The 288,358-nt window shown below is 42.0% G+C and overlaps 7 protein-coding genes and 1 long non-coding RNA gene across 10 annotated transcripts in view; 4 read left to right on the top strand and 4 right to left on the bottom strand.

Moving 5' to 3' along the window:
• The window catches only part of TCAIM (T cell activation inhibitor, mitochondrial), a 20,250-nt gene extending 15,612 nt beyond the window's left edge, over positions 1–4,638 (top strand). For both annotated transcript variants that reach the window (XM_041407828.1, XM_041407829.1), the window contains exons 9-11: positions 1–63; positions 567–698; positions 4,103–4,638. The exon at positions 1–63 is cut by the window's left edge and continues 170 nt beyond it. In XM_041407828.1, coding sequence (XP_041263762.1) covers positions 1–63; positions 567–698; positions 4,103–4,328 — 421 coding nt within the window. In that variant the 3' untranslated portion in view covers positions 4,329–4,638. The remainder of the gene's footprint in view (positions 64–566; positions 699–4,102) is intronic.
• Positions 4,639–46,856: 42,218 nt separating this feature from the next.
• Positions 46,857–100,890, top strand: TRIM71 (tripartite motif containing 71). The gene is given in 5 exon segments (XM_041407883.1): positions 46,857–47,283; positions 47,286–47,608; positions 87,704–87,871; positions 97,212–97,346; positions 99,439–100,890. Coding segments are annotated over 5 exon segments (2,505 nt in total).
• A 9,180-nt stretch (positions 100,891–110,070) lies between these two features.
• Positions 110,071–142,584, bottom strand: CNOT10 (CCR4-NOT transcription complex subunit 10). Its single transcript, XM_041407830.1, has 19 exons — positions 142,344–142,584; positions 136,584–136,675; positions 133,900–134,061; positions 133,242–133,392; positions 132,118–132,263; positions 131,159–131,245; positions 130,367–130,450; positions 129,504–129,621; positions 128,487–128,636; positions 126,548–126,750; positions 123,832–123,953; positions 123,065–123,241; positions 120,355–120,435; positions 115,666–115,779; positions 114,168–114,298; positions 113,385–113,420; positions 113,155–113,282; positions 111,800–111,875; positions 110,071–110,361 (listed from the first exon to the last, which is right to left on the bottom strand). Exons 1-19 carry the CDS (start codon positions 142,363–142,365, stop codon positions 110,207–110,209), a joined length of 2,235 nt encoding a protein of 744 aa, XP_041263764.1. The 5' UTR covers positions 142,366–142,584; the 3' UTR covers positions 110,071–110,206.
• A 3,179-nt stretch (positions 142,585–145,763) lies between these two features.
• On the bottom strand, positions 145,764–168,623 carry LOC121337681. 2 transcript variants are annotated; one of them, XR_005952928.1, is made up of 6 exons: positions 168,479–168,623; positions 157,281–157,451; positions 155,936–156,894; positions 154,767–154,829; positions 148,943–149,113; positions 145,764–146,049 (listed from the first exon to the last, which is right to left on the bottom strand). It is a non-coding gene; the product is annotated as an uncharacterized LOC121337681 (long non-coding RNA). The 2 variants fall into 2 exon arrangements; XR_005952929.1 differs by having other exon boundaries at positions 155,936–156,038.
• Positions 168,624–168,754: 131 nt separating this feature from the next.
• DYNC1LI1 (dynein cytoplasmic 1 light intermediate chain 1) lies at positions 168,755–194,627 on the top strand. The gene is made up of 13 exons (XM_041407831.1): positions 168,755–168,958; positions 169,250–169,323; positions 180,102–180,218; positions 181,688–181,918; positions 185,112–185,281; positions 186,414–186,507; positions 188,136–188,271; positions 188,654–188,765; positions 190,176–190,235; positions 190,368–190,412; positions 190,951–191,071; positions 191,240–191,398; positions 193,669–194,627. Exons 1-13 carry the CDS (start codon positions 168,792–168,794, stop codon positions 193,779–193,781), a joined length of 1,599 nt encoding a protein of 532 aa, XP_041263765.1. The 5' UTR covers positions 168,755–168,791; the 3' UTR covers positions 193,782–194,627.
• A 6,755-nt stretch (positions 194,628–201,382) lies between these two features.
• Positions 201,383–214,015, top strand: CMTM6 (CKLF like MARVEL transmembrane domain containing 6). Its single transcript, XM_041407903.1, has 4 exons — positions 201,383–202,292; positions 207,197–207,373; positions 208,307–208,405; positions 209,910–214,015. Exons 1-4 carry the CDS (start codon positions 201,504–201,506, stop codon positions 210,066–210,068), a joined length of 1,224 nt encoding a protein of 407 aa, XP_041263837.1. The 5' UTR covers positions 201,383–201,503; the 3' UTR covers positions 210,069–214,015.
• Positions 214,016–223,983: 9,968 nt separating this feature from the next.
• CMTM7 (CKLF like MARVEL transmembrane domain containing 7) lies at positions 223,984–248,281 on the bottom strand. Its single transcript, XM_041407927.1, has 5 exons — positions 248,087–248,281; positions 229,198–229,371; positions 226,341–226,439; positions 225,150–225,231; positions 223,984–224,792 (listed from the first exon to the last, which is right to left on the bottom strand). The coding sequence occupies exons 1-5, from the start codon at positions 248,246–248,248 to the stop codon at positions 224,779–224,781; spliced, it is 531 nt and encodes a 176-aa protein (XP_041263861.1). The 5' UTR covers positions 248,249–248,281; the 3' UTR covers positions 223,984–224,778.
• A 3,812-nt stretch (positions 248,282–252,093) lies between these two features.
• On the bottom strand, positions 252,094–287,301 carry CMTM8 (CKLF like MARVEL transmembrane domain containing 8). Its single transcript, XM_041407801.1, has 4 exons — positions 287,007–287,301; positions 259,219–259,392; positions 255,233–255,349; positions 252,094–252,649 (listed from the first exon to the last, which is right to left on the bottom strand). The coding sequence occupies exons 1-4, from the start codon at positions 287,172–287,174 to the stop codon at positions 252,566–252,568; spliced, it is 543 nt and encodes a 180-aa protein (XP_041263735.1). The 5' UTR covers positions 287,175–287,301; the 3' UTR covers positions 252,094–252,565.
• Positions 287,302–288,358: the final 1,057 nt, after the last annotated feature.

The following is a 288,358-nucleotide window of genomic DNA, read 5'->3' as shown; positions in this document are numbered from 1 at the left end:
ACGTGACAGCAGATTACCTTTTCATCCCCGTAGTCTGCGAGGCTTGCAAATGATTCTGGAAAGGTAGGTGTTGGCAGGGAAGGTTGATTGCTTTTAGAGCTTTTCTTTTTTGGTTACGCCGCTTACTGCTCTCGCTAAGAAAAAGCGATATAATCTCGGATTGTCGTTATTGCAAAGTCTTTCTGTTTCTGAAGGTTTTAAGTGCATTTTTATGGGTTAAGGAGGAATCAGATTGAAGAAAATCCTGCTTAGTTTCATTCAAGCTAGACTCAGTTCTGTCTGGTTTAGAGTTTGTGCTGGTTTAAATCAAAAGTTTTGTGCTGTCATGATGGTGTTTATATTTTTAGAATATCATTATCAGCTCCTTTTGAAATGTAATTTTAAAAAAGCATAACCTACTATATTTCTCTGTTCTCATGAACCAAACTTGACAGCTTTTTAACAATTATTCTGATTGTGATTAATTTATATTCTTTTATCTTTAGATTTTTTTCTGAAAGTAATTTATATAAATAGTTGCATTAAAAAATGTTACCTTGTTCTTTACTTCCATTGTGTTTCATTAGTGACAGATATGCACCAAGCCTACATGAACTTGGACACTTTATGATCCCAACGGTCTGTGATCCAGCAGCTCTTCAATGGTTTATTTTTGCCAAAGCACAGGAAGCAAGAGAGAATTTGAAAAGAAAGGAGGAGTAAGTGTTCATGTGACTTGATACACTTAGCTCTTTAAAATCTTTGCATGTTCTGTTTTTTTATTTGGAGAAGGAGGAGAATTTTTAAAAATGTATTCATACCCTTTTGCTGAAAAAAAACCCTTTTGTTTAGAACTTTAGAAAATAGAACTTTATCCATCAGCTTTATTAAGTAAAGAATTACAGCATTAGTGAATGCAAACAGTTACTATAAAATAGCCTCTTTCACCTTGTACAGACAATTGTACATCATTCAGAAGTAAAATACCTTTGCTTACAAGACAAAATTGCATAATTCTTTTTACAATTATGTCCCCAAAGAAGAGGTGGAAGACACCTTCTTAATGGTTAAGAAAAGGAACATTTTTTATTGATGTTAATTAAAATGTGACCAAAAAAAAAGCAGTGAAATCTAAACTCAAAATAGCTGAGGCCAACTAGAGGATCATTATTTCGAGTTGTTGGTCAGGTAGTTGAGAAAAATATTAATTAGTACCTAACGAGGCGAAGAAAAAAAAATGGGGAAGAATGATGAGAGAAACATTGTGGGTACTCTCTCAAAGATGACAAGGGTGATTATGATAGGGAGTCACAGCACCATACTTAATACTGGGGCCATGGTCTGTAATATCCATCAGAACTGTGAATTTGGTTCTTGACCTTGTACCCTGTATGTGTCCTTGAGGATGAAGGAGAGATACTGGGGTTTTTAAATAAAGTACTGTTACAGGTAAGTGGGTGGTGCTTATCCTTTCAGAGGCCATTACTGCAAGTGGGTTTTTCTGCTTTGGAAAGCTTTTAATGAGTTGTTGAACTATCACAGTCATCAATATATGTGATGTATATCATGATATGTTCATGATGCAGGTATGTTCCTGTGAAGTTATTTTAGGCATGAGTCTTGCTGAAGGCTCTATGGTTTTAGCTCTGTTAAGACCTCATTACTTGTAAAAATGTGTTTTGCAGGTGGACTTCAATAAACATGATTTGTTGGAATTTTTCCACAACCCCAGTCAGCTTGGAAGTTAAATTTTTGCCATATAAATTTTAGCTACAGAATAGCTCTCTATGTAACTGTCCACATATGACAGCTGGGAAAGTATTGTCCATAGATTTTGGGAGGGATGTTGTAGCAAATATATGCATTTGTATCTGGGTAACTCACTCTCCAAAAAAACCTCACACTACCACACTTCATAAAGACACCAATCCAGAAAAACTGTGCCCTCAGAGTAAAAGCAGCTGTGTTGTAAGAATGTAAGAGCCAAGATGCATATCTTGTGTGCTGGATGATTGCTGGTTTGTATGAAATAGTAAACAACTCTACAGGGTCACAATATCTGTCCCCATCATCCCTTAGTTTATGGAGAGGCTTTATGCATGAGGCAAAAAATGTGGTGGGTTTTTTACTCCGTACTCCTTCCCAGTTTGTGTCTGACTGCACTTGAGAAAATACTTGAAGCTGGAAACATTATCTCATGTTAATATCTCATGTTAATAGCAAATAGATTGATTGCTATTAACAATTGATTAACAATCAATTTTTATTTTTCCCCCTCTTAATTACCTTACTACTTTTTGAGCCAATTTGCGTTTTGTCGCTCCAAATATGCAATGGCAGCAAATTGCATATTTGAATCACATATGACGTGTATATGAAAGAGAGTGGAGGTGTTCTGTGATTTTTATACCCATAGCCTGATTATCTCATTTGTTGTTCTTTTGTTCTTGTGTGATAGGAAGTACAAAACAGTCATTCTGTATCACCTCTGCTTTTGTTTTGTAGCTGTGTCGCATTTCCTCTTACTTGTCTTTTATCGAAGCTGGAAACTCCTTTTCCACTTAATGCTTCCTTGGACTTACTCATGTCCTTCTGATTTTCCTTAGCCCCATGTGGTGGTTAAAAAGGCCCTATGATAGAGGAAAATACTTTGAGATGTACTGGCTGTACTTTGCATATGGACTTGAATGTTCTGCATGCAGTAAACAGCATAGAGTGGCCGTAATTCTGACTTGAATGTACAAGGAAATACAAACACTGCTGCTCTAGAAGGTTCTGTTATCTGTGTGGATAATGTCAGTCTTCTAGTAATGCAGGATTCTCCTTCCCATGCTTATTTAAAGTATCAGGTTTGTGTGGTGATGAAGGTGCAAGCCTCCCTGTGGAAGTGACAGAAAACAAACCTGCAGTTCTCCAGCTAACTGGAATTCCTTCAAGGGAGCCTAAGATTTCACTGGAAAGCTTGGTGCCTTAGGTATTTTGGAATGCACTCAGGAAGGTGGCGTGGAAATGGTCCATAGAGAGGACACCTGGCTCTGGGTTAACTCGCTGGCTCAGCTCATTGCTGACTGCCACAGTGGTCTGGCTCTTGGGCCTCAGCAGAGCTCAGTGCCATGTAAGTCCACAGAGGTCCCAATCTGAGTTCTGGGGCGTAGTGGCGAGGCCCTACAGTAGCATTTTCAGGTGAGGCAAATGGTCTCAGTAGCTGTGTCTGTGCTTAGCTTGGGCTGATTCACATCCCAGTGGTGCTGCTGCTTCGTAGCTCCTCCCCTGTCTAGCGCAGGGTCTGTGCTGTAGGGCAGCAGTGGAGCTGTGTCTGCAGCCAGGCTGGCTTGGAAGTGCAGCTGTGTTCGTGTGGCACAGTGCCCAAGCTGCTGGGGCTGGCGGAACCTGAACTTGTCTCTTCCTCAGTTGATCAGTCACAGCTCCAGTGGCTGAATTAAATCTACACATTAACTTTCTTTCTGAGTAGTTTGAGTTTGCGTGTGGTGTCTTATTTCTCTGGGGTGAAGGAAAAAATCATCTGCAAGGTTTGGATTCAAAATTCATAGAATCATTTAGGTTGGAAAAGACTTCATTGGGTCCAAACACATCAACAAAGTTCTGCAGTTGGAAGTTACTGTGCACTTAATATGCATCTGTATTACTGCACCTATCAGTTGTTGGTTTTGATGACATACAGAGTACTGGTTTAATTAAGGCATAGTAATTATGAATATGATTTTATGTTTAAAACCTAAGCTTTCGATGTTATTTCAGTATTTTCATTCCTTACATTAAAAATGGAGCCTCACAGGATTTTTATTTTTGTTTTTCCCAGTTACTTAGTGAGCAAAAAGATGTCAGGGCATGGGCTTTGAAATGTGAATCCATGGGCATGCAGTGCCCGTAGTCATGGAAGAATGTTCACTCTGACTTCTGAGATAGTCACGTGTCACAAAAATCTCAGCTCCATCATACCTGTATATGAACTGACACCTTTGTTTACATGCACCTAATCTACTTATTTCAGTATTTCTTGGTTTACTATATGTTCAATATACATTGAAATGCTTATTTTAAGGCGGGGGTTTTAAGAGATGAAGTTACAAGTTTGTCACAGTGTGTTATCTCCATTTGCTAGGATGATGATTACAGAGAAGGAGCTAATCAACACTTCCACGGAAAGATTTTCTTTGGATCGGCTGTATAAGGAACCCAGTGTTTCCAGTGCACAGATGATAGATTGTTGTAAGCGGCTGCTGGAGGAATCCTTACCCTACCTACAAGGCATGCACCTTTGCATTTCGCATTTCTACTCTGTGCTGCAGGATGGAGACCTGTGTATACCTTGGAACTGGAAAAACTGAGGGATGTATCTGATAATCAGATGAATCGTTTTATTTTCTGTAAGAGGTTATAAATATGAATGTTTCTAAGAGTAAATTATTTAAATCTGTATTTTGATATCAGTATTCAGCTCACACATTTTCTTCCAACTGCTGCTGAGGAAGGATTGCGGTTCTAGACAATTTGCACAATGCGCAGTATTGGTAGTCCTGGGAAAGACATCTGTACATTATCCATACTACTGTAGGAGTCCCCATGTGTGGTTACAGTTGTGAAACTGCATTTTTGTAGTGAATTCTGAAAATACATTAAATTTCAAGTCTGCAAAAATGTGCATGTGTATTTTTAGTGTACGTGAATATCACCAGATAAATCATCTTAAATAAAGTGTGCTACTCCAGCCAGACATTACATGCCATCTTAAGGGTTCCTTGAATGCAGAAGTTATCTGGTGGCAATGCTGGCATTTCATATTGCTGCCTATCACTGAATTAGGAAAAAAGCAACAAGGGAAAAAACACTGGAGTATTTATCCTTTGCAGAAGACAGCAGTACATTGACCTGGAGTCTACAGCAGAATTTCACATGCCGGTCCGACATTGTTGCCTTAGAATTCCAAAATATGCCAGTTATACTGTCTGTGGTTACCTTAAAGCAGATGTCATTCTCTTTTTGTTTTCTGGCATTTGCTCCATAAATACTGGCAATCCTCTTTACTTACACTATAACAGATTGCAAATCCCATACACAGCACTTAAACCCTGAGTAGTTTAATGTGACATCTAAGGGAAGGAAGCACTGATTTGTGTGGGATTGTCTGCAAAAGTACTTCTCAGTAAGAACGAGGAGTTTGCAGTGTGGCAAATGCGTGGATCCTTCCTGGTACTTTATTCCTTAAAAAAAAAAAAAAAAAAAAAAAAAGAAATAAAGTGTGAATGCATGTCAACACTTTTTCATTGTAATACATGCCAAGATGCATTTTTGGTATTTGGATTACTACTTAGCAAAATATCATTTGAGAAAGGCCAACTGCTTAACATTTCTGGATTTGAATTTACCATAACTGGCAAAAAGAAACAGAATTGTCAAATGCTTACTTGCCTTGTATTTTTATTTGTATTGAGCTGGAAAATTGGTGTGGTTCTGTGTTTTCTCCTGCCGGAAGGCTCAGTATCAAGTTGTTTATTAAGATGTCAAACTTAAAGCAAAAACTCCCACTGTGATCTCAAAAATATCTGTTCTAAAATGTCAGGTCAGAAGTGGTACTTCCTCAGACCTTAAATCCAGGGGAATTACTGGCGAGGCCTGGAGAGGTTTTGAAGATCAATTGACAGTTTTGTCCAAGCAGTTAACTTCCATGGCACACACCCTCCCTCAGTCTGTCTAGCACTACTGGTATTCTCTGTCCCACCTGTGCCAAGCAAGTGAGCCAGTCCCATCAGCTGTAGCCCAGCAATATTCCCTCATTCAGCTCTTTGAAAGAAGGGTGTCTTTGGAAATAAAAAGACTGTACTAGTGGGTTTTTTTATTGCTTGAGTGGAATGACCCCTTCTAGAGCTTGAGGAAGGAAGCAGCTGTCCTGTTTGCTTGTAGAGGAGATGATAAAAGGTCTAAGGGAAGGTGAGTGGATGCAAACAAGAGCCTGAAGCCATCCTGTAAAGACTAACACTAATGTCACTGAAAGCAGTGACTGCACCTCCTCTTTGCGGCACAGAACAGACAACTGGAACTGGCTGGAGAAGACATAAAGGGCCTTTATGAAATAGACCATGGGATATTTCCACAAGTAATGGGGACCTTGACATGGAGAGGGTTGGAGGAGGCAAAGCTTGACAAAGGGGAATGGGATTGAGCTTAAGTGGAGGAGCAGTGAAGCAGTTGTAAAGCCTTTCTAGTCTGGGATGCATCTGAAGAGTCTCACCATTCCCTCTAAGGGAAAACAGCCAAAATACTGTGGCAGAATGTGTCAGCCCTCAAAGGGTAGCATGGGAGCTTACTTTCCTGATGGTTCCTCCAGGTTAGGGCCTTGGGTCTAATAAACCAGAGTTCCAGTCCTGGAACCAACAAGGTGACTGTCTCACATGCCATGGGGGTGCGCCTTCCCTCTGCTATTAGTTTTTTTTTTCCCTGAGGTCTGAAGGAGATGCATTATGAAATCTCTATAACTGCTCAGAAGTTTAGCAATATAAAAATTAGAGTTGATTATAGGTCAGTAATACAGCAGTGTAAGGTCTGGGTGTAACTGGTTTTTTATAGTGCACTTTGTGTAAGTTGGTTTTGCTGCTGAATGATCAAGTTGCCTTTACAAATATATGGGGCTCTTTGCATTCTTTAACATACTTAGAAAAACAGTGGGGGAAAAGGTGCATGTTGTAGGTGTTTATTTAGTCCTGTTTGATTTATTTTGAAGACTGTCACCAAAGTAACAGAATTATCCATTTAGGCAAATGCATGGGTTAAATCTGTCAGAATTACATTTTGATTTCTAACATTTTATATATGGCAGGGGGAAAAAGGAGTTAGAACTCTGAAAATCTTTTGTCACTATGGCAGCATGGAAACAGATGATGAATTGAAACTCTTGTGTTTTTAAATAGTGCAGAATACCTCAAATTCTGTTCAACAGACAGTGCTGTCACAACTCTGTGGAAATATATTTGAGTGAGTACTGACATCTACTGCAGTTTTATCCACTCCTGCTTGCTCTGTGACCAATAACTGAAAACATTTGGTATGAAGTGTCAAGAATCATCATCTTTAAAAAAAATCCTAATATTAAATTAGGTGGAGTTGATGTCTTGCTGTTTTAAAAATTGTTTGGCTTAGATTTGAGTTTTTCTACTGTTCAGAAATTTGCAGCACACATTTGAAAGGTAAGTAAGAAACCCTACCACTGATCAAAGAATTGAAATGTGTGTTGGTTATCTGTCATGAGTCAATAAACCGTGATGCCCAGATCGTGTCATTCAGCCGCTCAGAGTGGTTTAGTATTTTAGTGCAGCTGCCAGAAGGAAATCCAATGCTAAAATAAAAGAGATGGGGGCTTGAGACAAAATTTAGCACCTTAACAAGTTATTTTGATGCTGTTTAATGCCGTGACCTTGAGATGCAGGCACTGGCAAACAACATTTTCCATTTTGTCAGGTGTTGGTGTAACATTTTACAGTATTGGTTCTTTGTGAATTCCAGTGTTACAGAACTCCTGCTTGTGTTTTAACAGCTGTGTATGAAAATTGCATGAAATTGCACGCAATAGTGCCCATTTTGTCATTGTTCTTATGGGTATTAACAGCTGGGATACAGTCTCCAGCGCTAGTAGGCTTGTATTCATGTTTTGTAAGACATTCAAAAGGTTGATAATGAATCTGGGGAAAGACTTAAAAAGGGAGTGTCTTCCAGAAGATTAGAGCTGATGTATCAATGCATACCCAAAATTCATCAAAACTCTTCATGGAAAATGTAAATCTCATCTGGTTTGTGTACACGACAGCTTGAAAAACCTTTCTGAGGAAAGTGAAATTTTTACACTTAGTAATTTCCAGTTGTTTTTCTGAAAATATATAGTACTTGTCTGAAAAATGTTATCTCTGTGACTCCTTGGGCATACTCATGTATGGTATGTGTATAGTACAGGTATACAAAGATAAGACTTTTCGTAGTATTTCTTTATAAGCTTAACATTTTGCAAATTTTTAATAGAGAAGAACAGGAGGTTTTATTGGGTATTTTTTATAGAAATGTAGCCTAACTGAGAAACAGATAACGTAGCTGTAAATGCAGTAAAAATGTTCATTTTAAAAGTTGAGAGAGCAGTGATCCTTTTCAGATGCATACAAATACTAGAGTAATTTGACTTTAAAATACAAGATTAAAAGCTGGGATCTCAATTCTGTGCATGGGAAAAAATGTCAAGATAAAAAAGGAAAGCCCTGTTAAAACTACAGTATATACTGATGTAATGGGGAAATAATCTTGTTTTGCAGTCTGTCCTTTTCAGCTACATATTCCTTACACAATTGCTTAAATGCTGAATAATCTAGTACTTCATTTTTGCTAAATCCTCCGATGGGGTGCTGTGTCTAAGTAGCCAGACTGATTGATTATGAGTTCAGCAATCTCTTTAAGACAAAAAACCTTTAGAAGATATTTAATTTAGTAGAGTTGAAATTTAATATTTTCTTGACAGCTTTTATATTCTGAAAGTGTCTCTTCTGTGATCTTCTATTTCCATAGCTTTTGGCTATTGTGTGGCTCCATATTTTAGTGTCTTTAAATGATTTTTAACCCTTTTGCTTTTCCTGATGTATTTACCAAAAGAGGTTTAAATGTCTATGCTGTGAACTGTGCTAACTACAGACTCCCCCAACATGCCTGAAACTGGACTGCTTACCCTCTTTGTAAAGTTCTCTTGGATTTTAACAGGGAATAAGATTCCTCAGGACAGGGAATAAGATTTCTCAGAAGAGTGAGAGCAGCCCAAATTTGTGCCAAATGTAACGGCTGCAATGGCAACATGAATGGTTCTTAACATCAAGATTAAATAAAAAGAGCAGGGTTATTTTTTTTTTCTGTTTAGTACCAACATCCCTACCTAGCTATTCAGGACAACACAAGGCAATATACTGTAGATTAAGATACCAGTCACTTTTAATTTCTTTTTGGTTGTTTCTCTTTCATCATCTCCTTTGTCATTTGATTTTTTTATGTTGCAGGGACATAGTTGAGCAGTCAGCTAATGCCTGTGGTAGCTGTGTGCACCCTCTTTCTGTAATGGGATATTCTGGGACCATTTAATAAAAGCAGCAATCGGATGGGAACCTGATGTCCTCCCTCAAGATTGCTCTGTGATCTGGCGGCCACAGTTCAAGATCAAGGCGTTTCCTTGATAGTGCTTTGTCCAGCCCACACGTTATTTTACCCACTGGCTTGTCATGCTCCTGGGAACTTCTCATTTGGAGCTGGGGATTTTTTCTTTGGGTTTTTTTTTTTTTTTTTAATGGGATGTTTCAAGTTCATTGAGTCAGTGGGTTGTAGTTGTAGACCGAGTTTCTGAATTCTGCTGTGTTATCATCCAAGGGCACGGGTAACTTCTGTTTTCAGCTTGCATTGATTTCAGACAGTCCTTTGAGACAGAGCTGCAACTTCTATGCAGTGCTGAAAAAAAAAAATAACCAGTAAATGCACGTATTTTGTGAAAAGGTTTTTGTTTTTTCACCTTAATATCCTATTTTGAAAGGAAGAGCTTCCTTTGTCCTGTAATTTTACTGTCATGACATGAAGGAGAAGACAGATTGTTACATTCTTCCTTGGTACATTCTTATTGCGCTTCAATTTCACGCAATTCAAAGCACTTAACAAGTACTTAACAAGGAGCACTAGGTGTGACTTTAATGTGATCTCTCTCACCAGTTGGCAGCTAGGGCACTGCTGTGCATAGACTCTGTCAATTGAGGGGTCACCCTGCTAGCAGGGCACAGTGAAGGTGACATCTCAGAGAAGCTGAGCTACTGCAGGTGAGACAATGTTGTCTTCATCAGGACTGCCTGCACAGCCCCAGGGAGGACATCTGATCACAGCAACCTTCCAGGTGGAGTGACCTGAGGAGCTCTGCTTGTGTAAAAAAAAAAAAAAAAAGGATAAATAAATAAGTAAAATAAAAATAAAAATAACCACAGGAAGAAAAGTGAGAAACGGCCTTTCTTAAATTACTACCTGAGTTTGTAGCAGTGTTGACAGAATTAACAGCTTATGGTGTTTTGAGACAATTCTCCGATTCAATTTTGCATAATTCAAATAAGAGAAGATTCTTGGAGGATGATGTTGCTGTCTTCAAAACACACAATTCCTCTAGCCAGGTGATATTTAAACACAGGGCCACTAATGTATTGCATGATCAGATGCACATTCCTCTCTGTTTAATCTTTGAGCTTGTAAGACCTTTCTCTAAAAGGTCACAAAGTGTTAATCTAGATGTGACTAACCAGTTCACAAAGGTTTTAGTAACACGGGAGCTTGTCTTGCTCAGTATTTGTGTGATGGCTGGAATAGCTCAGTCTCTTGCACTCTCTATTACCACAAACAAAAAAAAAATCAAATTAATTAATAAGAACTTAAAAACCCATATGGCTGCAAAGTTTTCTTCACTGCTCAGGTCTTTGTTGGCCTGGCACAACAGACTTTGGAGGGGAAAATAAGCTGTGCTGTAAGTTGAGGGATAGATGTGCACCCTGGTTTTAGCCAGAAATCTGTGCTTATTTTGAGATGGGGAAAAGTGAGTGGGACAACAGGCCCTGCAGGTCCAAACCCCTCATGGCCAAAGTCAGGAAAAAAATTACATGTACTGTATGGTTCTTTTCCTCTTTACTGGTAATCTTCTGGCAGGAGCCACAGTTGATGCTCTGGCCTAAAAATGAGGAAAAGGAACAACCAAGTTTAGGATTGCTTCAGCTTGGTACTTATGACTTTTTACCCACCTCCTTCATAATGCAGCTGAGATTTCTAATTATAATTTGGTAGCATATCCCTAACAGGGTGGCAGGGGAAAGCCATAGAGACCTTACTGCATTTGCAGGTATCTTCAGATGTCTTCAAGGAGTCCTAAAGGACCTTCTCAGCTCATGAGTCTCTCTTAGAAGCCTTGACATTTAATCATGCTTTTATTTGAAAAATCTCTTGAAGATACTCTCTCAAATACCAAAATGAAAATGTATTCTCTCATCCAAGTAAAGCTGTGTAAGTCTGCCTAGGGAGCATGGTATATCTGCATACAAGAAATTACAAGCCAGCATTTCCAAAACTACTTTCTGCTTCTGACAAAAAAAAAAAAAAAAGCTTTACTGGGAACAAGCACAGTGTCCTAAACCCTCATGCTCCATCACAGCCCCTCAAAATGTAGTCTACCTGCCTTCAAATGTGTTCTTGCATGCTGCTCATCTTGGTGGTAAACTGTAGAAGTTCTATACAAATACCGAGTCATCCATGGCACAGGGTACTTGGTAACTCCTCTGTTCATTTTTGGTGTAAAGTTTGTGCTGATTTTGTTGTTCCCTCATTGTTTCCTTCTTTTATTATGTTCATTTATTCCAAAGATAAACCAGCCTTTCTTGAGAACAAAGTTAATATTGGGTGAAACTCAATTATGCAGTGATTAATGGAGGTCTAGGTGCAGTTAGTAATTACTTAAAATGGGCTGGATTTCCAAGTGATTACATTGTTCTCTACAAATTTATTTTGCAGACAACCTATTATAGTGAATTTTTCTTGGATAATAAATTTGTGAAACATTTGCAGCATCACCCTGAGGCACTAACAGAAATTGCCTCCCCACTGATAAATTATTTAGATGTGTAAGATCTTTTGTAGACCCCCGTACACACAAAAGGCCTCATCAGTTCCCAGCTTCTGGAGGGAACAGGTAACCACAAAAGCAAGGAGAACTGCCCTGGAAAATTTGAGCATTCACACCATGGGGCACTGTTAAAGTCATGGAACAGGTAAGTAAGAGGCACAAACAGACAATATCTGAAGAATAACTTGGAGTAGCTGTAAGCTGTGCTAATGTTTCCCTTTCTGCTTTTTTAGTCATTGTGCACCTCCTGCTAGGCAGATTATAACCTTGGGATTACTCTTTATATGAGTATATTTAGAATGAATATTTGTGTCCTATAACTTTAGCCATAGCATATGTTATTAAAAATTAATTTAATGGTCCTCTAGGATCCAACTCTGGAGGCAGCAAACAAGCGTCTCGGTTATATATTGTCTTCAATTATTCATTAAGAGCTATGAGGAAATTTTTTAGAACATATCTCTAGCAAAGCTCAGAGCTGTTCTAATGCCAACAACAAAGCTCTGCTACTTAGTTTAACAAAAATGGACAAGATTTCCCTGTTGGATTTCTCTGTTTGAGTGTGTAATATTCTATCGCATTTAATAAAGTTTATTATAAATGTGACTAAGTACAACAAAAATCCTCATGGTGAGGCTAAAGTATCATTTAATTTTGAATGGACATTCTGCCAACAAGAATTTTAATATATCACCATGTGTGTGAGCATAAGAAATAGTTGAGGACACACAAAGATTCAGTATGAATTATTTTCTTGTACACTGGAGCCATTTCTCAGCAGTTTGCGCTCCCAGCTGCATTTATTCTATCCTCACTGTTATTCTGGTTTGGACTTTGTAGTTGTTGCTGATTTTTTTTTTTTTTTTGGTAAAGCAAAGCTGTTTTCTTCAAATACTGCCAGTGCTGCATCCTCAGTGTGGAAAAGGATCTCATACCACTTTGTGCACCAGACGTACAGGTGCATAAATATACAAGGATCAATGGGAAGAGTGTATCCAGTAAAACTTCAACATTCTGAAAGCCAGAGTTGAATCTAGGATGCTAAAATACTATTGTCTGAGTATTTGTTCCCATATTCTGTTTTCTTTTTGGTTGCTCTATTTTCTTAAACATATGCTCTTAGCCATAAGTAAACTTTTAAAAGTTTATTAACTGTTACAGAAGTGGGTTTCCAGTGGGGAATTGCACCAGAGTTACTGTAAGCTAAATGTGCAGTTTAATTGCTGTCAATTTTGTGATGACAAGCCCTTGTGTGGCTTCAGTGAAGTTCTTTCTCATTTACATGACAGCCAGCTAACGTGTTTTATAATATTTCCCCTTTCCTGAAGGATTGCATTGCATTTCTATAATCCCTGTTGGATGCTTTGCATCCAGTAATTGCTATTGAAACAATACTGCACCAAGTGTCCTGGATTTCTTTGTAGATTTTTAATTCCTGCTGTGAACAGGTCAAATGCACAGATTTTGTGAAAAGTTGTTTGGGTTTTTTTCCTTTAATATCCTATTTTGAAAGGAAGATCTTGCTTTGTCCTGCAATTTTACTGTCCTAACAGGAGGGCACAACATGAAGGAGAAGATAGATTGGTACATTGTTCAGCACAGTTATAACTGAACTTTCAACAGAGCAATGTGACATTTCCCTCCCACTGTAGAAAGTTCTGAAGAGAGCCATACCACGAGCTTCACACTGACAAATTCACTTGACTGCATTTTCATCATGCAGGGATGTGGCTTTCCTGTAGGATGCCTCTTGGAGAAAGGTCCTGTCCACGTGCATTCCCGGTGATGTGCTGCTTCCATTACGTTACACTTAAGGGAACACCTGGTCAGTCCTCTTCTACAGCCTGCCTATGTTCCATTTCCAGATGTTCTGTTTTATAAAAAGCTGGATCCTCTGCTAAATTTCCAGCAAACAAAAGCTGACTGGTGGCATTACGTGATCCAGCAGCTCAGAACAATTCAGCAGGCTCCAGCCTAGAGGGGAGGACTGTGAGCACATGAGCTGTTCTGGAGCCATGGGGACCCCCAGTTCTCCTTCCCTGGCATGACCTCCCCTCATGCTGCAGGAGGAGCACTCTGTTGTCTGATGCTTGTGAGAGAAGATCCATGCATGTGGAGAAACTGGATTTCTCCATCCACATCAGCTCTGCCATCTCCAGAATCAGCATGAGCCAGAGTTCTAAGAACCCGTTAGTCCACACAGAAAGATCAAGAACTGCCAGCAGTTTCTGACCATCCTTCAGGTCATGAGCTCTAGGGAGAAAGAGCCCTTGGTCCTCTGATGTGCCTACAGTGGAGACCAGGTAAGGATCTGAGTCTGCCTGCAGGACTTGCCAAGACCTGAGTGAAAGGAGAGCATTTCACTTCTCCCTGCAACAGGCTGTTTGCAGCTCCCCTTCAGACAGGCTGGGATGTCGTAAGGGACATGAGGGACAGACTGTGTTCTTTATCACACTGGTTATCAGCAATCAGTGCTACGTCTGATGTTGCATGTGCTGCTGCTGGGGGTCACAGGCAGCAATGCCTGGGGAGTGCAGGGACCACACTGGGCAGCGACTTCTTGGCAAGGTGAGGGGCTGGATGGTGCCAAGCCTCTCGCCAAGAACCAGGACACCCCACATGAGGGAAAATGCTCATCCTCTGTGGGGAGCCCAGGCAGGGAGCTGGAGGCTACCTGGAGACTGGGCAAGGAATACCATGGGCAGGGAGAGCGTGGCTGGGCAGGAGTGCTGCAGGCTGCAGCTTTGCAGCACGCTGTGTGAGCACAAGGGCTGTGCTGAGGCTGAGGGCTGCAGACCTGTACCAGGGATGTGGATTCTTTCTACAGTGATCCAGGACACGTGGGGTGGCTGGGCTACTCTGCTCACCTGCCTGTGTCAGCCTCCTGGAATTGCTTCCTTGTGATAGGAATGCTTACGTTTGGTACAGGGTAACTGTGAGAACTGTAGTCATCCTGGTATGGAGGGGTCACATCTAAAATGACCACACTGTCCCCACGCCAAGCTCAATGAATGGGCCTGCTCATGGAGCAGAGGTGGATGAACAAGCTTCTCCCATTTATTCACGTTTTATCTCCAGAGGTTTGCCTTATCTCCAGGCCTTACAGGTTGCTTTTCCTTCCTGAGTACAGGCAATGATAGTCAGCAACCAGGACCCCTAATGTGCTGCCAATGGAGAACAAGAGTGTTCCAGAGCAAGTGGGTTGTTAGAGCAAAGCTGGCCATGAGACCCCGCCACATCCCACCCACTGCCCATCAGGCACCTCTCAGGGTGGGCTGAATACCCACCTCTCCATCACCACCTTGTGCTACCCTCCTCCAGCACAAGGCAGCAGTTCCTCAGCATTCACTAAGGCACAACACTGTTCCCAACCCATTCATGCTCTGCCATTGCCACTTCCCCCAGGGGCACAGCCAGGCCCCTCAGCTCCAGCCCCTTAAGCCACAGCAGTGCAGGACATGCTGTTTAGGGCTCCACTGGCCAGCAAAATTAATTATAGTCTGTCTTTTCTTTATATCATCTTCAAAGACAGAGATATCTAGGTTACTTGTTTATCTTGAGGGTTGCGTTCAGTCTCTGTCCAGGTGAAATCTTTGGATCTTGTTTTTCACACAAAAAAGAAAATTTCTAACTTTAACGTAGCTATTTAAATGATAAATCTACGATGGGGTGTGGTCTAATGCAGAATTAATCTCTCAAATGATTTAACAGGGGAGAGTAGGGCGTGTGGGGCCTGGAGCTCTGTCCTGCCAGAGGAGCAGCCGCGCCAGCGCGATGAAGGATATTCCACCGCGGGATTTCTGCCACATGCTGCCCCTACATTTCTGGTATTTATTATAGAGGGAAGGGAAGACAAAAGCTCAAGGGAAAACAAAAATCTAGGTCTGCCTCAGGTTATTATAAACTGAGAATTGATAGGCAGGCTCAATTGCCTGTTGCTAAGCAGCCAAGAGAATTGGTTGACCATACCCTGGGCCTTTTAAAGAAAAAACACAAAGCAGAAAGCTTTGTGTGTGTGTATGTGTCTGTGTTTGGTATATGAAATAGCATGTAAATATCATATTGGAAAACAGACACACTTTTTTGTTGCTGTTGAATGTTTGTGAGATGCTGCATGGGTGATGTGAAACAAGTCAAGCCTTGGGTGGGCAGGATAACCTTTGCTTTAAAATAGAAAGAGAGAGAGGGATTCTGCCATACAGAAAGACCAAGCAGCACTTTCTTAGTGCTTGCCCATGGAAGAGTTCCTTTAGGGCATGATCTCACATCCCCCTAAAAAGCTGAAGGCTGATGATCACTGGAGCTGATTCCTGGGGAGCCAAGTCCACCCCCTCCCAGCATTATCCCCAAAGTTGCCTTTAACATTATTTTTTTCCAAACTCCAATGTAAAAAACAGAATAAAGTACTGCAGAGCACCAGCCCTTATTTTCACCACTGCTGTTCCTAGCTTGCTTTTGGCCAGAGCTGTGGGAAAGGCAGGATGCAAAATTCATACTGGGTGAAGTAACACCAGGTCCTGGGGAGAGAAGGGAAAGTCCAGCCCCACCTGGGGACACCCACTACACTGCTGGCTTTCCCCCTTTGTGCCCCTGGTAGTCAGACAGCTGAAGTGGAAGAAAAACTGTGTCTGCCTGGAAAAACAGTCTGCCAGAAGGTTATGGTGGGTTTTTTGTTATTTTCTTATTGCTCAGGCAAGCTAAAATGGCAAAATAAAATAGATGTTATACCTTATGAAGACAATGTTGTCTTGGGAACCAGCTCTTCTCTCACCACCCATTATTATTTTACATCCTTTTCCTTATTGCTTCAAGTGTGATTTGGCCTGCCTCAAAGCCAAAAACCCAAAGCCTAACTTGGTTTGCAATAATCAGTCTCAAAGTTGGCGATTTCTGTGTTCTGACTCTGACATCCCCAAGTCTCTCTTCCACTCCAGTACCTTCCCAGCATCTCCTCACTCAGCAGCAGCACCCACAGGGTTATCTCAGTTCGGAAGGAGTCTGCAGCAACCTCAGTCCTTTGCACCCAGCACCCAGAGAGAATCCCCTTGGAATCTGCTCACTATGGAGTATTACTCCCTGTCCAAACCAGGTGTAACACGTGCTCCTGCTCCTCACACGTAGACCTCAGTCTGCAGTGGTTTTGGGGGTGCTGAGAGCACCCTGGTACCATTCCTGGCTCACTCAGTGACTTGGAGAGTGCGTGGGCACACGGGGCCATCGCTGCAATGCGCAAACAGGGGCAGGCAAGGAGGGAACGCAGCGGAGCTACGCCATCGGCCAGGGTCAGCCTACCCCTGCTCCCCCTCCTTCCCTGAGCACGGGCCTAAAAATAGACGTAATCAGGTTTCAAAAAGGAAAAGAATTGGAAAGGTCAAGTGTCATGACCTTAGACATGCTCTGAGGCTGCTTTTCTCCTCGCGTCGCTCGCCCTCGCTGGGCCCCCCGATGGCGTTTCCGGAGCAGAAGCAGCCGGGGCGCGCGCCCTGGGCATGGCCATCAGCTGTGGCCTCTGCTCAGGGGGCTCTTCCTTTTCATCCCTCCCCATCCGCCTTCCTGCCGCCTGCAACCCGCTCCTTCCTTGCCTGGGAAAAAGCACCGGTGGGCCCCCAGGGCTCCATCCCTGCCTCCTTGCTGCAGCCACCTCAAGGGCCAACCCCCTCCGCTGGGGCACCTGCCAGAGCCGCACTGATTTTGGGGGGCTTGAGCCCACCAGGCGGGTGCAGGGAGGCACCCAGAGTTTTCTTTTCATGAGGCCACAAGTGTTGGCTTTCCATGGCTGGCCCATATGGCTGCACTGCTCTCTTTGATTTTGTCCCCATCACAACAGAATTAAGCAGCGCATTTCATGCCGGGAACTCCAGGGAAGCAGGGAAGGTAGAGGATATTGCATCTTTGCAATTACGTTCTCATTTTTCCCAACTGGTGAGAAATCCCTCCAACATCCTTTGCTTTTTTCCTGCTCAAATAACATCTGAAAAGCTTTGGTAATTTTTTGTGCGTATGTGCTCAGTGCAGGTATGAGTCAGGACTCACATTCTGCCTTCTCTTTCCTTTTTGTGCAGTCAAGAGCACACAGTTCACCCTCTGGATCCAACCAAACAGCCACATAGACTATTCTCTGCCTCTGCCAGCCCTAAGTCTGCCCTGCCACTCTGCATTTATGAATGTTGCAGAAGTCACCATATTTCATTGTTCATCAGTGCATATGGGACTGGCATAGCAACAAAGCCCTTTCCCGTGCTTTCCATTTGCAGATTTCCATGTTTTCTACTGGGAGTATTTTACTCAATGATTTAATTTTTACTGCAGCAGGAATGTAACAGTGCAGCAAACCAATCCGTGGGTGCTGTCAGCTCAGAGCATCCTAGGGGCAGACAAAATCTGCACTGGCTCTTGACCTGCAGATGCAGGAGCTGGCAAAGCACAAATACTGCAAGCAAAGCTCCCATAACACATTTATTCTGCAGAAGAGGGGGCAGGATTTGGGTTTCTGGGGATGCCATGCAGCTGCTCCCTCCTCTTCAGGGCTGGGAGAAAAGGGCAAAAAATGACATGTTAAATAAACCATGGCATTTCTGAGGTGTGAATGGTTATTCCAACTGCCTGAAATATTCAGCAATGTAGCACTCTGTCTTTAGCATTTTATTTGTCCCCTCAGTTTGTCCTTGTCCCCTGCTTTTATCCTCTAAAGCTCCCACCTCCGTGTTCCCGGTGCTTCCTTCTGGCTTGCCCGTGCCTCCGCCCTCCTCCCGCATCCTGCATCCCTGGGATCTTGCCTTACAAAGCACAGCGGAGGATTTCAAAGCTGGTTGTCTCTATACCGGTCCACCCAACCTTGCCCAAAATAACCATGGCACACAGAGAGGTGGTGCCTGTCACACAGAAAACAAGTGTTTTCCAGGAGCCACCAGTAGCTCTGTGCACACACTTTACACAAGCTGTCCTGCCATCAGCTAATATCCTGGATGGATGCATGGGGATCTATAGCAGATAGTTTTTTAAAATCCAAAATATTGATATTAGAAAATCACTATGAATGGGTATATTCCGAATAATACTCCCTTTTCTTTAATTAAGATTTATCTATTAAACAGACATATTCTCTGCTTTAAAATGTTCATTACTTCTGCAGTTTTCTGCTTCTGTATGTCGTAAATCTTTTCTGGGCACTTGGCTTCCTCCATAATGATGTGTGGAAAACCTGGTGCATGTCATGTTATTTACTACTGGTTATTTGCTTTGTCTGCAATACCAGGATCTGCCATCTGAGGTGGGACTTGCCTCAAGATCCTTAAAAACTTTAGTTCAGAATATAAATCAAAGAGATGCTTTTTTAAAAAATAGTTAAAACTGAGCCCTTCCAGTAAGAAGTTTCCTTAACCCAGATGGGAACTCAAGCCAGCTGATGAAAAAGTATTTGTAGGAGACTGGCTCAGCCTGGCCAGTGGTGCCAAGTGGTACCTGAGGACATCAGGTGTTGAATGAACCCTTGGCACTCCCAGCTGAGCACAGGGAAGTTCATGGCCATTGGTATCTTCAAACCTGTAAGAAGTCCCCAGGCAGAAGAACCCCTGCTCACAGTCCAAAGGGAAGTGTGTGGGTCACCATCTCCAAAACACCTTCCGTGACCCCTGGAGGAAAGGCGAGGAATGCTGTGAGACCCCCAGGTTTAATGCACTCGTGCCCCTCTGGCCTGCATTTTCTAAAATGGTATCCATTGGTCATTGTTTTTATTCTTCACACTGGCCAATTTTTTCTACAGCTATAGATGGCAGCATGCCTCCCCCTCTCTCTGCCGGATCTCTGGGGCATCAGAACTGAAAGCACTTAGTGCCAGACCACACACAGCCCCAGGGAAGGATGTGGGAGCTCAGGGGGTGCTGTTCCCATGGGGCTCACACAGACTGTGCCTCAGCTGACAGGGACATCGTCATCAAGTCACCTGTGGGCTCCCAGGACACCCCAGGGACAGCAGTGCCCCAGAGGCTTTGACAACTGGTTTTGTGGACTAGAGCACTGTGTCCTGGCTTAGAACACCCTGGCACAGCAGCCCCACACTGCTGCTGAGTAAGGAATGTTGTTTTGGGGATTGAAACCTTGTTCTTACCAAGCTGTCGAGGCTTGCTCCTCCCACTGGAGTTGCGAGGGATTGTCTCCCAAACTGTGTCTTGTCAGCCACATGACTGCTGGAATGCATGGGGCTGTGTTAGGGCTGGAAGTCACAGGATTACCTCGTGTCAGGCCAAGAAAATCTGTGAATTTTTATTAGCACAGATTGTAACTTCTCTTAAATTTGCTGAAAACTTTTCCCAGAAACTGACTTGTTTGTGCAGGGGAAACGTGCTCCTATATCCACCCAAGCTGAGCATTTTCAGCAGCTTGAACAGGGTTACCAACCGAGCTGAGAAGGCTGGACCCAAACCTTGTGATGTGCAGTGTGACCTCTCCAAGCAGACAAGAGTTGTGCTGGTGAGCTGGGTTCTGGATGTTTTTCTTGAGGTTTTCCCCAAAGCTTTGGTTGACATTGGCCATTTACCCACAGCAGCAGCATTGCAGAGCACATGGCAGGGGAACAGGAAGATGGGAAATGTGCAATGAATTGGGCTCTGGTACACGAAGCACGTGCCCATGGCATGATCTGATGCAAACACTGGACCCCTGACACATTCAACAGAAGCCAAACATGATTGTGCCCCATCTCCTTTGGGGTTCTGCTCTGACTGGCACAATTACACACAGGCAGGGTCTGTGGCCTGAGCTATGAATTGTCTCTGTACTTTGTAGCTCAGCTCGGGGTCTGTACTATGAGATTGCCCCACCTCCTCTCACTTGTCCTATGAAGAAAAACGTGTGTTGAAAGAGAAAACTTCCTGAAGCCTGGTTTAGATAAGTTTGAAAATACTGAGGGATGAACACACTGACTAAAGGATCATTGGGCTTAATTTAAAATATTTCTTGTGAAAAACACTGATTCCTCGTGGCATTTTTGCATGAACTTCTAAAGCTCCACCAGCTTCCTAAAGTGCAAATTTTTCTTCAACTGTCCTTGAGAAACTTCATATGCCAGCAGCCAAGTGGTGCTGCACAGAGCGTGGCTCTTGCTGTGGCAGATGGAATTCAATTACTTAATGAATGTGGTGTCACAACTGTGATTTTCAGGCTCCTGCTGCCTCACATCTTGAGCACAAAGAGGGTCAGGAGCCATCAGCCTGGGTGCAGCTTCTCTACTCTGTTTGCACTTGTAGAGCAGAAAATGAAAAACAAATCCCTAGGGCTAGAGGTTTCTCTGAGGTTGTGTCTCCATAAAAAGTAGTTGGATTCCTTCTGCCTTGTAAATCCTGCTGCTAATCTTTCTGTGAGAGGACAGCACCCTCCATGGTGTACTCAATTTGACAGGCAGACCTGACAGATGTTAACAAAAGCTTTTTAATTACCCTTTGGGAAATACTGATGAATTATCAGGAGGAAACTCAGGTGGGGAATTCTCAGAAGGTGAGGAGCAGCTCCCAAGGAGGGTGGCAGATAAGCCTTGCTGAGTTGTTCAAAGTCAACTGGGGTTAAAAAGTGAATACCACATAGCAGAAAGTAAAAGAATTATGGCAGTGGGTCAGATCTAGTGTGTCTCCTCATCCCAAACCTCCCTCTAGCAACAATGAGTAGCAGATGTTCAAGGAAAGATGAGAAACAGGGTAAAAGTGATATCCTTGTATGTTCTCCTGGATTTCAGCACACGGCGGTTTTGGCAAATCTCTAAGTCCCAGGGATAAATCATACATTAAGTCTTTTGTAATTTTTATTTCTGTGATGCATGACTGTGAGATTTTTGTCCTGAATCCTCATGAGCTCATTCAGCCACTGAACTGGCTTTTCAGAAAGACTCTGAAAAATGGCATTATTGCAATATCCTGATCTTCTCTGTGGCTTTCCACATGACTGCTGTGGAAGGGCAGCCTGCTGGGCTGTCTAAATCCAGCCAAGAAGCCTGCACCAGCTACCACTCCAGACACAGCCAGCTCCAGTTTCCCAGCAGTTACATTAATGGTGGCAGGTCTGGCCACAAGGGGAATGGTGTGTCTCCCTCTTGGAGCAAGAGCAAGGCCACAGCGGTGGGATGCTCAGTCCTCCAGGGCTTAAGGGCCATTAAAGTCTGCCAGGACAGCTGCAGATTTCTCTGCAGATTGGTGACATATCCCAAGGGTTTCATCAGAAAAGGGAATGCCTAATAACAGAGGGGAGAACATTTTGAACATGTAGTGCAGGGGGCTCTGCCCATGTTCAGGAGGATGGGTTTTGAAAAAGATGGAGTGAAGAGGCAAAAGCCTCAGCTCCAGACTTTGCACAGCAGAGGACAGAGTGGGGTTGTAAGTTGCAGCCTCAAGCAGCTCCCATCCCTGTGCCCTTGAGGTGCCCTGGGGCACACACCCAGGCATCAGCCACCTCAAGATGCTTGAGAGGCAGAGGGGCTGTGGGTCGAGGAGCAGTCCCAGGCTGTAACCCACACCGGAGACCGCCTGCTTCCACGGGCTGAGCTGGTGGTAGGAGAAAAAGGGAAAACTTGGGGCAGCCTAATCCAGCATTAAAGTCCTCACTAATTCTCTCCTTCCTGAGGACACCTGAGCCGCGGGGTGGTGCGTGGGGGCCGGCGGCTGCCGTCCCAGTTGGCTTGAGCAGCTGCAGCCGTCTGCAGTCCTTGTCCCAGCAAGGTACAGTTTCTGCAGGACGGAGCCCCGGGGTTGGGTTTCTGCTCCTCAGGAGTCAGCCCAGTCGTGCAGAGAGAAGGATGCAGCTTTCTGGACAAAAGGAGAGGGAATATGTTGCATAAATAACTCTGGTGCCAGGTGGGAGATGCTAAACTTCTGTGTCTCTCCAGCAGCAATGCCTGGGAGGAGGGAGCCTGCCTGGAGCAGAGCTCTCCCCTTACCCCCATGGTCTGAGCTGCTGGGAGCCAGGACACTGCTGGAAACTCTGCAAAGGGCAGGCAGAGAGCAGGCAGGGAAGTCCTGTCCCACTGGGTAAGTAGGGCAGGTCCTGCTGGAAGCAGTTCACAAGCAGATTTTTTCCCCAGTTGCTGCCAACAATAAGGAAAATTGCCGGGTCTGTAAAAAGGTGAGACAAGGCAGCAACCTTCTGTGCATTTGTGGCTTTGCAGCTTTGCATCTTTACAATGTGGTGATGGACACACTCAGACCCAGCAGTAATAGAAACTGACCTGAAAAAAATCAGACTGATGCAAAACCTAAAAAGGAGAAGACATACAAGGACAACGCACTTCACATTTTCCTGTCCTCTTGGGATGTTAGACCCACTGAGGCTGAAGCAGCTTTCAAAATGCATAAACAAACCAAAGAACTAAAAACAACACCAAATTATTAATTCACACACCTGTATATTCACAAGTGGTGCTTACTTTTCAAATGAAAGGATTGGATTTTTTAAATCCTTGCTATGTCATTTAAGTACACTATAGGCTGTGTTGAGCATACAAATCTATATCCTTCACCAGCTTTGCTTTCTACCCTGCACACTGATTTGTTTTTCTCCTTATCTTTATTTTCTAGTGCTTGGAGAATGAAATCAGTCCAAGGACCAGAGGAGCTTGCTGGTTCTTCTGCCCTCCCTCGAAGCAGCTGGGCAGTGCAGGAACACCCAGCTAAGGGCTGTCATCAGCCCAAGGGGCAGAGGATGAGATCCAGCCTGGAGGATGCTGGTGTAGGGCAAGCAAAGTGAGAAAGGCACCCGAGTGATTCTCACAAGTTACAGCTCAACTGCAAGATTGCTGACTGTTCTCAGGGGAGGTCCCAGGCCAAGTCTTGAGCCACAGTCCCACAAGTGTAAAATTGGGATAATGTTTGCAAAGCTTACGTGGCATTCAGGAAGGTTGTGACTATGAATGGTCATGAAAAGCTCCACCACAGCAGAATTCTGGTCCTTATAAGGGCTGCTGTCTCTCACTTGAGAAAAGGCTGAATTCAAATCAGCTGTCCCCATTGGTATTAAAATTGTTATCACCATTCCTCTTTTGGCTGCCTTAGAGCAATTGTCCTGGAACTAAAACTGCATTTTGAAGATTTGAACTGCAGTTTGACCTCCACAGCTCAGCCAGATTCCTTGGAAATAAAGGTTGGAACTTGCTTTTGATTTTCTTTTCAGAGTCCTGGCCACGACTGGGCTTGAAAACATAAACACCAGTTATCAGCATTCAAACAAAAATCACTCAGAGGACAAATAGTGCCGTTATTTGGAAGCCATAGCACAAACTGCTGGCTACCCTCCTTCAGAGCAATAAAACACAGATAGTTTCAGTGAAGAAGTAAAATTAGTGCCTGAGTTTCCTACCCCTGACTGCTATTCCAGACTGCAGTTTAATTCAGCTGTTTATGTGAAGATGCCCTATTGGGATAAGGCAGTGAATCCATCCAATGTTGCGGAGATGAATGCCTTTATTCTTCCTGAAGTGAAAATGGTGTCACGGGATCTCTGATGCCTCCCCACAGACAGAAGCGTGATTTAAAATGCTGTCTGAGGGATCACATCACTAGAAGCACATATTACTTCCTAGCTCAGTGCTGGGGTGTTGACAGAAAGCAATAAAGTGTCCTCAGCCATGACATGCAGTGAGATGTTGTGTTCCCAAGTGCAGCTCAGCACCCAGGCACCTGTGCTGTGGCAAGGGACAACCAGGCTCTTCATTCCCTGGATCGTGATGGCAGATTTGCACCCCTTCTCTGGAGATACTTGTCTATCCAAATCAGTATAAGCGTGGCTTTGTAAAGAGCTAATGAACTTGAAAGATCCCCCCTGCAGCATTTACTCAGCTCAGCTTTTGACTGTGTAATTTATATTTCCCCATCCACACCGCTATTTTCAGACAGGGTTAGTACAAGGATTTCAAGTGTAAAGATCCTTGCTAAGCAGAAACTTCCCCATAATTTATCTCTTATTTGAACCATCCCTTGAAATGTGTTTGCACAAAGGTGTCAGCAACCCCCAGCTGACATCACTGGACACCACAGACACCCTGAGGAGGGCTGGAACCTGGGCCACTGGAAAACACATCTGGGAAATGTGCCTGCCATCAACTGGGAAAGATGCAACAGCAGGCACCACCTGCCACTGCAGGACCATCCTGACCCAGAAAGGAGCTACAGCATCCCCAGGGGTCAGTTGTTTTTGCCATGGTCCCCACAGATTTTCCCAGTGTGGGGAGAGAAGTGGTTTGGGGTTAAGGAGAATGTAACAGTGGGAGTGTGTGGAGGAGCAAGGCTATGCTGGCTGTGGTGGGATTGCACTGAGGACAACAGGTCTGTGCCCAGAGGTGGAGAACAGCCCACATGTGGCCCACTTGGAGCAGCACAGTGAGATGAAAAGCGCTGCTGTTAGCAGTTTGTGACAACCCAGCCTTTGGAAAACAGCCAGCCTGGGGGAACAGGCTGTTGTGTAACCAGGTACACTTGCAGGAAGAATGACATTTTCACCGAAGTTGCTAAAACATTAATTTTCAGCTTGGCTTGATGTCCTGCCCCTCCCACTGCCCAGTGTGTTTAGGAGAGGCAGGCAACAGGCAAGCAGGGCATTGCTTTAACCAACACTTGGCCACGAGGAAATCCCCATGTGTAGCCACAACATGGAATTCTCACTGCACTGAAGTCACTACCAGGAGTAAGGCTGTCTCACCAGCACCATACAACATGCTTGGCTTTCTTCCCTGAGGGCCCATGTCCTTTGGAATGAACCCCTTCTCTGCACTGTATCCATTCCCAATCTCCTTGTGGGAATTTGATGTGTTGAACACCGTTTTGAGGCTAACTTGCTGGCACAGCACTTCAGGGTCAGCTCTGCTCTGTGACAGCTTGCTCAGGTCTCCTCCAGTGATGTTTCCAAGACAGTAAGTGAGCTGAATAGACAAATTATCCTGAAAAAAAAGAAAAGAAAAAAAAAAAAAGAAAAGAAAAAAAAGGATATTATACTGTGATTTGCTGTTTGTACAACATAGGCAAGAAATAAATAAAATAAGTAAGTAGGCATACTTGCGAAGCCATTGATGTGAGAGGGAAGAGGCTGAGCTGATGGGGGAATGATGGCTCCAGAAGCATTTATGAGGCAAAAGGTTTTAATGGCATCACGCCTGTTCCTCAGCAAAATCTGGTTCAATTCCTGCACTGCACAAATCCCTGTGTTGGTGGGCACAGCCCTGCATCACTGCTGACCATTCCTGCAAGTGAGGAGACCTGCTGGGCAACAAATCCTGGGTTTGTCTGCAGCCAGGCTAAGGGACACCTTTTGTGCAGCATCGCTTGGGCCACCAGAAGGAAAGGGAGCTTTTCCTCCAGGTCTGGTCCTATGAACAGCTTCTGAGCCCAATCCCAGAAACCACTCAGTGTGAGGCATACTGGCAGAGGCTGAGGTGGCAGACTCCCCTCTTGCACTCCTAAAACTGCTGCTGCTGAAACACAACCCTGGTTTTAAATCAGTTGCAGTGAAACAGAAGGCTTTAAGAAAACAAACTCCTTGCAAACGTATCCTTAACTTCATTTCCTCTGGTGGCCCTCCTTCTTTCTAGGCTAGGTTTCATGGGTCATTCTGCATTTTAGGGTTTTTTTTCTTCTTCTTCTAATTTTAATTCTTGTCCCACCAGGGGTTGTTCTTTCATAGATCCCAACCACGAATTCTCAGATGGCAATGAGAGCTGAGACAGGGACTTGTCTGTGTTCTCTCTGCTTTTTTTCTTTCCTCTTTTTTGCTCAGTTTTAAGCTGAGCTCTTTACATATCCCATATTTTATTCATTTAGGGGGATACTTTTACACCACATGAAAAGTAGATTGTCTGCCCAGTCTGTAATCACGCTAAAAAGATTTAAACCAATAACAAATACAGGCCTTTTTCCTGAAACATTTTTTCCACCAAACACCACTTCTATTGAAATGCAGCCATTTGAGCACTATTTAGTTATCTATCAAGTTTCCAAACCCACAGTTGGATCATCCTTATCAACAGTCCCTTCTTACAAAGACAGCAATGTTCAACACCTTAAACAGGGGTAGGATTAAGATTCGCTTCCCTTTGGAGTTCCGCTGGAGCAAAACATGGCAGAACTGTCACAGTTTCTGGATTAGACCCAGAGGAGGAAGGTGAAGGATGGGCTGTGGGCTTTGTGGCTGGTTCACACAAGCATGCAGACCATTCTAGACATGATTAATGTGTGTTTGTTACTCTAAGGCAGTGGATTAAGTTCTTTTTGCCAAAAAAGCTGTTCCTAAATGCAGTACTCCCAGCCCACAGCAGCTCCACTGAAATGTCACTGGCTGGGATTACAGTTAAATCTGACAGATTTTCATCTCCTCTTCCATTTCTCCTGTTGCAGAGAAAGGTCAGGTTTGCCTCATGCAATCCAGCCCTGAAGCATATCTGGCTCCCTTTTGGTAGGATCCCTCAGGACAAAGCTGGTGGGTAGAGAAACCATTCTCCCTGATATTTGTAACAGCAAGAGAAAGCTCCCAAAGCTGTAGCTCCTTTTCCCTTCCTGCCCCCAGCAGAGCAGCAGCAAGCCCAGACCTTCTTCCTGGCTTCCTCAGGCCTTCCACTCCTCCATGTGTGTGTCATCTTTATTAAAACAAAAACAAAAGCAGAAACCCACACCAGTTTTCAAGGCCTTCCCAGGGCTGGGAGTCACAGAACAACAGACTCACCGAAACACAGACTCACAGTATCATGGAATCATAAATTCATCAAATGGCTTGGTTTGGAAGGGATCTTTATCATCATCTGGTTCCAAACCCCCTGAAATGATCAGAGACATCTTCAACTAGATCAGGTTTTTCAGAGCCCCATCCAACCCTGACCATGAATGTTTCCAGGGATGGTGCATCCATCCATCCATCGCCCCTCTGGGCCGCCTGCGCCAGCATCGCACCACCCTCACTGTAAAAAACCTTACTTCTTCCTCACATCCAACTCAAGCCTTCCCTTCGCCTTCTCTGCACCCATCACCCGCTGCTGAGTCGGCGTCCCTGTGCCTCGGGCGTGCCCGCTGTCTCCCAGCCCGCGGCGCTGGCCCTGTCCCGGTGCCGCCCCGTGCCGCTGGGTGCCGCTCTCGCCCCGCCGAACCCCTCGGGCCGCCTCGGCCCCGCTGCCCTCGGCCCCGCTGCCCTCGGCCCCGCTGTCCCCGGCACGGAGCGCCCCGGCGGGAGCGGCGCTGCTCGGGAGCGCCGGCGGGACCGCGCCGTGTGCCCGCTGTCCGCGCCCCGGGTTCCTGCCTCCCAGCTCTCCGCCATCGCCTGCTCCCTGGCTGGGGCTCGCGATCTGCCAGCCAGGGAAACAGAGCGGGGGGCTCTACCCAGGGAGCCGCAGCGGGGATCCCCGGTTTCCCTTCGTTTCCCATCGGGAGCGCAGGCTGCGGCACGTGCCGGAGCTCCATCAGGGCTGCGCGCACGGCAAGCCCGGAGAGCCCAAAGTTTCATGGTAACAGCCAGGCGCTTCAGTCCCGCTGTACTCAACGGGAGTCCGACACTCAAACAGCTTCGGGGATCGGGGTGTTAGAAGGAGAAAGATCAAGGGAAGTAAGCTAACGCGGGTTTTGGAGCTTTCCGTTTGGCACCTACATTTTATGGCATATTTTCATAAAGTGAGATCACTTTTGTCCCTCTGGTAACAGAAGCCACTGCATTTTTTTGGTGTTTTTTTTTTTTTTTAATTGAACAGAATGAACTTTTAGATGGAAAACACCGGATTGCGTAGCATGAGGATAATACTCTAAATGAACATCATTTTAGTAGTGGATGTTTATTTTTAAGCTGGCAAAGAGCAGATGGGCAACTATCAGTAAGCACAGGATAGTGGCAAGAGCAGCTGGACAATGCATTAGCTCATTTCTATTTAAAAGTACCTAATTAGGACTTGAATATCAGAAGTCGCTTAAAAATGGAAAGCAAGTTCTGACTACAAACATAAAGCAATTTCCCTGTGTTCATCACTGGGGAAGTTCAGCAACCAGCTTTACTTATGGACTTTTCAGTCTATTTAGAATATTTACACTGACAGTTTCCAAAGAAAATAAGAAACAGGTCATGGGAACAACTCAGTAAACACAGACTTCAGATGTAACATCTACTGAAAAATTCATTAAGTACCTACCTATCTGTTTGACCCCAGGCCCATTAATCCCAGAGTGAAAGGTCTGACAACCCAAGAGGGTGTGGGTTTTCAGAGAGGTCTTTCTTCTTGGTCCACATGGTTTCCTCACAAAGGAAGCCCCCATCCTGCACATGCACAGCAGCAATGTCCCTGTGTGACTTTTACACCCATTGGAGATTGATGGATCTAGATATCCACTGACTTGTGGCCATTAAGCTGAGATACCTTTCTGTGAGGCTGCCAACTATGCTCAGTCAGAGGAATTCCTTCTGGAAATGTGTACATTGAGGGAGTGTGGATTGTATGGGATTTTAGTGGCTATAGGATTAACCTTTACTCAGCCTGTAGGCTGGGGAGGAGGATTTAAGTGATGTGCTGGAAAACGTCCCCTGGAGATACTAATCTTTTCCCCTTCTTTCTTATTTCACTTTAAGCCTTCTTCAGGAAATTGCTTGTGGTTTAAAACTGAGATCTCTGATGTACCAGCAAATACATCTCCCAGAGGCCCAAATCTGCATTTCACACGCAAAACCCACTTTAGCTAGCTCAGGTGTCTATCAAAGCACCAGTGTGTAAACCAAGGCAAAGAAAAGATGCAGAGAATAGAGAAACATGCTCCTGGAGCCACGGAACATGAAAGAGCCCATCTTTAGAACGCAGCACAAGCTCTGAAAACCAGAACAACGCACGACAGAAACTATTTGAACAGCCAAGGAAAAACAGCGATTTACCTGAATGAAAAATTGTTGAAGGTTAGGTATGTCTTTTCTTGAGCAAGGTCTGCGAAGGTTGGGTATGACTTGGTATTGTTTGGATGGATTGAATTTCTTAAGGCTGGGCTCCCAATATAGTCCAAATACAGCCTGAGTGGGAGTTTGGCCATTTATCACCCTGGGAATATAAATCAGACCATGGACTATGCCCAAACTGCACCTTCTTGTAGGGTAATCATGAATGTGAAAAAGGCTTACGTGCTTCCAAACTGAGCAGCCAGTACTTAGCATGGCAGGCCAAAGAGAATTTAGTATCCCAAATCCTGCAGCAAGCTGTAAAGCTTTCATTTGTATCCAAAACATATAATTAGGCCCTTTCATGATTTTTGGTAGTCAGAATCTTCCCAAATATCTCTGAGCATTTTCATTACTTCGTAAATTTTCCCCAAATAGTTTAGACAAATTATTTTCAGCAGATGGCTTGTTATGAATAGCTTGTGAATTTTTCACTTTGACATCTGTACTGTGTTTACTGGGTGGTTTAATCAGTTCCTGGGCTGAATGACTGAAATGTTTGCAAGGGAGGAAAAATGAGCACAGGATACTAAATAAGAAACAGTGCATTTCAAGGACAAACATATTCAGCTGACTGTTTTCACAAACACTTTCAGAGATTTCCAGCAATCGCTGGCTACCCTGTGGATTCTGAATGCTGTGATATGTCTATGCCTGCCAGCCAAACTCATCTCACAGCCCAAAGGGTAATTGTCAGCTTCTTCTCAATTTTGAGCAGCCATCCTATTTGGCCAGAACCCACCAGCAGAATTTTTGCTCCAAGTAGTTGTATTTTAACCACTGCCCAATCCTGACTGTCTCCACTCTGATGTGGAGGCAGTCTAACATTGTTAGGCAGAGTTGCATGTCCAAACTATGCTTATCTCCTTGCTTTGTCTTCCTCAAAATAACACTGGAAGATAAGGTATGCTCTTTCTTTGATCACTAACCTCCAACTGGTGAACGTTGGCCACAAGGGATAAGTATGCATTGAAGAGAAGTCCTAATGATCAGCACGTGGTTACAGTTTCAAGGAATGGGAAAATTAAAACAAAAAGAAGGAAAAACAAAAACCATAAAAACCAACAAACAAACCAAAAGAAAAAAAAAAACAAAACAAAACAAAAAAACCACTAAACATGAGGGAGGCTGAAAAGGAGGGGGAAATGAGGCCAGTATAAAAAATTTCAAATATATTCAACAGAGCAAGACCATAAACAAACATACATTTGCTGATGAGAATTAGCACATTCTTGCTTCATAGTGTCCTCTCCTACCTAAAGATCGTTTAACCTATATGAAAATTGCAGTAATGGGGAGCAAAGTACAAGGATAAGGATTGTCTCTGTTGTAGGTTTTATGGCACATGGTATAAAGGGGTTCTAGCACGGCCATCATGCAAATATTAAACAAAAATAGCACTGGGAGGAGTGGCAGGAGGTTGTGAGACTGCAGCAGCAGTGGCAAAGCCATCTGCAGCAGCGCAGGCTGCATCACGCTCCAGGCTCCAGCCGTGCCTTTTCTCACAGCAGATGCTGCTGCGCCCACCACCTCGGCTCACCCCCGAGTCCCCGGCATGTCTGGCACGCAAAGGCTGGCCTCAGGTTTCCTGAAAGGCTTGTGATTTTCTGCCCTGAGTTGCCATCCAAATGGTAAGTAATAAACACTTTAATAATTCATGACCAGTCAGTAATATCTTAAATAATTTAACAAAAAATTTGTCATCTTTCCTTGAGATAGAAGATGCTGGCTGGAAAAAGGCTGAACGAGGTTTTGTGTCCACCTCAGCCATCCCCTGAGGTGAGCTTTGCCTCTGCCTGAGCTCAGCCAGGTGGGTGCAGCCTGCAGGGGAGCAATGGGAGCCTCCCCTGACCTCAGGGAGCGGTGAGCACCGACCAGCTGGCCAGAGGAACAGGAGGAGCCACGCACCCTCTGCTGTAGTGGTTGTCTACACTCAGAGCTGCATTTGTGGAGCTGCTTTCCTACCCACTGCCCTTGGTGCTGAGACACTCAATTCCCATCTCAGGTATCCCTGCTTTCTTCCAGTTAAGCATCCAGCTTCTCTGCGCCACAGTGCAGACCCTGGAAGTGGCAGCTCCTGCTGTCACCCAGGCTGTTAAAGGATCACAGCAGGCCTAAGGCAGCTGGAGAGGCAAATAGCCCTTCATTCCCACACAGTTTAATCAGCAAGTCCCAACAAGGAGGATGTTATCTTCCAAAAGCATGGAGAAGACCTTGGAGCTGTGTTTAGACCAGAGAACCACTTCAGAAGATAAAACCCCAAGGGAATAAGAGAGACAATAAGAGACAAAACACACTTAAGTCAAAACCAGTAGTTTTACCTGTTCAGACTGTAGCACACACTGCAGCACAACCCTGGCATCAGGCTGAACAGCAGTAGCATCCAGCGAAGCAAGCCAAGGTCTCCAGGTGCTTGAAATTATACAAGTGCTTAAGAATGTAATTGAGAAAAGCACATAAGGAGCACAAGTGGTGTCAGCCTGAGCATAATGAATATATAACAAATCATACAGAAGCATTCTTTTTTATTATGCTTCCAAAGAAGTCTGTGCTGTTATTTGCAAGCAGTTCCAATCCTGATAACGGATGCGATCCCGTGCATACAGGCTGTATTGGAAAAGATGTTGCATTGACTCCATTGAAGTTACGCTGGCAGAAAATGTGGCTCCCCAAAAATTGCTGTTCCCCAGAAGCTAGAGCATTTACTGTGTCTAAGTATATTTTTTCATTTAAGAACAGCAGGCCCCCCACTATTAAAATTGTTTAAGACAACCCCAGCTTTGCAGTGAGCATCCAGCTGAGCAAACAGTGGAGCACTGGGAGAAGGATGGCAAGAGGAGCAGGACAGAGCATCAAAGGGCAGCACTGCCCAAAAACTACACCAGAAGGAAGTGCAGCCCATTCCTGCCATCCATGAGGGTGAGAGCTCAGACATTTTGCAGAGCTTGCTCACAGGAAATGGTCCAGCTGAAAAAAGCAGGGGAATGTCTAGTAGCACCCTTCTTGCCCTGAAAACACATCTGCAGCTAATTGGCATGGCACATTTTTAGAAGCACCAAAGCAGGGCTTAAGAGCTTTACCCATCCCCAAACAAGTGTAAAGTTCTAAGCATTAAATCACTTTAAAAATTCCCTCTGGGAATTAAAAGTCACTTTTGTGACTCGCCACATGAGGCTGCCATTTCTGAACTTTTTTAATGGCAACTCCAGGATAAGGGAGAGCAGAGGGAGACAAGCCTTTCCTTGCATGGGATGGTTCTTGTCCACTGTAGGGAGTTCCCTCACCAGGAGATGATTCTGCCCTGACCCAGCTGATCCTGGGGATCCAGTGGCTCCCAGAAACCAGCCCAGCCCAGCAGGAAACAGCTGTAGATGGCAGGCAGCTAATCTGAAGCAGTCCTGGGGATTTCTTTGAACCAAAGGACTGGGACTTTACCCTGTAATGCCTTTTCCATAATGAATGACATGCAAATTATCTCTCATAGCGGGTAGTATGTGTGTCAGCACTGGCATTTGCCAACAAAGAGAGCTTCCTTGGGAATTTCTAAATGACCTCAGAAATGTATGTCCTTATTTACTGTGTCTGCTTGCCCACAAACACTAACGCAGCACTAATTAACTCCTCGGAAGTTCTCTCCTGGCCCTTAGTTCCGGCTTTCCCCAGCCCTGCTATTTCTTCTTTGATAGATTTCATGGTGCTCAGGGGAATTCCAATGTTGCAGCCATCATGTGTTCCAAAAGTCACACCCATTTGATGACTCCAATAGTTTCTGACTTCTTTTTGAAGCGATCTTTCCTTTGCCTTCCAGGTTTTCCCCCTCAATAACCCCAGAACCCTTTTTGCAAATACACAAGCTGACACAGTTGGTGGATGTCAGGAAAACATGTCACTTACTGAACGGGCAGCAATCGGCCTTCTGGGAGATGCAATACATTATTCACCATCCTCCTAAGATCATCTAGAGGTCAGGTTATTTTGGCCTCAAGGTGGCAAAGATGTGCACTCGCTCTGCGGGCTGGCCACGCTCCCTGTACCTGGAAGCCTGTGGTGTTACGCAAGGCGCTTGCATCAGAAACCTGAAAAGCAGAGAGGGCTTCATAGCTCTGCAGATCCCTGCCGGCAGGATCAGATAGCTCTTCACTGGCTTTTGGAGACACCCTCAGGTCTGACAGAGTCAGCACTTCAGGCTTTGCACAAAGGTAAAAGCTTTGCTGTTTTGCCAGTGGGGAACTACAGTTTTAGCAGTTTTTCACGTAATTTTGGGATCTGTAGGATCAGAGAATAAAAGTTCAAAACATCATTCTAAAAGACAAATTTATGCTTTTGGTTCAGAGCAGCTACCTGCCAGGGCCAGCGTGGCGGGGTGCCCAAGGGCAATCCAGGCAGTCCTCAGCCCTCAGCTCCTGCTGTCAGGGACCCTGAGATGCCCAGTTTCCTAGTGGTGTTCTGGAAATTTTGTTTTGACAGTCATGGAGCCAATCATCCCCATGTCATGCCTTTGGTCAATATTCAAAGTATCTTTGGGAGCTGTTTAATATTACAGGAAGTTTAAAACCTTTCTCTCCTGCAAACAAAATGTAATTAGCCAGTTAGGTGAAAGCTTTTATGGTGCTATATATAGCTACATCAATGAAAGATATAAAATCAGTTTAAAAAATAGAGGTTTTTTAATATCTGATGTTTAAAAGAAAATGAGTGAAAAGTGATCCAGCATTACCAAGTAGAAATACTGTTTGCATCCAGGAAATACAAATAATTCCCTCATACCTCCAGAAAAGACACAGTATTCCCTAACAGCTCTGATACAGCCTTTGTTTTCACTATTGAAATAGCCACACTAGAAAGGCTTGAACTGGACTGGATTCTCATGTCCAAATTTGTGCCTCTTATTTAACTCTGCAATATACATACAATTGAAAGGAGTAACGAGTACCAGCAGAAATGGAAACACTTCAGTGGACTAACTGTAGTTCATCAACCTGAGGAATCCAATATAGTGAGTTTTTCAATTGTTTGAAAATAGACTGTAACACCATGGAGTATTTATTGGTCTAACTGCAAACGTTCTGCAATTTTAATTGCAGTTATTGGCTTTGACTGTCCTGTATTGTCCCCCAGAAGGAGCATTTAGGCTGCATTTTCCAGGCTGCACAATGCTCACTGAAGTGCTGAGCATGGTGGCTTCTGCAGCAGCTCTCACTCTGCACAGAGATCTTCACTTGCTGCTTTTATCATACTTGAAGGCTGCTTTGTACATCCATCAGCTTCAGCCAAGTCTGTGTTTGATCTGCCAATTGATGCTCGGCGTGAGATCTGCCTTAAAAAAAAGAAAACAAAAAAAAAAAAAAAAACAAAAAAAAGCAAAAAAATACCACCAAAAAACCAAACCAAACAAACAAACAAACAAAAAAAAATCAGGCAGAAAGGAGAATCTGGGAAGGACCAGATGGTCAGACTCAATTCAGTGCCTGGGAAAATTACGAAGTAAATCCTGAGGGACTCTGTGTCCACCTCATGAAGGACAAGAGAGTGACTATGAATAGCCAGCATGGGTTCTCCAAGTAAAGTGTGACTGACCAGGCTGCCTGCCCTGCTGATGGAATATGGGCCCTGATTTGCAGGGATGAGGAGGGCAGTGGATGCCTCTTTCCTTGGCTTTAGCAAGGTTTCCACCATGGTATCCCCTTGCATCCTTGTAGCCAAACTAAGGTGATATGGGCTGTGTGCATGGACTAGAAAGCAGATGAAAAACTGTCTGGATGCTTGGGTTCTGGAGGGAGTGATCACAGATTCAGAGTCCATCAGGCTGTCCATAAGTGAGTTTTGGGGTCAATACTGAGGCTGTGATAGGTTTACAGCAATGTCACACACAACCTGAGGGATAGCACTCCCTCAACAAGCTGAGAGACAATGTCACAACAGGAGGAGGTCAATACCCTGGAGAGCAGGGCTGCTGTTCAGGACCTGGACAAGATGGAGAAATGGGGCAATGGGCACCTCATGAAGTTCACCACAGCAGATGGAAAGTCCTGCACCTCATCTAGAATAACTCCCTGCTTTAGTGGGGACCTGCTAGGGTGGGTCCTGCTGGGCAGAACTCTGCAGAAAAGAACCTGAGGGTCCCTGTGAGCAATGGCCTGAGCATGAGACAGCAGAGTGAAGGATAATTCCAGACTGGGTTTGCTCAGCAAGTGAATAACCAGCAGGTGAAGGAAAGTGATCCTTTCCTTGTTTTCAGCAGCAGTGAAATTGCACCTGTGCTACTGTGTCCCAGCTGGGCTTCTGAGAGTTATGAATATGATGAAGGAAGTGCTGGAGAGGAGCACTAAGATGGTTGGAAGACTGGAGTGTGATGTGTAAAGAAAAGCTAAGAGAACTGGGTTAATATAGCCTGAGAAGACTGGGAGGACAAGAGACAGCAGTCAGGAATTGCAGCAAGGAGAATCCCACCTGGATGAAAGGAAAAACCTTTGTTGTGATGGGTGGGTCAGACACAGGAGCAGGGTCTCAAAGAGGCTGAGGAACCTCCACCTCTGAAAATTTTCAAAACCACTCTGTGCCTGCTACCAATGCAACAGTCTCTCTCACAGAGGCTATAAGAAATAAACATCTTTACCTGACTTATTTTCAAATTCCTACCAGAAGAGTGACAAAAAGTACCATTTACTCAGTGAAGACTTGAATGTCTTTTAGGAACAGAGATGCTGTGACTGGCCCATGGGCAGTGTAAGGGCAGGAAGGTGGGTGCCTGGGGCTGCAACACTCGGTCTCATCACCTTGGTATGGGACTCCTTGGAATGATTGAAAAAGCTGCAATGGCCACAGTTTAGCTGGAATTTGGCCTGGAGTGAAGTCAACAAGAAAGAAAAAAGCCTCTAACATCAAAGCTTTCCTTTCAGGGTCAATTTACACCCTCAAATTGTCTGTTGTCTGAGTCAATCTAACAGCTCACTGCTGAACAGGGAAGGTTTACTTACCTCCAAGGACCCCCGACCTCCTCGTGCTCCAGCTCCCCATCCCATCACCTCCTCTGCTCGAGCACTCATCAGACCCTGCTGTCAGCTGCCTGGGGTGTCCACTGATGAGCAGCAAAGAGCAGGAGCTGGAGGGAAGGAGCAGGACTTGCCCCTTTCTGATGTGTTGAGCTGTTAGATTGGCTCAGCCACCTCCTGTCACCTCCTGCCAAAGGGCTGGGTGGGAGGGAGAAGGAGCTGACGGAGCTGTCTGGCCGCAAAAGAAAATGCTACCGCTGGAAAGGCGCAGGAACAAATTTCCCTAACCTAGTGCTGGCAAGGTCAGTTGAACAGGCTCCTTGCGGAAGAGGTTCCCTGGGAGGTAGTGGCAGCAGACAGAGCAGTGGTCCTCTCAGAGTGCCACTGGCAATGGCAGGACAGGCACTGGCTGCTCTGCTTGGTCTCTGCACGAGGGATTGCAGGGTGCATTTACCACTTTCAGAGGGGAGGTCACTGATTCTGTCCCCTCAAGGGCCCACAAGGCCAAAACAATTCCCAGGTGGATGCTTTTTCATTATCCACCCAAGGCCAAGAAAGCAGGCTATCTCATATTGCCTGGCATAGGGTCTGTTGAGAAGAGATTACTGACTAACCTAGCGTGGGTCAGATTGTCTTTCTTCTTTGTGCATCACAACCTAGAAGACTGTTCCCTACTGCTGCTGCAAATCAATCAGTCAAAAGTTTTCTGGCTTGGTCTCCAAATAACTTACCTTTGATTATTTCTAGTTCCACCGTGTCTTGAGGCCATGGGACAAAAGCCAGAAGTCCTATAGTGCAACTGCTCTCTTAATTCCTTGGGTGTCTTCCCTGCTGATACATAGCAGAGATTGGCAACTAATCTATATATAGTACAGCACTGCAGCCGGGACACAATGCCTGCATTCAGCGTGCATACATGATGATGTCAGCAATGGCTCTTTAATTGCATCATGGGAAGTGAAGGGAGAAAAGAATTGGAAGAAAAAAAAAAATAAGAAAGGGCCCCTCCACTTTACATAATTTCCTTCACTGCCAGATGGGAAAGCATGGGAATGCTGGCCCTGCATCTCAGGAGCTCCCTCCCCAAAGCCTGGCATCGCCACATCTGTTTCCCTGATTTCCTACTCTTCTGATCTTCTTCACCTGCCCTGCACCCCACCACCTTGGGCGAGCTTCCTGAGATGCTGCTACCGCCATTTGATTTGGCTTCCTGAGGCTCGCTCCCTCCTTCCTTATTTTTACTTCTCCAGCTTGCAGTAGCACCCAAAGGCCTGTAGTTGTGAAACACGCGGCAAGGGCAGGGTCTGCATGCAGAGATCTGGCTGCTTTTATTTAAATAAGGGAGCATCTGTACTGCCAGGCAGTGGTTCACAAAAGGGGCTGTCAGGCTCAGCACAACCTCACTGCTCTGCAGCTAGCAGAGAACAGAAGGTATACAAACTTCTCTTCACAGCAGACACCCTTCACCATAAATGCATGTGGGTTTTATGTGAAAGAAGAGACAGCACCTTCCCTGCTTTAGTACAGCAAAAAAGGGGAAAAGATCCTCAGAGTGACAGCGTTCCCCTTGCTAAGACCCACAGCCAAATCAACAGCTTTAAAACTTCCCTATAAAGTTCCTGCTCCTGCAAACAGGACCTCTGGTATCCTCCATTTTAAGAAAGCTTCCCTTTGTCTTATCCCCCAGCCTATTTATAGCTGCTGTGGTGGAGGTGTACTGGGATGGCTTTACACCAGCAGGCACAGGGCCCTTCCATGCTCAGCGAGGAGGCACGTGCAAAGGGACATTTAATAGAATGTCCAAGAAATGTGTGGCTCCTTGGGGTTCATTTTGTGGGAGGAGACTCTCACCCAAAGGATTTAGCTGCCTTTTTTCCCAGTGGCATGCAACGGGGGCTTTGGGCTGGGACGTGAGTCACCGGCTGCTTTTGTAGGTCCACTTTTATGAAGGACTATCGGGATGCCATTGGGGTCTCATGTAGGAGAGGAGGCAGCTGCCTTCTCCCACTGCCAGAGAGAGCTGGCCAGACCACGAACTTCTTCCTTCTAGGCTCCCTGGCGGAGCAGTGAGGAGGGGAAAGGCCTCTTCACAGGTCACTTCTTGTTCCCAGAGTCTTTGCAGAGAAGCCAAGACAGGAGACTCCAGCCTCTTGCACGTCTGTGAGTACACAAAAGCCCCAACCTGTAACCTGAGCCTAGAGGAACAGCATGCTGCAAGGTAGCAGAAGCTTCCTCTGAGTCCACCTTACAGCTTTCCACAATATAACCACAATAAATACTCACATGAACCAGAAAGTTTCATTAGCACCATGCCTGGCTGCTTGCTAGCTCATTCACTCTTGTAAAGGAGCACATTACCTTTGTATGCACTGTCCCTGACCAGTGTTGGTTTTAACATATAAAACCCTAAACATTTTGGGTCCAAATTAGCTCCAAGCATGTTTCCTGCTAAGGACAATGCAGAAATAGCACTGCTTTTCCCTCTCAGCATTCAATTTGTATCTTTGGAACTGACCTGTCTTGATCAGAGCAGCTGCAGGAGACAGCAGCACCTGAATGTGGGTCGGGATTAGCGCTGTATTTTACATGGAATCATCTGAGGGAGCCTGCCACTGGCTGAGGTTCACGGTTTGCCAGTGCTCACGGAATTACACTGCATGGCCCCCGAGGGAGAAGCGATCTGCCCACACTCCCCAGGGAATAATGATGAGGAGGCAGGAGAGGCAGTGTTGGATGCAGGCAGTCTTAAGATGTAGAAAGATGTAGGTGACCTTCACAACCATTCAGAGGGATGGGAGACACTATTGTCCCTCCGAACACACTGCACAAGCCCTTCACCCTTCCCAGCACAAGGTCAGTGCTGCAGCCTGTTAGGGGACACTCACAGCTCCCAGTTTGGGGGCTGGTAATGAATAGCTGAGGGTGCCAGGCTTCCCAGCTCCCGCCGCCAGATCTGGAGGGGAACAGCTGCCTGCGCCCAGAGTTTACACAGCTGTGGGGAAGCGTTAGCAGCTGACAAGCCACTCTCCCTTAAGAGTTAGCATGCACCACCTCTCGCTGCTAGGGGCACTCTCCCAGCGAGTAAAAGGATCTTGCAGATGTGAGCAAGAGCAATAAGAGAGGTATGAAGAACTTCTGAGTTACAGCCGGGTTAACTGTGCGGAGAGGATAAATGCAGAGTGAGGTGTCGGAGCAGAAGCAGTGTCAGGAAACAGGAGGTTAATAACAAAACTTTTGCAGTTATGCATAATGTTGGCACCTTCTTTCGACCTCCACCTGCTCAGAGCTTGCATTTCTTGACCTGCAGAGCCTGTTTGTAAGGTATGTCTATTTTGCCAAGATTTTCCTGAAAGGGAAAAGTGTTCTGATGGGATGTTTTATTGAAGGTGAGTTTGAGAACATTCAAGCATCAGTTTTCACTGCCAGTCAGTGAAGTTACTTCTTGTGATTGAGACATGGATTTAGACTGTTCTTAATGGTACACATCACATTTGAAAGCTGTTCAGAGCAGAATCAGGGTGAGAAGAACCAGACATTTGCATCTTCTGGCCTTGAGCCCATCCTTGGGGGGCAATAGTTGAGCTGTCATCATCAAAGATTAAAGCCAACACAGGTACTTAGCCTAACAAGAAATCTGATTGAACAGATGGTGAATAGGGAGAGATTTGAGAAGTCTGGAAGAGGAAACTGGCTTTAGAGATACAGTCATTGGGAGGTAAAAGTGCTAAAAGTCCTTGTAATGCTAAATCCCACTATGTGGTTAGAAATGGATGATTTTCAACCAGAATTTCTGAAAAGATGAAGGAATTTATCAGAATGCACAGGAAAAGAAAAAAAAAAAAAAAAGGTAATTTAGCTTTGTCTCAAATGCATACTGTCCAGTAGGAAAGCTAGAGCAAGACCTAAGCATAAAGGTGCTCTTGGAGACATGATAATAGAAGTGAAAAAACTCAAAACTTTCTATAGCACATTGAAAAATTTTTGCATCAGCTTCCTGCAGAGCTTAGTGCTGTAAAGCATGACAGTAGGTGCTTGCTTCTTGTTGGGAACAGAGGATTGATGCCTAAACCTGGGAGTGTCTCTGGGGTTAAAAGCAATGTCAGCTGCTTGGGTGCAAGATCCCTGCTTCCCAAAGGCAGCCCTTGAAGACTCTACAGATACAAAGATGCACACAAGATCTATAGATTTCACATGTACATGTGCACAGAGGAGGCTCTCTCTGTTCCTTTCTGGATCCCATCACACCCTAACAAGCACATCTTTAAACTCAAGGTGACCCTGCTGTAGGGGAGATGGATGGGTGGAGGAGGGGGTGTCAAGAGCTTGAATTAATATGCTGAGCAAGCCAGTTTCCAATGATTTATACCATGGGGACAACACTTACTGATTCTTTGCTCCCCAGCCCTCCATCCTGCTCAAGATCCAGCATATCCTACAGGAAGCTCAGCAACACATGCAGAAAGTTGAGCTTACTACTGTACTTACTAATGGATCCAATGACAGATATATGGTTGAGCGAGAGTCAGTGTGCAGGAGCAGGCATGGCAAATTTGGAATCTGAGGCAAATTTAGAAGTTTGTGCTTGCAAGAGGAAAAATGAGGGAAGGAGAAAAACAAACCCAGCACAAATCAGAGCTAAAGTGGCTGAACTTAAGTGGCACAGTTGTCCATGGAGCACAGTTGTGGTGAAAACCTAAAAAAAGATGGATATTCCTCTGAGCATAATGAATAAATCAATAACAGTGAGCTAAAAACCAAGAACAAAACCTTCCTCTTTCATTTGTCTGGCACTATTTGACAAATGTGAAATCTCCAAAGGCTGTACCAGCCTCAAGACCTTGCTAAAGACTTTCTTTGTGAGTAGACCTGTTGTAAGTGATGGTTTTATACATTGATTTACTAGATGAATTCTTGAGCAGGAGAGGCAAAGATCCAAGCAGGTTGTAATGCTGAGTCTCTTGTCTCTTTGTTAACAGATAAACAAGGAAGGGGATTCTCAGGGGCAACAGGACAGGCAGAGTTTTAGATCTTGGCAATCCCTAGGAAAGGCTGTGCAGAATTTGAAGCTATGAACAACTGTATTGGCTTTTTGTGGTTGTGGTATAGCAATATTGGCGTTGGAGTTGTTTTCTGGGTCCTTAGGTGCAAAACAGCAACCATGATAACAGGAGTCCAGACCCCTCTGTTTACCATTACCTGTGCACATTCAGGGACTTGCACCAGCTCCTCAGCTACTCCTGCTCACCTGAGTGAGCTCTGAGCTCACAACGCTGCCTTGGCACTCAGCACAGCAAGGCAAACCACATCAGGCTGCTGGACCGCTTCTTGCAGGTGGCATAGGGGAGAGCTCTTCCTGTGAATGTTTGCCTCTAAAATTACAGTAAAATATCCCCAAACTCACAATTACTCTACCTGGTTCTATTTAACAAAGCTTTTAACCTCCAGACCCCTGGGTTTTCCAGCTGTATTGCTTGTGGCAGGAACACCACTCTGTTTGTCCTGTAGTGCTGCTGGCAGAAAGCAGATGCTTTCCTTCAAGAAAACGGAGCTTCCAAGTGGAAAGCACATCCTGGTATTCTAAGCAGATGCCAGAGAATGACTCAGGTGCAGTCTATTTTCCACTAAAATTTAAGGGAAAAAAGAAAAAAAAAAGCATTTTTAATGCATCCTTTAGCTGCAGTGGCTGGGCAGTTAGTCAAGGACTGCCAAATAGAGATTCTTGAACTAGGTAGAAGCTGGCCCAGATCTTCAGAGCTATTTCAATTCTTGTTAAGTGTCTCTGAAGATCTGACCATTCATGCCTAGGTTTCAGCATTGTTAGAATGTTTTAATGGTTAATGTCTGAACACAGTTCTGACATGATCACAACACAGTTATGATTTCAACACAGTTTAAAAGATGGGTTTGCCTTCAGTACAAACCACACAATTTCAAATTCAGACCAGCAACAGTGTATGAATGGAGGACAAAAGAAAGATGAGAGAAATGGGTTGAAAAAGACTGGAAAAAGGGGGATAAAATGCGAGAAACCTCAGCAGAGTGACACAAAGGAAAGCTAGCAGAATGCAGAGAAATGTCTCAGACGCTCACGTAAGCAGGGAGATTTCATTTATTTGACACAGAGGGACAATAGCCCTGCTAACCAGGATAGCTATTGTTCTTTTGTTTTTAACAAAAAGGGAAAATGTGAAGCACTAGCTTCCCAGGGAAAAATCATAAAAATAAGTTCTCATCCTGCTGTCCAACAAGGAATGAGAAGCCTCCCGCACTTCACCTATCGCCCCCACGCTGTTACTCACGGTGTTTGTCGGCTCAGAAAACAAATGAAATATATTGAGGCCTCACTCTGAGGAGAGCTGAGGGCGTTGTTATAGCAGAACAACTTGATTGAATCGAAAACCACTGAGTCAAGGCACTAAGCAGAAAAATGCACGGTGCTATCTGCTGTGTAGTTGAGCGCACAAGTGCTCCAGCAGCCAATGTTTCAGAAGGATTACAGTGCTGGTGTGCTCCCTTTAGCTTTATTTCAGCATTTTTCATAGTGAAGACAGAAAGCCATCCATAACTGGAGGAAGCCTCAAAATGTTGCATTCCTTCAGTGGTGGAAGTGGAGAGAGAAGAAAAGGAGGACTTTGATTCAGCAAGACAGAGGTGCTCCAATGCGAGGGTGACAGCTGGAGAATAAGGACCCTCTGTTCAGGGACAGTGAATTGCTTATAGCCTTTTACAAGCTCAGGGAGGGCGTAAGATGTAAACGAGCTTCGGGAGCCTTGGCACAAACACAGTGGATCCTGTCAGCAAAAAGGACCTTCCACAGAGCACAGGTAGCATCGTGAGCCCGTTAAGGACCATTTGAAGCAGCGATGTGCAGAATTGCCCCCTTCAGCCGGCTTGCTGGAAAGCACACAGCTGTAACCGAGGGTGGCAGGGGTGTCAGATATGCCTGGAGACACGCATCTGGGAATTTCTGCCCAATTAAAATATTTCTGAACACAAAAGATGACAGTTTCCATTGAGGGAGCTGGTGCAAAGCGTTATCTGGGAAACCCAAACAGATCAACCGTGCCCTTGTTGTTTGGGAATTCCCGCTCTTCACAACTGACTTCATCGGGGAAAGGACAAGCTCTGCAGCATCGTAACTCTTTGCAGCAACCACAGGACAAATAAACACAGCTGAGGCAAGGCTCAATGATTTTTTAACCTCTGGATAGTCAAAGCTGTGATGGATTTCACCTGCATGCTCAAATGTGAATATACGGATATGTAATATAAAGAACACAGCCTCAGAGCCAAATCCCTTAGTGATACAAAAGGCAAGTTCTCAGCAGAATATACTACTGAGGGGCATAATAAATATTCATGCTTGTTTACAACTTAACGCACCTGTCTTGGCCCATGGACTTCATCAATGATTCCCATTGCTTGGTCTTGCATAAGGGTGTTAGCACTCCTGAGTTCCTCAGTTCTCTGAAGGGCTTTTTGAGACACGCTTGAGCTGTGTTTAGTACCTGCCAGCAGAAGAAAAAGGCATTTTTAAGTAGACAATTTAAGTTAGGGTTATTTGTGCATCTAAGGCCTAAATAGCATTAGTTGTTTGTACATGTAAGGGCTAAACAAAGGAGGAACATGACTGAATATATTTTAATAATCAGTTTTTCTGTTCTGTGGTGGTTCTGAGAATTTGTTATCATTACTGAACAGTAATTAGTTCTGAGTTTATTTTGGTTATTTACAGATGCTTCCATTCACTAATCTGTATAATTTCCCAATTTTTATCCCTTTTCTTGATTTTTTGACTTTCCAATCTCTAAGGCAGTTCCACGTTTTACAATTTCTCAGATCTCCAGTTTCCTTGTTAAGGGTGCAATACCATGCATCTTCTCTTGCTACCACAAGCCCCGCTAACCAAGAGGGTGGCCACTCGGTCGTGCTGCAGAGCCGAAACTTTCCACCCACACGTTGCTGGTGGCGGGGCATTTCATTAAAAACAATATAATTGTTGCTGATTTTTATTAAAGTGCAGTCTCACAGCGGCGCAAATGGCACCCCCGCTAATTTTCGTTAACTTCAGTGCGTCTCTTTGAAGGAGGGGAAGCGCCTGTCCCTGCCCAGCAGCAAACCCCCCCGGGCTCCCCCGCCCGGGCTCCGCAGACCCGGCGGCGACCGCAAGAGCGCGAAGAGGAGCCCGTCACCTCTAAACTGGGCGTCAGAAAACAATTTCTCGAGAGACATAATGTTTGAAGCTGCATTAACGCCTCGGTGCTCTCAAAGAACGACCCCAAAGCCCCGGTCGCATCCCAAACCCAAAAAGGGCGCGAGGGTCTGGCGACCGCCCGAGCCGCGGCGCGTCAGAGCCGCGGTGGCAGGGGGGTCCCGGGCGCCGAAACCGGCGGGATTGAAAGACGGGGGGTGGGCGAAGGGGGCTGGATGCGGGCGGATGGGGGCAGGTCGGGCCGGAGGAGGGCGAATGTTTCCTGCCCGCCGCCGCCGCCCCCCGGCCGCCCCCCGCAGCCGGGCGGAAGTCAGCCCGCGCCGTCGGAGCTTAAAAGGCTCCCGCACGCCGCGCCGCCCCAGTGCCGGCGGCCGCAGCGGGGCCGGAGCCAGCGCCGCCGCCAGCCCCGCGCCCCCCCCGGGGCCGCCCTCCGCACCCCGCCCGGCGGGGAAGGCGCCCGGCGCGATGGCTCTCCCCGGATCCCACGCCGCCTGGGACGGTGCTGCCGCATCAGTGAGTAATTCCTGCTAATTTACCCCCCGGGGCCGGTGGGCTCCGGCTCGGCAGACCGCGGGGGAGGCGGGCGTTTTGGTTTTCGCTGCTTTCCTGCCGCCGCCCCCCGCCCCCCCCCTCCTCTCGCCTCTTCTTCGGGTTTTATATTATTTTTGTTTTCTCAATAAAACACCACGCGAAGAGGCGAGATGACAAAGGAAATGTGATCCTAGGCGCTGCAGGGGCTCAGAGCGAGTAAGAACCGGAGAGGAGGAGGAGGAGGAGGGGGCGAGCGTAGCGCTCTCGGATAGCATTGCACAGCGGCTCCAATTTGTGCGAGCGAATATAATACACCCCCCATGAATAATTCAGGGCGGCCGGCGGGGACCTGCCGCTGCTCCTCTGCCCGGCCGCCGCAGCCTCTGCGAGCCGCGCCGAGCCCGCGGCACTGAGCGGCCGGCAGCAGCCGCCGGGTACCGCGTGTGCCGGGGCTGCTGCGGGCTCGGCGCTGCCCTCCGCGGGAAGCCCCGCGTAAAGGAAGGCGTCCGGCGGGAGCCGGGACTCGAGAGGCGAGAGAGGGGACTGCCCTTCTTGGCCGTCCTCGGAGCCCTTTTATTCTTCCCATCTCCTCCTCCGCGTCCCGCCAGCGTGAGTCTCTGCCGGTGGGGTGGGCACCAACGCCTCCCTCCATCCCCACCCCCCAGTCATGCGGTGGTGGAGCAGGCGTCGGCGGGGGAAGACTGGAGCCGGAGAAGTCTGCCTGGCCACTGTGTTTCAGTGCCTCTCTCTCTCCTAGAGCTGCTCTGGATTGCAAAAGTGGAGGGGGGAACTGAAACGAAATTTCCCCTTCCCCCCCGACAAGCACAGGTTTAAAGGAAAAGAGGAAAAAACCCAACGCCCCAAGAAGAAAGAGCGAAACTTGAGTTAAGCCCCTGCTGCCCCCCAGCCGCCCGGCCGAGAAGGACTTGCACTGCCGCTCCGACCCGGTTCTGCGGCCGTGGGAACCGGAGCCAAGCCCCGGCGGACAGAGTTCGGTCCCCGCTGGATGCGGCGGGGATCGGGCGGTCGGCGCCCATGCACTTTCCGTTGAGGAAGAGGACAAGTAACCAAACCACGTTGTCAAACTGCTGACCCGAGGGGGAGATGAGAAGACTGTGTGAGGTATTGACCGATCGGGGAATCAATACAATTTGTCTAATGCAACGGGGGATCGGGGGTTAAGTACATGAGAGGGACGAGAGGATCCATTTACTGAGGGAGAACGGGACAGCTACACCTTGATACCAAAAATACTCCCCCCTCCCCGCAGCAGCCATCCCGGCAGCAGCGAGGTACGAGGAGAGGACCCAGCTCCCTGCAGACCGCCGGATCGATGACACCGTATTTGCAAAACCGGCCCATCGATCCCACTTGGCAAAACGACTGATCGATGCCAGCTTGCTCGTAAGCTGCTTGCAGAACTACCTTCTCCCCGCGCCTCTGCTTTTCCGCCCACGCTTTTTTTTTTTTTTTTTTTTTTTTTTTTTTTTTTGAGGGAGGAGAGACACGTTTTTGCCCCCCCATCGGGGAGTCAGGCCCATCGCAAATGGCTTCGTTTCCCGAGTCCGACTTCCAGATCTGCCCGCTGTGCAAGGAGATGTGCGGCTCGCCGGCTCCCCTCTCGTCCAACTCCTCCACCTCCTCGTCCTCCTCGCAGACCTCCAGTTCCTCCGGGGGCGGCGGCGGCTCCTCCTGCGGGGGCCCGCCGCGGCGGCTCCACGTCCTGCCCTGCCTGCACGCCTTCTGCCGCCAGTGCCTGGAGGCGCAGCGGCACCCCGGCGCGGGGGACGCGCTCAAGCTGCGCTGCCCCATCTGCGACCAGAAGGTGGTGATCTCGGAGCCCTCGGGCATGGACGCGCTGCCCTCCTCCAACTTCCTCCTCAGCAACCTGCTGGACGTCGTCGTCGTGGCGGCCGCCGCCGACGAGCAGAAGAACGGCCGCGCCGCCGGGGCCGGCCCCGCCGCGGGCTCGGGCGCGGCGGCGGCGGCTCGGCGGCGCTCCTGCTGCGGCGGCCGCACAGCCGGCAGGGCGAGCCCCGCTGCAGCTCCTGCGACGAGGGCAACGCCGCCAGCTCCCGCTGCCTCGACTGCCAGGAGCACCTGTGCGACAACTGCGTGCGGGCGCACCAGCGCGTCCGCCTCACCAAGGACCACTTCATCGAGCGCTTCGCCGCCGGCCCCGCCGCCGCCGGCCCCGCCGCGCCGCTCGCCCTCAGCCCGCCCTACCCCGCCTCGCCATACAACATCCTCTCTGTCTTCCCCGACCGGGCCAGCTACTGCCAGCACCACGACGACGAGGTGAGCGCGGCGCGGGAGGGAGGGAGGGAAGGGGCGGCTGCGCTCCCGCCCCTGGCCGGCGCCAGAGGGCCCCCGCCCGCATCGCTCGCTGCCGGGGGGCGGCGGGGACCGGCCGCGGCGATCCCGCCGCCCCGCGGGGCTGGGGACAGGGGACAGGGCCGGTGCGGGAGCCGCTGACACTCCGGGGAGGCCGTGCGGCCAGGCGGCACCGGGCGCTGCTCCGCGCCGCCGCCCGGGAGGAGGAGGAGGTGAGGCGGGGGCCCCTCCGCGAGGTGCGGGACATGCTGTCCCCGGAGGCGGGCGGCGGAACCCCGGGGTGCCCGTGAACGGTTTGCAACGGGAGCATTGGGCTGCTGCGGGAGCTGTGCCGCTCCGAGGGAGCTCGTCGGGCGCGTACCGAGGGGTGGCGGGGCCGTGGAGATGCGAGAGAAAAAGGTTTGGGGTCCACCAGAGTCCCGATGCTAAGTTAAACTGGTTTGTGGAGTCTGCTTTGCACAGCGTGTTCGACGTGTAACCCGCTGGAGAAAGAAAAACGAATAAATAGGGAAGGAAGATAACTGTGCTGAGAAAAGGACACCTTTTTGATTAATTAATTATAAATAAATAAAAGGCAGTGAAAAAGTTAGCAGAGATACTCAGGCTTGCATATGCCAGCTCCATCTACTGCTCTTGGTCAGCATCTTGTCTGCTTCTGTGGTGGCAAACATCTACTGATGCAAAAACAGGAACTTGCTTTACGTGGTCTTACTTTAAAAGGCTTTGGCTTTGCAAATTATGATTCTGGTGACCCTAAGTATTGTTTCATAGATCTTAAGAGGCAGTGGCTTCTTCAAAATGTACTTGAAAGTGTCTTAAGTTTCATTGGGATAGTTTCTTGCTGTGATAGTTTGAAACTTGATTTTTCGTTTGAAGCTGGAAAATGGCGATCTGCTGGCTTTCCCCTTTTGCTCCGAGGGTCAAGGCGGGGGGGATTTTGCTGGAATTTTCCAGTAACTGGTGTTGGAGGTAGTTTCCTCCCAGGATGAAACTGGACACAGCACAAGGGGCTTCAGGGGAAAACCCGCCTGAGGACAGGCGTAGTACAAGAGCTTCCTGTTGGATGCTTGCTTAATTGATACACGAAGGCATTTAGCCCAGGGAAATGTGGTGACGCCTTTGTCTTCAGTTTTCAGGGACACTTTTTCCATCTCCTCTAATGCTGCTATAGCTATGAAATAATTCTAGAAAGGTCTGGCATTTTGTGTTTCTTAAAGTTGCTAGTGGCAGAGGACAGGCTGTGGAAGAAGAAAGACCTTAAAATGACATTTGGGGGGCATGAAGAGTGATTGAGGAACAATCAAGTTTTTAACAGAAAGAAAAGCAGCTCAGAAACGTTATGGCAGCTGAGCTGCTTACAGCTTTTTGTGGTATCTCAGTATCTCCCTGAGAGTGGGCTTCCTAAAGCACTTGTGTAACACTGAATGCTAGACTGAAATGAGGCGTGATGTTCTTAAGACACTAGAAAAAAACATCTTTCTGCATTCATTTTGGAGTATAACTTTGGTCTTGTGGTACACGCTGGAAATCTTCTGGTTTTTGTGTTCTCAGTAGGATGAAAGTTATTTTTGAAGTGTGTAAAATGAAACGATTGAGGGCTTTTGGCCATAGCATAGAATATCCAGCTCCTAATGCAATGTACTCTGAATCCACTGGGTAAAAGAGTAGCTGGGATAGGAGCTCCAAGGTATTTTGTGGACTTGAAAGCTTAAACTGCAAAGGGGACAAAGGTATTCTAGCCTTGCTTAAACTGTACTGCTTTTCTAGAAGTAACTTCTGAAAAAGCTTAATTTATGTTACGTAAATAATTTTATTTTCCAACAGTGCACTCTGAAAAGAGTACACCTCTTAAAACGATTGGGTTTGGGTGTTCCTGTGTCCTGTAGACCTAGTAATTGTTTTAAAACAAGTAAGTATTTTCAAGCCTTCAGCTCCTGTTGAGAAAGGCTTTTATTCTGCAAATTAATTATCTACTACTGTTCTTGATTAGTGCGTTTTGGTGGCTCCTTAATGCGGGTGTGCCTGATCAGTATTTGCAAGTATTTATTATTCACTCGAGAGGAATTGTTTGGGAGAGACTGACTGTTGGGAACGGTTTGTCCTGTAAATCTTTATCACTTTGGCTAAAAATACGGGTGAGGTTGTACAACTTTCTTTTTCTGAGAAAGGGTGGCTGCAAAACTGTGAGGGTTATTGCTTGTTTAAGAATGCTATTTACAGCCTCATAAAAGGAACGATAATAGAAAGGCAGCCTTCCAGGAGAGTACTTAGTGCATCACTTAAGCAGTTTGTTGGGCTAATAGTGTAAAAACAAACCTAAAATGCAAGGCAGGAATGGTAGCCTGAAACCTTAATATTAGCAGTTAAAAACTCGGGTTCTGCTCAGTATGTGAGAAAAGCTGGTGAGCAGGATATTCCCTCCGATTAATTCATGCAGGTAAGGTTTGGGCATAGGCAGATCTCATCTGCAAGCTGCTGCAAGAGTAATTCTCTTAAATGCAGAGTTCTCCTTCCCCAGAATATATCCTCTTTACCCTGTTATAAGGAGTTTGACCCCATCCCTGAGGGTTTTCTGCACAAAAGTTGCTGGCTCCTCCCTTATTTTGTGCCTCCTTGCCTAGAACATGATACTCCTGTCCTAATATTACTACTCATTTGTTACCTTTCATCCTGTTCCTCTCTGGTCTTTCCACCCCTCCTTCTGGGAATCACTGTCCTTTCCCCATAATTTTCCCTCATTCCACCTCCTTTTGAGACTCCCTCGAGTGAGAAGGGAAATAGCACCGTGGGTGGTTACTTACTGGGTGTTCCAAGTCTCAAAACAAGACTACACATACACATTTGCCAGACAAGATCAGTGTAGTTGCTCATCCTCTTAATGCAGAGAAATGCAGATTTCAGCTCTTAACTGGGATGTCTGACGTGTTGTCTCTTTTAGTCGAGATGGTTCTGGTCTTGTTTGAGCTGTTGACTCCTCTAGTGTGCTATGAGTACGTAACAGTCCCTGAAACAGAGAATATTAGACTGTTAGAGTAGTGGCAAACATCAGGGAGTGGAGCCCTGAACACTGCTTTCAGGGTGGCAGTGACTGCAGATACTACAGCGATGCATGAAAGAAGGTGAATAAAACTGCTATGAGGTGGGGAGGGACCAAAGGCCAATTCTTTGTCATAAGGCTTCTGTTGAAATCCACTCTGGTGGTTTACTACTGGGAACCTCGCAGTCTGATGTAAAATGCTACGGTGGCAGTAGGGGAAATGTTAAATTTCAGATGTTTCAAAGCATTCTATATGTTTGCAACCCTGGTATTCTTTTGTCTGGCAGTGGGGTTTTTTTGTGTGTACAGCACTATCAATGCTACAGTAGCAACTAGATCTTAATGTTATAAAAACCAGCTAGACAGAGGACTTGAAAGATTTTATTTTAATCTTACCCATAATTACATCAAGTATCCTACCTGATATGTCAATGTGTTCTTGATTTTTTTTTTTTTTAATGTTTTCTTGGAAGTATGAATAGAGTAAACTAAACCACGATCTCAGAAAATGTTGGAACAGCTGTAGGACAGTTGGCTTGTATTGATAAGCTATCTGAATGCAAGTGAGTGTGCAGAAAGTGGAAAATGCCCTAAGTTTCATGTTACATAATAGGGGTTTCATTTATTCCAGAGCTTCAGCTCCTGTGTGCTTGAATATCATTTCATGATAGCAGTGGCGGATGGTCAACACTTCAATAGCGGACTTCTGACACTTTCTAGGGAAAGTGTGGAGTTGCCAAATTCAGTCAGCTTAATGGTGTGTGACCCTTCTAATTCGCATATTGCTCTACAGATTCATTTTAGAAGAGGTTCATGGACTACCAAGACATACAAGACAAAATCCTGTAGCACCACAGCTCCCTGTGTTGCGAGAAAGACCTTTAAAATCCTTTCTCCCCTTGCCTTGGACACACTGTTCCTTCCTTCTCCTTGCATCGCATCTGTCTTTGGTCAGGTTCTTAACTGATCAGATTAATTTACAAACTCTCAAGTTTTTTGCCATATCAGTGAGTTGCAGTGGTTCATGGGGCTGTTGGAGCATGCTGACAAGACTTGCTAAAATCAGATTGCTGTGTTGAATTCTGGGGTTGTGTATTCCTGGATTTCTTATCTTTTTAGATTACAAATAAAATGCATTCCTTCTTATTGTTTTACAGATTGTGAAAGATGCAATTTTTGGAGGATTGTGCATGTATAGGGGAAAGCATTCAACTGCATAGCTGTCAGCTGAACTGAAAGCTACTTACCTGGTACCTTGGCTAAATTTGCTGATTGAATTTATGTCTAAGCTGCTCTAATGTAGGATAAAGCTGTGGTTTCACAACAGGGAGCAAGCTGTCTTAACATCTCATGGCTACTAAGAGAATAGGGGCTCTCACTTCCTCCTCTGTTCTCACCAGGCTTGGCTGTGTACACTCAGGAGATGCTGCTGTGAGCCAATTTAACTTGCTTAACATGACAGAAAAGTTTTTTCCCCTTTTGCTAGCACTGGTATAAGTTTATTTTAATTGCAGGCTAAACTGGTACGAGGGGAAAGGAGGAATGGAGTGGTTAGACAGGAATGGTAGGTTAAATGTCGTTGCTTTTGTGTCATGGCTTTACATTCTGCCAAATGCTGAGCTTTGCTCCGTGGTGCTCCCAGTGCCATCCACCCACACGTCTCGCCAAAGTGGTTGGCTGATGCAGAGGGAGCATGCCTGAGTTCCCAATTCCAGTTCTGCATCTCTTGCTCAGGGATTATTTAAATGAAACTGCAGTGTGTGGTACAGGCTCTTGCTGTTTTTCTTTGTAATGATTAAGGTTTTTGCTGCCTAACAGAGAGATTAAAATCGTAGGAGTGTATCTGGAGGCAATGGTTTTAAAATGCAATACTTTGTGTCACTGGTGTTGTGACTGTTAGAGCTTCAGCTTTAGAGGAAAAAATGTGCACATAAGCTAGAGAAATCCAGTGTATGCAAGAAATTGCATATAGTTCTTTGTACTCATGCTGCCTTCATTTATCATATTTACTGTGTCTTTTCTCTATTAATATCAAATGCACATACAGGTGCCCATCTGAGGACAGTGCTTCAGATTAGGTTACTGACAGTTGTGTTTTCCTTTTTAACTTTTCCCTGATGAAGAAAGCAGGATAGTGAGTTATTTTGTTCATATGTGATTTATGGATGTGAATGTAACATCCTTAGGATGATAAGGGGCTGGAATAATCTTTTGTTTCACAATATTTGTTAACTTTAAAATGCTGTTCAGCTATCAGATGTTAAACCTCTGGGATTACTCTGCCTTACCTTCCCCTTAGATGCCTCTTCCCCATCACATCTTTAGCTCTTGGCTCTTTCCTGCATGCAGAAGTATTTTTATTTAACTCCTTCTCTTTAGTAAGAGAATTAAAACTTAGTGTTTTAAAACAGCTTTAATACCATACTGAGAATCCAAACTTCCCCTGCTTTACAGTTGACTGGTGTTAAATCTGCTCACTATTTTAGGGTAAATACAGCAAAGTTGTCAGCTTTTTCTCTTGGTGATAATATAATGTTGTTACACTACTGGCTTAATTAAACACGACTTAAGACAATTTTCAGTGAGTAAAAATTGAAAGAAGCATAAATGCGTTGGATGCTCAGGCAACTTTCATGGACTGTTTTTACTTAGAGCCCATCTTTGAAAACCCAAGAGTATTCCTGCATGTAAGGGTATTAATGCTTGCAGGCTGCAGCATAGACCTCTGAGGTTGTAGTAACAAACAGCTGGAGATGTGCATACAATAAATAAGCATGAAACTAGACTACTGTATGCCCATAATTCTTTATTAAATTACAGTTTTGTTAGAACTGATGCCTTGAAGTGTATCTCGTAACTGGGAGAGATGGTCTAGCTGAATTTTTGCTTCAATTTAGTGATGAGATCTTTCATCATGTGTAGCAGTTTCTCCTTTCAGCTAAATCTTCAGAGCATGTAAGCATGCTTGCTAGACCATGCTTCCTTTAAGGAAAACTACTTAGTTCCTCTGTTTTAAAGTCAATGAGGTATCATTCCCCTTTCAATACTGTCTTGACCCAGTCTCTTCCTAGTTTTCCTCCCATACTCCCTTCCTTCCTGCAAAGCTGTTGGTGTCTTTCCATCAGGCAAAGAAAGAATCATAATGTGTTGAGAGCACAGATCTTAAGCTGCATGAACAATGCACTGAATGCAAGACTAATGTTACCACAGATAAGATATCACAGAAGGGGTTTATTGTCTTCAGCTGTAACCCACTTTCAGTAAAGCAGTTACAAATATAGTCTTGGATCATAATTATGTAGTACATAATTTTTACTAATGCTTTTAACCTAGCATTCAAAGTCTTTAATTAAAAAGTGTAGAAATACTGGATGGGGCTGGCTACTGCTTGGCAATCCAAGTACTGGTTAATGTGATGAATGGATGTCCCTCATCCTAAAATATATTAGGCATATTGACTTTGTTTCAGCTGTTCTCTTTGTGGGCTCAGCTGCAGCCCCTTCCATGGCTTGTTTTCTCCTTTCCCTGGCTGTGCTTGAAGAAGGGCTCTGTGGGTGGGATGGGTTTGGTCCTCCTAACAAATTAAGCTTGTGCATCTGAATCAAGTTACAGAAATAGCGCAAAAAACATGTTAAGGAATTGGAACAATACTATCTGCCAACTTCTACCCTGAGTACAAAAACTTCTTTACTATGTAATGTCACCTCAGAAGTTATTTTATTATTCCCCTTTGCTCTACCATCTCAAAGAAGAGAAATTGTACGTGGCTAAGAGAGTAGTGTGCTTTTTTCCTAAAGTTCTTTCGATTCTCAACTACTTGTTTATTCCTCTGCTATCAACCTCAACAAAATAAATTCTTTTCAGTTATAGAGTCAATAGCTGCTAATCTTTTTTAGCAACAAAAAATGTTGGCCAGCTTTGAATGCTCTAGCTGTATAGCATAGTAGGAAAAGGAATAAAACCCAGTACCCACGGATGAGGCTCATGAATATATGTTCTGTGTTGTTCAGGCATCTTGGATATGTGTGCAATACTGACAGAAGAATTAATTCATAGTTACGCGTTCAGCTCTAAGAAATAAGAGCTCCGTTCCTGTTATTTCACTTGAGTGTGCAACATGCATTGCTGAAACCCCAGATGGTGAACTTGTTGGCTAGGATGATGACTAGTTAGCAGTTTCTTTCATATGTGGTTGAAATATTTTTGAAGTGACTAAGACTTGAACTGGAAACTTAAATGCTTATTGTTCTGTATGCCTCTGCACTGGTGCTGACTTGGAGAAAATGGATTACCTCCCAGCAGCAGGGAGGTGACTTAAGGCAAGCTCTAAACTTATTGGACTGGCAGTGGGTGTGAATCGCTTTTCAGAGCTAGGTATTTAAAATTCTGGGGATTGTGAAGTATGCCTTGAATGCTATGGAGAAAACCTCAACTGAAGAAACGTGGATTGTCTTTAAACTAATTTCTGGAGTAGACAAACTAACCCCACCAAAGGCAACTGCTGTCACCTCATCAGCTCTTTTGCTCTTGTTTGTTACTACAGCATTCTCTCTCCTAAGAGCACACAAGCAATCACTGAGGCTGCTCTTATACCAGTGCTTCCCAGGGATGTGAGAATAGCAATGTACTCACCCTTTAATCTGTGTTGTGGGGGAGAAGGGTGCTTTAGTGAGCTAAAGGTAATAGCTGAACTTGTGTTGCATCATTTTCCCTCTAATGTTGGTTAGTCTCCACACATAACCAAAATATTTAAAGGTGTTCTGTGAAGTTTGCTGAACCCTATCTTTTTCAGTTTGTTGCTTGTATTACATGCCCTCCCCAATATATTTTGTAGATAGCCAGTGTTATAAACTGCCATCTACTGTAAATATTTCTTTTTGCTAGGCAAGGTATTGTGAATGTACAGAACTGTCAAATGCTGTGTTTGGCTGGATTAAAAGTCTGGCAGGTACCTGAAATTCAGCAATCAAACTTCAGTGTGATTCTTGGATGGTAGTGCTGGAGCTTGTTGCTGTAACTTCACCATGCCATCTTGGGTTTTGTGGATTCTGTTTGGATATCTAGGCAGTTGCTGTCCGGAGTGGCTGGCATATGCTAAAAAACTTACGTTATACAGCCTTTTGTTCAGCTGCTCTTGGTTAACTAAAGGCAAACTATTATTTAGGGTAAAATGTCAGCTACCAAACTTCAAATCTACCCCTTTTCCCTCTGCCTTTACTTCAGTGGTTCTTTTTACGCAGCTGTTCACACTGTCAGACAGTTAAGTGTACAAAATAAAAATCCCTAGCCTTAAATATTGGATGTGAGCAAAGCTTGAAAGCTGCCTGCATTATGGATGCCCTTAAGCTTTGTAATCCAACCTAGTGCTGGATCAGGGACTAGAGAAGTGCTGCTGTCTTGTGTCAGGGTTGGTAGTGTGAAGCACCAGTGAGTCAGTATGGGTCAGTATAGTAACCTTGCCTGACTGTAATAGGTTACTATTGCTGATCTTCTGTCACCTTGAATAATGCCATGTCAGGTGGTGGAGGGTGTAAGGGATCCAGCAGGTGGGTGGCTCCTGGGGTCTTGCTGTGCTTGGGAAGTCAACTGTATAGTTCCAGGATTTTTTAGTATGTGTATGTGAGGCAGAGCGGGTCTGTTACTTTGAGGAAGAACTTTCTCAGAGCATAGAAAGAAGAAGGAGCAGCATGCCTCCAAGCCTTCCTTTTTTTTTTTTCCCCCCCCCTTTAAAAGCAGTGCTGGTAAAGGGTTAAATTCCAGCCCCCTGCAGCACACCCCGCCCCCACCGCTATATATGGAATGCCCAAAGGCACTGGAGATTTAATACATTGAAGTTGGAGCGTGAAGGGGGTCTGCAGCCTGCTAGACAAAGTCACTCAAATTTCAAGAATACTTGATCCATACAAGGATGTTACTTGAGAAAGGCATGGCTTCTCTGTTAAGAAACCGGTTGCCGAATGAGCCGGCTGAGTGTCCCAAACACAGCTTTTGTGGATAGATGAGCAGATTGGAAGCCAGATTTTCTTTAATCGATGACTGACTGACCAGCAAGCTAGCTGAAGTTGTTGTGAGAACTGAACAGCCTCCCTTCAGAGAAGTGGTTATTTGTAGGGGAAAATGAAAATTGTTTCTCCCTCTGAAGTGCTCGCAAGTCATAGACACTATTGTGCAGATAATGATACAAGAGAATTCAGTTGAATTCACTGAATACTAGACTGAAACAAAGGAAAATAATTTCCCCAGGCTAGTTACTGTAGAAGTACCTACATTGTTGCAGTTATGTTCCAAGGATGGGGATGTATTTGGTGTCAACTTCTGTTAAAGGCTTTTAAATGGATGGGAAAATATTGGATGGGAAGAAAGGAGGGACAGTTTATGGAAGAAAAAAGAAAAACAAAACCAAAATTGTCATAGTAAAGAAATTGGTACTGGAAAGATCGGGCAGTGGTCTGGAGTGGATTCTACCCTGAAAGAAATAACAAACAGCACTAACAAAACATTTGGGAATTGGGAAGGATGAAGTACAAAATAATTCCTAGAACAGTGAGGTCCTAGTCTTTCTAGTGCTGCTCTTGTATGTGCGAAAATGGTAATGGGGGTAAGATTTAATACTCACCTTGCTTCTTCTTTTCTTGTACTTGATACAGTTGTCATTGAGGGGACAGATGTAATAATCCCCGCCTCCCCCAATATCATGGAAGTATTGATAAGATTAGAATTAAGAATTGGATTAGAGTAATAAATGGTGGCTGTTGACAGAGTTCCAGAAGGGAGCTACATGCTCTCTCTTACCATGAAGGTGCTGTCTTCTTTCTCTGTTCCAGACAACGTGTATTTTAGTTGACTATATTCCATGGTGTAGCCCCTGCATTCTTCTTGCATTACTAATTTTTTCAAGGGCTCTGAGCCTGTTGGTAGATAATTAGTGTATGGCCCCAAGCTCTCTGCTGAAGCATGGCTCCCTTACTGAATTACCCTGTGTGGTGGCTGGTGGGATGGTTCATAGGGAGGTTCATAGTGGGCAGTGCAAGCAGGCTGGGCTGAGTGGAAACAAGGCTGAAGTGTCTTGAGCTGCTTTTGCTGGGTAGCTGGCAATTTGCTGGAGGGCTGTCCGCTCCAAAGCTCCAGTCATTCCTGAGATGTGCTTTTTCCATTTGTATGCACTTCCCAATGCATACAAATTTGATAAACTTCCTGTGTTTTAGACATGTTTGTCAAAACAAACATGGCTTTATCTTCATGTCATTGCTTTTCCGGCAAAGGTGGAATTATCCCACCTTTGCATCTTGTCAAAAGTAGTTCATTACATGCCTCTGAATCTGAACTGTTCCTCAGGAGCAGCTGTGGCAAGTCAAACTAATTTCTTGGTCTCTTACCAAAACAAGTGGAAAGCCTCTAAGGTAACCGTTCTGCTGAGCCTGATGGGGTACGTGTGGGCCCCTCATTCCAAGTGGCTTATTCTTCAAATAATATTTCCAGGGAGCAGTTGTACGCCTTGATGCTGTTACGTATTGGTACATGGTTAGTGCATGTTGGTAACTACTGAAAATTCCTTATGATTTAGGAAGCTAGTTCTTCTGGAGAACCACTAGGGAGATTTTTGCTGGAGGTTCTGAAGCACGGCAGTTATAACTAATGTAATGTGTGCATTTCATTTCCCCCTGTAGGAGGCTTTGGCATTGACTTGTCACATAGGTAAGGTTAGCCTGTCTCTGCAAAGACTGGAGTAGTTGGATTCTGTGGCTGGCCACTTGAGCTTGTAGTGGCATACTTGGGCTTGGCTTAGATCCAGAGGCTCTTCTTTCACTGGAACACTTCCTTGTCAGTCCTTTCATTTCTTTTCCTATGCCTCCGAGCCAGTGAAGGGAGTTCAAGTAGTACGTGATTACTGATAGTCTTTACTAGTGCTCCTATCTCAGTCTCTTGGCAACGATGCCAAAAAACTTTATACACTGTGAGAACAAATAGGAGAACCATAATTTAAAAGTGCTGGTGTTAACATGCGCTTACTTTCACAAACTCCAACAAAAAAAAAAAAAAAAAAAACTTGAGCCATTTTTTAATAATAGTTTAATTTTCATATCTCAGTCCTTAGATGCAAGCAATTTACTTACATTTTTATTCAGAGAGTACCATAATTTCTGTAGTTGTAGAAGTTATTTAGGGTATTAAACTACTTACAGCTTTATTGTAGTTGGTTTCCAATTTGTCTGTCTGGCTGCAGAAACTTTGAGGAGGAGTTACTCAGCTGTCTCATTTAGCCACCAGTTTCTTAGAGTGAAGTCATGCCTTTCCATTAACATCCTTGTAAATACAATTCATACCATTTTTATTCTGATACCACTTCTGACATCTGTTCTTAATGCCAGCCTGTGCCATTCAACAGAGAGCAGGGGCTGCTAAGGAGCTTCAGCTGATGAAACTCCTCAGTGGTGTGGACCAAAGATGTATTGATGGTCCCTTTCTCGTGTCCAAACCTGTTAATCTCATTTCCTTCCTCTGCTCTGACTTAACCTTACAGAAGGAAGTTGAATATCATGGATGCTTTGAATAAATTTTTGGTGAAAGCCATACCTGTGCATTTCGTTATAATGTATTTCTGTGACTAAGCCTCTCGTATTTAAAATGCTGTGGTTTTTGGTAGTGCAGGTCACTGTGTAAACATGGAACAAGTGTTCATTCCTCTCAGCTGTTCAGTAATACACTTTTTCTGTTGCCATTCATTTGTCTTCATTATATATTGTCAGTGTATGCATGTAAACATCATTTTTATAAGGTATTTATGAGGGTTTGGCTAGCATAATAAGACCAACTTATTTTCTCCTAAATGAAAGATAAATCTTGACAGTTAATCAATCTAGGAATAATGTATTGAACCAGTACCCTGTCAGAACTGCTGTTTTGTTTTCACCAATGTTCAATACAGCTGTTTCAGTAAAAAAAAAAAAAAAAAAAAAGGAAAGCTGTTTAGTATGTGTTTTAGAGTAACTGGTCTGTAATGTGTCCTTCCACTTAAATATTTAAATTTTCCTGGGGAAGCCTTGATGGTGTCCTGTCTTATATTATTTTAATATTAGTTTATATTAGTTTTCTAATATAAGCAACAAAATAATCATGCTCTCAACTGAAAATACCATATAATGCATGAAATTCAATATGATCTTGTCTACAGGAGAACACAATATTTTCATCAATGTGTTTGTTGTTTGAATTTTAAATTCATTTTAACACTGTCCCAGGAGGAAACATAAAAGGAAACACTTTTCACCAGCTAGGGGATAGATTGTTTTGATATGCAACACTTCCTCTTTACAAAGACTAAAATAAAAAAATAGAATAGTGACACCACCCAGCTGAGATTACTGTATGCTATCCAAATGTGCTGTCAGCAGGTGAGAGACTCACTGACATGGAATCTGGGAAATCTTGTTTGTTTTGTCCAGTTATTCCTGAGCATGTGAGAACACAGTGTTAACCTCATTGCAGAATTCAGGTACATTTGTATATGGCTTATCTGGGGATGGAAATTAGACAAACTATCTGGGATAATGATAACCTCCCTCATTATAACTTTATCCTAATTTTCAGCTTTTTGCAGTTTATTCCTCCCTTTGAGAACAATTTTCTCATTATATGTAGTGGTGTATGATTTTGCTCCAAAGCTTCCTGGTATGGATTTTCCTTAAGGTGTGCATGTTATCCACCTGTGTTGGTGGATTCACATTTTGGATGTAGATGGGCAGTTTTCCATATGGCTCCCCTGGGAGAGGTACTTTGACAGACAGCTGGGAGTCCCTTGCAGAAGGAGGGAGGTAGTAAGAGGAAATAATCCAAGGTGACTGACACAGCTCCAAATCTAGGAACTTGTTTTGGATTTATGTGTTCTAATATAGTAGCTCAAGTTTTTTGAACAGCATGATGTGAAATTATATTAAATGCTACATTTATTATTTAAGAAAGGAAACTCCTCTTCAGAAACCCCTGTCTAGCCCAGGAAAACTGTTGCTAGTCATTCACTAGGAACAAATGGCTGCTGTTGGAAGATACTTTCCTAGATCAGTAAGAGTCAGAATATCATGGTGTGTCTGTTGTTTTTCCCCATTTCATGTATCTGTTTTTCTCCAGGCAGGGGAGACATTCCTGCCAAATGTGTATGCCATCGGTCTTCTTCTGTTACAGCTAGGTGGAAATGCTTTCAGAATGAATGATCTTTGTAAACTGAAGTTTAAACAAACAAAAAACAAAACCAGCCAAAACAATTTCTCAAAACATCCAGCTCTCATGTGGTCAAAGAAGCCACTTCTTGGAGTAAGCTGACTTATTTCATGTTTGATCCCATATGGAGTTACGGAGGCAAACCATTCCTCGAGTGCTTTTGTTAAATAAAGCTGTTGCCATGAATTAAGCAATGCTGCCCTGGAATGTTTCTGATCATGGTCTTGCAGAGCTTGTGACCTTTGCACTGAACATGTGAACTGAAACTTCATCTTTCAGTGTTCAATAACCATGTTAAAAATTCAGAGGTGAGGCAGTCTTGGGATTTCCTTAGGCTAGCTTAAATGCCAAGTGAAATTTAAGTACCGGTTTATAGAGTTACTCTTTTTTTTTTTTGGTGCTAAATCTAAGGTACGATTTTTGTTATAAATCTGAAAATTCTTTATCAATTAACAAGACCTCCGCAATTGCACAGACAATGTCATAAAATGCTTTCATTTATAGAAGCCTACTAAAGCATTAAAATATTGCCACCTTCTTGTGTAGATACATTCAATTACTCTAATTAGAATGTTTGTAGTAGTATACTACTACTGCTTCTTAAGGCAATTCCTTTGACCAGGAGCTGGTTGTAGTGCCTGCAGAGGAGTATTCAGTTTCAACTGGGCTGCAGCTGAAAGGGGGAAGAGAAGCAGTTTACAAACTGTGCCTCTTGCAGTCCATCACTTTGATGCCATTGGACTTCCTACCCAAAGAGAATGCTATTAACAATTAGTCTTTTTCCTGTTTACCAGATAGGAACACTGCCACCTCTTGGCTACTCACCATCCTGACCTTTCTGAAAACTTTGTTGTTTCTTGTGATGTTTTCTGGTGCAGTGTTCCTGAATAATTAGGTGGTGCTTTAATGAAAGCCTTAAAATACCATATTGTAGACTTAAGATTTTGTATGGAGAGCCTAATAATTGTGGATTCTACCCTGGAAAAAAAAGATGGAATATCACTTGGTCAAGTGACTTTCAGCTCTGACCCACTGCAGTATACATCCCTTAAAAATGTACTAAGTTAAGATGGATTTCTGCCCTCACTAGATTAGCTGACCACACAATTTGACAATAGTGCTGGCATCTGAAAGTAATGCCTGGCACAAAAGAGTTTCAGCCTTTATGCCATTAAAAGGGAATTGACAAAGTATTTTCTACTGATTGTTATTTGGTTTTGGTCAAAGCTATGTTGATCAAATGGTGAATTCTGCAGTTGAGGAAAAAAAGCTGTGTTAGGTTCTGACCATGTTTCTAAATATCAGTTTTAGTGAAGCTGGCTTGAGAAGTAGCTTAAATTATTGCAGGTTCAGGATTCCTGATATTGTGGGGGGTTATAATAGTTAGCTGTTAATTCCAGAATGCTTCCCAGTTAGGAGGGAAGTTATGCTTCTACTCAAAACCCTTTTCTTGCTGTAAGCAGCTTTGTCTTTTTCTATAAACATCCAGTGTTTTGCTGGCCTCGTTTATCTGCTTGTGCAGCGAACTTCATTCTTGAGAAGATGATGCACAGGAGGGTGACTTCTTCAGCTCAGTTACCTGCCACAAACAAACTGAGCCTTGAGGAACACCCCCAATGCTGGCTTTTTCTCTTAACAAACCAGTCCAGTGAGTGCTGGGAAGAACTCCTACTTAAACCTGACCATATGAGAGAGAAGTCTGACTTCTCTCTGAGAAGTGCCTCTTCTCAGAGGGCTTCTCCCATAGAAAATTCTGGTGCAAAGCAGTGACACCCAAAGCCCAAAGGGCTGTAACACCAGCTAGTGCAGTCCCCACCTCAAGCAGCGAGTTTTAGTGGAATGTAGAAACTTGAGAGAGAGAGACAAGGTGCTTACAGAACATGAGAGGACTTCAGTGGTTGAGTGGGATTGTCAGGATGCTAACAACATCCTGACTCCTATATTAGCAACTGGAATTAATTTCTTGATGTGTAATTTAAGCTCCATAATGGTAATAGAGGATCTGGATTTCCAGCATCTGTTCATAAGTTGCATCTCAAAACCCTTTCTCAAAGGTGGTCTCCTTCCTACACCCCCTACCCAGCCCCTTCAGGTGTGGGGGCAGGAGGTCATGGTGGGAAAGCGGCTTTGTGCTGCTGTGTCCCTGTTTTATGCACATCTCAAAAACGAGGCAGGTGCAAATCCAATTTCCTGTGAATGAACTTTCAAACATAACTTCTGAGATGGTGGTTTGGAGCCTCTTGTGGGAGAGACTTTTATAGAAGAGCAAGAGTGACTGGCTTGAGAAGGAGAGTGAGGAAGAGCCCGGCATCCTCATCAGTAGGAGAGGAGGGGCGCCTGGAGTGCCAGTGGCTCTTAGTTCATAAATAAACTACTTATTTCATATAAATAAATTGCGTATTTTAAAAAAAGACACAAACTCTTTTATTACTGCAGAGCTTTAAAGACTTTCTGTAGCAGTAGCAAATAAGGCTTCACTGTGCAGGCTGTATGCTTCCTTCTTGCAGATATTAGTGAAATAACAAAAGGGTGAAAGTTACCATACAGACTTTTTAAGCCTTCTGGTCTGGCTTCGTGAATCGAGGTTTTAGAACTGCTGAAATTTCATTATTGGATTTAAATGACAAGTAATTAGATAGTCTAGAAGCTACTAAAACATTTTTGTTTAGGAGAGAACCCTCTATGTTGTGGTTAGTTTTGATGGCATACAGATTAAAGGTGTATTTTGCTGGTTCTGTGGCATTAATGGAAATACTATTTGGTGCCTATTTTTCAGCATCCTTTTTAGTGCAGAGTCAGTCACACTGTATAAGCAGCAGTGATGGATTTTTAAAATGGAGGCTTGCTGGAGGGAGGAAGGATTGGCAAATATATGATGTATCTAAACAGTAATTTTCAGAAGTGTTTTTGTAGTGGCAGATTCATTGGAATAAAATGTTAACTGACTAGGTTTGATTAATTTGTGATAAAATTGAACAGATAATGGAAAATTCAGGCTTGCTTCCCGGCTATTATGATGGCTAAGTGTTTTGCATAGAAGAACAAAAACCTACCTTAAGAATTTTTTTCAGCCTTTTTGACAAAGCTTAAGAGTTTTTAACATCTCAAAACATGTTTGACCTCCCCACCCTTAAGCCATTTTGACACTCTTTACCATTGCATTTCAACAGGAAAGAAAGATCCTTTTTATAGCCAAATGGCTTCCTCCTTCTCTTCTGCCTCTTTCCCCTCCATCCCCCACCCCAGAGAGCCTTTCTAGTGCTCAGGCTTCAGCTGCTGCCTGGATACTGGCTACATCTGTCTTGTTTAGATGGTCCTAAGAAAAAACAGCACTGAATGTGACCGGAGGGCCAACAACAAGATATGTTTCTTTTCAAATTTGAAAGGAAGCCCTGCACTTGCTTCTGCCTGTTTCTCTAAACTGTTTTTAAATCAATCATGGCTCTTGCTGGTAAATGCTTTCAATCCCCTCCCTCCCTGAAATGGTCAAAATCCAAAACATTTGAAGAAAGTCTAACGAGTTAAATATAGTGGTGTTCACAAGCCTGTTTCCCCTCATACAGGTTCCACTTGGATGAAATAAACTCTTTATGGGCTCTTGCTTTGAGACAGCCATTGGGAAAAGTTTCAAAGAGGATAGTGTGACTCTAGGTGGAATTTGGAGGTTTGCAAGTCCATAAATACTTACACTGATGGCAGACTGGGCTTTTGTACTTGCATTAAAAGGGACAGCATTAAAAACTGATTTTGGACCTAAGCAGTACTTGATGTTCTGTGGTGAAAAATATGGTGACTGTCAGGGAAAGAGTAATTATGTGGGGCAGATGGAGGACTGACTGGTTCCTGTTTTGGGGGGAATCATCTGATGCTTTTAGAGCGCAGGATTAGGGCTGGAACAGTGACAGTCTCTGCCAGTCAAGAATGGAGTTACAAAAATGTGGGCTGGCAGTTTGGTTTTTTAAAGGTTCATCAGCTGGGTAGGGGGAAGCCATGCAACTTCATCCTGTTTGTAAAATTCAGCCATAGCAAAAATGGATTTGCCCTTGTGACAATATCTTGTTACACAAAAAATAGGAGGAGGCCGTATTAATGCACGAGAACACACTGATGTTTTTGCATCACAACCTGTGTGTGTCTGGCTGGAGGTGCTAACTTTTGGTTAGTAGTGCCTTTACCACCCCCCACACCAGAAAATGCATCTTTATAATGAACTGTAGGGAACAGAGGAGAAAGAAATAGCAGAAGAAATTGGTCTTTTAAGAGTTTCTATCATCCTTGATTAAATAATGGTTGTTTTACTACTTTTATTGGTTAAGGAACTTATTAGCCATTTCATTTTTAATAGGCTTATACTGCAGTGAATACTGTATATGAGCTCTATTTATTGCTAGCTGTGATGTTTTTAGTCATGAAAATAAGTGTGTAGGAGATGCACCCTAAATAGTTGGCATGCTACTGGTGGGACTTTGGGTATCCAAGAACCTTGTCCTTTAAATTTTGTGGAAATGTTGCTAGAGTGAAACTGTGCTTCATTGCAGCATTTCTTCTGTAGTTACAGTGCTTGAACTTTGGAATCCACTTTCCTGGCTTTTGTGTGGGGAGGCAGAGCAAAATGGATGTTTGCCCTGAACTCAACACGTGCACTGAGCTTCAGATAACAATTATTTGGCTTTTTAACATCCTTGTATTTGGCATGTTGAGCCAGCCACACGGGGTTGTCCTGTGAATTCGCACACAAGGAGCAAGTCAGCTCGCTGGGGCTTTAATTTCCACGGGCTTCGTGTTGCTTCACTCGTGGTTCTGTGCAGAGATGTATAGCCTCACCCAGCTCTGAGGTGGTTTTGGCTTGTGTTCTGGGACAAAGACTCCGAAGTTTGCTTCTTGGATGCATTGTAAGGACAGTCTCTACCTCAAGCCAGTCTCTCTTAATGCATGCTGCAGGATTTGGTGCACAATGTGTAGCTTACTCCTAGAACAAGAGGGGTACTTTTAAAATGTGTTTCTTTGTGAAAAGCTGGATTAAATAGGAAAACAGATTTTCAAAAAGTGAATTTAATAATTTTGACTCAATTTCTTCCAGACTTGAAGGGATGGATTTCAATTTAATTCACTGATATAATAAAAATTAGTGGCCTGACATCTGCTGGCTCTCAGCAGACCTGAGAGAGGTCACAAACTGGAATAGGCTGTGCCTATACTGGTGGCTTTAACAGTGCTGGCACAAGGTGACACGTACATTAGCTAGATTTTGTCTTCAACCAAGAGAGCTGTGGAGCCTTCAGAGTCCGAATTCTCTTGCAAGCAAGCTATGGCTTTGTTTTCAGACTTTCCTTGAGAGGTGTGGAGTTCCCTGAAACGACCTGCTAATGCTCAAAGACCTCTCTGATTTGAAACCCATGTCCCATTTTACAGCCTGTGGCTTTAACCCTGCAGAAAACTGGGGGGCTGGGGGATAGGGATGGAGATTAGTGTATTAATGATCAGCCTTGCTTTAATATTCAGTTTGCTAAAAGCAGAGGAATTTTGAGTTTCTGTCATTATGCTGTAAGGATTGGTCTCACTGCAAGAATCCTGCACTTGGCCCATATTCAGCTGTGTGCAGCCCTGTTCTGCTGGTGTGGGGTGGAGGATGGACACTCCCTGCACACAGCAGTAGTGTACAACTGGGCGAGCGCTGAGCGCACTAACAATACTGTCAGCGCCAATACCAATCTCCCCATTATTTTTATTCCTCGTCTCGGGAAGCTGAAGTTTGTCCTCCAGCGTGGGCTCGGTGCCGGCAGCTGTTCAAAATGGAGGCAGTTTGGCGATACAAAGGCGATGGGCGATGCTGCTGCAGTTGCCGGAGGGCGTTCCCTCCTCCCCTCCTGGCTCCTTCAGGCGCTGGCCCCGGCGAGCCGAGGGCAGCGCTGCTGCTGCTGGGCCGGGAGGAGGGGCAGGCCGGCCCCTCGCCTCCCTGCCCGGCCCTTCCTTCCCACCACTGCCCGCCTGTGCACCAGCACCGCTCTTACACCTCTGGTGGTACTCCCGTCACTGCCATCGAGCTGTGTCAGTGAGCTGAGCGATGGGCGGCTTCATCCTTTATAGACTGTGGATGAGTTTGCAGGGTAGTCTTCATGTGCTGGTGCTTGCTTGTGTAAACTGGGAGGGTGCTTGGAAGGGTGGTAATTCTGCAAGAGGTGGGTTTGCGTGGGTCAGCCTTTGTGAAGCCTTTGTGAAGCCTCTGCTGTGTATTTGTGAAAGCAAGTCTGAGGTTGTACTGGGCGCTGCAACAGATACATACTTCATGTAAGTTCAGAATCTCCTTGGAAAGAGAGCCGACTTCCCTGACAGCATCCACAATGCAGCCCTAGGGACTTGTAATTCTGCCTAAAGCAGAGAAATGGTGTGGGATTGGGATAATTACCTGAAACTTTGAGCCTCTTGGGACTGAATAGCTTCTGTTTGATAGCATGAAACTGAACAGCTATCTCTTGCGGTAAACCTTGAACCACATGCACCTTCAGGTCCAAAGTATTGCTTGCAGTGAATTTGCTCTTTTTTTTTCCTTCAGCTTATTAAACTATGCCACTAACAGAAGATCAGTCTTTATCAGAAGAGACACTGATCTACTGCATGAGTTGAACACAAAAGTCAGTGAGAAATCTGTAATAGAGGGTTCTTGCCTTGTTCCTCAGTTTACCAAAGCCTTCTGCAAATACCATCTTACAGTGGAGCACTTTACACTTTGACTTGTTAAGTTGTAATCCTTTAGCTTTCAGATTTCCTGCTTGTCTGGCACCACAACTTTTCACCTGTCTTCTAATTCAATACTTAGGATTTTTTTTTTTTTTTTTTTTTTTTTTTTTTTTTTTTTTTTTTTTTTTTTTGGAATGTGGCTTTAACAAATATAACTTCGGGTAAAGGGAAGAATATTAATGTACAGTGTAACTGGGGCTTCTGTTCACTGTAAGGGTCTTTTGACCTGCTTATTAGTGGGGGCATTGTTCTGGTAAGCCATTCCAGGACCCATCCTGCCAGTCTTCTGCACAGGATTAATCATTTCCTCTTGACCTCCTGCTCTCTTTTCCTAACATGTTGCATTGATCAGAATCCTTAACTCACAAGTTTGCTCCTGTTTTTTAAAGAACGGGAGGAAAAGGAGGGGGGAAGGAATGCAAAGAAATTAGATATAATGTCTGCTGTTAACATTCTTAGTAAGCTTTATTCCTTTTTTTCCTGCTTGACTCCTCCCTTCTCCCAAGAAAAGAAATCCCTTCCTGGTATGTATTAGCTCCAGATCTCAAGCATCTTGAGTGCCTCTGTTTCACTGGAATTACTTTTTCTGAGCTTGCAACTTCCTGCAAGATCAGCTCTGCTTGGAAAGGTCACATTTAAAGTTTTACCTAGCTGAGGCTTTCACAGGCTACTGATCTACCACATTAGAGCACTTTATTAATCTTATCTGCAGTATTTCCATCATAGGTAAGGCAGCATCAAAAATACTGCACGTGACTCTTAATTTCCCTCTTTTTATTATTTTTTTTTTTAATGCCTGCAGAGGGGAAGGTATTTATGGGATCATATGGGGTGCCTCCTAGTAGGGGGTAAAAACATGGAAAATGTTTGTCTTTACTGACAACATCTTTGTTATGCCTTTAAGGGAGCTGTTGACTTTAAGGTACAAGGGTCTGCTGCCAGCCAGTCCCAGATTATATCAGTAACAGAAAGGAGGACTTGTTCTGTTCAAATCACCCACGGGTCCCTGTATTCCCCTACTACCTGTTGCTGGCAGCTGAACCAGACTTCACAGGAGCAGACCTCTCTAGATTTCAAATTTTACTTCTGCATGACCTAATTGTTCCAGCCCACTTGTGCCCCAAGTGTGGTCTGGTTTTGAGAAGGCTGCTGCAGCTTATGCTTCCTTTTCTAAGGTGTTAACAGCAGCTCCAAGGGAGAGAGTTAAGCTGAAGAAAGGCAATGGGATAAAAGCAGAGGTCTGTTTCCTGTTCTCATAGACCCTCTTTCTGTGAGGCTGCATGTCAGAGGTAGTCTTCCACTCTTAGCCCTTGCTTAAGACCTCACCTCCTGGAAACAGATCATTTAACCTGCCTTGTATCTCTGAACAGTGATGCTGGCTGATAAGCTGTTCTAGGTGCAATGGCCTTGCTCAGATCAGAGGAATGCTAGATGTCTGTACCCGTTCCCAGGAGTACTTTGTGCTGCTCTGGGCTTCTGGGGATTCATCTTTGTACCCCATATGAGGCTCGGAATGGCTCCAAAGGGCACTGAGCCATGTGACTGACGATGCACAGATTACTGAATAGCAGAAATGACAAAACTAGAAGTAGACCACGAGCTGGAAATAAAACTGTGTATACTTGTCCTATCAAAAGCAGATGGATTGGAAGCTGTGTCTATCTAGTGATAAATTCCTAGTCCTGTGGAGTGAGAGATCTGACTTAGCCCATCCACTAAGCACCTGAGCATGAGACACAATAGCCCATTGTTCCTGAAGCTGTGGGGATTGTTAGCTTTTTTGTTAACTGCTGGTTTTGGAGGAATCTCCAAATTCCGTTTTGTTTCCTGCCCTGAGGTAGGGTTGTGAGACTGTCCTCCCTGTAAGAAAACTATGATGGCTTACTTCCCAGAGCTGTGTGTTAAGACCAAGCTAAAAGCCCACCCCACAAAGGAGCGTTTTGCTGTCAGAAAGAAACTGGGGGCAAGAATTCTGAGATAATACAGGACGCTTCCTAGCAGAGAAAGCTCCATGTTTGTCTTTGCTGTCATCGTTTTTGTTGTGTTGTGAGGCAAGGCCTTTCACAAGAACACCTTCTGTGCTTGGCAATAGACAAAGCCAAACAAATACCTGCGCTGAAGGCGGTTCAGGCTGATAGCTCTGGCACTCTGCATGTGGGGGCTGGAGCTCGGTGGAGGGACCTGTACATCTTTCCTACTTCTCCTCTCAGAAGATCCTGTGGGCTGGGGGTGTTTTCAGCCCCAGTGCCCAAGACCTTGCATTAAGTGGTTGTTTTTAGCTGCTCTCGGCCACCACACCCGAACATCGAGGCTATTGTCCCTGGCTGCTGCTGCTGGCTGTTGTGCTCCTAGCATCTGGCTCTAGTGATAAGGGACACGGTAGCAAAGATGAAGAGGACTGTGCAGCCACAGAAGGGGGCCTCTTACTTGCCCCTGGTCCAGCTCCAAAGGTCTGTCTTCCTTTTCCCCAAGCTTCCTTGTGGAAGGCTACAAGGTCCCTTACTGCCATTGGTTGATATCAAATGGGCCCCTTCAGTTGGGGTGTGGAAGGGGGTAGTTGCATAACATGCTTCTCTTTTCATGTGTTATCTTGATGGACTGCCTTGGCAGTTATTAGCCTGTTCAATCAGAGAAAAAAAAAAGCGTATTGACTTGTGTCTAAAGCTTCAGCTGTGTGGGTATATATACAGTTGTTTTCAGCATTGAGACTACATGCTTGCAAAAAAGTTACAATGGTGAACTCCTCTCTAGGAGTTTCCTGTGAATGGTTTCAAGATACAAGATGTCTTTCCACTGTAAATTCAAAGTCCTGCCTCCAGTTCCATTTCCTCAGATGAGAACTCACGGAAAGTGTTTTTTTAATCTGATATAAGCAGAGAAGATATTTTTCAGTTTCACCTGGCAGTCAGAATAGGGCTGAGGCAGGATCAGGGCCAATCAGTCAGTCACACCTGCATGATTCACATCTTATTCTGCTCCCAAGGGATCTTCTGCTGAAGAGCACATGACTGACTACCTGCAGTGCTAGTCCAGCATTTGGCTGCTCGTTCAGAAGGTCCAGGGAGTGTACTTGAACCCCTGAAGAACTCTAGGGCATTGTCAAGTCTCGTTTCTAGCTCAAACAACAAACAGAACTCTCTTTTCAGGAAAGAAGATACCCAAGTAGCTGGATTTTTATAAATTTTTGTGGTAGAAGCTGTGTCAGTGCAGTATCCCAATTCCAGAAATAGCTTATCCTCCAGTCTGAAACCAGTGTATTTTGCTAACTGGCCTGTTTGTATGAGAATTATTTTTTAAACTAGAGATGTGAGAAATAGCTATTTCTAGCAAGGCCTCTTTTAAGCTTTGTACATCTTTACTCAGAGTGTGGTGATGCACTGGCTGGCACAGGTTGCCCAGGGAAGTTGTGGGTGCCCCATCCCTGGCAGTGTTCAAGGCCTGGTTGGATGGGTCCCTGACAGCCTGTCCTAGTGGAAGCTGTGTCCCTCCCTCCTCCTGCCGTGGGGATGGAGCTAGATGTCTTTAAGGTCCCTTCCCACCCAAACCATTCTGTGATTCTGCGGTCTTATATTCCTCTTGGAACCATGGAAGGCAGTACAGCAACAGCCATGAGAGTTAACTGAAGTAGCTTGCAGACCTGATGCAAGCTTTGATTTTCTCTTTCAGAGGAAAAATGTACAGTGGTAGAGCCTGTCCTCTGTCTAGGAAACAGTGGGCACATTCAGGCTGCGTGAAGTGAGGGTGATGCTTTATGGTGTCTCAGCAGTGAATTTGAGTTTGTGTGAGTAAACCAGAACACTAACAAAAAACAAAACAACAACAAAAAAAACCTGTTGTATTTTTCTCAGAATGGTCTTTATGAGAAATGTGTGTCTTCTGCAATAGAAGGCTTCTGGTTTCTTGTTTTACTACTTCAGTGCTACCTGAATTGAGTGCAGAAAGGATTAAGATTGGTGCCATCTGTATGTTTTGATTTGGCAAGTAGATTAAGTTTGAGGTTGCTTTCTCTAAGCAATTACCGATGTGGTCTTTCAGCATTCTATTGGCAGTATCTGTTATTAATACAGATTTAAATATTCTTTCACTTTTCTGAGCATTAGATTGTTGCACTCTTTGAAGAGAGAAGTCTTAACAGAGTGGTTTAGCTCAGTGCCCTGTGTGTAGCAGTCTGTATATTCAGAATGTCCTACGTTTGTGTTGTCTTTGTGATCACAGACCTTTTCATAGAAAGAACGGATGTGGGAAAAGAGATGGTTCTGCTCATCCTTATTCACTGAGGTAGGTGTTAAAGGTGGTGTGCTGTTCACCTTGCTGGTGGAAACAGTGGTTGCATATGAAAGACCCCTGACCAACTGGCTTACAGCTTACCATGTGGCTTACAGCACAGAGAGGGGATTTACTGAAGGTGTTAGTGCCAAATTACAATTCTCTGAATTCTTCCTCCCCCTTCCTCATCAGAGGTTGTGGATATACAACTCAGTCCATGCCCAAAGTCTTTGCTGTAGTTTAGTTTCTCACAGGAAGAGCTGGCAGTGAGTGATCCTGGGACGCTGATGTGGCATGGGGAAGGGAGCTCTCTGTGCGCTATTTGGAAAACTTGTGCTTTGTTGTCACAAAGGAAAACACCAGCTTGCACTGCCCTGGCAACAAAGCCTGAATTGCATGACTCTTTTAGGCTAAAGAATTGCTTGGAGTTGCTTAAATCTGCATAGAAATGCCTTACATGCACCTAGAAATACCTTAACAGCTGATTGCGTGCAAACTGGTTTTTCCCTGTGTGTGCAGGGGCTCAGCTGCTGTGGAGGCTCACACATGCTCTCCAAGTGTCCTTTGGCTGGTCGGAATCCCCTTTGATACCTGTGCTGCCCTTTGCCGAGCAGCAATAAAACCAAACCCTTTCTAGGAACTTGGAAGCAGCCAGACCAGAGCTCTGCACGTACAATGCCAACATTCAGCTGAGCGGTTTATAAGGAGCAGTTGGAAACAGAGGGCACTAGCAGATGAAGTTTTAAGATCAGGGAAGCTAGAGAAAGAGTCTTTCCTACCTCAGTAAAAAAATAATGGGGTGTAGGTAGACTAAAAGCATTGTTCTGTGTCCTTCATCTGAAGAAGCATGAGCTCTATCTCAAATATATTGTTTAAAAAAACCCACCTAAGTAAACTGATTTAAAGTGTAATTTATGAAAACTGACCTCATTCCAGGAAATAAATACAATATTCTAATATTCTCTGCAGTGAATTCTTTATATTCTTAAGTTCTGCTTAAATTCTCTTACTGTTATATAATAAAAAGATACTTTAATGATTCAAATGTTGGAGTGTCTTCTCCTTAAAGCTGGAAAATTTAATATTCATTATTTGCACTTACAGATTCACAGTGCAAATTTGGTTCAGAGAGATAAAAGTTAGTTTAATCTCTGCCTTCAAGACCTTAAACTCCTCCTTCCCACCCACCCCTTTCAAGGATAATATTCCACTGTGCCAGATTGCCCATATTGCCACCAGAAAATTGCTTGGACCACTTCTTACAAAATCAAAGGTCAACTCCATGCCTTGGTGGCAGCTGGGAAACTAATGATTTAATGCTGCTTTGACCTTTGCCTTCCTAGTCCGTTTGAGTCTGACCCAATGTTTTAATTTTCCAATACTGCTGGGCAGTTGGCTTTTGTCTGTTTCCAGATGTAACTTGCATATTGAGGCCTGTTACTGAAGTGAGAACAAAACAACAAAACATCTCAGCCTACAAGGGGAAGGAAAAATAACAGCACCTACTTATTTTGCTACAAAATACAACTGTCAGATGACACTGATGCTTCTGCAGCTAACCAAGGTCAGGTTTAGAATAACAAAATGTGAATATTTGTCCCAACATTCATATCTAAAGTATGTTGACAGCAGTCTTAGGTAAATGCTGCTTTTTAACGTGTCTGTAAAAAACAAGAGAGGGAAAGCAGTAGCTTTTCCCCCTCCATTCTGCCCTCAATCTCTCAATAAGTCTTTTTTTTTCCAACTGGAATAAAAGTCAGTGTACCAGTGGTGACATAGCCCTTTATTGTGATTGGGAAGTTTCTTTTTTTTCCTCCCAAAACAAAAAAAATACCCCAGCACTCCTCAAGAGTATTTTGTCATGGATTTTTGGTGTATACACAAGGTGAATAATGCATGAGGCTTTTGCAATACCGGTAATTTTGCGTCCATTGCCAGTAGAGTTTGCATTTGCTGTTAATGGTGTGATAATGGTGGGGAAAGCACCCTGAGGTGACTCTTCTTTTCTTGATGAAAAGACTGCTGATTGTTTGGGGAGCTCCCCCTTGAGTGCTGGTGCATATGGAAGCTCCTCTTCGCCTGAAAGTGCAAATCTCTTTTTTTTGCCTGGTCTGTGTGCCCATCAGGAGCACCATTGGACTGGATTCCTGCCTTAACTACACTGCAGCTCTCAAAGGTCAGCTCCTACCCGGGCCTGCGTGTGAGAGGTTAGTTTTGCACAGCAGATGGGCTCCTAAAACTTTTATGGTTTCCAGTCAAATCACCTCAAGCTGTAATCTCATTAAAACTTAAGTGAATCAGTGGGTCTGGTTATTACTTGAAAGCAGTGTTACAGGAAGTGATGTTCCTGGTGCAGTAGGTCTGTCTTGGCAGTAAGCTACCAGAGGTACTTGCCTGTGTGTGGCTCTGGAAGCTGCTCCCCTACTTTGATAGCAGGGGTGGGATGTGGGGTGCAGCAAGTTAACCTTTGGGCACAGCACTAAGGTAGAAATGCAGCTTTTCCTGAAACCCTGATTGTGTTCAAATTCTCCCTTGCATTCTTAATCACAAAGCACACCCATTGCCCTGTTTCACTGCTCATTTGCGTCTTAAATTAAATTAACAACCACTAATTTAGGAAGCAAGCATGGTGTGCACAGATGCTGAGAGAGCTGCATGACAGCAGTGTCCAAAAGCCTTACCTTCTTCCTATTCCTTAATTCAGCATAACTGTCTTTGGGAGAAAATAGTACATAAAAGAATCTTCTGGAGGGAGGCAGGTAGCTTAGTTGAAACTCATTTGACCAAGCAGGGTTGACTCTTAGTTTAATTGTCCTGTGCTTGGAAATCTGGTTAAGCATGTTTTGTGCCTGGATTGCAGAAAGGCTTTTTCCTCTTTAGAGAGAATAAACCTAATCTGTGACCTCCTCGTACTTGGTTCTTAGTCAACAGGGGACACGTAGGACTAGTTTGGCAATACATAAAAAATTAATGATCATGGCATAACATGCAAGACTTTGTGTACACAAGAGCGTTCATAAAAACACAACCTGCTGATTGTGCAGAGATAATAAAATTTCTTCTGCCTTGCGTACCCACTTCCTCCCTCAGGATACGTGTGTGGTGCATGAGAGCATACCTTGTGCTTTTGGCTGGTTCATGTACCTAAACTGCATCAAAGTCCTGCTGATCCTTGTCAGAAATGGCTTGTTTCTAATTTAGGTGTTAATGGTGCATTTTAGCTGTAAGAATGTCCTCTTTCTTAAAATTTTATATCACAAGAAAATGTAGGTAGGGATTTTTTGTTGTTTTGTAGTGAGACTAATGTATATTTTTCTTTTCCATAACTGGCCAAAGGTTTAACCTATCCTTTGCCTCTTCTTTCTTGCTTTGGTAAAGTGAATCATCTTCCCCTCTAGTTCAAATCTTCCCCTCTAGTTCAGCCTGGATAGCTTTTATTCCCTTCACTGATGATTGAGCAAGCTTTCTGTATTTACATTTATCCTGATTTAAAGCTTAAACGAGGCTACAGTTAAAGTTTAGGATAAGGCTAACTTGCCTGCTCAATGTAGAAGCAATTTAAAGCTAGTGGAATGTGAAACGGTGGATGCTGCTATTGAAAAGGCTGGTGCTTTCACAGAGGGATTCAAAATATTTAAGCATTTTAAATATTCAGAATGCCTCTAAATTCTTAAAAAGGTCCTTGAAATATAGCGCTGAACCATGACAGGGTGGCATCAAACCGCTGAAGTTTGGTTAGACCAAAGCTGTAATGCTCTTTAGCAGAATTGTTCTGGTGTTTGTAGGAATGTCACGCTGTACACTTTGCCCCACGAGAGCACCATGGAATGGATTAAAAATAGTGCCCATCAATCATAACTTAAACCTTGACTGTGATAGAGGATTGCCCTCGTTCTCCCAAAACTGAAGCTGCTGCTCAATAATGGCATCTGTGGCACAGTGAAAAAAAAGTGTAGTTATTAGTGTTATTATCTGTAAGCGCCTCACATCTGTCCTGCAGTTGGAAGGAGTAGTAACCGTGCTGTCAGTTTCCACTTCCTTGAATATTCTTCCTGGAAAGCTTATCACTTTCCACCATTCCCAAATTCAGAAGGAAAGCAATCTGAAGTCCTCTCCATGGGAAAAAGGGCTATTAGAATAGGACACTCTGCAGCTCTTAAATCTTTGACAGAAATGCGGAAAGTACATTTTCAGGGATTAAAAAAAAAATCTTCCCACAATCGACAAAGACCACTTTGCGGAAGAGGGGCTTTAAACCTGTTTGTACCTATATATTAGCCGCTTGAAAATAAGTATGCAGTGGGTAGGTGATTCATTGAGGTCTGAAACTTTGAGGTTTTGCTCTGTTGTCAGAGAGGTGAAGGGGGATAAATAAAGACACAGTTAATTTAAATTGTCCACCAGGACTTGTCTTTTCGTACATAAATATAGGTTCTCTCACTTTATGTTAATGTCTTGTTAACAAAAATTTTCTGTTGTTCATGTTCTCTTATGGTGATGGAGAAAAAAATTATTCTGTGCAAACACTTTTGACTTCCTGGAACAGATCTTTCTTATTCTTAGATGCCTTTCCTTTATGATTTACAGTACCTTTTTTGGCTGTAACTACAGAGCTGTGTAATTGTATGATAGATGGACAAGAATTTACTCATTCACTCACGAGGGATTAAAGAGTAACCTGCAGTAGTGTTTGTTATATGATTATTGAAATGCCCTGTGGCTGTTGAGACAGCTAGGTCTTCCAAAACAAACATTAAATACTAGAGTTCAGTTGGAAGTAATAGTGCACAACACCCATAGGATAGTGCTTGCATGAGACTTTCATAAAATGTGATTTGTATAATCCTCCTTAAAATTAAGAGGAGTTGTAACAAGCATATTAATCTGACAAATGCAGTCTGACATTCTACTACAAGCATGATAGTTTTGGTCCTCAAGGACAGCATTGTTTCTCTGAATAAAATACTCCAGAGTATGTGCCAAGCCCTATGCTGGGTGCAGATAATGATGATTTTTGACATGGATAGTACAGTTTGTTGGTGTTAGCTAAGGAAGCCTATAATAATACACGTCCAGAAACTACAGCCTGCATTTGGAGCAAACCAATTTTGTCTTTTCTTCTAATGCCATCCAAATTTGGTCTTGCTTAATTAAGATTCCTCATTTATGAGTAATCCCAAATGAAACCTCAATGTGTTGTAAGTTTTTTTCTTGCTCTGAAACATGTGCACTTGAGCTAGTAAAAATTTTACACTTGCATATTTTTGGTGTGTTAGTCTTTAAAAGGATCATGGTATAGGGGTAGAACTCGAATGTTTTTTTGAAGATACCTTCCAAATGTACATATTGGCTGTTTTGGTGAAGAAAGTCCAATGCCCTATTCTATAAGGACTTTACTTCGTATGTGGGTGTATAGTTGTTGTAAAAAGAGTGTTTGGGACACAGTAAGGCAAAGAACAGACTGGGCCAATTCGGTGCTGCCTTTGTGCTTTGCACAAAAGCTGTTCCACATAAGCAGTAACTAAAAACATTGTGGTATAAAACACTTGGAAATGGGTTTATATGTCAGTTTTCCCAGACAAGCGTCTTGCCTGTATTTCCTAATAAAAGGCTATAGTTGGTCATATTCACTTTGACCCGAGTTTGATGTGCATATGGCACTGGTAGTAACTAGACTTGTTTAATAGGAACGGATTGTTTCACAATTAAAGAAGAAAAAATTTAACAGTTCCTGCTGTGGGGGTTCAGTGCCATGGCTGTTCCTGTTACAGCTTTTCTCTGAAGACAGAGATTCGAGGCAGAAGTGGGAGGAGCAGCAGAGCTGTGCTGTTCCCATTAGATATTGGGGCTGCAGCAGTGCCCAGAGCCCAGTGCTGGGGTGGCGTGGGGAGAAGGGGTGCAGAAAAGGATGCTACTTTCTACCCCTTCCCCAGTCTGCCTCGCACACTTGGCATGCTGGGCAGCTGAGAAAAAGTAGGGAGGAGGAATTCCTTCCTATGGTATCCCAGGTGGTCGCTTATGCCCTAATGGGTAAATTGCTTTTATTGTTATTTGCTTTTACTCCACATAAAGACAGAACCATAGCAATCCTATCGAAGTTTTAAACTAAATTTAAACCTGATAGGGGTGTGTAATGTTTTGCATATGTAAAAGTCTGGTTCTCATTGGAAGCAGCCTAATCCTCCTTCGGTAATTGCTGTGCTGTCTCTGTGGGGATACTCACTCCCATAATACTGGGTCAGTCTGGAGAGCTGGTACTGGAAAGCAGGGGAGAAGAGACAGTGTCTTGTACAAGTTGTGTGGATGATTGTGCTTACCAGGCTCTTATTCAAACTGGAGTTACCCGAGTCTGGTAGTGGTGGTGTTAGATTCCAGAATCGCTTCGCTTTGCTAAATGTGTGCTAACTATCCTCTTAGTTTAAAGGGCTTGGAGATTTGCTAGTCTACAAGTTGATGCATTTTTCTTTCTTCCTAACACAAACACGCCTTTTAAAAAGTATAAAGAGAAGCTTTTAAAAAAATTATGTAGAGATGATGGATGTAATGTTCTTAAAATTACTTTAAATGAATAATCAGTGCAGAGACACATCCCCAAATGATGGATGCTCTTGAACATTAGAGATTAAACATGTTGAGCTGCTGCCTACTTCTGGTTTTATGTTCATGTTACTTCCATGTAAAAACTACTTTATGTAAAACTTACGAATTCTTGAGTACTGTTCTCTGCTAATTGTTTTGACTCTTGGTTCTTCACAGAGGCTTTTCCTCTGTGATTGTCGGTAAGGCCACACAAGCAAGGGGGGAAGCAAGGAGACAGTGAAGCTGGAAAGTGGGCTTAGAATTTCTGCTTTTCTAGTACTTTGTTTTTCAGTGTTCTCCAGCTTCTACAGTTTGATCTATTCCTGTGGTGCTTCAGCTGTGGGAGTTTTCAAATACATGCTTTCAATATTTTTTTTTTCTTGTAGCAAATGAGTTCTAGATGATTTAATTGAAGTATTACATGGTGTGAAAAAGTCCAAACTCATGTTCTGAAGAAATACTTTTCTGTACCAAGATTTCTAGTATTGCTTAAAAAAAAAAGCACAACATCCCCCCTCCACTTCACATGAAATAAAAATTTAAAACAAACAGAAAAACCCCTGAAGTAGAACCTATCACAAAGTTCAATTAGATAAAGCAGAAGTTTATCTGGATAAATGCATTCTTCCTTCTCATACTCAGTTTTTCCCTAGCAGTTGTACATTATGAGTTTAAGACGTCTATCCTGATAGGCTTTCTGAGCCCCCAGAGAAGACCTCTAACAATGTTAATGGGAATCAGTTGCATCAAAGTGAATTTTGTTAGGTAGTGGTGGATTGGCTAGAGACTAGCTGTAGAAGAAAATCAATCCTACTCAAGACCTGTTTGTGTTGGGATCAGGGAAGTCTGTCTGTCAAACTGCACACAACCCATCTGCTTAACATGCTGTTTCTCAATTGGTTTGTCCTCACTATGAGGACTAGCCGCCCTTGAGTGAAATTTGGGAACTTTAGGGTTGGTTGTTTCTCTTCCTGCTCCCTTCCCCCATCAAATCAAAAAAAGAACAAGGTTTGTCTCCAATTAAGAGACAAAACCTTTTGATTTGTTTGCAAGACATAGAATGGCATCCTTGCAGTCATATTTCCATGTGAAGATCAACAGTTGCCAAGGACCTGAATGGAGAAAGTGTTCTCTGCAGTGGTGTGGGAACAGCACTGGTTTGAGGAAAATAAATGGATTTTGAGAGGCGAGGCCTGTACTGATGATAGTCACGGAGCTGGCACAGTGTGTACCCTGGCTCTTAGTCCAGCCCTTTCTGTGCAGAGAAGGAAAATTTTCACAAGCTCTTACACTGAGCTATGCGGGAAAGGGGAGAACACCGTACGTAAGGAGTTTGTAGAGATGGTAGCGTTTGGTTCTGTCTAAAATACAAAACACCTTGTGCAACAGCAAAGTTGTCAACCTGTTGCTGTTTACAGCATCGCTGAAATCATGGCCAAGCTTTGCGTCAGAGCTTGAAGACACTCTGGCTTTCAGACAGCTGAAGAATTTACTGAATCTCAGTGGAGGATTTTCAGGGACACACAGTAGTGCCTTGGACAGATGGGCTTGAAAGTGGAACTGTGTCCTGACCCACTCTCAGCTACCACAGCAGGCTATTAGCTTGCATGCTTGAGCTGTTGAATATTTAGATCCACCCACTGTCCCTTGTGTGCCAAGACCACCCTGCTGCTACTCATGTCATGCAGATTTGGCACAGGAGCTGCATTTAAACAGCTAATGAGTTGCATGTTGAAGCACAGGCTGGTCTCCCCTATTGAAATCCATGAAAGAGCTGTGACTTATCTTGGACCGAGTAATCTACTAGCTACTGATACCATTGCATCTCTCTCTAGACTGGCTACATTACCTGCTTCAGTGTTGAAACAGATGTTGTGACATTTAAACAACAAAATAGTGGGTTTTTTTTTTTTCTTTTTTTAACTCCAAACAACGTATTTAAAAGAAAATTGCTGAATGTCTACTTACCATTACGTAATAATTAAACAGTAGTCCACTGTGGGATAATTACACCTGCATCACCTCAGTATTAACATCAAAAATAATATTAAGCCTTGCTGATCCCTATTTAGGAAGAGTTGGACCAATGAGTTAAGTTGGGAACAAGATGCCCTTTCTAGTCCATCAATAACTGGAATCTCTGAGGTGATGAATTAGGTCAGCTGGCTGAGTTGTCTTGCACCCAAGAGCTTTAGAAAGTTAGCTGATGAGATGGCCAAAGTCCAGTGACTGGTGTGGTGCTCCCTCCGCAATCAGAGTGGATCAATGGGGCCGTAGGGCATCTGGCAGAGGTGTGCCAAGAGAAATGCTTGGAAAGCTGCAGTGCCAGGCGAGTGCCTCGAACCAGAAGCTGCAGTCATCACGTGAAGTTTCGTTTATAAGATTTTAACTTAAAACACAGAGAATGCAATTTCATAGTAGGCTGGAGCCAGCAGATCCTTAAAACAGCTTTGTCAAAGGTGTGATTTCCTGTCTCCTGGCCTGGGTGACAGCCTGTTGTCACACTATTCCAGTGATCAGAGTGAAGTGGAACTTGATTGTCACTTCTACCCCAAATCCATTTAAATTTGCAAATGCTGTTTGTGTTGGCAGAGGCAACTTAAATGGTCTCTGCTCCACTCCCAGCTGGCTATTAATACCTACTGGGTGTTCTAAAAGTGATTAATGTGGCTGTGCGTCTTTCAAAAAACCTGGCTTTTAACCTGGATGGTTTGACTGACTCAGTACTGTCACCACTCTAAAATATGTAGCTGTTTTTACTGGTTTCATGACATCACAGGAGGATTGAAGAAGGTAAACATTAGGAATTTTAAGAGTATAGTAGTCTGTTTGATTTACCAGCCTGTTTAACTCCACTCTGGTTAGATACTGTTCTCTTCCAGTTAGAACTTGAGACGAGAAGATTTACACTGATTTCCAGCTGTGAGGTTGGCAAAGTACCAGATAGTTGTCATCAAATGTCTCTATGCCCTTAATTATGGGTTCTTCCCCTTTCCTTGTGCTGGTCCTACTGATCTTCTGATCCCAGGCTCAGCTGATAAAAATAGTTTATTCAAAAATGAATTTTATGCTTTTGGTAAAGATACCCAGATCTTTTCACTGAGACAGGATCAGTGAAGGGAGGGAGATAGGAGCAGGACGGGAGATTTAGGGCTTCCTCGCAGAGTAGCCATCAGTTTAACTGCGGAGTGAAGTGGCAGCCTTGAGCTGTGTGTGGTTTCACATTTGGGGGTTTTTTTGTGAGCTTCCTTCCCCTTCATGTGCTGGGCCAAGAGATACCTGTGGGGCTGAGAAACAAGGAACAGAACCCACTGGAGCATCTGGGGAAGGAAGGGTATTAACGCCAGTGCTGGAAAAAAGCGTGTGGAATTACAGCTTTATTTTCTATAAACAGACTTGCATGAGCCAAGTCATCTGTTAGCTGGGCTTTTATTATTCCAGGTGGGGTAAGGAAATCAAGGTGAATTTAACAAAAGGGTTGAATGATCCTCTTACACTTGATGAGTTACTAAATGGAGCAAAACCTACCTCTGTTCATCCAAGCAGCAAAGGAAGGTAACAATAAACAAATTTCACTTTTGCCACTTGGTACAGCTATCTGTGCATGCTGCATGCCCTGTGTAGGGCTGCAACACTTCAAAGTGCCCATGCTTCTGGAGAAAATTTGTTATTAGAATACTGAGCTAAGTTCAAGAAGTAATTCTCTTGTCTGCTGTGGAGACCTTCTGGAGTTGGCGTGCCATTTCCCATTGCCACTGTGTGCAGAGAGGAAGATTGGTGTTAAGCCAGTCTCTTCTACACCAGAGCATCAAGTTAAAATACAAGTTCTAGGAGCAATTAGATCATCAGCTGGTATCTCTGAATGCCAAATGTTTAAGGTGTACTTGGAAATTTCTTGTAATTCTGATATGTATCATGTGACTTGCCCATGTCTTCAGTCTTTATATTTAGCACTCAAATTTCAGTTTAAGGCTCCTAAAATACTACTTTCGTCATGGTGTGAATCAAGTTAATTGTCACAAATTGCCATTGAGGTGGAAACTAAGGACCAGTTTTCTACCGAGTAAAAATATAACCTATTTTTGCTTAATCCTGCAACAATTATCTATATCTAGCTCAATACCACTCAGGAGGATTAGTTCATTTGAATACTGTTAAAAAAAAAAAAAAAGATAAAATACAGGGAAGCAGCTTTTTCTTCACAGAGGGAGGGAAGGAAAAAAAAAAAAAAAAAAAAGAGAAGCAAAAAACGACCCCACAGTGTTGAGAAAGTAGACCAAAACTCCTTGGCAAATTGCTTTATACTAAACTTGGTCATCTGAGCCTTACACACTACCCAACAAAGCCACTGGTGTTTGAGCTAGTGACAAGGGAATTTGATAATAAAACACCTTTAGTAATGGAAAACTTTAAACTGACTATAGTAAGATTTTTTTTGAAATCATAAAATCAACCTAAGTTAACTTACAAGTACCATACTGAAACTTTTCCAAAAGGGGAAACCAGGAGGCTACTGTTTTGTCTGTAGACTTCTTTTATTGTTGGTTAAGATTACAGAGTAGCTTTTCAGAGCAGACTTGCATTTTAAAAATAATGTGGCCTTATGTGTTGCTGCTTTGTACAAATTCTTAACGCTGTAGGCTTAAATAATAAAATCCTTGCAAGATACTGAAATGTCATGACAGAAAACAAATTTTTGATGTGATTAGATTCCCCGTGCTTTATTGTCCATTTGCACGCACATGTGCTCTGAAAATGAGAGAAGTGAAGTGTTTGCAAGCTGGGAGGAGAAGGGCACCGAGAGCATTGCTGAAAGAACATTTATTTAAACACAGTGTAAGGATAAGCCTCCTCAGATGCTGTTTCTGCTGAATTCTCCTCTGTCATGGTGCCTACTACATTCCATTGCTTTTGTCTGGGCTTGGTATTTGGGAAATTTTGGTGAGGGCTGGAAGGTGGGGGGGCACGCTGGAAGCTGGTCAGCAGTAAGGAGAGGCGGGCTGGTGTGGGAATTGTGGAGTGGGGTCAGGGTTTAACTTTAGTGGCCATTCATCAGATGATGATTGATTGCTGTGCAGTCCCGGGGGACGTTTAACAACATCTCCGCCCATCCCCCTGCCCCCTTTGAAAGCAGATGGACCAAAAAATGGGGAGAGCGACACCCAGGAATTCCTGCTGTTGTAAAATGTTTTTACGGTGCACTGTACAGCCTTTCCTGAAGCAATCACATTTATGGCCTTGCTGTTGTATTTCTTGGGCTGCTGTGGCTGTAAAAGATGAATAGCCCTGTAACATGGTTCACTGATTCTGTTTAAATTGAAGTAGGCTCCCTTTATTGTTTTGTGTCTAAAATTGTATGCCACCAATTCAGGAAATATTTCCTGTTTGGGAAATAATCAACCCATAGCTGATTTATTTTAAAATAAATCACTTTTAACTATCTCTAAAACTTGTCCCCCCTTCCTTCTGATTTCTCACTCCACTTAAATCTGGTGGAAATTCTAAAATACTAATTAATTGAGTAGAAGAGTTTAGAAAAAAAAGAAGTCAAAGCTCCTAAACTTGCTTATTAATCTTCTTTTTCCATGCTGGATAGGTACTGTAGGGCACCAATTTTTATCTTAAAAATGGTATTTTTACCTAATTACTTAATAATTACTACAGAAAGAAACAATTCATTAAATGCAATTTACACAGATTATAAATTTCTGTGGAAGGAGAAATCTGTCTCTCTGCTTTCATACTTCTTTCCTTGCTGCCCATCAGAGCATTCATGTGGTTTGGAAAAACCCGCAAAGTTTGAAGGTGTTTGCTTATAAACCAGTTTTTCCTATGTTTGGGTAAATAGTGAAATTAACAGGACAATAGTTAACTTACAGCTTGATGGATCTTTTGCCTGTATAATCTCTGCCTCTTCAGATAGGGAGGGGGAAAAATTTTTAGGACTTTGCTATAGGTACTGTTGTGGTTTCTTTTTGGTTTGGTGTTTTTGTTTTTTTTTGGTTGGTTTTTTTTTGAGGTGGTGTGTAATTTGTTTTTTTACTGAGTAAGCTGATGTCCACTAAGGAAGACTTAGTCTGACTCTTCTTCCCTCCTGCTACTTCTGCCCATCCACACTTCAAGACAAGTCTTCTTATTTGTCCTGAGAGGAGCAGGAGTTATTTGTGCTGGAAGGAGCGTTGCAATATCTGAAATGTGGGGAGGCCATCTCACATTGCTGGAACTGGAAGAAGGGGGGCTCTGCCAGTGCCGTGGGTGCACTGTGTGTGCATCAGTTCTGAACTGAGGACACAGCTGTGCATTGTCCTACACCTATCCTCGGTATGATTATCTTTTTTTTTCTTTTTTTTTCCAGGGAGTTGCTTGTTTGGGGGATGGGGGGAAAGGGGAGCTCTGGCTCCCCCCACCCCCCTCTATTTAGAACCAGGCATAGAAACTTAATCTAGCAGTACGTGACCTTTGTGGCCGTGACCTAGGGACTGGGATGTGAGCAGGCTTGAGCTTAACAATAAACTCCTGGCTGTGGCTGTGGCTGCAAGCACAGGCAAGTTGGATGCTGTGCCCAAGCCCCATCAGCCCGGCTGGTACAACCCCCCCTCACTGTTGTGCCCTGCACAGCCAGAGGTTTCCCAGGTTTGTTCTCTGGGAGCGTGCCCCCTTTGCTGGGTGGAGCTGCTGGGTGCCCCTGACAAGTGTGTGTGACACTGGCTGCGGGAGGAGACCTGCCCTTGTACCCCTGCCAGGTTTGGGGCTTCTCTTGGAGTCTTTGTGCCCAGGAAGGAGTTTCTGGGGAGTTGCTAGTTCACCTTGAAGCTGACTCCTTCAGTGCTCTTCTGGTGGCTGGCTGGCTAGTTCCCCTTCCCACAGAGAGCACTAGGGATTGTGCATGTGTGAGTCTCCTCTCTGTGTATTAAGGTGAAGTGTAGTGATGGAGATCAGACCAGTATATTTACTTCATTTTGCCCCAGCTTCCTAACTCTTTTGCTCTCCATTTTTAATCTGTGTTGTTTTTACCTTGTTTTGTTTTGTTTGTTTAAGAAATAAATAAGGCCTTATCAATGGCTCTATATTATTTACCCAAGACCTTCCCCTGCCATGTCCTATGTAACATGACTGTTTCCTAAATGAGAATATGGCTCTTGTCACTCTTCATTCAAAATTCAGGAGTGATGTTTCCCCACTGCATTTTGGTGGGTGGCAAAAGGCAACTGAACAGTTTAAGCTTGGTTTTTTCTTTGGCTTGAACAGCTGTGGATGACTCTTTTACGCAGTGGATGCTGCTACCTTGCAACAGGAGAGGACTGAGCTTTTGCTCCTGGCATTGACTGTTGTGTTGGACTAGTAACAGATTTAACTTGCTTCTGGTCTTCTCTTCATATGGTCACCATTTTCTTTTCAGCTGCTCTGCTTCACTGAGGCCCCAGATCCCTCCTTTATGTTTCTAAAGTATATCAGATTCATATGACTTAACTTGATACCTTGTCTTGATTTTCATTCTCTCTCAACTTCTCTGTTGTTTAAGTGGAGTTATTCAGGAACATGTAATAAACATTCCCTGTAATTTCAGCAGAAAAATTACAGAGCTTCATGTGCAAGTGGACATTGTATACATATTTAGACAACCGCAGTGTAAGGACAAGGATCCCTCTAGTTGAGGAAGATGATGTGTTTGAACAATGCATTTCAGTGCTAAGGCATCTTTTTACTTGGAAAAATGGGAATCTAAGACACTGCTTGAGGATTTAGTGTTTGAACAGAAGTAAACATAAGTCTGTTCCGGTTTCCCTACCACAAAACCTAATTTCAGAAAAAAAGAGGGCAGGTTTTAGTAAAACCTGATATGCACATGAACACACACATACCCCTTTGAGAAATTAATCCATATACCACTTCAGCTGTTGTGCTTATAGGAGCTTAAATTGTCACTTTATGCAGGCCAGGCAATCCAAGGGGGGGAATCACCTGTCCTGTCCTTCCCCTTGCTTTTGAGGGAGAAGGAAAAGGGGATGTAATGCACCATATCTCACGAGCTGTTAGCTGGAGTCGGGAGTGGCTGGATGACAGCTGGGAGAAGACAGGCATATCAAAAACACTTGTCCCATCTTTGTTCTGCTCTTGCTCCTTTCTGTGAGGTAGGCTTCAAATAGCTGCTGGTGGAAAAGTTTGTAGTATGAAACCTCATGCCATTGTACGTTTCCATGGTAATACAGATTTTTTTATTATTACAGTTTAAGAAAAACAGTGTGTGTAGTTAAGAGCAAGACTTGATTATAGAATTTTCTTATGTTGGAGTGTTGTGCTTCTTCATTTGCCTCTTTGTAAAGAAAAACTTGAGAGCCAGTTACTGCTTCCCTCTAAGAAGGCAGGCTTCCATGGAAGTTGCTATTTCTGTGTGTTACTTCCCTCTACTGGATGGAATGGGAGCAGCTACGGCTGATGAATGAATGGATCGAGCTTTCTAGGCTAACATCTTGGTCTAAGTTGTGATTTGAAAATAGGGTTTGGGAGTGCTTTGTGAACAGAACGGGGATTTAGTGGTTACCCACAGGTCACTGTAGCATTCAGACACTCTGATGGGCGTGATAAAGTTCCAGTCTTGTTTTCCAGCTCAAGCATCTCGAAGCATCACTAGCATAGAAAACACTGTCATAGCAAAGGATTTTTGCTTTGTTGATGGAAGTGGCGGGGGGAGTTTTGCCCAATATTGTTGCTGTCCTGAACATAAGGGATTTGCATATTTTGAAGACAGAGGATGGTTCTTGGCATGCATGGTTGGTTTTCCCCTTGTGAGCAGTGGGTGTGCTGCTGTTGCAGCTCTCCAGTGTATTGGTTGTTGAACGGCCCTCTTAAGAGAATTTGGTGTTTGTATTTGCAGGAAAAGTCTTCACCTGAAACTTGCCATAGATGCCATCTCCAATCTGTAAGTGTTGGCAGATGGCTTCCGCTCTTAAGAGGAGCTGATGTGGACACTCTTCCTAGTATTGTATTGCAAAGAAAACAATGACACTTCCATCTAACTGTCAGGGCATGATTTGGAGTTTACTGGGAAGGATAGCTCTTCCTCTTTGGAGAAACTATTGTGAAGTCTTTGCCTATTGCTTCTGCCTCTCACCATCTCCTTTATAGTTGAGCTTTTGGAATTATTTTTTTAAACGCATCCTGGCTCTGTTTTCTTTTAATTTCTTCTTTATGTAGTGAGAATTTTTTTTCTGCCTTTCTTCCAGGTACTGCATTTCTACTGTGATACCTGTTCTGTCCCCATATGTCGGGAATGTACCATGGGACGACATGTGGGTCACAGCTTTATCTACCTCCAAGACGCCCTACAGGACTCCAGGACTCTGACCATTCAGCTCCTGGCAGATGCTCAGCAAGGACGACAGGCTATTCAAGTAAGATACTCCCAACTTGAGCACTTTATTTCCCCCTCCTTCTTCTCCCCCCTCTCCCACCCAGCTTGTCTGTTACAGGGCAAGGTGTCAAGGCAAAAAGTTCTCTGCTTCTGCTGTCAGTCTTCTCACCCCTTCTGTTCTCTCAGATCTCTGACAGAAGTGGCGGTGGAGCTGAAAATAAAGTGCTGTTATGAGTTTTGCATTCTTGCAGCATAATCCTGTCATGTAAATCACAATATATATGAAGCTCTGTACAAATGCACTTGAGTGTGAAGCGTTTCAAGAAAGCTCAGATCTTGTGTGGCAGTGCCAAACCTGGTTTTGTTTTTATGACTGAGACTTTCTTTGAGCACCTTCCTGCATGTGTGGCTTCTAGCAGTCTGCCTACCTTTGACTCTTGTTACATCTTAGCGTTGCCACCAAATACAAAATAATAATCAACTGCTGGATTAGTGTGAAATTCCTTAACCTGCATGTGCAGAGGATCTAGAGCTATCTGACTGTGAGGACCGTTCTGCACACACAGATGCACACTCTGCCTATTAGATTGCTCTACTCAGCTGTGTTTTATAGCACAAACATCAATACCTGCCAAGGGCTGGAAGGAAGGTAGCACAGTGCTTCAAACTAGAGAAGGAATTTTCCTAGGGAATTAAACTGCAGTGATATGTAGATACTTTTGTAGAGTAACACCCAGTGGTAGGTTTAATATTATATTAATAGTAGTTTTGTCTATAGGGAGACTTTGGATGGGGAGACTGCAGTGGGCAGCTTCACTCCACGCCTGTTGCCGTGTAGTTTTGTTAGTGTCATGTCCTAAATTTGACTTTGATATTACAAAACTCAACTCTATATGCTTTAACTACTAAGATTTTATTTTTTTTTAAAGCCAACTTTCGTAGAATGTAATGGATGGGGAGTTAACTTACTTTCTGAATTGGGTGGGCTTTCCTGGCATATGTAAGGTACAAACAATGATTAAAATAACCTAAAGCTCATTGTCCTCCTTCTGCTGCTTGCTTCTAGTAAATGAAGGTATTAAGCTTGTTCTGTGAGACGAGCAACTAATTAGTCTCTCATTAAGTCTTTGCACCAGTGGAATGATAATAGTTTATGTTGATAAAGATAGTAATCAGTTGTTGACATTTTCCTTCACCTTCTGATGTTAACTTGTTACATTGGCACGCAAAAAAACCAAGTTTTTTGGAACTGGATGGCTAACTTTAAACTCCAGCTTCAGGCAGAATCCTGGAAAACATAGCATCTTCCAAGATTTGTTTTAAACTGGGCTGTAAAGCTCTTCAGCAGTGTCCATACTGAAATGCTTTACAAATCCCCAAAATGACAAGAAGGAAGGAATTATACTAGTTTAGAGACCATCACTGAATTTCTCCAGGCTGTCCTAGACAAGGGCTTGCCTGTTAGTAATTAAATTACTGCTTTTGACCTCCAGGGCTCTTAATCATCTAACTGGTACAGCTAAATCATCTAAGGACTGTGTTTTGGAGTAGAAACTAGCAGGAGATCATGGAGCACCACTCTGCTACTATTGCATAAATGCTTTTGTGCCTGATTTTCTTCCCACTGAGTTTACTTTGCTCATTCCTCCCTTATCTTTTTCTGCCTTTTATGCTGAAGACTCCTGCCATTGTGGTGGGCTGATTGTTGCTTGATGGTGCAGGTAAAAGTTCCATGATACTGGCTATGCTCATGTAGCTTGAACAAGCAACTCTACTGAATTTAGCTCATGCAGCTTTGCCCAGGTCTGGCTGTCTTGGAAGTATTAGCTGAGCAGCTTGTGTAAAGACGTAAAATTAACCACGTTTTCAAGAGCTGAGTTGTTTCATTAGTTTAGTGGAGTTCTTAATCTGGACCACTGCACAAAAGAAGAGTAGTGAGCAAACAGAACAGTGATTAGGTTAACAGGATGGAAATCTGCATGTGCAGGAATGGGAAAATTGTTAGCCTAAGCCAGCTACTCCTGAAGCAACATCAGCAGCAACCAGAAGAGCACGTGATGCTGTTAAAAGCAGAGGTGCTCAACTCCAAGTTTCCATGGAGCAGAGCTCTCCTTATTCTTGGGACAATATGGCTGTGAAGCTTTATGTTTATTCCAGGGAGGAGACAGCATGTCAGCATGAGGGACACAAGACTGGAGCTTTAGAGGCTTGAAAAGTAATACGTTGTATTAACACTTCTTAGTGGGACTGATACACACTGCTGTACCATAAACTCTTTCTTAATAGGCTCTGAAAGTGATAGCTCCCCTGGCAGGAGATGTTGAGGATGGATGAGGAGGGGTAGTTGAGAGTAAATGGGAAAAGGTGGAATTTGAAGGGCAGCGTTGCAGGAGAGAGGAAATCAAGCCATGAGTCAACTGGCTGGAGAGTATCTGGTTAAGCAAAGTTGAAGGCTTTTAGGAAGAAATGTTTATTTAAGCTCTTCCTGTGGCTTTGGAGGAAAGATTGTTTTTCAGACTTAAAAAAAAATGCTGTGAGTTGGGATACATTTCAACCTCTTGATCCACTGAAGCCTGATGTAGCCTGTCACTCCAGAAGAGTCCAAACCTCACTTTTCAAGGAAGTTGAAGTCCTCTGTAAGAAAGAGCAAGAAGCTTGCTTTTTTTCCCCCCCTCAGTGATTTTTTTGCAGCAGTGGAAAGCCTTCCATACTTCCTTGTGCTGTGATGGTCCTGGCTTGCATTCCTAAGCCTGTCTCTAACTTGAGAACTTGTGCCTGTGTGATGAACTGATCCAGCTGAAAGGGTAGCTTTTCTGTGGGTTTACTTTTTGGCTGGGTCAGCCCTCTGGCTGGTTCACTGCAGTGCTACAAGGACTGTTGATGGTGCCAGGGAATGAAGCAGCAGCATCCAACTGGGTTGCTGGTAGGACTCTTTCTATTTCAGCAGAAAACTATACTCCTAGCTGGGATACTTTTCCAGCCTTTTCAGAGACTCAGATTGATTCACAGGGTGATATGAAAGCCAAAGTTGACACTGGATAAATGGTGTGGGAGGAATCAGGACCGCTGCCTTTCTATATGTGGGGAGCATGTCCCGCTGCCTTGTTTTACCTCACGAAAGTGCACACTTAGCTGTCTTCTTTCAGAATTTTTTCCAAGGACTAGGTCACAAACTGAACGTAAATCTGTTATGGTGGAAAGATAGATGGCTTCTTCAAAATGTCACCTTCTTAAAATACATCTATACGTGTGTAACTGTATATATATGTATGGATGTATGCATGTAATCTAATGCACTTGCGTAACAGTAAAGCACTGAGCGCTCGTGTTCATTTAGGGTCAATTTCCAGGTGAACATGTCAAAATACATTTTAATCTTTCAGCTCAGATGTCTTAAAGTGTGGGTTTATTGGAAAACAAAATAAATTCTTTCTTAGCTGAGCCTATAATTGGTTTTGCTGGGGTGTTTGACCATGCAAGCCTCTCACTGCTTGGTGAGAGACTGGCCATGTGCAGAACATAGCGGGAGCTGCTCTCTTATCTGTCATGAAAGGCTTAGGAGCTTCCCTCCCAAATTTGTGGGGGAAGTGGTATGAAATAGATTAACACGTTTATGGGGGGTGAGGGGGTACTGTAAGAAATTCAGCTGGCCAGAGGAGGAAGCTGATCTGTTGCCTTGAGCCTCTGCCCTTCGGTGGGAGCTTCCCTGTGGGTTGCCATATGGATCTGTGCTGCTGGGAGGTCGATACCTGAGAAGGATGGCACTGCTGTGCTGCAAGGGATCTTTCTGGGGTTGTCACATTGAGTTAGCTCAGGCAGCCTTGTGCGTGGCTTTGAAGTCAGGCTCGCAGGTTTGAGAATTTTAAATGAAGCTTTGTCAACGAAATGGAGTCAATTGTGCTTTTCTGAAGCTGGGATTTATATCAAGAGGCTGGATTTCTTTGTGCTTTTAGTTGCTGTTTTGTGTGATATTTCAGTGAGTTCCTCAGTGCAGCATATGAGCAGATGGTTATTGGGGAAGATGGATTTGACACGTGTCACTGTCCAAACTACTGTTCTGCATAAAGCTGTAGGCAAAGTGTCTGTTCTTGCAGCACAAACCAAAATGATTGTTTAGTTGTATCTGGCACGAGTTAACCTGGCCTCTAGCCCTCCCTCCATTAAAGCTTCTTTTAAAATTATCTTTGAGAGAAACTTCAAGTGAGGATGTTGTAGTGTTTTACACGCATTAGACTGAAACCTTTAAATTGGTCCAGTTGTTTGTGCTATAGCTGCACCAGTATTACTGCAAATCCTGGTACCTTTCACTGCGATGGTGTAGGATCTTCCAGTCAATTTTTGTAGTGTAAGAACATCAGGAGGATTGTATCCAGTTTTTGATGCTGGAGAAAGCCAACTGTTATGTCCTGGTTGTTTTATCCTGCTTTGACACAGTGATGAGTAACTGTAAAAGTTCAGTGAAACAAGCCCACTGTATCTTAGTGTGCCTTAAGGAACTGAAAACAAACCACTTATGGCTGGAACAGCTTCCATTTGGTGGAAGAGGGCTAACTTGGGATGTACCAAAAAATTTCCTTCAGGATTTTTTGTGTTTAATGTGCTTTTAAAATCCAGACAGGAGTTGGTCAGAGAAGAAGCATCTTAGTTGTTTGTTCCCCTCTGATTAGGGTTAACTTAGTCTTAAATTCCTTAATGGTTAAACTGAAAATCGTCCATACTGAGGTAGGAAAGTGTGTATTTAATATTCTTTATTCAATACCTGTGGTCCATTCAACCCTCAAATACTGAAGAATTCCTCAGTACAACCAAAATTTGCTTTTGAATTTGAATTTTCTCTCCAGAGGTTTGCACCTTCATTGGAAAACTTGAGATTGGGAAACTTAAATGTTGGAATTAATGGCTGAAAAAATATACCTCCCTCCCATCTTTGGATGGATGGAATAAAAAAATCCCAGGGACTTTTTCAAATATGCTAATGCAAGCCAGCGTTGATGAGTTGCAGTAAAGTTGCCATAAGCAGCCTTTATGTGTCTCATGGTGCTGCCACTGTGGTGTGTTTGTTCAACTGGATAAATTCCTGGACTAAATTGGTGTGATCTAACATCGTGGCTCAGCACCTGGATCACCCTGCTGTTTCAGAGACGTGAGGTAGCCTCTTCAAATAACTGTGTGCTGGGTGGACATGCTGATTTGATTATCAGACAGCAGAAACAACTCAGTGAGGGCATCAGCACCTCTGTCATGGCTCTTCAGAGCATAAGCTTTGTAACAGTTTTTCTTTTTCCTGGAGCATTTTATGCTTCTGATTTTTTTTTATTAATTTACTTTTTAATTACCAAAGCAGCACTAGCGAAAACTCGGGAGTCTAGAACATCAAATATCCCATAGGAGTATTTAGGGATACATGAAATCATAGAAATTTTTTTTGTAACTCGAGGTTCCCGTTCCACAGTTCCTGCTGTTCCACAGAAGACAGGAATGTTGCCATTCTGTGGAATGGCAGAACTTGATTTGGGCACCTCTGTAGTCAGCATAGAAGCATGGTCAAGTTGTGCGATGCTGCCCTGCTACTTCTGATTCTTGCAGTTGGTTTCTTCATAGGTTCATGTTGTACCATCAGTTGCTGTAGCCACTGGAGCAAGATCATCACTAGTTTTTCCCTCAGCTGGTGAAATGAAGATAAAGGGGAGCTCACAGAGGTGTCCACCTAAAGGGAGCATTTATAGGGCGCTGAGGTTCTGATACAACTTTTACTCCCTTCAGCTTTTACTCAGAAACGAAATGTGCTGGTAGCAATAGCTAGTGATGGATGTCTGCATTGCTTTCCTCCATGCAAACACGTTTGTCTGCCTCACTGGAAGCTCTGTGTCCAGTGTCCTTGTGTGGTGGCCCCCTGGAACATGTCACCTGCACAAAGGACTGCTGCTCTTGAGGAATTGGAAGTACCAGTTTCAACTGTAACGTTTACAATACACTGCAAATCAGTGTTTTTCTTGTTTTTACTTGTTTTTAACAAACACAAGGCACTGGTGACTTCTCTAATAGAATGGGGAGTGGTGTTGGCCATCTTTAGAGCCCTGAGAAGCCACAGGTGGAGACGTACAGCTGCAAATAGATTATTTACTTTATTGGCCAACAGCAGGAAACAGAACAGTTGCTTTCCATCTCACATTCAGTAACCCAGAACAATTCTTGGATAAACACAGGCCTTGTCTTCTGTCTCCCAAGTGTGTGAACTGATTGACCATCTAATTCACTAGTACTGGAAAGATTGACATACCATGAGGAGAGAGCCTGATAAAAGCTATTTTTCTTTACAAGTATTGGTTGTTAAAACGATTGTGTGGTGTCTGACCAGAACAAGAAACACTGCTGCTTAACGTGCTTCCTAAAAAGTTGACCTCTCCAAGACAAGTTCAGCACAGAAAATGCCTGCAGAACAGTAGGAGTGAGTTTTCATGGCAGAACTCTGACATCTTACAGTAATCAAAGTGAACAAGGGATTTCCATGTGAGGAAGACTCCCAAAAGTTGTACTTAATGCTCTTGGCTTTTGATTCAGATATAGTTAACTTGCTATTGCTGTTCCCCCTCATCATACCTCTGCATATTCAGTGCTGGTCAGCCTTCCTAGGCTGTTGTAGCTTATTTGGGCAGAGTGCAGAACCCTCTGATTTTACCAAAACTTTACCAATATCCTGGATGATACTGGAATCTTCGCATTTTGGGCATCCCCCGCTGATCTGAGCTGTTCATACGTGGGCAAGTAAAAATAAATCCAGATGATGACATGAGTAGTTGGCAGGCAACTGGTTGTGCATAACTGGTTCCTATAGCTGAAAGATCCCAGCATCCACAGGGAATACTACTGCTCCTGCTGTGGTGGAGTTCTTGAAAAGTGGACTCTGGTTTTAGTGGGGATTAATGAGGGAAGTTGGGATTGCTCTTATCCCTAAGGTGTAATAAGGGATGCATATATATAGATCATAGCTCTAAATGGGTACTGAGTACCAAAAGCAAAAATAAGTAAATCAAGATTTTTATGCTTTCACAGACATCATTGTTAAAATTGAAATAAGAGTGGATAGTTTCCCTGACACATCTCAAGGTGATACCGCTTTCTCTTTGCAAAAGAAGGAAGGTGTTTTGCTGTATTTGATGGGAACCCAGGTCTGTTTTGGAAGAAATTCATGCTTTTCCCCTGCTGTAGGGCAGCTTCTGTATTTGAATGGCAGAGAGAAGGTGATAGAGGCACAGTGTTCTTACGTGTGGCCCCTCCTAGCTGGGTCTGAGGCCTCCTGGCTTTTATTGAAGTCTCAGTGCATGGCCAGTTGTGACTTCATGTCTACTTTGCTAAATGTTGCAATGAAATTTTCATTTTTTGTCGAATTTGTCTGCCAGAAGCTTTGTAAGAGGGCAGGTCAGCCTCCAGTGGGACTGGGGATATGTAGGCTGTCTATGAGTTTGAAGACATTCCCTGTTAAAACTGTAGTGAAGGTGGCTCTGGGAGTTGATGAAGGAGGAAGAGCTGAAAGACCTGTTCCTCCTGCTGAGCCCTGGGCTGCAGGCTGGCTGTCAAGTAGCACTCCTGGTTTCCCCTGACAGTTTGCAGGAGAATTCTTTTGAGTAAAGCTAGAAATGTTGTCTTGTCTGATTTTGTCAGGATTGTGTTCAACTTGTCTCCAGAGAGCAATCACCTGGCCAAGTTAGTCTTCCTTTTTCTTCCTGAAAAGGATCTCTTATGTGACCTGGAAGAATAAGTCTAGTTCAGCCTAGTTGTTTTAAAATAACTTCCCTGGAATGAAAAATGTCCAAGTAATGCTATATTTAAGTTTTTGTGTTTTAGCATTCCAGTTGTTGGCATAAGCTAGATGCTGCTGAACTGAGAGTTCAAAAATACTAACAACTATTCATTGAAATATGGCAATGTGTACTGTCAATACTAACAACAAAAATACTAACTAAATACTAACAATTGTTCAATTGTTATTGACTGTTATTAATACTAACAATTGTACTGTCTGATGTCCTAGATGATGCTGGATCACATTGAATAGTTCATAGATTGTTGCAACAGGTGCTTCCTAGATTGGTGTATGCTCATACGTGCAAATAAAATGAGGGTATCTTCCTGAAAGTTCTGAACGTATGGTAAAAGCCTTTAAATTCCATTTAAGCTTTGGTGTATGCTCATACGTGCAAATACAATGAGGGTATCTTCCTGAAAGTTCTGAATTCCATTTAAGCGGATTTCAATGACCCTGCATTTCTGGGGAGAAAGAAGTGTTTCCTAATGTTCAGAGGGAACCTCTGTTTCAGTTTGTGCCCGGTGGCTCAGGTCCTGTCACAGGACACCACTGGAAAGAGCCCAGCTCTGCCCTCTCAGTGCCCTCCCTTCAAGTGTATGTATGCTTGTAAGAACCCCCCTCTTTTTTAGGCTGAATACCTTCACAGGCCATCATCTTGTTCTAGAATTTTGTAACTAATAAGTTACAGGGTTACAGGCTCATCTGCTGGTTCACTGTATGACAAAGGTGTTAAAAAAGGTGTTAGCCACTGCTGTTGAACCTGTTCCATTGGGAATTGTGATCCTTCAGATTTGCCTGGGCTTTGTTATTATGCCCCTTTCTGTAATATTTTGTGAAACTTGGGAGTAGTTTAGGAAGGATTTTTTGAGGAAACCATTTTTAATTTGATGGGGGGGAAGAGCCAGTGCTTGTTCTGGGTGCATTCTGCAGAATACTACTGCAGGATGTTTTTAAAATGCTAACATTGCAAGGTTATATTAGAAATAATTTGAATATTAGAAATAATTTACACCTCTACCCAAGGTGTGAATAACTATATGGATACTTTTTACTGATAACCATTTGTTCTTTGTTTTTTCTTTTAAAATTTATTATCTCCATACTCTTATAGTAGTATTTCTGTGCAGGTAAAATCCATAGGTAACACAGTCTGTTCCCTATGGTGTCATTTTTTTACTAGAAGCAGACCCATCACACAACAGCAGTCTGAACCATTTTGAGGGGTAGGAAAACTGGGTTTTCTACATGGAAAAAAACATGAGTGTGAAGTTCTGTGCAAGTCTCTCGTTCACCATATTAGCTGCTTGCTGCAATTGCACAGGGAATTTAGTGCTGTGGTGCAAGGCACAATGAAGGTGTAAACTGCATGTAATGGATGTATTTAAACCATCCTGACAGAGTTTAGGCTGCAGTGTATGAAATGGGTGGAGAAGGCCTAGTAAGAAACTGAGAGTCGTCACTTTATGCCTTTACCTGAAGGCGTAGCATGTAGTGTAAAATGTAAGCAGCAGTGCTCTGATGTATTTCTAATTGGTTTGGTCAAGCCCTAAGTGTGTGTCTTTTTTCTCCCCAGCTGAGTATTGAACAGGCCCAGGCTGTGGCAGAGCAAGTCGAGATGAAAGCGAAGGTGGTACAGTCTGAAGTCAAAGTCGTGACCACCAGACACAAGAAGGCCTTAGAAGAGCGCGAGTGTGAGCTGCTCTGGAAGGTATGCACCCTTACACTTCGGGTTTGTACTGCTGACAGGTGCTTCTCAAACTGAAAATTACTCAAAACTACCACACAGCCAGATTCTGACATCCAAGGAGAGCTGCCGGTTTCCCTATCCGGAGCCGCTGGTGGGGTTTTGCGGGAGCAGCACAGCCCCACGCGCGGGCTGGGCGCTCCCTCTGCTGGCCCCGCCGCTGCCCCGGAGGAGATCCCCTCTGAACAGTGTCTTCAAAATGCCTTTAATGGGCTGCTCTAGAAGTGGGTACATAGTGTAATTGGTTTTCTGATCCACTCCTCATAAAGGACAGGAGCAAAGCTGCATATCCTATCCTGTCCTTTTTTGTTTTTGGAGAGGCTAGTAAAAGTTCTGTGAGACTAACTTTCACTGTCCCCATCCTTAAAAACCTTTACTGTCAATCAAGTCATCCTCCCTCTAAGTAATTTTTTAAACTAGTATAAGAAAAGAGTATCTACACAATTCTGAACTGATGGGCTCATTTCAGCTCAACAGTGGATGTGTGGTAGGTATTTTGGGAAGAGGAGAGGAAGTAACAGGCAAGTTTCTTTTTCCAGAGGAGTAATTCAGTGGTCATGGTCCCCTGCAAGAGAAGCTTTGTTTTGTAAGTGTCAATAGCAAGATTAAAATTGCACTTTATATAGTTAGTGTACTTTGAATGCTGCTTTTTTGAGGTTTTGGATTGAGGGCTTTGGATGAGTTCACTTTTCACTGTTAACCTTCTGAAGGAAGCTTGGCAGCTTTATCTTTTAAGGTATTCCTAGTAGGGGAGGAGTAAGATCTGCCTCTGAGCTCTTTTTATCCCACTGTGCTGTACAAGTGCACTTTGTTGGAATATCTGCACTGAGAGCAAGTTCTCTTCAAGTCGGAAAACATTCTTTTTAGGAAACATGGTGGTAGTAAATGATTTTAGCAAAACAAACTCAGTATATCAAGCTCTTGTATCAAGCATGCTAATAAACAATTTTGTGTACCAGGGCTGAATCTAAGGATTAAGCTGAGACCTAAAATCTGTAATTTGACTTGGATAACTATTGGAAGAAGCGTCTCCAAAATTTTTTTACAGCTTATTTGTACATATGTTATCTAGTCAGTGTCTAACCAAAGAGTCTTCAGACACTGAGTCTTCCTTCACTAAAACACATTCCAGATAGTTCTGAGGGCAAGCAAGTATTCAGACATCAGGAAATGTACTTTTGCAACAATAAAAACAAAGACATGTTACATTAGTTTTACAAAGCAGGTGTCTTCGCCAGATGGTCCAAAGTGGTTTTTCACAAGTAGGGGCAGACACAGGCTTATATAGTTGAGTTACAAAACAGGCATTTTTGCACTAACTTCAGTCCCTCAAGCAGGGACTGGCAGCAACCTTCTGCGTTATTTGAAGTGACATTCACAAAACATCCTGTTTTAAAGCACAAGCTTAGCATGACTGCCAGTATTTACAAGAAAATATTAAAATAATTGGACCCTAAAAATCCCTGTAGATAGATGTCTGGTATTATCCAGTCACATGAAAAGAGTTCTGGCAGGCAGGGGAATGTCAGGAGCCCACGTGCGTTAGCTGATGCTGACTCCCAGCCTGAACTCCATGGGGCAACCTGCTTTATGAAATTGGTCTCAGTTGTGGTTAGTGAAACCTCAGCCTCTGCTCTTCTGGAGAGGCAGCAATAACTTCTGTCCTCTCTGGGGGCTGAATGAGATGTGCCTTTGGATGATCTGTCAAGTACCTTGCAACTAGAAAACAGAATAGCATTTGAGGAAGCAAATAATTACTAGTAAGCAGGTGATTCTTGCTTTCAAATGTCACTCTGATGAAGCACATCTGCAGAGTAGGAATGTATGGTGTTGCCTGGAGGGTAGGAGAGACTAATAATCCTAAATTTGGATAAGTAATTAGTTTTCCTTGTTTCTTCTTGTCTAGATTGTGATTTTTAGAGGTTTGTTCTGCAGCTGTTTGTCAGCATGCTATTACAACTGTCCAACTGGCTTTTATGTAAAAGGAGACAGAAGGAAATCTGTGTTCAGTCTTTCCTGATGCAAGTGTGCTTTTGTCTCCCCCATTTCCCACAAGGTGGAAAAGATTCGCCAAGTCAAGGCCAAGTCACTTTACTTGCAAGTTGAAAAGTTGCGTCAGAACCTAAACAAGCTGGATAACACCATTAGTGCTGTTCAGCAGGTCCTGGAGGAGGGTCGTACCATGGATATTCTTCTGGCTCGGGACCGCATGCTGGCTCAGGTGCAGGAGCTGAAGAACGTCAGAGGCCTTCTCCAGCCACAGGAAGACGACAGGATCATGTTCACCCCCCCTGACCAGGCATTGTACATGGCCATTAAATCCATGGGCTTTGTCAGCAGCGGGGCTTTTGCTCCCTTGACCAAAGCCACGGGGGAAGGTCTCAAGCGGGCGCTGCAGGGCAAGTTGGCCTCGTTCACCGTGATCGGCTATGACCACGACGGGGAGCCTCGCCTTTCCGGGGGTGACATGATCTCTGCCGTGGTCATGGGCCCAGATGGAAACCTTTTCGGGGCGGACGTCAGCGATCAGCAGAACGGGACCTACCTGGTCAGCTACCGTCCCCAGCTGGAGGGAGAGCACCTGGTGTCCGTGATGATGTGCAACCAACACATTGAGAACAGCCCCTTCAAAGTGATGGTGAAGTCCGGGCGCAGCTACATCGGCATCGGGCTGCCAGGGCTGTCCTTCGGCAGCGAGGGAGACAGCGACGGCAAGCTCTGCCGCCCCTGGGGGGTCAGCGTCGACAAAGAAGGCTTCATCATCGTCGCCGACCGCAGCAACAACCGCATCCAGGTGTTCAAGCCGTGCGGGACCTTCCATCACAAGTTTGGCACGCTGGGCTCCCGGCCGGGCCAGTTCGATCGCCCCGCCGGCGTGGCCTGTGACGTTTCGCGTAGGATCGTCGTGGCCGACAAGGACAATCATCGCATCCAGATCTTCACGTTCGAGGGGCAGTTCATTCTGAAGTTCGGGGAGAAAGGAACAAAGAACGGGCAGTTCAATTACCCGTGGGATGTGGCCGTCAACGCAGAGGGCAAGATCCTGGTCTCCGACACGAGGAACCATCGCGTTCAGCTGTTCGGGCCCGACGGCGTGTTCCTTAACAAGTACGGCTTCGAAGGGGTACTCTGGAAGCACTTTGATTCCCCCAGAGGTGTGACGTTCAATCACGAGGGCCACTTGGTAGTGACGGACTTCAACAACCATCGCCTCTTGGTCATCCATCCGGATTGCCAGTCGGCGCGCTTCCTGGGCTCCGAGGGCACCGGCAACGGGCAGTTCCTGCGCCCGCAGGGAGTGGCGGTGGATCAGGAAGGACGCATCATCGTGGCCGACTCCAGGAACCACCGGGTGCAGATATTCGAGTCCAATGGTAGCTTTTTATGCAAGTTTGGCACTCAGGGAAGCGGCTTTGGCCAGATGGACCGTCCTTCAGGTATCGCTGTCACCCCTGATGGCATGATCGTTGTGGTCGACTTTGGAAACAATCGAATTCTCGTCTTCTAATCTGTGTTTGAATTAGGAAGAAACTGTCTCAGGGAAATTCTTCTAAGAGAAAATGAAAAAATACAACGTTAATTCAAACCTACCTCATCTTTAATTTTTTTACAGATGAATGTACTTATCTTTTCTGCAGGGAGTGAGCCTGTAAAATTGAATTCTATCTACCTCATTGTCCTCCCTTCCCTCCCTGATTTCTCGCCCCCTTCCCATCCCCACATACTCATAGTTCAGAACGTTTTACCTCTTTCCCCCGATGGGGTTTCATGCACAAACAAGAATTGCTGTGCACATTAGGTGGTTTGTGTGGTGAGTTCTGTTAGACTAAGCCAAGAAAGGCGCTATGTAACTTCTTAAATGGAGAAAATGGTAGTAGATGTTTGTAGAGAATTTGTGTTCTTGACCATTCTGCAGTTCTGTGGGTGGGGACATGGGAGGGAGGGACATTTGTTGTTGTTGTTGGTTTTGTTTTGTTTTTTGTTTATTTTTTTTTTCATTGCTGCTGCAGCAGAGAACTTTTTCCTGTTCTCCTTTTTATACCTCAGTGTATTTGATTTACTGGCGAGCACAGCATCTTGTTCCCAGACCACTTTGAACGTTTTATGAAAGTGAGTGAGATTCACTTGCCAGGAAGAGCAAGTTTGTATCTTTTTTGGCATTTCTGTGTATTTTTTTACTGAAACACAGTAATTTAACAGCACAAAGTGAAGCTGATGAAAATGCACAAAAATTCTTTAAGTTTAAACCAAATTGTTCATTTTAGTGGCTTAGTGCGGTCATTGTAAAGTTTAGATAAAAGGCAAGGCTTCCTTTAGTCTATCCTGTTATTGAGAATTTCATTTTTACCTCTTTTCACCTTAAAGCTAAATTAGTTTGAAAAAAGCTACTGTTTCTTTCTATCAGTGCCCCTAATCTAGGTAACAGAAGAGGTTAGACGGAGCATTGAAACAGGGAAAAATCAAACCCTTTTGATTTACTTTCTTGTGAAATGACTTAGCATTTTTTTGCCCCTTCCCATAGAGAAACCTTAAGGGAATAATGTTTGAATTTGTTAGAAGTGGTACCTTTTTCCAAAAGTAAGAAATAAGCACAGCTTTGGAGATTCAGGGTGTGATTTGGAGAAGTCAAAAGTTGTTTTGTTTTGGGGTTTTTTGTTCAGAGAGGATTGCAATAACTCTTTTACTGATTAATTTGTTGTTGTTGTTGTTGTTTTTTGGTCTTCTGGCTTCCCCAGAGAGTTGGACTGAAGATTTTGGGAATAGCTACTGTAGCTTTTAGGGTGGGTGGGGTGGGCCTGGAGCTCCCTGCTGCAGGATCTCTGGCTGCAGATCCAAGTGAAGAGTTACCAGTACCGGCTAAAGGCAAACTGCATCAAGGTGAAACTTTGCTGCTTTTTTCCCAGGGCAGTACCAAAGACTTCTGTGTAAAATTAATGTATATGATCCTTAAAAGCTTGGAGGCAGAGGGAAGTTTGCCCTTTCGGGGATATAGAAACTGGTGTTCTGAGAAGCAGAAACGTTTGGGGAGAATAGAGATCTCTTTAGCAAAATGTGACTTTGAGTCCCTGGAAGGATTTAGTTTTATTCTTCAATTTCCTGCATTCCAGTTTAGCTGTTCAAGCAGATATGGTCTCTACAGACCTGCAGCTTCACTCACTGGTGTTGGCAAACAAGAATTGTTTAAAGTGGGCAACAGAGGGCTCTTCTTGCTCTCTGCAATGGAAAAACTGATGTGTCAGTACTCTTGAGTTTGGAAATGCCATGGGATTTACCTTACTGTTTGCAAGAGAAGATCTTTGAAATGTAAATGTTGTCAAAAAGTCTGAAGAGCCTTAACCATCCTGCAAGGAAAGGGTTCGTCTCTCTGCCAGCCACCATGCACAAAAGTGACCTGAGGTTGAAAGGCTCTTTACAAGTTCGTGAGAAATCACAAGGTGCACTTTCCTTCTTGCTGCTTTTCCCCTCCAAGGAGTGTAAACTTTCTGAGTTTTGTAGAAATACCAATGATGTGTGCAGACGGAGAGAGCTGCCACTTTAGAGGAGGCTTAAACTAAAGGACCAGAAAGAGACAAGAAAGATTCATGAGATGGCAAAACCCTCTTTCAAAAGAAGGGTGAGGAAAACCACCTAAATTAAATGGGATAAAACAACTGTGCTGCCTTTCAGCCAAAGCCTCAAGGAAGCAAACTCTTCAAAGCAGTGTGTTTCAGTTAGGCTTAATCTTAGGATGGCATGGTTTAAAAACAGTCTTGAAAGGATAATCTTTTATACAGATGTCTGTCATTAAATTTCTGTGGCCACACAAAACATGTATCAGAGAGAGCTGGTTTACCTTCAAGTTTTGCAAGTTCTGCCTGTGTGCATGCCTCCCTTCTTGGGGGTGGCCTACAGTTGTGACAGACATCCATGGTTGTCTTGTGTTATTCAGCCCAAGAACTATTTGCAGCTTGGGCTGTGAAAACTAATAGCCTGCAAGATCCAGATACCAAAGAATAGTGGTTTAAAAAGCTTTAATGTTTAGTCTGCAGTGTCCTTGCAGTTATCCTGTCATGTCTTAATGAAAATGCCAGGTCTCTAAATACTTTGACCAGAGTGGCTGACAGTGTTGAAGTGTCCTAGAAATGCTCTTGTGCTTAAATGCTTGTGGGGTTTGCCCTTCTCTGTGGCTAGAAGGGAGTTGTTTTTCATTAAAAAAAAAAAAAAACCAAAAAAAAAGAAAAAGTGTGCAGTCAGGATTGTGTTGAACTGGAGGAACGTTTTGGCCCCCCAGCCTGCACCGTGTGGAAGGTGACAGACACTGAAGTTGCCCTTTGCTTTTTGAATGGAGCCATTGCACAACCCCCCAGCTCAGTCAGGAAGAGGAGTGACTTAAACTCTTTCTAAGTTGCTGTCTATTTAACTCAGTGGGATTTGCTTGCAAACCGAACCTTGAGTGTTTGACCTCATGTTGTTGGGGAGCTTTTTCGTTTTAAAAACACTACTATTTAGCTACCCAAAATAATTCCTTATCTTTGTGATAGATAGTGCTAAGCACACTTGGTCTCATTGAAAAGTGGTAGTGTAGCTTATAAAATGGAGTGTTTTATATGCAATGAAAAAAAGCAGTGCTAATATACAATGCCAACATCAGATGCCCCGTAGAGGCTTATTAAAAAGTAATAAATGAGATTCCAACCTTGCTCTGCTTTTCCATGCATGTTCTCAGGTTAATGCCCCAGTATCATAATGTCCATGCATGCAGAGAGGAAAAGCAAGGCTTGGAAGCTGGATTGCAAACCAAATGAGCATTCAGAGTAACCTTCTTAACTAGGGGAAATGGCCTGGAGAAGGGTAAAGTGAGCGTGTGCCTCTTCGTTGGGGAACAGCAAATGTGAGGGACAGAGCTGTCTACTCAAACTCCCAAAGGATTTTCTCTGCCAGGTTAAACCAGTGGCTCTCTGTAAACCTTTTGCTTGACAAAACGTTATCAGCAATCAGTGTGGCTGGTTTGGGTGCTCCGCATGTAAAGCAATCTTGTCCTTTCTCAGAATATTTAAGCAGGAACTTCAGTAGCAAACTGAAGCAGATTCAGTACTTGATAATGCAGGTCCTTCACATAACTTGCTCCTTTTGATTGAGTACATTTTAAGTATAACTTATTTAAGGAGGCCCATAAACGTGAAACTTTTACAGAAAGCAAGGAAAGGAAGATAACAGCTGAAAACTAATGCGTGTTAGGGCCAGGCATAACCAACCCGGGAGAAAGAACAAGTCACTTGGATGTGGCATTCCCTTGGAATTGAAGGAAAGTGGGCCCAGTCCGTTACGTTACAGTTAAACCAAAATTGATTTCTGAAGAGAGCAGGTTTATAGACTCATCTTGCCATAACTTTGATCATAAGATTTCTTTGTTCAGTTTTAGTTTAAAAAAAATATTGTGCCAAAGTTTTGTTTATTTTTTAAAGGAGTGTAAGCCAAATGGTGCCAAAAGGTAATAGGGTATTTAAAAGTAGAGATATTTAGAGAAACAGTTTGGAACTGTATAAAAAAGGAACACTGGTACTTGAGTTAGACAAATATTGTACCTTTGGTCTTTGAGTCCTTGGGAGTTGGAAACCCAGTTTGCTGTGGTACAAAATGCACAACTAGAGATGCCACTATCTTTTGCTTGAAGTTCTACCTCACTTTGCAGAAGTAAATCATCTACCTCAATTTAGCATCAGACAGGTTTGGGAAATAGTTGAGAATCTGCCTGGGTGAAGGATTCATCCTGCCTGTTGGAAAAGCATTTAAATTGAAACAGAGATACTAAGTGTGTACTATGTGGTGACTGCTTGCTTTTGTTTGCTTTTGTTTTTGCTGCCTGCCTATGGAGATATTAAGCTGCCCTTGCTAGAGAATCTGTAAATAAAACCAAATGTTCAGGCAAACTGGACTGGACCTGAAAAGCTTCTGAGTTTGTTCTGGTTTCACTACGAGGTATGGAAGTGTAAACTTTTGTTCAGTATTACGACACTACTGGCTGACTTGACATACTTCATGTTCATTTGCAGTGTTCTTACATCCTTAAGACCTTGAGGTCGTCTCTCTACAAGAGAAAAACTTTATGCATGCCTACCAATGTGTCCTGTTTGGGAGGACTGGTGTTAGGATTGCTGTAAACACAATGCTATACCAAATGCTTGAATGGAATAAGGTCCTGGTTTTTTATTTTATTGACTTGGTGATTGTATTAGTAGCTTGCTTGACTCAATGGGATTTTTTCCACCATGACAAAGCAATCGAGTTCCTATTCCTGGAGGGCAGCTTAGGTTCAGACATACTCAGGAGAGGCAGTTTAAAACCAGTGTCTTGGGGTTTTAGGCAAGTTAAGTAGTGACATGCAACGTACCTCGTTTTACCTGTGGAGTTAAGTTGCAGAAGCATGTTTTCAGACTACTCTGTTGGAGGAAAAAGAAGTCCTTTTTCCTCCCCAGCTCACATTAAGGGGTGGCAGAAATGGATACAGGAGACCCCTGATAACAATAGGCTGTGTTGGGTTTGGTAAATGTTATGGTGGGAAATGTACATTGATGTCTCTAAGTGATCTTACGGGTTAACAAGCCAGACTGGCATCTTTTTCCATCATTGTTCAACCAATAATGGTTCTAAAAATGCTTTGTGTACCTGCATGGTCTTAGACCTTCTATTAATGATTGTATCAACTTACAAACTCAGGTAGATAATTTTTTAAGCTCTTTTCATAGAGCCTTACTGACTGAATGTTAAGTGTCTGTGTACTGATGTAGTTAAGTAACTTCCTTTTGAACTACCAGACAAGTTAAAAAAAAAAGTCCTTTTATAGGTTTGTAGAGTACTTTTCAGACAATGTAGTAGATTTTCCTTCAGAGGGAGAGATGCCTGTTTCTGAGGGGTTTTCTTTAGTGGTTTTTGTTTTGTTTTTTCTCTGAAATGACTAAGAGGTTTTTAACTAGTTTGTAAGGTTTGCTTAGTCACCTGAGTTGGTGGGGGTTCCTGTGACTCTTGTTTGTACTGTGCATTACCTGTCATGCCCTGCTCGCTTCGTGCATGGGTCCTTGGAGGAGTTGAGAGTGTGAAACACATGCCTGCAATTTAACTCAAATAGAAGTTGCAAGCCTTGAACAAAATGAAGCTCAGTCCCATGAAACCAATGTCAAACATGTGCTTCCCCCCCTGCAATTGGCTGTAGATGTATGCCCCATCTTACAAAATTTTCACTAGTGATTTATAAGTAGCATTGCCTCAGTGCAGGTTTGCATTGGGATCCAGGCTGATCTTGTCATTCTTTGGATGTTGGGCATCTTGAGTTGATTTGGTTTCTTAGTTTCCTCTTCTGTTGTTTCTTTTCTACTTTAGTAACTAAAGAAACTGCTCTCCTAATAATAATAAAATATCTCAGGAGGTCAGACAGTGCTCTGCTTCTAATGAGCTGCTCAGAGCTTTTATATCTAATTGAAAATGAGTCAGGCTGTGACAAAAATTGCCGTGCTCCAAAAAGGGCATCACACTTCTACTTGGACAAAAAGTGATACAATATTTACTTGTCAGATGTTGAGTACTGCAGAGAAGAAAGCATGACAGGTTATGTGCAAACTTTTAAGTAGAATAAGTGAACAAAATGTTAGAATCCTTGTGTTAATGGAGGCTTCTGAATGTATCTTTGTGGTCCATAGGGAAGGCTGAAGGATGTAGCAAGGAGACGATGTATCAGCTACTGGCAGCCTTAAAACAAAGTCAGTGTCTCTCTGGACTTTAAAATGTTCCTATGCAGTTTATTTTATTTTTGTTTAATCAAATAAATGTGAGGTTTTTTTCACGGCAACTCTGTGTGTATGTGTGTTTCTGTACCACCCAGAAAAAGCCTTCTCTTCTGTCAGGATGCAAATAAGAAAAAGCTCCTCCTAGTTGTCTGTGTTATTAGAAAAAGTCCTCATTGTCGTGACTGGAGAAGAGAACTGTGATATTGAACTCACTGCTTCAAACTCCATGCTTTTTTCCCAGTATTTTGCTGGAAAGTTTCTGGTTTAACTTTTTTAGGTCCATTTCTAGTTTTCCTTTCCTTCACCTTGGCCGCTGAAAGAATGCTTCTTCTGCATGGCAGTTAAAGCAAAGCCACCAGAACATTTAGTAAGTCTCTCTGACATCTTACAGGGCAGCCTGTGAACAAATTTTGGCTTAGTGGAAAGCTGCCATTTTTCCTGACTACCTTGGAAAAGGTTTGAAAAGAAATGGTGAGCATAGGAAGATGCTCTTCAAGTGAGGTTTGAGAATTAAAGCCACTGACTGAATTCCCAGCATGGATAGCAGTGAAGATGGATTCCAGGCTCTGGGAGTCCTGGCTGCTTTAGCTTTTCAAAGCCAAGGCTGCCTTCTGGGCCTGTACAACTGTAGGGATCTCAGCACCATTCACCAAAATCCTTCACCAGGCCATTGCTTTGCTCCTGCTGGGGCAGCTGGCATGTCAGCAGTACGGAGATCCCTTCAGGAGGGAGGGAGGGAGAAGAGTGGAGGCAAGAACAGAGGCTGCCCAGGTGAGTTTGTCCAGCTTTCTGTGTTACTCTGCATTCCCTTGGCTCCTCTTCCTGAAGACAACTGGAACCCAAAAGCTCCCTGAACAGCAGGAGCTCAGGACACTGCTGGATGAGTGCTGTGCAGTCCTTGCACTGGGGCCATGGGCAGAGCTAAAGGTTCTGACAGGAGAAGCGGCAGTGGCCACAGGCACGGTGCAGGAACAGTCCCGAGGCAGCAGCATGGCTTGTGGTGTGTGTGGGGGGAAAGGGAATGCACCCCCTTTCTCCTGCTGTGGGAATGTGAGCCAGTGTGCTGCTGCAGGGCGATCCTGGAGGTGAGGGGAGAGCGACAGGCACCCTTTCCTTCAGGAAGGGGCCCAAAGTGAACTGCTGAGCATTGCTGGGTTTACTACCTTAACCCACTGCTGAGCTTGGGCTGCTCACTCTCCCCGTTTTTCCACCGAAGGACAGCTCACCGTTTTACTTGGCCTTCGTTTCTTTCCCCCCAGAGATTAAAAGGATCGAAGGGAGAAGCCAGGTCCTTGGCTGCTGCCTCCCTTGATGTGTTACGGTATTTATTTTTTTCCTTTCTGTTAATAACAAACGCTGGGAGCCGCCATCACCAGCCGTCCATCCCTCTGTGCGAGGGAGAGCGGCGCGGCTGCTGTGGGGGCTGAGCCGCCGCAGGGCAGCGGGCCGGGGGCTGCGATAAGATGTGCCTTATCTGGGAAACAACTGCATCCTTCACAGAGCCCGGGCACGGCCAGAGCATCTTTTGCATGTGAATGCCCCGCATTCCTGGGGGGGCGGGGAAGAATCTTCTCTATTCAGGGCTCGGGACCACACAGGGAGCATCTTGAACCTTTTTGTATTTAATCAGTCAATCTACTCTGAGGTAAAAGATCTATCAGCTCCCTTTCTTCTCTCTTTCAGAAAGGTGATCGCTACCAACTTACTTCTGATACTTTCCTTATTCCTTGTGTTTCCAAACTGCTTGCCCCTACCTGAGGACAAGGGTGCGTTGCAGGGATAGAAAAGTTCCTGAGAACGGCAGCTACTGGGCTGTATTCTAAAGGATGGAAAAGCAGGGCAGGCAGTTCTGTGACACGAGTCACAGCAGCAGGTCTCAAGCCTGCTCTGTCCTGCTTCCTGCTGGAGACACACCTGTGCTCACTCCAAGCTTGCACATTGCTGAATACACTTGCTGTACTGTTTCTGTCAGCTGATTTCTCGCAGGTGATGGATGCCAATCCTGCTGCCTTCCTCTCCTGGACACATCTGCGTTCCCTCACACTCGGTACTGGGAGCAGAAGGGGCAGCCCCGAATCCAAGGTGCTGCTGGGAGAAGTGACCTCTTGCTGCTGGCTGGAGGCAAAGTACAATGCCAGCAGCACAGGGAGATAAGGTGGTAGCTCAGCTCTGCCCTGGAGATTATCAGGATAGCTGAAATGGCACAAAACAGCCCTGGAGGGACTGTGAGGAGTGCTGGGCTCCAATTATCTTATGCCTCTCCTCCCCTCCTGTGCTCACTGTAAGTAACCAGAGGGTCCTTGATTATGCTCCATCCTCCTTTGAGTAAAAGGCAATTTTTAATTTTTTTCTTTTTTTAAAGAGAGAGGTATTCCTCTACATTGGAAACTAGATTAAAACCCTGCCACAATTTGCCCCCCCGGCAAAGAAAAATAACCCAAAAACCCCTTAAAACCCCATCAAAAACACCCAAAAAATCCCCCCACCCACCCAATCCCCTGCTCCCCACCAAAAATTCCACAAGAAAAACCTACAAAAAACCACCCCAAACCCAGCCTTTTTCGTATAGCCAAATCCATGCTTCCATAGCTGCACCATTATACCAGGGAGAGGGGGAAAAAAAATCACACAAAAAGCCACAAAGGAGAAAAAAAGAAAAGCCAACAGAAACAGGTTCCCTCTTTTTGAGGAAGAGCATGACTTACATATGTCAAAACAACAGCCAACACAACAACACAACTGCTCCTTCAGCAGGATTTTACTTCAGGTGTATGGTTTTCTCCACTCACTGCTCTCCCCTCTATTCTCTTCAAAAAGAGCTGCATTACAGACTTGGATAATATTTTTTTTGGTAAATAAACTGCCACTCCCATTCAAAGCAGGTACTAACCTCCCATCATTCATGAAATAACCTTTACAAACAAGTCTTTTGGTTTGCATCTTTTATTAAAAATTTACATAAACACACTCCAGCAATTGGGGTATTCAGGTGTCCTAGGTTAAAAAAAATATACAAAATCCCAAGCCCCCCTGACCAGGGCAGCAGCAGGTTCAAGCACAACCTCACTTCCTTTGAACAGTGGTGAAAGCTGGCATCTGAATGGGCTGGATGGAGTGGACTGGCTGGAAAACAGGCTTTTTCCGCATGTCAGAGAGTGTCTTCACAGAAGGGAGCAGCTGGTTCCTCTTGATGATCTGCAGTGCCAGCTGCGTGTTACCTACAAGACAAGTTTCAATTAAAAAACCCAAAATACCATTTAATGACATATGAATTGCTGTTCAGGGACAGAGCTGATGAGCCAGCCCTGGGCCCAGGCCAGGTACACCAGCAGCCCTTCCTCTCCAGTGCAATGCTGGCACAGATAGGAAAAGCAGTAGACAACAGGAAATTTGAAAAAAATTCGTTTTGATTGAGTCCACCTATTCTTAGCTGAAGACACCCAGCTTTTACCTCAGAGCTGGAAGATGCCAAAGCACCTTCTAATTTCCCAAAGGTCACCTCTTCTCTCTCCCAGCTGCACAGTGAGGTTCTAGATCTCATACAAAATGCCCTCAACACTATGACACTGCAGACAGTAACGTGAATGCCAACGGAATAAAAGATATTTTTAAAAGAAGAAATCTGATTTTCAACTGTATGTATAGTTCATCAAACAACTACCACTATACATGGAAAACTTATTCTTTGTTAAAAATTAAACTTGTAAAATTACAGGAGAAAAGGCACTGAGTTGTGAGGAGAGTATTTCTCTCTTTCACTGAAGTTTTTGTTTCAGAAGAGATGCACCATTTTGTTGTCTTTATAGAACAAAAAATGCCTTTAACATCTTTTAGTCATGTACTTAGAAGAGAGAGAATGATGTAAATCCCACTTTCTACTCTCTTCTGCTCTGTACATCTTTGTTGCAGAAATAAAGGTTTCCAAAATTCCAATTCAGAAGCATCCTTGTAAGAAAAGCTTTGCAGAAGTCTCAATTCTAAATGCAAATGCTCAAATCCTCTGCCTGCCTGCAACATCACTGAAGGGGAACAGGCACACAGAACATCTCACAACACTTGGATATAAAGTGCCCCCCAAGGAGCACAGGTCTGCAACCATGACAGGTTCAAGCAGCAGCTGCACCAGTCTGCTCACACTGCAGAATCCAAGTGCAATCTTCCCAGTTTCCCATTATGTAGAACTTTCTCCTCCTACCAATGAAGTGAACCTTCAAAGGAAAACATTGTGGAAGAGAAAGTTATCAGTAGTACAAGCTTTGCTGCCATACTTGCTACACAGGCCTTGACACAACTTCTTTGGGAAACTTGGATTGTTGGCTTTTAATGGAGAAAGCTTTTCAAACCCTCTTTATAGCAGAAACTTCATCAAGGGTTTTACTGAACCTATCCAAGACTGCTGACTTCTGCACCAAGATAGAAAACTTCAGCTCAGGAAATGAACGCTTAGGAGGTCTGGAGTGTGTAAGAATAGGATGGCAATAAACTATGGAAGTAAAGGTTCACATACATGGATCCACAGCAGTGTAAGATTGAGGCAGGCCTAAAGGATATTGCTCAAAATACAGGCACAACTCTCTCTGTAGAGCAGGAATGATGACTGCTGCCCTCCTCCCTTTGTATCCCAGACTTAGGTTGCAGGAACATCTCCCAGCTTACCGTTCTGCAATTCAAGATACACAGCCAGCAGGATGGCCTCTGGAGGGATCTCTTTGGGGTGGATCAGCGATGCAGCCTTATTGAAAAAGAAGAGGGTGGAGAGAAAAAGTGCTTAAGAGAAAGATCCAGAACAAAGAAAGTGCCCCTTGACAAGATTGCTACCACCATCTTGGGTAACAAAACTAAATAACGATTCATCAACTAAGACCAGATTTTTTCAAACTCATACACTCCATCAGTTTTAAGCACGCAAGGAGAGACTGCAAGATTATCTACATGGCAAGATTGTTTCACGCTAATTAGCAGGACCATCTGCTGTGTGCTTATGTTCATATGGATCTGTATTTCTTGGGCCAGCCTAGCGTGCTTTCCTGGTGAGGTGACAGGTGAAGAAGGTAACCTCCACTGCTCCAAAGTTCAGAATACAAAGTTAACAAGGATTGTTATTAATTAGTTTTCCATATACAACCATTTTTCACCTATGAAGTCAATGAATTTACTGTAGATGCAGAGCCCCACCACATTTTCTATCCATGGGTGGCCTTGAACTCCTCTGGGCTTTACACAGGTGTTACAGAGCCCAAGCAGAGACACCTGTCCCATCATAAGAAGCCTCAGGAGGAAAAAGAGTCAAACAACTGCCTTAAGTAGCTGAGAGCCTCATAGAATTTGAATCTGTTCACATACACAACCACTGGAAAGTAATTTGGAAGCTGCTGTTTGAGTTTGTAGCTCAACAATGCATCCAAGCAGTCTTCCTGACAGACAGGAGTGGCTGCAAAAACAGAAACATCATGACTGAAAGAAATGGGTCCCAACCATGAGAAAGACCAAGTGACGTGACAGGCTAAGTGGAGACAGCATTTCAAAAGCAGTACTTGAGAATTCTTGGGACAAGAGGCAGACAAAGAGCATACTTGCAGCAGAATTGCACTTTGTTCTCACAGCCCTAAAGATAGTAGTTCTGATGGTGAGTTATTAAATGACTAGGGAGAAAACCTTCTCTGAATTATGACAATTAATACTAGACCATTAAAAAGACCACAAAAAAACTCAAACAAGTTAACTTAAAAAATGTGAAAAGGCTTCCCAGCCATCTTTCACTGTTCTGATATGACCTAAGGAAAATAAAATGCTGCCTATAGTGGTACTGAACTTCTTACACAAGTAAGAAATTTGGAATTACTTTTGTTTTTAATAGAGATCGGTTCATAAAGACAGAATAAAGGCACCATCTCAGCAGGGTCTGCAAATAAGCCTGGGCTGTGAAATCACCAGAATTCACTGTGATCAGAATGGCACTTTGAAGGAAGTACATTTGTTCCCAAAGCTGCCTTGAGATTTGTTTTCCATACCTGATGAAGACACTTTCGAGCTTTGTCATATTCACTCCTCAAGCAGTAAGCACTTCCAAGGTTAAATAACATCATTGTTCGAGCAGACGTGACTGAACTGGGGTAACACTGTGGTGTCTGCTTGCCAGCTGCAATTAAAAGAAAATAAAATTCTTTTTTTTCCTTACACTTTTATTCCAACTGGCCAAGTAAATTCTTGTACTCTGCTGAATACAGTGGCCGGTACTTACAAGATTCCATTGCCTCATTCTCTCCTTTGTCAGACCCTGCAAAGAAAAAACATACACAAACACATCATGTTCTGTGACCTTTTTTAAACGTTATTACAAAAATAATACAAAGATACAAATTTTATGCTTTCTTCACAGTCTGACATTGAAGAGGGAAAACAGTTTGCTCAAGAGTTTACGTCATTCAAGACTTCCTATTTCAGTGTTGTGCTTTTAGATGTGCAGATGAGTATAGTGAGTTTAAACTGCAGGCATGTCACTGGAATCAGAGCTGCTGTAGACTTCACTATACAGATGGTTCTGAAGTACTTTTCTCTAACAGAATGTACACTCCCAACAAGAAGACTATGATACAGATTAACTAAGTTCTCTCTCACCAAAGCAGACTGCAGTGGTATGACAAAGCCTGGTTTAAAGACCAAAAAGCTGGAAGAGATGTATAAAACTCAAACTTAACCATAATAGCACTTAACAAAAGCAGCTTTCAAAAGTTTCCTTCAAACAAGTCAAAATTCTACAATATACTGTCCTATTAATGCTACAGAATTAACCATCTCATAGGAATGACAAACAAGGAAAAGACACACCAAACACAAAGTGAGAACTGAAGCCAGGAAAATAAAAACACAACAACAAAACAACAAACAACACCCTCCCCACACCCTGCAATAACCTACAGGTCTTAAAACAAAATGTCTTAATCATCATTATATTTGTGTCAAAGTTACAGCAGGAAGGCAGCTGAAAGCATAACCAGTTATAATGAAGTGTGGATGCATTAACCTTGATCCTGCTCATTTGAAGAGATCCCAAGGGAAACATCAGTGACATTCTCGGGGTTCAAGTGAGTGATGGCATCAGATATTCTGTCTAGAGAGATGAGAGCTTCTGCTGCATACAAATGCCCGAGAAACCTACAACAGCAAAGGGTCAGGGTACAAATGTCAGCACAGCAATCCCCACAGTTTGTTATGAGAGACAAACAATGCAGTTTTTAATGTGAGCACACGGGAACTGTTACTGGGAACAATAGCATGGAAGTTAACTTGCCCATAATGTATTGTCATAATACCCAGTTCTACCATTTACTGCTTTTAGGCACCAAAGTTATAAAAAAATTCCACACCTGAATCATGACAATTCATCCATCCACAGGAGTCTCCATTACACAGAGAAAGTACCTTGGTGGGGCCTTATTCAGAGAATTAAGAAAAGCCACCCCAGAATATGGGTAGATCTACAATTTAAAGTGTTACATTATTTTACATTCAATAAAAATAAGGACTTATTTTCCTGGGACCAAGATGCACACCTCTTTGTCTTTGCAAAAGACCTGTTATTTAGCATTTCTTTCATTACATAACAGTAACACAAAATTATGTGTTACCTTGCAAACTCCTCAAAGATCTTGCTAATGCAATGACTGTGCAAAAGGATGAGCTGCAGTAGTGTGAAGAATAGAAGCCAAAGAATTTAATTGGCATGGACCAGTTTAAAGCATGGTGCCAGCATATAAAAATAAACACGAGCTTCCTTGCCTTCCTTCTACATTACCAGTTTTGAACAATATTACTACTGTAAAAACCTCTGCTATACTTTATTCTGTGCATTAAATGCATAGTGTCAGAAGGATAGGAGTGAGGTTGCCTTCTTTGAATTGTAGAGCTTTATGAGAACTGGCAGGTAGAAAAAAAATAGACTTTGTATATCCTTCAAAGAAATACAGTGCCAAATGAGAGGTGAACAAGAGAAACTGAAGAATAGAACCTACAGAAGCAGCAGCAGCAGGTGAAGTGACAGTCCCACACACACAAGATCTGTTACCCTGAGTGACTGAGCAAACCTTCCCCTGTAGTTTCATAAGTAGGCTGTAGTTTCATAAGTAACCTTTCAGCTGTGTGGGTTTGGGCTGATGTTGGCTACCCAGAGCTGCACATGCCTGCCCCTTGTGCTGTGCCAAGCATGTGCAGCCCTGCAGTGAATCACGACAGAGACCTGATGGTCCTACTGCTGCATGGGACCCAGAGCTGGAGAAACAGTAACAAAAGCAGCAATTGATTCCAAATTATGTGGAATTCATACACAAAGGAGGGATTCATGTTCCTGCGTGTCAATGGACTTCAACAAGAAGTCAGGGCTTCAACAAGAAGAGGAGCAGGCCAAGCAATTCTTTACATCAGACACAGATCTGGCAAGCAACTACAGACTTTGGAAGCTTCAACTCAGAACTGTCCAGCAAAAATCAGGGTTGAAAAAGAAGAAATGACCCCATCAGACTTACTTAAGAGACCCTGAGAGCTTTGGTTGCTGCAGAAGTTTATCTGCATGATTCAATGCCATAAGGTTATCCCCCAAAGCCAGAGCCACGTAAGCACTACAGGCAAGGATCGAGCACCTGGAAGGAAGCAGACAAAAAAAAAGGGGAGGGGGAGAGAGTCAATATGTTAAAGGGAGAATTCTGTTATTCCAAATACACCTGTTAAATACACCTGTTAAATCTTCTTTCTTGTTTAGTGCTAAAGAAGCGTATCAAACTTTCAATAATGACTTCCCATCTAACTATGAAGTAAAAGAGTTAGTTTTCATTATTTATGGGCTTGATTGTCCTACCAATATAAACCAAGGATCACCATGGTGTGGCTCACTAAGATTTTGCAGTTTTCATCATAAATAACAGACTAAAAAAAGATGGACTTCACAATGTGTCGTTTTTCTCATGGACAGTTTCCCTTTCTCACACTCTTGTTACTGGTCTTGCCTTGGACTCTCATTTGTACTCCTCTGCCCTCACCTTGTGTTGTACAGAAGGGTAGCACATTTCTAGATTGCTATAAGACACAATCTACAGACACACAGTAGCTATCAATTAAGCTGTCACATATTTCACTCTTCTATTGAACAACATCTGCACACAGGGAGACAAACACTGGAGAATTTCGCATTTCCAGTTTTGTGTTCAATTGAGGGCTGTAACCCAGCGCCAAGACTCAGTGATCCATGGCATTTTGTTGCCATCACAGACTTGCTTATCTTTCCAAAACCAGAAAATCTCTGGCAGTTCATTTAATGAAATCTGAACTGCTCACATTTTCCATCTCCAAACAATAACCCCTCATCAGGACTCCATCATTAGGCCAAGCTTCACACTTTGTAATAACTGCCCCCCTCTCCAAACACTGTTCTTGGAGATATTTTCCACTTGGTAAAACATCTTTCAGTGCAGGCTGCCTTGTCCTCAGGGCACAAGCCTCTGCCCATGACACCCTGCTGTGAGCAGGACTCTGTTCTTCTCCAGGGAGGACAAGTGGATGCTCTGAGTGGGGTCCCACGTTGGGAGCGAAGGGAGGAGAGCTGCCGGCTCTCCCGCTGGTAGGCGGGCTATTATTGCGCCAACCTTCTGGCAACTGTCAAGCCCACTTTCGGTCCAGCAGTAAGTCATGTAATTCATGGCAGGACCTGGGGTGCCTTTATTCCCCTTTCCCAGGAGGCATGCTCCTTAATTATGCATAAGCAGGATAAGAAACTTCTCCAGTGTTTCCCCCTACCCCCCACTTCCTCTCCACCGTGTCCAGATGTCACATCAAATCTGAGCACATACAAAAGCTTGGGAGAGGGAGAGGAAAGCTTCCCCAGCTCAAGACCCAAACCTAAAATATTTCTGAAAGGTTGTGACTGGGGAGGGGGATGGAATGGGGAAAAAAACCTCTGCAATAACAGCCTGCTTCCAACTAGCCACTTTTGTCTCTGCCTCAAGGAAGTACAGCTTTTAAGCTAGCAGAGATGCTGTGTGTCACCAGCAAAATACCCTTAGACACAAGTCAGGGCCTGCAGAGTCGGTTATTACTGCTCTTCACATCAATGTGTCTTACATTTCCCACGACTTTTTTAAAACCTATTTTTATTTCTGCAAGTGTAAATTCAAACACAACACATGCTCCAATCACACAACAGGATGAAACCTACTCCTCTGCTCTAAGCACTGCCACATAAGAGCAGGCAAAAGCCTTCAGCAACAGCCATCTAAGGGGGAAACATTCCGGTTTCCTCCCTTGCAGCTGTGCTCCTGCACTTGGATCCATTGTTGAGCTGGCTGAAGCAAACACTCAGGAGAGCTGACAGCCAACCGGAGCAGAAGAATTGCACCACAAGGGAAAAGACAAACTAGTTTTTCACCCCGGTCAGGATTCTGACAAAACTCCACAGGTTGCCTTTGAGCACGGCAGACTTCCAGCATCACCGAGCCTCCGCATGCCCTAAATAAAACTGCCTTTGCACTAGGAAAAAGAAAAATGTTTTTTTAAACTGCCAGATTATGTCAAACAGCCTCTTGTGTAGGTCTAGGCAACAGGATTTGTCAGCCCACACAGACTGTAAGTTTACGGAACCCAATCTCCACATCTGACTTGCCTTATTTCTCAGGGAAATGGCAAGCCAGAGCAAATCCAATCCTTCAAAACTTAGTATGAAGGCACCAAAAATGACACTTCTAAACCATTAAGAGAACATCACTAATGTGAAATAATTTCAAATAGCTAAGCCAAACAATGGATACAAAATACCTACTTTTTATGTTTCAACACTGGCAAACAATACAAAATATTAAGAAATAGAGAATGCAGACTGTGCTTACGCCAAGGGGAAAATCAGCACCAGCAAAGGGGAGATGAGGGAAGAACTACACCGTGGCTAAGAGTGAGGAAGAAGAGAGTGAAACAGCTATGGGTGATAATCACTGTAAGCTTCCAGTATTGTGATAGGGCCAAACAGACCACTGCAAACCTTTAAATAGATAACTGAGGCAAAACTGGATAAGTGTGGAGAAAACAAATGATCAAATGATTCCTTTATCTCTATCTGGTTTGATAGGGAAAATTAAGGTTCTTACACAAACATCTTCAATCTAGGGAGAAAGACTACAACAAGGTTGGTTGCTGTCCATCTCAACTTTTACAATAAAATCCACAAAATTTTCCAAATGTAGAACTGTGGTCTACCAGAACTTCTTTTCTCTTGATGTATCCCAACAGTGTTAGGTGGCTGTGGTGTGTGGAACATACCACAGCCTGAGAGCAGAGCAGGGAATTGGCTTGTCCAAGGATGACAAGCAGCAAGGAAAACTGTTTAGAAGAAACTCAGAAGAAAAACCTGGAGTTTCTACTTCCAATGCATAAATTTTTAGCAATGATTGGTGTCCTCGGACTTCTGCCTGTTGCTTTTAAAACCTTGCAACTGAATTACTGCTTATTATGAGAAAAGTCCATTCAACCAGTCCACCAATTTGTGCAGAAGTATCAAGCAATATACAGGACATGTAAACCTCTTCTTGATTATATTTCTAGCTTTCAAAAATTGATTCGAGGCAAAGGTAAGTCAGGCATTTTGAAACCTTACTAGGATGCACAACTGTATAAAATCATCCCAAAAAGGCATTCACAGTCCCTTTTCAGTTCTAGAAGCAATAGAGGTTTTTTCAATTCAGCGACTTACCAGGAAAAAACTGAACAGATATCTACTCCTTAGGATAATCCTTGACAACATCCAGAATTCTTTTTTCTTAATTTTCCTGGACTCAGCAAGAATTTTAATTTTCCTACTTAGCTCCTTAATGAGCAAGGCTACAGGACTACTATTTGAGTGTAACATATTTTGCTATTCACATGTCCAGAAGCTTAGAAACTGTTTCAGCAGAATCACTTTCTAGGAATGCGTAGTCCTCTAGATTAAACTAAAGCTTAAAAAAAAAACCCAATGCTTTTCCTTTCCTTATATGAAGTTCTTTACCAGAAGCAGCTAACTTCTTGCTGAACTGCTAAGTTTTTCCTGACATGTTGCCAGATTTCATCAGTAGATAACAGCTGATTGTGAAAGATAAGACTACATATTAAAAAAAAATATCACAAAGTGAGGCCATGTAATATTGACATGTGGCAGCCACATGTCAGGAGGAGAAAATCCCACAAAACCCACAAGCAACCCCGCATCACTGTTTTTAATCCAGCGTGTTCCATTTCAAGTAGCACACTCCTGTACCACTCCAGAATAAATAATCGACATCACCTCACAGATTCCTCCTGAAGCGCTTTTAAATGAGCACAAGAAGATTTGCTACATGTACTGGAGCAATGGAAAGGTTAAGCTGGTCATTATAAAACATAGGTTACCTGGGGTTAGGCTGAAACAGAATGTTTACCTAAGAGTTCAAGTGGGAAATTACTGTATGCTTTGTCCATAACAGAAACTTAAAACAGATATTTTTTTTTCTAAACAGGTGCAAGCTTTATAGTAAGAGATTTTCAACAGGCTGGAATTCCATCTAGAGAACATTCAGATTCCTGAACGGGAAGTTTAAGGGTCTTTGAAAACACATAAGAAATCTACAGTGAAATTTTACCTATATTTTTCCACCATGAGAAAGTCAAATGCCTGGACAGAGGCATTTTTGCTTTCATTTTATGCAAACTATGGATTTATTCCTGCTGAATAAATTGGTAACATTTCCTGCTGAAATTTTACCATTTTATTCTCATTGGTAAAAGCAGCTATGCTGCTTTCCACTTTCATTTTTTTCCCATCCAACAAGCATATAACATGGGCACTGAATTCTGAACTAGCCTTATTGTGGCTTTAAAGGGAAAAGGTACATACAGTAATTTCCATCCCCTTCCACCAATGTCAACAGACATTCTCAGGCTTTTTAGATTTGTCCTTATGAGACTTGATATTTTCAGCTTTGCCCAATATATAGCACCAAACTTACAATACTGGAAACAAACAGACTGATCTACCTAAGCTGAAATTCTGGATGGTTTCTATTTGTTCAGATTCAAAGCCCAGAAGAAAGGAAGCACACACATTTGAAAAAAAGATTACCAGCTACAATTCAACATTGCAGGTGCCTACAAAAAAACCCCTAGGAAACAATTAAGGAAGAGGCTTTTTTAGTGGTGGATATTTTATATTATTTACTTGCCTTAAATTCTCCAATTCCTGTTTCTTCAAAGGCGAAGAAGGAGGAGCTGCAATGAATTTATCCCCTTCATGACTTTTATTGCTAGAATAAAAACAGTTAAAATTATCTATTACTACGATAGATAATTTAAAAATTCTCAGTGTATTTACTCACTCCATTTAAAATAACATAAATTCTGCAGCCTAAAATAGAGGGAGTTGAAGTTATTCACAGATTGAGGCACACACTCTTATCCTAACAATTCTATTTGAGAAGGAAGAAGTGGGACACTTGCTGAAAAGAATTTGACTGACAGACCAAACAACCCACACCAATCTTCACAGCCTTGAGCTATTTTTGAAGTTCAGTGTAGGATAAGCATTTTTAACAAGGGGGACACAGAATTTGCTGCATTTGTAGCTTCTCTTCTTTCAGCCTGTAGGAAAAGCAGTAAACTAGTTTTCTCTCCAGACCTCTAAAAAACTAGTTACATAAATACTCTAGAAAGATAACCCACAAAGTGCTACAGCTTCCTTTAGACTTCTAGCTACCCTTTATTACAAAATGTCACTTCTTTTTTTTTTTCCTTTCTTTTTTCTTTTCTCCAAATAAAATTCCACCTTCTTAAAATTATACCTTGTTTTTCTGAGGGGAGCATTGGGGGAGTATTCATTCTATTTAACAAGTATGAAACTTCACCCTCCAATAAGCTGAAAGAGCCTCCTGGAATGAGAATTGAAGAGACAGCTAATGGCTGTATCTTGGCAGTGACAGACACCAAGGTCTAGAAAAAGATTTAAAAGAAAATTCAGAATTGAAACTGAATCTGTCCACTTAACAGGAACTTAATTTATGAGTTTCATGTCTATTACAAATAGGTAAGATAACTCCAACATTCAAAACATACAGCACAAATCTCCAAGGAAATCCATAGTCAATACTGTTGCAGAGTATGTACTTCATGCCTTTACCAAAAATTAGTTCAAAAAAATACCCTTAACCACTAAAAGTAGTCGCTATTTTCTTGTGAATAAGAGAAGAATCTGCCTTAAGAGTCAGCTTGCTCAATTAGTGGGATTTGCTTTAAAACCATCCTGTTCAATTAGTGTGATTTTCTTCAAATGCCTTGTATGTTTTACTGTTCTCTCACAGAGGTTCCCTTGTCAGAAGGAACAAATCCTTAGAGAACCTTTCAGAATGTGACACAGAAATTCAAGAACAGCCTCCTTTGTTGGATATTTTGAAATTGGCAATGACTACTGGGAGATATGAGGGAGTCCTTTCTTTAGCTTTTTTTCAGCTGAAGAAGCATCTGGTTTTGAAAGCAGAAGGTAGCAAAGGATCTTCCCATACAGGGCATGTTTTCCTTTCCTCGCTTCTACAAAAATAAACAAAAACCACCCCAATAGAAAACAAAAAAGGAGGTCTTGTCTGAGTAAGGGCCACCACTTTGTTTACATCACTGCCCCTTAGTGAGCCCCAAAACCTTAAAACTGAAGTCCCATTTAAACCAGAGAAGCTTCATCTCAATGGGCTGCATACATAGTTGCCAGAGAACCTCCAGCCTTAGTAAAGAGAAAAAGAAAAAAAAAACCCCTACAACAACCAACCAAACAAAAATAAAAACCCACAACCACCCCCTCCTCCCTCCAACATTTATAAATCATTTGGTGACTTGACAAGAGACTGTAATTGAAAAAACAGGATTATAGAGAGCAGCTTTCAAATATTGTTGCAAACAGCAACAGCCACTGACCCCCAGCTACAGCCTATCTGCAGACAACCTCAGAATATATGAGGATGCACCTTGTGCCTACACAACATAGTATGTGTACAGTAAATCCTGCCTTGTGACAAATGGATCTCATCTTCTTAACATTTATCTGTACTCAGGTCTGACAAAACCAGTGTGTTTTTTCATTATGCTCTAAGTAGTTCAAGTTCTACCACAGAAACTTTTTCCAGATGAGTTATTGTAACATTTACCCTCAAAATGGTCTTTAATGAAAGTGCAGACTATGATCAAAAGTTATTCTTCAAAAGGAAGTCCAGAATGTATGAGGTAATGCAGTAAATTAAACCACCTTCCTTTAACATACATGTCTTCAAACTACTGTTGCTGATATTTTATTGACAGAAAAGATTTTTCTTAAATTCTTTTCTGCAAAAGAAGATTTATTAAACAATAGCTCCATGCTGCTTTCCTACTTACTTTCTAAATCTAGTTTCCCATTTTAATGCAAACACAACGAAGCATACTAGAGCTGATGAATGTCAAATCTGATCATGGGGAAATGTTTACAGCTGAGTTTCCAGACATTCAGATATATATTGAATCAAGTACATGGCGCACGTGCGCTCACACACAAAATCACTGTAACATGAAGCTTCACTTACAATTAGAGAAATACCAATATGCACAGCAGGAGGGTGTGGGAAAACATAACATTTGCAGCACAGGGGAAAAAAAAAAAGATGGCCAAGGGAAAAAATAATTTCACTGTCTAATTTAACAGAAGTTGTTAGGGACAGGAGAAATCAACTCATTATTTTATTCTTAAATTCAAACAACAAGCAGCTAAACAATTTCCTTGAATATACCAGCATTATTAAGAGCATTTACAAATATGTTCTCTTTTTCTGCTGGGCAAACAAGGTAAAGAGCAGACACAGACTGTTGGCCCAAAGTTCCTCTGGACAAAAAGAAGGGTTTGTATTCAATTCTGTTTACCTGCATGCTTCACTGCTTTCAGTGTTTTCTGTATTTCCCCCCAGCTGATTATTAGTTTTAGATCCATTTTCCTGCTTGGGCTCCTGTTGATCTTCTGGCAGTAGCAGCAAGGCATTCCTTAGACAAATAGCTGCAAACTCCATGCTGGCTACAGGTATTGCTGAGGACTGCCCATCACTTAAAGAAACACAGAATTTGACCAATAAATAGCAATCCTACTAAATTAAAAATAAAAGCAGAGCTCCAAAAATACAGAAAACTTCACCCTAAAAATGTTAAATCACATTTTTATATACCAAATTTAATTTATTAAGATGTAGCATCTTGTTATCTTTACATATTGAAAATACATCACGACGCCCCAATAGATTCCACCACATAATTTCTTGATTTCACTCACTGAAGTTTTATGGCAGAGCAACTAGATTCTTCCTGCATTTTTCTAAAGTGGATTACTGAAATTATATATTTTTAAGTGAGAAAAAGAGGACAGATTTAGCTATCTGAAAATAAAATTTCAGATAAATAAATTTTAAGCTTTAATGCTCATCTTACTTACAATAAACACACAGTTAAGCCCTCTGCTGGCTATCACAGAGGAGGCACAAAATGATGTTTAAGACTCACCAAGCATTTCAGCATGCCTCTCTCTCCACTACATGAATGAACAGTTATTCCACAACAGTTTAAAAATCTCTGATAAACAGATATATATCCTTAACAAAGCTATAAAAACAAACTAAATAACCCATGGAAAACATACTCACTTATAAACCACATTCTGTATGGACTGGGATGCTAGGACTATCTTACGGTGGTAGCCTTGACCTACTATTGATTGCACAATTCCCTTTTTGCTGGGAAGACCTTTAGTCTCTTGTTCTGATGTCTAAAAGGAAAAGGGAAAAAAAAGAGCTTAAATATCAAGGCTATTGAATGAGAGCTTGACAAAGTAAGTGAAGGCTGAAAGAAGACCTTGAACCCTGCTAAAATATAAGAATAATGGATACAGTTTTAAATCTAAAGTACAATGAAAGATCAGGCACCTTCTATTGTCTTTGTGTTGCAGAGGGGTTTTACTGCACACAGCATAAGCACAGATTAGTTCTGACAGCTTGTCTGATAGCCTACTGACCTAGTTTCTCCTCTGTTTTGAAAGCAAAAGAACAATGAACCAAGTCATATTAAAAGAACTGACAGGATATCTAAAAAGAAATGATTTGATCTGCCACATAACATTCAGACTTGGCACTGTAACGCTTGCCATCTTCTCTCCCTGCTTACACAGCACTCAGAACACTCTTTGGAAAAGCTGCTCCCAAACTGTTCCATGGAGAGCACAAAGCTGAACAACAGCATATGCAAAGATACATTAAATTAACTTGTTTAATGGATTGTTGAGTATGCAGACACATTCTGGGGGTCAAATGAACTTAAAGTACCCTAATTGGCAGTCCCAAGAATTATCTCTACACCATGTTTACTGGAGTTGTTTGGCTGTTTTACCATGAGCCATCTTAACGTCATTGCTAAGATTAGCGAGTGATGAAGAGCTACAGTTTTAAGAAAAAACTTATCCTAAATCTGGACTTTCAATAACTGTCACTTTTCAAAAAAATTTATCAGAATCTATTGTAAAAATATTGACATAGTAGCACTTACTGCCAAATAAAAAATACAGACACCGAGTTTGGATATGAAGCACATATTTCAAAAAAGGTGTTTGAAATGCAGGTGTTTAAAAGGGAATATTCTTCCATTTATATTTTATGTTTATAAAATACTAAAGTGTGTGAAAATTAGCTTCAGTGAAATTGCTTTTCTATACAGTGTTCAGAGCACAAATATGAATCTATACTTAAATATAAAGGAATAATACTGCAAATTGAGTTACAAGGTCAAATTGAACATATTATTGACTTTAGGGCGTCACTTGTCATGTTGCAAATCTAACAATTTAAAGACACTTTCTCTTTGCATTTAATATTACTAGCATCTAAAGTTTTTTTTTTTTTTTCTTTTAAGATTACAAATTTAGGGAAAAACAAGCTGTTTTTTGACATGAATTCAAGCTCTCTGGTACACCACACATCATCATATAACTGTACAGGAAGAAAGCCTCAGGAACCTGGCATAAGCTACTACTTTGGCTAGTCTGCAGTAAATAGGGAAGTGCCCCATAAGGATCTGTATTTCCCATTTCCAGACTGCTAAACACTATCCTTGTAAATGGAATCCTAGCTTTGGATTTTTGCCACAAAACCACTAATCCACTCTCATACTCAGCTTTTCACTAGAGATCAGATGTGTCTTCTTTATCTATTTCTGACTGCATCCAGTAGGATTGACACAGAAAATTGCAAAATTAGTATGAAGAAAGCCGTTCTTCCTGCATTTGCTGTGCTTTACAAAACTCAGGCAGTCTGACAATAAATAGCACATGCAGTGCTTTTATAAAGCACAGCAAATGCAGGGAGTCAGTCCAGCTTTGACCCAATACTCTTGAATCTTCAGTGCTCTGCCTCTGAAATCGGTATACAAGCAAACCTCTGCTATAAAGTTGTATCTTTCTGAAGTTCTCTGAAATAGAGAAACCAAAATATTGAGTACTATTCAAATTCCCAAGGGAAAAGTTGTTAATTTTGTATTTGGATAGTGTGCAGTAAATAAATGCACAGAGGCTACCCAGAGAGGAAAAACAGAGAATTGAGGGGTGGGGGGAAAACAGAGTGAATATAACTATTTGCTCAATTCATCCCACACAACCTGTGAAAGGAGTGAAATGGGCATACTGTGGGAATAACTGCATAGGATCATGCAATTACAGACTACATCATCACTCCCCCACACTTAAGGGGTGAATTGCACTTTTACAGGGACTCAAGTACAGTGTATCTTAATTTCACAGACATACTATTTACGTGCAGTTTTTTCTTCCTGTCCTCAGCCCTCTGAATTTTATCATATGGGTTTATCCTAAACATACGTAGATTAAAAGGTTAGAGACAAGATGTCCCAGAGGACATGCAATATGCCTGCCATCAATAGGTTTCCAGCAACTTTGCCAGAAGAAGGTGAAGGCTTAGCAATTAGAGATTCAGTTTCCCAGCAGGTGTGATCCCAACAGCTTCAGGATGGAGAAGGCTGATCTCTGCTTCCTCAGCCTCTGTCACTTTCAGGCTACCCACACTACAGAGTCTCACCCTGCTTATTCTCTAGTGGACAATGAGTGAGGAAACAATGAAACTTCAGATGAGCTTTGGCTGCATGAAGAATAAAGGACCACATGCAAAGAGTTCCCTTCACCTGTTGCAGCTCCAGATTAAACACATAAAAATACATATACACAAGAAATAATTAATCTGGATTTACAGAGGTGTTACAACATCAGGCCTTCAAAATACACAGCTTAACTCTAGGTATTAGTTCTACCTTTCTGTAATCACATGCCATTCTTTAGAAGAATTTTCCAAAGCTACTTACCCCTTTATTGGCAGCAATGCAGCATTCTGCTATTCTCAGCCACAGACGAGGGTTTGAGTGATAAACCTGGACTGCCTCAATCAGGCATTCAAAGGCAGCTAAGGGCCTCCCAATATGCAAGAGCTGAATTCCACAGTTATAGAGCAACTCGTATCGTTTGTTAGTCAGTAGTGTACACATGGGTCTCCCTGAAAATTTTTTACCTGCAGAAAAGGATTACATCATATTGGATGCACAGCTCAAGACAGCAAAAAACTCTAAGAGGAAGAGAAGTGGGAAGCTGTGAGAAACACCCCAAAGCTACCAAAAACCCCTCACATTGCTGAAATCCACTAGCCTCCCTCTCTTAAGTTCCTTTCATACCAAAACTGATTTCAAAGACAAATTAATTGTATTCTTAATGAAGATTGAAGTACATGAAATGCTGACCTCATACGTTCCTTATCACACAAGCTAAGTGTTACACAATAGTACTGAATCCCAGATTTGTGAGAATACCCATCTACACACATTCCAGAGAATGCAGATTCCAGAAGAGAACCACTTTGCTCACAACAAACATAAAACGCTTTCTGTCTTCACATTAATACCTAAGGCTGCACTTAGGTCTAGGGGAGAAAGAGGAAAAAGCAATAAAATGCCTCATAGTGAGTATATTTTAAAGAAAACAAGAAATGAAAACAATTATAACTTCATCATGAAATGATGAAGACTGAGTGATGAGGGCCTCTCTAGTCAGATAGGAGAGATCTCACATTCACAAGCTCTGGTCCTGTTCTCTGGGACAACACAGAGGGCATTAACAATGCAGGAGATTCCTGGAATGTGTTTATGATTTCCTTCCTCAAATGTTGAAGGAGTCGATGAGGACAGGTCCTGTACTGGACCTTGTTCTCACCAACAAGGAGGGGCTGGTTGGGACCACGAAATAGTGGAGTCTCACCCCACTTAATCTCTAGTGGATGATGAGTGAGGAAACAATGAAACTTCAGATGAGCCCTGGCTGCATGAAGAGAAAGACCACATGCAAAGAGTTCCCTTCATGAAGAGGGAAATAGTGGATCCTTAGGACAGTAGAAGTATGCACAGCAAGCTCACTGCACTGGACTTAAGGCAAGTAGACTTTGGCATCTTTGGGGGTCCGATTGGTACAGTTCCATGGAATAAAGCCCTGAATGGAAGAGGAGACCAAGGAAGCTGATTAATATTCAAGGATCACCTCTCCCAAACTCAGGAGTGATGCATCCAAACAAAGAAGTCGGGCAAAAAATTGCCAGGAGGCCTCCTGAATAAGGAGCTCCTGGACAAACTCATACACAAAAAGAAAGCCTACAAAGGGTGCAAGCAAGGACCAGTAACCTGGGAGGAACAGAGAGAAACTGAGCAACCAGGGACCAGGTTGGAAAGCTAAAGCCCTGACAGGTTTAAATCTGACTAGGGACATCAAGAGCAAAAACAAAATCTTCCACAGCTATATTGGTGATAAAAGGAAAACTAGGGAAAATAGGAGCCCTATCCACAAGGAAACAGGAGACCTGATTACCTAGAATATGGAGAGGGCATCCTTCATGCCCTGATGATTCTACACATTGTCAGCAGGACTAGAAATAACTTATGCAAAATAGGTCACAAAAACTCTTTTTTGTCATACCTCTCTAACTGATGGACAAAGTCTATAAACAAGAGAGAAGTAATTGTCCTATGGTACATTAAGAAAAACAAAAAAAAAATAAAGAGCATATTTAATCATCATCATATATTTCTGGCAACAGCAACTACATTCTTACATCAGGTTATCATGAAAATTTTCACCCCTCTTACCCTGCCCTCCACAAAGAGATGGAAAGGGAAATTTGCTGATAATTAGTCAAACCTTCTGTTCTCTATTTCCTAGATTTGACAACCCCTCTCCCACCATCTGTTTTAATCTCTTGCTTACCTGGATCCGAGCTGCCCGTTCCCAGCTGTGCACATGCATTATCATTTTCTTGCAAGGCTTTTTTAAAGTAAAAAATTCCTAAATTGTGCTTTCCCATTGCAAAGTGGATACAGCCAAGATTGTTCCAGAACATACACCTTAAGCATTCACCTGAGAGAACAACAGAAGACCGTTTTCAGAAACTGAAAGCTGTTGCTAAGCCCATGAATGCTCCAACCATTTTCTCATATTCAGGTCAGCACATTATGGCAGTCTATTAAACATCTTTTTCAGTGAGATCATGGGTATCAGTGTTATATCCAATATGACATACACATATATTTATGCCAACCTAACCATACAAGCAGGAAATGCACTCTTCCTAAATATACGTTCAGGTAACACTGTGAGAGGCTTTTTCTAAATAATAAAGGACAAAAAATTTAACTTTTCACTTATCTGCTGGTGACTAAAGTTTTACAGGGTTAACATGGATAATAAAGGCAAAAGAGAAAAAAAACCCCACCCTAAAAATCCAAATAAACAGACTATTAGCAAATTAAACTTACATGATTTTAGTCATAGCCTACGAAGGCTACTAAGTGAACAATACACTGTGTAAAAAGGATAATGCAAAAAAGTTATGAGATGGTAAAGTCTTATAAAATAATTTAAATCATAAAGAGAACTTTAAGCATAAAAACTGCCAGGGAGGTCTCAGTTCTAGATCTAATATATTGTCTTTTGTTTCATTTATTGATTAAGGGACTCAATCATGAGCCTTGCAAATATAACACAGCTTCAGAAATCCATTTTCGTGGACAATCACAGCCTTCTGTAGAAGAATGTTCAATGAAAATCACTACAGTCTTGTGTGAAAGTACAAGAAGAAAGATGAAACACATCCAGCATATAAATCCATGACTTTCAGGGCTGACACTGTTAAGTAATCATTAATATCCTTAAAATTGATATCAACAAGTAGTCCTATTATACTAGACACTCAAGTACCTGCAGGATGAAGGGTTTTTATTTTACCTGTTTTCATGAAGCCCGGATGTTCGGCAATGTTGGCACTGTTTAAAAGTTTGACAGCTTTACGGTAATTGCCTCTCAGATACTCGAAATTGCTCTTAAGAAAGAGAGAAGGAGCTGACTGTGAAGGAGAAAACAATAGTTGGTTATCTCTTGGTTGATGATTTCTACTGCTGGTATTATGTCACTTCACAAACTTGCTTCTCCTGCCATTTAAAAATTAATGGGTTTAGGCCATGTTACTTTCAAAAACTCTGTCATGAACTTTAGAGAACCCAGTCATAGAAGTGGCTAAGGGCAAAGGATCCCTAACCTGTATTCTAATACCTGCCTCCCCACAACCCCCCTCCCTGCAGAGTTCCTTGTAGGCTGTAATCTTCCTAGTCTGCCAACACAGACCTCATGATCCAGAAGGCTTTCTGTTAAACCTGCTTTCCAGCAAGACATAAGCCTCCAAAAAATGTCAATAAAAAGAAAAAAAAAACAACGCAAAAAATGCTCACATATCCCAGAATTACTCTTTCATAAACTGGTTTAAACTACCAATTACTTAAAAGTTTGTAATGTGCATAACATCTATAGTAAACTAAAACTTATTTCATTTCAATTTTAAAGAATGCTGAATAGTGGTTCACTGTTATTTTGGCACCACAAGGTGTATTTTTTCAGAAACTAAAAACAGCATAAATAAGAAAATTCTACGGTAATTACATTTGCAAAGATATTATAAACCCAACTGACTGCGTAAAGAATTACTTCAAACATCCACCCTCAAGAAGAACTTTTTTTTTTAAAGAACATTAGCAAATTCAGTTTTAAGATACAGAACACATCTAGATTTGAAAAACAGTCTTAAGAATACTTACATTCCCAGCTGTATTCATAACAGACTTGATCTCCCTTTTGCATGCTTTTAATGACTTCATCTGGATATAGGCTCTCACCTTATACTGTTAAAAGATTAAATTTGTTAAGTAATACACAATAATTTCTGCAGGTTTGCAAGACAAGCTGTATCTAGATATTTACTGCAGAATATTTTATATACATCTCTAAAATAGGCAGCAAAAAGCTATTCAAAAATTCTTCACAAAAAAGAAACTCTATTCAGACTTTAAACACCACATTTACAGGGTTTGTATTTACAATAAGCAGATGAACACTTTGTTCAATGGCCAACAGCTGCTCCATATTCAAACACAGATATGGGCACTTAAAATGACAAACTAATTAAAATAATCTAAGATCTTAAATGAAGACATTTACCTACTAAACAGAAAATACAAGTAAGTGAATGCTAATAGAGAAGCACTCCGATTCTTCATATGTACTGTTCTACTTTTCAACAGAACAGTGCAGTGGAATAAAACCTCAGTTGATTTAGACTGTTGGAGGTTGAACAGACAAATTCAATGCAGTAAACTGCCATGTAAAGAAATAATTATAACACACAGGACTGAAATGTTGGTGGTGAGCAGGATGTCAGGTCAGTTTTTCCTGTACATGGATCTTACAAAAAGGAAGATTTAGATAACAAGGATAACAACAAGAAGAGAAAGCATCATAATTTGGACTGAACTGGTTTTGAAGGAGATGACACTCAGATTTAGAAAACTCTCAAATAAATGTTCTTGTATAAATAACATGCAGACCCTTACCTGATGTATCTTAGATTTAGCAACTTCTATTAAAGCTCCACTTTCAGCTTTTTGATTTGAGGAATCTTTATTGGTATTATTACCTGACTGTCAAAAAAAAAAAAAAAGGAAGCATTATTGTTAGCCACCTTTTAAATTCAGTTGACAGATTCAACTCACATGAGAAAAAATAAATATTTAATAGTATTAATATTAATATTGAGTATTTAATATAAAAATATACACATCCCACCAGAAACTAACTTGAGTTTAACAATCAAAATCCACAAACCACACCAGCCTTTGAAGAGCTGAATTCTGTACTAACATTAGTGTTACACTATGTTGCTCTGCAGTTAAGAAGAATTCTTTTGCCTAGAAGGATGACATGCATGTTCTAGAGTACCTCTTTAATACTTCCTTCAGTAGAATTACCATATACTTAAAGAAAGAATATTTTGTCTTAAGTGTGACATTCCATCAGCAGGGAAACACTGAAATGCCCTCTCTTCACTCCCAAGCCACCACTGATTCTACTCATTTTTCCAAAAGGCACATGAAAGATTTCATTTGAAAGCAAGCCTCATACTTTCAGATACCATGTAAAAATATACTTAATTTCCCATCCTATGTGCAACTGCAGTTCCTCTGACACTGGCTTCCCTTTCAAACCTAGGGTCTCATATGGTCATAATCAAAGACAATATTTGACTCTGGAGACAACTGTCTTTCCAAGGCAAGTCTCTGACTGAAGAAAGACATCTTAGCTCCTTGGAGTAGGAGAAAAGGGTGAAAGAGAGGGAATAAACAGCTACTGTACACAATTAACTCAGTCACTAACATATTTAACTGCTGTCTAAAGTTACAGGTGATCTAACATAGCCTTGTAATTCCAAAGTCTTTTAAGATACTCATTTTGGATTGAGCTAAAGCGTACTTCTGATAAAGATTTAAAGCCATTTGTATGATTTTAAGCTCACCTCATTTTTTCCATTCTTGCTGTTATTGTTGCCCTGTGAAATCATTTTTTCCAGAACCGCGAGCAGATGCAAGGCTTTCTCAGCTTGGTAAGTTAACAGGTATAAGTCTACAAGCAAGAAGCACACAGCCTGGGCAAACTTCTCTTCTGTGAAAAGCAAAGAAGAAAAATTGGTTTTACAGTTCTAACACCAATCCCTCCAAACATGGATGGAAAAAAACCTACTACAAAGTGCCATCTATGCAACATTATGAGAAAAAACAATATATTACATAAGAAAAAAATAATGCAGCCATGTCCAACCCACAGCTAAGCTCATTTATTCAAATGGCATCAGCATAAAAGCACAGACTAAAGGCAGCTTAACAAGTATTTAATGTTCATAGGTTCTGCGAACTGATCTAAGTAGATCAGCACCAAAAATGCTGCATCCAAACAGACAGAGCCATATGCAGATGTAGAATCCCACAGAACTCACTAAGATTCTGTACAAACACATCTCTGTTTAGCTGACTTCAAGTAAGTCCCAACTATGCAGATTGAACACTGGAAGGAATTGAAGCAGAAACACAGCAGCATCTACTTAATTTACTGAGACCCACACACATACATCCTTCAGCCTTCTCACTTATAAAATTTAATAAGGATTATGAAATTATTTCAGACAAGTATGGTAGTTCTACTACACAAGGTATTACAGCTCATAAAAGTTGCAGACTTTGTATTCAGATATAAGCACATACAATTATGTACTACCTAATAAAGGTATTTAAAAATGAGTGCCCTGAAAACAGACACCCACCCGTGAAATTGCATGATGACTCAAAACATTAGATTTAAAATAATTTCATTAGCTTGTACATTATATTTACATAAATATCATCTCAAGTTGAAAGAATCCATTTCAGTTTCATATCATTTGTCTGCTAAAGCTCTCTGAAGCACCTTTCCCCAAATTAGTTTGTTGTCCTTGATGTAAGTAAAACATATTCTTGATTCCAAACCCTATCTAATTTCTTAAAACCGTATTAAACAAATGAAAAATTACTTGTCTGATAGTGAAAAAGACTGAATTGTCTTTCTGTAGTTCTTGAATGGACAAGATTCTTCTTTCTACCTACATACCAAAAGGCTCTATGAACTGGTACAGCTTCTCCCCAATGGATATAGCTTCAGTATACTGACGGAGATGGTACAGGATAACAGCCTGATTGTAGTACAGCATACTGTTCTCAACATCATCCAAACCATCCATTTCTTCAACAACAGAGTGAACCTAAAAAAAAACCCATTCATTTCATTAAACTTTCAGTACCTATGATTTTCAAGTACCAGGTATTTAAAAAAACCCCTCCAAAGCTATGAATTTCTCTAAAGGTAAATTGTAACTTACTGACCTGATAAACTTCAGTGTCGTTATACATTAACACAGCAAAAAAACCCATACAATGAAATACAAAACTGTCAATTGAGTAGTAAAGTAATATTTTCCACTTTTTTAGCATTTCATAAACTATTGCACGTTAAGGAGCTTTCTACTGAAAGAACATAGCAGGTCCTTCTATTGTTATAATCTCAGACCAATTTCAATAATAGTTAAAAACACAACTACAAAAGTTGTCCTACAAGATTAAACTGACTGGGATGTTCGTAAGTTATGTTACTTTCTTATTTTGTTAAATCTATGGGACAAGGGCAGAGGTTTTACTCCTATTTCTCAGAAAGATCCTGCCACCATTAACAGTACCCAAAATCAAGTACCACATCAATAGAGCTGCATTACCTGGTTTTTCAGCTGGTTAAGGGTTTGTCTCAAATTGTCTGTGGTAGTCTGATTACTTTTACAGAACTCTGCAACAGCAGTATTCAAAGTTATTTTGTAGTCATCTTTGTTTATGTCTTGAAGGGTATTTAGGTGTTGTAAACAAGCATCATAGTTTCCAGCCTGTAAATTGCACACATACCAGAAACATGCATTAGTCTTTTCTTTATCAATACAAGTGAACTAAATGTGTATACACATATTTCATTATTTATGCAGATTAACATGGATGAGAAGCAAGTCTAAATGTTGAAGACATACCCAAATTTCAAAAATAATTTGGTGGAGTAAGGACAAATTAAATAGCTGATTATTATTAACAGATGTTTCCATGAAAAGTGTTATTCTCATTTCTCCTACCATATTAAGTTTCAAGACTCTGTTTCCTCAGTTTTCGTAATCTTTCCCCATTCCACGAACCCTGAGCAGCTGTAGTTGCTTACACAGGTTCCAGCCCAATATTTTATGTTCAGTCTTCAGTTCATCTGAATATATAGTGATTTACAATTTAATCTACAGAAGTTAGCTCAAGAGAGATTGGAAAAAGAAAGTGTCAATTTCCCAGAGTAGGTTTAAGAAACATTTTTACAAGCTTTAGCTGTTGGATGAAGTATTCAATCACCTAGGAATGCCTAAACAAACTGGGAGCCAAGCATGATGCTCCACCAATACGTGATCTAATGGAAAAATCCCTTTCTTTGACCACAGGAAAACTTTAGTGGCATCAAGAAATGAAAGAGAGACTCCTCACTCTTTCTTCTCACTCATTAAGCCTAGATAATGCTTCACTTTCAACTGCTAAATTCCTACACAGGAATAATCACATTCACCTCTTCCATATGAGAGTTACTTCCAATGTGGGCAGACAGATAAGCAAATGCATTTCCATCTCTGTCAATGGTTCACACCCAAAAGCTAAACTCTGGAGTACCACCCTCCACTTACTCCTCCTTTTCAGGTGCTGTTCCACAGAGCTTCTCTTGGACTGCTGAGTAACTTCATATTAAGGGCAGAATACAACAGAGAAGAGCTCTGGTCCTTCTGCTCTCCCCAATAAAGTTGCCATTCTGCAGCTCCTTTCTATGGAACCACTCCAGCTCCTTCAGTCTCCCAGGAAGGCACAGTGATACAACTTAGATGCAGCAGGACACTGATACATTTTCACAACTCTAAGCACCAACAGCATGGATTGCCTTCTGATCATGTGCACAAACACAGATGCTGGCATGCTCTTTAGTTGAGACAGCTCATCTCCCAGTGGTTCTCTTCCTGTGCTCATACTTGGAGCTTCTCTTCAGGAGGAGTTTTCAGATCACAGCAACTAGGCTTCTAATAATGGCTGGTCTACAAACTTTAAATGCTCAGGTTATTTTGTGATGTTTTTCATCAGCTAACAGTCCTTTATGCCACTCTACTAGATAGGATCTAGAATATAATACTCAATTCTGTCAAGACTGAAACTGGACGTGTAATATGATAAAGCAGCATGCGAGGCAGTCCACAGTGCTATCTGGAGCTACTCAACAGCAAGAAATTGGCGAACAAGGCATCAAATTAATTCTGCTCACATCTGTTGCCACCTCACTCCATGAATTCAGGGAATTCTTAAAGCAAGAAAAAACTTGACAAGATAAACCAAATGCACTGGACCAGGATAAAAGTAAAGATGAAATTGTTAGCAGATCAAAAGTATTTTAGGCATTTAGATGTATGGGCAAGGTGGAAAACAAATGACTCTCTCATGTGTCTTCAGCTCTCGGGATCAAATGCCACTGATTAAAATGTTATAGAAAAAGAGTAATTGAGCTAGACAACGCTCAAGAAGACATTTGTGAACAACACAGTGCTAAGAACCAACCATATGCACTTCATACAACAAAATGAGTGAAACATAGAAGTACTGAGTGAAACATTGAAGCAAGAATCTCAAAAGACAACACTTAAATTCTTCCTGTACTTACTTCAGAAAATCAGAACTGAATTTAAAGCAAGGCATTTTGGAGACAGAGATACAATTGAAAGAAAAAGCAATTATACTTCCTGTCACACTACATAAAACTAAGAGACAATATAGAGAAAGAAATAAAATGAAAGACCTGGTACCTGACCTTTAACTCAGAAGATAAAACATCTTCCAAGAAACACAAAACAAGTAGTAGATACTGCCTGTAGGTGTTACACATTCAGAAATGTTTTATTGCAAAGTGACAGGACATTATACAACACTTTTTGTGAAAGAATACAGCATGATGCTAAAACACAAGTGTTTGTTTCACTGCTGTTTTTTAAATACATGAGGGTCCTTTAAACACTAAAACACCATTTTTAGCTTGATGCGATTAATTCTTCCAAGAAATCATGCACTTCCAATGCTGATGCAGAAGAGAAGCCTCATATAGCTTTTAAGGCTACTAAGTTTTGAGAATCAAGATTAAAAGTGCTCCTGTTCAAGTATCCTGTTCAGTCTTCTCACATCACAGCAGACAGAAAATGCATGTGCTGTCTTTATAACACAACTAGAACTACTTTTGAAAGTCCTCTTAATGCATTTGCAACTGAATTAAGAAAACAGGAAAAAAAATCACACAAGCCCACTTAGCAGTAATGTGGTAACTTAAAAGTCTCAAAGTCTGACTTAGTCTTACCTGAAAAGCTTGTAATGCACTGCTCGACAATTCCTTTTCCTGATCAGTAATCCCAGAAGTACCTGCTCCTTCATGTTTTTCAGTACCTTGATCTGTAAAAGTGAACAGAAGATTACAACAAAGCTTGCAAGTGTGATAACAGCTGTGTAGCTTAAAAACTTTGTTTCTTCCAGTTCTCAAGGTCCTCCTGCCAATGCAAGTAATTTTCCAGATAACTGTAGCAGCGTCCTTACTACACTATCTATATCCCAAGTTACACCTCCTACCACAATATATCAAGTTATTCTATACTCCTAGAGAATTCCTCTCCATGAAATGTAAATTATGGTGCTCAATGAACAACCAAGGTCCTGCAAGTTGACTTACAAGCCATACATTTTAGATTTCTCTTTAAAGCTGCAACCATACACTAGGATTGTCTTATTTTGCTCAAAAGTCAGCAGTGAAGGCCATGCATCATTAAGTATGTACCACGGTGGGTTAGATAAAAACCCACACAAAATACTGTATAGTGCTTCCTAAACAGCAAGCAAGGGATACTCTAGGGTGCAACAAAAACCACAGTGAACACTGGAACTTCCTCAAAGCTCCCTACTTTGGAAGAGTATTTCCCCAAATAAGAGGCTGCACTTGAAGCATCATTGTTAATAATCACTGACAGATCTACTATATTTAAAAAAAAACAAACAACCCTATATACTTTTGTACTCTTCAATATACTCCATCAAATGCAAGGCAGAAGCACAAGCTACCTGCTCACTTTTTCAGCCTCACTCCAAATCTTATAGATCTTCCTTTGAATCACCTCTCTTCCAACGTGAGCAGGAGCAGTTTACTCTCCATCTTCCTCACAATTTATTCCCAGAATCTTCTCCAGTTCTACTATACTATATTTTCCAGATTAAGACAAGAACAACATGTAGCAACTATGATGGTGAGCCCTTTATGCATTCATATAGCAATGTAACAAGTTTTAATTGCCTTCAATTTTTTACACTGAATTCCTAATGATTTATGTTTCAGTCACTATTGAGCATATTTTTCAGAAAGAAGTCTACTAAATCCTTTTGTCAGCATGTAATTAAGAATTCAGTGAAGTTGCATTAAAAAGCACAGTACACACATTCCATGTCAAAGAAGCTGAAAAAAACCCCCTCCACTAAGCCCTTCCTTCTGCTGAACACAAACTACTGAGAAAAAAATAAAACAAGCACATAACCACCACACTGGAGAGAGTATTTCTAGGAGCATTAATTAATGTGCTAGAACATACAAAAATAATTTCGTGTTTTTGAAACAAAGACTTTATAAACCAGTAATTTTTTCTGCTTCTGCAGAAAATTATTTCTTGAATTTCACAGTGGAAGATGTGCACTAAAACACATTTTGCTATCTTAATAGACTATGTAGGCTATGTAAACTTAATGCCTGCTTTCTCTTCCCTATAATTCAGAGATATAATGCAAACTCCACTAATTTTGTTTTCACTTTGAACAAACAAAAACAATTAGCTGGGAGCTCCTCTGCAAAATCCATTTCCCATCACCACCAATAAACCTGGATCTTCTAGTACCGACCATGAAAATTTACAAATATAGGACAAATGACAATCATAAGGAGCAGTCAAACCTCAGAAGATTAATCATATAATATCCTCAGGAAAAACAAAACAGACTTAGTAATCTACTAAGTTTGTGCCTATTGCTGGGAAACAGTGAGATTCCTTCCACCTGCAATAATACTATTGCCCCCTGCAATTGAGCAAGAATTATAAATATTTGGTTGGAACTTTCATCCTGCATTAAGATGTCAACAAAGTAGAGAGTTTAAAATCTCAACAAATCTTACAGCGGCAAGAGTAACCCATTGTTATTTGGACAAAATTCAGGGTTAAGCAATTTCAGTACTCTGGAGGGATGGATCCTCAAGGGCCTACACCTGCTGTGAAATTTGACTGCATAATGCATTGATCAAAACCATTTGCACTGCCTTGTCCTTCAAAAGGAAAGGCAAAAGAGAAATTTTAAACCACAAGAAAGCTCAGAACATTTCTGATGTGCCAAAAGCTTTCCACAGTGAAAGAGGAAAGGAACAGGAAGTACCTCTGCTTCAACCTAAATATAGCATAGATCTGATTCCAGCTCTAAACCTTGTGATTATACAGATGAACTAAAAGCTCTCACTCTCCAAAGATCTTTAGAACAGCAGCAAATAATCAAATGCATCTTCCCTCCAACTTTCATGCTAACAGCATGAAAGCACGGCATTATCTGCTTTACTTGCTCAGCATGCCTGTCAGATTATGCTGGTAAAGGTAACCACAGTGCAGAGCCTTGAGGCTCTAAAGCTTTTGAAGCTGATAACAGTCCAATCAGATTCCTCACATACAGGTTTACCTAGCAGAGAGCCATCAACTACCACATACACTACTGATTACTGCCTTTGTATGCAGTACAGCATACAAAGACCAGCATCTCAAAGGAAGTCTGAATTCTGAAGTAAAATGTCTTCAGTGAAGTGACAGATAAACCAAGAGATACTTGTCTAAGGTCTGCCATAAAAACTACACTTACATAGCTTGGTTGATGTAATTCCTAAGGAAAAATCAGGACAGGTCTTCAAATTTCACTGTCTCTCTAAACTTGTTGGTACATTAAACAAACACAAACAAATCCAAAACACAAAACGAAGCTGGGGACTACTTTCAGCAAAACCAGAGCTGCCTCTGGTAATTCAATCAACTGCATCTACTAGCACTCAGTAAAGAAAGCAGGTTTGTGAAACCTGAACTGGAAGCTTATAAAGAAAAAACTACAATCCAGCTGATGTAGTTCACAGCACAGCTCCTTCCTTTGAAAAAAAGGGCAACAAAACACTTTGGTTACTCTGTACCCTTTTTGTCCAAACATACCTGAAACTTGTTAAAGACCTATAAAGCCATTCCAGATGGGATACTACCATTCGTGTTTCGGCTGGGATCTACTGCTTCAGCTGATCTTTGCTATCAGAGATCCCTCCAGGAGGAGTCACCTGAAAGCTGGCTGGCACAAGGTACTGAACAGAACCCACCATTCCACTGAAGTGGCAGGGGCGGTGGGGAGGTAGTGCTCCTGTTCTCTTGGCTGCAAATGGCTATCCCAGGGCTTGCAAATAGAACTGCTACTTCCATGTTCCTTGAAGCATTTGAAAGTGAAACAGGTAGGAAACTTGTTCCCTGGCAAAAGAAACAGCATGCCTTGCTCACTTGGGCCCCGTGACCTTTGGCACTCTTGCAGAAGCACGTGGTGTAGGTAACACATGGTGCACCCGTCATCTCCAATGTGCTCCCATTTGTACAGCAGCCACAACTATCAGCTGAAATATCCAGAGCAGTGCAGATTCTCTACTTCACAAGTGAGAGAACTTGATTTATCTCTGTAATTTGTATTTAAATATGGACCTGTTTGCTTAACTTTTCATTTGTCCAACCTTCATGAGTACAGACCAACTCTAAAACTAAAGCTCGTGTAGGTTCATGATGATGGGCAAAAGGGGCAACCTGGAAAAGGATGTAAAAATCAGCTGCTCAGATTTTGATCTGGAGGAAGCTGCTGCACTGAGTTGGAAGTTAAAGAATCAAGCCAGGAATTATCTTCCCAGCTATCAGTCCTGGGGCTGAACAGCAGCAACACTGCGTCACGGAGGCTGGATGCTTTGCACGAGCAGGAAGCTGCTCCTGCTGGAGAAGGTACATCATGGTGGACAGCAGAACTTCAGGAAAATGGTCTCTATGAAAGGAGAACAAGGAAAAGTGTGAGACTGCCACCTGAAAAGGAAGATTGCTCTCCTAATGGGCTTGCTGCCAGAATCTCATAAAAGCAACAAAAGTCACATCTCCCACATACACATACCTGAAGACACCTGAGAGTGACTGCAATCATTATCCTTCTCATACCTGCTCTCCGTTTCTCCAAGGACTGCTGTTCCTGAGCTCTCTTGTTCCTACGCCCTGCAAATTACATCTTGCATGAACTGTGCTGTTGAACACCGGAGCATCTCTGGAAATATTTTTCATTTCCAAACTCTCAAGAAAGAGATTATACCTCTGCCTGTAAAGGGGAGGAATCTATCACAAAAGTCTTGCTCCAAAAGAATTCTGAAGGGTATGAAGCCCAGCCCGTGTCCAGTCATTACAGGATAACAGTTTGTGGCACCAAGACTTACATTTTAATTTTTGTATGACTACCAGTATAGGTACAATAGGCTTCTTTGGTGCTGTGCAATAAAAAGCAAACATCTCTCAGTGGAAAGCTGCCTATAGCTCGCTTCTATGAACTAATGCAGCATGTAGAATATCTTGCCATAGCTCACATCTTTGATTCATTTTGCACATACTTTTAAGAAAGTAAAACTGAAAAGTTCCTTCAACACTTCAAAGAACATCAACAAAAAAGTATTAAAAACTTGATACCAATTTTTTTTCTTGTAGTTTAGCAGTCACAGTTCTAACAAACAAACACAGGACAGTTTAGTAAACATCACTCAGTGCAGTATACTTATTTGCCCTGTAATTTTTTTCCCAAATACTGAGGCATTTCATATTTAGCATCCACAGAAAAAAATGCTTAAGGTGACTTAAAATAATGCTTCCCCCACATAAAAACAACTAGAAAAGAAAGGTGACCAGAAACGAGAAGGAAATGGCATGAAGCTGTGTCAGGGAGGTTTAGGTTGGATATCAGGAAAATGTTCTTCATTCAGAGAGTGTTTGGGCACTGAAATGGGTTCCCCACTTGGCACAAGCCCAACAGAGTTCAAGAAGTGTGCAGAAAACACTCACAGGCGCATAGTGTGATTCTTAGAGCCACTTGGCACAAGCCCAACAGAGTTCAAGAAGTGTGCAGAAAACACAGGCGCATGGTGTGATTCTTAGAGACGTCCTGTGCAGGGCCAGGAACTGGAATTTGTTAATCTTTATTGGTCTTCCAACTCAGGACAGCCTACACTCATATTAAGCAGACCTATACAATTCTATAAGTAAGGCTTTCCTCCACGTCACCCTTCTCCATCCCCCCACAAGCTGACATCTGACGGCATGACCCTTCCTGCAATGAAGGCTTCTTACATGACGGGGAGCTGTACAGGAGATGGACGAGCAGTAGTTTAGCAGTGCCACCCAGCAACTGTATTTGAGATTTATTCTGCCTGTGTACCAGAACATGGCTCATGTTTTAGTCTCGGTGATTTCTCTCTGCAGTGTCTTTTCTGGCCCGAGTTCAGTGAGGACGCACTCATCCCCTGAAACCAAAGCAGCACCCCTGAGGGAATCAGACTGAACTCCAGCGATTAAGCAGCACCACCAAGAGTTACAACCTCCCTCGTACCTCCTGCATGCCCCAGTTTAACAAATTAAGCCAGAAGCTCGACTTCTGTAGGGGTTATTAAGCTCTGAGTGACACAAACACACAACACCCCCCGGCCCCAATACGAACATAGGGCCCTCCCCACCGAGCTCTTCCCGGCCAGGAGGGGGCAACAGCTCAGCGCCGCTTGCCGAGGGCACGGAGGGCCCGGTGCGCACACGGCCCCGCCGGTGACCCGCCGGTGTCACGGGGGCCCCTCACAGCGGCCCCGCGCCCGCGGGGCACTACCTCTTCGGCGGAAGGACACGGCACACAGCCGCACAGGCGGCTTTCCCCCGGCGGCGCGTGTCCCTCCGCGCCGGGCGGCGCAGGCCGGGGGCGGGCACGGCGGGGCCGCGGCCGCTCCCCCCGCACTCACCCGCAGCCTTGTCCGCCGCCATCTCCGCCTCGGCCGCTGCTCCGTGCGGGACCGCGCAGCCCGAGCTCGCCGGTAGTTGCCGAGAGTCCCCCGCGCGCTGCGCCACAGGCACTGCCCGACCGCCGCCACCAACCGGCCGCTGGATCCCGGCGCTACTTTGCCGCCGCCGCTGCCCTGCGCGCTCCGGGCCCGCCCCGCCGGTTGCGCCGCCCGCCCCGATTCGCCCGCCGCTTCCGGGTTCCCGGCGCGCCCGCGACGTCCGGTGGTTGCTGGGGCACCGCGGATGTGACGGCAGGACGCGGCGGGGGGGAGGGAGAGGTGAGCGAGGCGGGGCCGCCATGTTGGCGTGTGAGGGCCGGGATGCGGCGTTGCGCGGTGCTCCCGCGGCACGGAGCTCGCCGGCAGCTGCCGGCCGCTGTCTCGAACCGGGTTTGTCCTTTCTACCCCATTGAGACGTGCTGGCTCTCATAATGGATGTAAATATCTAAAGGTGGGGTGCTAAGAGGATGGAGTCAGGCTCTGCTCGGTTGTGCCAAGCAATGGGATAAGAGGCAACGGGCAGAAACTCATCCGTGGGAAGTTTCACCTGAACATGAAGATGAACTTCTTTACTGTGTGGGTGACTAAGCACCTTAACAGATTGTCCAGAGAGGCTGAGGAGGCTCCGTCACCAGGGATATTCAAAAACCCCTGGACACAATCCTGTGCAGTGTCTCTGGGATGGCCGTGCTTGAGCAGGGAGGTTGGACCAGCTGATCCACTGTGCTCCCTCCCAGCCTGACCCATTCTGTGATCTCCTCCAGAGCAATAGCGGTGACCTGGAGGCTTCTGTTCAATGTATTCTCTAGTTTATATGCATTATCAGGGGGACGATCTGAAGTGTTGTTAAGATGCTTCTCACCATACTGATTAATGGCAATAAGTGCCCGGTGCAGGCTCAGTGCTGACATCCCACATTCCTTCCTAAGTGGCAGTTTGGGCACTGCACACCCAAAGCCTGGGCAGGGGCACAAAACCCTCATCACACTGAGGACCCTAATTAGCCTTTTTAATGGTTGTTCTTATATTTCTTATTAAAGTAACAGACGTGGGATAAATGGCACTGGCATTATCATGAATATTAAAGCTGGCATTATCATGAATATTATAAATTCTTAAGTGTTTGTGTCCAGTTCCAGGCCTCTCAGTTCCGGAAGGACAAAAAGGTTCTGGAGTGGATCCAGCAAAGGTCAGTGAAGCTGGCTAAGGGTCTAGAGGATAACAAGGAGCAGCCAAGGGAACCAGGGTTGTTTAGCCTGGAGAAAAGAAGGCTCAGGAGTGACCTTATTACTCTCCACAACTGCCTGAAAGGAGGGTGTAGTGAAAGGGAGGTCAAGCTCTTCTCCTGGGCAACCTGTGACAGGACTAGCCTCAAACTGTGCTGGGGAGGTTGGGCATCATTCTTCATGGAGAAAGCAATTAAACGTTGGAATGGATTGCTCAGGGAAGCAATAGACTTGCTGCCCCAGCAAAGACTGGACATAGCACTTAATACCATGGTCTGGTTGACATGCTGATGATCAGTCATAGGCTGGACTTTCTGATCTCAGAGAGCTTGTCCAAGGTAATGGATTCTGTGATTCTGTTATTACTTGGATCTGCTATACATAGTATTTTAGCATTCACCTTTGCTACGATGTATCTTAGCAGGCTGAGCAGCCACTTCTTGTTCTGACTCTTGGGCATAGACTCTGTAGATGAGTGCAGAGGAGCCAGGTAGGGGGTTCTCTTTTGAACCCTCATGGTTATATTTACAACAGGAAGTAGGATGAGGTTAGAAGGCACCCCAGAGATGTCCCCTTCAAGCACCAAAAAGTTCCTTGTGTCTCTGTCCCTTGGAGTCAGGCTCCACAGACACAGGGACAGTTACCCTTAATGGCCATCATCGACATGCACTGTGCTTCTTCTGTGTCACTGTGGGGTCCCTGCCAGACACTGCTTCCACAGTGATAGCCAACAGTTATCTGTTGATATGGGAACACTTTCTTCTATTATTTCTCCTGATGTGGTTCTCCCCCTTCCCCCACTCCTTCCTCATTTATTCCTGTTAAGCGTCACCTTGTTTTCCTACTTGTGACAGCAAGCGTAGATACACTCAGTTCTGATTAAGAGGCTTTAGTTTGTAAGGTTTTTGTCTCATTGCCAGCAGACAACACTTGTCAAGACAGCCCAGAGTGTCTCACGCACACTGCACCTGTGGTGTTAGGGGAAAGTTGTCCTTGGAAAGTCAACAGCTAAAGGGATTCAGTGTATGCAGGATTTCTTAGCAGTCTTCTTGCAGTGGCCTCCAGTGACAGTGTTCTCCCTAACTCTGCTATCAGGCCTCTCAGAGAGGTCAGGTTTGTAGGTAAGGAAAAATTTAACACAGGGAAACAGCTGAGAAGAAATGCACTCTAACACATACCAGCTCTGAACACCTTTAAATCACAGCTTTTAATGAGCCAGGCCCTGTAACATGAAGGATTCTGAAAAGGAACAGGAAGATTGAAGAGCAGGATGATTCTTCCTATTTTGTAATTGAAGTTCTGAATATTCCAAATTATGTCTAATAACTTACTGTTTATCACCGCTTCTTCAATTCATCTTCACTCAACTCTGATCTTCAGGCTTTCTTTTAGACACATATATGAGAAATAATCACACAATTCTTATTCTTACATATCTTATTCCAAGTCTCTGAATTTGTTGTATCTTCTTTTGTAAGAAGTTGGACAAGACCTGTATGTATTTGTGAGTATCTGCAAGTTGCAATAGCAAGTACTCCTAATGTGTATATATTTAAAAGTGTAATTATTTATTAATGTTGCCATTCTATTTATTTATATGTGCATATATATGTAAAAACCATGCTTTTTTGGTAAGAAATAAAACCTGTAAAGGGGAGAGCACTGTGCTACAAGTGTAGCTGCATATTCTCTCTGCTTTTATCAAAACAAGGAAGTCACCAAAAATCTATGCTGAGTGACCAAGCCAGAATGGCCAATGTGGACCTGATGTGAATGTCCATGTCTCTGTCTCCCAGGCTTGGTCCAGTGTTTATTCCCAGTGCCTGAGCAGGAGCCTGCTTGCTCCAGAGCATGTCACATCAGGATGGGCACTGTGGTGAATTTGCCATGCCGTACTGTAGCTTTTCTTTAACAATCATGTCAAAACCTATTTAGCTTCAGTTGTGGCAGCCCTGGTATCCAGCTGCTCCTCTTCCACATCGTGACATCTAGAGGACAGTAAGAGTTTGCTTTTTCCATGTCTTGGCTTGAAAATACAGGTGTCTGCTAAGGAAGGCAAGAGCTTCCTTTGACATGGAAAATGTAAACCCCCTCCCTCCGAATTATTATAATTTTAAATTAAGGAGCTCTAAGAGACTCAATGGCCCATTAACAGCAGATATATCCCCAAGGGAGGCCATGGAAGAGATAAAGAAAACTGCCAAAGCTGCTTTTGACAGGTGGCCCAATTAACAGTAGATAACTGCCCCATCTCTAACAGATGGCAATAGAATACACACCCCCAGCCACGTCTTGCAACCTAAGACAATCCATCATGCCATAATTTTACCACAGGACTTGTTTACCTGAGAGGTACTTACAGCAAGCTTTGGTATAACTTCCATTATCATTTTGCCATGTCTGCAGCTTGTAGTTCCAAAATAATTTCTCTTTTTCCATTTCTAGGGGGCAGACAAAGTAATTTTTATCAGCTGGCCTTTTTTTCAGTATGGATTATTTTTAAAAGGAACTTAAATAAAATCTGTTCTTATTAATACTCAATTGCTTATGTGTGTGGAGCTTACTGAAGGAAAGGAAGAGACCTGCCCTTTATTACAAGTCAAACACACAGTCATGCAATCAAAAATGTTGACATTTTTCCTTCAAAAATATTGTGATAGCTTCACTACTTTCCTGTAAGGAAAGAGGAGCAGGTTTCTTGCATAATTGTTTCTTATGTTATACTATTGTTTCTATGTTATACAAGTTTCTTGTATCATTTGCATTCTGCTTGGGTCTGGTCTCAGGGAGGCGGGCACGCCATCTGCTGTGGAAGATACAGAATAAAATCAAATACCATTTGTGAGAATAAAAAAGTATGTAGGAAAAAAATACTTCTAAAATATTAACTCTCCTGGAATTTAGTTTTTTTCAGGAAAGAATTTACCACAATTCAGGCTTTTAAAACAAATCTCATTCTGAAGAAAATAAACATGGTACAGAGATGGGCAGTTTTTCTAAGTTTCTTTTGCCCATTTCTAAGTTAAATTGTTAGAAGCCCAAAGAAGCCAACTGTAACTAGTAATTTCAAGGACAGTGGAGGAAGTGTCAGGAGCAATAAAACCTATTTGCTCTCAGACAGAGTAGTCTCAACATCTCATTCCTGCCTTGTACACTACCTTCCTTTAGCAGACCAGATTAAGCAGAAGTAGACCAGGGTTTTCTCTCTGCTTTTGGCCTCAAAAAGCAAACTTTTCAAGGCTCTGTTTCAAGTTCTTGGAGACCCAAACACAGCAATACAGCAATCTCCTAGCCAGCCTTGCAGCTGTAATGAGATGTAGATAACCTCTCCACTGATCATACCAGCAAGACTTGGCTAGCAGAGGAGAAAATCAGGATTTGTGGCATCCTCAATCACTGCCAGGCTATGGAAGAGAGAAAAGAGTATGACCAGCTCCAAAGGGACCTGTGAAAATTACATGCTTTTGCCAGATTCCACAGTATGAAAATCTCAGCAGCACTTTGTTTGCCTAGTATATTCCAAAAGAGAATTTAATAGAAGAACTATTTTCTATGTTATTATTAAAGCTCCCTCTCCTTTACCACTCTAGTTTAAAAGCCATTACCCCCTAGGTGGCACTGTCCAATAAAACAAGGCATGTTTAAATATGGAATGATCATTAAGAAAGAGTCATTAAGGTTGGAAAAGACCCTCAAGATGAACCTGTGGCCAAACACCACCATGTAACTAAACCATAGCACTTAGTGCCACATCCAGTCATTTCTTGAACACTTCCAGGGATGGTGACTCCAGTGCCAGGAGCAACAGGTTGTACCAATGCTTGACAACTCTTTCAGTGACAAAATTCTTCCTGATGTCTAACCTGAACCTCCACTGGTGCAGCCTGAGGCCATTTTCTCTTGCCCTGTCACTGGGCCTGGGAGAAGAGGCTGACCTCCACCTGGCTACAGCCTCCTTTCAGGGGATTGTAGAGAGTGATAACGTCCTGCCTGAGCCTCCTCTTCTCCAGGCGAAACACTCCCAGCTTCTTCATCTGCTCCTCAGAGGACTTCTGCTCCAGACCCTTAATAACCTTTGTTGCCTTTCTCTGGACACGCTCCAGCACCTCAATGTCTTTCTTGCAGTGAGGGGCCAAAGACTAAACACAGAACTTGAGGTGCTGAGCACAGGGGGACAATCACTGCCCTGGTCCTGCTGGCCACACTAATTCTTTTACAGGCCAGGATGCCAGTGGCCTTCTTGGCCACCTGGGAACACTGCTGGCTCATGTTCATCTGGATGTCAACCAACACCCCCAGGTACTTTTCTGCTGGGCCTGTGGAATTCTTGTTTACAATATAAACTAGTGTAAGTATGTTGAATGTAGCTATTAGTCTCAGCTTGGTAATCCTCTTTTTCTGAATCTGTCTCTCAGTCAATAAAACATGCTGCTGTGAATCTCATTTAAATACAGTATTTTTACTTTCAGAGTGCTATGGAATATATTTTCCTGGAAATTATTGTGCATTGCATGTATTTGTTCTGTGTGTGCTCAGTGAATAAACCTGCAGAGGCTGTGCTTACTTTAGCAAGTCATTCAGAGCAGCAGGAGCAGACTGACAGCTGTAAACTGCAGGGGCTGAGGTTCCTCACAGCTTCAGTATATTCTCACACAGAACTTATTTTGCAGCTGGTGGGAACTGGCCCAGTACTGCACATCATCATCACCTATTTTGAAACTCCCTGAAAAAAAGCTCTCTCACAAAACTTCCTCGACCACAGGACATCTCAGAAGCAGTAAGTTCCCCTCTCACCTGTCTCCCGTAGACAGTCTCCACTATGTACATAAAAACTTCACAGGCAGAAGGAAGCCCTCTTTTCTCACTCCTCCAGGTTTTGAGTGACACTGTTTTACTTGTTTCATATCCTGCTCTTCACTCTGGTGCTAGAACATGAATTGCTTGGTGGTGTAGGGGAGGAGGAATAGCCTTTGCCCTCCAGGCACTGTAGCAGTGCCAGGAAAACACCTTGAGCACACCCTTCTTACCCCTTGCTTTCACATATAAAGAAAGAGACAGGATATATTTCTGACAGTGTTTACCACTGTGGCAGGTTTGTTCACAGCCAGATAGAAATGCTGAGCCTAGGAGAGAAACTCAGACAGACAGACAGTATGTTGGGATGTGGAAAGAGAAAAAGTGTGTGCAAAACTTCTGAGAGCAAGGGGGTGCCACTGAGGAACAGGGAACCGTGGAACATAAGGGATTTAAAGAAATGATGCCACAATATCCTCAATTAATTTCTGTAATTCCCTTTTGAGAAGAGGTGCTCTGATTTTCTTCATATTATAGCACCTGGTAAATAATTTCATCATGTACATCTTCTTTGCTCACTCAAGATCTCCTCTGATTTTCCTTGTATATGGTATTATGTGTTGTCCTTTCATTTGGCTCTCACATCATTATCTTTTTCTGGTAATAGGTTTAAGTCCAGGCATCATCCAAATTGTGCCATGTAAGGCTTTCCTAGGACAAGAAACAAAATATGGTTTTATATAATCTTCATTTTTCTCTTCCGATGTCATCCAGAAGAAATCTGCCCACCCAATTACAATTACTCTGGCAAACAAAGAGGTTGTGGGAGGAGAACTATTCACATGTCAGCATACATTTGGAGTTGTTTACCTTCCTGTAGAGAAGGCCAGCACCAATTTTATAGAACTTTGGTTTCCAGTTCAACTCTCAGATTGACTGGAGTACCTTTATTTCAACAAAAGTATGCTCAGACCCAATCCATAACTTGCAGAGGGGCAAAGTTTCCAGTGTTACCCAGTTAGGAGTAAAAGGTCTCTAAAACATTTTGTGATTACATCAGTGCCTTTTAGTGCAAGCAGGAATTGATTTATTCCTAACAGGAGGATGTCTGCATGATGTATGTTTTTATGTCCAATGTGTCAGGCACTACTTTGTGCCCTTCAACATTGCAGAGCATTGTTTGACCCTTTTTAAGACATAGAACTAGAAAGCAAATGTACTTGTGATGAATCAGAGGCTTTGAGGAAGCATTGGTTCTTTCAGCCCAGCCTTAAGAATTCTTCCTGTGCTGGCCCAAGCTGATATGCACACTTAGTAAGAAACTCTAATACTGGATTTCTTTGGTTTGCAACAACTAGGAGGCTGGAGCTTATTAGGAAATTATATTATGTCTCCAGGCACTGAAAAGGTAAATTCTTCCTAATGACTTGTTTGTTGTAGTTATTATTCTCAGCATTTCTCCAGACATTCAGAAATAGATTATTTCTCTCTTGAGAAGTATAAAGCAAATTTTTTTTCACTAAGGAAACAAATTATTTTGCTTATAAAGCCTACATGAGATGTTGCAGAAGCCAAAAAAATGTGTTCAGTACAGTTTTTCTACCTTAACAGCATGCAGTAGAATTTTTATGTATGTTCTCATTATTTTTTCCTTTTTTTTTAAGCTCTCACAGGCATTTGAGTAAATTTGAAGTATTTTTTCCTCCAAAACTTCTAGGAGCTTAGAAACACAAGACTGCCACACAATTTGTTGAAAGATGTTAAGTCTTTAGTGATGGAGTTGTTTTTTTAAGAAATAGGAGGGGGTTTTATATATTATTTGCCTAAGATTGTAGGCCTCTGTAAAACTTGCATCTAAATGTCATCATGCTGCACATCTGCAGATCATACTGAGATATTCCTTTTTTGTTTGTTGTGAAAAGCAACAGGAAATACCCTGTTGGCAGCTACTATGTTCTCTGTGTGAGTCTGTGAGGTTCTGACTCAGACAGTCTCCAGTTCAAGTCAAAACCTCAGGTTTTAATGATACATGATTAAATACAAAGGGGGTTTTGTCGGTTTTTAAATTAAATTTTAACTTGCTGTGTTACATCCCAGGAACAAAATACTGCATGTGATCCTGGATGAATGCAGGACAAAAATCCTAACCCATCTGTTTTCTTTATTTATAAAGATTAATGTAGACTTTATTTTATTTCAGCAGTTCATGTTGACTCTTGAATTTCCAAATATGTTTGACTGCAGTAGTAATTTCTGAAAGCTATTTTAGCTTCTGTCTATCTGTCCTTCCTGCCTAATCTAAGTCAGTTGTAAATGCATGTGGCTTCAAAGGAGGGAGGAAAAAAGCATAATGAGGATAGTCTATGTGCTTCAAAATGTTAAAAAGATGGAAAACTATTTAAAGAACAAAACATGTCTCAGGAGCTCGACAATCACTGTGGACTGACATATGGTAATCGTATGTCAGCATATGCCTGTGCTACTTCTACAGCATATCTCCATTTGCTAAATTCTATTTGTGTCCAAAGTTGTAGCAAGAAGATCAAGTTTCAATGCAGTTTAAAAAATGTACAAGCACGATGATATGCTTAATTTTTAGTTTTCTGTAGAAGCAATCCTGCATATTTTTATTCTTTCCTTGTTTCCTTCCTCCTTTTTCTGATTTCAGACACTTCAATTTACCCATCTCACTCCGTGTTAATTTCTTAGTATCAAGAAAATTTGGACCAGCTCCAAGATTAACAAGTATTCCTTGGGGCAGGAGGGAGGAAGATTCAAAAGATGTAGTGCACAGAAACATGTAGAATTAGAAGAGGAGAAACAGTTTCAGTTTCCTGCTCTAAATCTAGTAATTTAATAACCTAATCACTGAGTCATTGTGTGTATTTGTTTCTGGTTTCCAGAACCCAGAAATTCCATTCTGAACTAAAGAAATCTCCCTTTGGAAAATTTTGCTGAAGTTAATATAATTTTAGTTTCAGTTAAATAGGACTATTAGAAAAGTGCTGGGAAATTTCAGACACAAACTAGCTGTGAGTTATGAGCTAACCCCAATTCTCATGTTGCTTCCTAAGAAATATTCCTTCCTCCATCTCAAAGCTGAGGATATCTGTTTGTTTCAGTTTTGTAACCCATGTTAAAGCTGACAAACTATATATTTGACTCTTCTGGCAATTAGAAAATAGCTTATTAGGAGCTGCAAATAATGTTGACAGTAAAATTAACAGTAAAAATACTGAGTATTGTATATGGGTCTAAGATTCCTTCATTACTACAGTGTAAATGGAAAGCATTTCACTTAAGGATACTGCCTGACAGGGAAATAGGTTAGAGCAAGAAAAGATTCCAGGGGTAACATTGTGTTGTTTGGGTTACACAGATAAAGTAAACGGAGCACATATTTCCTTTCTATCTGGAAACAAGCAGTGAAGAATTTCAATTTCCAGTCAGACAGGCAGGGAGTGGATTCTCCTCTCAAGATAAACCCAAAATAACTTTGGCAAAGAATGTCTCTAGACTGACACTGCTACAGTCCAGATGAGAAATTCCCCCACGTTTCTGAGTCTCAAGCATGGATGAACACAGCAGACCAGTGAAGCAATCATTTAATCATTCAGTTCCATTAAATGGGACATTGGTTAGCTATATGTGTCAAGAGCTAGAAAAAGGAGAGCTACTTTGAATATGCACAGGCCTTGGGATTAGAAAACCACCAGGATTTCTGCCCAAGGATTGCTGCACTGAAATGTCTTGGAGGTTTCTATCATAACCCAAAGCTGTGGTGGTGGTTGAGGAGAGGCTGTGCAATGGTTGCTGCAGTTTCTGCGTCGCTGCATTACCTTGTAATGACATTAGCACATATTTTACATTCTGTGAGGGGAATGCTTCCCTCCTCCTCCTCCCTGCCGTTTAGAAACAGTGAAGAGATGAGATGTGACACTTGAAAATGCTACAGCGCTGTCACCTCACCGGGGTAATAAGATGGTCTTAGTGGAGGCAGAAAATTCAGCTGCCTGAAGTACTTTTGCTTCGTCCAGCTGGTGTCCTACTGTCTGCAAAGCTGCTTCCAGACAGCAGTGCTTTGTTATTCACTTGACTTTACTAGCCCTTGTCAGAGTTAATTGGATTTGTGACATGGTCAGATGTTTATTTCTTGATTCTGTTGTCCCTTGCCTTACAGAACTCATACGCCAGGGGAAACAACATTACATCTAGCAAATACCAAACTATGAAGAGATACACAGAAATGCTGTCCAACTTTTTAGGAGATAAAATTTAAGGAAATGTGTGCTTAAAATATTTTCCCCTCTAATTTATGACAATATTGTCACTTAGCTCTGGTTTATTACAATAATTAAAGCAATTATAAACCCTTTTGTTTAAATATATCCACAGCTCTCTAGACAGTCAAATGTCACATTCATTAATGTGGTCACATATAAATGCCCAACTAAACCTTATTGTAGCTGAATGCTGTTTTGGGGAAGAATGCACATAAAACACAAACACAAGGTTACATTTCTGGTAAGATTTCTTAGTTTATTAAGCATTTGAAAAACTTACGCTCTTATGAAAGCCACTGCCTACAGGCATAATTTTATTATACCTTCCTTTGTGTAATAACTTCTGTTTTATATGTGAGATTATATACAATAGTAGTTATACAACTCACTTTCTAAATCTTTGCTATTACTGATGTAGTATTTTGCTGTAAATGTTTTTAAATACAATGAAGAAATGCTCATGAAGTTATTGATACCTCTAAATTATTTAAATCAAAAAACAAAAAATGACTTGATTTACAACTGCCAGAAAAAGCAGTTGAATGAATTTTGGCACAGAATCCCAGAGAAGGTTTTATTCTGAAATGCAATCTCCCTTCTTACGGAAGTTTTGCTTGGATGAGAGGCCCACACGTGACCTTAGAGAACAGATAAACACAGACACGCTCACAGCACTCTGGAAGTCACAGTGGATGCAGTCTTTTCTTCAGGCTTGAAACGAGTAAATCAACCACAGCTTTGTGAACAAGGAGTGTATAGAAATACCTGAACATTCATTCATATGCCAGCATGAGCTAGATTTCATAGATGTTATATGATAGTAACAGCAGGAGGAGAGGGGGAGAGAGACAGATTGACAAAGCAGTTAAGCATGGGCTTAACTTTAAGTTTGCATCCAAATCCTCATGAAGTCAACAGCTATGCATTTGGAGCTATGCCAGGATGCAGCTGAAGATGTGACCATCATAGTCCACTTTATGTAAGCATGTTGTTACTAAGTTTTTAAGCAGAAATGGAGTTAGGCAGTTATTGGTAATCTGTGTTATGAAAAACATGTTGGCAAAATTTTTATATTGGCTAGTGCAAGAGAGTAATGGAATCAAAAAGAAACTACATGTCATCACATCAGCAAGAAACAGTGTATGACTTGTTTCTATTTCATTCTAATTTTATTATTAACAGACCCCCAGTGCTTTCAATACACATAAAGCTGCAGCAGCACAGGGGCAAATCATTTGAGCTTGGTGTCATTTTGGGCAGCTATTTGGAAGCATCTGAAAAATGCACAAGGCTAACCTCCACTCCAACACATTGTAGTAGCTGAGAAACAGGGGAGGATTTTTTTTTTTTTTTTAAGTATAGTGCTTCCACCTTTTGTACTGATTTTGACAGGACATTGGTTCCTTAAATAAGGCAGTGTTTAGTCCTTCATCTCTTGCACTGTGAGGTAACATTTTATAAGCCAAAATAATGTCCATCTAGACTCTGAAACTGTTACTCTACCCCACTAAGAACTTCAGGAACAGACTTACTGCCTTTAGTGAGGCAAAGTCTGAAGTAAAATCACTAAGCAACTTTGCTGAAAAAGCTACTCAGCTGGAGAAATTTTATCAGAATATCATCTTCTATTGTATCACTGTTTCTGTTTGCCAAATTAATTACAAGATTTTCTTATGTTCTACTGTATTATGTTAACTAAAAATTCTTCATTACATTTCCTTGAGGACAGTCATAAAAAAGGCATCATCTCCAGACAACGGTCTATAAAATATTTGGTGTATCATAGCTCTTTCACAGGCATCTTTCAATATCTTTATTCAGCTTCAATAAAATTGAGATTTCTTTATTTACATGACATCTAGTAACAATCTACAAGCAATAGCTGGAACAGAAAAAACAGTTCTTCTCCAACCCTGCCTATTATTGTGGAACTGATTTAGTTTTGGAGTAGAGGTCCATTAGAAAGATAAGTTTTCTAGCAAGCTATTCAAAAAGTAGAAAAATATTAAAGAGTAATCAGGAAAAGGAATAAAAATAGCTTTGTGCATTTTTATTATTTATTATCCTGAGTTGGCACTTACTTTGATACAAAGACTTACACATCCCAGAATGCTCCATGCTCTTAAATTGTACTTTTCTCAGCCCTAAAAAGATAGTATAAAAAATACTAAGGTCAACACACCAGCATAAAGCTTATCAGCTTCTATTTATTCTTACAGTTCTTTCACAATACATTATTAATACCAAGGTTGTATCAACTACCATGAATATCTAACTGATTAAAAAATTGCGTGTTAGTCCACAAGACACTGTTGATGTCTGATTGAATCTCAAATAAGATTAGATACTGGGGGGGGGGGGGGGGGGAAGTCTTTTAAGATAAAAGGAAAGCACAAAACCTCAACAAAACCTAACGCTAATGTCAGAAGCCAAATTCCAACTTAAAAAGCAACATTCCTCTAGACATGCTGCTGCATTTTGTGTCATTTCTTCATGAACCTTCCTCAGAAGCAGGACTGCTACAAAGTGATGTGTTAAAGGCATCCATCCCTGCTTTCAGGTACAAGGCCTTCCTAGTGACAGAAATAGGATGTCCACTTATGAAACAATTTCTTAAAGAGCTACTAAAAGCTGGCACAAGATAAAACATTTCCAGGCCTGGAAGTTCCTTAGCTTCCAGCACTGCCAGGAGGCAGCAGGCACAGCCCCTCACCCCAGGGTGACAGGGACCTTTTGGGAGGGAGTCCATCTGGACACCTGCTCAGGGACCTGCAGCCCTGCAAGTGCTGCCAGCCCTGCCGCAGAGGCAGCTGCAGCTCTTGGAAGGCTGGGCCACCTGCCAAGTGGATGGCTAGAGAGCTGGCAGGCAACCAGCAAGTTTCTGGCAAAAATTTGACAAGCTTGGGTTCCATAAGGTTTCTCTTTTAAAACATAAGAATGCTACCTTCTATTCACAACAAAATACTAAATAGTTTATGTTAGGAAGTGCGTTTCGTACAAGCCCATTTTCTCCCTCCAAAAATACACACTGAGGAAAATTTAACTTGACAGTTTGTGGTGACGTTCAGATAAAACCAAACATTAAGGAATATATGCCTAATGAGAAAAATTAGTATAGAAATAAATAGAACCACACAGTCTACCTGGTATGTCTGTGTCATCTGTTGCTCAAGCACTGCAATACAGGGCACTGTAGAAATTCTGCAATTAGTTCTAAGAAAAACTGAAATATCACAATGTATCTGCTTACCCACGGTGCTTCCTCAGGCACACCAGGGCCACAGGCAGGCAGACATTGACTGGAACAAGGGGTTAAAATGTAACTCTCCTAACTTTTTATTGACTTCCCTTAGCTAGAAATAGAAAAAACATAATGTGATTTCCTGATATAGCTGAGTATGAAGTTGTCTCAGCACAATTTTTAAAATGTATTGTAGACATAAATTAGCACATATTAATGTTAATAGAGTTATAATGCTTATTGTGTCTGAGCTAGAACCTTCAGCTTGGGTTGTGCAGTTTGCTTAAATATTTAAAAGAGCAGGAAAATCTACAGTCCTACTGCCAAACAGCATAATAATTAAGTAATTAATCAGCAACTACTTAGCTCTTGAACTAGCTAAGCTAAAGAATTCTAGCAGCTGTACTTTTGGGGATTGAAGGCTGAATCCACACTGATGGATCCAATATTCCTTCTGCACTGGTGTCAGTGCTTTACACTCTGACACGGTGGCTGGCAAGCCCCAACCCAAGTTCATATTGTTCTATATTCATATATGGTTTTACAGTCAGGAGTAAGGAATTCACTATAAGGAATGCTGACAGAGTTGTCCCTTGTGAGTTTCTATGTCTGACTGAATTTGGTTTTCAATATTCCCCCTTCAGCTTTAAACAAATGCAGGTTTCATGCACTCAGCTAAGTATTAATTAGCCTGATGCCTATCACTTGGGGGAAAATAACGTTATGCCATGTTACATTCCTTCAGCTCTTATGAAGTGTGAGAATCAGTTTCAGCTCTTGTATGCACTTGAACTTCTGCTTTTTTGTGCGGGAACCTAAACAATCTGTTAATGAAAGTAGAAATCACTGTAGCAGAGAATCACTGTCCCATTCTGTCATTTTACAGCAAGGAAACACCAGCATTTATGGTATCCTTTTGCAGCCAGAAATTTCTGTTGTACCAGTACAAGACTTCCAGGAGAAAATACCTGGCAAAAGACAATGGAAAATGCTAAGTCTTGTCTCAAAGTTTTCATTTTATACATTGCAGTATTTATTTAACTTCCTTAATCAAGGAAGGTAGTTAAGTCCAACTCTTCTTCCTTGACAGCCAGCAGGAATAGAGGTAGTCAGTACACATTTTAATGTGCTGCTGTCTCCTGCACTCTCCAGACCATCGAGAGAAACTCTGCATTCCCCGTAACTCTGCCACTTATGGATATAATGATGAATATAATATATGTGGCTGCCTTCCTAACAATACCTAGCAGCATCCAGCACACATGCTCATACTGTATTAGACTATACCAATTTTGTAAATGTGGAAAGAGACACATTTTCTGAAGTCAATGAGTACAGCTAGAAAAAAACATACCAAACAGGAAGGACTGCACTGCAGGCCACTTGTGTGAAGCAAAGCCTTTTCTTCAGAGAAGGACACTTTTATTTCACAAATTTATATTAAGCTGAATTTCTTTGTCCAGCTTGTATGTTCTTGGTCACTGGCATTTTTCATGAGACAAAGCAAATGCTGATCCTCTTTGGGCTGTAAGGGAAAACATCTGCTAGTCAGAACTGGGGTATTGAGAGCACTTGGTCAACCCAACTTCACAGAAGGTTTAAGTACCTCCAGACTGTATCACATCTGTCAAAGCAGAAGCAAATACAACATAAAATGTAGAGCAGGTCCAATTTTTAGTGTGTCAGTAGAATCAGCCTGCAGTTATTTTTAACTGCCTCGGAAAGCTTAGCAGGCAGATACAGTTAATCCTTTAAAGGATTTGCAGGTATTCATAGCTTAATAAGTAAGTATAGTGGATTAAACCAATAGGAGACCGTAGACAGTCAAAGACAACCTTCACATGCTAACATCAAAGAAATAAAAAGAACAATTTCTTTTATATAGTTCTTTCCTGACAATCACCCTAAATTGTCAGTATGTGCCAGAATCCCAGAGAGTAAAATATGAAATAAAAATGTTAGTCATTAACGTCACCATGTGTGATATTTATCAGAAAGCAGTGAATTTCTAGTCTTCTATTTCCATTATCCTATAAGTGCTTTGAAAAGCAGAGCTGCATTGTGAAAACAAATTAAAAATACATCTCCTTATGTAATAAATAAATAATAAACATAAAATGGTACAATTCATTTTAGTAAGAAGAAAAAAGGCTGAATTATTTTTATAGGTTGTATTTTATATTGCTTGTATTCTTTTCCAGGATTCACTGACTGAGGCTTAGCTGATAGATGTGGGCCTTCAATAATATTCATAAACACTGTGAAAAAGAACACACATGATAAGACAATGGAAAAAAAAAATCAGATGACACAAAACTATTAGGCTGAGGAAATCCAGGACTAGCTATGAAAAGCTTTGGAGGTGGTTCAATACTGAATGGGTGACAAAATGCCAGAGGCTATTCCGTGTCATTAAGCACAATGCACATCAAGAGGGGAAGAGAAAATACACATATATGTGTATATATATATATGGGGTGTTAGTATCACCAGGAAAGAAATCTGAAAACATCTAGTGCTTAAAGGAACAAACAAATTTGGGATTTATTTCAAAATCAACATAGAAAAACATGAAAAATCTGCCCTGTAAACACTCAGGCCACAAACACTTTATGAATACTATATGGAGCTTTAGTCATTCCATTATCAAAAATGACACGGTAGAATTAGAAAAACATCTAGAGAAGAATATGAGAGAGAGTAATGAACTTTATTCAAAAGGTAACCTGGTAATAGTTATTCACTAGTTTTCACAATAAAAATATTGGAAGGCATGCTTTTTTTTTTTTTTTTGGTTTTTTTTTTTTTTGGTAATAATAAACTAACTTTCATTAGATATTGTGAGGCACAAACTGCACACGGATCAGAAAAAACATGACTTCATTGATTCAGCAGTTCTATTCAGTAGGTCAGCAGTAACTGTTAAACAAAAGAGTCTCCTCATCACTGAAGGCCTGAAGAGCATGATAGAAAAATCACTGCAAGCATGACTGCCTCCGGACATTTTTTCCATAAGTATCTACTTACTGGGTTAGGCAGACTTTTCATCTGGCTGAATTCAGCAGTTCTCAGGTCCTCATGACTAGAATGACTGAAATCATGATGTATATTGTTTGGCATATTGTTACAAGAAATTTGGCCAAGAGCTCCCTGCTTCTATCACTGCTACTTAAAAAGAATCACAATAAAACAAAAATTGCTTCATTAACTGACTAACTGAAGCAGTCTAATTCCCTGCACATTAAGGTTATATATTCTGGCTACCTGACAAACCACTGCTTTCACCCTTCAACTGTGTTAACTGAAATATAGTTGAAATATATGTAGATAAGAGATACATGAAAGATAAGAGTAGGATATTACTCCACAAGGTTATAATTAGGACCCTGCTCTTCCCAGATGAGTCAATAGTGGGATGTATTCTTGACTTTGATGCTTGAACAGAATTGTGAAACATACAAACATAGGACTAGAAGGGAAGTCCTAAATCACTGCAAGTACTCAACTCTAACACTTGCAGTTGTATCACTTAATTTATTTCACAAAGTGACCAAAGTCCCTTTAGTAACCACTCTATCAGACGGCAGTCTCGAAGTGTCTCTCTGACAGACAATTCTGTTTGATTTTTAGAGTCAGTGTATTCCTAGTCAGTTGATGACTTATGCTTTTCTACTAACACAGTTCCTTGGCTTCAAGAGAGCTTTACCTCTGCGATGGTACATTCAGAGAAGCAAATGATATCATCTGTTAATACTTGTTTAGCTTGGCTCATTGAGGCAAGCCCTTTCACTGCAGATCATGGTATGCAATGCGAAGAGGTCCCAGCTGGCTGTGACACCAGGCCTGTCAGGGCAGAGACACTGCAGACATTCCACTCCCTCATGGCCCTGGTCCCAAGAGCTGTGCAGATAGGTTGGCACATTCCTTTCAGGCCAATGTGCCCTGTCACTGAGACAGCCAGTCTTCCTCAGCATGTATTCAGAGCCAAACTGAAGTGGCTGCACTAATTCACTTCTGGAAACAGTTTAGTGGTGGTTAGATCAATTATTTATATACTTATACTTCACTGTGCAGTGTAATTGCACTCCTAGTTTCTCTCTGTACACTTCCAATCCCATTGATCACCAAGCCCTTTCTCCGCACCGACTCTGTACCGATTTGCTTTTCTGGAATGCAGTATTTGCATGGAACAGACTCCAGTTTTTCCATACATCTCAAAGTCTATGATAACCTTTGACACGCAAACTGAAAAGATTTTCAGCATTTGTACTAAGGGCTCTGCCGGAATGCTGAGCCCTGCAAGTCACTACAATGACTCTGAAGCTTAGAGACAATTTTATTATGAGAATGACACCACTTCTTATCGTTTTGGAAGAAGCATCTTAATATAGTAGCGGCAGATAACTGACATCAGCATCACCAAGTTCCTAAGAGATGCCTGAGAAGGGAAGAAATGCAGTTAAAACCATCGGAAATCAGGATTGACAGAACACTTGACAATGGTTCTGCACTTTGTAAGAGCAGTCTATCTTAATTTTTCACACGCTCCAATCTTTCCCCTTTACAATCCAATTTGCTTAGGCAACCTGGACACCTTTCACTCCTCATGGTTTCTCTGGCTCCGTTCCATCCTGCAGATTTTTTGCTGCAAGTCATTCCTACTAACAGGCACTGCACAGAGAATACAGTTTCAGGAAGCCTACCACTTATCTCACTGAGTGCTTCACTGTCATATCAGCACTTTTTCTGAATTCAGGAAGGGCAGGGGTCTATGAGTGGAAATAAGAGAAATGGCTTAGGCAGTGGATTCTATCCTGACACAAGCATGAAGGAAAGGCCAGAACAAAGATCAACATAAACCTCAAAAAAAGGATTTGAGGGCATAAAAGGGCTCCAAAACACAGAGACACCATAAGAAGAGCTTTATCACAGAGGGAATGAAACATAGTATCATGGAATCACTGGGTTGGGAAAAGACCTCCAAAATCATTGAGTACAACCATCTACCTAACACTGACGACACTGAATCACGTAAATCAAGTCCCCCGGTGCCACAACATCAGAAGCTCCAGGACCTTAATGGTCCAGAGTGACTTGGTGGGTGGGAGGATGAGGGGCATTCAAGTTTTATAGATGAGTAAGAAAGGGGCTGTGAAAGACAAAGTAGCTTAAGAGAAAGGACACACAGAAAAACATTTAAAATGAAGATTTTTTTTTTTTTTTAATGCGTGGCCTTCTGCAGAAATTTAGATTTAGTTATTATATAAGGGCTGTGTATGCATATTTAGTCTTGTGAAAGCAAGCAAAATACTACTGAAGTTGAATATACAGCCCATATGTATTTACCCCAATATGAAACCCCAATATGTATACAATACTTACCTTACAGTAATTTATACTCTAACACATATTTTGAAAATCTGTAACACATATCTCAAATCAGACTATGTAATTAGAAAGATCTGTTTGCTTAGCAGAGGAAGCAGAGTAGTGGTACTTCCTCATCCCCTTTCTGCCATCCTAATGCCCTATTGTCACTGTACCTGGCTGCTGTGTTCCTCATGCATTGAAGAAATGAATGAATATGAGGAAACAGCCTGCAGGAAACAGTCTGTGTTTGACTACCCTTTTATGCTTATTTTGCTTTGTGGCAATACCTCTGGCTTAATAGGGGTTTCATTTGATTTAGTTCAAGTCAAGGGAAGAATCAGCCCCACGATGTGCCCACACACCTATCCAACATGGCCTTAACGTTCCTGACTAACCTTCTGAACACCTGTCCAAAGGCAAAACAAAGCAACTGGAGATTTCACATGCAATCTGAACGTAATGTGATGTGAGCCAGACAAATGCTTCAGCTGACCTTGATCTCTTTCCAAAACATGGAACACCACATTAATAAATATCAATATTCATTTAGAAACCTTCAGAGCACTTAGCTGAAATACTTTCATTGTAGTCATATAGTCAAGTGTTAGCAAATTTTCATCTTAAAGATAGATGCTGCATTGGCAGCTGGCAAAGAATTAAGAGAAAAAAATTAAACCAAATACAGGAAGCCCTAATGACAAACAGAATGCCGGACAACTATGAAGTTTTTTTGGGGAAGAAAACCCACTTTGATTTTCTTAGAAAACATGTAATGTTGAATAAATCAGGAATTTTTCTTTCCTTACTTTTCTTTGGTACTTTTACTCACTCAGGTATACTTACTGTGAATCAATTTCATAGAACAGTACTTCCCCAAATTAAGATTTGATCCTTTTTCTTTATCCTGTCAAGATTCTTACCAAAGTTGTTTGGTAAGAATAAATTGTTTTTATGGTCCACACATAGAACAGTACTTCCCCAAATTAAGATTTGATCCTTTTTCTTTATCCTGTCAAGATTCTTACCAAAGTAATGATAAATTGTTTTTATGGTCCACGAGATGAAAGATTTATTCTTTTATTATGAACCAATAATTTTATTCAAAAAATCAGTCAATCCTCAACTCCATCCACAGAGCTGCTCCCATCTTACAGGAATTAAGAATCAAACAGGCCTTTCCCTCGAGTGTGGCATCACTGTGCAAAGGGCAGGGAGAAGAACCTGGGAGGGTGCAGTGAACAGGACAAGAGCAGAGCATCTGCTCCTGTGTGGCTTTTTCTCTCCTCCCACACATTCAAGGCAGAGATGCATACAGAGCGTGTACAGCGCTTATTTTTAACCAGTCAGGCAAAGGGCCACGATGGCTCTGTCCCATTGCTCTGTTTATCTCAAGGACAGCTACGAATGCCTTGTGCTGAGATCTGATGTTCTCCCCTCATGCCATGGTATCCCCCTCCCTATTCTTCAAATATTGCCTTATGTGGCAAAAATGTGTCTCAACAACACGTATTCCTGGCACTCTGCAGGCAGCTCTGCTCGTTGTTTTTGTGCATCACATCTCCTAACACAACATAAGGACAGATCTCGCCAGGACTTAAACAAAAGCCAAAAAACCCCCAACATAATCAGGCCCCCTTTCATGCAAAAGGACCTCCATTATTCTGTTTACTGAATGTATTATTTCTTTTAGGTTTGCTTTCAAGTGGGAACTCTAAATTCTCATTGCCAGTATTTTGCCTTTTATCACATTAATAACTATTTTTGGTTTTCTGTTAGACTACCAATCCATTTAAAGGCTATTCTAAGGCAGTTCCTCATATGGTCAATTTTTTGTTTATTTTCTGTTTGGGCTATGTTTTTCTACCAATTCACAGAGAGCACAGTACAGGTTAGTCACACATTCATAACTTGATTATACTAACCAAAGTCAATAACTTATGCAGTTCTGAGGAGGAGGATGATTTTACCAGGCGATTTTATTGAAAAAGACATCATCCTCACCACAGATTTTCACAGCAAGAGTTATATGGAAAAGAATATCCTCCTCCAATATATGAAACAACATACCACTTAGTCAAAATTGTGATTTCTAATCCGTAGTTTAAGGAAAGTATATATATATATATATATATTTGAACTCTGTAGGGCTTCAAAGACTAGACTGTGAAAGGGACAAAATGAAGAAATCACATGTATCATTCTCATTTTGCAGGAAATGGAAGATATCTTACCTTATTACTACTGAAGACAGAGCAAACACAAAAATCTTCACAGATACCCTGAGACAACATGCATAAAGCAGCTGCCACACCACAAACACAGATCCTTCCTTATTTTATGTTAGCCTATCCAAGTAGCCATGGCACCTGGCAACCAAAAAGCCGCTATAAAGAAAACCAGCTCCTTGAGAAACAGTCATTCAGCTCCTGAGGTAAAAAAACTTGCTGAAAAAGCAGAATTGTAAATAAAACACAAGGAAGTGCCTGCTGCTGACTGCCTCTACATTAATCTGAAAAAATCATTTGTCCATACATATTTTTTTCTGAATAAACAGCATTGTATTAGAGAACCAAACCAAATAACGTGAGACATTTCTCTCTTGGAAGAAATTAACCTGCCCAAACCAATGGAACAATTGTACTTCCACCATGTGGCCCTGAAAGAGCTGAATGTGCCTTGAGAGGGAATGTACCTGTCTCCCAATAGAAAACAAGGACACTCAGATCTTGGCTGATCAGACCCTCCATCGTTATTTATCTTCTACATATTCATAGTAAGCACATATTTTTAATCATCAGGGAGACATGTAAAGCACATTTTAAATCCCATTGATTCCAAGTAAATTTAAGGGTGCACTTAAACATAAGTTTAAGATGTTTTGGTAACAAATCAGATTCAAGAAATCAAACACTGCTCTATGTGAAATACAACAGTTTTTATCTCCTTTTCAGCAGACCATAATATACTGCTTCACAGTTAGCTACTCCTGACCATTCTTAAGAATTAACAGTGTGGGACATAGAAAATAAATTTAGAATTAAGTGGTCTATAGCTGCACAGTCTGCAGAGCTTATATTACCAACCAGCACAAACCATTGCTGGATGAATAACAAGATTTATACTTGGACAAATGAAAAATAGAAATGTGATACACAAAACTGGTCAGAATCTAGTATTTCTTAAAATTAATCCCAGTAAGGCTCCTGAGACATGTTTGTTATTTTTAAGTATTATCTATACAGTTTATATTAACAAATTTCAGCATACAGATTGAAATACTAATTCTGTGCTGAAGTAATCAATTTGCAAATTGTGCTATTACAACTATTCAGGTAAGTCATACAGTATTTTTTTCATTTCTTGACAGAATAACTTGAATGTTGCAAACAAGATCAGTAATGCACTTTCAAGATTAAGTTTCAGATGACTGAAACTGTTAATACTACAAAAAAGCCACTTTCAAAAATCATTGCCAACTTCATGAATTTCTGAATATTAACTGCACACAAATTCTGACCAGCAAATAATGACAAATCACCCTGTGTTTCTATTTTAAATACTTAGTTTTATATTTTTGAATACATTACAGCCAAAGGCAACAAAACTTCTATTTGGAGATTTTATGTATTCTGCTTCTTCATTGCTGCCTTTTCAAAGGGAAGCTTTTTGCACAGCAAACTACAAGCATGTATTGAGCACAGTAACCACTGTAATTTTGATTTCAACAAGGTCAACATCACTAAGAAGCCAGTTTTGCCTTAAAGGCAAAAGCCTCCTAAGAACCCCAGCTGGATCTTTTAAATGTAATTGAACTATAACAATTCATTTCCACAGGCTTATGAAAAAAATGCCTTCTAAATTTGCAACCAATTTTATAGTATTTGGCCACTGACAATAGATGCAGACAGGGAAGCTGGACCATCACTTTTTGAATTTCATACAGTGCTAACTCAGACAAAAGTTTTTAAGCAAAGAGAGACAGGCAACACGGAGCCCCTGTTAAGAACAAGCACAGCATAGTCAAAACACATGAGAAAGTGAAAAGGCACAGAACGTGAGAGAAGCTGAGACTTCACTCCTGGGATCACCGGCCTGCTGTGCACAGGAAGTGTCTCCCTGCTGGTGCCTCCTTGGTCAGCACAGCACAGCTGGCTCTGGGCTGCCCTTCACCATCACCCCAGGGCAGCTCACAGAGGGACGGATGGAGAGCTTGCCTGTATTAGGAAATTACATTATCTCACCAGTGAGATGTTGCTGCAGTTTACTCTTGTGCATGTGGGTAGTTAGCTGTTGGCAGCGCTGTTTCCAGTTAGAATGGCTGTAACAGCCATCAGCTGAAAAAATGTTATTTCTCAGCATAGTTGAGGGACCCTTTTCTTCATTCCCTTTGTATTGTATAGTCATACCTATCTCTGCAAGTGTAACAGCCACTGAGTATAACATAGTATCAAATCAAAACTTAACTGCAAAACTTACAATTTGATAGTAGGTAAGGCCTTGTATTTAATGACCTTGGCTAAATAGCTACAGGTTGGGTGAGGTAGGAGAAAATGAGGCTTTAATGTTTGCTAGGCATCATTAACATCCGTTCCTGTTCACAGCTACATTTTGGAAAATGCTACATGGAGTGGTTTTCACTATACATTCACAAGATCATTTTGGCAGACAGAAAGTTATTTCACAGGGTAGGAAAGGAAAAAAATGTATTACTGATTTCCCCCCTGCTTTTCTACTGCTGCTTCATTAAAGCTTTCCTACATTTCCTCTTCCTATCATGCTGTACTGCTAACTCTATGAATAATTTAATTGGGATACTCTATCAGCACACTGCACTTGATGAAGCCTTGATTCTCACAACATTTTTGCTTCCATCCCGATTTTTTTGTAACCTAACCTGAAAGCATGATGACCAAGCATTTCCATTTTCACTTTCTCCTCTGCAGTTCCCGAGACAGAAATAAAATGGAGAGGGGGCAGAATGGGAGGGGGTGGGATGCCTTCTGCTAAAGGCAGAAAACACATCACACAGCCATCATCAAAACTTCATGTGTGACAATCTGGTAAGTGAATCCTCAGGGAATTTTAACTACACATCCCTTTACAGGTACACAGCAAAATCCTCCATGACAAGAGGATGAGGCAGTGAAAGCCACCTTAAAAAGACTCCAGAATGAATGGATGTCAGGGGAAGGAGGAAGGGAGAAAGAAAAGAGGTGGTCTCTCACTGTGAATAATCCTTGGGAGGTTTATAACTAATAATTACCAGGGGGTGGTTTTTTTGTCCGTTTGTTTTTGGTGGTTTTTTTTTTTCCCAGATAGCAATATTAGCCTCTAGAACAGTAAGAAATCAGGAAAATTGCACTGTCTTTTCTCAACAGCAATGTGTTCTTAACTCAGCAAAAAGCAGCAAGCTTTTATTATCATTCTTTCTTGTAGCCTTTTATTTCCTAGTGCTTTCACATATTTAGATATTACTTCTGTCATCTACATTCTAATTTCAAAAAAGTCCTAGGGTTATATTATTTACATATCTCAAGTGAATATAGTTCACATATGACCAATATGATAAGGAACATAATTTACAATAACAAGCAACACGAAGTAGTTTAAAATGCTCCTTACTTTCACTGCCTCTAAGTGAGGCATTTAAAGCTAATTCATAAAATTTCAGTGATTTTCCCCTTTTAAATAAAGTTTCACAAAAAATCTAAAATCCACACACCCAGATAAATAGCAATCAATTTCTCATATTATATTAAAAGCAATGTTAACTCTTTTGATTGAAGTAAGTGTCTGAAGTTTGTACTCTATGAAGTTGTTTCTGTTAGGAAAAGTATTCCAGAATCTGTTGGGGCTCTTTGTGCGTTTTTTTGCCTTTCTCTTAGAAACCTGAGAGCTGAGCTGATCTGTTTACTGTCACTGAAAAAGCATTCCCATCCTACTCTTTCCAAATTCAAACTTTACCCTTCTTTTCCCCTTACTCTCTGGTCTTTTCTGTTCCCTATCCTTTGTATTGGTTCTGCCGCTTGTCAAATGCTTTCCACAGGCTGAATCGGCTCATTAAATTAGCAGTGTTATTCAGCCATTTCAGTCATCAATTTTTCCATATTTCTGTGATTTGAGTCAGTTACCCAACAGTAATGAAAACCAGAGATAACAGGTGAAGGCAGTTTACAGCAGGCCACAAGAAGGCCTTGCAGGGTCATGCAGAAAGGTTTTTTTCTTGGCAGCTTTTCAGCAGCATTCCTCTATTCAGTAGTCCCTGTTTATTGGATAATGTATCAACATCAAAACTTGGTGAGTCTTCTGCACCTACATTCTGTCCACGACAAAATACTTCTGATCAATAACTCTGCGTCTCTTGTGACAAATACCTCCAATTCAGCATATGTCTACCATCGTTTCACTTATTTTATACCTGAAGTACCTGAAAGGAATACACTTTCATGAATGGTAACCTACACATTACAACAGCTGATCCCTACTAAAACAACAAACACGTGGAAGAAATGTCTGTATTTTGGGTTGCAAAGCAACTGAGAGCCATTGAGAGAAAGACATGGCTAAGAAAAAGAGATTATTTTTTCCTCTATTTCAAAATACTACTTAAAATCAGTGTTTTCCAGGGGAAAAAAAAAATCAACACAGCAGCAAGAAAAATAAAAGTACAAACTGCTGGCACACCTACATCGTTAATACAGCCAGTAACTTTCCATATACCCAGAATCTCTGGGAATGTGCATCCTTTGTTTAAAAGGGGAGACACACGGAAACATCCCCTGCATTAGGTTTTCCCTTAAGGGACAAAACTCACGCATTGAACTTTTACAGAATTTACCACCATTCTTGTGTTACCCTAGCGGGGAGACACACGGAAACATCCCCTGCATTAGGTTTTCCCTGAACTCCCCTTAAGGGACAAAACTCACCCATTGCACTTTTACAGAATTTACCACCATTCTCGTGTTACCCTAGGAAACACATAAAGAAAGTTGGCACACTTGCTTGCTTCTTCTGGAACTTCTATCCAAAGCCGAGCTGTTAAAATGATGGCGATGTGACCCATCTTTGCCGAATTCTCAAGCGATACTCGTGAGGGAAGACCAAGTAACGCGGCCTCTTGGAGAGGATGACCACCCTGTCCTCCCCAACAGGCACACCTTGCCCCTGAGCCGCACTTACTTCTCTTGGATGCGAGGCGCTTCCCGCAGGGCCGGGGCTGCCCGGGGAGCCAGCGGCACGGCGCAGGGCCCTGCCCATGGCAACACCTCGCACGCGGGAGCGGCGCTGAAGGGAGCCGGGCCGAGAGCCGCTCGCTGCTGCGGGACACGGCTGCGGGACACGGCCGACGCAGCGGCTGAGGGGAGCGCCGCTGCCCCCGCCCCGGCCCCGCCCCCCCAACATCCGGGTCCCCGCCGGCGCCGCGGCGCCGCCGCCCGCTCCGCGTCCCGGGGAGGCGGCGGGGCAGGGGAGGGAGGAGGAGGCAGCAGGGAAGATGGCGGCGGCGGTGGGGAGAGCTGGCTCCTTCGGCTCTTCTTCTTCTTCCGGGCTCGGCTCGGCTGCCAGCTTTTCCTCTGCTTCCTCCGCCGCTTCTACGGGCACGGCCAACAACAACAACGCGGAGCTGCGGGCGGGCGATGAGGACGATGGGCAGAACCTCTGGTGAGTGCCCGCCCCGCCCCGCGGACCCCGGGCGAGCTGGCCGCCGCCCTCGGGGCGCCTCGGTGCCCTGCGGGGGGCGAGGGGAAGGATAATCCCCCCGCCCTCGCTGGCGCTCAGTGTCTCTCAGTCACTGAGCTTGGGCGGGGGGGGGCACCTCCCCTTGGCAGTGGCAGCTCCTGCCCTGCCCCCCGCCCCTCATGCCGTAGCCCCCCCATCCCCAGGAGATGGCGAGGGTGGGGACCGGGAGGAAGCGGGAGACCCTTCCTAAGCGTTGTCGTCTTTCCGTGCCAGGTCCTGCATCCTCAGCGAGGTGTCCACGCGCTCCCGCTCTAAGCTGCCTTCGGGGAAGAACGTCCTCCTGCTGGGTGAGGAAAGCATCCTGATCCCTCTGCCTTCCCCTCCGCACACTGACTGAGGAAAGCATCCCGATCCTGCTCCCATCCCCGCCGCACACAGGCTGGCTCCTGAGGCCTCTTGAGTGTCTGGAGCTTCCCTTGTTCAGCGCCCTAAGGGGAGGGGGAGTGGTGGGTGGCAAGGCGCTGTCTTAACCCTCTGCTTCCTCCCTTGCGTGGCTTTGATTCATTTCGGAAATTGTCCGCAGATGCTTTAGATACGCCCCTCATCGTAGGTACCTCGCCATAATACCCTCACTGTCCTTCCCCCGCCCTGGCTCCATAGGCGGGGATGGCTTGCACGGGGAGCTGTTATTGTCTCTCCCCCGTGAGCGGTGGCTTCGGGGGGCGTGCGGCTCCCGAGCCCTCCCTCGCCGGGGCCGGCGGTGCCGCTTGCCGTGTGTCATGCGGACACAAAAACCGCTTCCGTGGCCCGAGCGGCTTCAGTGACGGCGCTGCCTGCGGGCCGGAGGGCGGGGAGGGCCCGGGGAGGGCGTGCGGGCTCTGCCCTGCCCTGCCCACTCGCGCCCAGCGTGGCGGCACCAGCGGCAGCGCTGCCGCCCGGGATCTCCACCCGGGGCCTTAGTCCAGCCTGGCCCTCGGCAAGGTGAGAGGTACGGAAGGGGACTTTGATAGGGCGGTAATGAGACACCCAGCTGCAATTCATGAAGGAAAATGATACGTCAAAATTAAAAGCTTCATGGAGGAGAGAAATGGATGCTCTCAAAGTGTATGTGTATGAATAATTATTAGTACTATTCTTAGTGTGGTGTGTTTTTTGCTATTTTGTTTTTTCCTGGAAGACATGCTCTCAAGTGTATGTGTATGAATAATTATTAGTACTATCCTTAGTGTGGTGTGATTTTTGTTATTTTGTTTTGTTTTTTCCTGGAAGAATATTAAATACTGTTACCAGTAGACAACATGAGTCCAGGTGTATGGATTTATAACTACCTGCTTCTTCCACTCCTTTTGCCAGCCTCCCTGTCCCCAGAAAGAACAGTGTTAATATTTGGAAACAGGGTAAAAACTCAGTAAAGATATTCTTGCAGACTCTTTGCACACTATGATTCTGCGTAGTCTTGTGGCTTATACTCTCTTGGGGTTCTTTGAGTTAGGCTTTTTTTTTTTCTCTCTGTAATCCTAAAGCAATCACTGTGGTCCTTTTCTTCCTGTTTTGATAAGCTGAGTGGTTACTTAAAACTGGGAAGGAGACTGAGGAGAAGACTGTGCAAGGATGATAGCATGGTCTTCTGAAGCTCTTATAAGACTTACTACCCTTTAATTTGTTGCTTTGTATGTTATGTAATTAAGTAGGATATTGAGATTAGAAATTGCAGTGATATTAAACAAAGAAAATATTTTATAATGATTGACAGCTTTTTATGTGACACTTTGAACCTAAATTGGATGATTGTCCTTGCTGAAGTTGGAAGATTCTTCTTCAAGCTGTGATCCTTGTCAAGAAGATTACACTTGTTTGTTTTTCCTCTCTCTTCGTAGTCAGGTAATCCTTAGTGCTCAGTAACTGGAGACTTCTTCCTTCAGAGCTAGGAAGGATATCATAGATTGCTTCCAAATGCTCATTTAGTTTGTGCTATACAACCTGTTGTATATAAATTTTCTTTCTTACCATTTATATAGAGCTTATAGGATGGCTTCATGTAATACCTTTTTTCCTTTATTCGAGTGATGCAATTTTTTGGAAAATGTACAGATTTATAGAAGAAATTCTAATTCTTGCTTAGAAATTGCATTTTCTGGGAAGGCCTTGATCCAAGAGGGGGTTAAAAAACCCCAAATTTGGCATGTATTTAGGAAAAAGAATATCAGATCTGAGGACTGGCAAGAGAAGACCATGGCCATGTTTTTCATGAGAATACCTGGTCTTTGTTGTTCACTTGCAAGTCATGATGCTTCTCCTGAAGCACACCATCACAGGAAAAGGAGAGGTCTTATGTACTCTGTATTGGACAGATTCAGTATGTGAGTTTCTGTCTGCTTGGATTCTTGAACTGTGTTTACAGTTCCTCTGTTATCAAACATTTCCTCTGTGTTCAAGCTTTGTTCCTTTAGACGGTTTTGTACTAACTTTGTTACTAATACAGAGCACTTCCTGGCATGATTATTTTCAGTTTCTTTACACTTTCAGTACTTTTGAGGAAAAGGTGTAAAGCTGATCAGCATCTTGATGGTTTTCAGTCAATTTGTGGCAGGTGAATATCTACTGTATAAACAGTCATATTGGTCAAAACTTGCCAGATGAAATATTATTTATAGTAACAAATGAGTTCTTATTTTAAGTACAAACTGCATTAAAAAATCCCTTAAACCTCCAACATCTCATGGCCCCACCCTGAAACACCAACTGGAAAAACCCACCATGTAGTGTTCTTTTGTTTGCTGGGACAGGTTTTCTAATTTGCCTACAGCATTTTTATTTTTCAAACAGTGTGTATAGTTCTATGCCTGGTTGTTCTGGGAACCTGCCTGTGTCTGGCATGCTAATTCTGCTATTTCAGTATTTATTTTTAGCTGTGTTAACATCTCATTTTTAAGAACCTGGAAAGCAGTTGGAGTTATCTAACTGAAAGAGACTGGAATGCCAAATGTTAATCTCTAGATAGGGCACATAGTTTTGTGAAGTGAAGGTTAACAAATAATGTAATCATTTGCTCAAAATCAGCCCAAAATTAGTTGACTTACAGTTTTGCTTCTCCAAAGTTGTTCCACTTGTAGACATTTTTTCAATAACTCTTTTTCTTTAAAGTTTAAACTCTGATTGGCACCACATGTGGCATGAAAGCTTCTCATCTTTCTGTGCTTGTATGAACAAATAATAAAAGTGCAAACTTTTCTAAATTTTACTTTAAGTCGCTTATGCTCTGATTCCTAGGTAGTTTTGTCATAGTGGCCATAGCTACCTCATTTAGCAAACTCTGCTAGCAGAAAATGTAAAATGTCCATGATTTCTTAAGGAAATTGAGTGCTCTCATTGACGATTCCTAGGTAGTTTTGTCATAGTGGCCATAGCTACCTCATTTAGCAAACTCTGCTAGCAGAAAATGTAAAATTTCTCTCTCAGTGAGAGAGAAATTGAGTGCTCTCATTCACATTTCTAGTTACTTTTTGTAGACAGCCAAAGCAGCGTTTTTGTTGCTCTTGCTTCATTTTTTTCTCTTTTTTTCTTCTTCTCCTGGACTGTCTTTTGCTCACTTGTGTAATAAAGGTAGTTGATCACAGGAGATGATTTTTGTGATGAGAAAACTGATGCTTATAACTGGGGGCTCTTGTGTTCGTTTCTTTTCTGATATATCAGCGAGTGGAGTAGAGGGGAGCAGCTGATGAGTCACCATTGCAGATTGAATGGAATCCATAGTGCTGTAGAATGTGTGAAGGCTTGGATTCAGAGACCTGAACTAAGAATTTATCTGTTAAACTGCTGCATACATTCAGGCAGTAATGTTCAAAGTCATTCCAGGATGCAGCAGAACACAGGCTTCCAGCTGGCAAGTGAATTGAATAGTTGTTTTCTATCTGGCTTTGTGTTTCATACATTCCTGTTTCTCTGAAGCACAGTATATTCTCTGCCTGAAATTTTAACAATATCAAGCCATCCAGTGACACCTGCATGTCTGACTCTCAGTGTCTATATTGCACCATGCCTTCTACTGAATCACTAGTGGGCTTGGGGTTTTTATGCATTTTACTTGACTTGATGATAAAAGCTTTGAGTTTAATGGGCAGTGAGAGTTCAACTGCCTCATATCCACATTTTCTCTTTACCCCAGACATCTCACTTCTCAGGGCTAGGCCTGTTTGTGTGAATCTTGGAGCTCTGCTCCAGTCCAGTGGCTGTAAGGATGCTTGGAAATAAGCATAATCCACAGCTAATTTACAGGTACACATTTCTGTGTGTACACATACCATTTTCTGCAATAACAGCCATTCCCAGTATATCTTCAAGAGCAGGTTTAGCTTGCTGCTTTCTTCTAGTGGACCTGTGGAATATGAAGAACTTGAAAATGAAGTTTTAATACAGGAAATTTTCATGAGGCTATAAAATCTGCTTACTCAAATTTGTACTCATCACTATAAAAATTAGTTTTCCTTTTATTTTTTCTTTTCCAAAAAGCTGACAGCTTGTTTTCATTTAATAATTGAAACTGATAAAATACTGCTTCTTCATACTGTCCATATTATTAATCTCAAGTATTTTAAATTCCCTAGTGCTGCAGAAGTTAACTCAGAGGGTTTCTTTTTGTCCTCTTCTTGCAGCTAATTCACCTTCTGCAGGCAATGAAAGCCTTGCAAATGTAGTCAAATTGTGTTTAGGTCAGCAGAGTTATGCTTCTAAAGTGTCAATTGTTTTGATGGGGCATTGACCTAGATAAAATTCTAATTACTTGTTTTGTAGCTACATTTTTTAAGAATTAAGTCGTACTTCTTTGTTGTGTCCTTCTGCTATAATACCCTTCCAAAAATCCAGAATTACAAGGATGTTGTGTAGAAGTCACTTAGAACAGCATGGAAAGTTCTGAAATTCTTGAATTGCATTTATTTTAGTTTGTCTCCTTAGTGTCAGAGGTGCTGCTGGTTACTGGATCTATCTTAGAAATAGCTCCAAAGGCGAAGAACAGTGAAACAAATTGTGCTTCTGTGTTCTCTGGGCAGGTTAGTGGCAGGAGTACCAATAAAGGTGTCCCATGGATAGTAACATGGGATTATTCTATTTTGGTAGTGAACCTGGATAAAATACAGTAGACAACTTCCTGCTATGTTAAAGGAGAAGGACTGAGTTAGGAATGGAAGCTGTTCATAGTCCCTGTAGAATTCTCTGCAATATTTGCCTTTCTCTGACTGTGTGTCTCTCTGAGCACAGGTAACACTGTTGCTGCTGTACCTGTTTCCACAGTCAGCCCTTGTATTCTTGTGGTGCAGGACATGGCAAAATACTTGCTGGAAGAGTTGTCTGCAATCTGCTTTCTGTCATGCTGAAAGGCTAAAGTGCAATTAAGGTGCTCCTCAGAAAAGTTATTTAATTTTTCAGTGTCACAAATATACCGAGTGAATTGTATGTGAGGGGAAAGACTTATCTGGCAGAGTAAAATAAACTTGGAGAAGGAGACAATTTTTTTTCAATGAGCAAATGAAAATTTAGTGACAAGTTATGTGTAAACTTGTTATGGCCTACTTATTGTGAACTTCCATGTTGGTTTGAGAGATTGTATGCTGTCATCAGCATAATGAATTTTGTTCTTTAATTCTCTGAGAGCAAACTAAATTTGGCTTACTCTGATTATTTTGGTCTTGTTCTGTAAAATACTTTCTTCAATTAGTATAGAATGTGTAAACAAGCCTCTTTCACTAATATGCAGCTGTAGAAAAGGCAGTTATTAGCTTGTGACAAGTATTTTATCTTGTAAATAGTGCACATGTGCTTGATTCTAGTAGGAAGAAGATCATTATGTCTCTACACCACTGTGTTAGGATTCAGGCATTCCACTTGGTATGGAACAGAGATTGCTCTGGGATTCTGGGAAGGCATCTTAGCCCCATTCAATAACTCATATTTAGACTTGATGGCTTTGTTCTATCATATTTAAGCATGATAGATTTTTTTCCTATTAATAAAAATATTCAATATTTTATGCTACAGATGTTGGATGTTCTCAATTTTTCTACACAGAAGCTGTCTTTTGCATTGTAAAAAGTATAAAGCTGATTCATCAAAGTATGCTTGGGGGCCTGGGCTCTGCAGATGATGTTAATTGGGACCATTACTTCTAGTTTTGTTTGGTATTGTTTGAACATGGTTTTTTAAGAGATGAGTTGTATAATTCCCGTATCAAGCTGAATTTTAATTGATGGGTTTAAAATGCAAACAAAAAACTTCCTGCAAGGAGCCACTAGGATTATAGACTACAAACAAGTAAGGCATCCAGTTTTCAAAGGCATCCAGGGTTTTTCAAAGAGCTGTTGGAAAAAAAATCACAGTCCTGGATTGAAGAGGGGCATGCTACCAATAGTGATGACACAAAAGAAGTATTCACTTCTTGCTTCTTTGCCTTGACATATTTTAAACACACTGGACACTTTACAATGGAGAAATAATTTAAACAGACAGTCAAAGCTCATGTCTGTCCTGGAGATAATGCATTGATTGCTCTTCCATGTACAGATTTCTGTAAGAAATGTCTTGTTGTAGGACCAGTGAAATTCTACTTCTGCTTTCATTTGCTAAACTGAAAAAAGTGTGGAAATAGCATGAATAGTAAGTATTTTGAATTTGAAAATGTTAATTGAATGTTTGAAGAAGTTCTCTAATGGAGAGCCTAAGTCCTCTCTAATGCAATAGCTTATGGCTGAACATTTGGTGTAGCAGGACATAGATAAGTGCCTGTTTGCCTGCACTCACAGAAGGAGACTCATTCACCTCATTGCTCACCCTTCCTGTCTGAGGGGACCATTCTGCTAAATTCTGTATCGTGGCAGAACATTTAGTGATATTTGATTTTCTGCTCAGCAAACATGATTTTTGCCTGGAGTAGTGAGAAGGGAGGAGGCTAAGGAAGGGTTTTGTTGTTACAGTTTCTTACATGTTTGGGGCAGCGACAAGAGGGATGTTTTTAAAATCTGTTTTGTGAACAGAGTAGCACCTTGGACAGAGGAGCTTTCGCAACCCCAAACTGGAGCTCATCAGAGGAATGGAGCAGTAGCAGTATGCAGATAAAAATGTGACAGCGTTTGTTTAGTTGAGTATAAGACTTTCCATTTTGTTAACAAGACAGTGAAATACTGTGTGTAAGCAGATTGCTTTGGCTTTGTTTCAACTGCTTCCTAGCCTGACTTCTGTGCAAAATTAAATCTGTTGTTTTTCTTTTACTTGTATTCAGCTTTGCATAGCACCGCTTGCCAGAAACATCACTTCTGTTTCCTCACTGTTGTATTAACATGTGACTGCAGTTTGGTATAATGGAGAATTTTTGTTCTTTAGTATTTACTCTGCAAAAGAAGACCTTTTTATGTTATTTGTAAAAGAAGGATGCAAAGTCTACCTGATTTTTATTCTACCTTGAAATGCTATATCAAAACTGCTATGTCAGAAATGTTTCGCTCTGTGAGCTTATGCATGGAAGTCAGTTGTTAATTTAATTACAGTTAAAAATAAAGAAGAAGCTACAGGATTTTTCAAAATTCTGAAATGGAAGATGACAGTAATTATTCTTGAAGGTGCATAAGGCTCTGGTTTCCATATTGCTCCAGTAGCACTTGAAAAAAAAAATCTTTCATAGTATTAATAGGCAGTGATGTTTGTGCATTATCAATGAAACCTCCAACAGCTAATAGACTTTAATTTCCTCACATATATTACCCTCTCCTCTGAGGGAGAGAGAAGATTCTGTACATAGTAGAGGCATTACAATAAAATGTTTGAGTTTCAAGAAGTCTTAAAAGTTGGCACTTAGAATTAATTTGATATAAAGATTTCTGAAAACTACCTAGGAGTTTTAGGTAAACACTGGTTTAAGATTTTCTGTTATATTGTTGCTGAGGAGTAGCTACAAAGCAAAAATCTGCTGCTCTTTCCTACCATAACTCAGTATATTCAAAGTGTGTTGACTTTTCAAGTGTTTTTATTGAAGACTAGGTTAGGAAAAAATAACAACAAGGATACAAATGCATTTGCAGTTGTTATGATTTCAAAAGGTATATGCAACATACTATGCATAGAAAGTAGAAGTAGATGGAACCTCAAGTCTTAGCGTGTTGGGTTTCACTAATGTGGGGTTGGACTAGCTGACCTTTGCAGGTCCCTTCCAACCCAAACTATTCTGTTATGAGTCTGTGTTCTCTTGGCCCAGACAGAGATCTTTTCCTCACCCTCAATTGTTTGGGCAAAAAGGATGAAGTCCTTGTGTCATAAATTATGGTCCTGTTTTTACTTCCTCACAGCTTTTTAAATAATACTGACTCTAATTTGGTTTAATGTGTCAAGAACCCTGGATCTCCTGTGGGGGGTACATTTTACTCGGCAGCTATTTTGTACCCTTGCAAGTGGGTCATCCTGTTTGTAAACTGGTTGGTTTATGTATTACTAACTTCAGACTTCACTGATGCATCATTCTGGCTTTGCCCCATGAAAGATGAGTGCTGCTCTCTTCATGCAGTAACTTGTACAGCACTGTTACGTGTGTCAGTGATCCACCTGCCTGATCTTGATGTTTTGAAATGGGTGAGTATTTGCTAAGGACAAGAGAATAGACAGGCTTCCTCATGGATTAAATTCAAGTAGTTCTGTGATTGAAGGCTGAAATAACTGCTGTTTGTGCATATGTGTCCAGAGGTACTAATTTTACATCAAATCAATTTGTCTTGTGCTGTACTGGTAAAATTTCTTTCAGTATAGAGGGGAAAATAAAATTCCAGTTCTTACTTTGCCATAAGGTATTAATTTAACAGTATTGAACTTCAGTTTATTTTAGGCATTTGGAAATACAAGGTTGGAGAGAAATTACATAATACAGAGCCATGACAAGTAAGAGGCTTGTGGGAAGTATATTTCAAGTTTGCCTATATTGCTTAGCATGAGCACTTTGTAACAATAGTTGTCTAGGTATTATCTTCTGTATAAGTATGGTTTAGTTTAGACTCTTCAGGTGCATCTTTGGTCAGGTGCAGAACCTTTTGCAACCACAGGTGTTTCTTAGACTTGTTGCAGCTACTTTAAGAACCGGTAGACACACAGAGGAGATAGTGAAGTTTCCCAAATTCAAGCAAGTTGAAATCTTTATTGTCACCTGTGTGAATCAAACTCTAGTATGCAAAAGAACTTAGCTGGAAGTGATCTGTTCTGAGAAACTCAGAAAGCTCTTAAGTGCAACCCCTCATTAAAAGGAATAACAAATTTTGATTTGTCTTACCTGTTGAACCTTCTGCTGGCACGCATTAATTGAAGCTACCATTCAGAAAGGTAAAATAGCTCAATGAATCATACAGACATTGTTGGCAAAGTTTAAAGCAGCTTCATAACTTGTCAGAGCAGCAGTGAATAAAGTCTTCTCAGTTATTCATAGATGACAACTTTAAGAAGCTTGGATAAGTACAGAGGTGAGGGCAGAGGAGGAATTGTAATTCATCTATGGAGTGAGGCTTGAACTCTTCACTTTTTCATCAGAATTATTTAAAAGATATTCTTACAAGAGGAAAAGCTTGATGTATGACTAACAAGTAGCACTGCTTTTCAATGGTTATTTAAAATTAGCTGTAATTGTTTGCTCAGGTACATCTTGATTTAATACAGGAGCTTACAAATGAACCATTAAACTGTGGAAAAGTTAAAGGGATACAAGTTAATTTTTCATTTAACTTGTCTATATTTAACTAGCCTTCAGACTTCAGTTCTGATCTTATTTCTCTCTCTCTCTTTCTCAAAATATATTTAATTTAAAATATGTTCATTCCATTGAGTAAAATCCCCACGGCACTTCAGACTAAGTCTTATGTTTTCCAGTATTAGTGAAAGACGAAAATAAAGCTAATCTCTAAATTGAAGACTTAGTGTGGCAATCTTGGGGATGTTAAGCAAATTCAAAATCAGTTAAGTTCATCAAAGTATGATATCTCTGTTCTTTACAATGGTTGTAGATACAGTGTTTTTAATGTAGCCATAGTGATATCTGTAAGAGCATGGTCAGTTCTCTTTAAAGGGAAAATGTCATTATGTTTAGTAGTGAAAGTTACTGCCCTTGAACTTTTTTGTTATGTGATTAAAAGCATGTGTTTAGATCCTTCCTCTGTAGGAGAGACTTGGGAAAAAAATGTTCTGTTTGACACAAAGTTAATAAAGGGCTTCTTAGGGACCTGGGATTAACCTTAGTTTTATAAACTGCGAGTGAGTTTCAAGAATTTTGTAATGTCTGTTACATACTCATCATTCTGCAGATCAGAGAAAAAAAGCAAACTGGCAAACCCCTGCTTTGTATCTGAATTCAGCTTGATTACTCTTTTGAACTGGAAAAAATGCACACAAAGTTTTCCAATTCTGAGACCTAGGACTACAAATGAAGTTTTTCAAGAAGGGTCTCTGGCAGTAGTTGTGGTGTTTACATTGTGCATATGCTGTAAGGGTCAGTGGTTATACAAGCTCCCTTTGGAGGAGAAAGAGCAGGAGTGAGTGGATCTGGATTGCATGCTTGTCTCTGTGCTATCCAAACACACACACATGTATTGTCAGGCAGTGGGCTTACTATTTGTCACTTCTTTTTAAGATTTCTTGAGACCTGTAACAGAGAAAATATTCAAATAAACCAATTCATAAAAGCTGAGGTAACAGATTTGCCTTATTCGGTGTGCTTTTGAAATGAGAGAGTTCTGAACTGTAAGAGGAGCTTACTGTGAATTAAACTCTACTTTAGAAAAATTTTGTTACTACTTAGGTTGTAGTTGAAAGACTGAAATTGTTTGAGGTGTTTAACTACTCCTCAGCATATCCTTTTAAAGATGGGTATAAGAGCCTATTTCGATAGCATTGTCAGTGGCATAATTGCATTTATCAATAAGTAGAATTAATATTTGATGCTGAAACATGCACTTAGAACAGATGGATGATTTGGGCAAAACCTGCTGTGTTTCAAAACTCCAGTGAGCTCAGTCACCCTGCTAGGATATGGTTTTCTTCTTGCCCCAGGTGCTTTTTAATATGTAACTGTGATTAAAGACTCAGTGGTATCTTACTTCTGTCTCTCCAGGTGAAGATGGAGCAGGTAAAACTAGCTTAATAGGAAAAATTCAAGGCATAGAGGAGTACAAAAAAGGAAGAGGAATGGAGTATTTGTATTTAAATGTTCATGATGAAGACCGCGATGGTGAGTCTGTATTTGTAACAATATCTTAAAACAGTTTGAAAGCAATGGTTCAGTAGTGTGATATTTGAAATGACAGTGAGATGTTTTTTGTGTCTTTATAGTATGCAGGAATCCAGCTTATGCCAGAAGTAATTTGTATCATAAGGAATTTTTTCTGTATAATTTCTTCGGTAGATACTGGGAACGACCACTTAAGTGGTAGAGGAGGAGAGGAACCTACCAAAAGAAAAAGCTAAAAGGAAAAGACCAGGGAAGCAGACTTAGCTGTAGCATTCTGAATAGATGTGTGTTCCTCAGGCCTAGAGGAGGGGTGCCCAGGCTTCTATCTTCTATTTCAATTGCTGTGGCAAGTAGTTATCCTGAACTGACAGAGAAACCTTTGTCTTGCTGGCACACAATCTGCAAGACTGCTGTCATCGACTCATGGGTAGGAAATTGTACACAATGCTAAAGAAGATTTAAAAAACAAACAAGAAAACCCAAAAACTTGGTGAAGGTATGGTTAGAAAGGAAAAAGTATGTTTAAGATCCTGTTTAATATCCCAGTACCTGGAGTTATAGGATGTGAATAAGGATATACTGAAAGCTTTAGAGAAAAATGGGAACTCTTGTGCATATTATGAAACAATCCCAAACATGTTGAAGGAGAACTAGAAGTTGGCCCTTTTTTTTCTGAAATCATCTGCTCTACTGACATTCACGTCTGGGTATTGGTCTCAAAGATGGCTTTGAACCAGATTTAAGATGGTTGGGAGTTTGCTTTAAATGTCTTCCTGAGAACTTCTGTAACAGGTAATAAAAATGTACCTGAAAGGAAATTTAGAATCAACATCTCTTCTTTTACTGCACAAGTGTTTGTGACTTTGTAGTATTGTGGTATTTTTGGGGGGAAAAACAGTGGGATGGTCTATTTGTATTGTGATTGTCCTTTTGCAGATTGGAAGAGTAAACTGTCTATTAAGTCAAACTCAGTCATTAAAAACTTAAAGTTCTTCAGGTTTTTTGAGTGGCTGAGGTACATTCTATACTCTAAGAGTCAGCCAAGCATGTCAGATGGAGTTTTGAAGGGGAGATGGCAATCCTTGAGAGCTGAGCAGGCCAATGGCTGCAAAAAGATGACTGAGTTCACCCACTTTTCTCTTCGAAGCTGCATCTTGAAGAAAGCATTTTTCTACTCAAAAATGGTGGACAACTATCTTGAAAATGTTGGATGCTTTCTCTGGATCCTCCCTTTCACATAATGTATTTAAGATTTTCAGTTATCAGCCGTTAAACATCAGGGTTTGAAAGGCAAGGAGCTTGTCTCCCCACAAGCTGCAGATTGCTGTGTCATTATCTGTGTTCAGTGGACTGATAAAACATCATCTGCTTTCTTCCTTGTATTTTACGTGTCCAAAGAACATTCAATAGCCGTTATGTAATGGTGTGTTTCAAGTAATTCTCATTAAATGTTTCTCCTTTTTTTGTAGACCAAACAAGGTGTAATGTATGGATTTTGGATGGTGACCTGTATCACAAAGGTCTTCTTAAATTTGCAATGGAGGCAAGCTCTCTAAAGGACACTCTAGTTATGTTGGTAGTAGACATGTCTAGACCTTGGACTGCACTGGATTCTTTACAGAAATGGGCAAGCGTTGTAAGAGAACATATTGACAAGTTAAAAATTCCTCCTGAAGAAATGAAAGAAATGGAGCAAAAATGTGAGTATTCTGCAAATACATGGGAATCCATTTAAATATGCTTAATGCTTTCTGCACCATTTAATCTCTCCACTGCAGTCTTTTTCATTCTTTGGAAGTGTTATTTAAAATTAGAACTTACCAAGCAAGTGTAGCTTCAGATAAGTCTCAAGTAGCTATGTGAACAGTACTAGTACTTCTTTCTAACAGAATAACAATGTAGGGGGAGAAAAAATTCATAATGAACACAACTGAAATTACAGTCTCGCTTTTTGTGTATTTTTCTAGGTAAGATTCACCAAGAAAAAAATAATTCTAAGCATTCAATTTTTCATTTATTTTTTTAAAGGCAGATCACTACATCAGCTTCTTAACTATTCCTGTAGTTAGCCAGTTAGAGAATCTAGGACATGTTCTGTGCCTACCAAAAGTGTAAATTTTGAGAGGATTCATGGTAGCATTGTCATGTCTGGGCCCTTTCCACTTGAAGAGTTTTATTGTAATTATTATTGATGTTAACAGAGCTATCTGTTTGTTGCTCTGTCATGTCTTGTCTTTTTAGTTTTAAACACGCAGAACACAAAGATCTTGCAGGGTTTCTTAAACTGGCTGACTGAACTCACATTATAGCTCCATATGACTTCTGAGCAACATTTTGCATTTCTCTTTGGGTAGTAGAATTTGAGTCTTTCCCATTCATCTCTCGGTGAATTACTACAAGGAAGAGATTTGAGAGAGCTGTGTGTTGAGATCAAATAGCATGATTAAACCTTCTTTTTAAGTCTGAAGTTGCACTCTAACTGGTACATTCTTAAGCAGTGAGTGCTTATGCTAATTTAGAAATGGAGGTTGTAGCTGTGCTGTGGTGAAGTGGAATGTCAGGTGACAGTTGTAGATACTCTGGAATGGTATGGGGAATATTAGTTGTTCTGTTTGTCCCTTTAAGAGAGAGATTCTTCTAAGGGCAGTATCATCCTTGAGAATTGTATCTTCCACAAGAAGTTGTTTAGAGGAGCTGAGCTCTCTTGGATGTGTTTTTTGGTTTGGTTTTGGATGTTAGTGCATGTGTATTAAACATCCCCTCAAACACTTTCAGGATAGGATTTTGCTGGATGAAAGTAGGGATACAGTATCTGTATTATCAAAGGTATATAGCTGATAGTTTCGCTTCTTTACAGACTGAGTGAACAGAGTAGAGAAACTGTACAAAATCCAGAAAATATAAGCAATTAAATGGGTCAAGAAAAAAAAAATGCTACTCCATTTAGTTTTGTCTGTTTTGGTTTTCTGTCATCTGGTCTAATTCTTACAGATATAAGTAGTCTGACCATTGGGTATAACAGAGGCCCTGGACACAATCCAGCTGTGACTGGAAGCTGGTTTTTGTTTTGATCCTGTTGTGAAGTGACTTCATGCATTGCTAGGCGGGCAGGAGCTTGACACTGCCAAAAAGGAGGGAGGGAACACTGCTTGCCTGGCTTTTGGCTATGGGATCCCACTAGATTCTTGTGTCAGGCTCAGTGTTCCTGAGAGCTGATTTAACTTGCTACCAGGACTGAAATCCACTGAGGGTTTGTGTGTGTAGTTTTCTGGAGGCATGCTGCTGTGTTTGTCTTCATTTCTAGCAGCTTAACTCCACTCAAAGACAGACCCTGCAAGGACTAGGAATGATACAGAAAGACATTTGTGGATACATAGCAGTAGTGTGTGAAGAGTTGAAATAGCTCTTCCTCTTCACTGAATTAATCCTTGTTTAATGAAATTGTGTTTCTAAGGAAGACCTAAGATAGTATTCCACAGTTTTGGAGCTGTGATATGCTAAATTAATGCTCCTTTTTACTGCTTTCCCTCCTTACATAAAGATTAGTGTGATCACACATTGGGAATTTTATGATCCACTGGAGGATTTATGCAATTATCCCAGGACGGGATATTATACAGGAAAGACACTGTAGAGTGACTAGCATATTGTGGTGAGAACTCGGGGTGTCAGATACTTTCAGTTAATCTAAGAAGCTCTTTGGAGCAAACTTGAATTAGCAGCATTCCCTAAATTAAGAGCCTGGGTTGACAGTTTGAGATCATAACCTGTGCATGTGCTTTTTGTTATTGTGAACTCCAAGATCCACAGAAAAATTGAATAATCTTCACCTAATGTAATTTTTCCTCTAGGGTGTTGAAATAAGTTTTACTCTGTTGATTGCACAGATACTTTTCTAGGTATGAACTCAGAGGGCTTTATTCAGTTTAGTGATGGTAGCAGTGGATTAACAGAAGTGAGGGTGTTCTGCTGTAGTTCACTGCACGATGCAGCTGAGCTGCCTTGCTGCCTGACCTCTTGTGCTGAATCAGGGTGTGCTACTCGTGGAATAGTAGGCAGTGCTTTGCTTTGGTTTGGTAGGGCCTTGTTTCTGCTGTGTGGAACAGGACATGTGATGTGAAAAATACAGACATTTTATGCCTCACATGGCATCCCTGACTGTAGGAATAGTAAGTGACTGTGTAATTAGAGGCTTGGGCGTGTGCAGCGGAACATGACAAGGACTTGCAACAAGAATTAGGACAAAGGAAAGTTAAGAGTGCAACTTAACCTGCTTGCTACATTTTAAAGTAATATCTGATAATTTTAAAGCATACCAAATGTTTAATATGCTATTAAGTAATTATAAAGCTAGTTAAAACTAGTGTTTATGTATTCTATTATTTTTTGTTTATACTACTGTTGAGTCATTGTGCAGAAAGTGAAGTGTGGACAAAGGGTCTGTAGGTAAAACCTGGTATACAGTAGCAGCTAAGCAGTTTGTGTGAGGCTTAATTCTGTTTATTCTGACAAACTGTTCCATTAACCTTGCCAAGAAGAATGGAAGGAAATTTATGTCCTTTAGGAAGCAGATCAAACAGTAATCCATAGTGGAAACTGTCTAGTGGTTTCACAATGATAAAAAAAAAATGATTTCATGTTGTCCTTATGGGCAGTTTTATCTGATCATGTTCTTCTGGCTGCTGATCCAGCAGATCTCAAACTTGCTAGTTCTCCCTTGTGCTGCACAGAGCCAGCAGCTAGTCAGGACTACGTGCATGCTCTGTTTTTTCAACACCAAGATGCAGAAGTACAGTGCTAGAGAATCAACTGTGCTAGAGATCAATGGCAGTGGAAATCATTGTTGAAATAATAAAGCAGCTGATGTTTTAATGTAACTTTTTTTACTTTCAGTGGTAAGAGACTTCCAGGAGTATATAGAACCAGGCGAGGATTTTCCAGCTTCTCCACAGAGAAGAAATACTTCATTACAGGAAGACAAAGATGACAGTGTGATTTTACCCCTGGGTGCAGATACACTAACATGTAACTTAGGCATTCCAGTAGTAGTAGTTTGTACAAAGGTTTGTTTCACGTTTTAGGTTTTTGCATATTTTATTGAAGTAACTCTCTCTTGTGGATTGGGGTGGGAAGCACGTGGTTATTAAGTTGTTCTGAATACCTCACTTAAGAACTCCTTAAAAGTGTTTAATATTGAAGGTTGGCTATCTTCTGGAACCCATTATTTAATGTTATTTTGGAATTACCTTTTTTTTAGTTCTACCAATTTTCAAGGAATTGAGAAATACCTCAGACCTAGTTTTGCTCACAGAAATGAGCTAGTCAGTAAGCAACAAGAATTCCCCTTGATTTCCACAGTCCTCCATATTCTGAAAATAGTGGGTTTTCCTAATATTTCTGATATTTTTCTGAAGATAAACTTCTTTGAGAGTTGTAGTTAGTGAAGCACTGCACTTTTAACTTTTCTCAGTTCTTAGGGTGTTTATGTGATCTGTTTTGCTTTCTGTTAGATATGTAACCATACTAAAGAAAACAATGGTGTGGTTCTGCTGTGGCTATTTTTTGTCTGGTTTTGTTGGCTTATTCCCCCCAGCTCCTCAGTTCTCATTGGCATTAAGCATACTGCTTCTGCAGCCTCTGCTGGCCCCCAAGGAAGGCATAAACCTTTTGATGCATATGCTGTTCCTTCTCTGGAAGGCTAATCCTTTCATTTGAGCAGCATTTTTTTTCCCACCTGCTAGTTTCCCTTCTATTCTTTTCTCCACCCCCACACCTTTTTTCTTTTTCTGCTTCCATATTCCTTGCTTTTGCCTCCGTTTGCAAAGAGCTAGTTAGTAACTGGATTAAAAAACACTGTTTTTAATGCCACAGTGTGTAAAAAATGGTGATATCATTTAGTGGTAAGTTTTCAACAGAGATTTTAAGTGTGCATTGGAGTGGGGAGGGAGAGCGAATGAAAAGTTCCAGTTACTTGAATTCTCAAGTTATGATGACTCCATACACATCCAGTTATATATTATTAAAACCCAAAAGGTTAAATTGTGCTTTGAAACTATTTTAGCAGGTTTTTGTTTTCCTCTGCACTGCCCCACCCCACTCCAGCTCCCTTTCCCCTTGTGAACTGGATGTGTAGCAGCACTGCTATTTTAGCAGATGACTGAAAGCAGTGTATTAATTCTGTGTTTATTTTGACAGTGTGATGCCATCAGTGTTCTGGAAAAAGAGCATGACTACAGAGACGAACACTTCGACTTCATTCAGTCACATATCAGACGGTTTTGCTTACAATGTATCCTTTAACACATCACAAAGATGATATAATTACTTAAGTCAATGTTTATATTAATTATGACAAGCTTAAAAGAATATTTGTGTCTCCACCAAAGTAGGATGCAGCTCTTTTACTGTAGCTTGCAGTCTGCTTCAGCTACCCCTATGGGCAACATTGAACTAAATTTTTCGGCTTTCTTGTATCTTTTTTTAACAGACCTACTAGAGTTTCTAGTATGTCCCCTTACCATGAATTTCCTTATTGCCTCCATTTCCATATTTAGGAAATCAGTTCTCAGAACAGAACATCTTAGCTGACAAGCTCCCTAAAATAACAACAAGATAATTCAATTAAGTATGATCTTGCTCCAGATGCACATAAGGCATGTTATTAATTTTATCCCAAATATGCAGTCTCCTCCGTGTTCAGTAATTCTACAGGATGAGGTTAGGATGGAAGGAAAGAAGTGTGAATTGCTATAGGCAAGGTCCACTGACTTTCCTTGTATTGGTACAGAGACAATGCACAGAAGTTGTGCTCTTGTTATTTTTAAAGTTAATTTTTTTTAGAAGTGTGTAAAATACTGTCTAGTGTTGTTTGGTCTGTTAGATGTGCTGAGATCTAGATTATAGATTCCAGTAACATGCCTACATTTTGTCATCATTTGTGATGTGGTGAAGGGAAGTTTAAATGCTACTGGAAGGACAGCAGGTGATGAATGGAAAAATTAGTTCAAGAGTCAGAGACTTCAGTTGAAATGGCACTTGCTTCAAAGGGCTTCAAAGACCTAATTTTTCAAGATGGAATTATGTAGTAACTCTTGTGTGTGGCGGAAGAACATAAAATAGTAGGGATTGGTCTCCATAACTGCATATGCCATATACAACTTGAAATTCCATTCTAAATTTCACAGAATAGGAATCAGACCCCATTATATAAATTTCTTCTAGGATTTGAATTGCAGGCATGTAGAAATAAATTAGGCAATTTGGTATTTTTATAATCCCAAAGAAAAAATTTCTTTTTTATTAATCCTGTGCATATAATGTGTTAATTTGATAGCGAACCATGCTAGAATACTAAGCACTCTCTTGGTCTCTTAGTAACTGATACATAGTAAATTAATTTGCCTTCATTTCCTTTAAAAGCAGATCACTGTATAATGTAAGAGTTTGTTCCCCTAATTAAAAAAACCCAGATGGGAAAGTGGAAGATCTTTGGCATTTTTGAAGCTGCTAGTGTTAGTGCTGCAGTGATTGCAGGGTGGGATAATGAGAACATATAAGGATATGGCATGAGAGTTTTTGTTCACTAAATTGTTTCACTACAATGCCTGGTTTTAAAGGCATTGTAGTGAAACCATTGGTACTGGGGGGCTCTGAAAGCGAGAAGAACCTCTATTTTACATGAAAATCAATAGCTGAGCTGGCCTAAAACAAATGCAGGAAAAAAGAAAGATTTATTTAAATTACTTAATAGCTTATTTCAGATTGAAATGTTGGTAAGTTACTTGACCTGTTTTGCTTTGGTTTTGTAGTCCCTTTCAAAATTCTACAAAGTAGCTGACTCTTTTTTGATAGTTTAAAGGTTACTTCATTTTCTTTTACTAGCCACTAAACTGAGTTTTCTTTAACATGTTTATTCAGACGGGGCAGCACTTATTTACACTTCAGTAAAAGAAAACAAAAACATTGATTTAGTGTATAAATATATAGTCCAGAAGTTGTACGGATTTCCTTTCAATGTTCCAGCTGTTGTTGTGGAAAAAGATGCAGTATTTATGTAAGTTACCTGCACTATTTTGTGTTTGACTACAAAATTTATCTGTGCAATACTGTAAAGCAGCATTTAGAGCCTTTTTTGGTTTATGCTTTTTAAAGTTCCATGTAACATTCTCATGAGTTGGAATTTGGTGAGGGCCAGTGGATGAAGGTTACAAACACTCACTGCTCCAAAGGGAAACGTTAAGCCCAGAGATTTTCCTTTTCTCTGTCATGTTTAACCAGTCTCTGCCTACTTGTTTGTACTGATCAATAACCAGCTTGCATAGGAGAATGGCCACTGTGACAGCTTTGCTGGCTGTCAGCTGGGTGCAGTTCAGGAGTGCCTGCAAGAATAGACTGAAGGAGCAATAGAATTTTAAGCCAAATAATCCTTTCTCTAGTCCTGCAGGTTGGGATAATGACAAGAAGATAGGAATATTGCATGAGAACTTCCAGACACTAAAAGCGGATGACAATTTTGAAGATATCATAACAAAACCACCAGTCAGAAAGGTACACTGAGATGTCTTTGCATTTAGCTGCTTTGCTATTTATTTGCCTGCAGTTTTTTTTCTCTTTCATTGAGACTATGCTTCCAGCTTATCAAAAGTGTGATGTACCATGGTGGGGGGGAGAGGGGGTGGTGGTGTTCTTGTTTTGTTTTTAAAGTTGCTCTTAACAAAAAAGATCTTGATGTGTTTTTGTTCTGTATAGCTCTTCTACACCTTTTGTTCTTCCACTGTTACATCGTTCAAGACTACAAATACACTTGTTTTGCTTTTAAGGCATATTTGGTATTGAAAAGCCTAAACATGATTGACCTGTTTTTCAGGTTGAGTTGGTTTTTTTTAAGAACATTTAATTTTGCTCTGAGTTGTTCATAACTTCATAATACTTTCTGTTTCTTTTGGAGTATTTAAAATAAGAAAGCTTGAGACAGTGTAAAATCAAAAATAAACATGTGCAAACAGCTTCTACATATATTCAGTATATTTTCCATTGTACTATCTAACAAAAGGCCTTGATAGAACAACCTGTAAACATACGTGAGTTTGTTGAACAAAATGCCTGCAGCAGTGGACTCCCGTGCTCTCAGAGGTTATTGAAGGCAAATATTTCTATGGCTTTTTTCTAACAAAGCTAAGGTTTTGTGACTGATCTTATTTTCAAGTGGGAATTATTTTAATGGAGAAAACTAATACTATGTCCTTTCTGAAATCTTTAGGGAAAATGTTAAGACATTTTAATTAGGTATTCAAGGAAAATATAACTGACAATATTTCCTTTTGCATGGCTATAAACTTCAGGTTTGGATTATAAACTTTGATACAGATATTTGCCATGCTTGCTTGGGCAAAATTTTCGATGAGCTTATCTGGGGGGAGATTGCTTGCAATTTGATGCATAGAACTGGGATCTGAGATGTCTGTGTCCAGTTCCTGCACCAGTGTGATGCAGCACAGGTGAAGAGTCATGTGTGCCATAGTTACCTATAAAGTAATACTGACATGAGGCCTCAATAAATTATAGAGGCAACGGGCATGATGCAGAGTGTGTGCATCCATGAATGTTTCTTACTTATCCTGAGACCCCTGAGTATGCCTTGTAACCATTAACTTAATTCCTTTTTACTGAACAATTAAATGAGCTTTTTAGTGGGTCTTTCTACAAATGTATCTACAGCTTTATGCCTAACAGGTCAAAGGAGTTAATGATAATTCTATTTCACTTCTAATTAACTTGGCCTAAATAGAATCATAAGGCAGCGGTCTTAAATATGAAAAATGTGATATGCAGCAATCATAGTATTTTAGACATGTACTTCATTATTGAAAGTTTTGGTCATATTCACCAGCAGATAAAAAAAAACCTCCTTTCTTTCTTTATTTTAGTCAAATTTATGGTCATGTTTTTGTATTGCAGTTTGTTCATGAAAAAGAAATTGTAGCAGAGGATGACCAAGTGTTTCTTATGAAGCAGCAGGTAATTTTCTGTCTATAAAACAAGGAAACGAAACAAGAGTTTCGTTTAACAACATTCCCAATACAAATTTGGGATTGTATTCTTAGTCACTACAATATCTAACACTTCATGTGTATGTTTGTTTTTTTGCAGTCACAGTTGGCTAAACAACCACCTACTGCTGCAGGAAGGCCAGTGGTTAGTAACAAAAATTTTAAATACCATCACATGAAAATCATTGACTTTTATATATTTAGAGGGTTACTTTTATCTGCTTTGTCAAATATTGTTTCATCAAACTGTTTTTAACTTCACAGTATTTAAAGACTCACAGTGCTCTCAAATTATGACACTCCACAGTGAGTCACGACAACTTGTATTGACAGCGAGGGCTGAAGGTCCTGGCTTTCCTTTTTGTATGTTAGAATGCATTTATGCCCAGAGGCATGTAGATTTTCAGGTTTCTCATGGGGATGAAATGAAAATCTTCTCTTGTGCTTTAGTTACACCAAAGTTAGTAGTTTTAACAATGTTCTACGAGTTTGAAAAAACTTGTACACAATCAGCAAAATCTAATCCTGTGTCATTTCAAGTGTATGAGATACTACATTTAAAATACAAAAGCTTAGGAGGTGTGAGAAATGACAAAATGCTTCATTTAATCTATTCTTACACTTCAGGTTTGTTGTTCTGTTGTTTTTTGGTGTTTTTTTTGTTTTTTTTTTTTTTTTAATAGGATGCCTCACCAAGAGTTCCTGGTGGATCTCCTAGGACACCAAATAGATCTGTAACATCGAATGTTGCCAGTGTTACACCTATCCCCACTGGGTCAAAAAAGATTGATCCCAATATGAAAGGTACTTTTCCTTGTGAGAGCACAAATGCAGCTGGAGAAGCAAAATAATTGCTTTGCCTGCTTGCTTTAATGTGCTTATTTAGATTTATTAACACACTAAATCAGTATTTACTTAGAAAATCTGTGATGGTTTTGTGTTGTGGTTTTTCTTTCCTTCTTCCCCTTGTAGCTGGAGCTACATCTGAAGGAGTCCTGGCTAACTTCTTCAATAGTCTCCTGAGCAAGAAAACTGGTTCTCCTGGTGGCCCTGGTGGTGTTGGTGGCAGTCCAGGGGGAGGTGGCACTGGAGGTGCTGGCAGCAACTTACCACCATCAGCAAAAAAGTCAGGTATGATTAATGACATTAAAGATCGACTCAATCTAAATTGAGTGATGGATTGTTCCTGTTAGTATAGTTTATCAAAAGTATAAATACTGCTATATTTAACTGAATGCTATATATATGTATGTGCTTTTCTATTCTATATGGCTTTTTGCTTGTGTTTTCACAGCCCTTTAGTATTGCCTTTTTGTGGCTTTCAGAGGAGCAAAGAAAAAAATCTTCATGTAGTTGTTTAAGCATGAATTGTATCTACATGAGTTCCCCATTTTTTCCCTTTGTTTCCACCATCCCAATGAAATTTACTGATGCCATAAGCCTCTTCTAGTCTTAATTAAATAAGTTAGGACTGTATTTTAAGCTGATTCTTTTTGACAATACTGTCAGTATTAAAATAGCTTTAAATTTTCTTTCACTAGAGTTCTAGCTCTGATGTGATAAGCACTCTGAGTTTGGTGACAGCCTGTAAAAATACTTACGTGTTTTCTTTTGACAGCTGTTTATATATGAGGCAATTAATAATTATTATTAATCTAGAAATGTTTAATAGTGACTGTGATAAAGCTAGATGCAGGAACACTGTCATTTCTTGCTATTCCAATTTAAAATGTTTCTATATTACTTTAGATCATGTGTACACAGACACCTTCCCTCCGTGCTTCCCCAGAGGTTAATAATGCTGCACTCAGGGGAAAATGCTGGTCTTTCTTGGGTACTTCACACTTCCCACTAACATTTTGTGTAGATTAACCCTGAATTTTTTTTTGCCTGTGCACACTTCCCTTCTCTAAGTGCAAAACTCAGTTGGCTGAGCAAAGTTTGAGTGCTTCCTAATGTGCTGTAGGCAAAGTCAGCAGTGCCAGTTTGAACAGCATATGGAGATTGTTCAAACAAATGCAGCTGACGCAATATGAGGCACAGAGAGCACCCACTGAAAAATCCTGTGGGAAGTGGCTGGCAGCAGGTTTGGATGATGCCAAGCAAACAGAGGCAGCACTCCAGAAAAGTGTTGGCTGTGGCCAAACAAAGTTGCTGCCACAGCCCCAAAAGGAGCACCCACTGAAAAATCCTGTGGGAAGTGGCTGGCAGCAGGTTTGGATGATGCCAAGCAAACAGAGGCAGCACTCCAGAAAAGTGTTCTGTCTGGGGCTGTGGCAGCAACTTCAAGGACAAAATTTAATTATTAAGGAGCAAAACAGTTCTCAGATATTTCCTTCTATGCACCAAATAAAGGGTTAGGGTTATGGACAGTTTAACATCAGAAATGACTATGTTTTCAAGGAATTACCATAAATACAAACAAATTTGGCTTAGATGTGGCCTCTTCACCTTCCTCAGTGTTTGCTGTCTGTATTTAGTGATATCTGTGTCACTCACTCTTCAAATCTGAAAACTGTCTGTTAAGACAGTAGTTTGGGATTTGAGAATTACTTTTTCCTCAGCAGCTTTGGGAAATTCCTCTGCTTAGTAGTTAGAACGTTAGCTGGTTTGATTCTAATACAGTATTATCTTTTGTTAAATTATTTGAAGAGCAGCGAAGTACGTCTGGCCAAAATTACCTTTATGGATAGTTCCTGTTAATTTGCATTTTCAGAAAGGATGCTGGGACACTGCTACAACTGCACATGTCAGAACATTCTTTTGCAGATGCTGTGCACCCTTGTCATAGGGTTGGAGTCCTAATACTGCACTGCCTTTTCCCATGTTGTGTCCTGCATTCTTGCTATAGAACATAGTGGGATAGAAACCTAGACTGAGGAGTAGGAATTAAAGGGTGGGGGGAAGTGGTGTGTTTTGAGCTTGAATTAGGTTAGAATGTGGCTGCACAAATGTTTGTGCCAGTTCAAGTTAGGGAGGAGATAAGTGGGTGAGAAGAGAAAGGGATTTGCCATCTGCAGGTCTGTGTGCACCCATGAGCACTTGTGTCAGGTTTCTGCTGATCAAGTACACAAATCTGGCTTTGCTGGGCTTGGTGAAAGCCCTGATTTTTACATTCAGCATTATTTCAAACACAAATTATATAGAAAATTGTGTAGAAGTTGTCATAACTGCTAGTCTTAATAGTCTTCTGTATTTTATACTTTAACTCTTTAGAAATATGAAAGGACAGGACTTTCTCTCTACTGTTTCCTTTCTGTTTCTTTTGGGTTTTGGCCTTATGCCTTAATTGTGCACCTAAAGCATGCAGTAACAATTACTAGGATTTTTCTGATTTGAGAATTGAAGGTACCATAGGCTTTTCATAAACATGACTGAATGATATACAATTTTTTTTGTAGGTCAGAAGCCAGTTTTAACAGATGTTCAGGCAGAATTGGACAGAATTTCACGAAAACCTGAAATGGTCTCTCCTACATCATCTACATCTCCCACAGAAGGTGAAGCATCTTGAAGACACCAAATAAAACCAATTGTTCAGTTTTCTGGGATAATTCAAACTTGCCTCTGCCTCTTCCTTCAGTGACTGGAACTAAAGAACTGAAATATCTTTCAGAACACAAACCATTGATGTCTGTCTTTCTTTTATATGTGTTGCCCAGCTTTACAAAAGGGAGCTGTACAGATGGAAAACAGTTATCACATTGTGTAGGAGCACTGCTCACAGTGCAAAAACAGTAAATTAATTTTTTTTTTTCTGGGTTTTGTTGAAAAGTCAGTGTAATTCTGTAAAATTGCAAGTATGTCCACTTAAGTGATAGGGGTTGCTTAGAGCAGGAAAACTGATACACACCACAGGCACTTAATTTATATTGATTTCCCAATCTGTTAGGTAAGTTTAATACTATCTTAAATAGATTAACCTCTACATGAGAGAACTACTGCTAGTTTTTGAAAGAGAAAAATAATTGCACAAATCTATAATAGCAACAATCTCCAGTTATACTTAAACACGTCATTGGGAATATGGTTAAAAAAATCTGGTTCATCTCCACTGAAGTTTACACTGCACTCAAAAACCCATGCAAAAATTCATTCTAGGTATAAGACTCAATTAGTGGCCGGGTTGTTTTTCTGTTTATTCCTCTTTGATTAATTGCAGACACTGAATAAAAGATGTATAAAGAAAAAGCAGAGGTTAAATGTACAGAATATCAGTATCCAGATTTGTCTATATATATATGGCTCAGCCTTAATGTCCCCCACTATGTTTCCCACACTACTTATGGTTTAAAATTGGTCATCAAAACTGTAATCAGTTAATAAAGTATTCTCTGCATTCAAATTTAAATAACTTTCATTGAAGCCATGGTGTTCTTGTTCATTTACAGTTACATCTAAGGATGTGGTGTAAAACAAAACATTCTTTTATATTTTTACTTCTCAGTGAATAACATCAGTGGCAGATATTTAAACTTCCTTAAAACTTTGTTTCTGGAAGGAAGGGGATAAATCTGCAGTGTTTGCTCCTAGGAGTGAAACTAGCTTATCTGACTTGGGTGGTTTGTGCTGCAATGTTTTCAGAGCACACTCATTAGACTAAGGATCCTGCTGCTGGCTGCAGTGTGTTGTCTAAGTAGTAGTTGACTAAGATTAGGACTTTACTTAAGCTTTCAGTACACAAATGTTGAGCACTTTTTCCTCTGAAATTTGTGGTTACTTTCTACTTAGAGCCTCAGAGTAGGAAATGTAAAAGGTCATTGATTACCATTGACTACTGATCAAATGATTACCAAGACACTTTAATGACTTCAGGTTTTCTAGTTGGTTTTTTTTTTTTAATCAGTCCTACATTAATTTCTCTGATTAGTTAGAAATCTCTATTTTGAACATGGTGGTGCTCTTCTTCCCCAGTTCTTGCATTCTGTAGTGGTTCTAGTGAATTCACAGAATGGGTCAGGTTGGAAGGGACCAAAGTGGGGTCACCTGGTCCAACATCCCTCCTCAAGCAGGGCCACCCCAGAGCACGTGGCACAGGATTGTGTCCAGGCAGTTCTTGAATATCTCCAGTGAGGGAGACTCCACACGCTCTCAGGGCAAGCTGTTCCAGTGCTTGGTTACCTGCACAGTAAAGATGTTCTTCCTCACATTCCAGCAGAGCTTCCTGTGCATTGCTTTCTGGCTGTTGCCTCTTGTCCTGTTGCTGGCACCACCAAGAAGAGCCTGGCTCCATCCTATTGGCACCCTCCCTTTGGATACTGGCAGACATTGATGAGGTCCCCTCTCAGTCATTTGTTCTGGAGGCTGAATAGACCCAGCTCCCTCAGCCTTCACTTGTGAGAGAGATGCTCCCTTCCCTTAATCATTTTTGTTCTCCTCCATGGGACCTGATCCAGGAGCTCCATATCTTGTCCTGAGGAGCCCAAAACTGGACACAGCAATTCAGGTGTGGCCTCCCTAGGGCTGAGTAGAGGGGCAGGCTCACCTCCCTTGAGCTGAGTTACCTCCATATTTTCAAAATACCTAAATTTGTTTACAAACAACATTTATCTTGTTGTGCACTTAACTCCCTCAAGTTAAGCACACTTGTTAAAACAGAAGATGAATTGTGGACTGAGAAGTTTTAGTGGATATTCTTAGCTATGTCTTTAACTGCAGTCCTGAAAATTTTGTTTATGTCAACAGTTCAGTTAAATTTGGGGGGGACACATGGGGAAATGCATGACCTGCTGATGAACAGCTGTATAGAATAAATTGTCTGGAAGAAAAAAATTAGGCTTCTAATTATGGATGCATGGCATGCATCAGTATCAGAACAGTTGTCTAGGTTCAGTATGTAAACTTGAAACTGAATTTGGAACGTGCTCTAGAGAAAGGATCCTCTGATGATGAAAGCAGGACCCGTTCTCACACAACTGCAGTGGTATGTGTCATTAGGGTGGAACTGGATTTTAAGGGCAACATTTTAAACTAGTTGATACTGTCCATATTTTTGAAAGACAACTGCAGTCTCTAGGTTAGTTCATTTGAGCATCTGTCAAAGCACAAAACCCTTTATGAAGCTGGAAAACTGGCCATATAATGCATTAATAGCTATTACACCAGGTGCCCTTATTTGGGGTAGGCTGGGACAGGGGAAAACCTTACAAATGACTCATTATAATTTCACTTCTTAAAACAGATGTCACTTCTGTGTATTTGAAGCTTCTTAATGTGTTTTTCCCTAAGCCCCCCCATAGCTTTGGAGTTTTTTGGTTGTTTTGATTTTTAAATTCTTATTTGCACAAAGACTGTCCCCTACTATGCCTTTTCATTCTAAAAGACTAAAGTAGCCTGCTTACCTCCTTCAAATTCTCTTAATGCTACTGTCACTTCCTATCTGCAGCCAGCTCATGCTGTCTGGGGGGAAAATTTACCACGAAAGGAAAATACCTGAGAATATTTCTGTGTAACCTGATGTCTTTGGCTTGTTGTTTCCCTCTGATGAGACCAAGGCTCCTGGGCTGGTTGCTTTGTCCTCTTGAGCTGCAGTTCCCCCAACTCCTGCCTAAGTGAGAGTACACAATTAAGATGGGATTTACCACAACTATAATGCAAAACACAGTCTCTGTGACTGAGGGCCCTTTTCACAAAAGGTAGTGCCAGTAAACCCTGCTCCCTGTTCTCCTCCTTTCACCATCAAGTGAAGCACCAAACTAAATAAATTGGGTGAAAACACTGAAGCTAATTTGGCAAGAATACTTTCTTGCTCTAGGCTGGGGAGGGGCTAGGTTTGGGATTACCCCAATTTTTAAGAGTGACATTACGAATTATATTAATTTTGCTCTCAATCACTCTTCTGTGCCTTTAGTGCTGTTGAGTGCAAAGTTTCAGACTAGCACATAAGATGCAGAAAGCAAGGAGATGATACAAGAACTACAGGGCATAATCTTAATAATACTTTTTAAATGCTTTTCAGTATGAACACTGAAAAAATGCTACAATATAAATCAACTAAATTCCTTTAAACTTTCAGGGCTAGTTCAATGAAGACAAGTTGCTGATTAGACTGAAACAAAAAGGTTTCAGGGGAATTTTGTAAATCTTCTCTTCCTCCTTCTCTATCCTGTTCCCACGTCAGTTCTTTTGACTTTACTGGTTCTAATAAAGCTGCTCTGCAAATTTTAAGCTTAAAATTTTTGAGTAAATGTCCACTTTATTTCCAGGCAGGTCATATTTTTCAGCTGAAAAGTACAATCTCTGGAATGTGCACACGGCTTTTAGGTTTTATGGACTAGCTACTATATTAACCTTAAAATTCTAGTGATGCTTCTGAAATGCAAGAATTGCTGCCTGTTGGGCTGCAGTCTCTTCTTGGGGAGCAAACAGTTTGCAGTGGGACACCTGCAGCAGCAGAACTGTTGCCTATCAAGTACCTCATAACTTAATTCTTCTCTGTGCCATGCAGATGCATGCAGAAAACCACTGAGAAGAGTTAGCCTAAGCTTGCATTTGGAAAGTTGAGGATTGAGGATTGAGGATTTAATCTCTTGTGCCATAAGGGATACTTAGCAATAGCTGTTAAAATGCTAATTCTTCATCTTCAGCTGTTTAAAAGTCACACATTCGAGCCTATTTAGGTGGTGTCACGGTTTGTGAAGTTCAGTTGCAATACTGAGCACAAAAATAGAGCCTCAAGAGCTAAAGAAAGTTCAGCAGATGCAACACATTCAAGTCTTCTCTGAGCTCATTGTTGCAGTACCCATTTGCTAGCTAATCATCCTGTATTTACTTCATGTAATGCATGGGGATAATCTTGAACAGAATATGTCAAGATGCCCATGTGGGAACATCAAAATGAAGGATGGAGATGTGCCTCAGACAGGCTGTCTCCAATGGAGCTCCCTGAATTTTGCAGTAACGTACACTTCTTCCTCTTCCTCATCACTCTTCCAAAGAAACTAAGTCTGTCTCTTTCAGTGGTTTGGGCTTCCAAGCTGCTTTCCCATTTCTCTACTTCCTTCTGGCAAGAAAAGCAAAAAACCCCATAACTGCATTTATGAAAATGAGAAAAGGAGAACATGAATTTGTGAGGCCAGTGCTGCCAATTCTGAGTGCAAGGGACTCAGGCTTTAGTGTTGCATTGTAACACAGCACACAGAGCGTGCCAAAGAGCCACTGGGACTCACTTGATGAAAACAGCAATGCAGCTGTGGCCTCAAGCCCCCTTATTGCAGTAGCTGGCATTTACTCAACTGCTTCAAGAAACTCCAGTCACAGTTTGGGAAATTATTTCAACATGGGGGCAAGAGGTGGCAACTGTCATACAGCTCTGCTGTGTACACTGCCATCTCCTCTAGTCAGGGGGCTTTCTCCGTTGGTATTGCTTTTTGGTCACTATGCAGGGTGTCTTGGAGGAGATGTAATGAGGGAGAAAACCAGGTCACTCTTCACTAATCTGCTTCCACTGATGTCCCTGTCTGTGCCTGGCTGACTGGAGATGTTACCACAGCTCAGCATCTAACTGTGGGGTTGCTTCTCTGCCACCATGTCCTGCCTTTAGCTCTGCTCCTCCCAGTCCAGCAGAGGCTGTGGCAGGGTAAGAAAGACTTCTTTTTCTGGAAAACTGTCAGGTGTAGCACATAACCAAAAGGAAATTAATAGGTGTATACCTGGAGTGGGATTTCCATCACATCACAGTCAGCCAGTTACTGTTATTTGCATTAAACCCTATTGTTACTTACAGTAACTGTTGTTTTAATTCCCTCTTTAAAGGAAAAATACTGTACTGGAAAGTGAGTGTGATGTAATGCTTTAAGTATTTTCAAGATATCAACTCCTATGCTGTTGTCCAGTTTTCATTCCTTCTCTGTCACATGACCTTACAGTTCCCTAGCTTTGCTGTAGTTTCACTTTTCCTTAACCTCTTATAAAACAAAATAAAAGTAAATTGGCCTCAATAAGTTAGGCTTTAAATGGCAAGCTAACCTTTATCATTCATGCATCGTTGACATGTATTTCCTGAGAGGGCCTGAATGGGAAAACCAGCTTAATTAAAGACAGTAGAAACTGGAAAGAGGTCACCTTCTATTTTATCTTTTGTCGTCTTGTTTTGTGTTTCTGTGTCTCCTTGAAAAGCAGTCTGTCCTCAAGACAGTTGTCTTCAGTACTAACATCTGTATTCATAATCTAGAAATGCTGCATGAAGACATTTTAAAGACTCAGAAGGGAAGGGCTACAAAATAGCCTTGGATGCTACTGAACATCTTAGAAGACCTGACAGCTGCTTCGGTCTCATTAAAGTCCTGTCTCTGTCAGACCACAGTATAGCCTAGACATATGCTTTGTAGCTTTGGAGTTATTCATCCAGTTGTGAAATATTATCGAGGAAGAAAAGAAAACAAGAAGGAAATTTCCTTCAGAAGAGAGATGCCAGCTTCTGTAATGTAATCTAATTTATAATGTACTAGTGTGAAAAAAGGTAGTGAAGGTACTGGGAACTTATAAGTGATAACACCAAATGTTCCTGACTACACCTACCTGCTCAGTCCTGTGTTCTGGGCTGCTGCCAGCAGAGCCATGTTACACTCACCCCAATCCCAGGCAGAAGCTGGGGCACACCCATGGTGATACCTCACTTGTTTTAGCGGAAACGCCCACGCCTCGGGAATCACAGGACTTGCCCTACTCTCCTCGTGACGAATTTGCCTCCCAAGCCAATTCCTGCAGCCAAACATTGTTTTTGACAGTGACAGGTCTGTGTGATCCTGCCTAGGGACACTGTATTGCCCTGGATTGTGTTTCCTTCCTGGGAGAAGCACACGGCCTGCTGGTACACACTCAGCAGGGAGCACGGCCCAGCTGCTTTGGTCTGGCCCATACTTCTGCATCTGCCTGGTTACGGGGGTGTCCTGGCAGAGCTCAAAGCATCCCAGCCTCATGGGGCTCTGTAGCACGTTCCCACTGCACTGCGTGGTTCCCAAAGAGAAGCAGTGTCCAAACAGCCTGACTTGTTCCCTAAGCAGGGAATCTGTTCCTATACAGCTAACGTTAAGCAAGCAAATCTCCTCTTTTTCAGCCTGTAGCAATCTTCCATTTCTTTGAATTTAAACAAGTATAATTGAGCTTGACTACAAAGGACCATAATAGCTCTGTGGGTAATGCATCAATAATATAGAAGCAAACATAACACACCTTTGCTTACACATAAAAGGTTCAATCTACTCTTAGTAGGCAACAAAAACTATAGTTACTTTGAAAAGCTGACCTGGGCAAAGGTATGGGAGTATTTTAGAAGGAGCTTGGTGATATGAATGTTTTCTCTCATTGACAACAAGGAATGTCTTCAAAGACAATGACTCTTCTCCTGTACTCGGCACTGGTGAGGCCACACCTTGAGTGCTCTGTCCAGTTCTGGGCCTCTCAATTCAGGAAGGACATTGAGGCGCTGGAGCGTGGCCAGGGAAGGGCAGCTGAGCTGGTGAAAGTTCTGGTGCACGAGTCCTGTGAGGAGGAGCTGAGGGAGCTGGGGGTGTTTAGCCTGGAAAAAAGGAGGTTCGGGGGGACCTTACTGATATCTAGAACTGCCTGAAAGGAGGTTGTAGCAAGATGGGGATCGGGATCTTCTCTCAAACAACTCATGACAGGACAAGAGGACATGGCCTCAAGCAGCACCCAGAGGAGGTTTAGGTTGGGCATTAGGAGGAATTTCTTCACAGAAAAAGTGATTAGACACTGGAATGGGCTGCTCAAGGAGGTGACGGAGTCACTGTCCCTGGAGGGATTTAAGGCAAGACTGGACGTGGCACTCAGTGCCATGGTCTGGTGACACAGTGCTGGGGTTCGGTCATAGGCTGGACTCCATGATCTCAGAGGGTTTTTCTAACCTAATTGATTATGTGAATGTAACCAGGGAAAGCTTTGGCTTAAAACCCAAATTTAATACCGTAATCTCGTGTGACAAGTGAATACTCGTGCAAATTTTACTTACCAAGCCCCGGTCGGCGAACTGAGCCCAGAGCGGGCCTGAAGCGGCCCCGCGGTCCGGGCCGTCCCTCACGCTCCCGCCCGCGGCCGCCAGGGGGAGCGCTGGGGCGCGCCGCCGGCAGCGCCTTCGTCCCACCGGGACCAACGGCCGGTGCAACGGCCGCCCCCGGGGCCCCCGGGGCTCCCCGGGGCCTCTCGCCCTTCCCGCTCCCGTCCCGCCCGCCGCCCTGTTGCTTTCGGTTTTTCCCAGCTGACAGCCGGCTGCCCGGCCATGGGCACCGTCTACAACCAGACCAGGGAACCGGAGGCGTCCCGCCGCCTGCCGTCCTTTTTGTCGCGGTTCTTCCCAGATGGCAGCCGGCGGTCCGCACCGGCCATGGAGAACCGCACCGCCTACAACCAGACCAGAGAACCGGAGGCGTCCCGCCGCCTGCCGTCCTTTTTGTCGCGGTTCTTCCCAGATGGCAGCCGGCGGTCCGCACCGGCCATGGAGAACCGCACCGCCTACAACCAGACCAGAGAACCGGAGGCGTCCCGCCGCCTGCCGCCCTTTTTCTTGAGGTGTTGTCCAGCTGGGAGCCGGCAGCCCAGCCCGGCCAGGCAGAACCGCACCGCCTACAACCAGACCAGAGAACCGGAGGCGTCCCGCCGCCTGCCGCCCTTTTTCTTGAGGTGTTGTCCAGCTGGGAGCCGGCAGCCCAGCCCGGCCAGGCAGAACCGCGCCGCCTACAACCAGACCACGGAACCGCAGGCGTCCCGCTACCTGCCGCACTTTTTCTTGAGGTGCTTTCCAGCTGGGAGCCGGCGGCCCGGCCCCGCCAGGGAGAGCGGCTCCGCCTACAAGCAGACCGCGGAACGGGAGGCGAAGACGCCCTGCCCGCCTCCCTTTTGCTTTCGTTTTTTTCCAGCTGGGAGCCGGCGGCCCGGCCCGGGCATGGAGAACGGCGCCGTCTACAACGAGACCACGGAACCCCAGGCGAAGGGGCCCCGCCGCCGCCCCCTGGGCTGCACCCTGCGGCGCCTGCGGGGATGGCGGCTGCCAGTCAAGGTGGCCCAGACGGTGAGTGCCTCCCCTCGCCGTGCGGGACGTGCCGGGCCTGGCCCGGAGGGAGCACCCCTGGCAGGATGGCTGCCCCGGGCCGGGAAGAGACTTACAATGTCCCGGGGCTGAGCCCAGTGGGGCGGGGGTGCCCCGCTCTGGGATGGAAACGAGCGTGTTGTCGTGACCTTCGGCTTTAGGACGGTTTCCTGCCGCTTAAAAATTAAACTTCTCGGTGATCCAGCGCAGGCTGGGGAGATGGCCGCACACAGGCTTCGAGGGAGTGGATTCTGCCTGTCGGAAAGGTCTGGCTCCGCCGGGAAGGTGTCCTGACTTGGGACGTGGCATGGGGTCACTAAAGTTGTGCAGACCTGTAACTCAGGTGGAAAGCTGGCGTGGTGCCTTATAATGCAGGTTCAAAGTGATTTATGGTGGGGAAGTGGTGGGAGTGTTCCTTCTTCCTGTCCGAGCTGCAGCAGTAGGTGCTGCCACCGGACGGTGCCGTGCGGCCGGGGCTCGGTGCTGCAGCCGCCGTGGTCCAGCTGCCTGCTGGCCTTAAACACCGCCCGCCCTGGCTCAGAACCAGAGGGAAGCCTTGCAGGAAATGTAGCGCTTTCTTCTGAGGGCCGGATTGGATGAAAGCAGGAGGAAGAAGCCTTTGGTTGAACCCTCACCATAGGGCAGTAGAACTGGGAAGGGCATTGCTGGGTCATGAGCTCCAGACCTTCCTCTCTTGCTGCTCCTGCGGCCTGTTCCAAGCCTGTCAATCTGTGCTGTCCATACTAAAATTAAGGAGCCTGTTTCTCCCATGATTTGTGGTAGAAAATTGCACCAGAAACCCGTAATCATGGTGGCCCATTGCATGAGAGATCACTTCATGCCAGGCAGCCCTGGGCTCGCCAGGAAATAAAAGGCTTATTTTCTGCCTTTTATACAATTTGTTGCTCCTGAATCAAGCAGCTGGGCTCCTTGATGGGCAAGGTCCTGTTCAGTGTTTGGTGATGGGCTCTTCCAAAATGTCCCAGTGCGACTGCTGATAAGGATGTGAGGAGCATCACTCTTACGTACTAGCAGGGAATGAGTGAAACCCGTGGTGGTAAAGGGCAGCTGACTGCAAATGCGTGTCAGCCTGCATCTTGCAGCCAGCACAGTGGCTTTTTAGTCAGATGTGTCATGCTCACAGGAATTTAGGTGATTTCCAGCCCTTTCTCGTTATTTCACCATTGCAAAAAGAGGACATTTGGGTTTTAAGCTTCATCTCACACACAGTCAAAACCCTCAACCAGAAATGTAGTATTCTTTAGTGTTCATAAAGTGGTAACACTGCCAAAAATAAAGGTTTCTAAGAGTGTTTTAAAAAAACCACACCAAAGAATGCTTTAAATGAATATAATGGAACATAAACTTTTAATTTATCTACTGGAGATTATTAAAGCAAGATCTGCTGGGTTTGGCTCCCTGACAAGCAGAACGTTTATATAAAAAGGTTAATTGACTAAAATAAGTGATTATGAAGGCAAATCTACTGATGTACCAAAGCCTTAAACTGTTTAATTATTTTAAATACTTTCTAAGTAGAAAAAAAGAAAATTTATCATTTTCTTAGATAGGATGAATAGCTGCTTGACATGTTCTTAAATAAGTAATAGTTTATGGCTTGAGCCCGTTAGTGAGAGGAAAAAGAAAATGGACTTAGAGTTGTTCACCCTCCTAATTTCTAATATTTTTTCCGTTCTGTTTTGCAACCTTTATCAAAATGCAGGGATCTTGAGGTCTGGGTCAAAACACTTTAAACAAACCCTGGAAAGTCCTGAAGGTGGAAGCCTCCATCTCTACAGTAGAAGGTTCCTATTCTGGGAAAGGGTTGATTTTTGGAAATCTCAGTCATGGTCATTGACTTTTGGCTTTGTGTTACAACAGTGGTTGTTACTGGGATTATGCCCTTGCTTGTGTGGACTGCTAAACAGGGTGTTGCAATCAGAAAGTGGGCTCTGTTCAGTGTAGGGGTGCTCAAGAGCTTTATAAAACACTCTGAAACCACCTGCAGAAAACTGGCTTCTAGACCTAAGAAATACTTTTCTTCAGATGAATAATGGCATGCTCTGTAACCGTAGCCAGTTCTTTTGAGGAGATTAAACAAGGAAAATGTCACTGCTAAAAGTCACAAATGTGAGTGCCAAAAGGATGCTGGGAGGCATGTTATTGCACAGGTTTCTAGGATATGTTGTTTTGTTTGTGGATGGTTTTGGTTTTTTTTTTTAATAGGTGGAATGTTTTTGTTAGTCCATGACTGGTTCAAATTCAGCACAAAGGTAAATGGCACAATGTGTATTGTGCCAAGATTGATGTAGAAACTAATTCTTACCTAAAGCAGGACAAGTTGTCATCAACTCTTGTTTAACTTGAGTCAAAATGCCCTAGCTGGAAAGGAAAATTGTAATTCAGGCTTAAAAATCAGCTCATTTTTGAGCTGTTAATGTCCTGTAGTAGCCCGAATTGTGCAAACTTAATAGAGAATTAATACGTGCACCCACCCGAACTAGAGGATTTTGTACGGGGAATCCCAGTACCTCCCAGATGCCGAGATCTTCACAGGATTGTTGGCAAGTTCATTGACCTGCTCTATTTTTATAGCAATTCACTTGTTAAATCTTCTTTATAAAATTGACATTTGTTTAGAAACTTCCAGCAGTAATGTCAGTATCAATGAATAATTTTCTGCTGGTAAAAGACAGACGAAGATGTTTAATTTCTGGTGTACATACAGACAGGACTAATAACAAAATTTAAAAAATTCAAAACACCTGCTTCTCCAACAATGCTTTTGGTGTTGAAAACTTATTTTTTGGTGTCAGTAGGACAACAGAGGAATTTTTTTTCCTGAAAGTGATATTAAAGAGCAAGTTAAGAAATCCAAGCAGAGCTCTCTGGCACCTTATAAATGTGCTGCTGATACATTCACTTAATCAAAGCACTTACTCAAAGTTCTTCAAGCCAACTTTTTAAAAATTGATGTACTCTATTTTATTACTCAGCTTATTAATAAAAAAAAAAAGAATATCGACTTGGAGAAGTCCCACACAAGATTGTACTTGGTAAATCTCAGTTATTTGACACTGAGCCCTTTATAACTGCTCTTTGAGTGGGATTTTTTCAACTTGTACACTCAGTGGAGAAGCTTTTTTCAGCTATTTAGATCATATTATGGTTAGCTGGACATGTACTTTCTTTTAAGGACAGGTTTATTTTCTTTCTGCTCTGTTTTGGCCCAAGTGAAAACGATGACTTTCCATTTCCAGTGCTTATAAAAAGAGATAAGTTTTCATGTTCAGTGCTATCTCACAGCTGACCTTGTGAAAAATGTGAAATTGAAAGTCATTGGATGCAGCTATAAGCCCATGTTTAGAAATGCAAAAAAAAAAACAAACAAAAAAACAAAAAAAAACAAAAAAAACCCCAAAAAACAAAAAAAAAAAAACAAAAAAAAACCCCAAAAAAAACAAAAAACAAAACAAAAAAAAAAAAAAAAAAACAAAAAAAAAAACCCAAAAAAAAAAAAAAAAAAAAAACCAAAAAAAAAAAAAAAAAAAAAAAAAAAACAAAACCAAAACACCCAAACCATAAAAAACTGGAAAGTCAGAGTTTGAAACATTCCTGGACTGACATTATAGTTCACTGGTGCAAGGGCTGCTGAGAAGTTTGTGTTGCCAGCCACTGTGGGAGAGAAAGGAAGCATGAGGAGGCCTGATATTAATATTGATGTTTCCCAGTTCCCATTCTTTCCCTTTCTGAGCTCCTGTTTACTTTCCACTGTTGCATTTTCAAAACGTGGTTCTCTGAAGTGCTCTTCTGAGACCTGGCTTAGTAAGGGGAATTTACACTTCCTGCTGCTAAATCGTTGTTCTTGTTTTTACTGTGAGAAAACTGATACCAAAGACTGGTGGTTATTTTCCAAGAACAATTCTGAATCTTAAATTTAGATTTTTTTTTTTTAAACAAAGAACTGTCAAGCTCTTTATTGCCCACATACTGTTATTAAAAATATGATTATCATTCTCATATCAGTCTCAATATTATGACCCAGTCTGATTCCTTCTCATGGTTTCATTTTAATTTGGTGAACTCCTTACTACAAAGATCTGTAAAGCTATGCCAAGTTTATGGGATGAAGGAAACTAGCAAGAATTGGCCAAAATAAGCAAGAGTTTAATAAAGCAATATTCTTTCTTGTACAATAAAATAGTAGAAAATCCAGCAGCAGGGATATGGCGACTGTATAGGAAGTAAGTCATGTTCTTTTCTCAGAGCAGGAAGGTGAACCTCTGCGTAGATTAAACATTGTCCAACATGCTTGAACACAGTGTAAGGTTTCGGTTCCTACAAGAGCAGTTGGGCTTCTGGCATTACTGGGTCACAGGCATGTGAGTGTTGGGTTCATGGACTTTCTCTGAAGTTTTATCAAGTGAGGTGACATCAGCTGTGAGTGAACTTTTGGGGAGGTAGCTGAGTGTGTCAGGGCTGTCCAGTTTCCCCCACTGCTCTGAACCCAAATACATTCAGAACTGAGTGCAGCTGTATGTAGTAAGCGGCAGCATTTTGCAGGATGTGCTCTCCATGCTGCCTCGTCTGCTTCAAAGTGGCAGTTGCACAAAACCGCAGGAATATTGTCTGTCCAGTCAAGAAGCCTCTGTTTGGCTGTGTGCTCAGCTTACCTGAGTGTACTTTATGGACCACTTTTAACAGCCACGTGTAAACCATGTCATTGCGTAATTATTTCTGTAAGAAAATAGTGCAGAACTTCACCAAACTCTTTGTAGATTGAGCATTTTTGTCACAGCTAGCTTTATTAATCTTTGTATCAGAGATGCCTGTTTGTTGAAGATGTTAGAGACTTGATCCAACTCAAGCATGTTATTTGTTTGCAGATTTTCTCTTTTGTGGCTGTTGTTTGTGAAGAAGTTGTGGATGAATGCATCACTTGTAGTGGACTTTACTTCTTTGAATTCACAAGCTGCAGTGCCTTTCTTTTGAGCCTCCTGATTCTGTATGTGTATTGCACTGATTTTTATGAATCACTGGGGGAAGATAAAGTGAAGAAACTGGTAAGAAAACTTTTTTTTTTTTGGAAAACAAATAATTTTTTCTAAGTGCATAAAGTCTGCTGTGGAGTAAAAAGCATATGCAAAATGATTCTCCTTTTCTTCTCCATGTAAAGGATAAATCAAAGTATCTTATAGTTTAAAAATGAGCCAACTTGGAGAGTTTATATTGACATATTTGTCAAAGCTGGCTACCTGCAGGATTTTAGGACTTGTGTGGAAAAATTTTTCCACATTAATGCTACTAATACTACAGCACAGCCATCACAGATCTGTATGCATATGGAATAGTTTACCACCAGCATGATGCTTGCAATTAAAAAAAAAAGAATCAAAAAAGTTTACCCTATCTGTTTTCCTGCTGGGTGTAGACTACCTCCTTTTTGGCAATAATCAGCTCGTTACAGTTTATGGCTTTATACTTGAGAAGAACCAGCAGTGGGAGAAGGTTGCTCTGTAAAGTCAGTAGGAACATTATTCCATCTCACAAGTGTCCCTTCCTGTGTGCTTCAGAGCAAACAGTAGCGTCTTTATGTGAGGGTACAGATAACGGAGCGTAGTAAAAGGTTTGAATGAGCACATTTACTGACACTTTTCTGATTTCTTAAATGTTTTACATAAGGGATAAAGCTACCATGGTTGTCCTGAGCTTGAATTTGATGGTGAAAAAAGGTTAGATGAAATTAACTAAATACTTAAAAAATACAAAAAAAGGGCAGACTCCTTTAAGTAGCTGATAAAGCTATTTAAATAACTGATAATGTTGAATGTCATTTGGAATTTAGCTGTAAAGTGTATTTTCTGAAGCTTCCACTAGCATCAAAGTATCAAAACAAATTCACAGACAGGTTAACTCTGCTGTTGTTATGATGTTTGTTCTTTTTAGGTAATCTATCTACAGTTAAATTATATATATATTTTTATATATATTTGCAGAATTTTTGGGCTGTGCCGGTCATAGGTGCCTGGTTTCTGTTAGCATCAATAGTGTTTTCTGCAACCTGCTCTGACTCTGCTGCTGAAAGTGCTGCATGTGTAAGTCTTAAAATGGCAAGATTTACTTTGTATTTATCTGGTATGTCATTTTCTCTGCCCTCTAAACTTCACTCAATTTGCAGAGAAGAAACAGGGCAGGGAATAGAGCTCAGTGCATTGTGATGTTTCAGGAGGAATTACCTATTTCAGATCTTCCAGAAACTTACCATAGGAAATCCAAAGAGCTGGCATTCCTCGAGGTTCCTGGAAAGCTCTGTGTGCCCTTGTAGCTCCCCATCTTTTGCCTGCTGCCTCAGATTTGTATTATTTCCTGTCATCTCTTGCCGTTCAACACTGTCATCTCTTGAAGCTTGCCCAGTTCTGTGACACAATACTTCTGAAATTTCTGTTTTCCCTCAGTTGTCCTTTCATAATGTTACCTCCTCACAAAGTCATCAAGAAATCCTGTCTTTTGCTTTTACAGAGCACTAGTGGGCAACACTGACTTGCACAATTGCAATAAGGGCAGCGGATTCCTCAGTGACAGAAACAGTAGAGCAACAGGGCATTCATCTCCTAGGGAACACTCAGGATGCTCAGGGCAAGGCACTAAAGGGGCTTTTGGGATGCTGTAGATGTCATAATTCCCTAGTCATTTGAATACTTCTTTTGAGTAACCTTGGAATTGTGAACATGTGAGTTTAAAAGATCAAATTCTTGAATGAGAAAAAATGATTTGGAAAAGAAAGCAAGATAATTCTGTTCCACGGCAGCATCAGCTATTAGAGATACACACTTCTGTATGTCATCTTAAGTGATGTAGATCTATTTAGACCTAATAGTTTGAGCACAAATCAGGTGTCAGCTTTGCTTTTTTTTTTCTGGTACAGAAAAAATAAAAACTACTGTGATTGAATACTTAAAATGTCAAATACTTAATGTCAAATTACTTTGGTCCAAACCAGTTGTGCAAAATTTAGGTAAAGTTAGAATAATGCATGTGGTTCTTTCCTTTGACAAAAAGCTGCCTTCTCCTCTTTTCCCCCTTTTTATCTAGCCGTGACAGGTAACAAAGTGTCATTCACAAAATGTCCTTTCAGTCTCCCTTGCTGGCCCAGGCTCTGCAGATCTTCTCTTCCTTCACCTGCTGTGTGTTATTCTTCTTCATTTATTCTCATCAATTAGCAGCCCTCTCTTGGATAAATAATCTGCTATATGCTATGCTACTTTAATAACTGATTTTGGCAATGCAACTAGTATACTTTTGCAATTAAACGTTGATTAGAACACAGTATAAGGTTCACACTTGATTAAAAGAATGAAAACTAAAAACTAACACAATGAATGTGCTAGAATTATGATTTCTGATCTGTGTCTAATTTAAATGGAACTATTGATTTAAGGAGGACTGTAATCTTAATATTACAAGCATTATTAATGTATATACAGTGGTTCAGTGAATAATGTATATACAGTGGTACAGTGAATCTTTCCAAACAGTGTTAGAATAAATACTATTGCTGTTTATGCATTTTGAAATCACATATTTCTGTCCTTTTCACAGGTATTTGGATTTTTTGCAACTTCTGCATTTGCAGCTGAATTTGGTAGAGATCTCTATGAACTCTGTCACAAGCGAAAACAAAACATTGCTGGATGCCCTGAAAATCCTCGTAACACTCCGAGTGCCGTAGAAAATCAGCCACTGAATGCAATTAGCTAACTTCCTGAAATTCTTTCTTTCTTTTTTTTTTTTTTTTTTTTTTTTTAATTGGAGCAAACTAAAATGAACTTTTGGTGCACTGTAGGTAACAACTTCTGTTTCTTTGTTCTAGTCGATTTTGTACACATTGCTCATCACAAATTTTTATGGATTCTTGGTCAGGTAATGGCATCTTGAGTGTCATGTTCTAAGGTACCTGGTCCTGCCACCTGCTGGGATGACAGGCAATAAAAAACCTTGGGTCTAAACAGAATAACTTCAGGGCAGCAGTGTGCTGATTTGATTTTGACAGCGATGGCTAATTAAGGTTAATGTCTGAGGCATAAATTCTGAGCTATAAACTGAAGATATTTCCTGGTTAAATGATCCAGATGTTTCTGTTGCGAGTTAAAAATTAGCACAGCAGAATTAATTTTTGTACTTCCTGGTCAAACTGAATGCAAAAGGGATACCTAACTGGAATTTACAGGAATGTTTATCTTTAAGTAAGGGGTTTGGAGTTGTTTTTGCTACTCCAGTGTCTGTGGAGATCAGTTTAATGCTGTAGTGACTGTATGGGGTTTATGGGGAAGGTAATGTAAATAGTATAATGAGGAGACAGTTTTGCACTCCATGATTGTCAAAGTTTGGACTTGTATGCCAGAATCTTCTTTCAGATGGTTTCAAAAGCTGTAACATTTGCAGGAAGAAACTTGAAAGGCCAGCAATGAGAGGAATAAGATAAAGAATAGGTATTTTACATGAAGCAACCCCAGAAGCAGCAATCTGAATATCAATGGAAAAAACCTTAGAGCATGTTGGTTCTACCGTGGTGAATATTACTTGCAAAGTTAATGCCATATGCAGCTTGTTTATGTATAGATAATGCTAAGTTTTGCCAGAATGGTTTTGAACCTCACCATTTTCTGTGTTTGTAAATATGGCAGTAGCTTGAGACTCCTTGCTGCTGACTAGCTCAGTTGGTAAACAGGTAAATAAGCACTTGTCCCCTTGATTTGTTTTGCAAGCAACAGTCTGTAGGACTCCAAGGAACACTACTGATGGGACACATCAGACGAGTGACGGATGTGTCAGACCAGATGTTGATGGCTGTAAAAGAAATGAAGTGCTGAAAAAGCATTTTTCTGTTGTCTGAGGTAAAAGCAAATCTGCTATGCCTCTCTTAAGAGGAAAGCTTTCAAAAGCAGAGCAAATTACTGTAAGCCAGGAGATGTTCCAAAATACCAAAGCAAATGAGAAAAACCTGATTGAGTGCTTGAGACATTTGCTGTCTCCCAGGCGTTAACTGCATTTCGCCGATATCCCAACCTGGCGTGTTCCCAGTCCTGAAACCTGTTGTGCTAGCATGAGACCAGGCCCTGCAGAAACTGGCTGAGCTGTATTTAGGAAAGGAAGAGGGAGCTGTATTTAGGAAAGGAAGAGGAAGCTGTTTTAAGACAAAGGACTGTAATAGCAAGACAAAATTTGGGTTTTTTCCCATTGCTGCCACTTTCTGATGAGTGTGATTTTGTGATGTTCTCTCTCTCTGTGGCCTGAGACTTAAGCCTAACACTACACTTTGCTTGGAGGATGCCAAATTTTGCCAGGTGGTGTGAAGCACCAAGTTAAAGCCACAGCTCGGTTTTAGAATTATGCATAGAAGAGATACTTTCCTTCATAGAATTTTCTGTGTTGTAAAGAAGAAATGCTCTTTAGACTGGCTTTATTTTTTTTTTCATGTATTTATTAGTGTCTGTTTGCACTGAAATCTGATTTCAATCACTGCTTGCTGTAGCTATCTCTGATAACTGGGTAGATGAGAGATGTTTGGTTTACAAGCAGTGTTACTGGTGATGCAAAATATTCATAATGAGAATTACCTCCTCTATGACCTGCAGTGTCTTACTCTGGGGACCATGCCCATATAAGTAACATTCCAACAGTTTTGTTTTGGTTTCTTTTTATTGCCTAGACTCCTGCTGAATCTTTTCCACGCCAAAATGTCTGTATTCTTTAAATTTTCATCTGTAATTGGTAGCTGTAAATATAGTGTAAAAGCAACACTGTGCTGCTAAGTATTTATTAAGCAATGCAGCACTGTGAATGGACTTTTATCTTGAGGTAATTTCTCCTGTTATTTTTCTCAGCCTGAAGATAAGTTAAGCGATGTCTGGGGTTTTTTTTCTATAGGCTTTTCCCCACTTAAGTGATGTGCTACTGATGTCCATTCCTGGAGATACAGAAAGGGATCTGTAAAGTCATCTCCTGGCCTTGGCAGTTTACCTGGGCATAGTCTGTCACACAGTAGTTAAATACTAGGAGCCAGTCACAGAATGGTTATAGGTTTAAGTCAGTTGCCTAAAATGTTGCTTCCAAACCAGTTGTTGGCTAACATGCATGACAGTGCTGTTAATCCTTGCACCTCGTAAGGTGTTTTTGCTGTTTTGAAATAGTTGAGGAGCAGATTTGCGCGCGCGTGTGCTGTTTTCTGCTTTTGTGAGGTTATTTTATTAACTGCTTTATCAGCTTCCTATATCCTAGCTTTCCTTATCACTCCTATGTCCTCTGCCCTCCCAGTCTAGGTGGGGGAGAGGCTTCCTTGCTGCAGTGACTGAGCAGACTTGTCTGCAGTCTTGACATGCCCCTTTGATGCCTCTGGTGTCAGGTGCTGGCTGTAAATGTCTGTCTCTTAATTAGGCTGATCCTAGAGAATGCTGTTGGAGCTGGATTAATGTCTGGTTCTGCAGGAGCTCTGTGTGCATGGCTGGATGCCTCTTACCCCTCGTGCTCTTGACAGCAAAGCCCTTTGCTTGTTTCCCAACCTGCTTCTGATTAAATCAGCCAACCTTATTTAAACCACCTATTTAAATTGCTTCCATTAAGGTGGTTGACTTTGGCTTAAGCAGATTACGGGTTGTTCAGGAGAGTGATAGAGGCTCTGGCAGAAATGCTGTTAGATACAACTGCCTCAAATTTCTTCTGTTTGCAAAGTGAACATCTCTGTACATCATAACCTGTGGTAAACCCTTTTGGAAAGAAGCAGCGGGCCCAGTACATCTGGGGATTGTCTTCTCCATTCTTCACCACAGTGCTTGGCAGTGGTGTTGGAACCTTCTTGGACACTCAGCTTTGGTGTTTTCCAGCTGAAGCTGTCAAGGTTAAGGCTCTGCAGCCACTTTCAAGGCTTTTTTGCAGTGCCTTGAGAATCAGTGGAGAGGATTTTTCAGGATACATGAGGACTTGTCCAGTGGCTGGACTGTGAACTTCTGCTCTGAAGATCTGTACTGGGCATTGTGTAGATTGTGAGTGTTAATTTTTGTGTTTGATGTTTAGCCCACGTTAAAATCACAGTGCTGCCAGTGCCCTTTGGTTCTGAGTATGGGAAGGAATTGTGCCTTACTGCCTGTATCCTGTGCTTGAAAAGAGCAGGGAAGGGTTGTGGTCTGTTACAGGTGAGTTCTACCTTTGCACCTTCCAACCTGAAAGAGCAGTGGGTGTTCTCACACAATTCTCAGAGCTCAGCACAAGATGGTTTTGCATGATGGCTGTCATGGTGATCCTCGTTCAAATTGGTGCAATAAAATACCAAGCTTTCTAAATGGAAGAGAAATTCTTAGTGAAAAGTTTCAAAGGTTCTATAAAATTGTAGCAAATAAAGATTCTGATAGTGCCCTGTGGATGGAAATTCATCTTTTTTTTAGTCTATTGCTGTAAACATAAGCAGCTCTCTGGATATTAAATTTTATGCTGAACAGAGTTATATGTCACTTTTAATACCATTAAGAATTTAAGTGATTTTTAATTATTATTAAAGCAGGATGATAATACATTAATTTTATATATATAAAACAAGAATTTTATAGTTTCCAGTGTTGCCTTGAATTTTCATCTAAACAATTTTTCAATGCTTAAATAGTTTTTTATCATTCTAAACCTGTGATCTTTTTTAATACATTATGTTTTCTCGATCTAAGAAACTTTCTAAAATATTTTGTAATAATTTTTTAAATAAAGATTTAGTAAATAAGTGTTTCTTGTTTTTGCTGCTATGATTTGGTGTTGCTATGTACTTCTCCCAAAACCAGCCATAGGAAATAACATCATTCTTTTGTTCCTGGTTTGGAGGAAAGAACTTGCATTGTGTTTGCCTGTTCCTGGGGAAGAGGGTCCAACTGGCTGGATATTCTCACTAGAAGTTCCCAGGAAGAAAGATCTGATAAGGTCAGTATTGCCCCTGACCACAGGGTCCAGCCTAAGTAGTTTGCAGTAGCTTTTACATGTGGTCTATAAGTTACTGTGAGAAGAATAATCAGGTGCTGCTTCCTATTGTCTTGATTACATGGAACTGAAAAAATAAAGGGGCAAACTTGCTAAAGGAAGGAGCACAACCTAGCAAAAGGTGTTGAGAGCAAATAATTTATTCTGGTGTAGAAAAATGCAGATCACTGACTTCCTTGGTTGAGGGAGAGCTGCTTGATCTTTAAAAAATTGTTTGGCTGATTGTCAGTGGTAGGGGGGTGAGGAAAAGGAAACAAACCTTCATGTTTTGCTTTTTGGCAGGGGAGAACTTTTTTGTTTCATAGCCCTGCAGATTACTTATTACCTGGTGGCCATCTTGTACACAGGAGGAGAATGACGCTTCCTTCATTGTTGGCACAGAAACTGGAATGCCACAGTATGCTTTTCTTTATTTTGTAACATGTAAAGATGAAATCATTTTAAAGATGAAATTGTCTCTTTGATGAAGTTGCCACGGATGAGTGTAATTGTAAGGACTCAAAAGGGAAAAAGGTCTCAAATACTTTTAATTACTTAGATGCAAGAAAACAATCAAGGCAAGATGTTGTATTAGAAAGGTATGTCAGTGGTGGATTTTACACTATGAGAGAATAACTCAGAAATACTAGATTTAGTAATTTGAAGCTTGACCACACAGTTTAAGTCATGTTATTGCCAGAATCACGACAGCCCCCTACTCAGGAGCCTAATCCAGGCTGGTTCACTGTAAATGACAGAATGTAGTGCAGCAGGGCAGAATACGGGCTGGTAGCCCACAGCTGTCCCTTGTGACTGCACGGGCACCACCTGGTCACCCTGTCTGTGCATCCCTCGGTCAAGGCACAGATGTGTTTCCTTGCTTTGGGATGGCTTTTCTCCTTCCAGGGAGGAGCAGCACCAGCCACCTGCTCTCTCACACAGCTGCGGTCGTGCAGGAGCCAAGGGGGGTCACTGCTTGGCTGGGCTTGGGGTGTGGCTGCCCCTTGGATTCGGCATGCCTATTCTTAGCCCGCGGAAGGAAGCACAGGGAAGGGCAGAAATTCATTTTGCCTTGTTCCTGCCGTCTGCACAGGAACCTGCCGAGGAGCTGCAGGAGGGAAGGTTGTCCACAAGAGGGCAAAGATGATCCTGGGATTGAAATTACTTGGTCTGAAGGACTCCGTCCTCTCCCCACCTGTATTTCCAGTGGGATTGAAGCCCCCACGTCCCTCTATTGTCAATGTGGCTATAAATTGAACTGTGCATTTTAGGGATACTCTTTCCATTAATTTTCTTATTTCTCAGTATGTAGCTTGAAGTATTTTTGGCATATAATCTCATCAGTATTGTCTCAGGGAAGTACTTTGCCTGAGCAGTTTGAAAGGGTTTTACTTGCATTACTTGTGTTTTGTAACCTGCCGATAAATGTTTTTAAAAATTCAAGTCGAGCTTCAGCTGCATGACAGCACCTGCACTTAAAACACTGTACTGCAGTCTTAGAGAACTTTGTGGTCTGTACTATGCTGTGGTTTTCAATGAAAGCTCTGTGGATCACAGGTGGGAGAGGAATGGAGTGGGGCGTACCTGTGCATTTCCTGGACTCTTAAGAAGTTAAATGAGGGAAGCTTATTATCCAAAAATGCAAATTATGCATGCTGGAAAAAAATCAGGGCCCACAAACAGAAGTGCTGGCAACCATAGCTGTAAAGCATGCCAGATGGGACTTGCAGTTCCAGTCCTCTCCAGGCATCCCATTGAAACTTGCTTTGCCCAGCCCACGTGCCCTGATCACTTACTCAGTTTGTTTGTTTCTTATGACCTATTATCTCTTGGCTGAATTATTGGTGGGAAAATGAACCAGACTTGGCTGTTTTGAAGTTAGCAAGTCCTGAGGTGAGAGTAAGGCTTCATGAGGAGGTGACAGCACAAACACATTCTTCTGCAGCATGATGCAAGCACAGCCAGATGGGGACAGCAAATCCCCTGTCAGGTATGCCCTGCTTGATGTGCTGCATGGAGGCAGGCACTATTCTGCAATGCTAAGCTTGGGCTGTATGTCAGAGCTCTCTTTTTAGTCCTCACTTGGACTTACAGGAAGCATAACATGGTAAGACAAAAAGGATGACAACTTTTCTGTTACCATATGCTCTACCCTTGCTTAGAGAACGGTGCAATGTTGCTCAAAATAATGCAAGCCTGTCTGCACCACAGCTCTCCTTTTAACTACTTCCTTTGCACCAGCTGTTCCTCTCCCAGAAATATCAGTGCAGACAAGATTCTGAAATCCCTGCTCGTGTTGAGGTCTAAGTGAGGAAGGGACAGTTACTTAATTGTTCTGTGGTCTCTGCACTCCACTAACCAAAGGTGTGGAGCTGCTGTCCTGATGTGAGCAGAAAGGTATCCTCAGCAAGAGGACAGACTCATCACTCCTATTTTCATTAACACCCATTTTCAGTCTCCTTTGTCTGCCTGCTCAGTTTCAAATGCTTCAGAGCACTGGGTTTTGATACTCACATTGCTAAATCCCTGCTTCCCATTCCTGTACCTCAAACCTAAACTAAACCTCCCTATCAGTGCAACTCATAGCAACCAGAGCTTTGGCTAAATCTCTGCCTGCTAGTTTCTCAAAACAGCTGGGATAAAGAGGCTGTGGAGGCCTTTCTGAGAGGGTACAATACAGCTCTAGAAACAACTGGCTCATTAACGTAAGCCTGTTTTCTGCCTCATCGTCCTTTTGTTCAGAAAGGCTTGTTTTATGAATGAACCAATGTTGTCCTTGACTTGATACAGTTTTGGGGTTTTTTTTAAATTGTAAACGCTTGTTTCTGGCAATTGTGCATCTCATTTGAGGGTAACAAGAGCATAATTATTCAGCTCTCATGCATCACAAACTGCTGAGCATGAGGTATTAATGGAGTGCTTTGCTGCCACCATAGCTTAATAGCTACAGCTGCAGCATTGTGCTCTTGTTTGGCAGGGGTTCATGGAAAAGGGGGATGCAGATCATTAAGCTTTATGTTAAGAGTGATTTACAGATGTAGCAATAACAGTAGACTATGCTAGACAGAAAAAGCATTTCTGATGTAAAAGGAGCTGTTACACCAGCAGGGCTGTAATTCTTACTAGTGGTGGTATAAAGCCTCCAGCACCAGTCCACCTCATCTAACCCCCAATAATCATAAAGGAAAGTTGTGTTAGTGTAATTGTATGTGTTGGCAGGGGGAGGGGGGGAATCATACCCTACCATCACAGCTGGCTTGCAGATGTAATAGAAGGAAGCTGCAAATGGGTGCTTTTGGCTAGATACAGGATTTGAGGTGGTATCAAACCCCTAGCCTGGTCCCTTTCCATCCACCCAGCTACAGCACCAGCTCTGTTATGTGCTGAGATACAAGTGCTAGAAGTAAAAGGTGAGTGTTGCCCCAGCTGCACATGGGAAAGCAAAAGCAGTGTCTCCTCAGCTCCACCTGAGATGTTCCAGCTGAGGCCAAGCTGCACTGGTAGCTGATGGAGGAAGAGGCACATCTAGAAGGTGAATCAGAGGGGAAGGGTAACTCCTGCACTCTGACTCGCTGCTATGATTCACTCTTGCCCTTCTCTTCCTTCATCAGATGTCCAGGGGAGAATGGCTGAGTATTAAGGCTAGTCCCATGCAAATGGTCTCCAAGATACACTGTGCTTTGTCCTGGGACAATGATATTTAGTCTCTGAGCTGTAAAAGTAGTGCAGAATGAGTGCTGTTTCTAATTTCCTAGTCTGACCTCGTATGCCGAGGGGTTATATGCCTAAAGTCTACACCTACGGAGTTTTCTTCCCCACTTTCCAGCTCCTTCTTGTTACAATTCCTTCTGTGCTAAGAGGGCTGCCTGTCGGTGTTGCTCTTCCTACACAAGTGCAAACATGTAAGAAAATAACAAGCAGCTCAGACATACTTAATTTAGCAATGACTCTCCATCAGTGGCCTGGGGATATTCCCCTCTGCGGGGAGGAATGCCCCACCACGCTGCGTGGCTGCCACGTCATTCACACACACGCCAGCTCTGCCTCAAGAGCTGCTGTGCTCTCCTTGTCTTTCTGGGAGCCCCTTCAGTGCCCACAGAAACACACAGGTGCTTCCTTCACCCCCCACAGGACTGTTTTTCTACACATACCCACACATGCAAGCACAGAGCACTCGGCCCGCTCCTTTTCTTCTCCTCCTTCCCAGGTGCCTGGCTTGCTGCACAGTTGCCTGCCTGCCTTTGCATGGCCCCAGCTGTCTGGAGTCCCCTGGGAGAACGGCTCTGAAGTGACAGATGTGACAGTGCCTCTGTGCACCAGGCAGGGCTGAAATCATTGCAGGGCCAGGCAGAGTGACCTGGGGACTTTGCAGCACCAAGTGTTGGCACCAGGACACCTGGGCATTCCTGGGTTACATCACACTGCAGGCAGGACTTGTCACCGTGAGGAGGGCACGACAGTGGCTCTTTGGCTTGGGCTTCAGAGGCTGCAGTTTATTCCTTTCAAGTGGTTGCTTTGTGTCTTGCTGTTATTCTAGGTCTGCAAACATCTAAAGAGCAATAAATTAAATTTACACAGTCTTGGGCACTCTGAATTCAAATCAGTCCAAGCCAGGAATATCAAAAATTAGTATTAATTGAAGCAAATTTATCTATGCCCTAATCCTTTTTTTCTGCTTCAAAAGTTCAGGCCTTTATGGCTGCCTAGTGCCCTGAAGGACATACTTCACCCAAACACACGTCTCAGCTGAGAGCCAGCATTTACCCAGTGACAAAACTGCTTTTTAAAATACTAATGTGCCTTTCTGTAAGGCTGTAGTTCAGCAATATGGAAAGACCAGGTGCTGCTGGAGGTGGTGTTATGCTTAGGAAGTGATATAAAAATATTAATCCAAGGAACAGCACCGTTCTGAGCTGTTCCCTAAGGAAAGGTCAGTAGTGCTGCTACTCTGCAGTGACCCCTTGATTTTAGCTCCTTCATCTGCACTTTCTCTTTGAGCTCTGCCCTCATTCCTCACCATCACCACACAAAAAGCCAAGGTCCCTCACAGCCTCCTTTTCATGAGTCCTCCCTATCATGCTGCTCTCCCTGCAGCACAGTACAAGCAGCCACAGTCAAATTGGGCCTTTGACTATTCAACAGTGGAGTCTTAAAGCCAAGCTTTCACAGCACTAAGCCAGAACAATGCCAAGGATTTTGGTATCTAAATTGTGCCTCCCTGTAAAACTAAAAGCTCGTCTTGGCAGCCACCTCATCCCTGAGGCAGGTAACTCCTGTGATGCTGCAACTCTTCTAATTATTGTTTTCTTCTTCTCTTGGTTTTTCTTTTTTTTTTTTTTTTCCTAACTTTCAATCTTCCTACCTGTGAAGTGCTGCTTGTGGGCATGGCCAGACAGCTTCACTTTCACTATTAGCACAGCTCAGGCAGAGGTTTGGTAAAGGGCAAAAAGCAGACAGATTTTTTTTTTTTTTCCAACTGCCCTAAGGCAGAGGGACTGGTTCAGGCACGTGATGAGGGCTTGTTTGATCCTTAATAAATTGGCAAGTCATTCACACAGTAGACTAGTGCAGATATGAGATAACAAGAGGATGAATAATCAGTTAATTAGAAATATGGCCCTTTATTTTTTTTATTTTGTGCAAGCTCTGGGATGCTGGGAACCCGCTGCTAATGTTGATCAGTCCCTAGTAACAAACACCAAATGTGTATTTGCCATATTGGCCGTGAGAAACCAGCGTGCTGACCCAGGGGACCAGCTGAGGCTGATGGACTGGGCTCAGGGACAGGCAGAACAGAAATAAACTCTGGAGTAGCCTGCTGTGGGTAATCAGTGACCTCTAGAAAGGACATCATTCTTTTCCTGTTTTCCAGCTGCTGTTGTGCTGGAAAAAAGTAATTGTTCTTCTCCAGGAGAGGGAGATAACAAGTACTAGTGCCACTTTCTGACCTGCTAGGGTTAGCAGGGTTTAGCAGGGTTAAAAAAGCCCTGGGATCAGGGCCTGGAACCAAGAGCCACTTGTTCCCAACAGGATGGCTTCCCAAGTGTGCAGCTCTGTGTGTCTGCAGAGGAGTGAAGGGTAAGCCAAGGGAATGGCACTTGCACTTGCTCCAGTGTGAAACTTGAAACAGCCCAAACAGGTGGGTTGCTTAAGAGCACCCTGGAGCTTTGTGGTGAGGGCTCTCTCCTGCTATCTGTGTGTAAACCTCTGGAGGCAGAAAGAACAGGATGTGGGCCTCCCTTTCTCTGGTCCCCACTTCTCCCTGGCTCACACAACCACCAGCACCTCCAGGATGCTCGGCAGGGCCCAGAGATACCCAAATCCAGCTTTCCTTGGCTTTCTGATGGCACTCAGTCTAAAAGTAGGTCCATACTTTGCCCAAGCTGCAGGGATGGCCAAGGGCCCTGGCCAGCACACAGCCTCAGCAGCACCATGTGGCTCCATGCTGTCTCTCAGCACAGCAACTGTAAGTGAAACAGGGCAGAGCATATGGCAACTTGATGCCATGTTCCACAGCCTGTGGTCAGGTCTCGTGCATCCCCTCACAGCTTTGGCAGAACAGGAAAATCCCTGACACAAAGTGCAGGCAAGCAGTAAAGAGACTTCTCTGTCACTCCAGGCAGATCTGCCCTTTAATAACCAGCACAGAAACTGTTAATATCTGTCACCACTTCTGTTAGTGCACAAGGCACCCACATTAGTTACCCCTCATGAGCTTTCTATGGATGTTTGCACCTGATCTTCCTTCTCTCCTGCTCCTTTTTGTCCTAGAAAGCTCCTAGTCCTCTTCCATGGAGCACCCCACCACCACACACACACTTCCTTACAAGTTATCATTATCCTGGTGTCCTGCTACCCCCTTTAAACCCCACATAGTGAACTGTTTCCAAACAGTGCAACCAATTCTCAGCAGCAGAAAATTGTGCAAGTTACGCAGGTCACATAACCTGAAGTGTCTTCATCCAGCACTGTGGTCCTCAAGATTTTCAAGCCACTCTTCCTCTTTTTTAAAAGTTTCATTTCCCCTTCTCATTTTCCTGGTTTCTATCTGACAAAAGTACCATTCACTCTCTAGCTTATCTCAAGTCCCCTGAGCTCAAACATGAGGTTTCAGTTTTTTCACAGTATGAAACAGTTTGTACTACCAATTTTCTTCTCCCAACATTTACATTTTAATTTTTCAGTAAAAACTGAATGTCAAGCTTTGTGTTAGCTCAAAGGATAAACTACACTTGTCTTGGAGCTGAAGAGGATGGACAACTATTGGGTGGGATAGTTGGAGCACATCCAACTATCTCCATTAGAGAGCCGTTTCTGTGGCTCTTACCTATTTTGCTCCAGGTACAGGATGTATTCTGATACTCCCCTGGGAGAAAGCCACTGCTGTGGTAGAAGAAGGGAAAAAATGACCAGGACAACAGTCTGATTCTCCACATCACCCAAACAGCTAACAGAGTTTATTTCTAAAACAGCTGGAATCCCACATTTGACAAAGTTGCAGACAGATGAGCTTTCAGAACCAGGTTGACACTGAAGGAGACTTAAAACACTTTTGCTGGCAGAGGTACAGCAGAGAGGTGTTGAATTCCCTGCCAGACGGAGCTGTCATTCAACAAGCCCCGGTGGAGCTGGTGATAACAGAAAATCTGTGCTTTTCTTGGTAGACATGCTTCACAAGGAGGATTTGGGAAAAGCAAGGAAACTTTGGCAGCAGAGATGTCAGTCTTCCAGCCTGAGAGCATCCTGATTAGGAGCATCTGGTGGGTCTGTGGACCCAGCACTGTCACAACAGCCAAAGCTGCAGGAATATTTTAGCCCAGTCAGTAGGCACAAAAACCAAAAAGGGAACTGGTAACTTACATCTCTTGATCTGTATAAGTAAGTGCACTTACAGCAAAACATATTCTTTGGATGATCACAGAACATAGTTCAGAAATTCTTTGGTTGTTAGACTGCATGAAATTCCCCTTGACTTTTTTTTCTCCATATGGTGACAAGTGACAGAGTGATGTGAGAGGCTGAAAAAAAAAAGCTAGTACAGTGCCAGGAGAAGGGGCATGGTTCCAGGAGAAAGTGGAAACAGCCTTTTCTGCAGAGCAAGCTCAGGCCCCAGCCCCAGTCCTTAGCAGGTGCTTGTCCCCACTGCCAGTGCAGTGCTGAGGTCTCAGCTGCACTCACACTGTCTGCAGCAGAACACTGCTTGCCACAGGACTGCCAAGTGGGCTTAGTGCCTGTGGGAAGGTTCCTACTGTCAATGTCAGTGATACCTCAGGAGGTGAGGGAGAAATAACACAGTCTTTTCCTTCTAGGGGAACAGGAGAGGTTGTATCCTTAAACATCTGTCATATCAGTCCAAATTAAAGTCAGAGTGCTGGTTTCCAAAAACTGAAAGTCAGATTTGGCAGGAGGACTGGTGATCAAGCACCTCTGCTGCAAAAAATTAGACACACATGTGTGTGTGTGTGTGTGTGAGAGAGTACCTTCTTCTGCAGGTATTTTCCCTCAAAGTGCCCAGAATGAATTTCTTGTCACATAAGGCCATTTGACTGGTCCTGTGCTGGCAGCACAAGGAAGGCTGAGCTATCACTGATGCTGCTGAAAATGGATTCCCAGCTGAGAAGAATGTTTGTTCTCTTAAGGCAGACAGCCTTTGAGCTATGCTCAATTCTGGTTGTTAGAAAGAAAAAAAATGGCTCATTCCTGACTAAACACAAAACACATCATCTGAAGGTAGGGGGCAGAAGTTGAACATTGTAGAAAAATAAGAAATAGCCAATATGAAATCAGTAAGAATATACCTGCCTGTTATATAGCTTAATTGAATAGTCCTCTGTATGAATATTGAAGCACTTTATCTTGGAGTGAATGTATGTACCTTCATCCACTAAAACCAGAATTTTGTCCTTTTGAATTGTTTGCTGCTCGGTGTTGCTATAAACAGGACACTTTTGAAAAAGAATAGCAAAAAGAATCACAGAAACTGTGCACCATGATGAGGGGGATTCTTACCTCTTCAAGTTCTCTATTTTCATTTACTTACTCAACATTTCTGACATTTTAGCAGTTGGTCAATTTTCTGTTGTCAGAATTAAACATAAATTCTAAGTAAAGATACATATATTAGATGGAAAAAAAAAGTGGCAACAAATAGCAATATATGTTGACCTGCCATGAGGCACAAAAAGAATTTTCTCAGAGAACCACTAAATTACTTAGCAGTATTGATGCACAATTTCAGACAAATAGAAGAATATATAGGAGGCCAGAAAATGCTTTTTTCTTCAGACTGTCCCTGGTAAACTGTATAAACCCAACTGCTGCTGCACCATCATGCAGTTATCCTGACAGAATAAACCAAGTTCTACTTCACAGCTAGACATGATAGAAGCACCAAAGAGGAAGAGAGGCCCATGCTTCCTTTTTTCCTGCAAGAATTCCCAGCTCACCAGAGATGGATTACAAAAGGAAAGACAAAGGTGCCAAGAAGGCATTGTCTCAGCACTGAAGTTACATAGAATTTCATTATGATACCAGGTTGGACAAAACTGAACTGTTCTGTCCAGGCTCTGGGCAGAGTCCCCAGGAGCTCAGATTCCAGCTGAGGCAGAGGAAGTGACAATACCACATGTAAGAGAGAGAAAGAAGCACATTGCTCCATTCACAATGGGCATAAACACTGTTAGATTACAAAGTGAATAATTTATAGCAAATGCATAGAAATTTTCTAAAGAAGTGGTCTTACTATGAAAAGGAGAGGAAAAAAAAGACCCCGTAAAATATTAAATGTATGTTCTTGGGCACATATTTTCCTGTATTTGGCAAGGGAATTTTAAAAGAATAATCTTTGCTAAAAATTCATGGAGAAAATCCCTGATTTCATCGTGTACTGTTGGGGTTAGGAGGAATTGCTTGCAATGATGTTTTCAAGTTACAGTTCATTTTTGATGCTGGCTGAGCAGATGCTAGAAAAAGTCCACAGTTCTGATAGAACGAGGTAACAAATGCTTGGGTCAGCTTATCCAGGCACAAATTAGTTTGTAACTGTTCATTTGTTAAACATATAATCCTTGGAAGTTAAGAATCAGGTAGGAATTAGCAGGATTTCCCTTGTGTAAACAGATGGAGGAAATCAGAAGAAATTTTTCCATCCCTCTGGAAGGAGAACCAAATGACTGTCCAAATGAGTTTTAAATAACACTTATTGCAAATAGCTGGAAATGTCACAGCCCAGCTTGAGAGTTAGAAGTTGTCTTTCTCTGAAACAAGCAGATTCTCCATTATAAACTTCTTTGGGTGGGGGGAGCAAAAAAACTTTGGTTCACAACATTGTTTTGCATAGGAATTCAAGTAGATCTTCCAAGGCTACCAGCTTGTCCAGGCTAGTAACAAAATACCCACGGCTCTCTCCTCAGTAGTGGACACTCCTCTTTGGTATCCTGTTTTGTAAGGCAGACGTCTTGCACAGGTGATGGAGTCACACAGATGCATCTTTGAAAAGGAAGACAAGTGTCACTTGTGTTGCCACAAACAAATTCATCCAATTTATTAAGCAACACACTGGAAACCTTTTGGTGAGGGGTGGGGGAGGGAGAAAAGAAAGTATTGCTATGTTCATTATTTGCTAGAAGCAAGTTATTTTGCTCTTGTAGTTATTTGTTAACAGCTGTCAGTAGCTGTGACTACATTAGTGATGACACAAAATTTGAAATTATTGCTTTTAGAGTAATTCTGAGTCACAACAACCAGGGCATTAATAGTTTCTTCCAGGTAGACACAGCCCTGTGCCAGAAAATATAAATATTCATTTTGGGAAGCATTCTGGCAGTTACTAAGCACGATACTTACTTGTTGACTGTGTGATGCACGAAACCTTGTAGGATGACCACATGCTTATAACACAAAGTATTGTAGCCAGGAACCCGAAAGTCTGGATGAGAAAACAAACAAACCACAAATACTTATGGAGCATTAGATGACACATATTCCATGCATGTATGGACACTTTTGTATATTCAGCTACACATTTTATGGGATTAACAAATACTTATGGAGCATTAGATGACACATATTCCATGCATGTATGGACACTTGTATATTCAGCTACACATTTTACGGGATTAAAAGACCCAAAAAATAGTGGAGTTTTTTACTCCATTCTGGCAAAAGACTAAAAAGCCCAGAAGTTTTTGTAGTATAACAGCAGCTTATGTCCTGTCAAAACTGAAAGATAGAGTGAGAGTCATGCACAAGGAGGGAGAAAAAGCTGGACAGCACCATGGAATGTCAAGTTCTAAACTTCTCACTAGGTTTCTGCAACAAAGACTGTTTCTAGCACCTCTGATTACTGCTCTTTTACTGCCCCATTCAAACAAGTCTTTCCCCTCTGTCTGCCAAATAAACAAGTCCGGTAGGTCTCCTCGTCTGTTTGCACCGTCAGGACTAAGTTTCTGAAAGTAATTCTTTATTCTGGAGGAGTTGTATTTCAGGTCCTGCTGCTGTGAAAATACTGTCACCCACACTTGGAAGTCATGCCTCTCTCTGTAAAGCCTTCCAGCCAAGAGAAGCAGAGAGCACCTGCCAGAAGTCAGCTCAGAGCCTCAGTGGGTTTTAGCTCAGGAGAAATTATCTTGAACAGGGCTCTGTTCAGGAGCAGGAAGCGCTGAAAGCCGAAAAGGGGGGTGAAATGCTTTAGGTAATTTTCAGCTGCTACAACAGTCTTTTGTCAAAAGTTAATTGTTTTAATTCTTCACCTAAACACATTAGTTACTGTGAGTTAAAGCAGAAGCCTTTGGTTTCAATGCTCTAGCAGGACAAATACCAACTTTAGTGGTGAGTCCAGCATCTGACAACAAAATATTTTTGTTGGCACCGTGTTACAGAACGTTCACTGAAATGAGCTAGAAGGTTATTCACCCAACCAAGACACAAGTAAGGCAAGTCTGTAAGAAAACAGAGGTACAAGTGATAGATTTCCAATACCCTAATTAATATATATTGCAACTTTAAAATTGTCAAGCCTAATAAACACAGTCTTACCGCTCCAGCCACAAGTCCAGTTATATTGTAACTCTTGGCTGCTGCTACAATCGATCCAATGAGAAGCAGAATTGTACCAATTAAGTAATGAAGAAACTCCTGCAAAGACAAGAACAGCATGCATCAGAAGGGAAACATATCTGCAAAGCATTTTGATACGTCTCAGAAAGAAAGTAAGTTGGCAGAGATGACTCACTCAAACCCTCAAACCCAGAGGACAAAACATAGTCAACAAGGAAAAAAAAAAAAAGCAAAGCAAAACAAAGCAAAAAACAAAAACCCAGCAACTCACCTTGTGAGTGGATTTTATACCAAGCCTCAGTTTCTGTTCAAAAAAGAACAGTTTGGGTCTACTAATGTGACTGGAATAGGATTTACTTACTGGGTTGGATGCAATCCTCTCAGTTCAGCCCAGTACATTACTTCATTGCATCAAGAATGCACCTTACCTAAAGAGATGGTTCTGGAGGAAGGAAGGAGCCTTAAGGACATACTTCTCTAGCCTTTATGAAATGGCAAAAGTGGGAAATCAAATGCTCCTACTTCTGATAATCTTAGGAAGTAAGCACTGGATTTACTGCTGCATTTACAAAAAACTTACATCAACTGAGATTGGAAACCACAGGGAAGAGAGGGAAGGCTCGAAAAGCACATCTGCAGTAAAGCATGATGCCATGGGGTTTTCTGAGAGAGGACTAAGGCACCACATTTAAACTCTTCTCTGGCGTGATAAGTATCAGTCCAGGAGTCAATTTTACCTTGTTACAAGCAAGGGTTATCAGTGGATTTCCATTTTGAATCCCCACAAATCTTATGACAACCAGTACAGGTGTTTGGACACTGAAATGGGTTGTTTCTTGTGCATGGTGGGGTGGGGCATGTGGATATCTGCTTCCTTTATCTGCATTGTACTACCAGCATGAGCTGAGGAGAGGAGTGGAGAGGAGAGGAGAGGAGAGGAGAGGATTCTGTCTCAAACCAGAAGATAGAATATAGTCCCAAGAGGAAATTGTCCAAGGAAAGCCCAGAAGACGAACAGTCTACCATACCAGTTTCACTTTGCTCAGGTCTTAAAAACAGCTGAGGAGGATTTTTCCTGTAAAGTAGGTTCTGTGACCACAAGTTACTTTCCTAATTTGTAAACTTGTTTTGAGTAATCAAAATATCAACCCTTGCATTTGCCAGAATAAATTATATCCATGAGGAGGCTCCTCTGACTAGCCCATGACGCAGCAGGCAAATGGGACATGCCATTGCCTCCTTAGAGACATCAAATAAAGCAGTGTACACAGGCTACTACTTTACAGGAATCCAAGGGATAGGCAAAGCTGCAACAGAGTCATCAAAGGCCACATTAGGTGGAGAACCAAGCCCCAGCAGGGCCAGAAGAGTGCCCCTCTGGAGAAATACTTCCAAGCTTTAAAAGGTGTCAGCAATGAACAACCTCTTGAACCACTTCAGCTTTACTGGCTGCAAATCACACCCCTGATTGCAATGTAAAGATCATGCCAGGAAACTGATCCAAATGCTAGCTGTAGTTTCCCAGACTCTCTCACATCTTCCTCTTCTGTTCTAAAGATACTTAAATGTGACTGAAAATGAGGTTGTTTGTTTTGTAACAGAGCAGCAATGTTCAAGCACCACATCCTATAAAGCTTTCTAAAGCTGAGCAGCCACAAACTTCAGTGCCTTAAACTCTGGAACGCTGAGGAATAATTAAACACAGAACAAAAAACAAACTCAGAAGCAGCCCATGCAGAGGCAAAAATAGCACAGACCTGTTACAGCAATGCACACATTAAATGCTGCTCTGCAAAACTGTCATTTATTAGCTTACTTCACTCCTTTATTTCAATCCCTGCATCTGTACTATCTCTAGATAAATAAGTACCTTTAGAAACAGATAGTGGTGGCACACATTTGAAAAAAAAAGTCTAACCATATTCTTAATCTAAAAAGAAAAAGAAATTTTTCTCTCTGGTTATAAGTGGATGGATGGACAAACTGTTACCGTAGATCTGTAAATTACTTACATAGCTTCCATTAACCACCACCTTGGGTTTAAACTTCTTGGGTTTAAAAATTCCTTTCTATCCCTCCAGTTGGCTTTTCCCACTCCTTTGGTCCTTCTTCAGTGGAACTAACATATGTAAGGGAGGCAGGTTCTAAGAGGTGGTGAAAATCCATCATCCCACACCAGGATGTGGAACTCTTCTGTTAGCTGACCTGAGCCAGAGCTATTGAGGAAGTTCAGGTCTCACATTTTTGGTGCAGCCTGTGGGTTCTCTGCTAGGATATGAGAGATGGATATGTATGGGAAATGTGGAAATGAGGCAGGAACATCCTGCAGGATATCCCAGGAGTAGCCAGGCTGTGGCAATCAGGCTGAGGCTACTATTTTTTGCTATTGTTTAAGTTACCTAAAACATACCAAAAAGAGGTACATATGATTAAAATAGCACTCACAGACTTTATTTTGGGACAGGATGTAGTGCATGAATTCTAAAGCTATGATTTGGTACTTTAGCAATCCCTGAGCTGCTATAAATGACCTGAGCTAGGACCCATCTGCTGAAGCCTTGACGATCAGTAGCTTCCTTTCGATTGCCTCTTAGTAAAATTATTGCCTTCATGCAGTAAATCTAGATTTATGTCTGTGTAAAGGAGGGCAGAATCAAATCCAAATCAGCTGAAAATCTTACAGTTACACAATCTGCTGGACTGAATACAATCAACAAAAGGACTTGCATATGAGGCAAAAAGGAGTGAAAGACAGTCTATCTTTGTGAGAGAGCACAAGGGAACGCACTGAGAAAGCCCCATCAAGCCCCAAGAGAAGAGAGGAACCCAGGCTTACCGCCAGTGGCCAGCTAACACAAGTCAGCTTCCTGTAGACTCTGAAAATGTGCATGATGTAGAAGAACAAAATCATAACCAAGTCGCACATGGTGACAATCTGAAAGAAGCTGTATGCACTGTAATCTGTCCATGGAGAGTTATTCACGCTGATGAATCCAATCAGCAGTGAGATCTGGAAGACAAAAGGCACATTCAAGGTGTTCACTGTGGTGCTCAGAGGGTCGTGGACATGATTTTAAGCACAACAAAATGGCACTTAGAAACAAAACATGTAAATGGGATGGTCCCAACCACATGGAGGACAAAGCAACAAGCATGATAATAATGTTTTATAATTAGCTGATAAATGAGCTGAAGCAACCCCCTGGTGAAAGGGGCAATGGCCAGAAGGAAAACAGCAGTTTCAGTCTGAAGAACTCAGCTTGAAGATGTTTCTATGTTCAACAGAAGAAGTGTCAAATAGAGAAATGGAACTGAATCCCTGGAGTTGCACCAGTGACTGAAGCATCTGAAGCAAGCCCAGAGATTTTCAGAAGGCGTCCACTGAAAGCTGTGAAGATTGAGGTGTCCATGAACACGTCCTTCACGTTTGTTCAGTGACATTTCTCACATGCACAATCAGAGGACTGAGCTAACAGTTTTACTCTTCCTTTTCTGCCACCTACAGAGCAGAAGTATTAGGGGACCGTAAGGCAGTATCAGAGTAAATAAGACAAACATTTGGAGGAACTGATTTAATTCACCTCACCCTCAAAACTTTTATAAGTTAACACTGCCACATAAAACTATAAAGCATTATTGTACAACTTCTTTCAGCTGTAGGCTTGCTAAGGACAAAAGTTATTTATTTCCTTTTTTTCTTTAATCTAAAGCTACTTGTTTATTTTACTAATCTTGCTGCTTCCATCAGCCTGGCTAAGCTGGTGATCAAAATATATCTACCAAGAATATAGTAAAATATTTCTTTATTACAGACTCAGTCAATGCATGCTTTCAGCCACTGTAATTTTTAGTTCATCCAAATTCAGCCAGAAGCTGTAATGATTCACATTATAAGTGTTTCTCCCACACATTAAAAAATTATCTGAGGAAGCCAGCACTTCAAGACTGCACCATTCTTTCCTGCACACTCACCTTCCAAACTCCTAACCAACTGCATTCATTATCAGAACAATTTCATTAAGATTAAAAGAGAAAAAAACCCAACCCCAACACCCAAGCAGCATAGCTTAGATTCTCCCTAAGTGTTAGCCCAGTTTCACCTGCTCAGTTCTGAGTGGACAGGCTAAATATACGTGTGTACAAGGGCAACCAAAAGGTCTGTATGTACAAACCTCAAAAGGACCTGCCACCTTCACCAAACTCCTTCCAAACAGCCACATCAATGTCTTGACAGTGAACCACCTCAAAACGGTGGCTCCAGAGAAAAAAGTCAGTGCTCCAGATTCCTTCCCACACAATTGGCTGAGCTGTTGTCAGACCTGGTCCAGCTCCATTATATTTACTGTGGCAGTCCAAGGAGCTGACATTAGCCCTGTAAGTGAGCCCTGCTCTCTGAATCTTAATGTCAGGTAAGCAGAGTAAAATGGCTTAGCCACTGAATAATAATAATAACTTAAATAATAATAAAAATAACCTGAAGAGTCAGAAGGAGATAATCACCCCATAAGCCAGGAGCACACTCGAAGTGATGCAAGACACAGCTAATATTTCCATAATTTAAAACTAAATTTAATGAAATTTTGTTCTATAGGAGGACTCAACAACAAGTCACAGCAAGCACTGAGCCTTGCTCTTGGATAAAGGCGGGATGTCCTCTAACCACCAAAGGCTAGAAGAAGTTTCCCTTATTTATGTGTCTTCACAATAATCAGTTCCCAGTTTCAATTACACTATAAAAATCAAGAAGGAATTGTTAATTCACAGAAATATTAAATCTGCCCACTGGCTCATTTAATACGTGAACAATTAACTTTAGCAGGTTTTTTTGCAGTGTACAAGGAATTAGGAGGAGGACTGAACTCCTGAAGTACAACCACCATCCAAATAATAAAAAGCATTGGAAAATAACCTTTAGTTTGAGCTGGACCCAGTTCTTTCAATTTCATGGAAGCATAGCAGTATTTTTCTTTTCAGTTAAAAGATATAAAAAATTGAGAAGCATAAAGAAGAATGTGAGTCATCCAAGGACAGAAAGTACATCTGAGGTGTCACAATCCTCAGAAATAAGAAGATACATGGTACCAATGAAGAATCTGCTCATCTCCTGACAGGGCAAAACTGTAGATTTGAACAAACATGCTTTCCACTTCCAACAGTTCTTCATGACTAAAACAACTCCAAATCCAATTAGTAAAGATTCTCCCTTCTTTGAATTTAGATGTGCCTCAACACACAGACAGGAAGAAACCACTGCATGGCAAGGGATACTTCTTTCAAAGATTTACTTTCTTAGCATAAATCTTGCAACAGGAGAATTCTAAAGAGTGTCCTCGGTTCACAGGCACCTGATTCTGTTTCACAGGACAGGTGCAGAGGGGACACTCTCAACAACTCTATATAAAGCTGTCCCCATCTGCCACACTCTATTGCCTGCAGACACAGTCAGAGTTTAACACTCACCTGTTAAAAAAAGAATGCTAACAAATACAAGTTACAGAGCCACACAATATCACTTGTTCTTTGAAACTGACAAATATTGAAGTTCCTTCACCAGATACTTGTTTATCATGATATACCAGGTGATGACTGTACCTTTTCCCCCCCTGGGATCCTGGTTTCCAGAGAAGTGAGTGATAAAGTCATAAATATGTAACTGTCTGGGATATAGTTGAACATCTATCTCAAAAGTCAGTCTGTGGCACAGATTGAGAGAAATGAATGGCAAAGCACTGAAGTGATCAAATGTTATGAGTGTTCTTTATGCATCTGTGCTCAAGGGAGCAGGTTTATACACCCTGAAAATAAAAACTGGAGGCACAACAACAAAAAAAAAAAAATCCAGAGCACTGCTATTTCCATTTCAATATAGCACTTCACAGGTCATGACAGCAACACAGAGGTAACCCATAGCCAGCAAGGCAGTGTGACCACAAGTACAGGCCAAGTGATGGTCAGTCTCACGAGAAAATTTTGGTGTGCTCCACAATATACACCTGGGCTCCAGACCTGCATTACAAAAGGGGTGAGGGACACATTGCAGGGTACTATCATCTAAGTGCTTTCTGGTTTCTAAGAACAAAATAAAGACCACATGCATTAATCAACCCCAATGAGGGATTTCTGGATTTAAATAAAGTTCCACATTTATTCTGTTTCATGCAAGTCAATCAGCTTAAATGATCCCACTTCTTGACCCTCCTTTGGACCAGATATTTAACAGAGCCTGCAAGACTTTTACAGAACCTGCATTCTCTTCCCTACTTGGAGCTGAAGATGAGGTAACCACATCCTCACAATCTGCCTCCTGAATGGCACTGACACACCTTCCCAAGTCTAAATCCTATTCTGATTAGAAGTTAACTCAGATCTACCAAAAAAACGAAACAATTTTTTCTTTCCCAATGTGGTCTTATTCCCAAAGCAGCCCAGGAAATTGTTGGCCACTGTCACCACAAAAGCACATGGTTGGCTCATGGTCATTGTGTTGTCCCCCAAGATCCCAAGGTCTTCTCTGGAGAGCTGCTTTCCAACCTCCAGGGTGTACTGGTGCAGGGGCTTACCCTCAAATATCTCCAGATACAGGACTTGGCATTTCTCTGTGTGGAACTTGATGAGACTCCTTTCTCTCCAGACTGCCAAGGTCCCTCTCTATGGCAGCACAATCCCCTGGCTCATCAGCCACTCCTCCCAGGTTTTTCATCACCTACAAACTTCTCAGGAGCGCACTCTGCATCATCATGCAGGTCATTAATGAAGATGTGGAACAGTGCTGGTCCCAGTATGGACCCCTGAGGTACACCACGAGTGACTGGCCTCCAACTGGGCCTTGTACCACTGAGCACAACCTTCTGGGCTGGGTTGTTCAGTTTTAAATCCATCTCCCTGCCCACTTCTCTAACCCATACCCTGTCAGCTTGTCTGTGAGGATGTTATGGGACACTAGAACCTTACCAAGATCAAGGTAAACCACATCCATCACTCTTCCCTTGTCCACCAAGCTAGACATCTCATTACAAAAAGCAGTAAGGCTGGTCAAGCATCACTTCCCCTTTGTAAATGCATGTTGACTACTCCTGATCACCTTCTTGTCCTTCATGTGTTTGGAAATGCTTTCTAAGAGGATTTTCTTCATCATCTCTCAAGGTACTGAGGTGAAGCTGACAAACCTGTAATTCCTTGGATCTTCCTTCCTGCCCATAGATATTACATCAGTCTGTTCAGAATGGCACACTTTCCTTTTGTGTCTCAGGCTAGAGAAGATAGGGAAAGATTGGACAAGAGGGATACATTCTCCTCCCCTGTGCTATAAAATGCTTCTGGAAGCGTTCCCTGGAAATGGTATTTCTTTTAAAAAATCAGCTAGTTTCCTCCTTGTTTCTTCTTGTCCCTGACAAAGGATGAGCATCTGGAGTCCACTGGTCATTATTACACTCAGTAAAAAACAAAGAAAATGTGTATCAAGACTTCAAGGAAGTGAATTTTCCACTTCAGGAAAATTCAACAACTTCTTAATGAAAGGAGAGAAATCATGCCTTCATATTAAGAAAAAATTACATACAGAAGGAAGATCTAACTCCCAATTACTCCTAAGGCAAATGCATACTGGAGAAAAGCCCCATGGCATTAGGCCCAGATGCTGTTGTACTCCTGATTTTAGATTGTTTGAATTCCACCTCTAACTCCCCACGCTCACTCCTGGGTGGTTGCAGTCCTGCAAATGCAATTAGGTCACAGAGAAAGCTTGGCTCCAAGCACCCTGTCCACATGGGAGCGGGCTGGGCATGATGCTGAGACCCAGAGCAAGCCAGCCACACAACCCTTTCAGCTGGCTGGGTCCTCCTGTGGCTCCCAGTCCTGCCACTGGTCAGAGGCCACCAGTAACCCTGCCCAAGAGCTGCCTGTCCCTCAGGATTAATGGGCTGAGCTCTCCTGCACCAACACTCGCTGCTGGAGTGCACCAGCACAGAGGGAAGAGCCCAGGCCAAGCCAGCAAGTTCAAAGAACTTAACAGAGAACCTCCTGCTCCAAGGAAGGGGCAGGCAGCAGTGCTCCCACCAGTCCAGAGATTACACGTACAATTTTCTTCACTAGTGCCCTGAGGGTAACAAAGGAAAGGATTTGTTTTGCTCTACATGCACCTAGAAGCCAGCTGGCACCACAAAGCATTTTCTGCTCGTGTGGTAGAAGATTGTAGTTTATCTGACCACAGAACAATTTTATAACCCAGGAATCAATCAGTGCAAGTGCTTTGTATGATCTTTTTCTACTGTCCTGCTATAATGGATGTCATAAATAAAGCTCTGGCTTTATTGCCAATACCTAATTCTTCTGTAACATTTGGAGAGAACTAAATTTTCCACAGGTACAGCTACCTGCACAAACATAAATCCCACATGATCTCCAAAACTGACAAGAACCTACTCTTAAAGGAAAGTCTAATGTTCTGAGGATGAGAGGCCCATTTCCACAGGCAAGCACTGACACAACAAGGGAGAAATTGTAACTGACTCTTGAATCCTGACCCCAGTTTTGTAACCCTGTTTCTGTCTGAACTTCAGTAAATCACGTATTTCACCACTTCTCCTCCTCCAGTCACCAAATGAGGACTAACAGAAACTTCACATGCATTGTGCTAAAGTTTGGCACCTTTGGCAAAACACTTCAGACATGTAAAATAAAGGTGAAAATTTTGAGGACTGATAATAAACATCTAGGGCAAGAAGGCTGATTTCCTTTACAGAGTGAATGAAAACAGATGCTCATTAAAAATACCCCAGCAAGCAAAAAGACAAAAAAAGTCAAGCTGAAACCCTGCAAAACCATACCAAAATACCAATATCCTTTTGCTCCCTGCTCCCCTCTCCAAAAGCCACAAATGGACAATCAATAGATCACAGATGTAACAGACAAGCAGGCATGAAAATCATCCAAGGAGGAAGCCACACAACAAGCAAAAGGAGGAATAGGTTCACTTTCTGAGAGTTGCTTTGAGTTGCTACCTCAGCAAACAAGATAAACAAAAATGAGAGTCCTAGCTCACTCTAAAATGCAAATTAGTATTTACTTCCTGTCTGTCATTTATTTACTTAAAACCAAATGTGAGCAGTGATTCAGAAAGCACACCATGCACCAGACATTGCAAATAAACTGTTTTCCAATCTTTAATGCTAGGACTACTTTGCTGCTCACCCTCTTGACCATCCCTGACTGTTCAGTACCGCACACTCTCAGCCACCCCTGTGCAGCAGTTCTTTCCCTGCTCTGCCAGTGGAGGACAGGCTGCCCTTCCCCACTGCGGCTCTGCAAGCCCCTGCACAGTGGTGATGTCCTGTGTGGGTGTGTCACAAGCTGCCTTCACAGCAGCTCACTGGGGCTGGGCTTTCTGTGGTTAAAAAGTGCTGATAACCTATCAGTGCTTCTGCTGCTGCCAAACGGGGCTCACACAGCCACAAGGCTTCCCGCCTCTCTTCTCCCTCCCCTCATCCCAAAGCACGCTCACAAGTGGGCAAGACATTGGCAATGCCAGCTGGCTCCAGCTGAGCAATGGGATTTTCCAGCCCATGTGATGTTGTGTTCAGTGATGAAAGCTCAAGACAAGGAGTTTTCAGGGGGAATATTTTAGGCTATGGCATTTCTCTTCCCAAGCAATCATTATGTATAGAATAGTAGACTCATAGGATGTTTTGGGCTGGAAGGGACCTTAAAGACCATCTATTCCCAGCCTCCTGCCATGGGCAGAGACACCTTCAGCTAGACCACCTATCCAGCCTGGCCTTGAACAGAGTAATGGAAGAATTTACAGCTTCGCCCATGTGTGCAGCTTTTGCTTTCCTTATAAAACTGCCATTATCCTGATCCATGGGTCTTTTTGCCTTCCTTCTATTTTCTCCCCATCCTGCAGGTGAGGGCAGTGAGAGAGAGCTTGGCTGGGTGTTTGGCTGCTGGCTGGGGTCGACTCACTGCATGTGGCCTACCCCTTATCTGCATTTCTAGCTGCTGTGGTAGTACAAAGAACAATATTAAGAAACTTCATTGCAGAAAGACACAGACTATGGTTTTTTACAAATCCCAAGATGATGTACTGAATTGCCAACCCTTATCTGCATTTCTAGCTGCTGTGGTAGTACAAAGAACAATATTAAAAAACTTAATTGCAGAAAGACACAGACTATGATTTTTTTTACAAATCCCAATATGATGTACTGAATTGCCAGGCTGAAACTGCTATCTGACCATGTAACTTTAAGCTCTGGATAATAATTTTCTTTCTCTGTATAGAAATAAGATGTGAAATGCCAACCTAACTGCAGGAAGAAAGATAACATTAACAAGAAGCAAAACTGCCTCAAGGTGCCCAGTTACAGAGGAACATTATAACTCTTATCTCAAAGTTTTACCATAATACCAGCACACAGACATCCTCATGTATAATCCAGCTGTGTTATCTTTTCATTTAATTACTTTGCCATGCAATGTATAACCACATCCTCATGTTTCTCAGAGTATTTTTTTCCTTGACTTTTCCCCTCTACTATATCCTTCCATAAGAAGAGACAACTTTTTGTTTCTGGTGTTTCCTTTCCTTTTTTTTCTGCTCCGTATTTCTCTTCTTTCCCTCCATTACACTCCATATTTCTTCTCCTTTTGTATCTCTCATTCTTTCCCATCCAAATTTCCCTCTATACATGACAATGCACCCCAACTCCCTCTTTTAATGTTTCCTAACTATCTCTCCTGCTATCTTGCATCAGGGCACATATTGAAATTAGCTAACCAAAAATCAGCACCATTCAGGGGAAAAATGTCAGGGGGCAGGATTCAGTATAGTGCTACCCCTGCACAAACACTGTAGGCAGCAGCTCTGGCTCACCAGTTTCCTGTTGGTAATACCTGAAAGTGCTGTTCTTTTTCATCCACTGTACTTGCTGAAGGACTGATGAACCTTTGCACTGCTTTAATGTCCCTCCTCCTGAATCTGAAAAGAGGAGGACCCTGAGAACTATTCATAAAATTGATAAAACCTGTTTGGTTTCCACTATCTTAAAACTTACCCAAGTTTTAATTTTAATGCAAGCAATTGTACAGAAACTGTGTCTGCAAATTTGTCAGCACTGACTCTCATGCAGTTTCATCACAGCCTTTTTTTTTAAGTATAAGAGCTAAATGCTTTTTGTATTTGAACGAAAAAAGTCAAAGTTTCCAGCTTGTGACACCAGCCAAGATAGTAAATGGAATTTTCCATCCCTATGAGAGCCAATCAGGATAACTGTGCCCTGGAGAAATGTCACTGATTACAGCTGTACATTTCCAAATGTTACACCTCAACACAGTGAAGCAACACCCACATATTATTAAGTACATACTTCTGGATGGAGTAAAATAATTTTTTAACAGCTTCCCAAATCAGAAAGATGAGCAAAGCACAGACCAAGTTTACAACTGCAGCTCAAACAAGACTGGTTCAGCTAATTTAAGCAGCAACGTTGACTGCTGCTGTAAATGAGATTTTCTTCTTCCAGGGCAGTGTTGGAAATGTGAGTTGTAAAGCCCTTCTAGAAAAAGAAGATAAAAGGCACAGTCCATTTGAAACTTCATCAATGGCAGATGAAATCAGCTGCTTGCAAGTGCATGGCTCTGTGAAGCAGTGAGTCTTTGGTTGCACAATCATCTCTCAGCCCCTGTGTCTGGGCAGATTTCCTTCTTGTCTGGCTGCTTTGCTAAAATAAGGAGGCTGCCTGGCCTCTGATAAGTCACTTCTCTTGTGCACCACCATCCACAGGCTATTTATTGAAGATAAAAATGGTGGGAGGGTGAGAAAAGGCAAAATAATCTTATTCAGACCCTCTAGAACACAGATAAGAGGACAATCCTAAGTACAAGCAAGTGGTGTTCTATATCTATTAATAAGAAGTTATCTATCTGCTCAGGCCCAGGCCTCAGTGGTAGAAAAGGGTGTGGGGTAATCCCAGAACCAGCATATGAAGGACATGATTAAAGAGCCCTTGATGCAGGGTGTGAGCCATAATCATTAAAAAGGCAATTCTTGGTAATGACTAACTGCAATTAAGTCCTGCCTGCCACTGATCACAGGGCATGCAGGACTTCAATCCCACCACTGCCAGCTGAACTAGCTCCCTGCCTCAATCCCACAGCTGCCTGCACACACTGAAAGGCACCACACAATCCTGCATGTTATTTACTGAAAGCTGAGGACTCCATAGTCACATGGCAAACAGTATGCTCTATCCCCATCAGGCAGTCAATTAGTGAAAAAAAGAAAAGCTTGTTACCCACAACAACCTCATAATTTTATTTCTTCTTCTCTCCAATTTGTTTAAAAATCAACTTAAATTTAAAACATTCCAACTGTGAAAGCACTATCAGTAAGTTTTTCCAATCTATGTAAAAGCTGCACACATGACCCTCAAAGTATTGCAGCAACTGAGTAACATTTCACAAGTGGCATAATGCAAGTAACAAACAATTCCCCAAACACACAGAATACACTGCAAAACACTATTAATGGCACAGCTGACTGCCAGCATGTCTGCAAAGGACAGGAACAGAAATTTTAATACAGCAAATGCCCCAGCAAGGTTCCAGCTCTGGGAAACACAGCTGCTTTCCCTCTAACTTTCAAAGAAGTGCCACCTGCAACAACTGAAAATACTACTGTGGACAAAGCCAGGAGAACCCTGCACTTTGCAGCTTATTTATTAATAAGGAATTAATTCTCTATGCAGGCAACAGAATACTACCTTATTGCTGCAAAAAAACACATATGCACATGGCTGCTGCTGTAGCTCACCCCACTGTTGATGAGCATCTATCTTGCACAGTAGGGAGAATCTCTAAATCATCTCAAAAGACTACAGGAAGTACAAAACATTGTAAGAGACTTGAATCTCCAGACTCCTCTAGGAGAAACTGGAGTATCTGGTGATAGCAGCCAAAAATGAGGGGAATTTGTATAACCAAATCTCTCCAGATTCAAAAATTTCACAGCAAGCTGTGATTGATACTTCTGTCTTCTGCAAGGCAAGCACTTCCAACATCTAGGTCCTCCTGGAGAGCCATGTCAGCTGTTCCCTCCATCTGGTAATCCTGAAAGTCAGACAGAAGGACAGGAGAGGAGTCCACAGTGTCAGTAGGTTTGTGTAAGTGGAGAAGGACTGCAGGAGACTGCCCACCTCACCTGCCAGACTTCCTTCTAGCTGGCCGGGAAGACAAATTGCTTGCAGGAACCAGGCACCTCGGAAACCACCACTCTGAACCATTCTCAGGTATATTCCTTGGCTTGTTTGTATTGCCCATTAAAAAGCCCCAAAGTGAAGGCCCATATTGACAGTGATACACAATACAGAAAGAGCTTAATCCATACCTGTGAGCTATAGAGCTCTTGTAGATAAATTTCATGGCTGTCTAAAAATGGATCCACCAACTGTGCATGGCAATAACACCCACAGAGAAGGAGCCCATGTTGGCTGGCCAACCAAGCCTGGTTCAGACTGGCTGGCTGCTGGAAGCCCAGGTACACTGTGTATTTACAGGCAGCAAAGTTTCCACCGTGTTCTGGATATCCAATACATATCTAGCAGCACAGAGCCAGTTAAAACTAAGATAGGCACATACAACACAAAAATCAGTACCCCAGGGCAATGATCACTCTAGTTAAGCTATCAAATTAGGTGCATGAAAAAACAAACAGCAATCTCAGCTTCCTGGAAGTTGTTGCTGAGATCAAGGGATAACATGTGAACAGCTCAGTGGTGTCTCATGCCAGCCCTCAGCGAGCAATCTGCTCATCACTCCCCCTTAGAGATGCTGCTCACAACACAGCCCCTTCTCACTGTCTGAGGCATTTAGTGCTTGACTGATTCAGATCTTCAGTTGACACCTGCCATATCTCTCCCTGCCTCAGAGATCACCACGCTGACATCTGGCAGTCACAGACAGCAGCTAAAAAGTTGTTATCTATCATCTCCAGCAAGGGCTTTGCTAGGCCATGGAAACCCAGAGCCTTGAGCGAGGTCTCCTTGAATAAGAGGAGGACTCATTTACATCACCAAGTCCATGCTGTTAGCCGCGCTGGCATGTCATGATTTTCATCAGGAAAGCAAAGGTGAAGAGTTCCAGAAAACATCAAGATGATGCCCAGATGAACTGGCATCATCACAGCCTGGCTGCTGGATCAGGGTGGGTCTTTGCACACCAGAGAACAACTTTTTTTAAGTGTGAATACTTGATGCTTAGCAAGGTGCCAGAGAAGTGAAAGGCAATGAAAGAGGGGGAAAAATGAGAATAGATGAGTTTCCCCCATGGCACTGCTGCAGCTGACAGCTTTCAGTGAGTGCTGGGAGACTGACAGGCCTCTCCAACAGGCTGGGACAGCACTCCTGTGTCTGCTAGGAAGTTGGATACTCAAGCAATTGCCAAAAGGCTCAACAAGCCAGCAGGTGACAAGCAGCAAGTGAAGACTGTGCTTTTCCCAAACAAAGAAAAGAGCTCTTGCAGAGCATGATTACAGACTCAAGGAAAATAGGCCAAGTCAGTCTGCAGTTCTGCAGCTGCTGATGGTCATCTCAAGTTTACAGCATACGTTTTGCCCAGCTGTCAGCACTTGTGTCTTGAACTCATTAATGGTACTCCTAAAAAACAGAAACAAAACAACAAACTGCCAAAAATATTATCAGAAAATTCCCCCTGAAGCAGCTTCTCAATTTTGTCATCATCATCCTTCCATTTTCCTTAAGGGAAGCTGTGAGCAGAAGAGGAAGCCCTAAGCACTGCAGCTGCTGCTATTGTTGCAGGAACAGCAGCCAGGTTTGTTTTGGCTTTGAAAGCTGCAGACACCTAGCCTTGACCAGTCAGGCACATCTGTCCTTGCCATTACATTCATCAAATGACCATCATCACAGGCCAGGGAGTTGTTTCAGCCACAATGACCCCTTTAAGAATCTCAGTTACACAAAGGAGAGGAAGCTTACAGGTGGGTGAAGGGAAATCACAGCAGCTTCAGAGGCTGAGCCCTGTGTACAGAAAATAGCAATTTCTGGCTGCTGTATACTTTACATATGACCACAAAATAGGAGGACAAAGCCACAGCACATATGATATGACAACAGCACAAAGGGGACAGCTCAGCCACAGGACTGAGTGAACACCTCACAGGGACTCCCCAGGGAGGGCAGTGGAGGAAACACTTACTCATAGAAGGAAACACTGTCTGGCTTTGGGGAACAATACCCCAGTAATGCAGAGCAGGTACCAGAGCCTCAGGGTCGGGTGTGCTTCTCTCACGGATGGCTTCTGCTGGATCTCAGTGAGACACAACAAATTGTCCCAGCCCCTGCACTCCTGGAGCCCAGTGAAGGATGCTTGGCAGGATGCTCTCTGTCATGCAGAGGCTCTGAGCAGATGGAGACCGAAATTGTAAACAAGGGATCCCCTGGTGTCTGTCACTCTGTGCTGGGAGAGGAGGATGTTCAAAGGGACACCATCTCCAAACAGAGTGAGAACAGGGAACACACAATGCTCTTACACTTCTTAAAAGGCAGTTGCAGAGTAGTAAGAATCCACATTTTTCACCACATCTTATTATCCACAGACACCATGTGACCTAAGATTTTTAAACACCACCTTAAAATTTAACTTCCCATAAAACAAATGTGCTAAGAAACCACTGCCAATACTTCACTCTGCTCTTTCAGGCATACTAAACACGTCTCAGGTGATGTGGTAAATTTCTATGCTTCATTTCCCTTTTTTTGGTTATTTCAGAAAATGTTATTTGCTGATCCCTGTTCAATCACCTCAACAGAAAGAATCACCTCTACAGGCACAGAGAGTGCTAATGAATGTATTGCAAAAAATCCTAATGGATGCACCAAACAAGCGATGAAAGATGGCTCCAACTTTGAGCTTTTAGAAAGCCTCTTTTAATAAGTTAAAAATAAAACATTCACTGACACACTCAGAGCAGAAATATCCTAGTGTTTAATAATGCCTATAATTGCCTTGGAGTTGATTTTTTTAGCCTTCTAGAGCAGTTTTGACATCAGAAAAATTACAAGTTTATTTTTTTTCCCTGAAAGAGGCAGATAGAAATTAAAACAGATGGTACAAAACCTTCCCCTGCCCAAGAGAAAAAGCAAAAGGACTACATTCTCAGCTTGTGATTTGAAACACATGGAACCACTTCAAACTTATGTATTTCCTGCCCTTCCATGCCAGACACTTGCTCTTGTCTACAGTAGCCTCTATGGCTTCACTGTTCCCTATAAACACTTATGGAAAAAGAAAACCAGAGAGCTGAAGTAAAGCTCCATTAGTTCCCTGGTACTGTGTAACCTGGTGGACACCTACATCACTGCAGCTGAGAACAGCTGCATGGAGACAAGACAGAAGGGGAAAATTCCTCAGAATGGTGTTGCTTGTGGAATTTCACATCACCAAATAAAAGTGTGTCAGCCTACCAGCAAGCACTCCTTGGTTAACATGCAGAGAACACACTGTTTGCTTCCAGCTCTTACGCAAACACCTGGGGAGAAAAATTGGCCACCCAGAGCAGCAGCATGTTAAAAACACCACTGGCTGAGGCAGCCAGCTTTGGTGCTCTCAGAGGGGAACTAACAGGACCTCCCAGTCCTACTGGGCTTAATTACTAAGCTTGGACATTCCTTACTCGAGTGCTCCAGCTTACTCTGGAGCCATCTAAGACTCAGATAATTTTTTTCTTTCTCTTTGTTCAGCATGCCCAGCAAGGTCCTTTTACTGCAGTTTCCAGCAGAACAACAAAAATGATGAGCAGCTACAACAGCTCTGACCTTGGCCTCTGAAAATGTGCCTCATTGCTTAGCCAGTAGTTTATCTTGCACATTTTTGGGGTGACTTTCCACAATCCCCCAGAAAGCACAGTCTATACAGAACTCACAGACAGGTTTACAATGTCAGCACCTCTGCATATCACCAGAATGCCTCTCTTCTGACTGAACAGCTTTATTAGAATAAAGGCAAAATCATGTCACTGACACACTGCTGCACAGAATTAGATGTTTTACTTCAATCATCTCCTTGGACAGAAAGATGTTTCAGTCTCAAAATCAAGCTAAAAGACTGAGTAGCTCTCAATTCCAAGCAGCACTTCCTTTTGTGAATTTCTTTTTCTTGCATCAATGATTTTAATCAGGAATTGTTTTCTTGCACTAACAGATTTTGCTTCCTTTTCATACTTTAAATTCTTCTGAATATAGCTCCCCAGTAAATTTGGAAACACATTCAGAAATGGAACTTGGCTACAGCAACCTAACTACCAGCATTCTCTAGCCTTCAGTGTTAGATGAATTAATATTCCCTTGAATGCTATTATGCAACTATATGTTAGTATACAAATAACCCAGAGAGGTTTCAGCACACTTCAAAGTTGCTCAGAATTACAGACTGTCTTGTTGGCCATTCACTTGTCAAGTATGTCATTGCTTTTGTCAAGGCATACCTAGGAAATTAAATAGATACTCTGCAGAAAAGATTCAACTATTGCTTTAGCATTTTTAGCAAGTTAAAATGACGTTGTTAAGTCAACTTTTATTGAGCTTATCCTTTTTTCACATTACAATTGCTTGTAAATATTTTCTTCAGCCTTGAGAAGGTAATTTTTATTTTCTTGTTTTCTGTCTTGTGAAACTGATAGCTCATAGTGAGCTGACAGAATCAGCACTGGTTTCAGCTTAAAACACCCTGTGTTCTGAGGCTGTGCTTACTCTGGCAGAGCTGTAACAGTAACAGTGGTGTCATTGTGGGAACAATGGCCTTCAGTCTGAACTGTGACCCAAGTTAACTTGGCCCAACCTGGGGGATGTGAAAGAGAACCAAGGCAGCCATGGGTCACTCTGCACCTCTCAAGGTGCAAGGAAGGAGTGGTCTGACAACAGTCTGAGGAGCCTGAAAGACCTACACAAGCACGTGCTGTGCTGTGATGGCTCTCCTACATGTGAGCTGCCAGCTCTTTTCTCTCTTCAGCCTGTATGGTCACACCCCTGCGAAGCTCTGCACCACACATTTCACACAGGTGACACAATCATTCCCACCAGTGCCTACGAGAGGGGACTCCTACACAGGCTCCCCCGTCTAACGTGGGCTCTGCTGGAAGCAGGACCTCGTCCAGTACAGCGCCAGTGGCATCCTCCAGACTTCAGCTGTAAAAATATAAAAAGCACATGAGGGCTCCAGGACAAATTGGGTGGAACCAGACTTGTTTCAATCTATCAGCGCTGGACTCGAGCCACCCTGGTGACAATACAAATGCGCATTCATATCAATGACCCGAATGGGATGCCTCAAAAAACTCCCAAGAACCCATCTACTGAGAACTTGCCAAGCTAAGCAACACAGGCTCCTAAAAAGGCTTACAACAAAACAAGCCAGCAGTAGCATGGACACAAAGCAAATGTGCCTCAACCAAACCAGCACAGCTCATGCAGAATGCTGGAGAGTGCCACCTGTGTCCATTTTGGCAAGCTGGCAAAAATTCAAGTCATTCAAGTCAGTTTCTCTGGTCTAAGTGTATTGTGCACACCGATACACACCCACTCACACACTCGCTACTCACTACTGCTACAGAACCAAGGAGGCCACAGCAGGATCCTGCACATAGCCCTAAGAGATCTTGGCAAAACAGCAAACACCAAAAAAAAGAAAAGAGAAGGAAAGGAAAGAAAAAGCAAAAGTGGTATTAACAACATCAAGTTAAACAAGCTGCAGTAAGTTACATGTTGAAATACTTTGCAATTTCCTGTTAAAATCAGAATGTCAGTTCAGACTGGATTTTGAAAGGAGCCCCAGCTAAGGTTAGTAACAGTCACATATGGAAAAGCAGCTTTCAAATTGTCTTACTGCCACACAAAATACACAAGTCTGTATAACTATATTATATATAACTATATAATTTTTATATTAACTATAAAAACTCCATTTTATTTTCAACATATTTATACACTATTCCCCAGGCCATGAAGTCAATGCATAAAATACACTGTCTTTTCAAAGCTACATTCATTCTGCAAGGTTAAAGAAATATTCTAGCAAAAAAAGTAAAGGAACTTGTGTAGGCTTATAGGCAATAAGCACTTTTTTATTCTTAATTTCATTCTATGCTAAACACTACAGCACCCAGAATTTCAAAGGAAAGCACTGGTAACACCCAAAATTAACAACAATTCAGGCTGTACAATCTCTTCAATAATCCTGAGTTTTAGTCGTGTCTTACAGCAGAACAGTTGTAAATTATCTTCTATTTTCTTTCTATGATTTCCATAGCATGTTGTCGTCACCTATTAGATTCATGTCACTCACATATACATACAATCGTTGGGGTTTTTTAGCTGGCAAGCACAGAAAACAGCCCTTAACACTACAGTAAAGATGAAATGCTTCTTTCCTGCCGTCTATCACATGCTCTACTTCTTGGTAAAGGGGACTGAAGAAGAAAGAGAAAACAAAACTTGTAACGTTTCCTTTTCACAACCACAACCACTCAGAGGCCCGGCACACAATTTAATGTGATATATATCTAACCCAAATGACCTTACCTTTTCCCTTTGCCAGCATAAGGGTTCTGCTTCTCAGGAAGACTACAGCCACCAGCCACACCTAGACTAGCGCAGGAATGTTTACAGATTAAGCATGAAGAAATCTTCACCAGAAAAAGTTACTGCCAACATTTCGTACTAGGAGAACTGGATGCTCAGACAAATTGAGCTGTGGGTATAAATACTGTCTGAGAAGAGATAAAAGAGAATTGCAAAAATATTTAGCTCTCCCTATTTTATTGGGTGCAGGAGAATATCTAGAAGTAATGTATCATGGTTATTTCTACATGCTACAGCACAAACATTTGGTTTTCTTATGGAATTATTTGAGAAGGTGCTATTGTGATATGTGATGCTGCAAGAAGTTCATTTGCCCAAAGTTCCTTGAATACCTGAGGTAAATCCTACTAATGTTTACAGGCAAGATGAAAAGCATAAGAACATGAAACTGAAAGAGTGCAAAGGAAAAATAATTTAGATTATTTTAACTTCGGTTAAAATCACCACAGAAAGCCACTTGCTTAAATTTGGATGAATTTTAGATTGAACGGCATTAATAAAATATGACATTATGCAAAGTATGTGAAGCATTACATAAAATTAGATAGATTAACATCCAGCACATGAAAATATGTAAAGCATGTAAAGAATGCAGGCACTTAATACGCACACCAGAAACTGACATTACAGCACCAATAACCACGCTGTGGAAGCTTTAGGAGTCACTCCTCAGAGCTGGAGAGACACCAGGGCAGGACGGAGGGCAGAGAGGATGAGTTATTTCTAGTCCATAAAAGGAACTGTTCTTTCCACAGTGGTGAAAGCAGATGGACTTTCAGCTTATCAGCAGAGCACAAGTCTACTGTTTTAGGGCTACAGGTTCACTTGCAATGTAGACACATGCTCACTTGTCTCCTGCAAAGATTCCCCAGATCCACTCAGTGGTTTGGGAAGATCCCAAGCCAGAAGAAGGCAGCAGACAACTCTTTGTGTTCCTGCTGCACGGAATTCACAGGGAGGGACAGCTCCAAGGTCTCATGAGTGCAGGGCAGATGCTCAGCAGGTAGAGGCAGCCATGGCCAGTCATGGCCAACTTCATCTCCTGCTACTGAGGGTCATTTCTGACAACCAATTACAAACTGGAAGAAACTGGGTAGCTTTTAGAGAGAAACCTGAGGATTTGGTATTAGTACTCAATAACTTAGAACATAATGCATCTTAACTTCTAACGTCAGTTTAGAAATCTGGGTGCTGATAATCTACACAACTTAAAAAAATTACTGGACAAATACAGGCATGGGGAAAGAAGGCATTGGGAGCTTACAAAAGATGAAGGCAACAACTCCAGAATAAAACTGTCAATGCACAAGTTCTTGCAGGACGAAAACGTACGTGTGGAGGTATCTGTACATGATGTCTTTCATGCTCTTTCCTGGGTATTATCACTGCCACTACTGTAATTAAGCTGGCAAATCACCCCACAGATAACTATGGGCCATAAAAATGAGAAAGAGCTTATCCATCTGTTAATCTTCTCCACATCTGCATGGAGCTGAATTTCATGCACTGACTTAAGGCATCAGCTCAAATCCTGGCAGCGTTCCACCATCGACTGCTTTTGAATTTCAGCCATACATCCCCCACATCCCTCCCCGTGTCACTGGGTCACTGCTGGAGGTCTCTGGCAGGCAGGGCACGGAACCAGCAGGCGCTGCAGCCTCAGCTGCGGTGCCCAGCTGTACCAGACCGCTGTGGGCACTGCCAGCTGGCCCCGCTGTCTCCTAAGCGCTTACCCACACTGCGGAACGAGGCGCTGCACTGCACCGTGTGCCACCGCATCACGGTGCTATCGCCGTTCACGGCCAAAAGTTAACACTGCTACTTTGGGCTCGTACACGTCCGTCCGGCCAGAAGAGCTCATTGCTGCCTTAAGAAGAGGCAAAGGCAGCTTCCGACAGACGGCAAAGCTTCGCACTGCCAGAGGAACGTGGGTTTTTCGTCCTGCTGGGAGCAGCCTGAGGGGCCAACGCTGCCCGACGGCGCTGCCCGGAGCCGTCCGGCAGGGATGAGCGCCATTCCCGCGGGCTGCGAGGGCCCACAGGAGCCCCGGCAGCGGCCCCCGCCCCGCTCGCCCCTTACCATTTGGGCCACCTTCAGCATGCCGGCGCAGGAGCGGAAATAGCCGCCGTCCATGAGCTCCGCGTCCGAGCCCGCCGAGGAGGAGGCGACGGTGACGGGCGGCGGGGCCGCGGGCCCCCCGCTGCTGACCCCGGTGCGGATCACTCGCGCCCCGTGCGACATGGCTGCGACCGCGCTGCCCTCGCCGCTGCCCGGCCCGGCACGGGGAACGGGACGGGATGGGACGGGACGGGATGGGACGGGGCGGGGCGGGGCGGGCGGAGCGCGGCGCTTCCCCGCCCGGCCCGGCGGCCGCGGGGCGGGGAGGCCGCGGGAGCCGCGGGGGTTTCGCTGCCGCGGGGGAGACGCCGCCGCACCCGGCCGGGACAGCGGGGTCCGGCACGGCCGGGAGCGGCAGCCGCGCAGGGAGGCTGCCCCGCGCCGCGCCGCCCTGCATGGATACAGGCCGAAGGGAAGCTTGCCAGGCTGGGAGCGGGACGCCCGCCCGGAGCAGCTCGGCGGGAACGGTGACAAACCCCGCCGAGCGTCAGAGTGCTGCGGTGCTTTGCCGTGGAGGCACAGCTGCACACAGCGTCTTCCCACACGGCACCCGCTCTTACCAACCCGCCCCCGCCAATCCTCTGATTCTCCATCTCATAAAAGATAAAACCCATTTGCGTTAAATGGGCAGCAACAGGTGAAACGGTGAGGACTGTCCAGATGTCTCAGGCCCAGTGTTTGAATTAAATCATACAGCAATACTAATGAAACGCAGCAAAGGAAGCTTCATATTTCCTCATGTTTAAAAATAACTTGTTCTGCTTTCTGACAAGCGAGGTAGCAGCAGGCCTCTGAGCTGGGTGTATGCCACTTTTGTATTACTGCAATAGTGACCCCATCTCCTGCTGCTTCGTTCTGCAGTTGCGACACAGATTCTATTCGTATTTAGTATTTAATAAGTTCCTTCAGCAATTAAAATTGTTCTAAGAGGGGGGAAGACATGCAAGCCCAGATGATCCCCAACACACGTAAGGCCCCAGCATAAGCAATTTACTTGGAGCAAAATGGGTTTGCCAATGTGGGCAGTGGTCCTCACTAGATGAAGCAGTACATAGTTCTGGACTTCTGCTACAACATCTTGTGGTTGCAGTAAAAGGTATTACCTGTCCCACCACATTTCATCCCATGTCATTAGATATCAAAGCTACAACACTGGCTACTGCCACAAGAGTAAAATGCTGGCTGCTGAGGAAAAAAAAAAATAAAAATTTGTTCCATTTTTAAACAGCTGCCTTTGTTTTTTTGGGGTTTTTGCCCCTCTTCTCCTTACAGTTCCCATTCGGAAGCATGCATGGCTACAGGTTTTTGGAAGCCCTGTGGAGGAAGGTTCCAGTAACTTCTTCACTTCCTATTTACAGGGTTTTTACCTGCTGGTTCAGCTTCTTTAGTTCTTTATTTCTTTTGAAAGTGTGTGTGACTGGGGCCCTGCTGATCTGAGTTCAGGCCCGTGAAACAGAAATAACTTTAAATTAATACAAGTAAAATAACAGACATATTTTCTACCCAGCAATAGAGGCGCCTTCTGTGAAGCACTGCGACACAGTCAACCTAACTCTACTGCATTTGAAGTTTTTATTACAGTTCTCCTGCTATTTACTTTGTCTTGTTAGGTGCATTGTGTACGAGGATGAAAAAAGGTACTGACAACTCCTTAATAAATGAAAATTAATGGCCATAAGTTGACATCAAGTACCCTTATGTACGTGACTTAGATTTTTCAGAGACTGTTTGTCTGAAACAAGTTAGTTATAAGTCAAACACCTTCATTTTGCAAGTTGATTAGCAGTTTGTTTATTCTTCTAAATATCTGTATTAAGAATTTCACTAATGACTTAATCACTTGCCAGTTGCTCTTTTAAGGCTTCTTTCAATCTTATGAGTACTAACCTACAGCAGATACAAACCATGTTTTAATTGTTATATGAGCTAGCTTATCTTCTTTATTAATATTAGAATCTACAAATGCATTAACTCATGGTTTCCAAATCAGTATTTAAGACTAGTGAATTGGAAGATAATCTTTTGGGTACTTATGCCTTTCTTCAGGCCTGAAATTGGAGGAGCAAATTCCAAAAGGAATGCTCATCTTGTGCTGACTCCTCCAACTAACTAGATATTCAGAGCATTTGAAAAACAAGACAGTTGGTACCTGGGCAAGAAATGAAATAGATGAGAAAGAGAGTGGGAAGTAAGATAATTACCTTTGTGAAAGGACAGAGCAAGGCAGGTAAGTTATGGTTTGTGAAGAAAAACAAAACAAAACACAAAAAAAAGCAAGGCCAAATAGAAAGCAAATTTTTGACTAGTATGTATTTTTTAAAATTTAGGATTAAGGATTCAACTCATAGATTTGTCTTTGGAAGTCATTCTGCAGATCTTCCCTGGAAGATCAGTGCTGAAGTCTCAGAGAGCGTGTAGGTATTTTGCCAGAATCACTCCTTATCTGGTTTTATCTTACATTAAAGGGCTGACTCTGACACGTAACACACAGTTGCCATGACAGTTTTAGGTAAACTGGACAAAACAGAATTCCTCTTATCTCTACTCCCTCTTACTGTCTCTATCCACAAATGAGGTCTGGGTTATGAGTTTAGACCAAACCATTGCAGTTACTACAAAATCTTGAAATGTTTGCGCAAACATAGTCACATCATTTGGAGTTGAAATAGATACATCAAATATCAATTAAGAAGGAATTTCTATTACTACTGAAGCTTTTTGACTGATGAGAAATCATTGATGAAATTTTAATTCTGGCTATATTTCTAGTCACACTTTATCAGCTGGCACTTGGATCATTTCAATGCCTTTGATTCTTTTTATTCCCAGCGATGGAAGAGAGCACACGGGATTTTAATGACACATTTTATCTGTGTAGATAAAATGCAGAGTTGGTAGCCATTCTTCCTTCTCACAAGTGGATAAATTTAGCAAGCAGCAGACAGCCTGACCTATGTTGTGTAGGCCAAATGCAATTTGCAGACAAGTATAGGTTTTTAAATAATATCTTGGCTTCCCTTACACTGAAATCTTATGACTGACAGATAATCAAGAAGAAAAGCATGTGATTGAGAAGGCAATTAGCTGTCTGCTGATAAATCTTCTGCAAAGCACATATGTAAGTAACCACACACCATTTATTTACAAGGAGAAGTAAAGAAGTTTTTTTTAAGCAGTAAGATTTTTCTGCTACCATATATTATCAACCAAATAAACTTTTGAAGACTAGAAGGGAATCCAACTCTTCTTAATCCAAGAATAGAAGGTTCACCAGTAGTTTTAATGAGGAAAGCTTTAAATAACATCATAAAATAATCACAACCTTTCACTCACCATGTAATTTCTGGAAAAAAAAATCCTTAGGTAATTTGTATTTGAAAGTAATTTTCAAAGGTATCTGTTTTGAAAGTCATATTCTGTCATACTTCTGCTTGATTCAAAGTTATTTAAATAGGAGTACCAACTTCATTTGTTAAACTAAAACGTTGCAGATGATGCCAGTAGACAGGAAAGGAGGGAGGAAATTCCTTGCTTGTTGCACTGCTGTCTTGACAATTCCTCAGTGGATTTAATCTTTGTATCATTTAATAGGATTTAGAAGCCCAGATTTTAATGAGAGAGTAATGGCCTAATCTGAGGAGAAGAAAGCCCAAACAGCCACAGTCTGCTGAGAAACAAGAAGTGTTTGTTACCTTTAGCCAGAGATTTGTGATGCCCTCAGCAGGCTGAGCACTAAGGGGGCGTTGTCCAGGCTCCTGCTTTGGAGCCAGTTGGATCTGAGAAACCTGTTCAGGTAATGTGTTCCAGGCACCACATTTCTTCAGCTTCAGACCTACAGTAACAGGTTCCAAAAGCAACCTCCTGATGTGAGAAACTGTTATATTATGCACACTGACAGGATCATCAGAATTCTTGGTAGTATATCCTGTACTCTGAAAAAGACATTTAAAAAAGCAAGCTTCTGCTCTCGGTTTACAAAACATGTACAATTGGATCATTTATTTATTTATTTTTTAAACTTTCAGGTGGGGTTTTTTTTTTCTGCACAATGTCACTTTTTCATACATAATAATGATACAATATCAATCTTAGTTTTGGTAGCCTTCAGTATCAAAAGTATAACTGTAACATTTAAAAAGTTACATTAACATATGTGGCACATTGAGTAAGATTTTTTTAAAGATCTAGTAGTAACAACTATACAATGTCTAGAAAAATACTGTGTTAATTGTAAAAGAAGCAGTATGAAATTTTATTGTATAGTACAAAGTCAGGTTAAAAATGTCTCTAAAGATGGCATTATTATAAATAATCAATGGATCTCAGTTTATATAGTGTCAATTCTAGGAGAAATGTTCAAAAATACCTCTTCCAAGCTTTTATCAAAAGTGAATAATCCTCAAGGTACTTTACACAACAGAATTCACTTTAACAAAGTATTTACTGCAAAGTTCGTGATCGCCAGGATATAAAGCTAAAATACGTATTTCCAGCATAGCAGGAGGTAACCACGAAGGCAAAGAACTGTTGAGAAAGAGGAAAAAATAGATTAGGAAATAAATATATTTGAGAGCACTGTAATTTCTAAGGGAGGAAAAAAACAGTTATGGGACTTGAGAAAAAGATAAATAACAAGCTGACAAAAATGGCACACTCTCACCTGGTGCTTGTGGCCATCACAGCCAACACTGGGTAAAAGTAAGCTTACACTATGCATAGAAATATGGGCTTGGAACAGACAAAACATGACATATTTCAACTTTCTAAATAAGTTCCTCATTATATGGCCTCAGTACGGATCTTGCAGATTGGACTGCCACCAGTCTAAACACTTGCCACTTTTAGAGGCTGAGGAATTGTCTGTGGGACAATGTGAGCTGAAGCTAAGACTCCTGCCCCGCTGCTGTGATCCAGATATTGCCTAGAGCCCACCTGTACCTCAGCATGGCTCACAGTGCATCTGTTTGCCTACAGAGAAAGCTTGGATTCAAATGCAGGCCCAGGCGTGCTCTCAAACAGCACTGCTGATCAGGTTACCAATTCCAGAGGTCCTCCACTGATGGATAAAGATATTCCTCAGTGACAGCAACCACGCTGTCATATTACTATGCTGTCAGAAATTGATAACATTATAAGCCTTCTGTAGCAGGCTAGATTTTTTTCACTTGTACTGATAAAATCCAGTTCAGCCCTAGTGCTTAAGTTCCTGTTAATCACTGCATGTTGTTCAAAACAGATAGTATTCAACATGGTCTTAACAAAAATACCAGAATGTTTTGTGCTAGTAACTGAATCAAGTAAAGCTGTCACTGTAAATAAGATTAACACCACTTTTCTAAGAGTTGAGCAATAATAGGGCAAGAAGGACTAAATACAAGTTACAGGACAGGAAATTTCAATTAGATATTAGGAAAAAAACCCCAACCCACAGTGTGAGTAATCGAACACAGGCATTGGGGAATGGCCATATTTGGAAATACTCAAATTCAAGTGGACAAGACCCTGGTAGCCTGATATGAGTTAGCCCTGCTGTAGGAGTGGACAGAGTTGGACCAGATGACTTCCAAGAAGTCCCTTCCAGCCTAAAAATATTTTATGATTCTAACGTTGTTCCTGGCTTATATGCCATCATTGGCATGGGTAGGCACTGCTGAGCATTCATCCAGGCAATCTAAGCCTTTCAACAGAGGGCTCTTGGTGAGCATTGACTAATGCAAATTTCATCTCTTACTCCAAAAAACTGTATATGATGATGTAAAATCTTATTACAACAAAATACTGTAGCATTCTTCTTTTTCCAATTATTTTGTTTCTTATTAAATAAAAGCTCCATCTAAAATCTTTCTAACAGAATGACTATCGGGGATAGATTATTTGCTAAATCCTCTGTCCATAAAACCCTTAATGGATTTTGAAAGCGAGAATCCACATTTAATAGTTTATTTAGACACTGTGTTAGATAAACATTATTAGGAAGTATTAGAAGGGAATCCAAACCTCCCCTGAGACACTGAACAGTCACGCATTTTGCATAAAACCTGAATCAGCATGGAAGCTTATCTAGCAGCGAGCAAGTTCCTGTCAGCTGCAGTGGCTGAGTAACAGATCTGTAGTTACAAACTGCCAAGAGGAGAAGACCCTGAACACCACTGAAATGACAGGGATTTAATGATCCAATTCCCAGGACAAAAACAGAGCAGGTGTTCAAGTTCCTGTGTTCATGACCATACAAAATAAGCTTCAGACAGGATTTGTGAATAGTCAGGAGGACAACTGCAGAAGCATGATCACTCAGTAATTTGGAATTATGGTATACAACTGAATTTGACTCCTATTGCCACAACATGAAATAAGTTCTTTTACAACTCCCTTAACTTTGCCAGGGAATGTGTTCACCTAACTAAAAAAGTGACAAGGCTCTTTTCTGTTCCTTTTTTGCTTTGTTTTAAAGTTATTTTTTATCCATTTTGACTGTTTTGGATTTCTAAATCTAAGCACTAAGACAGTAGTGTCAGACTAATTAGTGATTTCATCACGTTACATGATTTTTCACACGTTGCCCTTGCAACTCAAAGGAAAGATTATCAAAAGTTGAAGCTGTAACAGGAAGATCACTGTGGAAATAGCAATACCATTCCAGGGCTTTCACCAAGGTGCTGTGTGGACAATAGCTCAGCCCACAGAAAGCTGAATGCATCTTATGCACAAGTATGCAAAGTCAGCTGAGTTAGTTTAAACTGCTTTTGAAGATGTCCAGGTGCATTGAGGTGACTCGATGCTCACACAATCTTTTTTGTCTGTTCTGATGTGCAGGCTCTGACCTCAGCCAGAGGGCTGGTAATAAATGAGGGCAAGGGAGGAGGAAATCAGTGTGATCTTAAAAACATTACTGCCTTTTCTGATGTGACTGTCATCTCCTGGTGGAATTTCCAGTCACCTCTAAAAACTATGAACTAAATTGCAGCTACTTATAGGTTTTGCATGTGATCATTTCTGCAGCTTTTCAAAATGCAGAACACCTGCAACTTCAATCCATACTTCCAATGAGTCTTCATTTGCTATAACTTTACTGGATGTAGAACTGACTTAAACAAAAAATGAACTCACTGAAGAAGCTGCCCAGCTGTTGTAATTGTGGTTGTCCAGGTCTTTGGTAACTGAAGATGCATCTACAATGGCAGCAATGAGATACAAAACAAAGGCACTTCCATTAAAACACAGACCCTGTTGAAAAGACAAACATGTCATTAATATGCACAGATATTAATTTTCCAACATTATAAAATTCTCTTCTGAAATACACTGAGTGTACACCAGAATTGTCATTCTTAACTATTTTTGCCTTCTTCCATGTTTCTGTCTGTAAGATTAAAATTTAACTGCTTTGAGGATCCATAAACATTGAACCATATTTTGGACAAACTGTTCTCTCCATCACACTAAATGCAGAAAAGTCTTAAAGTTGGCGCCCTGTGATTTTCCAGAAGTGAAAATAAGGACTCAGTTTGGTTATCACAATCTATGGGTTAGGCAGTAGGAATATGACTCTACATGATAAAAAAACAAAACAAAGAAACAAGACCAAACTGCACTTTGATTACATTTCTAATCTACACAAAGATAGAAATTAATAACTCCTGGCATATGGAGAGTATTTATAAAGCTTCCAAAACTTTGTTTTCTACACTACTGAAGGAGATAAAGAGGGTGACTTTTTTTCTCAGTTGTATGCTTCCATCTCTCAGTACCTTTCCCTTCTGTCTGTTTTTAAGAGGAGAAAGAAACAGGCAAATCCAAGGAGGAAAACAGTCTGACTGGACTACATGGGTCATCAAGACCCATGACAGATGCTGCATTTTCTCTTTCAAGAGGCAAAGTTAATGTCTCAGGGTACTTGGGTTTATGACTAAAAACGAAGCAAAGCAGATAACAATGACCTCACATAACCCTACAGAGAGCAAACAAAAAGTTTGTTTGGTTTCTGCATGTGAGAGAGAACAGGAAAGAAAGAGTGAACAGATGTCTAAGAAAATGAAAGAGAAAAATGTATGTATGAAACTTTGTCCTTTACTTTTTCACTACTTGGTCATAAAAGTTTCTTCGTATTAAAAGAAAAGTTAAATCCTTTTAAACTCCACTCTGCTACTTGTCTAAGGCATACAAATTTGGTGCCATGTTTAGGTGGAATGCCTCTGATACGCTTTGCATCTGGTTACAATTGCAGGAATGGGTAACTCTATATAGACCTGGTCCTCATGTACAGAATCAGCTCCCTTCAGCTTCTGACCCCAGTTTTGCACTCCAGACTGTCACACAAATATAACCTCTAACTCTGTTGCTCTAGTTGCCTAAATGTTGCCAAGCTCGTGCAACTCCAACTTATTAATTCTCAGCATGTGACCCAGGGGATGCTAGGAACTTATGCCAATTACACACAATTTAATTAACTTTTCACCAGATTTGGCAAAATCTAAAAAAAAGCTGCAGCTCAAGAAGAGAAGTTAAGAAGGAACAGTGGAAAATATCCATTTATCCTTCCACAGGGAACTGGGCTGGGCAGTGCCTCAGCACTTAGATAGAGTCCAAAGACTGGCACTTGAGATTTGATTCACACACTTACAAATGAGTGGGGGTTCACCTCACCTATATCAGTTTGTCTAATAAAAGGTACTATGTCTATCCACAGATCTCTCTCCTTGTTTTATCTGGGCAGTACAGCAATAAAACATCAAACTGTCAGTTTTAGGATGAGATGTCAACAATTGGCAGGTCCTGGTGAACTTCTGTAAAGCACTGATTTAGAAACCCCAAATTTGATTACCTAGAGTATTTGTTGTTATTTTCAGATTTCCCATTCCAAAAAGACTCAATTACCCTGGAAAGCTACAAATTCCTGCAATATCTTGTCATGTAGAAAAAAGAGAAAAGCACATAATTTCTGCAAAGTGCTGCTCTGGGAAATAACACTGTTGGGGAAGATGGAATGCAGTGCAAGCTGATTGGGCCTTTGCTGCCAATATATTACTCAAACCAAATGGTTCATGCTAAATTACCATCTGCTTCTTAAATTCAAATTCACCAGATTTTAAAAGCTTCCATTGATTGTTTTAGCAAAAATCTTGCACTATGAAGGAGAGTCAGTTTTGAAGCACATCTTTTGGGTTAATTTGCAGTAAAAGTAACTGCATTTCAAGCAATTTGGTAATGTGCTTAACCTGCAAAAAGTGAATTTATGACAGAGATGTCCAGAAGTAATTTTGGATACTGCATACAATAGGAACAGTTTGAGCTAACTGTCGCCTAAGGAAGCAGAGCAATAACTGGCAGATACTAAAATTCAGGATTCTTCAGAGAATGGGGTAAAGGTGGGTGTAAACTCACTCAAAAGATGTGTGTCATGCTCTTTCCAACAAAACTTTAAAAGCACCTCTCTGAAAAGAGACTCAACATTCCTCTTGGCCATACAGGCGCAACAGACGACTTGTTCCCAAAGGGCTGTTCCCAAAAGCTCTTTTAATACCTTAGGGCAAAACAAGCTGGGACACAAGCATCTTTTATTTGTTTTGTATTTATTTTCTCTTTGTATGACCCTTTTATATAAAAGGAGACTACCTTTTGGACTTACATCTATGCACATCTACAATATATTTGGAACTCAGAGCAAGAAATATACTCAATATGAAACAGAAACAAATCAAATATTCCACTTTGTCTACCACATAGATCAGGGGCAACTCATTTATGTGCAGTTGCCTCATAATAGCATTCAACTGATGAAAGAAGGGTAATGACCAAAGCTTTATTCAAATGGATATAAAGATGCTTTCCCTTTGAATGTACTTTACTTACATGTAATGCAACGGGGAAAAAAAAACCCACACCTTTAAACGTACCCAGACACATTACTGCTGTAATTGAAATAATCCAACATTTCTATAGCAGTGTTACAACCTTAATGGTAATTGCTGGTTATGAAATTCAAAAATAGAGAAGCTATCTCAACATAATCCTGGTTGTTCTTATTAGTAATTGCTGTAGCTGGCTATTTATTGCAGCAGCAAATGGGAACACTAAAAGAGAAGAGTATTCTAGTATTCAATTTTAGTCACATACACAATATAGCTGATAACAGGCTGTTAGCAACCCAGAAGTCAAATACATTTCATCACAGAAATAACAGAATTCTAGTCAATAATATTTAGCTGCTAAAAAAAAAAAAAAAAAAAAAAAAAAAAGAACAGTATCTTACTGTATCCAACAAATGCAAAGATAAAATTTATAGTGATTCTTAGATGGGTCACAAATAGCCAGTTGGCTGAAATGACAATGACTTTTAGGATCTACTATCCTGAAGACCAGGCTGTTATGCAAATGAGGTAAAAATACACTGTTGAGAGTTAGAGCTGGCCAGGTTTGCTCAAACCATAAAAACTGGATCTGCATTTTAAGTGCCTGTGAAATTTTTCTGTAATTACAGTAGCTGTTGATCTGATTTGCTTTAACTCTTGAGCTCAAAGCAAAGGACTACATGGTGCATATTTTACATATATATAATTTTTCAGCACCATTTTCACAGTAGACTACATATGTATTGCCAGAGTGTTGCTACCTCTGAACTATCCTTGCTTTAACTTTAGCAGAGGAAGACTCATGTTTCAAGAGACCAAGTCCTGCTTCTAAAACATGGTGTTGGTTCCAGTAGGGATTTCTGCTGTTTAAGCCATATGGCCAAGTCTGTTACCTCAGAGGCAGCAACAGACTCATTCTTCATGGGACATAACCACTACAGAGAGAAAAAGAGGTCACTGTGCATCTGACTTATCTGACTGATAAGTATCAGTCACACACACATTAAAAATCAAGTCACTACATCAATGACTGAACAAAATGGTGAAAGAGCGTAGAAAAAGTGCTTTGAAAGTGTCTGGGTAGTATGAAAGTTAAACACTGCAGGTATGCAGCCACACAGTAATCAGGGAAAAATCTGCCAAGAGTACAAGTAGAGTTGGTAAAATATACATGTAGAATGCACCAATATTTTATTCTCTACGAAACCCAGCAAACCTGGAACAACAAAGAATGGGTATATTTACCACCATGGTCCATGGCACCTGCGGGATCCTGGTGTAGGTCATTGTCATGTAGATGATCAGAAAGAAGACGGTGAGAACCCAGTAAAACACAGCTACAAACATCACCCAGCCGAAGGCTGGATAGAGAAAGTATTCTGTTCCAGCGATCAGGGTCCACACCAGCAGCCCCAACACCTGCAAAAGTTATGGAGAAGAAAGAAAACTGTTACACAGTTCTAGACCTCATACATTCCTTTGAGGTCGAGGGGCGACACCACTGCCGTTCACATGAACAATTTGATGAGCTGAATGGGGATGCTGCACTGGCAAAATACTGATCTGACAAAAAAGAACATAAAAAATTGGTCTTACTGTGGCAGGGTGCCACAAAGGGAAAGGCATCTTATCTGTTGATTTAGCCCAACCTTTAACTACTTTGGACCCATACTTGCAGTGGTTTTACAGCTAGCTCCCAAAAGGATTGGTTATTTTAGCTTTCTTGCTGATGTGCATGAAGGCAAATGCTGCTGTTTTCCTGCCAGCAATGTCACTTTAGAAACAACAGCCTGTGAAAGACCACTGGGATCTTCAGGTTCTATCTGCCACAGTCACAGGTCATTTAGTAGTTGGAGTGGAGCTCAGAATGGCCCACACCTGTTCCGTGGATCAGCAGGCACCACAGACTCAGAACAAGTCCTAGACCTTACTAAAGGAAAAAGGCTGTAAAAGGTTGTAATAAAATATCAACACCACAACAACATAAAACTGTACCTGGAGAAGATCCAGTCAGATTGGGAATGTCATTATATTCCACAGCTCTTAAAACATTTCCCAAGTGACTTGACCCTAAGTAGTAGACAAGGACTCACACCAAGCAAAGTCCTCAAGCAAACCAGTCTGGGAGAAAAACCTCCCTCCTGATGTGGCAATCTGTTCAGATCTAAGACATGAAGAACTACGTGAACTAGAGGTTTTCACATACTCTCTCTCTAGTTTTCTCCAATGCTAGGAGATCTCCAATGCATTAAAAGGAGTGAGGAGCAAGCAAAACATAAGTCATACGCCACAGGAAAAAAAAAGTTGTGTGTTTTGCAAGTTGTCCAGCAATTACAAAAATCTTAACCATAAAAAGGAAGTGACATTTTATACCTTAAAAACAAACAAAAAGCAAAGCTCACGCCACACACTTTATTAGACTCAGATGTGGGAACTAAAATTCCTGTATTTGGAAGAAGGCTTAGCTTTTTCTGCTATCTGGGCTATGGTGAAATTGCCTAGCAGTGAGAAATGGAAGGATTACCAAATTAAAGCAAATAGCAACACATTTAACACATAAGAGCCACAGCTGGACAGCCTAAAGAACCTTGTACCCCAATATTCTATCTCCAGCAGCAGTTAGTACCAGACACCTGAGGAAACACTTTAAAGAACAGACCACGCAGCAGTAATATTTCCTTGGACTACCTTCCTCAGCTCTCAGGACTGTGCAGTGAAGGGACTTCCTGAGCTGGTGGTGATATCTTTGTAATCAACAGACCCTGACAGCAGATGATGGTTTTGCTACAGCTTCATTTGCACAAGAGCCAATCCTATTCCCATGCAAGCTGCTGGCCATGGTCACATTTACTCCTCTATTGCAGAATTGAATATATAATATAATATAATAATGTTATATATATATATATATGTATAACATATATATAATGTTTAGAGATTTATCATTCATGTTTACAAACATGAATGTTTGTATTCTATACTGTTATAGAAAAGTTTCTTGTAATTGGTCCTCTGACCACCTTGTATCTGTTAATTTGTCTTCAATTCATCCTCCAAATTGCCACACAAACTTCATTCAGCCCTCTACCATGTATTGACAGCAGATTAGATGTATATTATTTGTACATTCATCTACATCTGCATCATGCATACATAAAAGCACAAATGTCTGTTTCATGGTTTGTTTGGAGTTTGCATTCTCTCTTAAGAGAGAAAGCATATAATGGTCTGTTTAAGAGCATTTTCACCCTATCGTTTTCACCAATACACGAATTTCTCTTCAACAGGAAGCTCTAGAACTGGAATAAAAATTCCTGCTTTTCGCAGCATACCAGGGGAGGGCAGCATTGCCTAGTAAGAACAGTTCAAACAGCGTTAAGTGGAGCCTTTAAAACACACTATCTTCAATGCAAAGTTATCAGTTCAGCAATGCTTCCCATCGTTCATTTTAATTCTACTTCCAACGTTTTACTTATAGTAGCAATTCAGTTAATAGCACCTCATATTGCAAGAACTACCCACAATCAGATAAAAAGCAACTCAATTTTACTGTAACACGTGTTTTAAGTCTAAACAATTTTGACAGACTGTTTAGCTTAAGAAATACCATTTTCATAGGATACAAAGTTGTTTTTCATTACATCCATACCCTTAATTTATGTGTTAAATTCATCATCCAGAAATTATACCAATAAACAACTGATCTTGTGCTTGATAAATAATTATTGAAGGCAGATTTACCCTAGATCTGAGTATCTTATAAAATACCAAGAACAGAAATTTTGACGGTGAAGGAAAAAATTTTAAAAATTAATAATTAAATATTCTGCTTGTAAGTGTTGATTTTTAGCACACTTTTAAATATAGAAGTAGATTTTTCATGAAATGCACAGGACTATGAAAAATTTTTACTACTAAATGCAATAAGATTGATAAGGATACCTCAGCTTATATAATGGATTATCATTCAAAAGAGCAAAATCTTCATAAGTGGCAAATTATTAAAATTAAAAAGGAAAATTGTGAGGTTACACGAGACCACTAATCTTATGTAACCACACACTAAAGCTAGCAAGACATCCCCTAGAGCACGAGTATTCATGCTGGGCCCTGTTTTTTCCAATAGTACTCTAACCTGGAGTTATCACCCCTCTTTCAAGATCATTTTAATATTTAGGTGGCTGTACACCTCACGTGTATTCCAAAGAATTGCTTTTAATCCACGTTTTTAGCTAGCTTGTATCGATGGCAGAACAACTCACCCAGGCAATTGAGATGCACCACAGATGTTACAGATTTATATTCTTAACTGGTTCCTGCATCGTAACTTTGATGGGTTGCACATTAGAGCACATTTGACATTTTCAGTTAGATCCAGATACTCTTACAGCATATCACTGGAGCTGACAGGCTAAAATAATATTTCAGACTTCTTGATTAGACCTGAAAAGGTCAGATCAGCTCATGGTCAACAATTCACTCCGTGTAGTTAAATGATATGGCAAATGGTTTCGCTGCATATGTAAACATATGCAATAAATTGATTTAAAGTTCACACTGGCCATCGGCATCTACAAAATACCTTAGGAGCCAAAGGAATCCAGACATCTAGACAAGCCTTCCGTGATTAGCTGGTATTCTCAGCATGCTAAATACCGAGACTGCTTCTGCGGTGTTAAATGCCTGCCTCGTAATTTTCTGACTGTCCCTTACATGACAGGTTTGCTGTTCAACAGATCAGTACAAACTGGGTGACACTGCTGTATCTGCTGGAGCTGAGAATGCCACTTCTCCTACTGCCTTGGTATCACAACTCCCCACTGGGAAAAAGTGGACTGTATTCAAATGTCATCTCAATGAGCATGCAGCGTGCAGAACCCGGCAAGTGAGTGATAGGCAAGAAACACTGGAAAGCCAACATCAGCAACAGCTGGGGAGTGCCTGCAGTAATTCAGCAAGCACAGACAGTGCACAGCCACCTCGACTGCTCCAGGTCAGCTCTCAGACAAGGGAGAAAGCTCCACCCAGGCACTGGGGAAGGCCTGGATCTCATTATGACCGGGTAGGCTACAGTGTATTAGTAATAGCTAAGTATTTGGTTTTAATTTATGAGCAAGTCATAAATGAAATATGCTTAATTAGAATTACAGGAACATACTACTATTCTGGAAAAAAATGAGCCCAAGAAAGAGGGAGGGAAAGGCACCAAGAAGGCCCAAGAAAATAATGCATGTGGTAATGGATGAGGGGGGATGCTGGGTCCTCAGTCTCTAAGGGTTCCACCAACTGGGTCCAGTTTTTCAGGTCAGATGGGAATAGGAATGTCAGTGCAAGATAAAGGCAAGCAGTTTTCTGTTGTTTATGGCAGGTTCTGATGTGAACTCAGACATTTATTTTGTGTTCATTTGGCTGCTGCTTGATCAGGTACCTCCATTACTAAAATGCATTAATATGTCAATGCACTAATGCACACTTCAGCAGTTGGCAGACACCATAAAAAGGAAGTAACTTGGTAGCAAAATCCAACATTATTGAGCGTGCAGGTTTAAAATTAGATGCTTAATTACATAGTCAAACCCTTAAATAAGTGCCATAATTCTTCTGCAGTGTTCAGAACTTCAAAAGTATTGGATTATTTAGTCACTTTAAAAAAAAAAAGAGGGCTTTGTTGTTAGTACATGAGACACTTGTCTCGTGTCACAATTCAGCAGGTATAAAAGCTGCTTTTATACCTGGTGCGAGCTTGAATCTGTGCATCCTGTTTTGCTTTTTAAAGCAGCTTAAAAAATCGCAAAAGAAAATTTGTACTTGCCACCTGCATTTAAAAAGGCTACGATGTAACAACTCCTCTCCAGTGGTACCAGGAGAGTCCTGGAATTCTCCAGCATTTCTCCTGAGTGGTTAACTCAGCAACACGGTTAAAAATGTGTATACATCCTTTCCACAATAAAAGAAGTCTCCTTGTAGCAGAACATTACAGGAAGAAAAACCTGAGGCTCACCTATTAAATTAAAAAAACAATTTGGCATGTTTGCCAGAAGCTTTGTCTATCCTTTATCCAAGAGATGCTTCCTGTGACCATAAGCACTGCAGGATTTATATGGAGTTGCTACTGGCACAGATGAAAAGGATGGCAGATGGATACTGGAAGAGTTGTGCATTTGCAGCATGAATTGCCTGCTGTATGCAAAGCCACCTAAACATGGACAGCATCCAGCAAGGAGAAAGCAAGACATGGTGCCTCTTCTTCCTAGCAAAGGAGATTTATGACTAGAAGACAGAGAGACCATTCTAAATTATTGCACATCATTATTTCATTACTAAATCACAAGTTAGGAGCTACCTTAGCAGGAGCACAAGCAGCCTGTCAATGTCTCAACCTCCATCCTTTTCTCCCTTGGCTACATACCAGGATGGTGGTGCTGGTGTGGTTTTTAAGGAGGAAAAAAAGAGTGAGAAAAAGAGAATTCTCTTCCTTTCCTGTAAAACATGCCCAGGACAGTCAGTCATAGGAACAGGCAGATTTAATGGTCTCATTTCCAGCTGGTTTTATTTTACAGATTTATTGATTTATTTGCAGATTATTTACAGATACAGAATTATTATTTTTTCCTTTTTTTTTTAACATTTTTTTCCAGTTCAGTCTAAATGGAGTAAGTGCTTGCACCGCACTTTAAAAGTGTCTTTAAATCAGAATTTTTGTGCTCTCATACATCATCCATGAAGTGACACAACAATTCTGCATTCTGCCACTAGAGTGAGCACAATCATTGCTTTTTTCTTCAGGGAAGGGGCACTTTGCCCAGCAGTAACATCAGGGCAATTTCCATTCAATGCAACCCGTGCAAATCGAAAAGGAACACTCAAAATAAGCAAGACATAGACATATATATATATAAATCTCTCACTAGGGTAATTCCAAATTTGAGTGTTTTCCCAAAGCAACTTTAGCAGGTTCACTTCCATACCAGATACAACAGCAACATCAACTGTAGGTTTATTCATGAACTAGTCAAAAAAAGAACACCTGATGTGTTCAACTTAAAAAAAAAAAAGAAAAAGCATAAGAAAAAATAAGGTGAAAGCCTGTAATTGCTGGAAAAATCAAACATCAATCCAGACTAAAATACAGAAGAAAAAAATCTTATTTCTGCTGCAGTCAGAGAAAAGGTGATGAGCATGTTTTAAATGGAAAGATTCAAACTTAAAATATTTCTATTAACACTGAGTAAAGGTGCAAATACGACGAAATTCAAAAATGTTTTTCAGCTATGGTTTTTAGAGATATAAGAGCCTCGCTTAAATGTCTTTGAAATTTCAAGGGCCACGTGAATCTACTCTGGAACAATCTAATCAATACATTGCTTTACCCTACTGCTTCTCCTTCTTAGTCTCAAACTTTTTGGGTTTTTTTCAAACACCAAACATTACAGTGAGCTGACATCAGCTACTCACTTGTGTCCCCCCTCATTAGATTTTTCAGCTTTGCCTTGCTAGAAAAAAAAAATTAAAATCCACAGTGCTCACAGAAGCATGCCAGTGGTCGTAGTGGACATACTAATTTTATAATTTGCACAGTACAACCCTTAGCATCAAACTTAAGCAGCAGCTAGATGTCTCAAGCCTCTCCTAGCTTTGAAAACACTTCTGCCTAATAAAAGCCCAAAATTCAGTCTCTTCTACTCACCCAGAATTTCTAAAAATTGTCTGAATACCTGTTTAATTGCTTTCAAGCGACCGGTTTCAGTGCTGACTCTTCCCACTAGTCTTCAAGAGGTCTGTCATGCTCTTGGCTCTGTGGCAGCACTGGCACACACCCCTCACTACAGGCTAAATGGGCTTGAAATAGTGGCAGCAGTGACCATTGCTGCAGAGAACCACCCCCCAGAGCTGTTGTTTAGGATGGATTTCCTAAGAAAGAAAACTGCTGGAAGCAGCACGTGCCAAAATATGTTCCGGAAATATGTCTTCATCAAAGACTGAACTCTCTTACCCCAGAGTTTAGTCCAAATCCTGTGACATGTCAGAAAACCTCCTGACCCAAGACTGAAATGGGTCAAAGCCTTCTGGCAGACACTTCATTCAATAGGGAACACACCTATTCCGGAATGAGACTTCAGACAAAGCCCTTCAAGGGCTGACAGACCTCGGCTGCTTTTCCCACAGCTCCACAAAGCAGGGAAGTCCTCCCACACCCACCCCAAACCCCCCAGAAAGAGCCCAGGAGCACCTCTGCCTAAAAACTGGGAACAAGACCTCCTCATGTGTGAGCCAGTAAAGAAAGTCCAGTCCTGGTGTTCAGATGGTGACGCCTATTATCCAGACCAGCCATGCAGTGAAGATGCACTGAACATGCCATGGCATGTGTAAATACGGGCATCAGCTTGCACTTCCAAAAAGAGTCACACTGGGAGGCAGAGCCAGCACTCAGGAGTTCCCAAGAACTATGAACTCGCATTGGGAAGAGCAGAGAGAGGGAGGTATGCAAGTGGGAAACTTTTTTTTCTGATCAGAATGGGCACTGACCAGGCATAAGACAACAGCACCTGGGCAAAATGCAGCAGCACACCCAATTTCATGTCACCTTAGTAATCTACCACCTACTAAAAAGGTGTAAATCACAAAGGCACTCCTTCTCCACTGCAGTCCATGCATGAAGAGTCTTCTGTGATACGGTGCTCCGGCTCACTGCATCTGGCATCCCAGAAAAATAACCCAGGGATGGGGGTCACTAAGGAAATCGTGCTGTCCATGCCAGCAGTACCTTACAGGTTGATTCACCTGAGAAATATGCATGGAATGTGTGAGATCAGAGCTAACACCAGTAACACAGTAAATTTAAGGAGGTAGCCTATATTAAAAAAGCAAGAGTTGTTTTCTGGGAAACAGACATACCACATCAAAATTACAAAATCACTACAACAGATTTATTACAATTTCTCAGGAAGCTCTATTAATAACTAGAGGTGGAGTAGTGGATATTCAGAAGGTAAATAAGAGTTTGTGCAGGTTGTAAATTTTGTTCATGCCATCAAAATGTTACAATGGAAGATTAGAAACTCTTAGGAAAAAAATAAAAGTAATAAAAACCTCTACCAAAGAGAAAATTCCAGAGTGCTTTATAAATCAATGGTGTACCCACACATTGAGTATGTTCTGCTCATTCCTCCCTTCCACTTACAAAATGATTCAGTTGGATTATTCAAGGCACAGAGAGCAGCCTACAAGAAAAGAAAGTTAAAGCTGAAAAAAAGACAGATCCAATTTTCTATTGAAGAGTGAAGGAGGATATGACAGAAGTCTGCAGAATGTCAGGTGGCACAAAGAGTGAAGCGAGGAGTAGATTAGGACTTGCAACACAAGAAGCATCCTGCTAAAATTATCACACAAAAAGATGAAAAGCAACAGAATGAAATGGTCTTTAAAAACAAAACAAAATCAAAAAGAAGGAAAAAAACCCACTGCACATAAGCAAATCACAGAATGCCATAGGAAACATCATACACACTCTGGGTCAGCCCTGTCTGTATATATTATATACATGTCTGTATACATTATATACATACATGACAGTCAGGATAGTCAGCAATCTTCAGCACTGGAAATTCCTAAATGTGCAATTTGCCAGAAGTTAGAAAATGATAACAGAGAAGAAAAGCTTGCAGTACGTGCTCCTTCTTACATTCCTCCCTAAGTTTTCAGTGTCAGTGATTATTAGAGACTGAGCTAAACAAACCACTGACCAGATCCATTACTTCTGGTTTTTACTTGCCTTCCTTTCCTGCAACCCTGCCAACCAAGGACTGGAAGATGAAGAAGTGTTAATAGAATAGGATGAGATGGTTACATGACACATCAATATATAATTTGTTTCTAAAGTAGAATTACAACAAATAATCTCTAGCAACTGTGAAGAATCTGGCTTGAATTATATCATCATTAAATTTATCTTCTCAGTAGAGTGGAGGTTGATCATTAACAGGCCATTAAAATGTGTACAAAGCATGAAGATTGGTCCTTGTCCCAGGGCACTTTCCACATTAAATGCTCTGGAGTTTGAGGGCTGCATTCAGGAGCACAGTACTGCTTATCCATGCCTGCAAATTCTAACTCAACCTTGTGTTTTGCCTGGGGATCTGCACACATGGAGTAATGCATACATTAACTTGGTATCACAGTGCTACTCATCACGCAAATTCTAACTCAACCTTGTGTTTTGCCTGGGGATCTGCACACATGGAGTAATTTATATAGGTTACTGTACACTATGCATACATTAACTTGGTATCATCATTTCGTCTACAAAGAAGCAGCAGAAGACAGCCTTGTCTGTGCCTTTCACATCCTCTAGTCTGAAAGAAGTGTCTTGATGCAGAATACAGCGAGATGGGCAGCAGGAGGAAGACCTGAAGGCTCAGAGCTGCTGCAGCTGGCTGGGACCACACTGGTTACTGCTATCAGTGGCTCCATCGGGGCCACAGTGTCATGTGAAAATAAAGAGGGGTGGTACAAAACGCTACTGGAGACAAGCAGCCTGACCTTAGCAGCACTTAGTCCCCTCTCTGGAAGGGTGACAGTGCAAGGCAATGACCTCCACAGTGCTCAATCTCTAAAGGTCGACAAGAGCATCTAAACACCAAGGAGAGGAGACTGCCTGGCCTCTCACCGAACAATCCCGAGGGATGCTACTGAAAGGAATGCTGCTGCCACTCCCTTTTCCTTCCACTTCAGCAAGGCCTGGCCGTGGCAGGGGTTTCTCCCACCACCTAGAATTTCCTAGAGAGAAACACTGTGATATTGTGCAGAATTGTTTGTTGATTCCAAATTCACTGCCTCCTCCCAGCCCTGTCAGGAAACTGTGAAGTGGTACTGCTACAGCAAACACCGCAGTATCATGGAGCTGGGAATTACTCACTGGAATTGCAACTGCATTTTGCCCTTCAGCAGCAGAGAAAGGAGAATGTAAAGTAATAGCACATTAGAATCAAATAAAAAAATAATCTGCCTTTTCAGTTACTTTCTGAGCAAATTTTCATTTAAACACGCCTTCAAGTACGAATTTTAAAGCAGACAATTACAAAGTAGAATAGTCACACAGGGACACACAAGGCAGAGGATATGTATTTTTTTGTTTCCTAGTGGCTTCTTTTATGCAGCCTCTAGAGGTGATGGCTTTTTGAGGAAAAACTTGAAGATTCAGTACAAACACCTTCAGATATAAAAGTAGCGATTAAATTCCATATTCCAATAATTTTTCCTTTTCAAAAGCCTGCTTATAAATCAAGATTGGTGAAACTACAAGGCTGAATGATTTTTTTATTTAATGTTCAAATATTAATACATTTTGAGTTCTGAGTAGAAGCTGTAACTGATTTCTTTGAGAATTAGCTAACACTCAGTTTAGTCCTCCAAACAGTCATGTTCCCATTCAGGTGGTAAAGAAGTAAAAATAAATTTTATGTGACCCACAGGAGATCCAGGGGCAAGTTACTGAGTTGATTTGTGAGTAGACCTATCACTGCACTCATACAATGTCAAATGATTTAATTGATTTAAATTTTACATCTTCATAGTACAAATTTATGTGTAGATTTGAGAGCTCACATTTGTCAGGAACAGCAGGTACTTGGTGGAAGGACTCAAAAGAGGTTGCAGTGCTTCTTTGAGGCAATTTAAATTAAAAAAAAAAAAAAAAAGGAAAACCACATTGGCAAGCTTTTTGAATTCTTGTTTTGAGAAATGAAGCTAAGATTTGGACAAAGGAAGAAGCTTCCTCACATTCACTGAGAATGTCAGCTGATGATGAATTTCACATCTCTTTTCAAGACAGAAAGGACTTCCAGAGTGCAGCTGCAGTTTAACTCTGGGATAAGTTGCCCCCTTCCACCTCAGAAGCTTGGGTGGGGCAGACAAAAAGCTTAACATATTCCTTTTCCTTTACACAAATGCAGTGGTTGACAAACATATGAGAATTTTCCTGAGAAGTCCTTCCTGTGAAGGACTACTTCAAGCCAAGCAGTAGAGGCATATTTCTGGAGGTGGAGACCACAGTATGGTCCTTGAGTTCTAAATACTATTTCTCCTTTATAAAGCACTTATACAAATTAAATGTGAGGCTTAACCTGCTGTGTTCACTGAATACAATGTTTGCTTCTTGCTTTTGGGAAGTGCATTGTGAAGAAATTATTGTCCTTGTACAGAAAAACTAGGAAAAAAAATGCAGTAACTGTCTGTAATCTCATTTACTTTTTCTTTTTTTTATTCAAACTGGAAAAGGGCAGAAGCAGATTCTGAGTTCAAAAGATACAGGGCCATTTGTGTCTGTCTGAAAATGTCTTCCCCAATGTGGCTATTTACTATTTTTTTATTACTACAACTACTACTGTTTCTTAATGGAGCATGATGACAGGATTTGTTCTTCTGATTTAATAAAATCACATACATGAAAAGTCTTAACCTTGACATTGCCTCTTCTATGGACATACAAACTCTTCCTTTGAAAGAAATTTTGCAGCACTCTATTGTCCTTCCCATCTCCCCTGAAGGGACATATTTCCTGAGGGTAGAAAAATACCAGCTTCTCAATAAATGGCAATGATTTTGTAAGCTAATTTTAACATTTGATGCATGTGTGCACACGAAGTACACATCCACAAAAAAAAAGTAATTTTGCCATAGTTTTTACACTAATGAGGTGAATTATTTTTAAAGAAGAATTCCTAACAATGGCTACCTTATGAATTATAAATGATTATTTATGTAGTTCACTTTGTTTAAATGCTGTCTACAAGAGAACAATGCTGTATACAGCTGCTTTATTAATAATGTCACTGGCTCTTTGTTGCTATTTTTACGTCTCCACCTTCCTGTTAGGCCATGTAAATAGAGATACCTAAAATTAGCGGGCATGCAGCATTGTTTCACAAGTCTTAGCTGCTACATTAAAATAGGAAGCTTATTACTGCTTTGGGAATATTATTTTGCCCTATAGCTAAGACACAGAGTCATAAAGCAACATATGATGCAATGGAAAATTCAAAGGGAATACCTGCTATGAAAATCTATTGCTGCATTCTTCATCCATTTAAACAGGAGGAAACCCTTAACTGCTCATTCAAAAAAACTTTTACACTTAAAGTATCTTTTAATTTCCACAGCTGAAAACCACAAACATTGATTTTGTACAATACAGAATTTTTTCTTGCTGTGAGATAGATTCTTCTAGTCATCAAAAGTTGAAACAATTTCCTTTACCCAACGAAAAGAGGAGAAAATAAGATGATAAAGAGATAAGGAAAGAAGTCTGCATTCAGATCTGTTGTTGCCTGCCTATTGAGAAGCTGACTACTTCTATATTGAGTCCCAGGAATAATAATCCAACCCTAAGGACTATGATTCACATTCTTAGGTAAAGATTAAGGATTTTACAAAGACTGATCCACATGTTGTAGAAGCACCTCAATGAAAAATCCTTTTCCTTCTGTGGCAAAATTGCTTTCTTTCCTGAGTACACTTAGCAATAACAACACAGAAGAACTGCATGCCTATAAATATTTAACACTTGCATATCCTGTTCTGGAGGCATTTGTGTTCAAAGATTTCACTGTCAGAAAGGACCATTTTGGCCACATTGCCAATGGCATAAAGATTTCAACTTACAACATGCTTTTTGGAAAGAGATGACACCCTGGCACAGACATTGCAATGATAAAATTCATCTTCTCTTTTTTAAAAAAATATGCCATAATGTCTACTGCTTTCAATGGTGAAAAAACCAAGCCCCATTTCTCATCTGAATTTTTCTGAAGTCAGTTTCAAGTCATGTCCTTTTCCAAAATGTCCATCTGTCACCAATATATCAAAGACAACTTTGAACTAAGGGCCATATTTCAAAATTGTTGACAAGACACAACTGAACAAGAGATAATCACAAATACTAGCATTGCTTCTGGCAACAAGCTACATTGGGTTTTTAAATTCTGCTCTATCTTTTACTTTATTATTTTTGTGGTAGTAGTAGTAGTAGAAGGAGATGACTTTGAAGGAATCAAGACTAAATCCAGAATTAAGTTTTCAACAGAGGCCTATTTAAGGCTTGTTATCACTGTTCCACATTTAATGCTTTGCAGAGAGTTTTAGGGTACTAAAGCAACTTTAGAGTGAAGAATTATATACAAGTGAAAATATTAATGCCAAATTAAAAAAAAAAAATTAATTGGCCAAACAAGTAAAACAACTTTACACATCAGTCATGCTTTTAGAGAACTCCTTTTTCTTGAGCTCCATAACTTTATTTTCAAGGTTCTGAAGAAAAAAGTCCACAAGCCTGAAGGACTTCCCACAGCCTGTCTACTCTCCATAATACATACTCAAGCAGTGCATGCAGCATAAAAGAACAAAGTAAAAAGGTCTGTGGGATACCTGACACTCGAAATTCAAACGACCAAAGTCATAAATTAAGTATACATGCCTGTTTGTGGGGCAGGGTATAATGTTCTCCAACTGCTTCAATGGGCCTTATGTAAACAAAGAACAGAACAACTGATGACAAATGCCAGCTTTCTTGTGCAAGAAAAGTCTCCAGTCAACGCAAAAAAACTCCCCTCAATCCATTGGCTTATCCAGATTTAAATATGTGAGCAGAAATGATTTAACGTCCCTCAGATGTTTGCTCTGCTTTTGTGCCAGAGGTTAGTGCCCTGCAAGGGTGACTGCAGACAAAGCTGCTCCTCAGTTACTGCACTCCAATGCTCAGTGTATTTGAGGTAAACAAATCACTGGTTTGTGGAATCACCACAGGCTAGAATGTGAACTACAGCAAGAGCACGGCATGGAGACCTTGTCAGCTGTCTGCACTTACAAGCTATCAGTCTGAAACCAGAAATTCTGTATTTGCCTCCCGTAATGCATAAACACAGAAATGCCAAGAGCTGCTGCACTCACTGCATTCCCTCATGCTTCACTGTCCCCACAATACAGCTAATAAATTTTGGGATTTCAAGAATTTTTGATTCCATTTCTCCTCTAAATCTGATTTCCCAATACAGCTCAGATGTCAGATGGCTACAAACTACAGGGATTACTATGGATTAATGAATCTCGCATGCCTGAAGGTGTTTAGAGCAATTACACCTCTTAGTGGTAAGGTATTTCTCACACATTCTCCTTCCAGCTCCTCTGTCAGCAGGGCAGTTTCCTCTGGGAGACAAGCATGCTGTTGGACCGAAAGCTGGTACAAGTCCCAAACTGATCTAGCAAAGTGAGCCCACAGTCCTAGCCCAGGCTAGAACTTTGTTCTAAATTTCAGGGAAATCTCCTCAGCACAACATCAAAATGTTGGACTGAGTTAGCACTGCTTGCTCTCCATCCCAGCCAGCCTCCACCCATCCCCTGCACTACCGAAGCCCAGTGAGCAGACCGGGACACCAGCTCTGTCCCAGGGCACAGTTCCATGCACAGACTGAGCTGTGAGAGGCGAGGACAAGGCTCCCAGAGCACCGACCACTTGGTGATGAGAAAGGCAGATAAACGGAGGGCAGTCACCTTGTCAGACTGCACCACCAAAGAGTTTATGAGTCAGCCACCACTGCTGTGCTCAGGTCACAGCTCGTCACGGCTCAGGCAGGGGAGAGCTGTGACTGAGTCAGCTGCTGGCGTGGTGCAGGCAGCCGAAAGTACCAATATCCAAAAATGCAGCCACTGGCTTTGTCGAAGGCTGTCTGCATGTGAGCTGTGATTCCTGAGCAGCAAGTGATGCAGCACTCACACCAAGGTTACGGGGAGGAGAGCTCTAAGGTAGCAACAGCCAAGTTGCTGAGGGGTTACAGGCAGAGTGAGGGGGTGCTCTGCGCTTGCTTTGGGAGAGAAACACTTTGAAAATATCTTTGACTGCAAGCTTTTTTGAATAAAAAGCCTCCATATCATTATGCAAGCTTACAGCTTGCCCTTCCCACCAAATGGCTCTTCTGAAAAACCCAAGCCTTTTCCTGCAGTGCTGTTTATATTATAGCATCCCAATATACACAATCAACTAAATTATATTTACTTAGCTAACTTCCACACCTTTTCCCCTTTCTATTTCCTCAGATTTGGATCACGGCTTTCTTCTCCTCAATATTTTCTTCCAAAGAATGACAATAGTGCAGATACAATAAAGAGGTGTTACCAGCCTTTTGTTCAAGTGCTCTTTGTTAAGTATTTCAGCTATTTACTGCCCCCTCAGAAGTTCCTGTTTTCCCACTGAGGGGGGAAGGGAAAGCCTGTACAATGACATGGCAGCTTTTTGATCAAAAACTCTGTGTGCAGTCAGAGATACTTAGCACGTTTTCCCTGCAAAGCCTGATATTACTAGTTTCAAATCAAAAAGGGAAAAAATCTTAAAATAATTTTTTAAAAATTATGCATATATTTAAAGTAGTACAAAAAAGTAGTACTTTGCAGATATCCCTTTCTTCAAACTATGAATTATTGCTGTATCAAAATGCTCACATCCATACACACTGAAAACTCAGCCCGCTATGATGAAATGTGCACAAACACAGAGGCATGTAGTGTAATCTCCTACTGCCAACAATATTACAGGTCTTAGCACATAAAACCAAGAAACCAAAAAGGAATTAAGGCACTGAAAGACATCACAAGCTGGGAGCTTTGCTAGTTCACACAAAGGGAAAAGGAAGAGCACAGCATCCACAGCAATTTGTCTTTGGTACAGGAAAAGGCATATACCATTTGATAATCCAGTGAGATAAGGCAGGACAGCTATGGGACAAACCCATCTGTTGTACAGAATAAACAAATTTAGATTGATAGTCGTGATGCTGAGCTGTTTTGACACATAGGATTTAATAGAATCACGATGTGGATGTAAAAAAATGATCAGTGTTTCATTACAAAATAAGGTACGGCCTGTGACTGTGGGATACATGATTATACGAAGCTTTGAAGAAATACATAAATTAGGCAGTTGGGTTATAAAAGAGCATGTCCAAGCAATGGATCTGAACAGCTTCTCCTTTCATCAACTATCAGCTAGCTAGATGTTCAAGCCAAAGAAACTGTGAACAAGAAACAGGGAATTTTTGGGGTAATCTTGGTACCAAGTGGGTTAACCGTGCCCGTTATTCTCCCAAATCAATTTTAGCACAACAGGTCAACAAGAAAATGGTAAAAGCTGTTAATTAGGCTCCTCCTAATCTGCATCAAATTTGACAGCAAGTGCTCCACGCAGGCGGACTGGAGAAGAAAGGTCTTAAGGGAGGTGATCTCTTTTATCAGACTAATCCGTGGCCCTGGCAGAAGAAAGCAGTGGGGAAAGTTTCTGGGCATACCCTTTTCTTCAGCGCTGAACGGAAGCAGCAGCAGAGCCGCCCTTCACCAAAGGCTAACAAGAGGAGAGGAAACGAGTCTCGGAAAGGAGCTGCTGTCCTGAGGAGCCTGACAAACAACGCCAGCGCTGATTAGAGCACACAGGCTTCACGGCAGGTTGGCTTTCATGTTCTCTTCATTTCGTGCGCAGATATGTCGGGATGGCAGAAGTCAGTGGGAAACTCACAACAGGTTTTAAGAGTATCAAGACCTGATTCATTACAACCTTCTCTTCATAACAATATTGTTTGTGTACATTAGATCTTAATCTGATTTTTTTCCCATCAACTCATCCAGACTGTATTTGCACCAGTTCTCAGGGTCATCTTCTTGCTTGTGTACATTGTCCATGTAATCTACAGAAGCACCAACCAACACAAGTCAAAATTAAGTGTTCTTTTTAAATTCACTTTTCTGCAATGTTTTTAAACTGAGACCTAAATTGAAGAGGAATTTTGAAATTAAGCTCAGTTTTTAGAGTGAAAATTACTTCAGGCATAGTATAAAGGTGGGTTGGGGTTTTTTGGAGTTTTTGGGGGGGAGATGGATTTTTTTTTGGTTTGTGTTTTTTCATTTTTCCCCCCCAATACTAGTATTACCTGTACAGATTAATAAGAAAGTGAAAAATTAGATGTAACCAAGCTTAGAGAATTCCTTTTCATTTATTGCTGTGCACTCAGTTTAATTTTAACTTGAGCTGGTAAAACACTACAAGAGACCCCATCTCACCTTTAACACGTTGTCTTGACTTGCTTACTTCAGGCAAACATTTGCTAGATAGTTGTCTGTTACTGCATAAAGAGAATGTCAAGGTCTTTGTACAAGTGTCTGGTCACGTTTCATGATTGCCAAAGTCTAGGAAGAAATCCCCAGTTTGGGAAAAACTGCTTGGAAACCTCATTCTCCTGGGTAAGATTCCTACCATTTTTGCTGAGAAGTTAAACAGAAGATCTTTTCAATATACCAAATGGAACAATGGAATTGTACCTAGTAACATATAAGCTGTTTATCACTGTTGCACTCACGGCAAGTTTCATCATTAAATTACAGTTCCACAGCCCTGCGTTGTACGTTCAAGATTAGTTTTATACATCTTTACATGGATGCCCATGTTTCAAACAGCAAACACACCACAACAGAAGTCATAGGTCATTACTTTCCTCTTGTACACTGCATTTTAAAGTTAAGTCCCAGCACTGTAAGAATGTACTCAAATGAGTAAAATAAGGATTGTGGTTTTCCAAAACTAAATACAGTAGTTTCCCAATGACAACCGACTTTCTGTCAAGTAGGAATTTTATTTGGCATCCAAACTTCTCCCCATGCATTAGGAGAAATAAAAAGAACACTAATTAATATATTGATTTGTACTGTGCTATATCTTAGTAACAGCATGGGAAAGGGGAAATATTTTCAGTTGGAGGTCAACTGGCAATGACTGTTGACAGTAACTGTTATGACTGTATTGCACAGTCCAATGAACACGGCTTATGCACACAGAGAGGCCTTGAAGCATCAATCAGAAATTCCAGCAGGGACCTTGCTTTTCCATGCAGCCTGAACCTATTGAAGAGCTTTTCAGCCTTTTTCATCTTTCACTGAGATCACCACAAGATTGTGGTTGGTCTCAAAAAATCCATCTCTGTCCAGCCTGTTTTATGCCTTTTGTTTCAGAAAAAGTTGTATTCTGGACGAATGCAACAACAAAACATGTCACAATATTCACCAACAACCTAAATCACTGTATCACTATCAGTATTTCTAATACTGTACTAAAATACTATGATATTTTTCATAGTTTTGTCCACCCATAGCTTTATGAAATAATTAAAGATGGATGTCGTGCTGAGCAGAGCCTGTTCTTTCAGTTGCTCAACACCTCCTCTCTTAAAACAACATTTTGCCAAATTTTTAGCATAGGAGCTGCATTTTCTATGTTGATTTTCTCCGTCAAGCCTGAAGAAGAGCAGATGAAAATCATGCAAAGCAGGACTTTGGCACGTTGCCCTGAACTGCTGGACAAGAGGGCTTGAAGAAATGAGGCAGGGAGACAAAAAAAAAAAAAAAAACTCACCACAGAAGAGAGATGGAAAATTAGGACTTGGGATGGAGGCAGAGGGGTGGACGAGAGAGAGGGACAAACATGTTGAAATACTTGCAGCTAAGTATGCAACACTTCCAGAAACGAGTTCTTCACACATCTTAATTCTATCCTTGGTTAAGTATACATTATGCTATAGCCTATAATTTTCTGACCACACGCTTTCCCCTTCTCCACACCACCACATGCATGGAGCAACAGAAGGGAGAATCTCCTTCAGAACTAATGCCTCCCCCTGTTTTGCTTTCTGCCTGTTTACTTCCATGGCCTGCAGAACTGCAACTCAGAGCTTTGCATCTGCTTGGGCTCTTGAAAAACACTGTGTTATCTGTATTGCCCCACAAGTCCATGAATAAACTATTAAACACATCTCTGTGAGATAGAGTAGTATGCTATCCCAATTTTAGACAGTGCACTAATATTAGGGTCAAAAGACAATTCTTGCCAAATTTCTGGAAAACTCTTTTCCCACAGCATTTATTATGGCACTGCATTTTGCATCTTTAGAACACAGAGCTCCTACTGACTTTCAGAAACATCTGAGAATAATTGTTTTTTCTGCAACTCAGACCCAAAGCTGGGGATTCAGAAAACAAGGAATAGAGTGGACACAATGAAATCTAGGGCTTACTTGCCTTGTTTAGCATCCCATAGGAACATCGTGGTGCAAGCAGAAGATAAAAATCAGATTTTCCAAGGAAGCAATCAGCCAGGAGACCATCCTCTCCCTTTGAATAATCCCTTTCCTTACTCACAACATGACTTCCTCCAATGCTGTGTGCACAATATCCCAGTCACGCCTAGAAAAGCTCTTTTGTGCAATGACCATGACCATTCTTGATAAAAACAACATGATCAAGCAGGTTTTGACTGGATTCCAGTACCTGCACACAATTCAGTATAAAACCAGCACTGTCAGGGTGAAACTAATTTTGGGACTTGTTAATTTCCAGAACCTTAATAACATAATAATGTTTTAAAATTGTTAATTATTAAGTGCCTATACAAATGCAAACTCTTTGAAACAGCACATGGGGTTCCTGATAGCAAGGTACATCACAGTTTTTGGGTTTTTTTCCCCACTAAGGATTGAATTATAGCATCACTCTCCCCAGCATGTACCACAGTTGTGTCCTGAGCCTGTAAAGGACAACTGTGCATTTGTTTATGCTTTCCAACCTACAGCAGTAGTAACAGGCCATCACCACAGACTCACCTTCTCCTCGCCTGATCCTTGTCAGTCTGCCCTACAGTGGCTGTCTCTGGCTGGGCACAACCAAAGCCGATGTTATCAGCTGAAGTGTCATTTTAAAGACACATTGTAGATGTTTTCCTTTTGATAGAGGATTTTTTTTTAAACCTCTTCCCCTGTCCCTCAGTGCTGAATTCCTGCCTGCAACACTCTCAGTTTTTAAGTTTCACCTACAGTTGTCTCAAAACCATGCTGCCCCATTCAGCTACTACCTACCATAGGAGCTGAAGCCTTTGGAATACCATTATTGTTGAATGCAGAGAACCTATGCTAAAATATATATTAATGGGACAGACAGAAAAAAAAAAAAAAAAAAGCCAAGAAAGATAAAAAAAAGGGAGCCTGTTAGCAGCTGCACAACTTCGAGGATCTGTGCAAAGACAGTGTCACCTTGAATTTAAATTCAGACCTGGACACAGCAGCCACATGTAAAGCTGATGATACAAACTGCTCTTATTTTCCAGTATAAAGCAGAAGTTCTTGACAGATTTCCTTTCAAGTTGTGCACATTAGGCTACCAGTTAAAGACAAGAAGCAATTACCAGAGTATGATCAGAGAGGCTGCTTTCCCCACATGGCCTCTTTCCAGGGTCCTGCTTGGGATGTTTTCAATTTATTTATTCTTCATAACTAGATTATGATATATCCAGAGACTGACACCTTACTGATTATTACCACACCTACTTACTTTGTCTCAGTTCTACAAAATCTGATTTTAGCACATCATAAATCAGACCAGAAACATTGTGGCTGCCCAGAACAAACTGCACAGACTGCATGCCTCTAACAATACCAATTTGTTGAAGCTGGTTTTGTTTTGCTCTGAAGATTTTTCTCTCAGCAAACCTGTGGTTGCAACAGTGTCATCTGCACACCCATAGCTTGCAGAAATGGTCAGTGTAAACACTCAATATTGTGCTCTAGCTTGGCAAAAATGCAGTCACACCCAGGAATTATCCAAGACTGCGCAGTGAAGAGGTCTGGCAAAGCCTGGATATCATATTAATGCGTGTAGAACCGAGAGCTCAGCCTCTTTAAGTTCATCAACATAAGCATAACACCAAACTTTCCTTGGACTAGTCCCAGGTGCCACTGAAAGCAGTGACTTGATTCTTTCCTTACTCAGTCCCTCCTCCACTGGAGTTTCAAGAGCCTTATACCTGATCTGGTCCTTTCAGAGGCAGGTGAATTAGTGCCAGCAGCTTCCATAGGGAACTGGCTCAGGCCACAGGAACAGAACTACCTTGCCAAAGGCCTGATGGATGCTAAAAGCTATTTGCTGTTTGGCACTAGAAAAAAAAGAGCTAGGTCCTCTCTGCAAGGACACACTTTCTGCTGTTTTTCTGGAATTCAAAGGGGAAAAAGTGTGGAAATATCACACAATACAATATGTATTTTATCCAAAATAAAATGAAGCTAAAACCTATTTATATATATAAACGTATGTGTGCATATGAATGTCTATATATATATATGCATATTTTTCTACATGAGCATTATAAACTAAATCTATGGCACTGTTATTCCCAGAAGAGAACAGGAAAGAACAGTAGGCTGAATGAGAAGGTAATCAACTAACAAGAACAAAACATCATCATTCCCTCCACACTTCCCATTCTGAAGGGTTGAGAGTCCCCAAGAGAATTTTTCTGTGGTTTTGAGAATTCAATTTTTAAGAAGAATCTTTGAGGCACCACTGCTCCAACCCTGCCTGTTGGTGCTACACAGGAGGTTCAGAGCACAGAACAGAGCAGACACATCAGTGGGCTCCCCAGGTACACAGGAGCACTCCCATCCAAAGGGCAGGGAGTGAAAGGCATCTGCTTTTGCTCTAGAAGCAGCATTTTGTTAATGGACTCAAAAACCTGGGGGCCATTAATGATTTTGTAAGAATCCAGTGTGACCCATAGGCAACTTCTTTCTGTGTCCTTTTCCTGTTCACATTCTTACTACACTGCCAACAAATACACCTCTTCATCATACCTGCATGGAAAACAAGGGTTTTTAGATAGGCATACATTACTTCAAGATCCTCTAACCTGTGGTCTTAACAGTGTGTAATAAATAATTACAAACAGAGAGCAGGAATGACAGTGCAGAAAGAGAAAAAAAGAATATAACACACTGGGAGAAAAAAAAAAATACCAACAATCCAAACTGAACCATAAATGAATAACCACAAAGAAAAGAGACACAGTCAAGTCCAGGATCTCAATTCATTTTAGGACAAGATGCACCATCAGGTGTCTCCACCTTCATCAGGTATCTCCATCAGCTATCTGGCATTACCACTGTCTTCCCACAGCATGATTACCCAGGGATTTGGGACTCCTGTGCATATCTGGAAAAAGGCAATTTTCAGGAATGCAGTCACAGTCTCTTTACAACTGTATCATCGACTTTTGTCCTCAGACCATGATGGTCCCCTCAGCATTTACCCTCATGACTCACACCCAGCCACAACATCATGCTAAAGCGAAGCACCTGGGAAGCTCTGCCTATATCAGGAATAATGTGAGGACTGCACATTTCACTACCAGACAGACACAGACCACTGAAGCCCCCAAAGATCTATTTATTTATTTATTTAAAATTAAGTTTGTGCACATAAGAATTTTTGTAGGCACAAAAGAAAAATAATTTCTAGAGTTTGCGGGGGTGGGGAGGATTTATATTATATTCACTATCCACCCAACAACGAAGTAGATGTTTAAGTATGACTTTAAAGCATTCTTCTCATGAAGAGATAAAGACATTTCATACGTGTTGTACCTTAACTCTGACGTACTGAGAATATTTTGCATTTTTGACCTTTGGTAAAATATCTTCATTCAGTTTAAGAGGCATTTTCATCCTCCTACCATTTTAGCTCTAATACTATTTTCATCATCACTTGGAGCACGTTCAAAAGGTTCCATTTCCTTGTATCCCCCAAACAGTTCTCTCTTCCCAAGGAAACACCCTGATCTTGTCCAGGAAACCAAAGACCTTACAGGAAACAGAACTTTAAATAACTATATGATCCTAAGGGAAGATGGAAATCATATAGAGGTGTCTATTCAGTACACTAAAGACAGCTAAGGGTTAGCAGTGGAACAACAGCACCTAAGAAAGGAAGAACTGAAACCTGACTTCAGCGAGAGTTTTGTCTGATCAAGACCAAAGGAGAGAGCTGAGACTTTATATTGTGTGTTTTCTTATTCATGCATAGGAGCATGAAGCTGCTGGATGAAGTGACTGACTGGTCACTACAGGATTTGTTTTTTTCCATTCAGTAACTCAAAGTGAATCATATTAAGATGGTGCTTGTGTAAATCTCCTCCAGGCAAAGCACTTGTTCAATATGTCAGGAGGTAGCTCAGTGCTGTCAACTACTTGCAAGCAGACATGCTATGATTGGAGTAAAAATCACATTATAAGAAAAAATAAAAAAATCACTACTATTCCTAAAAGAAGAGAAAGTCTTGCTGCCACTCAGGTGAGGAAAGAGGCTCTTTGGAACTCCCTCCATGCTTCTGAGCTATTCTTCTGAGCTTTTCCAAGAAATGGAGGGCAGGGGGAGGATGGTATATATACATAAAACTTTGAACTGCAGTCAGAGAGGCCGTAAGACTAAAAGAAAAAGCTAAATGCAAGGAGAGCTTTAAATACAATTTTTGTATTTTAGCTTTCTCGCAGTAGATCATTCCTTCTATATTACTTCTGTTTTTCTTAACATTTATATGACTTTATTGCTGAGCTAATTTAACAATTTAATATTTGTAGATGAGTTTGATGCATCTCCCAGGAAAAATACAAAGGTGAAAAGTCTGTTGAACAAACACGTGCACATTTCCAGTTGTTCTGGTTGTGGCAACCTCAATATCTTAGATCTGACCTAACTTTCAATGTCTATTTAATATTCTGAGGGTCACCAGTCTACTAGAATAAACAAAGTCAACAATATTTCCTTTATGAGTTAAACCTTCAAAGGTCTAACATTTGAAAAATAATAATGAACCAGTGATCAAAATTATTGTTATTGTCCAGAAACATAAATTTGAACCACAATTTTATGTGGTGCTAATAAAGTAAATGAATTCCTATCAGGCTTCTGTTTCAAGCATCTATTTTATTCTGGGCATTTCAAACAATAATGTGCATAGAACAGCATAAAGAAATGCAACTGTAAGTACAATTTACTAAAATTTACACCATCACAAGATCTCATGTGCAGCAGCAGCAGAGTAACAACCTTCTAAACCTTTCCAAGCTATATAAGTCTTTGTTTTTGTCAAGGTCAAATAGCCACCACAAGCCTTAAAATCAGTAGTGCAAGTTTTACAAGAGGCTCCATCTAGCACCACACTGGTATGAAGCAACAATCTGAAGAGATCAATGTCATCCTGCTAGAAAGTAAATATTTTTATAACTACCTCCATAGCAACCACAAAACTCTTCACGTCCCCAAAGTGATCCATAATGCTTGACTTGAGAAGCTGATTTAAAGCTCTGAGAAGGTATCAGTAGCCATCATTTTTCTTGGCCACAAAAAGTCCCAGGAAGATAAACATAGCTTTTCTAGGCCATCATTTTACAGAAAAGAAACACTCAAAAGATATCTCTAGAAATTGCTATACTTGCTCATTTTGAAACAGTAAATCCTCCAGGGGGACTGGTGGTGCTACACTGTAGGGATCAGTATCAATTATTTTATATGATGTATTTTCACTTCCGTGTCAACCCAGGCAACTGACATCTCATTTTCTCATTTAAAGACTTTCTGTAACACCACTTACATCTTCTATACTACTTTTCACCAATGGATCTCAGTGCTCCTTACAAAGATTAGTACATATATTCCATGAATGGATGAGACATTCTGGGAAGTCAGAGAGATGCAGATAAATTAACTTCCAGAGTCAGTGGCCAACTAAGGCCAGTAAATGCAAGTTTCCAGAGTCAGAAGTCCCTGCCCTGTCCAGCAAGCACCACTACTTCTGTATATAAGTGCTTTGGACAGCCTTATGTTTTATGCCAGTTTCCAAAGGCCTCTCAGAAACCCAGTGCCATTTTCCATTTTGCTTTTTCCACTGAAATAAACTGACCCCAGTTCTTTCCAAGTGAGTGGCAGGAAACCTTGCACCTGCTCTGGTCATGGAGGCAGACATCAAAGGCAATGGAAATCTGTCAGCACCAGGTAATTTAGCCTACACTTCAGGCTGCATTTCTGAGCTCATTCATGCTACATGTATGCAATGCTAGACCAAAAGCCGTTAGAGAATTAAGCTGAACCAGGTTTGGGTACATAACTCTATTACTGAATAGACTGTGCTGAATAGGCACAGTCAGCCTCATCCCACATTTACACAGGCTCTAAAGCAGCTACATAAAGGATGGGTAATACCTGATCCATCATAAAAGCTGTCTTTGTAAAGCTAACGCATTTTGAACAAATTTGAAACAGCAGACTGAGTTAATAGCAGACCAGTGCTTTGCACGACTACAAAGAATCTCTTAGTAGGAAGTGTTAAGCTGAATTTACTGTGCCATTAAACCACAGTCTCAGTGCAGATGTAGGCTGGTTACCATCACGCATGGAAATCCACACAGCAGTTAATTCATCTTCACAGTATGCAAATTAGGGACGTGGGAGCAAAACCTGATCAAGATCCTTCATTTAAGGGGCTGGAATATTTCATTTATGTGGTAACTTTCTGCTTTTCCCTTCTCTTTGGTCAAAGAATAACACAGATTTGCCCTTTGCCTACACAGAGGGGAGAGTAGAGTCTCAGAGCCAGGAGACACAGACTGCACCCCTCTTGCTGCATGCACATTGCTGACTGACAGCAGCAATAATCAAATATTTATGCAGCCCCACAGTGCAAACTCTCAGAGCATTTAGCACCATTGTTTAATGCCCCTAGCTCAGCTTTAACATGGACATGGGATCTGGCAGATGAGTAGCTGCACTGACAGCAGATATTATTAAAAACAGTCTTCTTCCCTGTCCATGTCACAGGTGTCCCAGAGAAGGGGCACCAGAAGCAAAGGGATGCTCCTACCACAGCAGCTGTCCTTTAGAGCTCAGACTGGAAAAGATCTACCAGGCTGCAAACTCCTGAGACTGAATTACATGCTGGTCTTATTTACAGGTTTGCAAATTCTTAGCAGAAGGATCATGCTATAAGCTGGGGCACCAGTACTGAGGGTCAGAAATATCCTGAAGGGTCAATCAGTGCAGGCAAGGCACAACAATCAGAACAGGCTGATTTAGGGTACACAGCTGCAATACTGCTGAATATGCACAACAAGTTTTGAAGTAGAGATCTTGGGATCTCTAGTCAGGCTCTGTTAAAGCACATTTTCTCTCAGAAAAAAAAAAAAAAAAAACAACCAAAAACAAAACCAACCAACATAATGAACTGGTGGAAAATGTTTAACCAAAACCCAATGCCAAATATATATATACACACAAATATAAACTCACTATTTGATTTTAGTAACTGGGGTTCTTTCAGCTAATTCCATATAAAGGTCTTCAGTAATATATTTTTCTTTAATTTCAGGGAAGAACAGCTACTCTAGCTGCTTTAAAATAAGTGGAGTTAAGAATTAGAAGTATTTCCTTAAAGACACTATCTATCAGTAGGACCTGCCCTACACCTTTCAACTTAATATCAGAACTGTACTCTGTTCTCTCAAATACACCATTGCAAACCAGTAAAAGTTAATCTACATTAGAGACTTCTATTAGCTCCTTTGAGTTGGCCAGGAACTGCTCATTTTACATTTTACAATTATCCCAGGAATAAGGAATGGCTGAGAGGAAACAATATCCCCCTAGAAAGCACCATCACTGTTTAGAAAGGTAAGCTGCACAATACCACCTGTCAACACAAAGTAGAGGGCACACTTCCAACAAAGAGTAAGCAAGAGCCTGTCCATGCCCTGTGGCCATGTAGCTCAATGTGAGTGCAGCTGATCCAGTATTCACAGCCAGGATGAATATATGACATTCCAGCAGGGCTCGGGAAAAGCCTTGGGCACCTCTGTAACAATCTACAGTGGGATCACTCTGCAGATAAAGCACAAGAAAGGTACATTACTCTGTTGTAATTACTAACTGAAAAGGAGTGGAAAAGAAAGCAGCTATTATTTCAAAAACTTATTTATTCACAGATCTACCACACCTTTGACAGTGAAGCATCTCCTGTACTTAATAGCCAAAGCAAGCCTACAATCACCTATGTACTAGAGATCGACAGAATTCCCAAGGACACTGGCACACAGGGTACCAGCTGGGAGCAGCTCTGACCTCACAGTCTCATCACTATTGGCCTGCACAGCAATCTGGCATGTCAGTGTGCATCCTCTCTCCAGTGGCACTGTTCCTGCCAGAGGTCCTACATCACACATCAGCCTGAAGCTTCGCCTGGTTATTTTAACTTTGAAGTCAGCAAACCAACAGCCATTCCACCGCTCTGGTGAAGCACAATGTTTTCAAGCCTTGAAAACGAATGTGGTCTGATAAGTTAATCCTTGAAGCTTCAGCACAACAAAAGCTTCACACAGGAAACTCAAAAAGTTAGTTGGGGCAGCCAGCTCTTTAAGACTCTTAATTATTAATAGTGTAGATGAATGGAATTAAACAGATCATTTTTAAGAGGAGATGCTGAGCATCTGTTGCTCAACACTCTTGAGGGCACACGGGCCTGCAGAAGGATCCTGGCGTCGTGCTGTTCACCGCCTACCACTAAGGCAAGTGACTGAATTTAGCACTGCCTGGCCCTCTGCATGTTCATTTACACCTTGTGGACTACCTGCAAAAACCAAATGCACTGCCAAACCCAAAAGGCGTCAGTTCATCTCCCACTCCGCACAGGTGTATCTAAGCACTAAGAGCGTAAGGAAATGGGGTTTTTTTTTTGATCTAGGGAACAAAGATGAATTGTTTAATTAACTCCCACATCATGACTATTCGTGTGCTATCAAGTGCAAAGCACAACCAACGTGGTTACAGAAAAGTCTCCAAAACTCAGTTCCCCGTCTGCCAAAACTCGTCTTTCCGCTACGGGCCGTGATGATACCGCAGATACCACGGGAGGCTGAACAGACCGCGTGTGCCCTGCGCTGCTTTTCCAGTTTCCAGGCGGGAAACATTTGTGCCCCTGCCGTAGAGCCGCTCTTGCTCCGTGGGCTCGTCCTTCCCCCGCGCTCCACCTGCGGGCACGGGCCCTGGGCAGCCCCGGGGTGATGCTGAGGGACACCCCCACCCCTCACCCCAGCGCCGCCCGAGGCTCCCCCGCCCCTCCGCGCCGCCGGGGCACTCACAATCTCGGTCACCATGAGGAGCCCGGGCACGGTGCGCAGGAACTCCCTGTCGTAGGCGAGGGTGCTGGAGCTGGCCGACAGGTTGGCGGTGAAGGAGCTGCTGGTGGTGGTGACGGTGTGCGAGCGCGGGCGCGGCGGCTGCTCCTGAGGGGGCACGGGCGGCTCCATGGCCGGCGCGGCGTGGCGCGGCTGTCGCCGGACGGGCGGCGCGGAGGCACCGCCGCTCGCCGCTTTGTGTGGCCCCGGCGCCGCGGGCAGCCCCCGCCTGGCCGCGGGGGAGGAGGAGGGTGCTCGGCGCCCGGCCCCGGGCAGAGAGGCGGGTCCGCCCGCCCCGGAGACCGCCCAGCCCTCCCGCGCTGCCCCCGGGGCGGGACAGCGCTGAGGGGGCAATCGCCTATGTACTAGAGATCGACAGCATTCCCAAGGACACTGGCGACCCAGCGGTCGGGAATGAGGGTCAAAGCGCGTCCCCCCTCAAAACCATCTCCTGACCTCGCGGACTTTCATACCCTTGGGATCCCGTCTGCTTCCAGTGCGGCCGAGGAGCCAAGCTGGGCCGCTGGTGTCTGTGCCGCAGCTTGGAGGCTCCAGCCTCATGCTCCGGCCGTCATCGTCGCTCCAGGCTGTCACCCCTGGCTCCGCGGGCAGCAAAGGCTGGCAGGAGCCGTGCTGGTGCCGCAGGTGGCTGTCCCCACTGGCTGCCATCGCCTCGCACAGGAGCCGCCGCCAAGTGCCGCGGGCAGGGACAGGAGTCTCGGAGCTAACACAGCCCTCCCAGAGCTGGAAATGGGGGTTTTGCTGGGGTCTGCCAAATGACCTGAGACTGAACAACGCAAAATACTTTTAAAAGTCACTGGAAATGTAAAGTATGAAGTCATTATTGACCTATACTACCTGGCAGTGTTGAGCTGTTCCTTAACCTGTATTTTTCAGTATTCCAGTCTGAAGTGTCATCTTTAAAAAGAAAAAAAAAATCCAAACATTTCTGGATCTTTTAAGAGATTCTAAAGAGATCCTCCATTCCACAAACTACATGGGGTTTCAACAATAAGCAAGCAGGTTACAGTTATTTTCAACGTTCAGGAACTCTAATTAGCAAAGGATTTTGTGGCCATTCAGTAAAAATGAAGTGTTTTCCACATGTCTGGTGGCTATTGTCCTTGAATTGTTTACTGCTGCTCTCCTACTGGATAACAAAGGCTGGATTTTGTGGTATTACCTTTCAGCAAGGGATTGGAGAAGCTGGGGAGGGAGGTGGAGGAGTATGGGAGAGTTTCTCCCAGAAATACAGGAAACATGAATTACCCAAAGGAACTGTTCTTGTGCATTATTGTGCCTCCTCTCACAGTGTA

Source organism: Onychostruthus taczanowskii, unplaced genomic scaffold (assembly GCF_017590055.1).
Source record: "Onychostruthus taczanowskii isolate IOZ18803 unplaced genomic scaffold, ASM1759005v1 scaffold28, whole genome shotgun sequence".
Taxonomy (NCBI): Eukaryota; Metazoa; Chordata; class Aves; order Passeriformes; family Passeridae; genus Onychostruthus; species Onychostruthus taczanowskii.
The sequence above is the reverse complement of the archived record's forward strand: the minus strand, read 5'-3'. Positions and strand labels throughout refer to the sequence as shown.

Bases quoted from the DNA above. Each gene is read 5' to 3' on its own strand.
- DYNC1LI1 (XM_041407831.1), top strand. From the start codon at position 168,792: ATGGCGGCGGCGGTGGGGAGAGCTGGCTCCTTCGGCTCTTCTTCTTCT. The intron at 180,219-181,687 runs GTGAGTCTGTAT...CTTTTTTTGTAG, and splicing joins TCATGATGAAGACCGCGATG to ACCAAACAAGGTGTAATGTA. The intron at 188,766-190,175 runs GTACACTGAGAT...TTTGTATTGCAG, and splicing joins CAAAACCACCAGTCAGAAAG to TTTGTTCATGAAAAAGAAAT.
- CMTM6 (XM_041407903.1), top strand. From the start codon at position 201,504: ATGGGCACCGTCTACAACCAGACCAGGGAACCGGAGGCGTCCCGCCGC. The intron at 202,293-207,196 runs GTGAGTGCCTCC...ATTTGTTTGCAG, and splicing joins CAGTCAAGGTGGCCCAGACG to ATTTTCTCTTTTGTGGCTGT. The intron at 208,406-209,909 runs GTAAGTCTTAAA...TCCTTTTCACAG, and splicing joins CTGCTGAAAGTGCTGCATGT to GTATTTGGATTTTTTGCAAC.
- CMTM8 (XM_041407801.1), bottom strand. From the start codon at position 287,174: ATGGAGCCGCCCGTGCCCCCTCAGGAGCAGCCGCCGCGCCCGCGCTCG. The intron at 259,393-287,006 runs GTGAGTGCCCCG...TAACTTTTGCAG, and splicing joins TCCTCATGGTGACCGAGATT to GTGTTGGGGCTGCTGGTGTG. The intron at 252,650-255,232 runs GTGAGTTCATTT...CTTTCTCAACAG, and splicing joins ACAGCTGGGCAGCTTCTTCA to TTCTTTGCCTTCGTGGTTAC.
- CMTM7 (XM_041407927.1), bottom strand. From the start codon at position 248,248: ATGTCGCACGGGGCGCGAGTGATCCGCACCGGGGTCAGCAGCGGGGGG. The intron at 229,372-248,086 runs GTAAGGGGCGAG...TTTGTCTTCCAG, and splicing joins TGCTGAAGGTGGCCCAAATG to ATCTCACTGCTGATTGGATT. The intron at 225,232-226,340 runs GTAAGACTGTGT...TTTCTCATCCAG, and splicing joins CTGGACTTGTGGCTGGAGCG to ACTTTCGGGTTCCTGGCTAC.
- CNOT10 (XM_041407830.1), bottom strand. From the start codon at position 142,365: ATGGCGGCGGACAAGGCTGCGG. The intron at 129,622-130,366 runs GTAAGTATTCTT...TCTCCTTCACAG, and splicing joins TTATGAATACAGCTGGGAAT to TCAGCTCCTTCTCTCTTTCT. The intron at 128,637-129,503 runs GTAAAATAAAAA...TTGTTCTCTCAG, and splicing joins TCCGGGCTTCATGAAAACAG to GTGAATGCTTAAGGTGTATG.